This window comes from Anser cygnoides, chromosome 6, assembly GCF_040182565.1.
Source record: "Anser cygnoides isolate HZ-2024a breed goose chromosome 6, Taihu_goose_T2T_genome, whole genome shotgun sequence".
Classification (NCBI taxonomy): Eukaryota; Metazoa; Chordata; class Aves; order Anseriformes; family Anatidae; genus Anser; species Anser cygnoides.
Window position 1 is genome coordinate 25,644,618 of NC_089878.1, and position 245,627 is coordinate 25,890,244.

Sequence of the window (245,627 nt, forward strand, 5' to 3'; positions counted from 1 at the left end):
TCTAAACTGGACTTTGGGTTTAGAAAACAAATCTTAAATCAATCCTATTCAAAGGACAAATCAGAGTTCACATATTTGTAAAAAACTTTTGTTCTAGGCAAGCCTTTTGTGAAAAAGCTTGGGAAACTCCATCCAGCTACAGTGGTGGAGGGGTGGGAAAGGAGGTATCAGTTCAAACAATCTGAGGAAAAAGTTGAATAAACATTGAAGACAACAGAATAGAAACCAGACGCCAAATATTCATTCATGGGATCTTCAAAGGGGATTTTGTGATTTATTTTAATTGTTGTTGAAAGAGAAAGATTAATTTTTGGATGAAAAATGTATGCAAATTCAGCCCTGGTCAATACTAAAAAAAAATGTTTCCTGCTCAAAGCACGAGAAAGCAAAACAAAGAAACTCATAGTATCAGTTCTTCAGTCCCCCGAAGTGGCCTTTAACCTGGGTTTAAAAAGGGCAGGTAGGAAAAAAAAAAGCTACATAAGCACATAAAAAATGTCGTGCCTGAATCAAGGCACAAATCTGGTGCAAAAATGGAAAACCTTAGGGGAACGACGAGGCAGCTCCTGAGAGTCTGAAATGATGTTTGAACTACAAGGAACAGATAGGAAGAACCTCTTTGCCCAGTTTGCCAGCTGGACAAGGACTGTGTGGGCACCATGGGGTTCTGAGGGAATAAAACCAAAGGCTATGGTACGGATCTGTCAAACCCAAAGGCTGCGATAATGGTATGGATCTGTCACATACACACTATGTGTATATATATGTATGCACACACACCAGGAACATTTTGGCAGTCTGATGTTCAGGAGGAGCTGAGGGGCAGGGCTGCTGAACATCCCTCTGAAAAGACAGCATCACATGAAAGCACAGTGAGGGCTTGTTCCTGCTCAATGAGAAGAAAGGAGATAGCTGAAGCTTTTATTAAATAACAGCAGAGACTTCCCAAGAGGTGAACTCAGGGGATTTTAACTACTCAGGTACCTCTCGGGCAAGCGTGGTGGCAGCCCATCCATGGTGGGACACACTTCAGGCACAATGGGAAGGGAAAAGAATGCCTATCTGGATTTCACAGCACCGCCTGGAAGGAGCCCATGGAGAACATAGGGCAGAAGAGAGGGTAAGTAAAAGCAAACAGAGCACGGAGGAGTCCTTTGGTGCCTGTAAAGGAGTGATGTAAAGGAGTAAGAGCAGAAAAATAACAGGCTGGTGGGCTTTACAAAAACGAAAACAAAATCGCGCTGCCAAATGTTAACAAACATCTCATGGGAAAGTTGACAGCTAGTGAGAGAAACTCTGTAAAGCAAACTGCCAAGTTGTCTTGCTACAGAGGTCAGCTAGGATGGATGCTGCATGGAAAACCCCTGTGAGTGCATCAGAAACTCCTCGATGACCTGAGAACCAGCAGAGGAAGTCAAGAAGCATCTCCATGTTACACACATGTAACTGAACGAGGACGAGCGCAGACACGACCACCCAGGGGACTGCTAAAGGCCGGTCCCTGCGGAGGGGAGGCATACAGCTGCTTCAGGGCGAACCGACTGAGGTCTCTCCCTCCTCATGGCCGAGGTGCCCGGCCGGGCCCTCCACGAGGGGACTCAGCAGGCGGCCGTGAAGCCGGGGCAGGGAGCCAGAGGCCTCGATACGCCCGGCGCCGGAGCACCGACCGCCGGCACCCGGGGCGGGCCGGGGCAGCGGCGCCACCTTCCCCCGGTGCCGCCGTGAGCCCGCCCCGGCCGCTCTCTCTAGGACCTGCGATGAGTTTGCCCGCCGGAGCCGGCCTCAGCGCCTGCGCGGAGGGAAGCGGCCGAGCCCCTTATCCCCATGGAGAGCTCCGAGGCCGAGCCGAGCGAGAGCCGCCCGGAGGAGGACGGCGCCGCGCCCGGCAGCGAGCCTCAGCCCCCGGACACGGTGAGGGTGCGGGGGCGGCCTCGGCCCGGCTGCCCCCCGCCGCGGGCCTCCGGCCTCGGCGCGGCCTACCCCGGGGGGCCGAGCACCGGCCTTTCCTGAGCGCGCTGCCCGGCCGCCGCGCCGCCGGCCCGGGGAGGGGTCGCGGGGCTCGGGCGGAGCGGGGAGGCCGGGCCCGGGGGGGAGGTGAAGCCCGGTGGCTCTGCGCTGCTCGCCGCAGGGGCTACAGGTGGGAAGAGCCGTTCTCGGCTGCCTCTCCGAGCAGGGGGTGCCAGCTTTTCTGGTCGGTGTCAGAGGGGTTTGTTCTTTGCCTGCCTGCTTCCGTGGCGATAATCATAATTGTTATTTTTTACTTCTCGGCGTTGCGCCCCCACGCCACCCCGAATTGCACAAAGGGATCCATCTCCTGGCTGGGTTCGACTAGAGGTCCCCGGAGCTCTCTGCCTGCCCGGGGGGGCCGTGCGGTCCTAACCGACTTCTGCCTGGTTGTGTGAGAGAGAACTATCGTCCTCACTGAGATTTAAAAACAACAATAACAAAAAAAAGTGGAATCTCATTCAGGATGTATTCTCCTCCCTGTGAAAGGGGAGTAGTGGCTGCACTCATCTCAGGCGTCTGGTGGGGGAATTCACTGGTGGTAGGGAAGTGGCTGAGTAGGAAGTACTGAGAACTATTTGTGTTTTTTTTTTTTTAAAAAAAAAGTTACTTCTTTAGTTGTAGGAAAAATATTTCTTCATTTTCTGTCTTCCCAGCTCCTGATGACTAAAGGTGTTCAAAGCTGTGTGTTGACTTTGTTTTATCCCCAAAGCAGGTTTTCTGTTTTCATTTGCACGTGTGGTACAAAGCAGAGGTATAAAACGAAACACTGCCTGAGCCTTTATTCTGTAGAGACCTGCCACTAAATGATAGTGGTGTGGGGGAAGGAGAGGTAGGGTTAGTAGCTTTTGCTTTGTGTGGCTAATGTTACATGAATCTTTATTTTCCTCCCCTAAAAAGATGGAAGACTGTTTAGCAAAAAAAATGGAAATCACTGTTTCAGAAGCAGAAAAGCGGACTGGGAGAAATGCCATGAACATGCAAGAAACATATACTGCTTACCTCATTGAGACAAGGTGGGTGATGAGAACTTGCTCTCAATTGACCTGGATGTGCCATTCCAAACAGGTTCTCCCTCCTTACCCCATGAAAATATTCAGGTACAGCTGATGAGGGGATTTAGTTGGTTTATGATTTGTTATGTGATAACAACGTACTCTAGAGGAGTTTTTCCTGCAAAAACTTGGCATCTGATCTGCAGTTCAGTACTAATGCTGGTTTTGCCTAACTCTGCACTGTAACTCTACGTCTGAAGCTAGGTGGAAAAATGTGTGCTTGGAAGGTACTGCTTTAACACAGTGTCAACAACTGTATGGGTTGGATAAATTTATATCTGTATATATAAGGTTGTATATGCAGCTTGTGTGTGAGAGAGGTTGTGCTTCGTGGTCTAAAGTAATGGTTATCCTTGTTTGGGATCACAAGGAAATAAAGAAGTCTCTTGACTTAGGTCATGTGGTCAAAATTTACTGCTCCACTAGTGTTTGAAGTGTATGTGGTGATCAGATCAAGCAGAACTCCTTGTAAATGTTCTAGGGTAAGGGTTAATTAACTATTTCCTTCCTTCATACTAGTTTGAACTTTCGCTGGAGAACTTACTGCTTTCAGGCCTCTTCTGTTAGTAAGATTAATAATACCAAGTACGGTTAACGCATCTAGTACCCCAAATACAACTCGCAATTTTAAGTATCGAGTAGTGAACAAAGCTTAAAAATCTCTTACTTATAGCTCCTTCTCAAACAGTCACAGATGATCCTGCACAACAGGAGTCCGTTTATTCAGCTGAAGCAAGGATTTCAAAATTAAACTTTATTAGGAGTTTTGCATCTGTCTTTTGTACATTGACAGTTGTAACTGTTGGGCCTTGTCTCAGGAATGATGGGCTGTGTAGATAATACTCTCTGAAACAAAACAGTTTGAACTCTTCACAGCCTCAGCAAAATGCAGCCTAAGTTTTCTAGTTGCTAGCTCAAAGGCTTCTCAATTTGTTTAGCTGATGCAGAGACGTACCAGCCATACTGACCGTGGTGCAGACCTGTGGGGATACATTTATTGTATTTTGCTAAACTTCATACTGTACTTCTGCTTTGGATTTTAGTCACGTTTTTAAAATACTGTAGCTCTTTGACACTTGTTAAGATGTTTTAAAAATACTTTTAGAGTGTATTGATATCAAAGACCATATCTTCTCACGTAGCTAATGCTATTTTTCCTTTATTGGTATTTCTCAGTGGGAAGAGAAGGAAATTGGAATCACTGGTATCTAATTGTGATATGGAGTATACTCTGGGGGCATCTTTATGCAGCCCTAGAACATGCTGACTGCATCTCCTTTCTCAATCATCCTTGCATTACTTTAAACTCTCTCCCGCTGGTCTTTCCCAGTGGTTCCTTCCTAGTGGCAAAACTGTATTTTGCTGCCCAGATTGCCTTCTTTCATTAAGATTTATTTTGTTCTGTGGTCAGCAAATACCAAGACCAATTACATGTTTGTCACAGCACTATTGAAAATGTGGGTTTGTCACATCTCTAATAAAATAGGTTCTCTATTCCTTTTGCTGAGAAGGCAAAATTTCTTGCATAAATATAATTGCTGGCTATTAAATGTGCTTCCTGCTGAGCCTGTAGCCGTAGGTGGGCTTCACAGCAATTTGTCTGTGGGTAATAGGATATTTTGGAGCTGAAGAATAAAACTCAGTTTATAGTAATATAAAAGGACGACCACTTAATAGTTGTGTTACACTCATGTGAACTGGGGTTCCGCTGTTGCTGCTATCTAGGATTTAACTTCGATTTGAATCGAAGAGTTGTGTGCGACTTGGTGAATGAGGCACAAGGTGGATGCAATTAAAGCCACCGTATATTTGTTACAGAACAGGAGCTGACTACTTCAACTTTTAACACGTTAGTTTTGCTAGCTCAGACAAAGCTGTTTTCAGAATATAATTGATGATATTGTGTCCTTTTTCTTTTCAAAATGAGAAGATTTATTACTATTCTTACATTTTCATGTGACTTGTTGATTTTTTTGTAAGTGATAGTGCACCTCGATGTAGTTTTTTTTTTTTTATGAGACAAAACAAACTTCACTGCTGTAGACCACCAGAGTCTCGGCAAATTCCAAGGGTCATGCTTCCTGAAAGCATCTCCTTTAGTCTTGGTTTACACCTTTTTGCATTAGCTTAGTGGATTTTTGTGGTGAGCTATTTCCGTTCAATTAGTCTTGAAGTCAGTTTGTTTCACAGCTTCCGTTAAACTATACAGTTATTTAAAAATAACTCAGCTCTTACATTCTCCCTGTGAGAACAGATGAACACTTCCACCTCTTTGTGTGAAATGGCATTAAGGGAAGTACAAATTCTTATCATTAAGATGTGTAACTAAATATTCCTTCTTGCAATGCAGGTGCTCAGGGTATCATTTGCTTCCTGTAAGGGAAAACGCAAATACCCAGGCCCTCTAAATTCACAGTTGTTTGCTTATTAGAAATTTAGGCATCTATGTCTCATACCAGAATCTTCAAGCTGCAAGAACTGAAATGGTATAAAACTGAGAATTTGACTCCCTGTCTCATACATTCTTGTTTTTTGTGACAGGGCTGAAAATTAACCAGGGTATAAAGGACCTCTAAATGCTCTGTGTTGATGAACTGCAATTTGTTTGTTTTAATTATAGTCCATACAGGGATGCCTTTCTTTCCCATACTCCATAAACAGCTTCTTCTGTAGTAGTAGGGCACTTCATCAAGCTAACTCTGCTTCCGTCCTTGCTTGCTTTCAGATCTCTAGCCTCGTCCTTGAGGTGAAGATAGTGAATGTAATTATTTTTTCTTTTGTGTGTGTGGCTTTAGGAAAAAGTAACACAACTTTGTGCAGCCTGGTAGCTGACTACATGAAGACTACTCTGAGAGAAATGGGCTTGGAAACCAGTAGCCAGCTAGGTCAGAGTTCAGTGGCACTGATGTAGCACCATGGGACTTCAAGAATTTATCCCTTGCTATGCTTTCTTTGAGTTCCTTTCCCAAAGTCTCCTGTTCCACGTTGCCCAGCATGTGTTTCCTGGGGGTAGCACAGAACAAATGCCAAAAGGGGCATGCTGTCTTCTAGTATAACTGCAAAAATGCAGCTTTCTGCTCATTGAGAGTCGGGAAGATCGTTTGCTCCATCCAAAGGAAGTGTTAGAAAGAACACAAGAAAGAAAGTCTGAATTCAGTATGAGGTTTAAACAGGGGAGAGTCAGGAGGCAGAAAAAAGATGGAAGAGTTGAAAACTCAGTTTACTGCTGGTTTTTACTCAATTGATATTATGAATCATTAGCCTGCCTAGTAGATGTGTATTTTAATTAAAAACAGCACTCTTCAGCTGATGATTTTCATGGTGAGGTGACTTTTTTTTTTTTGGTCACCTTCTGACAGGAGAACTGCCTCTTTGCCATACAGCTTGCCAGGCGCCTTTTGGTGACTCACAAAGTACATAGTCGATCTGTAACAATCCTTTTTCTGTTTGTTGAGAGACCGAAATGCATAGACCGTTTTTAGATATCAAATAGAAAAAGCGTCCTTGAATGGTATTCGTCTTCACAGAGCGTGAACGTTGTCCATTGCAGGGGAGGGGAGGTAGCTGGAAGGTCAAAGGCTGAAAGCTCACTTACCGCCTCCGTAACTGAAGCGGTGATTGGCTTTACAGGGAAATAAACTAATATATTTCCTTCTCTTCTGATTTAATATTTTGCAGCCATTCCTCCTTTTATTGCATTAGGAATTGTTTAATGGCTCATTTAAGATAATTAGTTTTAAATGGCAAATGGGAAGAGGTTAATTAGATGGACTGAAGTTTTCACATTGGCACGTCGAATTAAGGCAAATGAACGCGGCTTTTGGAGTAATGTAATTTTCTAATCACTTACGATAACATCAGTTATGAATGTAAAAGCTGGAGGTTTCAATTTTGTCTTTTAATTTTTTTTTTCAGGCAGGTTGGTTCATTCAATGAATAACGTGCATTGTTAAAACTGTACTTAGAGGGGAAACATATGGTTTTCCTGCCTGAACACTGTACAAGTATTATATTGTGTTTTTAAAACCAAAACAAATTGAGAAGTTTGACTGAACGTCAACAAGTGATTATAATCTTAATTGAAACTGGTCTGCAGTACTTGTATTTAATGGTAGAGTTCATAATGTGGTCTAAAAAATTAGATGGTAATGAAGGTATTAAGTGTAACGAGTACTTTTGTGGATTTCCACTTCCTTTCTGGAGCGGTGTTCCTGGGGAGAAACACTCTTGTAATTGGTGATATTTTATGGTCTCATAACGTAACCAGGTGGGGACATTTTTTGGTGCAATTAAAAAAAAAAAAGGGATTTCTCTTATTGTGCTTGCCTGTCCCAAATCCATCCTTGTAGTTTCAAACTCTTTTTTTATTTAAACCTTGTTTAAAAGGCAGTTGTGTGGATGTAGGCTTATAATTGAGGGCTGTTCAGTGCTTTCGTGCCACAGCTTTCCAAAGAACTGCTGCTCCTGTCCTTTACTCAGCTACGCAGTCTTGTGCAGAATCTGGCTGATTTTACTTTGTCAAGGCTTGGGTGGAAGGGGGATTTTAAACTAGCATTAATAACTTTAAAATGCATCTTAAACTTACTCAGATGGGTTAACTGGAGAAGCATGGCTGCTTTTTTGGATGTTGCGCAGCTGTCCTGAGATGTTGTCTTCCCCCTGCAGCTGTTACCAGGGAAGTTTCACTGCCTCTTGGAAAACAACTGGCGTGGGTGCTGCCAGGGCAGGGGCAGCAGCAATCCCCATCATGCAGACAAGGCACAGAGCGTAGTACGTGCATGGAAGACTCTTGCCGAGGTGTACCGCGATTAGGGTGTTGCTTTTTGCAATGGGAATTTGGGCAAAGAACTGCAAAAAAGAGCAAACTGTCCAGGCACGTTTGGCCTACAAGGTTCTCTAGTAGTCATCTAAACTGCAATTTACCCTGTTTCTTCAGGGTGCAAAGTGAGGCTTGTGTGTCCCTAATAAGGGCTGTAAAGCTTGAGTAACTTGGGTTTAGGGTAGCCTAGCCTCCTGTGCACAGATCCATCTCCTCAGAACAAACTGAGGCTGGACCTTCAACTGGCCAGACCTCAGTGTGGACAGGGAAGATGTGGTGAGTAGCATGATCTGGGTGGAATCGTCAGTCTGCTTCCTTCCTCCTTGAGTTTTTGAGGCCTCTGTTGGACACACAACTAAAGTAACAGGGTCCCCGTGTCACCGCTGCGGTAGTGCAAGTTGACTTTGACTTAGGGCTAGGTATCTATAGAGCTGTGGTCTTTCCCTGCTGAAGCCCTACACTTCTAGACAGCTTTTCAAAAAAAATTAATTCCTATTTAATCTCTTGATTCTTTTTTCTTTTGGTGCGTAGACTGAGATGTTACTGTTGATTACTGTGTTATTTTTTTTCTTTTTAGATAATGAATGTGTTGTTAATTCTGGCAGGTATAAAGCTGTTGTAGCAGGCTGCTTGAAGAAGCAAAAAGCACATTTAAGACTCCAAATGGTCTGTCTTTGTGGCTTCTAGTGTATAGTTAACTCTGCAAAGCAGCCATGAAGCATTAAGGACATAATTTACACTGGAGCATTCTTCTGTCAGAAGGCTGCTGTCTCTTACAGTGATAGCTTACTGATGGTGTGTTGACCTGAGCCATTGCAAGTGATAAATGAAGTGCTATGCTATTAAAATATGTGATGATCCTATTGATGTATTTGCCTTCCTTCAGTATTTGTAGGAACGGATAGGAACCTGGAATATAAGTGCGTTCTCTTCTGACCTGCAGTCTGTATTACAGATGTAGAGGACATGTTCTTTATCAAGCAGACCTGAGTCTATGAAGGAACTTTAAAATTTATAAATAGATTCTTCTTTATTTCATTTCTCTTTCTTCTGTTTGTAGCAGAGTGCTTTTTTTTGGTTCTTTTCCTAGACTTGTGGTGCTAGAATTAATGACAATAAAGTGCGGGAATTGAGAGTTTTAAGGAAAATACAGGTCAACTTCTTCATGATAAAGCTGACTTGGCAAAGATGGCTGTGGGGAGGAATGGCAAGCCTGAGCTGGGTAAGTGAAGGCAGATCAGCTATGGAAAACAAGTTACTTAACTTTATTCTACTTATTTATGTTATTATTATATTGGTATGAGAGTGCTATGTTGAGACCACTTCCAAATGCATGCTACCAGAATTTTGGATAGGTCTTTTCTAACATCTTGTGAAGTTGTACTTCTAAAGAAGTGCACTTGAAAATGGAGTAGGAATGTCTGGACCAGAAACTTTAGAGAAAGGAACTTTTCATTCTTCTGTGAGCTGACCTCATCGATGTTGTAGGGGCTCACAAGATTATTCAGAAGGTGATAAATGTAAGATTAGACCTGTACTGCCTTGGGAATTGGTTGGATTATAGGCAGACGAGAACTTCTAAGTACATGCTGTGTTGAAATGAGACACCCAAATGGACTTTTCTGAAGAGTTAGTACTCAGGAGATAGAAAACTTTATATTCCAAGTTGCTTACGGGAATAAAAACGTGTAGAATAAGTTAAGTGAAAATAACCACAATCAACAGTATCTTTCCTGTAGGGCTCATATTAACAGGGAGGAAAAACAAGAATGATATTAAAAAAAAAAATAGAAAGCAAGCTTCCTTTTTGCAGTTTACTTTGGGAGGGACTTATTAAGCCTCTGTCACTCTGATGTGTGTCTGAGTTGTGTTAGGCTGCCACAAACTGTCAGTAGGGTATGCATACCTAGCTGGCCTCTAGTTATAAGGTGATGCAGTCAGTTTTAAATGTGAGCTTATGATTTTAAATAAATGAGTAGCAAAGCTCTCCTTTTACAGGAAAAAAAAAAAACACTGGAAAGAGGAGTCAGTTAAACTAACACATATGCCATCCCTGGGTTGCATTTGTTGTGTCCAGGATTGGTTGCACATAGGAGTGACGGAGATATTTAATAGCTGTGGACTAAATGCATCCTACAGTTTCTTCCTGATTTGTTTTGTTGTGGAGAACCCCTTGTTCCACACCTGAGGTCAGGATCAGAAGTCCTCCTGCCTTCAGTGTGAGGGTAGCTGCAGTCTGTGTCGCTCGGTGTGGTGCATCTGCCTGGCTTCAGGCAAGTCTCTGCTGGACGCTGCTGCCCTACCAGTAGGACGCATCTGCGGTGTGGATGAACCCTTTTGCAACATGGCTGCGTTCTCAGAGCTGGCCTGGCCTGCATTTTTATCCTCTTCCTATTCCTGTTTGCTTGTGCAGTATGTTCTCAGGCAGGGTCTACGTAATCCTGTGGTGTATTGATGGCGGCAGTCTTGCTTAAGTGTCAGTAATAACCCAGAAGCAGAAGTAGTGCTCTTGAAGCATCTGTTGTAAGCCTGTGTAACTGAGTCACAGCTGCTGAAGTTGGAGATTTGAAGGTTCCCTAATTCTGAAGTACTTTTATGTGAGTGTCTCGAATGGTCAAATTATTTACCAAATCCTGTTGGGAGTTTCTTTTCTAGGAAAGACAGGTTTGCATCTTCAACTTTCAGCCAAGCAACTAATTTACTGGGGTCTGATAGCTTAATTCCTTATCTACATAAATTAACCTCCGGCCCAGCAATAGTACAATCAGCAAATACGTGCTTTTCAAGAATTGGATAACTGAAATGTTTAAATAATGCAATGTTTGTGTAGCGAGGAATGCCACACAGCCTGTCAGCCCAGTGCTAAGCTAAACGTACTCTCTCCAAAATATCATGGTTGCAGTTATGACTTTGAGTCAAAATACTCTGTAATAAGGAAATTCTTCCTACAAACATGCTGTAGGCTGTTTGCAGTGTGACTTAGTGGCTGTCAGCAGTGTGCTGGCCTTTTTTCTTAAGTCAGTCTGAAACAGTTTGAATCTGCAGCAGTTTAGGTTGAATTGTTTTTATGAGTACAGCCTTGTTCTTATTCTTTCTCCCTGCGAATTTTCTTCCTACAACTTCGGTTACCTTACTGACGTTCTACCCTATTCATTTTTAAAAATTCCTATTGTGTAATTCTGTATTATATTACTTCAATCTCAAAGTGGAACCACAATTTATTTTTCAAAGCGAGAGGATATAGCAGTGCTGTTCCTCTCTAATGAGAGTTCAGAAGGATGACAAAGACTACCTCTATTTTTTTAGGTGTATCAAATACATGGCGCTGCTCTGGGGCTGGGTTGTTTGTTTTTCAGTAAGGTCACTAGAAAACCAACCTTGTAGATTTAAGAATAGCTTTAAGATATCAAACGATACGTGATCTCTTTAGATATCTTTAAAACTTTAGTCCATAAAGTTCTTAAGAATTCAAGAGCTGCATAGTGTGGAAGAGAAGCTGTGGCCACAAATTCAAATACAGGAAATCCCATTTAAATGAGAACTTCTTTACTATGCAGGTCTTCATAGGAAAGAAGTCTGTCAGGAATGGGTTGCCCAGAATGGTTGCAGAGTCCCTGCACTCTGAGATATTCAAGACCCAACTGGAAATGGCTTTGAGCAACCTGCTTTGAGCAGGGGAGTTGGACTACAGACCTGCAGATTCCCTTTCAACTTCAGTTAATCTGTGATAATCTCATAACACAGTTAATAGTCTTCCATATAGGTTTTTGCCAGGGCTTTTGTACGTTAAGTAGTCACTTAATGTAAGAACTAAGGTAGGCATAGACATCGCTGGGTTCTGTTAAGTGCCATGTCTGAAGGCTCACTCTGTCTGTCCTGGCATATGCTAACTGCCAAGAGGTGTTATCCACCTGTTACTTATTTTATGATATTGCAAAGAATTTTGGTTGCTTTAACTGTTTTGTATGAAGAATTATTTTTTTCAGGTTTTTAGTGACTCTTCAATCCCGTAAGATTCCACGATTTCTCCCTTTTTAGTAACATACAATTCTTTAATCCCTTGCTATATGATGTTGGCTTTCTGTTCAACAAAATGTTCAGACGCATCAATTTTTGTACCTGCGTACTGTATCTTGAGCCAGTTTATTAGACTACACATCCTTAGTCCTTACATGTGAAAAGAAGAACGAAAGATTGGAAGTGCTTTGAAATTTGCTAATTTTTCTTGAAAACAAACAAACCAACAAAACTTAAAATTTCACGCTATTTCTATTTTGAATTATTCTGGCCGTTACAGATGATCTGACTTTTGTCTTAAGTGGAGACTCTCCCAATGAATAGTAAATTCCTTCTTGCAATGCACTGTATCCTTCAGTGACTCATGAAGTCATGCTGGCTTGGAGCCCAACACTGTTCCAAGACAAATATATCTAATTCTATAGTGCTGTGAACTAAGCCACTTGTATAACTGGACTGTGACCTACCTGTTTGTGGTGTGATGAAAATGCATTGACTTTTCCTGTGTTCCTGGCATGTGCAGATGTTTTGAGTGCTATCAGGCAGATATCAAAATCATTTTTCTTTTAAATCGAGTTTGTAGACACAAAATAAAGATTAGATTACGAGCAAGTTATGTGGTAATCATTACTGAGAAACTTTTTAGCATCATTGCTGATGGTGTGAGGAAGAAGGCGGTAGCTTACTAATGTTCAAACATGCTGTTTTATTTTTCAGGGCTGTTGAGTCCCAGAATGAGGGACAGTGCTCCCCAGTGGACTCCCTGTGGCGACGTTACAGTGAATTTGAGTTGTTGAGGAATTATTTGTTAGTTACCTATCCGCATATTGTTGTTCCACCTTTGCCAGAAAAAAGGGTAAGGAAGCTGTGACTGCAGCCTGCTTTGTATTGTTCCTTATTTATTTGCCATTAACGCTCTTCTTTTCAAATAGGCTGACTTTGTTTGGCACAAACTATCAGCAGATAACATGGATCCAGATTTTGTGGAAAGAAGAAGAATCGGTTTGGAAAACTTCTTGTTACGTGTGGCTTCTCATCCTGTTCTTTGCCAAGACAAAATCTTTTATTCGTTTTTAACACAGGTACAGTAAAATGATGTACTTTCTAAATACAGATTTGTAGTGATCATTTCGTTAAGATAATGCACTTTTCTTCTCTTCCCTCCCACTGTCCTGTGGCTTGTTCTGTATCTTGGAGAAAGATAGACAACATTAATACACTTAAGATGCTTTTAGCCAGATGACCCTTTTCCACCTTAATAGCCTGTTGCAGTTGTACACTTGGCCTTCTAGTGTACCTTATGACTTTATTCTAGTTTAATTTTAAGGCTTCTAAGAGAGAATTTTCACCTCTTTCAGACAGCATATTGAGAAGCTAACGTGTTGGCTGAGAACTACTTCAGGTTTAGTGCTAGGAAAGCTAGCGTGTTATACTGCTGGCTGCAGAGGGTATACTGGTGTCCAATTTGCCTTTTGGATGTGTGTAGTTTCTTTAGCATCGTGTTTTAAATTGCGACCCTCTCATATGTTATCCCAAACGTTGTGATCTGATTGTTAGCCAAAGCATTTCATTCTGCAGTTTTCAACTTTGGGCATTTTTGATCTGTGCTTTGATCAGAGATTCCAGAATAGTGGGCTGAACAGAGATGTTTACTGTAGCACAATATAGTATGCAGATGAAGTAGCATGGATAGCAGTATGGAAGCAGTGGAGAAACAACCACTACACGTGAGCAAGAGGACTGTGTGCACGGTAAACAGGTGACTTCAGTCACTGCCTGCACGTTTTCTTTGTGCTCTGTCTCAAGCTGCAAAGGTCCTTGGTGCAGCTGATGGTCTAATAGCCAGCAGACATCTGCCATTCTTTCTAAATAGTTGAATTTTAAGTCTTTAGATAAAGCTGTGTAGGCTTCTCCCTCACCCCCAGTTGATAGAACGTGGCAATGGAACACTCTTACGTGGTGAAGAGAGAGGTTTTTGGGGGGAGGTTAGTGTTTAAGCAAAACGTAAGGACAAGTTGTTAACCCGGGTTCTTGAATTGAGATGGGGAGGGTGCCTGAGGCAGGCCCCAGGCTCACTGGGAGACTCTTCTTTCAGCTCTGATGTGGGCTTGATACAGGGAGCTGGGAAAGCTGTGGCACTCCTAAGTCACTTTAACAGTACCTTTTTTTCTTGTGTATTTCTTTCTTTTAGGAAGGTGGATGGAAGGAAATGGTGAATGAGACTGGATTTCAGTTAAAGGTAATTACTGTAGACATTTCTTTTGTGACTTGTGACACACAAATAAACGCTTCAGCAAACATTGTAGGCTGTCTATGAAAGGCTATTTGCTGTTAGAATGAGTTAAAGGCATTGCTTTAAGTATATTTGTAACTACAAAAAAGTGGTGTTCTTGGCATGTAGTAGGTTAAGACTTCAGTTGTCAAGTTCTGTAGGAAGTTTGTTAAAATGTGCCTGTGTTTGATGCCCAGCCTTAGAATTCTGCTAGTAATGTGAATTATGCTCCTTCAAAGCTTTAAAACTAAGGACCTTGAGATCATAGCAGTGCTTTTGGGTGTTGTCAATTTAGTTTAGTATCAATTTAAAGGTTTGGTGTCAGATTTTACCTGGTAAGACATACAAGTTGTCTTTTCTTTGCTTTAAAAAAAAAAAAAGGCAAGCAGGAGGAGTGTGAATTGTAGGAGTTTCTGTTAAGAAGGACTAAGACAGATGGAAGCGGTGCCCCTTAACTGTTTAACAGGAGTACATCTTGAAGTAGTACTATCCATGCTGACATCAGTGAGTCCATGACTTGGTAAACTGGTGGAGGACTTGCAGGAATAAATGATCAAAGATTTCATGGCTGGTCAGGATGTGAATCTGTGAGAAGCTAGCAGATTGCAGGGCTATGCCTGGAAATGTTACTGTATGGGTACAAATACTAAGCTTTTGTTTCGCTGTAACTTGATCAGCTCTTAGGAAATCACAACTGAGAACTAGTTGGAGAAAGCCCATTTTTTCTGAATACTGAGAACTGAAGAAAATCACTGGTGCTCTTATCCTCGGCGTCCAAAAGACTTTGTTACTGACACTTAATGTTGATAACTTCAGTTGACAGTAACTCCCTCCTGTCATGGCAGGGCTTGCATTTTGCTAGTCTTTGTAATGCAACAATGTCAAGCAATTTTGCTAGTCCACACACCTTTATTTCAGCTATACTCAAACTCCTGAACACACACTGCCAATCCAAACTTTCTGGAGTGCACATGGTGGGGGAAAGGGAAAGAAAACTCAGAGAAGAGTGCTGAGAATATTTGACTACCAGAAACCATTTTGCAGATCTAATGAAAGATGAGTGGTCTCATTTTCCTGCTGGATTGGATTGTGGATGTAGTTTTCCTTTTCCAGTTCTTGTTTCCTTAAAGAAAAGTAAATTTTCACAAAATTCAGGGGAGAAGCTTCTTTCCTTTATTCAATGTTCAAAGTATAAACCCCTCAGATTGCCTGGTTGTTTAGCATTACGCTGGAGGACAGAAGTCTACAAATGATTCACTGTGTGTCTAGGACTAGAGTCAGACCACTAGCTTAAGCACTGCTGCTGTCTCTGCAGCTGCATTAAAGCAGGATGTGTGTTTGGTCCCAAAGGGTTTGAACCAGGCTAACTTGACTTTAAATTAGGCATTAATGCAGTGTCGCCGGGCATGTTACAGTTGAATGTCAATGTTGGAGGCTTTGTTTACTCTGCCAGCCATATCATTAAATCATGCCTTTCCTCCCTTCCCCCCACACCGAATTTTGTTCTTTAGGAGATTTGTCACTTGGACCCTTCCTTCAGGAATGAAAAAATAGGGGCAACTGTTCTTCCCTCCCTCTTTAGTTTACTTAAACGATTATGGCATCACAGTAGGAATTAACTGTCTGAAACCTCCTTGCTTGTACTTCATATGATGGGGTATTACCCCTAAAACGCTTGTGCATATTGATCTTAAATCAAGTTTAAGTCTGGACAGATGATTTTCTAACTGCATAACTGTGTGGTGCAAATGCTCAAAAGTGGTGTGTGGGAGTTACTGTGCTGCTAATGGCAAGAAGGAAATAATCCAGCATAGTGTTGTGCACTGGCAAGGTCTTGGTTCCTGCCTGACAGTGCTTTTATACTTACCGAACTCTTCCTTCAGAGCATTGCATGTCTGTAACAAAAGGCAGAAACCTGCCCTGTAATTGTAATGTAGGTAGTGATTCTTTTCAAGTGTAAGCCTGTTGAATGTGTACTCTGTCCTTACAAATATGAATGGCTTTGGTGCCTGCTATTTGAACATAAATATAGTATTTTGTGAAAGGTACCTACAGGAAAGGGCTCTGATTAATGACAGCATAACGAGGTAGTGTTTGTACTGCAAGAGATCGTGCAAAGAGGACATACAGGCGCATCTGCACTGTCTGAAATCTGGCTGGCATGTGTATTGTCTCGTGGGAACAGAGCAGTGAAGGCATAAGGCTGTACAAGCATGTGGAGCACTCTGAATAAATACAAAGCCTGGGCTGGGAGCTGGAGATACTGCAGGGTTTTGTGTTCCTTGTGCTGTCTTCATTGTGCTTCTCAGTGCTGCCTTTCTATTCACTTTGCAAGGTATTTTTAGAGGAGTGCTGCATTTAGCAGTGCTAATGAGCCTGTTATCTTCCAATATCAGTCAGTCTCAGTCTTACAGATTTCATTCATTTACCGTTCAGTTTGTGGATTTTCTATTTTCTTATTGCTTGCTGGGAGAAGAACAGCTAAAGCTAGCAAGCTGCCATTCTGATACAGGACCATCATGGCGTAGAAGACTTCCATCAGTAGCTGTCATCCCAGTTGCTTTTCCCTCAGCTTAGATGCTGTCCTAAGTGCCCTCTGAATACAGAGGTGGTTCCAGGTGGAAAGAACTTGCAGTGATAATCAAGTACAGGTATTTTCTGCTCAGGCTCCCTGCAGTGGGAGGTGGAACAGCCTCAAGCAGTGCCTGCCTCCTCATTAGAAGTTGCTGAGAGCGCCCTAAAGGAAGGACTCTCCTTGGTTTGGGAGGATGCTGCGTTCTGTATGCTGTAAAATTCACAACAGCTCTTCAAGATCTGACTTGGCTAAACCGGTGCACAAAATATTCCCGTGCTGTATACAGGCACTAACAAGTACTATTGGAGTAACTCACTGCTAGCAGTTGTGACACAATGTAGTATAGGAAATCTTGAACACCTCATAAGGTATAATTTTTTTGTTCTTTCACTGGAAAGAAGGTTGTTTTGATCAAAAGTAAACTTCAGCCATTTTACACGCACTGTGGTTTTAATGTGGTGTGACTGAGCCCTGATGAAGCTGTATGTGAAATGCCAGAAAAGCTGTAATGTGGGACCTCAGTGGATGAGGCTGAGATGTCTCATTTGTATTTACATCTTTTTAAGAGGAAATAACCATTGCACACTTCTTAATGCTCAATTGAACTTAAAAAGCCAACAACCAAACCAAACAAAAAACCCCAGCTTCTTTGAGATATTCCCTACTGCTGTTGCAGTCACTAGTAAAATGACATTTCAAAAAGTAAAGTAGCCAATTAACATTATAATTAGGTATGTACTTTCTTCTGTAGATACCTATATATGCTATATTATAGAAAAGAACATTGCATTAAAATAGTTCTATTCAGATATACAAATCACATATTTTCTCTAAAGCGACTCATAAAATAAGAGAACACCATATATAAGGTTTTGATTTCACGGGGGAACTGTTCCTAGTAATAAAGAGCATACAGAGGTCACTCTACCACCGGTTTTATTTGGTTTGAAAAATATAAAATAGTTTGTCCATATGGTCTTATGTTACCTAATTGCTTCATCTAAGAAGAATGTAAGGTTGTGTATCTTAACTCCATGACTTGTGTAGCATTTTAAGAAGGGACTGTTTTTGTGGGATTTAGGATTATACCGGCTTAATATTAGCGGATACTGTTTACATCCTAGTTCACAAAAATATCTTAGTTTTCTACTTTTTATTAAAAAAATCTGACATGCAGGGCAGCTAGTGTCAACTTGTTTAATGTCTGAAGATTAAAATATGCCAGGAAGGCAGGACTTTTTCTAATGGTGCTGACAGAAGGCTGAGATTTTTGTCACTGGAATTTAATTGCATTAAATTAACAAAGCTTTTTTTTTCCCCTTTTTTCAGGCAGATTCCAGATTAAAAGCTCTTAATGCAACATTCAGAGTGAAAAACCCAGACAAGTAAGATTCCACATCCTTCCTCCCTCCCTTTCCCCTTTTCAGTTACAACTGTAACTTCAAGTGACAGAATATTCTATCTCCTTAGAATAAATTCAGAAAAGAAAAATGGTCTTTCTGCATTTTAACTCTTAACAGAAGCCCAATAAGGAGGCAGTGTGAAAAGACTTGATAAATCCTATTTCTAGAAGCAGGAAACTTTCAGAAAAATGCCATTACTTCACGTGAAATGAGTCTTTCCTTTTAGGTAGATTAAAAGGAAGGGTTAAAAAAAGACCCAGAAAAATAACCTCTTAATATTTGTTTGCAACGAAACCTTTCCAAACATGAACAGAATACAGATTGATAGTAGGTCTTTCCAAAAGTGTACAATAGCATACAATTCTGGATGCACGTACACTGGTGTTGTAGTTCATAGCTGTCTTCAAGCTGCCAAATTTCACAGATGCTCTTGGAAGTCTTGAGGTCAGTTGGGCTCTGTTGCAGTTTAGGAAGCTCAGAGACAGGCACTAGAGGTATCTGCTGGATCAAAACCTGAAAGTACAAGGGGAAGATCATCCAACCCTAGGTGATGTGAGGAGCGTAAAATGTGAGTTTCTATGTCTGCAGTTGTTGGAAACATCAGGATGCAGCAATAGGATCAGGAGATCTTGCTGTTTGCCATCTATGTACATCAGACATGCATGCGGTGCCCTTTTGGGTTCATCTGCTGTCCGGTAGTGGCAGTAGGACATGCTGTTTAGGGAGAGGATGTGCCTGACTGCTTTCTGCTCTTCTGTTCCCTTTGTACTTCCCCCGTGCCCGTGGGTATCGTATGAGGGATGTCAGAGGGCACATACCTAGTTATCAATTTGTAGACCTGTGAACCAGTCCAGTCCCTCCCTTTTGGAATTTGTTGATAGTGTTTGTTTCTGCAGTCTTCTGTGGCAGCAAGGAAGCTTTTGGCAAGCATTTAATATGTATGAATGTTCATGAATGAGATAAGACAGTAATTCTCCTGGTATTTGCAGGTGAAATTGGCCCCTTTTTGAATGTTTCATCCAATATCTTTGTTTGTGACCAGCAGGAGTTTGCTTTTCCTGCTTTCGTGGCAGGGAAACTGCAAGTAGTCTGCTCATAGATAGGAAGGACTGGTTAATGCTGAGATGAGAAACTTGCTGTTATCTTTCAAGGTAACTTAATGTTGCAGAAAGCAAAGCTGTTGTGAGAAGTGGCTTGGTAAAAAGCAGGAAAAGAGTTAATACAAGGAAAATAGGAGGAAGGACTTGTAACAAAAACAGTCTCTGAGTATCTAACTCAATAGGGACTTCACAGTACTTGAGAGATATGGCATGTGCTTTCTATTGTATTCTGCCAGCTACAAAACTTCCAAATTGAACTTTTGGTTACAACAGCAAGCAGTTTTAAGAGTTGCTTAATAACTGATGAGCGTAACTTGTATTTGTTTATTCAGGGAGAGCCTTTTAATACAGCGTGTGTGGCTCTGACAGGAGGCACAGTGCCTTGCTCTGCCTAGCACAGTTGTGCTCGAGCTGCCTGCAGTCTGACTCCTTACCCTTCTCCATTACCTTTGCTTATATGAGTGGGTGGTAAAGTGGGTTCAACAACCTCACCTAGCCCAAACAGAAGATGTCCCTGCTGGGTGGAGTGTAAGCTTTCTGGGTACGTTCAGTTTCCTGAGCCAGGAAGGGTCCAGGTGAAGAATTGCTGCAACTCCCAGTCTAGATTGTCTTGCGGTGCCGTGGAGCTGTGCTCCTTAGCTTAAAGCAATGTAAGGAACTTTAAACAGCTGAAACGATGCTGCTCCAGGTGATCAAATGCAAACCTCCTCCTGTGGGAAGCAATTAAGATCTCTTCTGATGGAATTGTATGGTGATAAAAACGTGATATTCTGGTACTCGGAGGTAAATTTGTAGTTTCTCTCCTGCAGACTTCTCTAATTCGGTCTCATGGCACCCATCCTCTTGTTCTCCTTCTGTGCTTTGAATCAAAACAATAGCTCTCTTCTTGGTGAAAGATTTCTTTAGAAAACACTAAATCCTTTCCTAAGGCAGAATTAAGAAGGCAAACAAAAAACCCTGCTGAGTAAAGTGCCTTCTACTCTAAGTGAAAGATTCTTCTTTGCCTTTACCATAAAATATTTTTGAGTTGAAACTCACAGAAACGTAACCTGATTTATTCATCATTTTTATCCGAAGTTCTACTTAATTGCTCAAACTTCTGAAATATCTAGGCTGTTGGTAATGTTGAAGAACCAGTAAAACCAAGGGAAGAGGGTTAGGTTTGCTAGGCAGTTCCTGAGTGCCAAAACCAGGTCTTGGTTCACAATGCAAAAACTGGTATTTGTAGGACTTGGCCTTCAGGAAACATTGGGCAAAAAAATAGCATCACTTTGGTTTATGCTGTTATGAGACAACAAAAAGAAGACGGCTTGATAGCTTGATTCTAAGGTGACTTTTTTAACGTACTGGCATAAGAGAGCATACTGCTGCTGGAGCCCAGGATACTGAGAGTTCTCTTGGGTTCCTGACCCTTGCCTTCAAGGGAGTACAGCATTCCTGAAAGCTTTCTTGCCACAAAACAGGATAAATAACGCTTTTCATTATAAATTTCTGGAGTGGAAAAGGGAGTCTTCCTGAGCTGAAGGCGTGCTTTTTAATCTTTTGTTCTTAGTTCAATTATTTCAAATATCTTCACTGTTTGTGTCTGCAGCTGTCTGACATGCTGCCCTGGTGCGTATTTTATAAAGTGTAAACTGAAAAGATTGCTCTCTAAACCCCACTGTGCAGATCAATGACTATATTTATTTTTCCCATACAGCTTCTCTGCTGGCTTTTAAATCTTTTTATGTACTTTAACCCTGTGTGTGTCATAATCCTATAAAAGATGCTCCTTGGAGATCAGAAATACTAGAAATGGTAATAAAGCTTCTACTTCCTGAACGTAGGGAGGAGAATATTTTAGGGGAAGACTTCCTGGCAGGGGAAGAAAAGGTGTTAAATGAAAAACCCTGGAATTTCATACTTGGTCACCCAAAGCAAGTGACCTGACTCATTTCAGTAAGACCTTTTGGGTACAAACTATTCTGAAATACAAAGCCTGGCTGTGTGCGTGCAGTGGGTGGAGGAGTTCAGGTGTGTTTTATTTATGGTTGAACATCAGCTTTAGAAGGCTAATTTTAGTGTCTCATTCTTTCATTCTAGTTGCATTCTTCAGTGCTTTTTTATTTTCAGATCATTGTTTAGTAACTTAGGAAGCCAGAAACAACCTTACCTATCAAAATGAAGCATGGTCTTGTGCGCCATGTGCTTTCAGAGTGAGTTGTGAGTTAGACTTCAGTGTAACGGGGAGGGTTTATGCACGAGTGGTGGCTGCTGTGGCCTAATTGGTCACCTGTGACTAGCAAAGATGTGGTAACTGACTCAGCTCTCTAATTAGGATGAGCCAAACTGTGTCAACTGAAACTACCGCCAAGGCTTGATTGGGGTGGCTGATAAATGCCTGTTGCTTTCAGCAGTGGCAGGCCAGCAACGTGCGCATGAGCACTCCCAATGAGTAGCTGGACTGATATCTTCTAAGGCTGTGGTAACTGGCTTGCTTTTAGCCATGAGCAGCTTTAGTTCTCAACAGGGTTTCATGCACAGCTAGTTACTGTACACCTTAGTGGCATTGTGATAATTATGAAAGCTTCCTTGAATTTCTGAAAAGCTGTACTCCAAACTGGCTAGATGGCAGCTTGAAAGTAAATACCTTTGTCAGGTCAGAAATGCTGAACCATATTACTTCATAAAAACATATTCACAAACTTCAGCTTTGTACTTATTTTAAGCTTTCCTATTCACTAACACTTGCTCTTATAAACCCCATAAAAAATAAATTAGTAATTTCAGTTCACTACTTATTTCATAAAATGTCTCTTAAATTGATCAGAACCTTCAGCATTTGCATTTCAAAAGCAGTAGTCATGCAAGTGTTGGGGTTGTTCGTTTTAGGGAAACTAAACTCTGCAGTCACTGCTTTAGGAGTCTTCAGCGTAACCCGGGCTCCGTCTTGCTGGCTGTAGTGTTGTGGCTCTATCTTGCATTCATTCTGTGAAAGCTTGCTTTCATGATGGCTAATGATGTACTATCTGTTTTCTGCTCCCAGGAGATTTACTGAGCTAAAACACTATAGCGATGAACTGCAGTCTGTCATATCACACCTTCTGCGAGTCAGAGCTGTAAGTATTTCCCATGTGTGTCGTGACAAACAGGGTAATTTATTTATAAGGCAGCATTTCTTGTTTAGTCAAGAGAACTGGTATACGGGTTCTAGAAGAAGGGCAGTTCTGCCTGAGAGAGCCCAGCTCTCAAGTGTGGGGCAGGAGATGGGAAGGGGAGTACTGGCTTCGTGCAGATTTTGTGGGACAGGGGTAGAGGTGTGTGGGGGGAGAGTTTCACATAGGACAGTTTAGGTTGATGTGTGTTGCTAATCTGCCCACCCCCCTGCTGGTCACATATCAGAAGGAGGTGTTTTAAAGAGGACCAAGATGTCCACTCAGCCGGCAAGTGGCTTTTGCTGGGTGTCTGGGTTAGGAAGGGACCCAAAACACAATTTTCTGGTCAGACATATAAAACTTGGTTTTCCAGAACTTGTAGTATGAATTGTGCATGCTTCCCAGCACAGTGTTTTTGGCTTGTTCTTCAGTCTCTGAAGAATAATGTTCTTTTTAATGATGAGAGCAACTATGTCATGCATAATATACTGTGGGTTGACAATGGAAGATTAAAAAAAAAAAAGACAAAGTAAACAGAAAATCACAATTCCAATAAAGAGGAGCATGATACTGCCTTTTTAGTATGCTTCACAGAGATTTAATTTTTGATGAAAACTGTGCTGTGGGGAAGGTTGGTAATTGATTGCCCTGTTGAACTGAGGTACATGAGAGGATTAATCACTGGTGTTGTACAAACAGTGCCTTTTTCTCAGGACTCTATGCGTGAGATCTATTGGGTGACTTGCTTACATTTCCTTTTTACTGCTTTAACAGGTTCTGTAACTCTTACACAACTTCAATCTTATTCCTTGATACACCACAATTACAAGGGCATTATCTGGATTACAAGTCACACTTCAAATTGTACATGTGCTCTCTCTTTCTGATGTTGTCGCCAGCATTGTAGTACTGGCTGCAGTAGGTACTAACTCTCCAAACAGCTGAAATGACATATCTAGCTCTAGCAATAAGCTCTGCAATGGATAGCTCATTTCCTTTCCTTCGTTTCACTGAGCTAGATGGAAAAATCAAGTCACTCGTTAGAATGCTAGTGAAGCTTTCCCTGCGGTCTTGATGTCAGGATGAATTTTTGTCTTGCCATATTTATGTTAAATAAGCAAGTGTGTATATAAATTTAGCATTATTCAGGTAAAGGAGGATATGCCTTACATCTTTTTATCAAAAACTGAATTAACTGATTATTTGTGGTCTCCATTGATATACCCTGTACATGAGTGCTTCCAAAGAAATACTTCAAATGTTACTCTTCATTACAGCCTCGACTGTGTCTTCAGTCTTCAAAGATTTTATGCTGTTGATCTTTTCCTTCAGTAGTAGCTTAGACTAGACTTAAGCCCTATCTTATTTACCTGTGTAAAACTATTAAGACTTGGATTTCGTGTGTGGAATTTCACAACGCAAGTTCTTTGATGTTGATGACCAAAAACTAACTTTTAAATGTTTTAGAGGGTGGCAGATCGGCTATATGGTGTCTATAAAGTCCATGGCAACTATGGAAGAGTATTCAGGTAAGATTTTTAGGTTTTAAATGTGCTTACAGGTATGTGTAGAGAGAGTAGTGAATTTGTTTTGGTTCTGCTTTGCAAACATATAACAATGTTTTCAATATTTAAATGTCTGGCTTGAAAAATTTTGTCCTGCAGAACTAATGAGATTTGTATGTTGGATACAGTGATCTCTCTCTGAATCTGCTGTGCTTAGTTTTAAGTACTTTAGTTTTTTTGTTTTGTATTCCAGAACTTTGGGACTTCTGATGTGTCATTTGCATTCTGTTTCTTCAGGACGTAACTTACTGCCTATTTTCATGGTGTTATCTGAAAAACCTCGAGGTCCTTTAAATAGTTAAAAACCCAACAACTGTATCTATCCAATTCTAGTACCTTTTTTAAAGTGAATTTGCCTATCGTTTTTGATTTATATAAGTGAATTGCATGCTCAAGTTTTCCATCTCACTGGAGAATTGAAGAATCTAAACTTCTGGTTAAGGGAAACCTCCTGCTTCTACACACTGTTCAAGTGCTAAATTTAATTCTCAGGGTTAATGGATTGCAGATGTCTTTCTCATTGGGGGTTTTAAAGTGAAATTAGGTGTAGTTCTGTAATAACACAAAGACAAACAAATGTCAACATTAACGGAGTGGAATGTTTATGAAAAAGTGAAGGACAAAATAGACACATTAGGCACAAATTATGTGAAGTAGAAGGGACTGCCCCTCTGCTTTTTTCTTGCATAAAGAATTGTCAATGTAGTTCTTATAAGTTTCATAAAGTTTCACAAAGCTGAGAACACATGTAAATTTGCAGTGTACATGGGTGTCCTGAACAAGTATCTTGCTTTCTTTACTGTAGCTCTGTTTCCTACTTTATCCAAATGGTCTCCCCAGTGTGAATAGGGAGTTGCAGTAATGAGGCAGGAGGCAGTTATGAGTTGATATTTTTTTAATGAATGGAACTAAACAGCAATCTACCATAAAAATAGAAAACAACATACAGCAAACCATTTCAGAAGAGGTAAAAGGCTTGCAAATGTCAAATCCCACCTTCTATTTTTTTGCAATGATAGGCTTCTATCTGACGTGTTGCAAGTGTGGAGGGCTCAGTTTCTTCTTGGCAAATGAGGTGGACCAAATTCTGTTTTAGAAAGTTTGCTCTCTCTCCTTTAAGTTGTAGTCTCTCTGATTTAGTTTTAGCTATTTGAACAAGACCCTCTTGGCTCAAAACCAACTTCAAGGTCTGCGTGTTTGTGAGGATGAGTTTAGGCAGCAGGGACAGTTGTTTAACAGAGCGCCTTAAATAGCCTTGCAGTTACACTGTCAGTGCTGCGGCTTAGAGGAAGAAAACAGTTTGGCCAAGTCCCACTTGAAGGCAGTTTCCATTCAGGTGTCACCTGGAAAGAAACTATATACAGGATGCAGCTTATTAACTTCCCTTACCCTTCACGTGTGATGTTGTTTCTCGTTTGTTTTTCGTACAGTGAGTGGAGTGCAATTGAAAAGGAGATGGGGGATGGGTTGCAGAGTGCTGGCCACCACATGGATGTGTAAGTACTGACTGAATATCTGATAGCTTGATGTAAGCCAGATGTAGAACTCTCCCTCTTTCCTCTCTTTTCCCTCAACCCCAAAGTGCATACAAGTAGTGCACCGAGAAAGTTGGGGGCGCGTTGTTTTTAGGTGCACAACTTTTCTGTGACTTGGATGCAGGCACAATTTTAGCATCCATGTACTGTATTAAGTAGCTCAAAAGGTCTCAGGAGAACCAGAGGAGTTTCTTTTTTATTATTATTTTGAAATTGTAGAAGTGCTTGGAATTCTTCCAGCTTTTCTTTTAAGCTACTATGCCAGAAACTGGTGGAATACAACTTTAATGTACTGCAGACCTGATGAGTTCCATTTGTTTTTGGTAGTGGTATTTTGTACCATGCAGTGGATGGTACATAGATTTGGACTTAATTACACAAAGCTAAGAAATTTAATTATTCAGCACCAAAACGTTAATGGATTCTTGAAACAAATACTGTCTGGATGTAATAAAGTAGAGAATCCTCCCTCTTTGCATCTCTAGAGTTAGTTGGCAGAGTACGTGAAACGCTGCCTTCAAAATAAGAGTCTAGCACTTAACTTCTGCGAGCACTCTGCTATTCTAGGTTCGTGCTTTTTGCTTTCCAGGTAGTTATATACCATAAGTGAAACAGTATAACTTCTTGTGACTCTGATTCCTCTTCTGTAATCAGGTGCTACTGTAAAGTAACATCTCCAACAACAGATGAAAGCTATTTGACATGTCCTTTTATATATATTTTTTTACCTAGAGTATAATTTGTGTAGAAGTAAAGCTATCTGTTTACAGTGCAGATCTATGTATGTGGTGCTTGGTTGTATTTGATACTATGCCTCATCAAATGGAAGGGTTTGAAGAGCCATGCCAAACTGCTCTTGGTTTCTCCAGAAGAACCCTGTTTTAATTAGATCTTTAAGAATTTGGACTCTTCTGAATTTATTCACGCTTCTGTGCTTTGTTAACAGGATGGTTTACATCCAAAAAAACTATTATGTTTTTCTAAATGGAAAGCTCTGGTGAGAATAAAGAAATGGACAATGCATTTTGCTTTCAGAAGAAAATAATTGAAGTAGAGATGGAGTGCAGTGTTCAGCACCTACTGCAATATGCAAAAATTGAAGACATTGTGAAAACGTGCTGTAATGTAGAAAAGCTGGGTAGGCACAAGTACGTTCTCAGTGGTTGAGATGCATCACCCTAAATGTAAAATGAAACAGACAGAACCTAACAACTGTCAACACCTAGAAAAAGCTTAATCAACTGAAGTGGGTCTGACCTCTCAGTCAGGCGGCTGAACCTTTTCCACACATGGGAGATGTTTTTCTGTGATATGGTTAGGAGTAAAGATCCGGAGTAGTGGTGGTGACTCTGGCTAACCTTTTTTGCATGACATCTGATGTAGCTTTCATTGTCTGTCGTCTCTTCTGCTCTGACACTCTTGTGCAATGGTAATCTTTTAGCGACAGTCAAGAAATGGCAGCTGTAAGATTCATGTAGTCTCCTACCAGCAAGGATCACATTGATGATCTCTTGAAAGTGTAACTTACCAATGCGGTTACTTTTCTCATAACATTAGACTGAGCAGTTTTGTTGCAACAGAAAACTACTTCAGGAAGGTTGCCTGATAAACTTCCAAAACAAATTTAATTACTGTCTATCTACCCCATGTGCTGTAGTCCTTAGTATTTATTTATTTAAACTTTTGAGATGTTATTGATTAGGATGATATAAAACCACTTAATATATGGAGAAGACATCCCAAAGTACCTCTGGGTGCATGTTGTATAACAGGATGAGGCTTGCTAAAGTGATTAATAAAAACAACTGAGTATGCTGAGAAAGCTCAAATGAATGACTGTAATTCTGGCATTTAAAATATGAAAGAGACGTCTGACCTTTGACTTCTGTCCTTTATGTGATTAATGAGTGGCCCTTTATCTCTCTATCAACTGGACTGTCATTACAGGTGGAATCAGTCTAAATTAAAACAGGATTTTAGTTGAAGATTCCCATGAAGAATGGGAACATACTGGGTACCTTTAGTACTTACTACAGTGTTTCTCCTTAAGTTTTTTCCCTGGTTTGACTATCTGCTTTGGACAAACCAGTGTCTAAATTTCAGCTTAAGACGGTCAGGAATATAGTTTGTCTTACTACTACTTCGAAAGCAAACTTAAGTGTCTTGGAAGTCTGGCCCAGGTAATGTTTTGTGTGTTTGTTTATTTTGGGAGAGTTGTTCTGCCACGTACAAGCTCTAACAGTTCTACAAACTTAGTACATAGTTGAAACTGAAATGTGGTCCATCTGCTACCCTGGGAAATCTGACCACTACACTAAAATTACTTCAGAACTTAAGAACAGAGAGAGTAAGCCACATATGACCTGTGTGGCTGTAGGATTTTTCAGAATATGTATATTTTTCAACAATTTGGACTTGTTCCTTGCTTTGATTCACAACGTGAATTCTTGTTCTCTCTGTTCTTTTACCCCTTCTACTTGAACTGTTCCAGTGTTGCTGGTCACCTTGGATATTGTGCTTATTCATCACAAGTAGACTTGGTAGGACTTTTCCTGGGTGTGCTATGTCTTTGATTTCACAGAGCATCAGAGGAACTTACCTTTCTTGCAAACTTAAAAAAAAAATAAATAAAATCATACTTGAACAGATGAGCACATCTACCACACTTCCTCAAGCTCCTCCTTCTTCCAGTTCTCCTGCAAGTGTATGAAGAACCTATGCAGTTCTTCTGAGCAGGGCAGTGGGCCTGATGATGGTAACATTCAGTACAAGTGTCTCCATCATACACCTACCTTAGATTCCCAGTATCTAAGTGATGTTATTGTTCCAGAACTTGCAGGAAGAATGTTCTGTTCTCTACCAAGTCACATTACCAGTTACCTTTCAGCTTGACTCTGCCACTTCTTTATTAGAGATAATTAGTGGAGAAGCACCAGAAGAAACTGAAGAACTCAAAGACTTTGCACAAACTTTAAAGGCAGAAGGTGCAGTAACTAACATTTGGTTGCATTGTGCTGGTCACTAGACAAACATGGACACATGCTTACTTCAGGGAGCCTGTAGATGTGGAAATACTTATTTCTTCTGTGCCAGGGATTGCCACAGACTCAAGAACCCAAACGGAATTGGTAGTGTTTGTGATAGGCTCTCATTCATTCTGTTCATCGGTAATGGTACGCGCTCCGTATTGCTGACTAAAGCAGCATCCTATTTTTGTCACTGTGCCAAGTGAGATGTGAACATCTCTTAGCTGTGGGCCTGTTCCTGCAGATGTCTGAGCACAGTCATGTTGGTTAGCGAGAACCTATTAAATACTGTTCAGTCAGCAATACAAATTAGAAAAAGGAAGTGCTTTTTGCCATTTCTAGTAGACGTCAGCCTAAATGATGAAATTTACTGAGTATAAGAGCTGTGGAATTAATTAAAACCCTTGTGCTTCTGAAGATTTCTCCCTAAAAGGCAGGTTGAAACTTCTTGTTGCTCTGAACTGATATGCCTGACTTTCACAGCAGGCAAAGCAACACCATTTTCAAGGAGCTGAAGGACTTTGTGTTTTGGCATTCAGAGCAGCCACTATGAGTTTTGTTCTCAGGCTTATGAGTTGGCTGAATAAAAAACAATAAAAGAAGCCTTTTAAATACTGCCCCTTTGCTTTTCAGAAGGTATGATGTTCACGTTTCTAAGCTGTAGTGCTTTCAGCCTTGCAGGATTTCTTCTGCATCATATCTTTCCTTTTTGCCTTGGTGTTGCCTGTTGACAATCCACTGAAGACAAGGAATAAATTGTGTTCCTTTCCTGTAATAAAAACTGCCTCATCTTCAGCAGGAAACTTATGATAAATCTTGTACTCATCAAAAGATTTATTGTAGTAACAACGAAAGAAACAGGCCTGCAGGAATGTTTATATTAGCTGATTCAGAGTTTAATTAAAAACAAAGGACAAAGGAAAACCCCTTTTTAGAAGCGTTTCACTGTTTTACTTTGTGACTGGCCTTTCTGTCAAACAGGTGTCCTCCCTTGTTACTGTATGTGCAGTCCATAAAGGTTAAATTAATGAATTCCTATTTGACCGTACCCATTTTTTCACCAGATATGCAGCTTCTATTGATGACATCCTGGAAGAAGAGGAACATTATGCAGATCAGCTGAAAGAGTATCTCTTCTATGCAGAAGCACTACGGTATGTACAGAAGTATAGAGATCAAGTGAAAATTATCGTGATTTCCTCTAATCTTGTGTTGGTGTTGAATTTTGGTATCTTCTGCTCTCTAAGAAGTAGAAATTTCAGTGTTATGGAATCTTCACATTCTTACCGCTTATTTAGCTTACTTGTATTTATTGCTGTGTGGGTGGCAATAAAAATTTAAAACTCAGCTAGCTGGTCAGTAAGTGAAATGATGGAAATGTTAAGATCTGGATACTGTGGAAGATAATGCTGTTTATTCCTCTGATTACACTGTTTCCTTGGCTAGTTGTGCCCCAATGTGCTGAAAGCTTCAGCTTTTAAAAGAGAGAGGCCAAATAAAGCTGCCACAGCTGTTAGAAGTCCCAGCAGATTTCAAAGTGCCCTGCGTAACTTTTATCCTGTACACTACTATGCAGCTAAACACAGATTTTTTTTAAAAAATTGTTTTAGACTAAACTTCATAGGGCAGTCTCCATTACAAGCGTGGATGTGAAAGCAAATTTCTTTATGCTGTAAGATTGCACCTAGTGCTATTATGCTCTCCCTGGCTTGGCTCTGAACTTTTCGGAGAGGTCCAGTAATACTGTAGAGAATCAAGTTGGCGAGTGTGATGGCTGCTGTCAGGGAACCCAGAGCACAAGTAGCCTCTCCTGGGAGATGAACACGCATCCGGCAGTGGAGTACGGATGTAGCCTCATCAGCCCACACAGGACTGGGACTTGCTGCAGGTGGTCAGAGGAAACTTGCCTCTTTTCCAGATGAAAGGCACTATGCGAATCTAGGAGCACTGTTTCTTGTTTCGTTTAAAAAAATAAGATGTGAAGAATTTTATGATTGACTGATGCATTGCTGCTGTGACATGTTCTGTCTCTGGTTACCTTTTGTCATAGTTGTGATTTTTCTCTGATGTATTTTGAATAAAATTATTTTACAGTGGTGTACTTAAGTAGGTGGCAGGGCTCATATTGCTGAGGGTGTCTTGGAATGAGTCTAAAAAGAAGATCAGAAGATCAGAATGCTGCTGGAATAAGAACTTTCTTTATACCTTGATCCAAGCTACAGTAATTGCAGAGTTAGGCATTCTGTGATAGGGCTGTTGAATTTGAGCTAGATAAATAACTGAATATGTTGCCTGCCAAACAAAGCATTTTGCCGTTTGTAAAGTTTAAATGGAGGGAAACGTAGCAAAACAAAGTAGTATGTGACAGATCTTTCATTACTTACTTTTCAGGGCAGTTTGCAGGAAACATGAATTAATGCAATATGACTTGGAAATGGCGGCACAGGACCTAACATCTAAGAAACAGCAGTGCGAGGAGCTGGCAACAGGAGTGAGTCTTTTTCCACTTTCTTCTCCAAGATGCCTTTTTTTTTTTGTGTGTGTGAGCCAAGTTACTTAGAATGACATTTAAATGGCACTAACATGCTGGCCGCTGGTTATGAGAAGCAGTATCCTATGAGCTGTAGGCCTCTGAGGTTTAAAAGTAACTTGGTTCTTGGTGACGTAAACTGTTAAGTGTTCAATAAGAGAATTTGATAGAGAGCAAGTAAAGAGTTGCAGGAAATAGAAACTGAGCGGAATAACGATAACTACCCTAGAGGTCAAAATGGTAGGATTTCTGGAAGGCTTCCACTGCCTTCTGGAACATGGACATTACTGATACATGGTGTTAGTTCCTCTTATATGGAAGACAATGGCTAAGAAACTACTACTAGTAACGTGTATTTAAAATTTTTAATATTGCTATTGAATCTATTGACATCCTGTGGAGAACTACTTTATGGTTTTTCTTTACCATACAAAATGCAAGGCTTTAAGTTCTTTCCTACCTCAGTCTGAGGAAGAACTTGTCTGGAAGCTTACCCATGCCAGTGGAATGACTTGCTTATGGTCTAATCCACAGACAAGCTGTAAGAGTTTGAACATCGAATTACTTAAAGGTGTCTGAAGGGTCCAGAGTTCCTGGGAATAAAAGCTGAGATACAAGTTTCTGTTCCCTTCTCCATCCTCACTTGTCTCTATATAATATGAGCTGCCATACCTTCAATTGCTACCTATCTACGGGACATGCAAGAAATGAAATGTGCCATTTTCTGGTAGTTAAAGACAAAATGAACTGAATAATAAGCCCTAATGCTGGTAAAAATCATGTGATGTATCATGGCTCTGCTCAGGAATTCCAAAATCTATAGTGTCTTTTGTCTTTTGTAGACTATGAGAACGTTCTCCCTGAAAGGGATGACCAGCAAGCTGTTTGGGCAGGAAACCCCTGAGCAGAGGGAAGCCAAGATAAAGATTCTAGAAGAGCAGATACAGGAAGGAGAAGAACAACTGAAGTCTAAAAATCTGGAAGGCAGGTAAACAGGCTTGATTTATTCAAAGGAGATGGGGCTTGTCTTAGCAAAAGTCATCGACTAGATGCTCTTGAAGGTGTTTGCATTTTATAAGTGTTTTTAATATATTCTTGGTGTTTATGAGCTGTCTATAAAAGCTCCTGTCAGCTGCAAGTTGTGAAATAAAGTACAGTACATGCAGTTAGCTTCTGGTCTGAGTGTATGGCTTATGTAAAACCTGATGACTTTCCCAGTTACTGAGCCCACTCTAATGGCTGACTTGCTTGCTTTTATGTTCAGCTAGTAATATGTTTAGCAGGTGGGCTTGTAGGTCTGCAGCTGAATAGCCTAAGACTCAAAAGCTGATTTGCTTCAAATACAGTATTTAGTTTGGTTTATATGTATGGGTCCTAAGCTAATATTCTACAGCTCCTCATATGGGGGATAACTGACTCCTGTGTGAAAGAGATTAGAAGTTCTGGCAAGCTGTGTTTGAGTAACTGCTTCTCAGTGCTGTAATGAAATTTTCTTCAGGAATGCAAATATGAAAAATAGGAGCTAGCGTTCCTAAAGCAATGTGTTTGTGTCAAAACATGTTCATCGTATAATAGAAGGGGTAAATGCGGTATCTCCTGGTATGTTAGGATTAGAGCTGAAAAGATAAGACTAGTTCATGAGCAGTTCAAAACAACAAGACATTCAGTAAATGCAATTTCTTAATCATTTTGACAGAAGTACTGGAGATCTGCTTGTGTAGCTCTGGAAGCAATTTTCAAGTGAATACTTGCCTTGTGTGTACAGCCCAGCACAAATGAAAGGCCATGAATTACAGAAATCTACTTCCATTTTGGTTAAGGAGACCTGAAGACACATCACCAAACCAACAAAATTAATTCCTGAAGTGAATTGTCCAAGTCAAATTTGCATTGTAAATGTTGTTACACTTTACTGTCTCAAATCCTGTTGACAACTGAGTTTTCACATTGGAAAGACCAAGATTCAGACTTGACAATTGAAATAGAAACATGGAATGTTGTGTGCGAGTATTAGCATAAAGATATTTTGTCACTGAGAAAATCTGAAAAGTGTATTCTGAATTATGCTGGTTCTATGGCAGTGACACTTACTATATTTAAAAAAAAAAATCCTGTGAAACTGGTTCTGGTTTAAAAATCTTTAGAAGTATATGGAGAATTAAGCAGTAGTGCCAATTATAAAATGAGAACGCTGTGGGATGAATAATAAATACAGAACTTGGTTTGCTGACTGAAACATAAAGTGCTTTATCATACATAAAACTTCCTTGCTGTGGGTTCAGAGGAAGAAAGAAGAGCTAAGGTTGTAACATGTAAAACACTAACAGAAATGTTGCTTTCAATTCCAGAGACTTTGTGAAAAGTGCCTGGGCTGACATTGAACGGTTTAAAGAGCAAAAGAATCGCGATTTGAAGGAGGCTCTTATAAGCTATGCTGTTATGCAGATTAGCATGTGCAAAAAGGTATGTTTAGCTTGTGAAAGGCTAGGCTAGTATATATATCATGTCAGCAGGGGATCAGATGCAAACTTTCAGCATCTAGGAGCGTTGCAGTCACAGAAGGTTGGAAGTCACTAGCGTAAAACCTCCCACATATTCCATCCTACTCTAACTCTGTGACATGTTAATGTTGATATATATATAATAGGCAGTGTGGTCCAATTCCAGGGTGGTCTCTGCCTTGTTGTTGTGTGGAGTTTTGTGGGGTTTTCTGTAGAGTCGTCCATGGAAAAAAGTCTGTTGATGAGGTTCGCAAGCAAATTATATTTCCATCTATTTTTTGCCTTTTTAATTTTTTATTCTTATTTTTTTTAAGGGAATTCAAGTTTGGACAAATGCAAAGGAATGCTTCAGCAAGATGTGATTATCTGGAAATGAATTCCTCCTCCAAGTGCCAGAGAATGGAAGCACAAATGTTTAACACCAATGTTAAGTTGTTACATGACCTACATATAAATCATGAAATAAATGAGTTGAGTGAATAGTTTTTCTTTCTGCTGATTGTAATTGCTAATAAAGGACAAAAAGGTTATGTTATTAAATGTTTAGCTCTGACTGCCACTACTGTGGCATGTTTTATATGTGGTAGCAAATAATTCAGGGGTAAGAGTTACTGAAAACTACAACTCTGTACTTGGGCAAAGGTGTAGGGAAAGTTATCCCAGAAAGTATGAACCGAGCTGTTCTCTCTGAGACTTGTGAAACACCATGCTCCGTAATGTATAGATCACTTCCAGATGCCCTTTTTTTTCAGCTCTTGCTGTTTAGAATTTGTAATGCTCAAGGGTGCTTTGGTTTTATAATAGGACACACAGTTGTGTTCTTGAGGTTTACACCACAGGAGGGACAAAAAATGAAATCGTAATGCTTAGGGTTCATATTTAAATGCCTTTGCGTGTCCATAAAGAAATGTGCTTTTCCAAAGGTCGGGTTAAGCAGTCTCAAGCTCCTGAGATGTTTGAAACTCTCTACAGTAGAGGTGTTGTACAATGGTTTGATACAATATTCTGCATTTACTGGTTCCCACTTAAGTTTTGATATGGGCATTGATTTCTTATCAAACTTCTTCCTGCAAGTTAAGGAAACTGGTGATCCAGCTGAGCAGCAAAACCAAAGCCAGAGCTGGTTAAGAAGCAGATGCAACTTCTGCAACTTCTGTTTGCTTGTTTGGAACCTGTTTACATTAGATGTGAATCTGGTTTGTGGTACCTCTTCTTGTAACTGAAGTGGTTTGGCTCGTAAACGAGTAGTCCTTAGTGGAGATGCTGAAATATAAAGCCTGGTGTGATTTTTATAGTAATCAAGAGCAATGATATACAGAATCCGCAATGAACCAAGGTATCTGTCTGGCTCTTTTAAGGATGTTTCTCTGTGTAACGTTTATAACATATCACCAGTATAACATAATTTGCAGTTACAGGTACTTGCATTAAATGTTGCCAGTTATGAAAAACATTCACCACTGCCTAATATGGGGCTGCTTCTACATACTTAAAGTTCCTGAAGTTTCGTGGAATTCATCAGACTTGATTGTTAATCCTACAGCAAGCTTCGTAACATTCTCTTGGAGAGTGTATTTAATTTTTCCAGATTATAACACTATTCAGATCCTTTTTCTTTTTTTTGAGATACTCCAGGAAGTATTTAGAAGTTGTTTTGGTAATTTATCAGTAATATCGTTACTTGACGTGTCCCATGTCACTTTTGTCTCTGTGGCATTTTTTCTATAAAATCATTGTAAAGAATTCATAGACCTGGTGTACACTACAACTCAAAATGGAAGTAATGTACCGGTTGCTTTGATAGCGTATGTTAGCTTTTTCAAAGCATTTGACAATGACACTTCTGAGAGATGATATGGACAGAAGGAGGTTTCCATTTAATACTTACAAGGAGAAGTGTTCTTTCTGTTCAGAGGATTGCAGTATCCAATTCTGATACAGGTGGAAGGACTTTTATATTCCAAACCAAGAAGTTGCACACTTGACGTATTCAGTAAGCCTTCTAAAGGAGTGGTGCCTTAATACAATACCATGAGGCGCTCAGAGTAGGTATTTTTCATGCACTTTGATTTTTGGTAGATCTTTCTGGTGCCTCTTTCCATATTTCACTTGCTGTACAGCTTACTATAAATGTATTAGTATGCCTTTTTTCCCTTGCTAGTTGTACTAAGTTTAAGAGGGGAACAACACAGTTCTTGTAAGTTTTGTGCCAATAAGCTAAATAAAATTGCTCTTTGATATTTTTGTTATGCTGTTTTTGTAAAAATGCTATATTTTCCCAATGCTGATAAATGTTGCTCACTGTATTGAGTTCAGTTCTTGGCGATCTCAAACAATCTCCAAAATTTGGTTTAAAATTTAAGAAGTTGCACACAACTAGTTGATTTGCCTTTTAGGTGAAGAATATAGCGTCTAAATCCAAAATAAGATCCTTGTTATAATCCAGTTTTGATCCCTGCTTTGTTTTTGCCCAAACAGAACTAGCTGTCTGAAGTGCGCGTATGTCATCTGGGTAAGAGAAGATGCATTTCAAAAGGGTTTGTGTTGTTTGGCAGAACTTGGGTGAAAGCTTAGTTAACGGTAATTTGAAATAGCTTTATTCCCTTCACTTTTGCTGCTTTCAGATTAGCATTGCATGCAGTCTTGCATGCATTTACTTGTGGATCTTAGCAAACACTGAGGGTTCCTCCCCCTCTTTTAATTTTCTGACTTTTTAAGAGGAAATCATCTAGTTAATGTCTTGTTTCCATTTGGTTAATAGAGTCCACATGACAATGCACACTCACAAAGTGTGCATTTTCCCATACAGATTTTGCTTCTGTAACTCAAGCCCCTCTGCCTTGGCTTGCTTCCTTCTCTTATCCAGTAAACATCAAAAACTGGTGGAAGGCCCTGAAAATAACAGCAACCAGGTAGACCACTTCAACTTCATGTCACCCAAATGCTCATCATATATAAAACACCTTACCTACATGGATAGTCTGACTCACTGCCAGAGCTGTCACTTCTGCCACAGGCAGGGATTATCAGTGGTGGTGCTGTCCCCGACCTTCCCCACTGCTAGCAGGACCTTGATTTGTCAGTGCATTTTACTGGCTACTGTTGCTTGTGAAATGCAGCTAGGGTAAGGGAACCAGATGAAACTGAAAGGTAAGATGTTTTTCTGAAGGGTCTTACCTCTTTAAAAGTGCTATACTAAATATCTGATATCTTCGCCAAAGCAGATGTAATTTAGCAGCTCCTGGAGTATGAGGCTGGGCTGGGCTGCGAGTGCTGCCTCCTAGAAGAGACCTCCTGTATGCTTCTCCCTGCTACTGCAATTCTCGTGTGCATATGTGTTGAAGAAACAAGAGACACTTTTTAATGTCCCATAAAGAATTACAGGGAAGGCAGTCGCCTTATTTTTCTCTCCACTTGCTCCCAACTTTTCTTGCAATGGCAGGGCAATGATCTAATTCATGTTTTTGTTCTCATGTTCTGTGCATTCCCGGAGCTTGTCTTGTGTTTGCTCCTAGTGCCTCCCCATGGAGCTTTATCTGTTCAATGAAAATCCTACTACAGCGCTGCCATAGAAATAATGCAAACAAAGGAAACAACTGGAATGAGGGCTGCTAAATGGGAGTAGCAGCTGCAGTGCCAAAATCAAGTATAGCATGCTTGCGTACCGCCAGCAAAAGCAGCCTCCCCCCCCCAACACACACACAAACACACTTCTTCCTCGATTCTTCCTCAGCTGTTTTCTGACACATTGGTAAGATGCAGTGTTACTGAAAGGATTTTGCAAACATGACTTATACTGCAGTGTCAGGTGCAGAGGCAAAATAGCTGGCTTTTGGTTGCTATTGAATGGCTTCTGTAGGCTGATAATGTATTTTCTTCCCAGAAGTCTTTTTTTTTTTTTGACTGTAGAAGGTATCAATCTTCTATTTATTTTATCCAAATTAGAAATTCTTGGATGGATGTGGAGGAGATTGGTTGCAGGTAGTGGTGATGCAGTGTTTAAAGATAAGGTAAGATGGCACCTCGCCGGGAGAGGAAGGGAGGTTAAACTGTATAAAAGTGAAGAAAGGTTTTGAGAAGAGATGCACAGAGAGGGTAAGGAGGAGAGAGAAAGTGAAGAGGTAAGATGTAGAGCAGAGATGGGGTTGGTGGAAGAGCTGGAGAGGAGAACAGGAGGAAAGCATCCATAGCTGTGACATGCCTTGTGCAGAGGGGGGAAGCAGCGCTGCATTGCCCTTGTTTGGGAGAGAGGGGGAAGTGGGAACAGCAGATAAGGAAATTTTGAGAGCTGTCAAAGATGTGAATGGACTGCCTATAATACTAATGATGGTCAGCCCAGGTCTGAATCAAACTTGTGGTGGTGGCCGTGGTCTCAAAGCTGAGTTGAACACCAATAACGGTGTAACATCTATAACATCTCTTCAGCTTGGACGGAGAGATTTAATTTTCAGTCTGATGCTGTATTTATTTTTAATATCTCTTTGGTTTTTATTTTTATTATTATTTTTGAATATAAAAGATAGGAGAAGATGCTCCTGCCTTTGAAAGCCCAGCACGAACTTGGTGGAGACCCCAGTCCTGCAAACACCAGTGTGATCACGCGTGCCATTTGGGGGCCCACGCGGCCGATGCGACCCACGCAGGCTGCCCCACGGGAATCCCAGCACCAGCGGTCGTTCACCAGCTCGTCCATCCTCAGCGAGCGTTGTCTGTGGTCAGGAGATCTCGTGGCGTGCGAGGAGCCCGGTCCTGGCCGCGCTCCCGGAGAAGCCTCAGGCGGAGCGGGGGCGGCTCCGCGCGGTGAGAGCCTCGCCGGGAGCCGGGGGAAGGATGCGGCGGAGAGGAAAACGCAACCCCGACCGCCCTCTGGTGGGTCTCCAGCGCCGCTTCGCAGGGGCCGGGGGTGTAGCCGGAGAGGTTTCCGCGCAGGATTGCACGAGGAGGCCGCTCGCTCCTGCAGGGTGCCGCTAACCGCGCCTGGTGACCCGCAGGAGCTTCAGAAGCTCGTGGGCAGGTTCCGCGGGTGCCGTCGCACCGGGGCAAACGCTGCCGTGGTTTGGGCTTAAAGGCGGGTTTCTGAGCTAGCGGTATGCTTCTGGTCCTCAGAACTGCTTGGAAGGGGTGCCGGCTGCACGGGCAGCAGGAGCAATCCGTGATCGTTCCCGTAATCTGCCCTCCCCTGCAAACGATGGGAAGGTTGCCCTCGCCTGACGCTGCTTTGAATTAGGGTTTTTCTTGAAGCGTGTGCGCTCTGATCCCAGCCTTGAAACTCTCCGGTGACGGAGGCCAAATCTTACGCTGGTTGTTCCAGAGGCTAAAAGCATACGCTTTATTTCCAGGCTCATTTGTCTGCTTTATCTTCCAGGCTAAGCGTTGGGAGGCTTTCGTCTGCTCCCCTCCGAGGGTGTTTCTGCCTGCAGGAGGCAGCCGGGAAGAGCTGCTTGTGCGTGGCTGCTACATCGATGCTATTGCTCCGTCAAGGAAACTATGAGCTGTTAAAACCAGAATCAACCCGACACAGTCTGTTTTCCATGAACATCACGATTGGCATTGATCCCTTTTAATTCAGCATCAACTATTGTTTTCCCAGGGATTACTTTCAGACTGACAGGCCTATAATAATCCAATCTCTCTAATTATATGTTTTTATAAATAGGCAAAATATTAGTCTTCTTCCAGTTTTGTGGGATTTCTCCTCAAATTCAAGGCTTGCTGAAAATCGGTACCAGTGGTTCAGAGATCTCTCACATCAGGACTTCTGTAAGGCTTGAGAAGAAGCTGTACAGACCTGCAGATGCATTAACGCAAGAAGCTGATCCCTAGTGCTGCACCCTGGATGCGACTAGGGAGAAATTACCTCCTTGTGGTACAGATAACACACAGGTATGGTTGATCAAGGCTGCACACACAGTATGATTTATTTTAAGCATCCTCATAGAATGAAATTAAAAGAATATCCTTGGATTTTGCACATCTAAACTGAATTATCAGAGGGGAGGAATTCTCCCTTCTAAAATCCTTCTCACTGTTAAGTCTTCCCTGAGCACATCTTGTGATGGCTGCCAAGTAACATGGCAAGCCGGTCTGGAGGGCTGCTAGGAGAGAGCCTTCTCCGGATGCACCGGCTGCTACCCGGGAGCTCCTGCTGGGGGAGAGCTGCCGAGAAGCTCAGGGTATGTCTCCACTGTGCTGCCGCCTTCGTGCGTCCTCGAGTTCCTCCTGCCGGCGCGCCGAGTCCTGCGGCTGCAGGGGTTGTCCAGATGTTTTCCCAAGCCTTCAGCGTTTATCCTTCAGCGTTTATTAAAGGAGCGGATTTGGGCAGGTGACAGCTAAAGGAACTGACTGTTAAGGGGGTCGATGACTGTGTCTCACCTGCTTTTTGGTCTGTTTTTTGGAACTGAAATGTTTTTTAATACTACACATTTGATTTCTCTGTGTTGTTGTCAACAACTCTTCTGTTTCTGGGGTGTTTGGGCCTGTGTTGGGAATGCTTTTGTTCTTTCTTGTTCTTTGTACTACTTAAGAAGTTTGTTCTCTTTGCTAGTTCTGCTGGCCATTGGTTTCTCCTTGCTTTCTTATAGATAACTGATCATTCCTAGCCTCTAATTCCTAGCTGTGGTTGGATTTAATGTTCCTCCACCCTCCATAATACTTTAACTGTTTCTATTTTTCCTCAAAGACATGATGGGGATTTGAATGGGTGTTGCCTTTTCCAATTTCAGGACACTCTAAAATATTCTCAGATAATTTCTGGTGATCGTTTCCGTTCTGTTCAAATTCCTTCTTCCAGCTGATTTGGTCACCGCTATTTTTAGCTTCAAAACGCTAAATATGTAGTGCTTAGCTGGGCCTTTTTCTGTTTCCTTCTAACAAATACAATGATTGTGATTACAAGGCAACTCAGTGGCTGCTCAGTTTCGTGTTACTTTTAAATTTGAAAACATTTCCTTTTCACATCCAGCATAGAACTTCCTCCACTGGAGTTAAATAAAAATGCATCTCTGCAGCTTTCGAAAGTGTAAAGCATTTGTTTAGGAGGTATCTCCGGGATCAGCATCAGACATGGCATCTCTTTCCTGTTCCACACAGATAGGGGATTAACTCACCTCACGCCCCATTTCCTGATCTCCTGGAGGTGCCAGCCAGCCTCCCTTCGCTTAGCCAGGCTTGTTCAAGCCTTTCTGAATTCCAGCGCGGATAATGAACCCTTGAGTTTGCTCTGACTTACAAGCACGCTAAATTGGCCTTCGCACCCTGCGGCTGACAAGGGGAAGCTAGGGAGGGTGGCAGCATTGCCACCCAGTGCCTGCAGTTAGCAGGATGCAGCTGGCCTTGTGCCCTTTGAGTGGTTTGCTGAGGATGGAGAGGTGAAACCATCTGTGAAGAGATTCAGGGCTGGAGATGAGCGTGTGGGAAGACACCAGAGAGCTCTGCAAGAACAACTGGGAGCTTGGCAAAGCAGCGGCTCAGCCAGCGAGGCTTTGTGCGCACCCCTGCCCCCCAGGCCCCACTTTTTTTTCCAGGTGCGCCTGCTGCGGCCGGGAGGTGGCCCTGCTCCGAGCTGGGCCGCAGTACGTTGTCTGTCCGGGGTGCAGGAGCTGGCGCCCAGGGTTGGAAGTGGCCCGGGTGCCCGGTGGGAAGGCGAGGTTTGGTGTCCTGAGCAGGTTACGCTGCCCGGGCAGATGGTTGTTGGTTCAGAAGTGGTTTTTACCACGTTTTCCAGATGGTGCCACTTCCTCTCTTGCCTGCTACGTTTTTGCCTTCCATTGGTGTCAACACTTTTGGTAAGTGAATCTCTCTGCCGGGTGTTAGTAACATGAGTGTTCCAGGTTTGTGCTAACAACTGGGTCACTAGTGCTGATTTTGTGTCAGCCTTTGGCAACCCTGTGCAGACAACCAGCCCCTTTCCTTTCATCACTTCTTTTCTGAGCATCCGAGCTCAACAGTGATCCTGTGGCTGCTCTTGCAGCCTCCCTTCATGCCAGTCCAATGCCTTTGAGTTGTTCAGGCATTCTGCTGCTCATAAAATGGGGGTGGCTTCTCCTGATACGGTGGCTGTCCACTCACAGCCTCTCCTCCCACTGGAATGATGTTCCACCAAAACTTAACCTCCCATTTTACATCCATGAGTCGTTTCTGTTCTTCCTACCCATTGACTAAGGATGGGAAGGGTGTCGAGGAATGTTGCTGAGGTTCTTTGTGTTGTGCAGAGTTCTCTGAATGCCTCACCAACAAGCCCAGTCTACTGGGAGGTACTGGGGCGTTGGTGGTGCTGCTGTTTTACTGGTGGTCCATATCCAGGTGTCTCTGGAGATTTGAGCTTAATTATGTTTTACATATTGGCTCTAGGGATGTCCTTTAAAGAATGTTCTTCCAGTCTCCAAAAAAGAGTGTGGCGGCTTTTTTTTTTTTTTTTGTGGCTGATCAAAGACCTCTGCCTTTCATGCGTGGTTGACCAGGTATGTTCAGCAGTGCTTGCTCCTCTCAACATTTGTCTCAGTGCCCTTTCCTCTCCTGTCTCTAGCCAAAGGTGCTTTGCCCTTTTGTCTCATGTTTAGAAAACTACAGAAACTCTTGCTTAGCTTTGATATGAACCATATTGCTCACAGACACTTTTCTTTTTCCCCACATTCCCTAAAGATGGAGTGACAAGCCTTCTCCAGCTCAGTGGTCCAAGAACTCCTCAGTTGCTTGCCAGCATTTGTCTTCCAAACCGCTGATGTCTTGGTGGCACAGTGACCGGTGTTGGCTTCCCACAGAGGAAAATCCTTCTGCCTCAGGTAGGAGACGTGGCACGCGGCAGCAGGTAGGAGGTGTATTTCCATGACTGTCCTTGTCAGTGTGAAATACTGCGTTTGTCTCAGAAGCTGTTCTGGATCCAATGAGTGGAAAAGCAAATGGTTGTGTGGCTGTACCTGAACTCTAAATCTAGATAGTAGACTGCCTTAATCTGGGAAAGAAGAGAGAAAATAAAGCACTGGTAGAATGAAGCTGATGGTCCCTGAGGTCAACGTGCACCAAGGACATTCCTTTACCTCAAAGTGTCTGAAGGGGCTGATGCTTGGAAGCATAACCTCTTACCTTCTGCTAAGGGGCAATCTGACCCCTATGTCACCGAAGAGGGGGTCTGGAGTTGTCTCTGTGCAGTTTTTCTGTCTGTCCAAGGGTGCTGGATGCGAGACAGATTCAGTCACGTCCCAAGGTAAGGGCTTCAGGGGGGCTGAACGGCTGGCTCCCCATGGGCCCCTCTCTGTCTGCATCAACTGCTCAGGGAGTTGTAGAGAGATAATTAGATCTTGGATGTAGTCTGCCCTAAATAAGGAACAAAAGCCATGGTGGATTGTTGTGGTTCTGCTTTTGAAGATTTTTGACCCTCTTTTCTATGTGAAAATCAGAAACTGGGACTTTTACAGATCCTTCTTGGAAGTGGTCTGGAAATATCCACTTAGGGCTTCCTTTTGCTAAAGAAGAGCAGTCTTGAAGATATTTTTTCCTTTTGTAAGAGAGAAAGATGCGCAGGTCCATGTGCAGCTGTTCTCTGTGCTTGAGGCACGGGATGCAGCTCCCGGAGATGCAAGGCTCCAGCTGGAGAGCTCGGTGCCGCGTGCTGGGGTAGGTATCGTCTGCATCTTGCCTAATGGCAGCAGTGCGGGCTTGCAGAGCCCTCTGGCAAAGAAGGGTTAACTCATGTCTGTTTTCACCGGGCAGCTGCTAATCCACAAAAGAACGTGTTCCGACAGCAAAAATAAATCTTGTCTGTACCTGCGCTCGCTGGCTCCCACTGGAGCCAAATCGCAGCGGCCGCGGTTCTTACCTGGTTCCTGCTCAGTGCTGCTGCTGGATTCACAGCATTGCGTGCAAGCGGACTGCGGGCTCAGAGCACCCAAGCCAAGCACGGGGAAGGCTCTGGTGGAAGGTGACAGCCTGTGTGTGGTCCTGCAACGTGATCTTCCCCTGCTTGTGCCTTCGTGGGAGCTGGCTCGCCTGCGCTGTGCGCCGTGTGCCAGTCGCTGCTCTCCAGATGTCGTCACGAAGGTGAGTGTGTGGTTCCTGGTGACTCACAGCCCTGCGGTGGTTTGTTTGTCTCCGGGCACTGGCAGGAGTACCTGTGGAGCCTCTCAGACTTCAGGCTTTCATCACAAAAGCTCATGGGTGCAGCATGCCCAGGCAGCAGGTGACACAATGGCAGCGGCCGCGCGCAGCGAGCCCACGCCACGCAGTGTTCAAACTGGTGTGGTTTGGTTCAGGAGTCTGCGGCACAAAAAATCAAAACTAGACTAAAAAATGAAGAAAATAAAAAGGATTTAGGGCATGATCTTTAAAAGCTGAACAGTTGCTGCAGGGTTTCTTCTTCTTTAGCTTTCTATGTTAGCCCTTAGCTTTGCTCTGAAAATCAGACCACTCATCATGAATTTTGAGAAGATTTTCTGGAAACCTTCACCTGCTGTGCAGTAGCCATCACCATGGTATCTGCAGTTGCCAGTAGTTTGTATGAGTTCTTCAGAATATTTGCCGTGTTAGGGAAATGAAGGCAAGTTTCCATCTGAGTTGCTGTGGTGGGACAAGTGCTCGCGGTGGCTGCATCACAGCCAGGTGCGGTGGGGAGGGCGGTGGAGGAGAAGCTGCCTCTGACACTGACAGCACTCCCAGTGAAGGGACAACATGCCAGGCAAGCTGGGTTTTGAAAGAAATGCAAAGCAACATCAAAAGTAATTTAATGCATGCTTTTTGTAAGCCCCGACGTGTTGTCTGTGCTATAACCATGAAAGCAAAACCCTTCAGCTCAAGATTTTCCTACTGCACAATGTCTTTGAGAGAGAAACTCATTTTGATTGTGGGCCCAGAGAATTAAAACAATAGAAATGATTTTTTTTTTTTTTTTCCTTACCTGTCAGAGGAGGGAGAGATCTTGGCCATCGCACTTACATCTTAATCCAAACTTCCTCAATGCTTGGAGCAGACAGATTGGAGCTGTTCTGGCTTACACAGCTCCAGATGCAAAGCTTTGTTCCAGCTGCTTCGAGTGGTTTCTTTGGATTTCACGCTTGGCTGGGGACCATCCCTGACAGAAACTTTATGAGCACAGCCTGAACTTGTACCTTCTGCTTAGAAAAATACAGAATGCCCCAGGGCAGAGAACCAACCTTCAGGGTGCTCCTCTGTTGCAGCCCTTCTCTGTGAAGCTTCATCCAGGCTGGTTGGAGATGCTGCTTCCCTCCTCTTCATCAGCAAAAGCCAGGCCCTTGTTTTTTTCACTTTGGTACTTTTTTTCTATTATTCGATAATCTAAAACTCATTTTTTCTTGTGGCATGTTTTTGGCCTTGTTCCTATTATTTCTGCCATCCTTCAGAGCAGCTGGCGGTGAGTTCCCGCTGTTCTGGTGGTGGCACTGACATTGTGCATGCCACCATAGAACCTGAAATTCAGATGGAGCCAGTCTGATGACAGCCACATGCTGGTGGGGTTGGTAGGCACAAATAACACCTTGTGGCATTAGGTCAGGATGCTAAGAGCAGATTAGTCAGAAATGGCTGCAGAAAATGAGGATGCATTTTTCAGCCACCTCTGTCCCTCACTTTGGGTGTTTTTAGCGCAAAAGCGGAAAGGACATGAGATGGGTTCAGTTGCTGGCAGGTGACTTAAGGTGCTGGAGAGGCAGCTGTGAAGGCTCGCTCTGGCTTCTGTGGGGTCCTGAGCTCAGAGGGATGGGAGCGGTCCCCATCGTGTCTGTGCTGCCCATGGAGCTGCACGGCCTTGCTGCTCCCGCATGCACCCAGAGCCAGGCCTCCTCTGCTGGAGGGGAAGATCCACGGTCTTCTGATCACGTCTGAGTAATGTATGGGCACTCGAACAGAAGCCGATGCAGATATGAGCTGCACTGGAGCTTGTTGGCATCCCTGAAGGCCATTTTAAGAGGCCTCAGACTTGTGTCCCTCACCACCCCAAAGTCAACTTCCCTGCATTTTCCATCCCTTGGGGACAGCCCTTCTCCATGGGGTAAGACCTGTCCCCAAAGGCTGGGGTGGCTTCTCCTGGGGCACTTTTCCATGCAGGATGCACTGGAGCATCCCTGGGGAGTCCAAAGGAGGAGGTGCCCTTTGGGGACCATGGGAAGGGTGGCAGCAGCTGCTGGAGATGTGGGACACCCTGGTTCATCCAGACTTCTCCGCCTCCCTGACCTCGGCTCAGCCTTTCCAAAGACCCTGGGGTTGTCTGCCCACCCCTGCCCTGGTCCCCTCACCCTGTGCAAACCTGCCTGAAGCTGCTGGGTGGTTTCAGAAGTGGAGGAGGAAGGGGAAATGGAAAGACGAACCGCTTGGCGGCAGGGCCCTTTCAGCTTCCCCGCAGTAGGAAATAAGCTGAAGGCAAGTTCCTTCTTTGTGCTATGGTCCCCTATGCTTGTGTTTCAAGCTTGTGTCCGATGCTGTGAATTAGGGGAGAAAATAATAAAAACTGCCATGGGATGCTACTTTGAGTAGCGCAGCTAAGCATGCTGCCCGCATACCTCTAATGTGGTGGTGGGTAGGGCTCCTTTGGGCTGAGACCCATCTGTATTTAGCTCTCTGTGTTGATTGCCCTGCTTGCAACCTTTTATGAATAGCTGTTGCCTGCAGCACAGCAAAGTCCTCCTCACAGAGCCCCCCAGCAGTCAGCCAGCGCTCTCAAGTAGCGGGTATGGCAATTCCCAGATTCTTACATCTTCTCCCCTGAAAAACCACCGTCCCCACAGCACGTGCCTTGCTCCTGCAGGTAGAGCTGCTGGCTGAAGCCTCCTCTTAATGCTCTGCTCCAGAAATCCTTCGTTTCACACCACAAAGAGGGTGTTGCAGCTGGTGTGGCCCCATGCCCCTGATGCCATGTTCGCTGTGTCCTTGCTGTTTGTATTCTTCGCTCTCTGTGAAGCCAGGGAATCTTACAAGGGGTCTGGAATAAAACCCAGCCACAAGTTCTGCTTGAGCAGGGGGGGCTGCAGCAGATGATCTCCAGGGGTCCCTTCCAACCTCAGCCTCTGTTAGCACCGGGCAGCATCTTGTCCCAGGACCCAGGATGGAAGATCTTCCTGGGGAATATCAATTTTTTTTTTTTTTTTGTGCTAAACCTGGGTTGCTGGTAGCTTCTGGTGGGCTGAGATGTGCCCTCAACCCTCCGTGTGCGGGGAGGCATTTTAAGGTGCAGAGTAAAGGTTTTAAGGTGCTTAGAAGGGGCTGAGGCCGGGCTGAACCTGCAGCCATCGGCGTGAGGGGACACGTGGCCACAGGGGAGCAAAGCACCCGATGGGATGGGGTCCCAGCTAATGGCGGGGGGCACGGGGGCATGGTATGGGGGGCCCTTCCCCAGGGAACGCATGGCCTGGGAGCAGAAGGCAGCGTGCCGGGGAGACCCGGCCGTGTGGGCCTTGCGAGGCCTGCTCTGGGCACGCCGCTGCGCAGCCAGGCTGTGTACGTGCCTTCAGGGCCCCAGCTGCTGCTCCAGTGTTACTGTGGCTAAATGGGCACATGTTGTGTATTTTGAGTATTTTGTGAACAATTAAACTGCAATTTGTGCCAGCGTGACTGCTCTTCCTCGCAACGTGATAACAATTAAGTGAAGTGCAATATTTAATGACCAGGATCTCATTTTCTAGAGGGTGATTAAGATTTCTTTTCCTACACTATGATGCATTTCCTTTTTAACCTGGAGATCCACCAAGAGGAAAAGGGAACGGTTTGTCTAAAACCAAGCACAAAAGCTTTCACTTCGACATATGTGTGCTGCGTTCCTGCTATCTCTTTTGCTGCTACAGGCTTCACTGTGGGCCTGAAGAACTTCCACCTTTCTTCTGAGACATTTGAAGCCATGACCCTCACTGGAAGCTATGCAGCTACGGGGGAGTGCCTGCTGCTGCAAGGTGCTGCTTTCAGGCAAGCTGGTGAGCAGGGTCGGGTATGTCACTCGAGAGCATCACTGCAGCTCGCTTCTCTGCCGCCCAAGTTTCCTTTCTGCAGTGGATGATTTAAGGTTAGCTTTCCTTTATTCATGAATTTAGTTGTAGCTATAAATAATACACAACTTACAGGGACTGTTAGGAGGATGTGCAAATTCAGCAACGAGAGACTGAGAACGCTGTTCTTGTGTTGGTGGCTGTGCCTTTGCATGTTGTAACAGATGGAAGGACTAGCAGACATCTCTGTCTTCTGAGGACAAGCGTCCAGCACAAGCAGGTCTTTGGTTCCAGCAGGACCCCTCAGGTGATATACCACAATACCAACTAGGAATGATCTGATATATATTGAAAGATTTCCTAAGTTTAGATGATTAACCATTTCCAGTAACAAACAGCATCCGTTGGGTTTTGTTTTGTATTATAAAGGGCTGTGCCCATCCTTACCACCTGCAAGAACATGAGTCTGACAGAACAGTGAGGGGCTGGTGCTCCCCATCGGCTTCAGGATGCTGGGCTCTGCGAGATCAGGTGAAATTGTTGTGTGTTTGCCTTTTCTATTTTAGGTTCAAAGGACACCTTCTTATAGTCCAAATTACTACAAAAAAACATCTTTCGCTAGCCTTAACTTTGAGACTGCGATATTTTCATGCCTACGATCAGCCTTTCTGTGGTAAAGATGCAGCAACATCCTCTTTCTGTTTTGGCCCAGCCCGCCTGCTGGTTTTGCATTCACTATTTTTGGTATTTTTGTTGTGTCATACTATGCTACTCCCTACTCTTCTATTTCTTTTCCTTACTTGTGACTCAGGTAACGTTTGTATCATCAAAATAATTTACTTTGAAAACACATTCAATTTAAGAGAAAAATGCTGTTTTGAGCTTGCTTTGTGTTTTTTTTCCAACCTCCCTCTCTCTCCCCCCCTCTAATGATATTTCTCTGTGACTCTTTGGCACTAAATCAGACCTGTTTTTATTTCTTTTTAAGGACACTGATGTACTGATCCCTACATGAAAAAATCACCAGCATTAACATTACTCATTGGTATGCGTAGCTATATCACAGGATGTTTTATTTTTTTGACAGCTTCAGCTTTGTAAACTTCTCTGTAAACTGTGGGGAAAAAGCAGCCATTTTAGTACATAAGTGGGCTGAACTACAAACAGATACATTTCCCAGGCAGGAACTGATCTGCAAAATATTGCCGCTTTGCATGCAGTCGGGAATAAGACTGACTATTGCATCTTTAATTAAATATGCTAAGTGAGTTGATCAAAAATGGCCAAGCTGACAAAATGAAAGTATCCTTGATCTACATCTAAATATTTATTTTTCAAAGGAAGTAGAATTTTGTGGTGCCTTCTTATTCCAATAGCTGACATTGATTTCAGCCTGTCAGCTTGCATCTACTGGTGATAATAAGGAGTCTTTGATAATACGTTGGTTTTTAATAAAGCTATTTTTCCTCCAGAGATGCATGGATTTGGGGTCACCTTCTTGGGTTTGCCCTTTTGTACTCAATGAATGATTCAGAATCTCCAGCATTTATTTATTTATGCCAATTGGCAAAGTTAATGGCTAGATACTTCAACACAGTATTTTATCAGGGTATATTCTTTCCATGCCACTGGCTTCTGAAAACAGAATCAGCTTTGTGTCACAGGTAGGGACAGCAGCACAGCCACCAGCAACTCTGCAATGCTCAGCTCACTGGAGGGAAGAGCCTTCTCTCTTGGGATAAGGCTTTACCCACAGCTTTGACCCAGGCTAGAAAAAAAAAAAATCAGTGTTACCTCAGTCTGCTGAGAACATTTGTCCTCTCCAACTATGAGTTGTTACACTCTGCTCTCACCCTCTCACCACCTCCTTTTTCACCTGACCTTTGAAGCACTGATGGGACGTTTTCTTCCACCCTTTGCTGCAGCTCCTCTCAGGCTGGGCAAGACTCCCTGCTTCCACCCAGATGAAGAAAAAACACAGGGAGTGTTTTTTCTTCATCTGCTTGTCTGGTTTGGTGTGGGCACGTCCAGCCAGCAAACAAGGCCAGTTTGCTTTACAAAAAACCATGGTTTTATTTATTACATGTAATTTTTAATCATACATTTGACTTTTAAATTTTCCTCAGCAGTGAACCCTCATCTGTTTTGCAGACGGAAGGCAGCACTTACTAACCAGCCTTTGTTGTCTGGGATATCCCCAGCCCCCAGTCAAACCATTCTGATGTTCTTCTGACCGCTTTCATCTTCACACTGTCCCTAAGGCTCAGGCTCCCTGGATTTCCCAAGCAGGTGGTAATTGGTATTCTGGATGCTTTCTGAGCTAGCACCCTTTGGGCTATCTGACCAACCTCCGGGGCAGGCTTTCTGAATCTGCCTGGGCATGAAATATGAGGGTGTCTTCATCTCCAGAGGCTCTCATGCCTTGTTCCCAGCTGAGGCCTTCTGGAGGGTTACACCAGCATGAAAGGGGCTTCATGAAGGCTGTGCTAGACGTGATGCTCCAGAGGCTGCAGACCGGCATGCACAGTGCTAGCAGAGGGTTTTGCTGTTCTGCCAGCTGTGATGAGCAGAGATGGTGCTCTTCTGTCAGGCGAGATGGAAGTCAGGTGTAGTTTGAAAACTGCATCAGTGCTGTTAGCTGAAAATATATGTTGTTGCAACATCTCTAGTTTCAATGGTAAAAAACAAAACAAAACAAAAAAACCCCACACACCAACAACCAAAAAAACAACTGCTACTACTGAGATCATGAGATCATCTACAGAGAGACCGTACCATGCGCAGCATCCCTTCTTTACCCAAGTGGAGCCACGGAGAGAAGCTGAGGAGGGCTCTCTTTCCAGGTATAAAATGTGATGTATTTAGCATTTCAAAGGTCAAGTTTTTCTTAACGTGCACATGCAGCACCACATTCCTTCCAGAAATTGCTGGCCTCTTGACATTTGTGTTTTAAACAAATTTCTGGCTAAACTGCTAGCATGTCTCCGATGTGTCCTTGAACTGTTGGCTCTTGTTCTGGGATCCCCCCCTCAAGTTCAGTTCTTCATAGGCGCTAGCTGAAATGTATAACATTGGAAGCTAGTGGTTGGAGTTACTCAGTAATAAGTAGATTTGTTTGTTAACTTTGGATAAGACTTTGCAGTGAAGACCTTTGCCCTTCTGTTTATAGATACTGTCAGCGCTGTCATCCGGGTTGGAGATCGTTTGTCACTGCTCATTATTGGCTAAACAAGACACACACAACCAGCTAGATACACCTCCTTGATACACACACATTCTGTTTTCCTAGGATGATAACAGGGCCATGATTTTGCGAAGGCTGTTCAAGTTACTGCTTTGGGGCAGAGCACATTTTGGGCTCCGGACATGTACAGCTTAGGGGTTGGGTCAGACCTGTCCTCTGTTCTTTCAACCATTGCCAGTTCCTCAGCCTACTGGGGTGGATGGTGTCCTCTTAAAAACAAGCATTCCCTCTGGTTTGGGGGGTAGCAGCTGGGCTGGGTTTGGTGGCCCCTGACCCAGTCCTTGTGCTCGTGGGAGCACAATGGATGGTTGTCTCCTATACAGAGGTTGGTAACACATTTTCTTTCTGACCCCTTTTGTTTTCAGCATCGATGCTTTGGATGTACCACAGCAGTGAAGCTCCATACTTTAATCTCTTGTTGTGCTTTTTATTTTTATTTTTGTTGTTCTTTTTATTTTATTTTTTAGTTTGGACTATCCCACCTTTAGCTTGATAGTTTGGAGAACGTCCCTTTATTTGGCAGTATGAGAGAAGAAGAACAGAAGTCACTGATCAGTCTGTACCAGACATTACTTCATGTACTTTTATTCTGTCTCCATTGTTTTTCTCTGAAGATAATAATCCAAATCTTCTCCATCTTTTATGAATGGCCATGCCCTTGCTCCTGCTTGCTGTTCTTTGAATCTTCTGAAGTTTACAGTCTCTTTGAGATGGCTGGTCCACAGCAGTCTGCCTGAGATTGTACCACATTTTTTCATTGCTCTTCATCCTATTTTATCTGCTTATAATCTGCTCACTTATTTTACCTACACACTGAAGGGATAAAGTTATAAAGGTTTCTGTTGCACAATGGAAAACAAAGCTAGGTGGCACTTCAGGGGGCACTTCAGGGTAAAGGCGATGAACTAGGTTACCTCCTAAAACATTCCCTTTACATTTATCCAATCTGTTCCTAAAGACCATTCAGAACCCTCTAGGCTCTCCCAGTGTTTTGTGACCTTTGCTATTAGAAAGACAGAAAAATACCTAACTTAAAGAAAGCTTCCTTGTTACAATTTACCTGTATAAATATTACCTCCCATGGACAGGGAAAACAGCTTTTTCCACTTGTCTGTGCAACGGCCTCTTACATATTTGAAGACTCCTATCACGTTTCCCCTCTAGCATTCTTGGGAACAAGTGCAGTTCATTTAGGCTTTTTTGGTCATGTTTTCTTCATCTCTTTCCATTCTCACTGTTCTCTCTCTGACCGAGACATATCTTTCCTTAGCTTCATGCCCCAAACCAGCCACAACACTTACAGCTGACATTTCAACAGCACATTGTAGACTGAATGGGAACACGTTCTTTGTGTCTTGCACACTTGCCAGTTTGTATGTAACAGCATAATGAGAACTTTTTTGGTGATTGCATGACATCAGTTTGCGTCCAGCTTGTGAGCGACCATACTGCCCATTTTCTGAAACACTGCTGTCCTGCAGCTCCGCAGCTGATCCAGGCCTTTCCCTCCATCCTTACTGAGCGGAGCTCCAACTTCTCCAGCTCACTCCTAGCTTATCCGAGGAGGTTGAAGTTGAACCTGGACACCAGTTGTTGTCATGGCCATCTCCAGCTTGGTGCAATCTGAAAAATTAGCAGTGTTCATTCTCTAGTTGAAACATTGAATAGTCTGGTCCAAATCTTGAGCAGTTTCATTCAATGCATCCTTACCCTTTGAAAGAAAATCAGTTGTAACTAATTTCAAGAAAGGTTTGCTAATCAGAGAAATTTCATCTAGTCCATTTTCCATATTTTATGAGAAGGGCACATGAGAAAATTGCCTACTGACAATAATAATTTACCTTCTAGCCTTTATCTGCCAAAAAGAAACCCACCTGAAGCCGTAGATCAACCATTTTTTATTTGTAAGGTGTTAGCAGGTTGCCTGTTCTCCCAAATGTGCAGCTTCATACAGATGCCATGAACTTTTTTGGTTGTTGCATTGCTCATTCACTCAGCTTTTTTGAAACTCTCTCAAGTCTTCTTCACTACCCTCAGGCCTGGTTAACTTAGTAACTTCATATCTCTGTTTTCTGTTTATATCTATCATATTCCAGTTTACCATTCATCGCTTCCCAATCTGTATTATAACAAACAACATGAGATGGATTTAGGATGGAAGACTCATACCCTGAAAAATGACCATCTAACCCTACTCTCCACTTTCTGTCTCCTGGACAAATTCTGGCATCAAAAATGTCAAATATGTTTTGAAAGACAAAGTAAACTTTTTATTTTCCTTTTTCCTTACCTTTTTAATTACTTTACTGATACAATCAATAATTCTAAGAGATTAGTGAGAAAAAACTTTCATTCATAAAGCTTTACTTGTCATAACATGATCTTCCAAATATTTTGAAAGATAATTCTGACTGATTTGCCAGATAGGGATGTGTAGCTGCATATTTTTGCTGGGAGACCAGCCATTTCAGCTTCTGACAGCCCCTAGGTATGCTGTGCTTTGGAGAATTGGTAATAGCCTCTTTTGTTACAATATTTCTGTATTGTTCAGATGCAATTTTGAGAGTACTACCAGAAAAGGCCAATAAAGGGAGGGCAACTCTGATGTTTTTGATTATGAGACTGCAAATCCCTAAGGTTTTCAAAGCCCTTTTGTGCCTTTCTCATTTTCCTCCTCTTCACTGCCAACTGAAGTTTGAAATTTTCCTTTCTACTGGCTTTCGTAGATTCAGATTTCCATACTCTGTTGGCTTTCCTATTGGCTCAAATAACATGGAAACTTCCCATTTAGCATAACAGCTTGATCCTTGTCCCTGGTGGGAATGTACATCATCTTGGACTTCATTGCTTTCAGCAGTACCCATGTCAACTCCAAAAGGTGATTTTATTGTTGGTATTTTATTTATTTATTTATTTATTTATTTTTGTAAGTTTTAACTTTGAATGTCTGGTTAATAAATATCAATATCTCCCACCATTATCACTGCATCCCAGTGCAATGCAGTGGTAATGCAAAGGTCCCCCACCTGCTCTTTCAGTCTTTGAGTTTTGCTTTTAGTTGGGTAAATGTTAGACTCATGAAGAGGTGTGGTTCTGAATTTTAAAATATAGTAGTTCCTTGTGTGAAGTCTCAGTGCACGTTAGGTGGTGTGATGCAACCTACAACACTTTGTGTCAGTGAGTATACATTAAAGTAGATACGAAGTAGCTGCCATATCTTGTGTTACATCTACACCAAGTAACCTTCCCATATGGATAAGCCTTTAGCTAATGCTATCTTTTGAATTAGATTCACTGTAATAGTTCAAACTAAAGAACTCAGCTGCAGTGGGACACTTGGGAAAGATTAAGATGAATTAAGTAAAGGTGTGACAATAAATTGCATTAGTTAAAGCCCACCAAATCCCTGTGTGGATGCTCTCCTTTTAACACGTAAAATACCCGTAGTTTCCTTTACATTTAATTCTGAAAGGCTTAATCCTAAAATGTTCACACCGGGGTTTAAGGCCCTCTTGCTTTTCCAACTTCAGTTAATTCAACTTAAACGTCTTAAGTAGACAGGGGATCTCAGTTAAGAGCAGGTGGGTTTCTGCTCTGCTTATAATTTGTGTTTTAAGGCAGAGAAATTCCTTCTCTAAATTCTGCCACATTGTGTCATTTGGACAATTTATGTTAGGCAGAGTACTACATTATCATCATTTTTGTTGCTTTTTCTGTCTGTTAGACATCTCAGCATGGGACATTAAACATCCTCTCTTCTTTTAATCTGGAGATTTATAATGTTAATTTTATAGGAATGCCATGTGGGACCAAGTCAAATATATTACAGATATGTGAATGTCTAATGTCTACATAAAACCATCTTGACTGATGCTGACTTGCTATCTTTCTTTGTTTCAGACAAGTACATCTCATATCAAATTATTATTTTTCATTTTCTTTGGGATTTTTATGATGTCTTTGGATCAAGTTTTAAAGCACTTCAAGATACTGCATTTCTGTAAAATAAATGAATAAGTCGAGTCAGGCATGATTAGAAACTAATCTGATATGAAGACTTCTTCAGGGTTTCAGTAACAGCGTTCCCCTCTAAAGAGATTTAGGAGCAGAGAAGACCTTGGAAATGAGGAAAAGAGCTGGGTTACTTTCCTTCTGACCAATATTTTCTGTAATGCATTTTTTGTTTGCAGGCATCAGATGCACAGGTATTTTCAGACATACCATAACACATTTATTAATGTCAGGACAACCATGTGACTGATAGCAATGTGATTGATTCCTGATCTGCTAGGAATATAAGGTAATGTAGCCTCAATTGAGTCAGGCTTCTGTAGGATCATGAACTGAAAGCCTGCTCTTAAAAAATGATTAAAACGCAAATTCAATCAGGGCTGTTGAAATAAATAGGAGCAATTTACAGACAACATGAGTGGATACTCAGACAATGGGCACATTTAATTTTCTGCATTGAGTATTTGTGCTAGTTAAATTCCTGGTGAAATGCTTGAATTGAAAAAATGGATGGAAGATTTTCTACCCTTAAATAGCAATTGTTCCCTGATTACATCTACTGCTGAAATGTCAGGGGTTCATCTAGGCATTTCTGAAACACTGTTCATTGTATCACTTGCACAAACTAGTATTAACTATGTCTACAGCACTTTTAATGGTCCAAGGAAGAAGGAGAGAAGTTGAAGAAGGCATTTGGTTTTATTTCGGATCCAATATCTGATACCTCCATTTAATTAAATGGGATATTTGCATTTTTGAAGCTAGATGTGCTTGGCTCTTTTGCTGAATGGCGAACAAGGCAATGAGGACCAAACTGTGTTCATCTCCACTGTTGCGGTGACAACCCAGTTGCAATAAACGTGTTTATACTTACTTCACTGTCCATTCTGGGTTTACTACTGATTATGATTACTGTTCCTTTATTACAGTCACAGTCTGATCTAGTACTCATTTTTGTTAAAGGGGTTCCAGGCAAAATTGTAGGTCATATCTAGCATGAACACTGGTGAGACATAAGTAGAACATGAACATCTTTCAGGTAGTGTTTGCCATCTACGAGTTATGGGTGTGAACATTAATGACCTCAAAAGTCTGTTTCTTTTGAGATTTTGCATGGTTACAAAATACTCAGTAAGATATTGATACTTGATACGAAGAATGCTTTACAGATTTCCTTTGACCCTATTCTGTAGCCATGTAGAGACATGAATAGTTAGACAGAACTTTTTCCACTCACGAAAAGACAGTTGTTTGTGTTTGAAGGAATGCGACTATTAACTGAGTGGCATCATCTGTATGGGGAAGGGGAGAAGACAGATGTGTTTTATCCTTGTTTTACACCAAGAAGGACAGAAATGAAGCAAGGAGCTTTCATCCCAGCCAGAGTCAGTAGGACAAACCACATCACTAGGTTTTGTACACCATGTCAAAGCCACAGATAAGCTATGTGAACATTTACATCAGGCACAAAGAAAACCAACACCCTACCCTTGATGTTAGTTGATTCACCTCTCTCTGTGTGCTACACCATCAGAGCAGAAGGCCCACACTAATGACATTTTCAAGCAAACAAAAATACTTTTTGAAAAAATGTATTTTAAAAGTGAGTTACAATGGTAAAGTAAGACTTGGAAAACAGAATTAGGAATTCTGATAGACAATCTGTAAGTCCAGTATCTAAAACTAACGATTAGAAGCTCAGGCTTGATGAAGTCAGACAAATATAAAGGCATAATTTTAACTGTTAGGCTAAGCAGCCATCTCAATAGCATACCTAACTGGTGGACTTCTCACTCCAATTCCAAGAGTGGACCTGTCCAGGTTAGCTTTTGCTTCACTAGAAGTTACTAGCCTGATGCAGAAATTCCTGAGTGTGATCCTTTAGTTCATCAATAAACGAGGTTAAACGAGGTGGTTCTTGCTCTGCACAGTTATTTCTGAAGTCACTTCCTGTTTAAGACTTTCAAAACACACACCCTCCAAAGATTCCTGGTAGCCATTCTTTTTAATAAATAATTTACATGTGGTTCTTATTCCTCTTGGTCTCTGGGTTTATACAGAAAAGGGAAACATTATTATCTTTATTATATCCATTATTTTGCACCCAAAAGAAAAGAAGAAACTGAAATGCACTCTACTCAATGAGGCACACACATTGCCTTTTGGAGGGCTTTTCATGGGTGGGCAGCTTCTGGATTTCAGAAAGGAGAGAGAAGACTATTAATTTTTTTCCCTAGGAAAAAAGCAGAGTTTGTCTGTTATTTCCAGAGTCATAAGGAAAAAAAAAAAGTCAGTGCTCCTTTAAACTTCTCAAGCTCCAGACTTTTACATTTTTGTTATGCCTGAACATCAATATTAATAAACACTGCAATATTAAATGTGCATCAAAGCATCAAAACACTAGTACGAACAACTTCAGTGTAATAGCTGTGTGACTTGGTGAGAAATTAACATCATTTGAAAATACGGGTGGCGGGGTAAAGGCCCAAGGTCTGCAATGCCCTGTAACCACAGCTGCCTTGGCATGGGGGACTTTCAGGTGAAGAAAGCACCGTCAGATTCTCACAGATGTAGGTGCTCAGTTCCTCTTAAAACAACAGTAAACTCCACCCTAACCCAAACTGACATTTGAAAAGTGGAGCATGTCTTGATTAAAGTCAGAGAAGATTGGTAATGAACAGAAACTAAATACGCTGAGTCGTACTTCTTTGCTTTAAATACAAGACAGTCTTCTTATTATATTGTTAATTGCCAAACAAAATTTTTGAAAAGCAGGCTCCAATTGATGTGTCCTTGGAGAAAGACTTGTGCTCATCCTGCAGAAAGCTGTAATTCCTCAGTGTATTTTAAAACAAGGTTTTAGTGCTGAGCTTCCTGACTCAGACTTAATGAAATTCAAAAGATTTTCTGACAGGTAAAAATGAATAGTTACTAAATTAATTGTCTTTGAAGGAAAAAAAAATATCAAAGTTGCATAAATGTACATCTTCCCTCAGTTTCTAGAACTCTATTTTTGGAGATTAAAGTTTTCCATTTTATTCAGCAAACAGGTTAACGACGCTTCTTGTATGTACGTAAAACTGTAAACGGCTGTGTGAAATGTAGCCACGTTTTATTAACTCCTTCCTCTGTTCATAGAGCGAGTAGCCAGTGCAATTATTTTGAAATATAGTTATTGCATAAAGTCGGGGCAGACCTTCAAACTGGGTCCTAATGTCATTAATACTTTCTTAATGCAGTTTATTACAGCGCAACTAAATGGCACAATCTATGACCCGCACGAGGATGCAGAACCTTATTAAGGCATCTCGTTAAAAGGAACTGGGAACCCTACGTGAAGTCATCCGGCGCTGCTGGCTCACCAGCCAGATGCACCTTAATCCTAAGAGGACCCGCACGAAGGCTGTGAGCCTCGTGGCGGGGACAGGGCGATCCTGTAGGGCAAACTGGGCACAACCAAGCCTGGGGCGAAAAGCTTTGGGCTGCTGTCGGTTGGCTGACTCACGAAGCTGAGCCCTACAAAGCCGGCAAACTTCACCCAACAGAATCACTAGGGTTGGGAGAGACCTCCAAGGCCACCTGGTCCAACCATGCCCCTAGGACCAACGCGACCCGCTAAGCACGTCCCCGGGCACCGGGTCCTGCCTTCCCTTGGCCACCCCCAGGACGGTGACCCCAGCACCTCCCCGGGCACCCCGTCCCGGTGCCTGACCGCTCTTTCTGAGCGCGGAGCTCCCGCGCACCGCGGCTTCGGCCCCGCGGAGCCGCCGAGCCCCCGCTCAGCGGCACCGAGCGACACCGCGCAATCCAGCGGGGCTGAGGGCTTCGCCCGGAGGACGCTGCGAGCGCCCGGCCCCGGCTTGAGGAGGGACGGAGGAGGCAGGGAGGCGGCGAGGCCGTGCCCCCCCCCCCCCCTCGGGCGCTGCGGGGCCGCCATGTCACCCCGCCGCCTGGCACCGCCCCGGGCTCGGCGGCTCGGGGCCGGCCTCCGCCGGGAGCCGGCCTCCGCCCGGGCCCCGGTGCTCACGGCGGCGGTCCTCCGGGCGCCTTTCCCATGCTGCACCGCGGCGCGGCGGCGCTCTGTCGCTGTCACCGCCAGCAGGAGGCTGAGGGGAGGGCGCCGATCGCGCCGCCGGAGCCGGAGCGGGAGCAGGAAGGGGCCGGAGCCGCCGCCGCCGCCAACTTCCCCTCGGCCTCCCCGCGCCCCGCCATGCCCGGGGCCTCCGCGCGGCCGCTCTGAGCCGCCCCCAGCCGCCGCCCCGCCCCGGCCCCGGCCCCGGCCCCGGCCCCGGCCCCGGCCCGCCTTCTCCTCGCAGCCCCGCGGCCGGTAAGTGCCGGGGAGCCGGGGCCGGCCGGCGGGGAGGGAAGGGGAAGGGAGGAAGGGGCCGCGGGGGAAGGAAGGGGGCAGCGCCGCGTCCCGCCCGCATGGGCCGCGCTTGGCCCCGCCGGCGGCTGAGGAGCGGGGGGAGGCGGCGGGAGGCCCCCTCGCGGCTCGCTCGGGGTGTGGGGGGCTCCCCGCCGGCCCTCCGGCTCCCTCCACGTCCCTCACGGTCCCCCCGCCCCGGTTCCCCCCGCTGCCCCCCGGCCCAGCCGTCCCCCGGCGCGCCGGGCCCCGCCGCAGGCCGCGGTGGGGCCGGCTGACAGACAGACCGACAGACAAAGAGCCGGGGCAGCTGCCGACAGACCGACGGACAGCGTGTGTCCCCCCTCACCCCGTCCCCATCCCCGTCCCCCCTACCCCTTGCGGCCGTATCCCCCCCCTGCCCGCCCCCATTGTTCCCGGTGTAAGGCAGGTGAAGCGCGCGGAGTTGTGGAGATGGATTTATTTTTTATTTATTTATTTTTTTCTCCCCCTCTTAAATAACCTTTCCCGAGTCGCCGCTCAGCTGCTCGGAGGAAGCTTTTGGAAGTGGCCTTTCTGCGGTGCTGGGAGCCTCTAACAAGTGCCAGGCGGGAAGTGGTGGGGAGGGCAGGGAGCACGGGGAGTCCAGGCTCCGAAAGCTTTCCCTCTCGGCTTCCCTGCCCCGGTCCCTGCCAAATCTCAGCTGGGATGAGTGCAGCAAAGTCTTGATTAAGCTGGCTCGTAAAAAGGGAAGGCATTTATGTCGCGGACGTAAATCATCTCTCCGATCGCTTCGCCTTCACAAAGTGTGCGGAGCAGCTCAGAGATGTTTTGCGCAGTGGTAGCAGACAAGCGTGAGGATCCCGGCGATCGTGGCTTTGGTTTTGCTTTGAAAGTCTGCCGGCAGCGTGACCTGTGCACGTGTGACAGTCCGGTCCAGGAAGTTTTAGGTGACAGAGATGTTGTACGTCTGTTCAGCAGCATCTTTGCCTTTGGTACCGGGAAGAAAAATTACAGGGGGCTGTAGTTTTGTCTCCAGTGGGATCTTGGTTGCCTTTTTAATTTGCCGTACTTACAGATTTCAGCGAGGCTTTTCAGACTTGCTGGCGGTATGTACCTGGGCCTGTCACGCTTACGTATTTTGGAGTGCCCATATCAGATTTCTTTGTAAGCGAGACAGCTTTTGCGCTTATTCTCCACGCGTTTGGTGATGCGTGCCTTGCGAAGACAAGAGGTGGAGAAGTAGTGCTAACCTACATCGTTTTTTACAGGTGTTCTTAAGCTTTACTCAGAATTAAACTAGATAATGGTCGAACCCAGACTTGAAGTCTCTCCTGCCACGAGAAAAGTTGCGTGCCTGCAGATGGGGTTGGTTTCCTGGTGCCCCACTTCCCGCGCTGGGGATTGGGGCGCTGCCGGTGACAGCTGTCATCTGCAGGAGCTGGGGCTGGGCTGGGAAGCTCCGGAGCTCCTGAGGCCTGGTCACACGTGGATCCAGTGGGATCTGCAGGCTCCTGATACGGGGTGCAGTCAGATTCATAGCGGGGGCAGGCAGCCTTGCTCTTGTTGCAGTGATAAAGGGGAATTCTAAAAAAGTTAATTCTTCAGTTGCACTGTTTCCCTGAAAGCAATTCTTACGGCCTTTCCTCCTGAATATTCAGCTGAATGCATGCACGTATTCAGTTTCCAAAAGTGTTTTCTTTCTTGTTTCTGTATGTCTGCATGCTCTTCTTCCCCAAACGTGTGTAGGCAGTGAGCTCATAGAGCTGAATAAAGCTCAAAAGGACGAGGCTGACCCCTTGCATGTAGCTTTCCTGTGTACACGTACGTTTTCTGTCTTTGCTCCTCAGGCTAGGGCCTGAGATAACAGATGCACTTATAACCTATGTTTCTGTTATTGTTCTCCTTGCCCATGTGTGTTTAATTGCTGTTGTATTGCAAACATATTCTACTTATGGAAAATCCCTAATATAATGGATTATGAAATGAAATCTTAAGTAGGTAAGTAGCTGCGTGAAGACCACAGTGGTTAAAAAAGTACTATCTGGAAGAAAAACTACTCAGAACATTAAAGGTTACGTTGCAGGCTAAATTGTTGACCTGAAGGAACCTCCTGTAATGCTATTATGTAGTTTCTTAAAGGACAATTTTCACTCTTCAGTTCAGTGTGTTTGAGTTTATTGGTACTAGGATTTAAAGCTTTGTAGAGCATGCGTATATTCTAGAGAGAGTTGGCGTGGTAGAACCACCGGGGCTGGAAATTCTTACTTCCAGTTGAGAACTTCTGTGTACCAGTAATGTTAAAGATGAATTACCAGAATATTATGAATATATTACTCTAGTGAAATATAATAACAGTACATCTGAAAGAGCTTAGCTCGCTTCTAGCTGGGTTCTTTGCACTACAGGTTTGATGATGTAAAATTGGAAATGGTGAAGATCAGGGTATTAGGTGTTAGGCTGTTGACTTAGGTAAAATATTTAAAATTTACCAACGGGGAGGAAAGGTTGAGCTGCTTTCTAGTATTGTGGGGAAAAGCAGAGTGGGATTGTCTTTTCTATCTGCTGCTAGAATTAGCAATGTGTTTGTGACTAGGATCTCTGTGGGATCTCTGAATCTTCCTCCTGTGAGGACCGTTAGGTGTGCTGTTGTCCCACTGTAATTATTACAAGGGGAGACCTGTTTGTGGCGAGCAGCTTGATGGAGCGAGTGGGCCTCAATCTATCTAAAAAGGCTTTAATTGTTTAGCATAGTTTGGGATTAAGCTTGATTTAATTTTGGCTCTAATATGAAATAGATTTTTGTGTGAAGTAACTAAAGTTAAATAAGAAATGGTGACATATAAATCTTTGACAAATAAACTTACTGGTATTGTTCTGGAGTTCTTAAATGTGGAACCAAAGTGTCTGATTTTGTTTTCCAAACTTAAAAATCTTTTCCACTGAGTGAATGTGAGAAGGAATGAAAAGTAAATGCCACTGGAAATATTTTAAAGACTCCTCTAAGTGGATCCAACAGAGAATAGCATCACAGAATCATAGGTATGTTTTATTTAAAATAAGCACTCTTTCTGCCTCTGTCTGGCATTTTAATGATATCTACCTTTCAAATCAACGTAATTTACAAGGAAATAGATTCAAGCCTTTAGCTCTCAGTCTGATCTGCAGAACTGAGTGCCTGAAGACAAATGAAGTCCCACAAAGCTTCCACGGATGTAAGTAGACATGTGTGTCTGCTTCTAACAGGTTACAAGGCTCATGTGAAGCATCACTACAGTGATTAACTCATATTTTAATTTAATTTTATTTTTTGGACAGAAATTCGTTTTTGAAAAATTGCATTTCCTGGAATACTGACATCCATGAGAATATTTTTTTTTGCGCTTCTGTATATCGGAATCTGCGTGGAAACCCTTGACCTAGCAGTGAAGTTTAACACACACTTAACTTACTAGTTTTTGGGAGCTGAGACAGCGATTGACAGGACGTGTCAGAAAGCAGCAGCCATTGGCTGTAACATAGGTGGGTGTATGCCAAGCACAAACTTCCCCCTAACAAAAGAAAACCCATTCAGACTTTCATGAGATTTATTTTCAGTTACACAAATGCTTTTAGTTACTTCATTCCAGTTACTTTTCAGTGCAGTTAAAAGCACAGTTCCATCTGTTTAGTTCATTAGTGCACTATATGTTTTTCAATATACATTTTTTATCATCTCATTAGAATATTTTATACACCAGCAATAATGTCATAAACTACACAAGTGACATAGGTTAAACCTATTTAACTTACAAATTATCGCACAAATTAAAAAACTGTAACATATGTGAGAGTGTTCCAGTATTATTTCTGATTAAAATGCCTGCCCCTCACTGCATATAGAGATTTTTTTCATATATTATTCTGATACGCAGCATTTTGGATAAAGTATCTGGAAAAATCCATAATAAGTTCTCACAGGACTTGATTATAAGTGTGCCCTAAGAGGAAATTCAGCGTCTTTTAGAAAGATGGCAGAAAGTTCAACATGCAGAAAGGTTGAGTCTCCTGATAACTTCTTCCATGCCATCAGAATTTTACACTGGGAGGTAATACAGAGACTGTTATCACAGTTGCTCAGAAGTAATTATTAGCGTACTTTTATGATATTGTCAGTGTGTTAATGTATTTAAGCCTGATACTGCGAGGCAGCTTTTTCACAAATAAGGTGATACGGTTAATATGTTACTAGTTTATGTTACTTCGTGATTTCGTTCCCTTTTGTGGAACAGCAAGGCACAGCTCTTCACCTGGCTCTGCATGCTGGCCTTAGCCCGCCACCGATGCACTCCGCGGGCACGTTAGTACTGTAGTACCTGCGTCTCGTCACCGTCTGTGCAGAAAACTCTAAGGCAGTACTGTCTGATTCTCTCCTTATGACTAGGCTGACGTTGTTGTAAGTGCGGAATTAAACAGTCTGATGATAAAATGAAATCTGTGTGGGAAGACGTTCCAACCTGCAAACAGCACTAGGGTATAATTTATGAACGGCTTATCAAATATAAACTGTCTAGGTCTCTAGCATGGCAAAAAAAAATACCACAAGGTGCCTGTGAAATAGCTGTGAAACAAGATCATTTCTTGATGCAACACGTGATACTACTATTGCATAAAGCTGTTGTGGTATCTGTGTAAATAAACTCAGATATGGGAGCGATAAACAATTTTACAAAAGACTTCAAACTGCAGTCGTGTCCGTAAGCTAAAAAGATGCCCATTCATAAACAGTTTAACAAGTATCTTAGTGGTGTTGTAATAATTTCCCATAAAGTCCGTGCAAACTTTTACTACATATGTACCCCAGCATGGACGTAAAAACCGCTGTTAGCAGCATTTACAGTGCCAGTAACGTCGTGACCAGGTCATGCTACCTTAGTGCAAGAGGTGGAATGACAAATAGTGATGCCGGGTGGGTTTGACATAGCCATATGTTCACTAGCAGTGGTTAAGACAGAAAGGGGAGACAAATGTGTTGTACACTCCCTGAATTTTAACTTCTACGTGGTTGCCTGGAAAATTAGTCAAATTTTTTTTTTGCTTTTATCAGGGTTAGGTTTGAATGAAGAAGTTAGTGTTATATTCCTAAAAAGTATGGGTGCATAAGTATGGGTGAACGCATAAAACACTTCTGGCATCTGTTTGTGATGATCTCTGGCCTAAGGCTTTAGTCACCGAGCATGAGAAATGCTCGGCGTAAACTGGAGAGAGTTTTGCCAGCCCCAGCAGCACGCGGCCTGCCTGGCATGCAGCTGGAACCTGTAGCTGTTTCCTGGGAAGGGGCAGAGCACACGGGCAATTTCTGCATTCGCCAGCTTTCTGCAGGCTTCCTTTGGTGACGCAAGCTATTTAGCCGGGCTTTCACCGACCGAATCTGAAGTATTACGTCGCAAACATTCTTCAGTTTCGTAAAGGGGAGGAAGAGGGAGCAAAATGGATGTGAAAGCCAAGAAATGAGTGCATTGCACTGGGCTTGATGTCCGTGGATGATGTTTTAGTCTGTAAGCATTATAACAGCATTTCCAGATGCAGCGGATGATTTTGGAGTTTTTCAAATAAAAGTGCTCTGAAGCAAATTACCATCTCTGCTGCTGACCTCCTGAAATACGATTCTCCCCTGGTTTTGACCACATACACAGTGAGTCCTGACATAGGTCGCTGTTATGCGGGTCTGTCAGATGAAATATGTCTGAGGTGGATGACAGTTGTCAGGCTTTTACGTTGGGTCATCTGTAGCGCTGCGCAGTTCTGGACACAACAGGAGCTATAAATAAATGTAAAAAGTCTTTGCGTGTTGTGTCCTAAGTTTCTTTTATCAAAGGGGTTCTTGACTAAAGATTGCTGAGCTCAAGCAGCTCCTTTTTTGCTGAAATAATCTGAAATTAAATTGTCTTAGGGTCAGGAGAATTTTTGTGATGACCACTGCAGACAGCTGGTCAATCCCGAGGACACCACAGTGTGGTGTAACTTACGTTCGAGATGATGGTCACTTGCAGGTCTTCGAGAAGAGCCTGTAGAATATTGGTTTTCAGCTTCTCTTGTGACCTTATAACCACTTTGTTTGGGGGGCGGGGGGGGGGGGGGTAAAATCTCATGTAAAGGTGCTTTGTGTGAATACAACATCGAACAAAAATGAGTAAGTTGCATGGGAGGAAGCCTGCCGTCATCCCTCAAGGAAAGCTTTATCAGGCTGCTGTCCTCAGGACCTCCCTCTGGCTCTGGTGAACTCGACAGGTAGACGCTGCTGAGTTTTTGTGTGGGCCAGAAAGAAGACGTGCAAAGTTATGTGGTTGTCTGCTGGGGACCTGGGAAGCTTGGATTGTTTGGGGGTATAAGGGAGTTATGGAAAGCTACTTGGCTTTAATTTTGCTTTTTCCTTTTAGAGGTTATGAAGTTTGCCAGTAATATCTTTTAAGATGACTCATAGCAAATAATTCTGATGTATTTAAAATATATATTTTTGTGAGCACAGGTTATTTATACTTGACATGAAATTAAGGGATTGGGAGGGAATAAAATGTTTATAGGAAAGGAGCATGCAGAGGATGATCATCCAGTTGTCTTAATATATCACTTGAATACGTAGACTAGATGGCAATTTGTAGACAAACCCAGTGAGCTTGTTTTCTTAATCCGACAGGTAAAAGCAGATCAAGCCAACCAGACATGCTCGGGCTTTTCTGGTGCCTGTTAGGAGCCTCTGCTCAGCGCTGTGTCCTCCGTATTGGGTCAAATATAAGGAAGCTTCAAGCAGGAGTTGACTGCGCTGTAGAAGGGGAAATTGGCACGAAACCTAATCTCTCAATCCTTTGCGTGACCCTGCAGTTCGCTGCCTAGGGAGCCTTTGTGTCGTCCCCAGCTCGCATTCCTTCTGGGCCACGGGGCAGCGTGGAGCTTCCCACAGCTGTGATGATAATTATGCGTGTATGGCCGCGTGTCCAGAAGGCATGGGATTGTTTGTACTTACACGTGCCAGGTGCCTGAAATTTGCTCGTAAGTCAGGCAGCTCTTCTTTTTCCATCTGCGGTTAGGCACAAGTTGACTTGGGCTTCTCCTGGTGCCGTCGCCCAGTGGGAACCAGTGGGCGCAGGGCTGGAGCCTCTTAGCAGGGTTGCTCAATAAAATAGTGTCTGGAAAGCAGTCCGTGAACACAGGGCATGCTGGGTTTCTCTTTTCCCCAAGTCCTGTAGGAATATTTTCCTTCTTTACGGGTTGGTTTCCTGGTCGTGCAGTAATATGGGATTATATTGAATGTATCCTACTAAGACTTGGCTTCACCGTGGGACTGCTTGACCAGGGCTTCTCAGAAGTTTCAGACCTGCTAGGGATGGCAGCTCTGAATTGTTGGCCTGCGAATTAATGGCATCAAGGACCTTCAAGATTTTTGTTCCTAGTAATTACAGGAGTGTGATAGAAGTCAGTGAGGTTCCCTGCGCATGCAATTTTTGGGGCACTAAGGTGGCATTACCTGGAAGTTTTCTTTGGGGTTGTGGCTGGTCTTGAGAAGCAGACATGCTGCAGAAGCACAGTGCATTTAGGAGTTACCTGATTTGACTTTTTTTTTTTTTTTTTTTTTTTTCCTTTGGAGTGAGGATCAGCCAGACTGAAAAAAAGGCTGACTTACAGTTCTGGTATTTGGTGTAAGCGGGATGGGAATAGTTCTTAGTTGATTCAGTCCGACCACAAATGTTGGTTATCAGGAGGGAGGTGATGGATTTGTTGCAGCAACATGGAAAAAAAAGTCTGGGCTGTACAGAAGCGTGCTCTTCAAAACTTCTTTGTTGTCTTGGCAACTTTACATGGTCTGTCACTTGCTTGTGTTCCAGCCGGGGTTTTTAAGAAAGTACCCTAGTTGTTGCTCACTTTCCTCAATTATGAATTTGTTTCTACGGCTTCCCCTCTGGCTGATTTCCTGCTGCCTGTAAGTACGGACGCGTGTCAGTTGGTGTACTGGCACCTCTCCTTCCCGCTGCTGAAGATGCTTGGTACTCTCCTTATGCCGTTGAAGCAGGGTGTGGGTTAGGCCACAGTCCCCAATTCCTGGGACCCAGATTGCTCCTTGGTGCCTGCCCCGTAACTGGCTGACTCCTTTGCAAAACAACGATCGATGTTCCTTCACCACTGGTCTGGGGCCTCCCTAATGGTAGCAAGATCCTCTGCTGCTCGCTTTTCCCTCGTGCTACACAGGGAAGGAAGGGCTACCAGCACATACCGACTGAGGCGCTGCTTCCGGTGGTACCGAGACCTTTGCCTCTTTGCTATTTTCATATTCTGATCCCGCTGTCACCTCGGAGGAGTCTGACTGCCTTGTGGAAGTGTCTCCTGTGTTAGGATGAGCAACTGCCACCTGTGGTTCTCTCCTGCTTTCCCTGGGGATTATTACATGGGTTTATTTTTTATACCGGGTTGTGTGTGGTGCCTTGTGTTTACGTTAACAGAAGTGAGGTAGGTTAGCTTATTGGAGCTTGAACTAGTTTTGTCTATGCTTTATGTTTTGTTTAGTACCTTGTAGTTGCTGAGCCTATTGGTCTTGTGGAATGGGTCCCAGAAAGGACCTGAATTTTTTGGGGAGGAGTGGAGCTGTCAACCAAGGTGTGTCCGAGCCTTCGGGAGGCCTCTGTCCGATATTTTGTCCCATGCAGATGGCTTTGAAAGATGCCTACTGAAGGTAGCACTGTGGTGTCTGAAAAACAATACAGAGAGCAGAGGATTCGCCTGGTCTGCCCACAGTGCCTCTTTCTGTAAAGGAGGGATTCACTCTCTCATGCTCTTGGCTAATTGGATTTTCTGAGGTTACTGTTCCGTGTGCAGGTGAAAGGTATGGTTAAAAAGCAGCCAAAATGCAATAAATATACATTAAGAATAAAGTTACACTGGCATATTGCACAGCCTCCTCAGCAGGGTTAAATGAGAAAATGCTCCTTGCTGGTGCCGCTGTGTGGAAAGCCAGGCTACAGAGAGCGCAGCATCCCTCACAAGTCCTTTCGAGACATTACACAGAATGCAGCCTTCCCCTGAATAAGTCTACTGTAATGCAGTTAAGGAAAAAATGTGTACTTAGCTCATGCCAATATCCTAGAACTGAAATTGCAGTTTAGGAGAATGGTTCCTGTATTCCAAAACATTCTCCTTGCCCTCACAGTCTGAGAGCCAGTGTTTAAATAATGCCTTCAACCACTTAAGTAAGATGTAGAAATAAATATTGTCTGAGCTCCATGAGATGCTTTGTGTCCGTTATTTGTGTCCTTCTCACCTGTGGTTTAGGTTACTGTTGGTATTTTCCTAAAAGTTTTCCTTATGCTGTCATGTATGTACAGGAGGGATGTCCTCCAGATTCTCTTGAGACAGCTTTCCCTGTTAACTTCAAGGTTTTGGGACCAAAACCTTCTTGATTATACTTTCATTAGGATGTTGTCCAATGTTATTTAGTCTACGTGGACTTACTAGGGAATTGGCTTGAATTTTTTCTGTAATTATAATTTTCCTTTAATGCCTGTGGATGACCTTTTAGAAAAGAATGAGAAGATGAAGTAAAGTCATTTCAGGCAAGAAAACGATGCACTTAAAAGAACGTTTCTAGCTATAAGTCAAGCACACGAACGTTAAAATTGCAGCGTTGAGCTTCACCTATGCCACCGTAAGTTTACCATCTTAAGTGTAAGTACACTGCTACGTTACTAATCCAGCAGTAATACTATCTGGTGGCCTTTAGTGGTACAGGAACACAGCGTTTCCCCCCGCAGAGTCCCCTACCTTTCTGAATGTACAGGATCCATAGTGCTCGTTGGCTAAGCAGCTGCTCGGTAATTTGTTTTCTGCGCATTGCATAATGCCTCCTCTTACTGTGCTCCGCTTAATCCTGCTCGGAAGGCAGACTGAGTATATTTCTTTGTGAAGGAGAGGTTTGTGAGGCCCTCAGGAACAGCTCCTACTGCTGTCTTCGCACCCAAATCCTAGGTAGGTCAGTGCCCCCGTTGTGGTGATGAGGAAGTGGCAGCGCAGGGAGGGGAAGGTGATGTGCCAAGATGACAGATTTGCCCAACAGCAGCGGCACGGCTGAGAAACGAAGCCAAGCTCTGTTACAACATTGTGGTTGTAACCAGTCGTCCTGTTGTGCTTACCTTTTCTTGATGGCAGCCCTGTGTCTGTGCTCCCAGATTCCTCTGGTGATTTTCCACCGAAGCGGCTCTTCTGGACGAGTTGGAAACACGCTGGCTGTGCCCTCCGAGCAGTGCCTTGGTCCCAGGGGAGGCTAAACCCCTCCGGTCTGCCTTCTCGCACTAGTTACCTAAGCCACTGGCGTGGGCTCACCTGTCCCTCTTGCATATGCCACCTTCTTCCCCCAGGAGCTGTGTTGGCCGCAGGAACAAGAGCACCACGAAGTGATTAGTTCACACTGGCGACCTGTATTGAACGCTGCTTATTCTTACGAGTATTTCAGTGTGCCTCAGGGAAATGAAATGGATACCTCCATTCTTATTTTATGGTTGGGGAACTGATGCCTGGGAGTTAGATCAAGATTTGTGTTTGGTGTGGCTCTCCACTGAGCTCTGTGAGCTGTAGAATTGCAGAAGACATCTGTAAGGACCAAGGGTAGGACCCTATTTTGCAAGACGGTGTTGAGTGGTCATGACTTTCCTTTCCTGCTATCCATGCCTCATTTACACGCATTTCAGCCATCACAGCAAATGGAGCAAGGGTATTATAAACGTTCTCACTACTTTACCTGCTTATATGGAGCAGATTCATCCAGTGTGCTGAACAAAATGATGCTTTGTAGAAAAATACAAACGATCTTTTAATTAAAAAGAAGAAAAGATATGAAAAAGCCAATAGGCTAGAGAGGCAAATGGTGATGAACCTGATGATGAAAAGTACCTGAAGTGTGGCTGTCCCTGGCTTCTGTAAGTTTGCATGCAACTTCTTGTATTCTCCCAGGGCTTGTTGTGTATAATGTTTTAAGGATTTTTAAAAATCAATCTGGAAAGAAACAGCAGAAGTGCTGTTGTACATACATACATATGCAGAGACCTCTGCCATTTGAGCCAGGAGGGTAACTGATAGCAACAGCAGGTTGTCATCTTCTGTAAAATAACACTAGCATGGTGCTAGTGACAAGAAGAGATGCTTCACAGATACTTGTGGATAGTAGAGGGGTGGTGAAACCCAGGAATTTCTCCAAGGAACTTAAGGGCTTGTCAAAAAAAAAAACAAATCACAGTTTTTAAAAAGCAACATATTTTCCTTTTCCATTTGTTTTCAAGGTGAAATTATACGGGAAGGGCTGAGCCAGTTAGCCTCTGAATGCTGTATGGGGAAGGACCCACTCCCACGCTATTTCGAGCTGCATCTGACAGATTCTTTACAGTACACCAACTCAGTGAGTTAACCTGGCAGAAAATTAGTAACTTTTTTTTTTTTTTTTTTTTGCCAGGCTGGAGGACTTTTAAACGACTGTGTATTTGTATGAGCATTGGGATAGGCACAAAACATAGGGTGGCGTGTCCCAGGAGGAGGGAGCAGAGTTGTCTTTTTCAATGGCAGTTAGCTGTTAGGTTGGCTCAGCTATGTCATACAACTGCACTGTAAAAAAAAAAAAAAGGCACTATACATTATCTGAAATACCTCTACAAAAATTCAGCTTTTGAGGTATGCTTGCAATATATACAATTTTACAAAATTTTAACAAGTTGGTATGAAGTTATAAACGAGCACAAGTACTTACAAGGTGCTGGCTAGCCTTTGTTTTGTGTAGGGCTTTCTTTCCTGTGTATAAATTCATCTGAGGATTGAGCTTCATAATGTAAGGGCAGAAATTCTGCTCTTTTGGGTTAACTGCACAGTGGTAGAGATCCAGATATAAATTCTCAAAACTACCAGTTTTCTAGCAGGTTAGGATTAAGTACCACCAAATCAGTGGCAAACCAGCTTTTTCTCTAGATAAAAGGCAATGCTGCCTATGACTTCTGTAATAGGGAAAGTATGTTTGCTCCACAGGTAACATCCCTGTGGGTGTTGCAGTGGAACTGGGCTTTGCTGACACGGTCTGGAGAGCTTTTGATGTGCCTGCTTGATGTTTGACCGTGGTTATGCTGGGCGTGATCGAATACTGTATTTAGAGTAAGCAAGGTGGCAAGGATTTTCATGCACGGATAATTTTATGCACAATAAGTAGATTTTCGGTGAGTAATCCTGTTGATTGTAATAGGACTATTCACAGCTCAGCGCGAGTGTAAGTCTGGGTGGGATCAGGCCCTGCGCTGGCACGTGTTCAGCAACACGGGGCGTTTGGAAATAGCTGTGCAACAAGTCTTAGGAGTGTTTGTATCGTGTGTTACATTTTAGGATGTGTTAATTTTATGATCTGTGAACCCTTTCACAATGATTTATGTTTGATCACTTTTTCTGTTTTACAAGTCATCGTTTTAATTCATCCTTTCAAATGGTTGCGTGGTAATTTCAAAGTCTTTCAGTTGTGTCTTATTTTCTTAGCAGGGAGAAGGGATCCTAAGTTAATGTTCTTTATTTAGAACCATTAACGAGGGTAGTATTTTTTACTTTCCACGTGTATGTTCAGAATTGAACTTTTCCTATGGTGAAAGCTAGCTGTGTTTCCCTTTCCATTCGACTGCATCTGTACTTTAATAATGCCGCTAAGTATCTTTTCTGAGGTGGAAATCCTCAACATGTTTCATGATCTGATAGGGTTTTGAAATGGCTATTAGGAACCTGTGGAATTCCAATTTCTTCCTTCTTTTGGAGAGCACTGCATTGAGGGCAGTTTTATTAATAGGAATGCTTAACCATAAAATGTGAACTAGGCACGTGTAGTTTTTAATGTGCTATTAAGCCGTGTCGCTATTTCTTTCTTCTTTAGCATTAGGAATTGCAGAATTACGGGTGTCTTTTGTACTGCCTTGAGGATATAGATATACATTGCACGTCTAAATTTAGCATAGCCCGTAGGTACGTCTGCGTGGCAGCTGTACCTCGTTCATTTGCATGTGTACATCGCACTCGGGCTGCAGTTTCCCCATACACTTGTCTCTAATCTAAGCACTGCCTGCAGCAGAAAGAAGCGGCCCCTTTCCCTTCTCCCTGCCTCTTCACTTGCCTGTCTCCTGTGCTCCCTGCCTGCCTACCCCTGTGACCAGGAGGACAGCCGGTGGCTTTGCTGGTGGCCCTTTGTCCAGCGTGACTCGCGGTGGCACGGTAACAGTCGCGCTGCTCAACCCAGCGAAGGCGGCGAGAACACCAGGAGAGGGGCTGGGCACCGGGCTGACTTCTGAGCGAGTTCTGTAGATTCATATACCTTCCATTCATTAAAGTTTACATTTTAGCGCAAACCATTGTAGTTCTGCCGTAAAGGTGAGCTCCAAGAGGCAATAATACATCTAGGCGTTCCCATATATTGCTGGTTTCTGAAGTTTCTTGTATGTACGTTTTGCACTAGTAGCCTTTATCCAGTTTGTTGTTTGGGCTTGTTCTTCCACAGGCTGTTGTGGAAGAAAGGAGGTGGCAGGAATGGGCTCAGATGCATGTTTGGTAGTTTCAGGTCTTTGTTCATTAGGAAGCTCGCCTTGTCTGACCCTAAGTGAAAGCATACTTCCCAAAATGATGAAATAAGTAATGCCATTGTGCTACTTCCAGCGTAAGGTGACCCTGACAACACTTTCTACCTTGAATTGAGCCCTGTCTCAGTTTTTGGGATGGGAATCTTGGAGGTGGATGCTTTCATCAGGACACCGTTGAGTTGCTATGGGCACGCTGGGATCGCTGTTGTGCGTGCTGACCTCTGTGTTCGGGTTGCTGAACCCGGGAAAACAAGGTCAGAGGGAGTCGGTGTCAGTATGTCGTGGTGGTATTTCTCTCTCGAGTCTTTGTTAGAAGCCTTCAGAAGGAGCTACGGTTCAATCCAGAAAAATAATTGAATTTTACCAATTTCTTTTCTTGTCTCCTTCAATCTTCTTTCATTAGAGTTTGCTTTGGAAGTACAGGGAGAGAGGGATATATACCAAATCTTACTTTTTACTGCTTGAAGATACAGAAGTCTTAGAACAGCAGAGACTTTCATGGGAAATTATTTACAAATAGAAAAAATCCATCTTAATGCTTTTGCAGTGTTTTTTTTTTTTTAAAGTAGCTCCTTTAGCTCTATGCAAATAGATATTTAAATGCAGATGATTTTCTATATCTTGTCTATCAGTTTTTAATTGTCCAACGTACTTTTTTCATCTCTCAATCTTTTAAATCCTACCCATAGAAACTTCATCCAGTACTGCACATAAAAATTCATTTCACAGGTGAACCCAAGTAGTATCTCTAGGTGCTTGCTGATCATTAAATAATCCAAATAATCCTTTGCTACTTGCTTCAGAAAAGAAGGGAAGAAGGTGGAGTAAAAAGAAGTGGAAAGAAGTGGAAGGTGCCGGAGCGTGCGTGGCACTCCGGTGACTAACAAGTTGTAGCACCTGCCTTCAGGGGGTCTGTTCAGCCTCAGTGCAGAGCAGCCACCATCCCACCAGCCTTTTTATTTTTATTTTTTACCTATTAATGTTTTCTTTTGATTGTATTGTAATTTTTGATTCTGAATTGGAAAGGTTGTCACGCTTCTCATTTACCCTGATGCGGTTTAGATGACTGTTTCTTCGATAGGAATATTGTCTTTCCCACTCAGCTCTCCAGCTTGCTGCACCAGGGATCTCTGGAAAAACTGATGTCAGGGGTACTGAAAAGAACAGTTCTGAAGGACTGCCGTAGGCTTTGGCAGGGCAGCGGCTTTTGAAAAGGAGCAATGTTGTTCACTGGCTGTGGATGTTCTGCGAGCAGCTGCTGAGCACTGTGTGAAGAGAGAAGATGCTGAGATGATCTGATAAGACCTTTTCTATGCAGTCCCTCCCTGTCCTCTTTTTTTTTTTTCCCAAAATGCGTGCATGTGCAGGAAGTTCTGCCTGTAGATGTCTCTTGTGAAATGCTCTGCATAAAGTAAAGGTTTGGAGAACCTCTGCCAAGCAAAATGGGTACTTCAACGCTTTTGTGGATGGCTTTTTTTCTCTTGCTGTATTGAGGAGCTATATATTCAAAGAAAATGCTAAAATTACGCGATTATTTGGCGAAGCTTAATAAAAGTTCTGCAATTCCATGGAAAATATCTCTGCAATAAGGATAACAATGTTTTATGCCAAGGGAAGTACTTGTGTACGTTCCTGTATGCTTTGTGTTATTGTAACTTCGCTCAAGATAATCTCAAAATGAGTTGATCTTTATCTCACAGATGCATCTTGCACTTGAAATATTTATTTAATCATTGCAGGCTTGGTAAAGTGAGCTGGTTTGAATGCTTTTAACTTAAATTTTCTTTATCACACTGTCATTCTTCCAAGAACACTTCTCCTCATCTTCAATGTAAATGATAGGGATTCCTTTTATGTGAGCCAAAAGGTGTCAGATGACAAATTACCCTTGTTTCACTGAGATGGTGGCAATTGGGATACTTTCATTTGAATTAGTAGCTTATTTGTGTTTGTATTTCTTCTTTTTCAAGCAGTACCTGATGTCATATGGCTTACACTGTGCTTCATCACTTAAGAGTACGCAGCCTAAGAATACGCTATGAGTTCTAGTTATTTCTCTCTGAAAAGCCAGATGTTTGAAAGCCTGATTTAGTAAGCAGCACGCTCACTGTACCAGCAGCTGATATGACTCAAGATCATGATTGGAAAACAACCGAGTGCTTTCAGTTGCATGACTCTGCTAAGTCTACTCGGCAGGGTGAGAACGAAAAGTTTCCCTACCCCTGACAATTCAGAGCACTAGTGAGACCAGTACATGCCATCCAGTGCTCAACTGTCTTCCAGGTAGCTGCTTTGTCTTGCCAGCTCCCCTATGAATCTGCACGCCGTGAGTCTGCCCATGTCTGTTGGCGAGAGTAGCAGCTCTTCTGCAGCCTTAAACACTCGGTCTCTCTATTTTCATTTGTCTGCTTATCTTCCTGCCAGGAAATAGCTTTGTATCCAGGATTTCCTCAATTCATACCTAACTTCAGGGTGAGACGGCAGTATGCTCCGTGTGGAGCAACCGTTTCCGTGACTGGTTTGAGCAGAGTGATCAGGGCCACTGTGTTATCAGACTTGATACTGTTTTTTTTCCTTAAATCACCTTGAGTTCTTGTATCCTAGTACCTGCACATACCATTCCTCTAAAGAATCTGCACTGAGCTTATGCTGTCACGTTTCTGTAGCATGGAACAAAAGCACAGCAGATGATGATCTATGTAAGGTGTATCCTGAGAGTGGATAAACTTGGGATAAAGGCTGAAACAAATAAATATATCTGCTTATTTTCCTTGGAGTCTATCTTTCATTCTACATATTTAACATGCCCTACCTAAGAAACCTTAGCTCCTTCGCACCATCCTTTATCAAATAGTGACTCCATGGGAGACAGATTCTCAAGAACTTGAGTTCCTTCTCGCATTTCTTACTTGACACAGGATCCTCCGCGCTGATCATATGATAAATTCGCCCTTATTTTCTTTTAGGATCACTAAGGTCTGTTGCAAGATCTCTCTGGGAGACCAGCATTGGTAGAAAAAATGCAGCCTTTGTGCTATGCCAGGTTTTTTTTTTGTTTGTATTACTGCTGAGAAACTATCAGTATGGTTTCCCAGTTACCTTCCCAAAATACTTCATGGATTATATAATGTCTCTAGGTGGCTGTGTGGCATACCAGACATCAGTTTTCTCTTGAAGATGTGAAATCCCATTCTCTTACTATAAAGTGGATTAACTGGGAGTAAGCTTGTCACCCAGCACTACCTGAGCTCACTTACGACATTAAGGAGTTGTCTGTACTTGAAGACAGATGCTTTGAAAATCAAGAGAAAGACTCCAAACTTCCTTGTGTTAAAATTGCAGAAGAACAAAAAAGGACAGATAACAAGCAAAAATGCTCTTAACAGAATTTTTCCTCTTCTGCTTCCATCACAGGCTTTTTTTGGTCTCTAAAATGTTTTTTTTTTTTGCATAGGAAGGGAGATTATTAAAATTGTTGATGACATTGTCATATATAAACAGATTTAGTTTGGTGACTGTGTCCTCCTGACTTGCAGCAGCAGAAGGCTTATTAAAAAGACCTGTAATTTTCTGAAAAGCTTCTTTCTTTGGCGTGCCGCTTAAATAGCTGAAACTCAGAGAAGTCAGCCCATGCTGGCTATCAGCTTTTCAATGATGCAGTCAGAAATTTGGAACATCTCCTGATAGGGAATGGGAACAAATGTTGTTCCAATTCTGTGCTGTCTGACATGAGTTGCTACTAGAAGGTGTTAACGTGGAATTTTTAAATTTTATTTTTTTTAGAAAAAATGAGTGAATTTTACGTTAGGAAGAAGATTAAGAGCTAATAGTAGTATTTGAAGCAAAGTATAATGTAGCAGAACTTCCAGATCTTTTTCAGCTGGTTCTCTGGTGGCTTGCGTTCCTACCCAGTACGCTAGGATCTCACCTGCAGAAAGGCTGCTCCATGCTTTGTGAGCTCCCTGTAGTTCGGTACAAACAAATCTTCACAAAGGTTTAAGATGCATCAAGAATTCTCAGAAGATTTTCCTGGTGAAGAAAGCGCTTTGGAAAGCAATCAAACCAAGACTAGTAATTTAAATATTTGCTGTATACTCGTTTGATCCAATCGTTCAGCGAGCTGGTAGGCTGCTGGGCTGGCAGTGGGTTTGCAGGGGGCTGGCAGTGGGTTTGCAGGGGGCTGGCAGTGGGTTTGCAGGGGGCTGGCAGTGGGTTTGCAGGGGGCTGGCAGTGGGTTTGCAGGGGGCTGGCCCTACCAGCTCTGGGCAGAGTTGCAGTGTCTTCAGGTTGTGAGCTGTCAGCTAGAGCTGGCTGGAAGGAAGCATAGCCTCCGACTCGAAACTGGAATGGAAAAGGAGCACTTGACCATGCTGCACGCTTAGGGGGAGCGAATTTGCAGCTGGTGAGTGGTGAAGCACCACCATCCCGTTTATATTGTGATTCTGAATGTGACAAAATCCAAGGGGCTGGCGTAGCAGTCCCCAAGATACGCTCCCGTCTGCGCTTTGCCCTGCGCTGTCCGGCTCCGCTGTGCTGTGCTCCCACCCTGTGCTGTTGTGTAGCCATTGCCGCCAGCTGTGGGACGAGGCAGGGGTGCAGGAGGGATGTCTGTCTGTCTGTGCGTCTGTCTGGAGCAGTGGACCAGAGCGCTGTGCAGCAGGTAGGAGTTAGGGGCCTGGGGACTAGCACAGAGGAGGCTGGCTCCTGGGACTCATGCAGGACACTGAGGAGAAGTTTTAGCCCTGCCATGCCACACATCCCACAGTGTGTAGGGAGGTCCGGAGGGCTGCGTCCTGTCCTAGCAAAGTCACATCACCTGAGAAACAGGGAGGGGACAAGTAGATGCTGCCACCGCCAGCCACAAAAGCCTGCTGCCCTGTATTAGACAACAGTGAAGAAAGCCATGACACTTGTTGGAATATTCCACTTTGGTATCTGTGCATCATGAATCAGTGTAACTACCGGTATTGCTCTTCACGACTGGAATTAATGTTTCCTGACTAATGCGCCAGCTTAGCGGGTGTGAAAATGACTGCCCTTTTCATAAACAAATTGTACCTCTCTGTAGTCCTTCGTTGACGTGCATGCTTAGCCAGAAAGTTCTCTTTTCTCTCACTTAGGGATATTAAGATGTTCCTGCAGCTGTGGCATGCCCTGGGGTAGCTGTAACAAAAGAGCATATAAAGAACAAGGAAATAAGGAGAGCTGGACCAGTATGACATTGGCATTTCTCAGACAATCGAAGCAGAAAAAGAGAAAAAGGGGAAGAAGAAAACAAAAATTTTTGAAAGAATAAGGAGGAGGAGTTAGGTCTCATTTAATCTTAGGATTTTGCCAGCAATCGGAAGGCACCTTGTTATAAACCTTTTGTTTGAAAGTCTTCGTTGGTGTATACATGCATGTGTGTGAAAGGAGAATCGTTTCGTGTTGAAGCAAGGTATCCAACTCCCCGCTTCTGTTCGGATATCGATGTTAGGAGTGGAGTGCATGTATGTATGCTGAGTACTGACCGGGGTCTTATAAATGTTTTTAAGTAAAAACTTGAAGCAAGAGCACCGATTGTAGATGTTTACTATTAAAACTTTCTTTGTAGGTTATTGCACTTAAGAATGAACATTGAAGACAAGCTGGGAGGATTATTTCTTAAATGTGGTGGCATAGACCAAATGCAGTCATCCAGGGCTATGGTAGGGATGGGTGCAGTATCTGACCAGTCCGGAGTATCGGGAGATCGGCAAGAGGCAGTGCTTCAAGATCGGACTATGGCGCACCAAGAAATTCTTGCGACAGACGAAGTGTTACAGGAAAGTGAACTTCGACAGCAAGAGATGATTTCACATGATGAACTCATGGTCCATGAGGAGACGGTAAAAAATGATGATGACATGGATGCGCAAGATAGACTTCCTCAAGGGCTGCAGTATGCTGTTAATGTCCCTGTAAGCAATTTCTTTGTGAAATATTGGAGGAATTACTAGGGAGCTTGATCTGATAGTCTTATCCTACTCTGGCAAGAATCTATTAATTGCTTGTTTGGATTTTGATTATCAAAATATTTATGAATAGATGCTCGTTATGAAAATGTCATTTGCCTCTGGCTGCGGACAAATTTTTCCAATTAAGTATAATCTTTAAGTATCTGTTTTATAAATATTTTATAATCAGGCTGTTGCCATAGAATTAACGAGTTAAATTGTGCTCTTTTAAATACATTTAATGTTCAAGGGTAACTACAAACCAGAATAAATAGCGTTATGAAAAGTTGCATACTGTTTATGCTGTTGATAGTGCTATTTAGTTTCTTTTGATATAGGAAGCATCTTCTTATATGTTTTCAAGCTATGTGGACGCTTAGCAATTGCATTCACGCTGCAGGTTGGACTGTGACACTTCATACATGACCATAAATATGTCCCTCCTTGAGATCTAATAGAAAGTTTCCCTCATCTTGTCCAGAGAGAATGCAGGTGACTTCCTTTTGAAAACAGAACGTCTGTCTGTAAAGCAGCACACCATCACTGTTAGCTGTCAAACATAAAGGATAATTACAAGGACTTTAAAAGCGGATAGCCTTATCTGTGAAGAATAATCCTTGGAAAGGTAGCGTTGTTAAAACACTACTCTGTTAGCTGTAGATCAGGCAGCTCAGCTGTTAGAAAAATGTAAGAGTATCTTGCTCTTCATTAAAGTTCACAATAGGTCAAGAAATATTTTTGGAAAAAAAAATCCCATCATTAGCAATATTTTTGTTTTCTTTAAAAGTACTTCTGTCTTAAATATATAATAAACTATTCCGTTAAATCTTGCATTGACAGTACACGGACTAAAGTAAAATAGGTGTGAAAAGCTGAATGGTTTTACAGATGGAAGTGATTTTAATATAAGAACTGATCTCAAAATCACCACAGATCAGAAGGAAAAAAGACTTTGGGAGATGAATGAAAGGATACATCAAAATGTCACTGTAGAAATTAACTATGCCCTTTTTACTTAATATACTTATTATTCCTTTCACTTAAATTTCTGAAAGAATGAAGCCACAAGATAATTCCCTTAGAAAAAGGTTTTCTGTTTCAGCAGTTTGTCATCTTCTAAAATTGAAAAATTGCTTTTCTGTAGTGAGAACCTTACCTGAAACTGGCACTTGGTATCTTAACAGATCAGTGTAAAGCAAGAAATTACCTTTACTGATGCATCTGAACAACAGAAACGAGACAAAAAACAAATACGAGAGCCAGTAGATTTGCAGAAAAAGAAGAAAAGAAAACAGCGTTCACCAGCAAAAGTAAGACATTGATTTGGCAAAACCAAGATTAAAAGAACCTGAAGATTGGGTTTACTATGACTAATTTCATTAGCATTTGAAGTAGTTAGGCTGGAAATTGTTTGTTTGCTCAGTAAAGATGCAGTTCTGAAGTTTACCAGAGACCCAAATCAAAACCTGATATAACAGTGTTTTTCTTTGAACTCTTTTTAGCAACATGAACCCTTGACATATTTTAACATCTGTCTCTCCAGGGAGTTCTCTCCAAATATTTTTTTTAAATTATGAGTCAGTAGCTTTGTAGACAACCTATAAATCATTACTCTGTATCAGTCTAATAATAGTTGTGCTTTTCTGTGAGCCTGACAATTTTATATGCTTTATGCATAGTGAAAAGTTTTTAAAAAGAAATCTAAAATGGTAGTTTGGAAAATTCTAAAAAGTTACTAATATATATAAAATAATCTACCGGTAGGGAATATTCCTGTGGTCATAATCATCTTCATATATGTATTTATTGATATCAAAAATTCTTATGATAGCTGCTGGTTTGTTACTTCAAAAATTGTTTTGTAGATCCATTCATGAAGAGTATGTATCCCTATATGTCTGAAAATGTAGATTTTCTTCTGTTGAGAGCCACTTCAGATAAAAACAGAATCATTTCACCTCATGAGGTAGCAGTGTTATACCTTATAGCAACTCTGCAAATCCATCTTCAGATTTAAAATAGAACATATGCTGGATGCTCTGATAGGTAAAAATCGGTTATATGTCATCACACAGAAGCCCTAAAATAAGCCTACTCTGAAACGAACCTAGACCGTTTATGCATTGAAGCAAAACTCAGCCTAACACCACGAAGAATTCCAAAAACTCCTGCTTGTTATCCTGGGATTGGGACCCTTCAGTCCTCCTCAAAGCACTGTGGTATTCTTGGAAAGTTGACAAATTGTATCAAATTGGGTGTGGAAGCAAGTTCCAAATCCTTTGCATCAAGGTATTTGTCCTTTTGATAGAGAAAGGAGATGTAGGTCGAATCCCCTCCACAGATCACTTCCATGGAAACATTGCAAGGTAGGAGAGGCATGTGTCCCTCTTTCTACAGACATATACTTGCATGCTTCCTTTTTATCTTCCAGTCTGTCAGTGCCATTCTTTTGAGATAACAAAAGATTGAAAAATGATCAGGAGAATTGTTAAACAGGTTCTTTTTCAGTCTCTCTTCCCCTTTTTTCAAGCTTGTCAGAGTAGAATGGCAGGATGAAGCTGAAGGGCTGACATAGGTGAGAGCCTTCTGCAGTCTGAGTTAGTGCTCCCAGAGTAACAGGGTTGATTTTTCCATCCATACAGCAGCTGGGACTTTTACAAATGGAAGTCAATTAATATACTAAAACGTTTGAAATTTTGTTCTATTAATCTAGTCATCATATACATAAAAAGTCAGTAGCTCTTATGAATCCTATCTACTTTTCCCCCTTCCATGCACACACACATGCACAAGCACACAAATGCATGCATGTACACACACACGCGCTGTTGTTACTTTTATTATGAAAACTGCCAAAGTTTTCTTGACTTAAGACATGGTGCAATGAATGGATGCAGTGGAAGAGCTCAGGGTTAGTTTGCACAATTATTCTAAAAATTTCAATATATGAAAAAAATCATAACAGGTATTTCAATTTATTTTAAATAACCAGTTAGTGTTTCATTAGTTGAATGCTGTTACAGTACCTAATTTTTATAGTTGTCTGTATCAGAGACTTACTGGAGCTGTAACATACCAACCTTACAAACGTATGAATGTGCTTGTCCTTCAGAGTGAATGCGCAACAATTTGCTAGCTGAGACTTTCACTCTTGCTGATTTTTTAATGCAGCAAAATTAAAAATTGTTTTAAGTAGATCCTATAGTATTTGCTACTGTTGCAGAGATACTTCATTTATTCTGACTCCCTTTCTCATCGCTATCATTATCATAAAACCTTAAACATCATAGCTAATCAAAATGCAGATGTGTTTCCCCAGCAGATTTTTATTTTATATTTTTTAATAACAAGGGACTAAATGTTTTATTTAAGGTTATTTAAGCGCTTCTTTGTAGTTCTGTTTTCAGTTAAGTAAGACTTCTGGAAATGTAATTTGTTTACTGGTTTTCTTATGCTCTTGCCAGAGACGATAGAGAGTTTGGGTGTGGGTGTTTTTTTTTTTTTTTTTTTTTTTTTGACAAATTAGAGCAAACCTGTAATGAGCTTTATTGAATAAGATATGGTGTAATTTTTTTTTCAATTAATTTTTTCAACTTTATATTAAAAGAGCTGCTTTGACATCAAAGCATTTGGGTGTGGAAAGTTGAATTTGTCAAGGAGATGCTCTAACATGTATATTGAGTGAGCAATATTTTATTGAGTGAAAACCTTGGGAGAAGAATAATCCCATTTTCTTGGTTGTTTGGCTTTGGGGTTTTAGTTTTTAAAATATAATGTTGTCTCCAAGATTGCTGGTATTATGTAGATGTAGGTAATTTGTATGACTATCTTGGATAATTTGTATGTTTCTTTGCAAATTGCAATAATGATTTGAAAAAAGAACATAACTTTTCACTTTTGCTTTAAAATGTGAATATCCATGGTTCAGTGCCCAGAGGTGGTTTGGTTACTTTGTGTCCTTTCCAACAGACGGACAAAGTAAACAGTAGCATATAAAATGACTCAGCTGTGAATAGGGAAGCTCTAGGTTGATTTTCTGTGAGATGCTTTTGCCTCCGTCCTGTTGAAATACTTCTTAACGTACAATGAGACACGAGTTGGATTGGACTGCAATTGGAAATGTAAGCTAGAAGCCTAACATGTAGCTTTATAGAAATTAGCATTGTTTTACCTGAAATACTTAAATTTTCTGCATCGAAAAAATGTTTTTTTGTTTTTTTTTTTGTAGTTAATAAGACATCTTTAGAGGGTAGTGTGAGAACAAATTTTACTCTTTTTAAAATAGATCCTTACAATAAATGAGGATGGATCACTTGGTCTGAAAACCCACAAATCTCATGTTTGTGAGCATTGCAATGCTGCCTTTAGAACCAACTACCATTTACAGAGACATGTCTTCATTCATACAGGTACTGCTTGACTTCAAATTTGTCTTTTCTACTATATAAAGGGTTGTTTACTTATGTTAAAATGTTTTCAGCTATATGCGGATTTCATTTTTAAGACTGTAGCAACCTTGGCATCTAAGCTTAGAGATTCCATGCACCAAAGTGTCAAAAGAATACCAGGAAAAAAAAATCAACATATGTTTAATCAACTGAAGACCTAACTGTTTACAAGGTTTCTTTTCTTTCTTTATCAGAAAGTAATGGGTTGACTTGTAGCCTAAGTGCCAAAATTGACCCCTTTGTAAAATGTGCTCCGGCTGCTTATTTGCCTGATGAGGTATCTCTCTGGTTCGGAGAAGTGAAAAAGGTACTTACCATTATAATAGCTTGCCAGTATCCTGAATGCAGTCTTATGCCAGCATCATGATTGATCTTGTTCATGAGGATGTTACAGCCATTTCAGATCACTCTTCCATGCTAGTCTCAATGTGATTCTTAGGATCATGGAAACAATTCTGGAGTTCATATACTTAGTAAGGCTAATGTTTTTTGGTACTAGAGTATTTTTGGAATTTGCTCAGATGCTGGTTTCTTATAAAGATTTTAATATTCCTCAAAAGTAGTTATCAGAAACAACACTGTGTAGTTATTAACTTATGGATGTGGAATTATATTGTTCAAGGTGAAAAACCATTTCAGTGCAGTCAGTGCGACATGCGTTTCATACAGAAGTACCTGCTACAGAGGCATGAGAAGATTCATACTGGTGAGTATAGTGCCTTGAGTATCTTTACTGGCGTGCTTAAAAACTGTTTCCCCACTCAGGCAAGGTTTTGGATAAGAAGTATGCAGCCTAAAACCCTGCTGTAGTTTGTTTTGACTTAACAAATGTTATAAAACTTTAAAAAACAAATTACCTTTGTGCTTTCAACGTGTTCCACTTTTCTGTGGCTGTAAAGTGAGTATAAACTGTAATAAGCAATTCTGAAAGTAGTCTCTATAAATAATCCCAGAGTGACAAATTTTGAAGTTTGTGTGTTCATGAAAAACAAGGTTTATTAAGCATTTGTATCTTTTGTTGTATCAATTTAATGTGAACAACAGGGACTTCCAAATCATATTTTAGTAGATTTTTCTTTTTTTTTTTTTGATTTCTTTTGGAATTTGATGGATAAGTGCCAGGACTAAAATGGCCAAAATGCCTAACCCCAAAGGTATTAGTATCAGCTTTACTTCTCACTTTTTTTTTTTTTTGAAAGGTTTAATTCAGAACTGTTCTAAAAATAAGAGCTTTAGTTTAAAAATATCGTAGGTCAAGTAAGGCCTGAATTTTTAAGCCAAATAGAGTTAAAGTTTACACATGTTTATTTTTTATCTTGTTGCACCGCACAAAACCACATTCTTTAACAGGTTTGGCTTCATTGGGTTTTTGGCATTTTGGTGCATGGCCTTTCAATCCCTCTTTAAATATTTTGTAATATGGTCCCTTTGGACTAGATGCCAACTTCTCAGCCTCTTTTACAGAAAAGCAGAGCTGGTGAATGTGCACAGTGTTTCTTGGCTCTAGCATTTAAGTGGATATGAAAGCTACTAACACGCAGCGCAGTGTGTGCATGTGTAAGAGTCAAGAGGAAGAAAAATCTCTGCAAAATGAATTTTCAGAGCAGTGTACAGGGAGTTGCATGCACAAGTGCCCTGTTGTTTATGGGATTTTTGTATCCTAGGTTGCCATGAGTCCAGACTAAGTAGGTTTCCTTCAGCCAGTCAGCCACAGAAGAGTCCTCCATTCTTCTGTCCCAAGTCTTTGTTCTGTTCATAGTCTTGCCTCTGGCCCTGAATTGGTGAACCATGCAGCCTTCACTTTGTGTAGATATTATTCTTGAAAAGAATGCTCATTTACTCTCTGTTGTCTGTTTATCTGCCCCTGACTCCAAAAAGAAAAGGCAAATTTTTTTTCTTCACATTTTTCAGAGTTTTTTTTTTTTTTTCATGATGATTATTCCCTGTACGTGGCTTTGAAAATGAGAGTTTGGGCAACGTAGTTAATTAACACTTGACTGAAAATATTTTTTTTAACTGCATTTGATTATCTTTTAAAATTCAATTTCTAGCTCAAATGACAATTCTGCTGCATTGATTGTAAGCTTTGGAGGCAGGGTTGGGTCTGGTGTTGGTGGGACTTTTATTTTTCAGCTCTTATATACATAAGTCTGTCTAGCAGAGAGATCCGCCATTTAACAACTTACCTATTTAGTTTCTAGGAGTTATCGCTAGTCATCGCTAGTTTCCAGTAGACAAACATCTTTCATCTTTAGTGAGATTGTAGTTACTGAATATATATGACTTATTCTGAAAAAAAAGAAAAACACAGATTTTATTTTTTTTACCCCCCCAAACAAAACAAAACAAAACAACAAACAAACAAAAAAAAAAAAAAACAAACAAAAAAACACAACACAACCTTTTTGAAGTTCACTTAGTAAGTATTCGACTAGAGCTCTGTTTTAGGGCCTGGCCCAGTATAGCTAATTGTCATTCTGTGTGCCCATCTGTGCTTTCACTTCGCTGTGACAATATATTCACTCCTGGGCCATAGCTGTTTGCTTAGTAGTATTCTGTTCTGCAGAACTGCATATTTGAACCCATCCAGAAAAGGGGAATTTTCAGTTTGCTTCTCTGACATGGAGGTGAACACTAGGTCCATGGTTTTTGCTTTGATGGAAGTAAAGGAAAGCTCTCTTTGTATTACTTGTACTCTAAGAAATATTCCTTATACATTCTGTTGTAGTTTTTCTTTTTATTTTGCATTTTTAATCTCTGCCTGTTTTTAGCACCAGTTTTTGTACATTGTTCAAAATACCAATGAATAACATATGCTTCTAATTTTTTTAAAGTTGTTTATCAAATTTTCAAGTTCATTATTTTAAGAGAATCAAAGATGGCAGTTATACATAGAAGCCCCATTTTATGCCTCTCCCAAGCCCTGAATTTAGAGGTGCTCCATCTAGTTCCAGTCTGATTTGAATTCGGTTCTTTGAACCACTCTGTCGAATGAAGTGTGATGATGGAGGTAGGAAGCAATCAATGAACAGCCTTATTCTGTGTAAATAATTAAATAGTTGCATCTAAAAGCAGACATTACATTAATACAAAATTCACTTTCTAGAAACAATTGTATATAGAGGAGGGCAGCAGTGCTTAGATCCTTGCTGCCGAACTTGTCACTAATGATACAGAAAATTGCCATTTCAGCTGTGAGAAAATGAACAGTCATTGGCACACAAATAATTTCATATTTTGCGTTTACTAGGCTCATGAAGATATCAGATTTTTTTTCAAGTATAGCTGCTTTATTTTTGCTTAGAGATGTTTCCATAGACGTTACCCACTCATGCATTCATGTGTCCTAATTCTGTAAGCCACCCTACTTTCCATTTTAAACACACACACAAAAAAGATTACATTAAAAAAAGACAAACAAACAAGAAAACAGCATTGGTGGCTAACCGTTCAAGTGCCTTATTATTCTGTCATGCTGCTTTTTATTGCCTTCTTTTATATTTTATCATTTGTATTTTGTCTGTTTAGATTTTAAACTGCCCTGGAGATTTGCTGCTATAATTGTTAGAGATTTCATACACATAGTAGTTGCAGCCATGCTTTATAAATAGTTCTACTGCTCAGTTGTAACATATTTCCAGTCTAGACACAAAACATAGGCTGCTGTTGTAAATAATGTATATAATTATTTTGTTATAATTTAAATTTTTGTTTTTTTTTTTTTCTACAAATGATTTTTTCCTAGTCACTAATGCATTTCAGAAAAATATATTTTGGATTATCCCTACGTTACCAGAAGGTTTTTATTAATGAACTCCATTTGCAATATATCCTATTCTAAAAGTACAATAAAATTTCAGAATGCACCTGAAGTTTCAGGCTTCTGCTAGGAAGAAAGTATTACAGGATGCTTATCTTCATACTAATTTTTAATCTTTTTCTAATACTATCTTCCTTATGAAGATTAAAGCAAGAATTAAGCATGGTATCAGTTACACAAAATGTGTCTTAATTTTACTTCCAGTGTTCTGGAATTCTGCTGGCAGGTATTATTTTCTGTGTGGTCCTAGTTAGTTGAAGGGAGTGTTCCCAAACTTTTCTTCCTATTGAGGCATGGCCAGCAGTGCCCTGATACGTCCCCTCAAGGTCTCCAAAACAGCAGTCGCCTGCTCCTGTCCCACCCCTGGGGTTTGGAAGCTGTTTCGCAGTGGTGCACGGTCTGGCACAGGCGCTGCTGCTGCCAGAGGTAACGCCTTTGCCATCTCGCCATCGCTGCTGGGAATACGCTGCAGTGAAAAAACTGACCCCCCTGTTTAAGCCCAGTTAAGCCTAGGAAAGGGAATAGATAGCGGTTAGTCTTTTGCCAGTAAATAGCCAGCTTGTTAAGGACGCTGGGACCATTGCCTTACAGAGATGGGTGTGAGGCTGAAGGTAAGTGCACCCACGAAGCGGTCTGCATTCAAGCCTCCCTGGGATACAGGAGAGCTCCACGGAGGGCTGCTCTGCACTACAGGACTGAGCAGTCTCGCTTCTCTGGCTTGGTTCGGCTTCTGTGGAGGCTCAGGACAGTCTGCATCCCAAACAGCATTGTGCTGCTCTGGGAAGAGTTTAGGAGACTGAAAACAGACTTCCAGACGACATAACAAGAGTTGTTCTAAGGGGGTGATTTAAATGAAGCACCAAGTGGAATAGTGGAGAAAAGGAAAATAAAACATAAAGTAAAAAGGATTAAGTAATAGTCTTTGGGAATGGAAGGGGTTGGTGTATAACAGTAGAACAGCAAGACGTAAAACTCTTGCCTCATCTTTCTTAAAAGTGCAGACAGGGATTTGAATTTGACTGAGAAAGCCGTAACAGGCTTGTTGCAAGTAAAACACCATAGTAGTAGGTATGCCTAACAAATAAAGAGAACATGGCAAGAATGAAACTGGAATTTGAAAGTAAAGGAATAGGCCAGAGAGGAGGATTTGCTTGTAGACAGTATGAGTGAGGATTATGTGGTAGGTGCTGCAATTCATAGAGGGTGCTGAAAAGATCAAAATTTTATGGTGTTCATTAGTAAGCAAGATATGGTGAAGTTGGTCTCGGACTGAAAGTGAAAGAAGAGAGAGGATGCTGAGGTTGTGAAAAAGAATGGATGGTAGATCTTAGGAGGGGAGATAATTTGATCTAGGAGAGAATAAATTGGAATTATTTCATCCAAGAAAAGGTTTGGTTGAAAAGCCACATGGAGAGGTAAGAATTAATAACTGAAAATTGGGCATAGGCTTACAGAAAGAGATTTAGAAGTTGCTTGGAATTAAGAAGGTTGAAACTCTGGGCATTAATGATATGACAAGGAGCAAACGTGTGGGTGAGGCATCTATTTTCCATTCTAGTTTCTATAAGTACTGGCATCTTATTTTAAGGTGTAGTCATATCAATAGTATTTCTATTTATAGAAGGATGTGGCTGAATTTATCCGTTCTAAACAGAAAATAATAAATAAAATTAATATAATTTTATTATATTAATATATTATTTTAATATATTAATTATTATAATTTTAATAATTATAACCAATATATTAATTATTAATATGTTGTTATTAATATAATTTTATTTATCATTAATAATTTGTTAATGCTATTTAGTAAATTAATTTTTCAGGGAAAAAAAAAAACTACCTCAGAAAAAAATAAGTCTGCATATTCCTGGAAACGGAAGATAGATATTTTATATCCCAAAAATCTGCAGTACAGCATCCAGAACAAAGAGGATGTTGAATGATTTTGCCAAGACATTTCCTTATGACTGCATCAATTCAGAAGACTTTTTAGTAAATACTAAGGGGAAAGATGACTGTTTTTCAGGATGAGTTCTGTTAAATAATAGTGGACTTTTGTAAAATCAAAACTGACTTTTCAACACATTTGGAATTGTTCAGTTTTGTTCGAGAAACTAAGAAAGTAAACGTATGATAAGGAAAATGTAAGGCAAAAGTTAAAGGAAGTAAAAACAGCTACTGCATGTTCTGAAAGGACCATTGCAAGGCTTCTTTGTGAGAAAAAATAAGGGGAGGAGTACTAAAGGTGAATGCAGGGCAATAAAAGATTTTTAACTAATATCTCATGAAAGTGAAAAAACAAAACAAAACAACCAAACAAAACCCTATTTGCCTTTGTCAGTTCAGCTACAGAGGTTTTCCTTTTTTATTTTTTTAATTAATTGCAATTTTAAAATGAATTTTGGTTCCAACCAAAATAGTAAATTTGTTTCAGAGCAGTTATTTCAATTTCACAAACAGATAAGGGGAAAGAAAAAAGTGAAAATACAGAGTATCCTACAAAATTCTAAATCAACAGCTTGAAAACACATAATTCTCTTCTAGATGGGAAAGGATTGAGTTAAATGAGTTGGTGAGAGAATTAAGGTATTTTTTAGATAATCCTCTAACCTTCCTAAATCATTGCTAAATAATTTTTAGGGCATTTTTGTAGTTCTTCATTTGTTAGGTTTAAGACATATACTTGCACCTGCATTAGAAAAAAGAGAAAAAGCATTTTAAAGGTGGATTTTTTAAAATCATTTTCTTTAGTGTAAAGATTTACAGTAATTTGGAAGCATCAGCTTGTGAGTACTGGGCGTACTGTGATGTGAGCAAGCTGTAATTTGTTTTCCAGTAGCAACAGTCTAAATCCTCTTTATTACTTCTGTTAGAGAATGTAATATTTGACCTGGTAATTGTGTGGAAGAACATTAATGTTTTTTTAGATTAATATTGCTACATGTTTTTTATCAGGTGAGAAGCCATTTCGTTGTGATGAATGTGGTATGAGGTTTATTCAGAAGTATCACATGGAAAGGCACAAAAGAACTCACAGTGGAGAGAAGCCTTACCAGTGTGAATATTGTTTGCAGGTAAGATGTTGTAGTGAAGTCTTTCACAATTAGAAAGCAAAATACCAGTCAGTTCCCAAGTAGTACACGTGGAAATTTCTCCAGATACTGTTGCTTTGCATATACAAATAAACATACAAAAGAATCTTTTTTTTTTTTTTTCAGTTACAGTGAGCTGTCTGTATGCACAGGAGTCGCAGCTGTCTGCAGTTGATTTTATTGATATACACTATCATTAGACGTCAGTAAAGTGGATAGACTGTCAAGTAAATTTGTTAGAATTAGTTTCTTTTCTTAGTGCTAAAGTATTTTTTTCTCTAATTAAATATATATATATATTCTGCAGTATTTCTCCAGAACTGATCGTGTGCTGAAACATAAACGTATGTGCCATGAGAACCGTGACAAGAAACCGAACAGAAGTGCCACCAAAGTTGGCTTTTTGCCATCGGAGGAAGATTCTGGTTTCTCTACGCCTATGAAAGACAGCTCCTTGCCAAAGAAGAAAAGGCAGAAAACAGAGAAAACAAAATCTGGAGATAAGGACAGCACAGATAAATCCGAACAGAAGAAGGACAAAAATGACTACTTGCCTTTGTACTCTGCTAGTACAAAAGTAAAAGATGAATATATGGTAGCGGAATATGCTGTTGAGATGCCCCATTCTTCTGTCAGCGGGACGCACTTAGAAGAAGCAAATTCTGGAGAAATACACCCTCCCAAGCTTGTTCTCAAAAAAGTTAACAGCAAAAGAAGTCTGAAACAGCCACTTGAGCAAAGTCAAACCATTTCACCTTTATCTACATATGAAGACAGCAAGGTTTCAAAGTATGCCTTTGATCTTGTGGATAAACAGAGTTTACTGGACTCTGAAGGTAATGCTGACATTGATCAAGTTGACACATTACAAGAAGGGCCCAGTAAACCTGTACACAGCAGCACTAATTACGATGATGCAATGCAGTTTTTAAAGAAAAAGAGGTATCTACAAGCAGCTAGTAACAACAGTAGAGAATATGCCTTGAATGTAAGTACTATAGCATCTCAGCCTTCGGTAACACAGGCGGCTGTGGCAAGCGTCATCGATGAAACTGCTACAGCCTCCATATTAGACACGCAGGCACTGAATGTTGAAATTAAAGGTAGCCATGACAAAAATGTCATTCCAGATGAGGTACTGCAAACTCTGTTAGATCATTATTCACACAAGGCTAACGGACAGCATGAGATATCCTTCAGTGTGGCCGACACTGAGGTGACCTCCAGTATATCAATCAATTCGTCTGAAGTGTCTGAGGTCACCCAATCTGAGACAGTTGGAACAAGCTCTCAGGCTTCCTCATCAGATAAAGCTAGTATGTTACAGGAATATTCAAAGTTTTTACAACAAGCTTTGGACAGAACTAGCCAAAATGATGCCTATTTGAACAACCCGAGCCTTAATTTTGTGACTGATAACCAGACTCTTACAACCCAGCCAGCATTTCCTTCCATAGAGAAGCAGGTCTACACGTCTATCCCCGTCAATAGCTTTCGATCGGGAATGAACTCTCCATTAAGAACAACTCCAGACAAGTCTCATTTTGGACTAATGGTTGGTGATTCGCAGCACCCCTTTCCCTTTTCAGGTGATGAGGCAAATCATTCTTCTTCCTCCTCTACCCAGGACTTCTTGGATCAAGTAACTTCTCAGAAGAAAGCAGAGGCACAGCCTGTTCATCAAGCATATCAAATTAGCTCCTTTGAGCAGCCCTTCAGAGCTCAGTACCATGGGGCAAGAGCTGGAATATCATCTCAGTTTAGCACTGCCAATGGACAGGTGAACCTTCGGGGACCAGGGACAAGTGCTGATTTCCCAGAATTTCCCTTGGTGAATGTAAATGATACCAGAGCTGGGATGACTTCTTCACCTGATGCCACAACAGGCCAGACTTTTGGCTAAGAAATCTTTGTAAATAGTACTGGCACTTTAGAACACATTTGTCAAAAGTGGGTTGCTCTGTATAAGATGGAGTTCTGTACAGCTTTTAAGAGCGCTATGTTAAAACAAAAGTAAGCTGATATTAGCAAGACCAATAACTGCTTTTTCCTTTCTTTCTTTTTTTTTTTTTTTAAAATGTTTAGTCACCAGTCATTGATCTGCCTGATATTGTTGCCCCTATCAAAGGCAGGTTATTATTCACTTGTTTGAATCCAGTAATTATTTTACCTTTTATGAAATTTAAAATAAACAAAATCCCCAGGTAAGACTTTCCCCCATGATTGCTTCCTTACTGGTTTCCTTGTATGCTTTGGGAGGACAGTTTATTGTCTGATACTATTCATATTGTCATTTTTAAGCTTGTCAGTGTAGTCATTGCTCTTCAGCAGGGAATCAACGTGTATTAAACACACAGAATAAACTATAAGTTTCAAAGTAAAGTAAATAAGGCTTTAAAAGATGGCATTTTCTAGAAAATTAATCTTTCTTCCAACTCTCGTAAAAAATAATTTTAGACTATATGCCCTGTTTCTGCTTTGCATTACCTGAGTTGTGTTTGGAGGAAAAAAAAAAAAAACAAAAAACAAATTCTGGTAGACTAACTCTACTATTTAAAAGTCTAATTAATTTAAAATTCTTTAAACACTTTTTAAAGCAAAATACATAACTGCTAATGCCTTTACTTCATTACTGAAGTAATGTGTATTTCTTTGTACAGCTGAATCTAGATGTAACTTTTTAACGACTTTTTCATACGCAGATATCAAGATTTTGAAGTTTTAGTTAAAATACTCTGTAGATGACATTCCCAATTACATAATGCTTACACAAACTGTGTTCCAAAATTTCAAAGTTTAATTGTACCTTACCCTACATATTCGTAATGATTAACATAGAGCACTTAGTTTATTTGATAGATTTGATTTCTCAAAAAATAAAACCATTTTAGATTTTTAGGTTTGATATGGTTGTATCATTTTCATCTCATACAACTCCAGTGATTACTTTCAGCATACATTGAAATCGAATATTCTGAGCTTCTGTAAAAACAGTTTTAATTCTTTGTCTAGAATTTTGACAGTTCAGCTCATTAAATTTATCAAAGTATCCCCAAAAGCTGAAGAAGTGGGCATTCAAATTCCATATATCTTTTTTGAGTTTGCTTGGTGAAAGTCATTACCATTTTACCAACCAAAACCATTGGATAATGTTAGTGAACAGGATTTCTTTTCAGCATAGATGAGTGATCAGAAGTTTTCATTGCATTTCACAATATAAATAAACTACAAAGTTTATCCCTGTACCATGAATATGTTTTTTTGAATAGTACTTTGTCTTGATGTATGCAGTATGGTACGATAAGTAGTTCTGTGTGCATTTTTAAGGTGGTAAGATTTGAGTAGCATAACTATTGTGTAGTTTAAGTTAACAATTTACAGATTTTTGAACTGTATGTTCATTATATTGCACCTTCCCTAAAGGGACACTGTCTGGTAGTTTAAGGCAGTTTAAGCCTAATGTAGGCTGATTAACCAGGGAAAAACGCACTCACACACAACACACGTGTGTGTGTGTGTGTGTATATATATATATGTATGTATGTATATGTATTTTTTATAGGATTGCATACATTCTTTTACAGCACTATTGCTAGCTGACATTCTCAGATGAAGCCATCAGCTATGAGAAGAGGCTGCACCTCAAGGGGCTAAGATAAATGCTGTCTTTTGAAGGGACTTGAGCTGGACACACGAGAGTCCCCACCTCTTCCCAAAACATAGCAACATTTTTCTTAACTTTTATTACTAGGAAGCCAATTTCCCTCTCTCTCTTTTCCCTTACAGTATCGCTATTAAAGCACTAACTTTGCTTGGTACAGTTCAGGGAGAAAGCGTGTTTGTAACCCACAGCTTGCTTCCTACATGGACAGGAAATACAACTTATGTAAACTTCTCACGTAATACTTTTGTATAAGGAAACAGATTATGTTTTGATTCATTGACCCTGTGTATGATATAAGGAAGGTGTTTCTGCATGTTACCACTTACCAGTAATTTGGTCTGAATATTTGGCCCAGAGTTAAGAAGAATTGAGCATCAAGGGAGAATAGTTAATTCCTTATGGATTATTAATGATACATGTAAAGAAATTTATTTGAAAGAATATTTTCAATTTGTTCCATGTCTCTGTTTTCCTTCCTTTATGATCAGTTTGGGTTTTTTGACTTTCCGTTCTACTTTGCATAGACACAATAAATATGGCCCCTATTCCCCAGGAAGCCACCTCTTGTTACGCATGTTTCGTTTTCATTGTTTCATTTCCATGACATCTTAGCTTGTGCTGCGTGAATAATAATACTGTGTTGATGTCTTTGTTCTAGTGCCCTGTTGTTGCAAGTAGGTGACCATTAATAGTACTATTTGTTAAATATAACAAGCAGCAAATGCCAAAAGAAGAAAAAAAAGCAGGATTATTACTGCATTAGCCTGTTCCAACAGAGAGGTAAAAGGAATAAAAAGCCTGCTTCTCCCTAAGCAGACTGACTCAGCTTTATTAAAGAAAAAGAAAAAAAAGTTATTGCATTGATCCTCTGCTGTGAATAAGTGATTGAGGAGTAGGAGGGAGTAACTCTCGCTCCATGCCATCTTCACACTTACGGATTGCTGCTTGGGTACGTGAGTAAGCTCTTGTACAGAGGGAAGGAACTTGCTCTTCCCCAGAGCAAAAGGGGAATCGTCTGAGAAAATGTTACTCCTTATGTCGCAGTTCATTCTCTAGTCTGCTGCTGAGCCATTACAGCTATCCTCTGTGCCTTAGGACAGATTGTGAAGTCCCAGCCTAGCCCACAGGGACTATCTTGTAGGATTCTCGCACATGTACAATTAAAGAGGTGGTGTGAATACTTGATCCGCTGATGCTTGAAGCTTTCTGTGATGGAGGAGCTAACCAAAAATACTGCTATAATTTCCTGAGTACATGGCCTTTTATTCTGGAAAAACTGTATGTAGTTCTGGAAGGTTTCTCTGTGTGAAAAGCTCTTGCTTTTTTAATAATTACATTATTTAATAACATTTTCTACTGCTCTTATTTTGCTGCTTCTAATCTGCTACAGATGCACATTCTCTGTTTTGACCTGGTCAGTGTTTGTTTTTGTTAGTTTTCCATGTATGTCCAAAAGAGCCGGGAAAAAAAAAAAAAGACTTTGGTTTTCTGTTCTGTTCTTGTACTGATATTGTTCAGTCGGTCAGCATGAGTTTGGGGTTAGCATTTATATTGCACAGAGCTAACAATACAGGTTCTTTCTTAAAGGTCATGCAGGCACCGTGTGTGTGTGCACAATGGAATTTTTTGTGGCTATCTCCTAGTGATAGAGTGATGATGATTTCAAAAAAAAAAAAGAGGAAATTCATAATGTTTACTATCAAACTATATATATACATATATGTCTATATATATAGACACATACTAATAGGCCATATTTTGGACCTAAATTACTTGACAGTGTCCCTTTTAGCATGAGTCCTTTGGTATGTTTTACCATTAATGTAACAGACAATGAAGGAATCAGCTTGTGATGGTATACTAATAACCAGTTATGTTTTCTGCTTTTGATTTGAGAATGAATTAACCATACACGACAAGGTCTAGGGAGAAGGATTAACAATGTGTATCCCTGTATGTTGGTTTACAAATAACGGCATAATTTAAATTGGATGATAAAGGAATTATGTTTTATGATCTTGTGTCTCCTAGTATGTCTTTAGGAAAAAGGTGTTTGAGGAAGAAAATAGGACAACAAACTATTCACATGAATTAACACTTGCATTATTTTTATATTGTACTTGTCAGTTTTTTGCGTGAAGGGAGCTTTTCATTGTTAATTGAGAAGTACAGTAAAATCTTGCTAATTCGCTGACTGCTAATCCGATCAGTTTATATGTCCCCGATGGTCTCGTCCCCAGCTCTCTGCAACGTTCCAAAAACTCCTGGAGCGAGATCTCGTCTCAGTACTGTACTGCTTCACCCAAGTATACTTTACAATCCATATCAGTATACTGGGAGGTACAAGGAACATTGAAAACTAAATTACAGTTGTCAAAATAAATGAACAAAGTACCTTTTGTGACGTGACATCTTTGCTTTCATTGCCTGCTTCTTCGCTCTTTTCAAAATTGTCATTCGTGAAGGGTTTCTAAGTCACTGCTGCGAATTATTGGGGTTCTACTGTAACTTTTGGAGTTTATTTTAAAGTATTCTTGTTCTCCTATGAAATCTTTCCACCTGGACCTATACATTATATTCCATGCTTGTTCAGAATATTTTTATGGTGTTTGTATCATATGTAGTAACTATTTGAAATGAGCCAGAATATTTGGATGAATTTGCTCTGCATTTTGCAGCATTGGATTACTTTATGTATGCATATTTGCTAACTAAATTTTCTTGGTTTTTGAGAGCTTTGATTTTTATTCTTCTTTGTTTGCTTGTTTTAATACCATTACAAATTGCAGGGAAAATCCTAATACTCCTGGGAATACGTTTGGAAGTTTTAATAGGCAGAAATATGCCGTCTGTACCAGTATACATGTGAACTTTCAAATTACATGGTTGGTACCGAAGCAAGCTCATGATGTTACACTTTGCTAGTTTTAAATGTTCTCCTGAGATGAAGCCTTGTAACTTTGAAAGTTCATTCAACTTGCAGTAATGCATGTTTATGTTAGGCATGTGATGCATTTAGCTAAAACTCACTTTGCAAAGGGCAAGTACTAAGAAAGTATTACTTCTAATGAAAAGAAATGTCATTAAGTTAAAATTTAAACCTTTGTTCAATTTTAAATTGCTTTGTGTCAGGGAAACACATTTATAGTCGCTTTTGCTCTACTCTGCTAAAGAACCTTATGTTTCCTTTTTAAAATTGTACCTTTTGGTAGGAAACACAAACTGAGGCAAGCAACATTTCTAAGAGCTGTTTCTTGCTTTCCTTAATCCAATGGATGGAAAGGTAATATTGTGTAAACAACATTATTTTATTTTTTTATGCAATATCATGCTGTAAATATGATTTATCAAATAAGGATGTACCTATGATTGAATCTTTGATTCTGCACAGTTAGAGTTTATATATAAATATAAATGTGTCTTGACAATCAAGGACTTATGTCAGTCTTCCTTTATGATGTTTATTATTGTTATGCATTCCATTTGTTTGAATTGAGTACCAATGTGGAAATTTGTATTGTCTGTAAAGTATGTAATGTTTTTTATAGCTTGTTTAAAGAAGAAAGAAAAAAACCTGTAAATACATACGAACTGAACACAGTACCGCTCTGTTAGAAGGCATACGATGTTGTACTGTTTGTAAGCAATAATACATGACAGTGCTAACTTTACAAGTAGCATAAGGATAAGTTCCAAAAATACCTTTGGGAGTTATTAGCCTTGAGTTAATGAATATTCTTAATCATTTTTTATAAATAAATTCAAACGTCCTCCTGCTGGAGTATATAACATTGTTTACACAGCACAATTTCAGACACAGAGGGGACAGTCTTTAGATCTATGGCTTCATCCGTGCACACTTTGAGTAAGAAATGAATGGCTTGGCTGCACTTCTGCAAGAGGAGGAAGACTGCAAAAGTTGAATAGCTGTGTCTCTAAAGGATGAGAGATACTATTCTGCTTCTGTGCTGATTCCTGACAAGTCCTCTACTTAAATTTGGAGTCTTTAAGTTCTGATATTGAACTGATGAGACTTGGGCCTCCAGTAGAAAGGAGTAGCTCTCTTCGTATTTCATATGCAGATAAGCAGTGAACTTACAAGTCACATGTTCATTTGAATTGCATATTTTTCAAATTATGAGCTATGAGATGAGTTTATTCTGATACATCGTCAAACTTATAGTTTGAATTGAATAGGTATTAGACTGTACAGAGCAGCAAAACTATTTGAACACAGTCATCACTGCTTTAGAACCCCCCATCCCCAATTTATAAATGTATATGACCTACATTTTATAGAAAAAAAAATGTTTTTAAATGCTAGTCATTTATATAATATGTGCTTTGAAGGATTTGCTAGTCCACTTCTGTCACTTTTAGTACACTGGTATCTTTTATATGTAATGTATGCTTTTTATTATTATTGTAGTAAAGCATTTCAGTAGGAGGAATTTTGCAACAGTATGAGGGGTTGAAATTTTCATTGTCAGAAATGAATTATACTGGACTTTGTCTGTGTAGTCTTGTCTTTCTTTTAATGCTGTCTGGAAGGCAACTTGGAATATTCAATAAAGCAAGTGACCTCCTTTTCTTTTGAAGGCATACTATGTAGTGCTGAATTGGATCTGGAAACACGATGAATTTGAAGACAGAGAAATTAATACAAAATCTAGTGTACAGAAGAAGTTGTGTTATGAAAAACCTGATGATATATATAGTGGAACACTGTTACAGTGCATTTTCTGATATAGTGTTATTTTGCTGAAGTCCATATGCCTTCTTTGTATTTCAACTATTAAAAAAAATCCATATGGATAAATTTAGGATAATAGGTTTATATCAATAATTATACAGTATTTCTTTATCCTACAACATCTATTCCGTCCCTTTATTATTAGGCAGAAGATCGTAACCTGAATTCCGTCAATAAAAGTATGTATATAAATAAGAGATGGTTTTGTAGGAACCTGAAGAGTGTGAAAGTTGTATATTCCTTATGTTTCTGACAGAAATCAGTACAGGAGTCTGTCTTTATACCTGTGAAATGAGGAATTTCCTGATAAAAAGTGTGTGTGTGTGTGTACGTATGCAAAAGATGGTTGGGTCTCATGGCAAAAATGATACAAGTTATAGAAGGATTTAATGTAGCTCAACACCTGACATTTAATATGTAAAAGAAACATATAAATTTCATAATTCAGAAAGACAATAGTTTTGCAGGAAACAAAACTATTTGGGTAGCAGGCTTGACCAAATGATTTTTTTGGTTAAACTTGATATATTTTAAATGATTCTATTTCTGCCTTTATTTCTGCCCTAAAAGCAACTTAAAAATATTTTGGGAGTTATTCTATCTGTTCATTTGACTGTGAGTGTAATTTATATCATGGTTTACAAAACGTGGCATGAAGGATTGGATTGTTTTATCTGTATAATACAATGAAAGATTGCTTTTTTTACATAATCATGGTGAATGGTATTGTATTATTAGGATTGATTTATTCATTAAGTGACTTAATGAGTTCCATCACTTTTGACATTACTGTTTTCTTATGATTAACTTAGTCATTTTGGGTTTATAATACCCTCCTATGTATTGTGATACTAAGGGAAGTTATGTTTTTGCTTTATTTTTAATTAAACTAATAGTTTGATAATTTATATTTGCAAATGATGCATTTTAAATGTGGTCACTTGCTGTTTGAAAAATAAAAATATAGAATACTGTTTTATGAATAGACTTAGCAGTATTTTTCACGTTAGGTGATTTCAAATAAAATCTTTCTTAACGAGACAGATGAAGGCATGTAAAGATACATGTCGCTGTGTAAGCACTGAAGTGGATGCTTTCAACAATTAAATATTTAAGTATTTGATTTGAGATGTACCAAATTTATTTGGGTTTTCTTCCCCTGTGGATCTCCATCTTGCCACATTTGTTTAGAGAAAACCGCATATCTGACCTTAATTTTAATCCTGGACTTTGCACGATGGTAGCAGTGGAGTCACTTGCACGGGACCACGTAGTGTTAGGCTAGCTTTCCTCTTGTGCTTCTTTTGTCCCCAGAGAGGCGTTACTACACGGTGCCAGCAACTCCTCGTGTAAATGAGGATCAGGACTTTGTCTGTTTTAATCTCAGTTGTAAGAAAGGTGAACTTTATTTAACTTTTTTGCCTCCTGGATACAAATATGCCATGTGTGCGCTACATCATTTTGTAGTCTGTGTAGTATACAACCTATTCAACATGCAGCATAGTTTTGTACTATTGAAGCAAATATGTGAGAAATACTGATGATAGCATTTATGCACTTATAAAACCAGAAATGTGCCCCTTAGCATTAATTACTGGTAATTTAGTTTTCCTTACCTCTATTCAAGTGTTAAAGGTATCATTTGAACCTTTTGGTGAGGTCACTTCTGATAAAGACTTGATTTTTGTGAAATACACGGCTGTCTGGGTTTTACTTTGTGTAAGAACAAGTTTTACGTAGGACAATGTTAAAACTCGCACATCACCTTTTAAAGGGACAAAAAAGAGTTAAATTGTGTTCAAACTTGAGCCATGATCAGATGATCACTGCAGAAACAGCTGTGTTGGTTTAGATCCCCTCCGCCCTGTTCCAGCCCTGGTCCTGGAGCCCGCAGAGTCCCCAGAGGGGTGACTTTCAGCAGGAACCTCAGGGAACCTCCTCTGGGCAGCACAGATTGCGGGTGAGGGTTTTTTTGTCTGGCCTAAACCACTTCTGAGGCTCTTAAAGCCAAGGTGACTGAATTTTCATCGCAGCAGAGAAAGAGCGCTCCTGAGAGTTGCTTTAATGTCTCAGCCAGCGGGGTGGTAGCTCTAACAGAGGTAGGAGCACACATCCAGAAATACATGAAATCAGCACAGACATTTCTGCAGGAACTATCTGAAATTGGCCTTGGTAGGGCTGCCCTTAGTCCAGCTCCTGTTAGTTGTGTCAGGCCATAAGCCTTGCTGCCTCGTAGTCCCTTTACGTACGTCTGAGATACGGAATGAGTACAGCAGTATAATTTTATATGACTTTGTTTCGGTATTATTCCAGTATGCCTGTTCTGGTATTGTTTTTAAAATAACCTATAAAGAACTTAATGTTGTATGTTGACATCCATCTAGTATAGTAATTACTTTTGTTTTATGTTCAATAGTCTTAAATTGTGGGTGAATTATGCAATATACCTTAGTAAGTAGCGTCTGCTTTACTCAGCAACCCTGCTTGTCTTTGTTTTTGTTAGTTTTGCTTACATTAGTCACACGGATTTTTATTCGTTTTAATTATGTGGTGAAAATAAGGAATCAAAACTGATACTTTCTGCTTATTGACTCTCATAATTAGATTTTAAAATGTTTTAATGCTAAAAAGAATTGCCAGGACCTACGTTTTGTGTTGAATGAGAAAAATAACCCGTGTAGCTTTATTTTTCCTTGTACTGCACAGGATAATCTATTTTGTAGCTCCAAATAGGACAGCAGGCAGTTCACAGCAGCAGAGAGATTTGGAGGTGGTTGGTTTAGGGAGATGGGGTGGAAGAGCGTCCAGTTTGTTGGTTATCCTGTGTGTTGCACCTGCCACATCAACAGAGGGCAGTTTCCTCTAGAATATTGTTTGCTCTTTTGTCTGCTTTAGTTGTCAAGATACGGAGTGTAAAGAAACAAGCTTTCTGCTGGAGCCGTACTCGGTCATGGGGGGTTAAAACGGAGCCCGTACGTGTTGTCCTCCCTGAAGTCCTGCAAGCAGTCCTGCAGCGGTCGCTCAGGTAAGCTGCCTCCTCCCCAGCGTCCTTCCACGTCCACGTCGGGCTGAGCTTCGGGTCCACAACATCCCTACTGCAGCATCTGCTCTAGCTTTTGAATTTCAAAGGCAGTCTCGTGGATACGAGTCGCTGGCAGAAATTAAATGTGACAATTTGGTGAGGTGCCATCTTATGAGGTGCCACCGTGGGGTGGTGGCGGCGATCTGCAGCCTGGCCAGCGAAGTTGCTGTTAGCTGTGTCAGCAGCCACGCGTGTCATGCAAAAGAGCACGGGATCCGGTTCCTTCCTCCATTATTCGTACTTCTGGATGTTCGCTGGGTGCACAAGAAGCTGTGTTTTTCTGCTTGGAGTCACTTCGGGCAGTTCCGCCTGCCTTACACGGGAGAGCCGAAGGAGGTTTCTGCGTGGTGACTGAACACTGCTGCCTTCTGGTAGCACGGAGGCTTTTGTCTGCCCGGCAGCTGCACCTTCCGAGCCTCCCTCCTGGAAATGCGGCTGCCTAGTCCCAAATCAAACATTGTGCTGGCACCTTCTGGCTTAGGTCGGCGTGCTGGCAGCGCACAGATTGTACGTAGCTGCCTGTGTTTGCAGGAGGCAGTACTTTCTCCACAGCATTGCCCCAGAGAGGTATGCTGGCACAGCAAGCTGGGCCACTGAACACGATAGTTTTTACTTCTATTTCTGTATATATCTGTATTTTTTTCCTGGCTGGATGCAATAATTAGTGCCATTTCAGAGAGGCAGCCTTTCTGTTAGACCAAAGCACGAGTCTGGCCTAAGTGGAACCAAGAGGAATCGTTATTTTTGCACTGCAATTAAAAATATTTCTGTGCTTTGATATGAATAACAACTGTTCAAAATGTATGATTTTTATACTCAGAAGGCTCTATGGTAGCAGCACTTCCTTGTTCTTGTCAAAAGAGGTTCCTGTCTTGTCAAAAGATAAACAAAGTGCTGGGAGATGATAAAGTAACAGCTGCTGGGGATACCTCCAGGTAGTTGCAAGGTAATCTTCGCCATGGAGTACCGTGTGAGAACAACGCAGAGGATGCCATCAGAAGCTGAAAGGATGACCTGCATGTTTTCTCTCATGACCTGCATTTTCTTTGCCAGTTCGTGAAAGCTTCTTTATTATAAAGCTAATTACGGACAGCCTAAGAACACTGCATCTCCAAAAGAAGGAAAAGCAAGTGCAAAGTAACCAATGTGCCAAAGTGATCTGTCTCCAAGCCTCTAGTCAGAAGGGAGGATTTTCAGAGATTTTCATTTCTTCAAGGCTGTATTTGTTAGCTTACAGAGCAGTCGGTCAGCTAGTCGAACCCGCAAGTGGACTTTTGGATGCAGCAGCTTCTGGAAGGGAGCCACGATAGGAGCAGGAGTCCCTCTGATGTCAGCTGTGGCAAAATGCTCTGGCAGCGTTAGCCCTCTGTCAGCCGTCCTGTGCTGCCCGAAGTTCTGTTTTAAGGAGCTGAAACAAGAACGTTGTTTGTGGTGGTGCCTGGATGCTATGCTGATAACTGCTGTATACACACTCTGAACGATGTTAGGTAAAATGCACAATAAAAGCAAGGTTTGTGCAGTTTAGCACTCGGAATGAACTCCAATAGAAAAATGCTGACTCCTTAGGAACATGCTCTTTTTGTTTAACTGTTGGTCCAGGGCTCGTATGTATAGCGACTAGTTAAATCATGCGACTAGTTAAATCGTGAAGTTTATTCACAGCTCTGTCGTCATGAAAATTGCAGGCTATGTGTGTGTACCTGGAACTCAGCTTGCACACCTCTGCGGCAGGCAATGCAGGTGGGTCGAGCAGCTGAAGCAGGTGGTGGTGAGGTGTGTGGTGGTTAACATCCATTCCACGAAGAATCAGCCTTTTCTACAATTCACGTCATCTCTCAGACCTGTGGACAAAAATACACGTTTTATCTTGCTGACTGACCTATGCCCTCCTGCTTTCTCATTTTTTGAGGGCTGGTTTTGTGTAGTTTTCCCTTCCGTTTTATCTCATAACATTTGCCACCTCCTGTCATTTAAGAAAAAAACACTTTGCACATGACTGCAACTCGGTTACGCTCAGAGAAGCGATGTCAGTCCATGTTTCTGCTAATGTGCTAGGCGTGGAAAAGCAGCGTGCTCATCAGGAATGCACGCAGACCCATCGAAGGAGTTCTGTGGGTTGGATTTGGTTGCCCAGAAGGAAAATGTTGAAAATTGCCATGACTTAAGTAGGAGCAGACAGAGAGCAACACCAAGCACTCCTGAAAGTGCTTTTAGCATCAGTGCTTTGTGATTTTAGCTTGGAGGGAAGCAGGATGTCTTTAAGGACCGTTCAGCGGTGTGAGATGGTGGCAGTAACTGCCCCGAGAAGTTTTTAAGCTCCTGCTTGGGGTGCACGTGTGCATATAGAGGCAGAGGTGCATGTAGAGGCAGAGGTGCCTGCAGGCAAGCCACAGGGCTCGGTTGGTTACTGAATTAGCAAGTCTTCAGCAATTTTGCAACAAATCACATACTTCAGATTTTGCCCTGGCCCACAAGGTGAGGGAATCTGGCTGAGCCTGTTCCCTGGCAGGTGTAAAACTGGCCTCTGAAGGTGAACGGGGAGAATTGCGGAAACATCCCAGGAATGGGAGATCTCCGAGGGAGGAACCTGCTGCTTTCCCCATTAGGCTTTGTCCTCCTGTGAGAAGTCGCCTCTTCTCTCTGGACTCCTGCTTTCCGCTTCTGCCACTCTCTCCCTGTTGTTTCTGTCCGAGAGTACGGGCTTGTTCGTGCTTTATCTCTGTGGAAAATCAGAGTGGGCCAGCTGCATTGAACAGGTGTCTTGTATGGATACTTCAGTGAATGTTAGAAGGGCCCTGGCTTACTTTGTTTCATTTTGGAAGCAAATTAAGTCAATGACAAGTGTTTAAATGCTAAGGAAGGGCATCTAGCTTTAGAATTAATCCGGTTTCCAGTAAGACCACCCCAGATGATGCCTTTAATCCAGCTGCAGCTTCGTCCCCACGGGACACGGCGTTTCCTGGCAGCCCCGAACGGGGAAGCTGGGAGGTGAGCGAGGGCTGCGAGCAGGTGGCGGCTGCTCCGGGGCGGAACAGGAGCCCCATTTCCCTTCGGGGGGCACTGGGGAGCCCCATTCCCCCTCGGGGGGCACTGAGCACCTTGGTATTTATCAACCTATTTAACTATTCCTTTGCTTCCTCAGACTCCTGACGATTTCGGGCTCAGGGGAAGCCTGCTACGAAAGCCTAAACGGCTCTGCCCCGCTGCCTGCCGTCGGTCGGGGCTCCGGATTGTGTCAGCCCCTCGCTGCCGAAGCGGTGAGGGAGCGGTCCCCGAACCTGCCCGGCCACGAAGGAGGGCCCCGGGCACACGTGGCAGCGCCGGGCCGGCCCCCAGCGGGGAGGCGCCGCCGGGCAGCGCCGGGCCGGGGGCAGCGGAGAGGCACCGGCCGTGAGTGCGGGGCGGGGGGCGCCGGGGTGGGCCCGGGGACGGGGAGGGGGGAGAAAGGGGGGAGGGAAAAGCAAAAAAAAAAAAAAAAAAAGGGGGGGGAAGGCGACAAAAAGGGTAAAAAAAAAAGCCCTCATAAAAGGGCCAAAAAGAGCTAAAGAAGGCAAAAAAGGGGGCAAAGGAAGGCAAGAAGGGAAAAAAAAAAAAAAAGACGGCAAAAGGAGGCAAAAAAAGAGTTAAAAAGGGCAAAAAGAGGCAAAAAAAGAGTTAAAAAGGGCAAAAGGAGGCCAAAAAAAAAAAAAAAGGAAGAGCAAAAAATGGCAAAAAAAAAAGAGCTAAAACAGCAAAAAAAAAGCAAGAAAGAGGGCAGAAGAAGGCAAAAAAAAGAGGGCAAAAGAAGAGGGCAAAAGAAGGCAAAAAAAAGAGCTAAAAGAGAGAAAAAAGGGGCAAAATAAAAGGGCAAAAGAAGGCAAAAAAGAGGGGCAAAGAGGAAAAGAAGGGCAATGAGGAAAAGGGAGGGAGGAGGAAGAAAAAGGGGGGAGGGAAGGAAGGCAGGCAGGCAGAGCCGGCCAGGTGAGCGGTTCTGGCTGGGCTGGTGGCTTCAAGTGGCTCAGTGCCCGGCACCACCACTGCGGGGCTGTGGCAGGGACATGCTGGCACCCCTGGCACCGCTGGCACTGCCATGGTGCAGCCCCAGCGTGCTGACCGTGCCACGGAGGTACCGCTGCTCTGGAGAGCCCAGGCTTGCTTTCTGCCTCTTGTGTTCCACGTGTTATTTGTGCTGAATATATACGTGAAAAAAAATAAAAGAGCCAGGTAATTGTCGTGGCTGTTACGGTAAATGAGTAACAGGGAGGGCGAGGGCAGAGCGAGCGCTGCTATGTGTGGTGTTACATTTGCGGTGCTGGCGGCTGCTTCGTTTCCCTTTAATCCATCCCTGCCTCAGTGTCTCCTAAATCAGGTGTTTTTAAAAACTTGACCAGGAGAGGAGTGGAGGGGATTTAAGAAACCTGAAGTGCTGCCGGGTCCCTTGGCGGCGCGAGGCCTTGGAAGTGCCTCCTCTGGCAGGAGCAGAGGCCTTGGAGGCTGCGGGACCACACGCAGCGGTGTTTGTAAAACCAGCCCTCTGTTGGAGAGCTCGCAGCTCCGAGACGCCTTTAATGGGACTATTAATAAAACATCGCTGCTTTGAAAAGGTGCGAAGGCCACAGAAAATTCATCTGGAGGAATATGCTTTTGTAATTAAGCAGGGAAGTGTCTCGGTAAAAGGAGACGAGGCTTTTCACTGCCCCGCGAGGGGGTTTCTAATGCGCTTGTAGCTCAAAATACATTGGAAAGATTAAAACAAGTGTTCTCGTTTGATTTATAGACTGGTTAGTGTCTTTGGCAGAAACCTGAGGAAAAGTAGTATCAATTAACTTTGGGATTAGATGCTTGCTTATATTAGAGGAAAATGACTGCTGTTTGGTGGTTTTGGCAGACTCGCCTGTATAGCTCAACACGCTTTCGCTCAGTCAGCGACCCAGATAGATAATACCGCCACAAAATACGTGTGTTTTGCAGTCACTTAGAAACCATGGTGTGCTCACGGTGAGAGGAAGGCTCCTGCCTGGAGGATTCCCACTTCTAGAGCCCGAGTTTCCACGGACGTGCGCCCAGCATCGCGTGCCGGGTCCTGGCACACTCCTTCAGCAATGTTTGCTTCGGTTACCTTGCAGTCTAAATGGATGTGTACATCTGTGCATGTAAACAGTCGCCGAATTAAATAATAGGCGAGGGGAAGGTATTAGGAGGTTTGAAACGCTACTGAGGAGCAATGTTGTAGAGGCAATTTCCTGTAATTGCAGAGGAGAAAGTGCTTGCAGCAACACCACTGGGAATGCGTCGAAGCGGAAAGAGCACCGGGAGCTGTGTGCAGGGCGAGGGAGCGGAATAGGAGAGAGCTTGTAACGCTGAGGAAAAGGAAGGAAATCCTCAGATGTGGGGCTTTAAATATCTAAGAGGGTAATGTTTCCTACAAGGTCAGCTCCAGGGATGAAATCCATGGATCTCCTCTCTGTGTTGTGCAAATTTTGGCCCCATAGTACCAGTGCATCCAACTTCCCTGTGCTGTTGTACACAGGGCGTGCTTCCAGCCATCCCTACCTACTGCAAAGAGCTGGGGCTGGCCACTTGTGGGCTCCCTTAGGAGAATGTGTCAAGAGACCAGGGCTGCCTGTAGCCTTCCTGGCCTTCATGCATACAGCTGGAACTGCTGCAAAAGACAGGAGCTTGGATGACCACAAGGAATCCTTTACTGAATAAAATTGCTGGCTTGGAAGGGCTGCACTGGGGAATCTTAGGAGAATATGTCTATTCAACTGTAATTGTGGTTCATGTTGCGTGTTTTCTTCCTCAAAAAAAAACCAGAAACACCTCCCATGCTGCCCATTGGGCCCAGTCCCGCAGGAGACTTGCGGCCACCTGGAGGAGCAGTGGCAGCACAGGTTATTGATTTGACAGGGTCATGGAGGCAGGGTGGTGAAAGCTCTGATAAAAGCTGGGATTCACACCCTGCTGCCAAAATCCTGACAGACCTGAAGTGGTTTTCACTCTGATTCTCTATGTCTCTGTCCCTATGAAATAGGAGCAGCACATTTCTGTCGTTTGCCTTGTCTTCTTAGCTTGTGAGTGTGACAAGTCAGAGATTTCTGCGCTGTGCCTGTGGTAAATTGGGTAAATTGGTGTGGGTGATAATGTTTAGTTCTTGTAAACCTGTGAACTCAGCTGGCCAGGAGCTGAATCAGCCCCGGGAGAGCAGAGGAGGCAGGTGGGCTACCCTCCCCAGGTGCCGTGTAGCTGTGCTGAGAAGTGGCAGTTGGGGGGATGTGGCCGCTGGGTGATGGCCACTGCAGGGCCACCTGGGGAAGGTTAAGGCTTGTGGCCAGCTGGAGGGAGGGGGTATAAATGCAGCTCTCTGTAGTTAGGAGCATAGAAAACAGCCTGACAAAGAGAGGAACCAGGGATGTCAAGGTAGAGAAGTGCTTGTGCTAGCTTTTCCCTTCTGTTAAGTGGTGTTAAGTTATCCTTGAGAGAAAACCTGATGCTACCCTTTTGGGAGCACACGTGGTGTTGAATTAAGGCTGGCCCTCTGGTGGAGCCTGCCTCTGGCAGCTACAGATTTGAAGCCAGGCCACTGCAGACAAGAAGAATGTACCTGCAGGGGTGGGTATGACCATGGTTAAGGCAGTGTAATCATTAGTGGTGCTGGGAAGTAAATACTTTGCGCGTGTCGTGTCATAAGAGTGCAGGAGCATGGAATAAAATTATCAGGCACCAGATTTAAAAGCAGTGAAAGGAAATACTTTTCCCAGGCAGCACATAATGAAGCTCTGGAGCTAGTGCTGCAGGATGCTGAGGGTGCCAGGAGTATGAACAGGCTCAGAAAAGCCCGTCAAGGGCCATTAAGTGTCAGGCCGCTGATACTGCCCCTGCCGCGGGTGGGCTCTGGGAGCGTCGCTGAGGGAGCGCTGCTCTCTGCCGTGCTGTTCAGTGTCGGCTGCCAGCCTCTGTTGGCTCTGGGTAACAGCCTTGTGCCTCTGCGGGCTCAGAAAGCAGCACTGGTGTCTTCTGTCTTTCCTTCTTCCACAGTAAGTGCAATAAAACCATGATTCTTACACAACGGGGGACCCAGCGCTGCAGGAGTCCGAGGGAGGAGAAGAGCTGACCTGCTCGGGTCAGTCCCGCCCGCCGTGAGGGCCGCAGCTGCGCCTGGGGCAGGCAGAGGAGACACAAAGGGTGCCATGTCCGGCCTGCGTGCTGCCAGAAGCGAGGGCTACGTGCAGGAGCTGTTCCACGAGGAGGCACAGCAGGTATGTCGGAGAGCCGTCTCCCTTCACAGCCTGGGTTTCTGTCTCTGGTGGTCTGCTCCTGTTAACCTCTGTGGCAGGTTAACAGGACTGAACAAAGCTGCCCCTCTTTCTGCTACGTAAACCTGAGGTGCTCCCTTTAGAAAGTCCAGCTTCTTCATAGGCAAATAGCAGCAGTTTTGGTCTGTAGAAGGGGTGTGGAATAATGTCCTGCCCAGGCAGCAGGGGCAGGATGAGGGCAGCTGCAATGGGAAAAGCTGCAGTTTCCCCGAGTTTCAGCTCTTGGCTCCAGCAGCTCTTAAATTCACAGGTGCCCTGAGTACCAGAGTCCTGTGTCTCCTCTCAAAATGCAGTGTCCTCATCCCCAGCTCTTTTGGAGATGGCTGTGTGTGGTGGGGAAGCCTTCTTAACCTACTCTTCCAGTCCCAGGCTGTCCAGCCTGCTTTGTCATCTCCTCTGAGAGACTTTTCCAGTGCAGAGAGGACCCTGCTCACCTTGGTGGGGACAGAAAGAGAGGCATGACATAAGACATAGTAATAAATAGCTGCAGTCTCTGCAAAGAACCCCTCAAATGACATTTTTTGTTCATGTAATGTCATCAACCAGGTTAATTTGCTGAGGCTGAGTAGGATTCTGTTGCTGCTTATCCTACAATAATATAAATGCAGTGTTGCAGGGAGCCCTCTCTTCTAGGGCCCAGTGATCCCTACAGCTCTGCAGCCTCTTGATCTTGGAGAACTAACAGCAAAGTCATGTCTTGGCACCTGTTGGTGGCCACCTCTGCTGCAGTAACACTGGTCAGCTCTTGCACCACTTCTGCAGCCTGCCTGTAGAGCGTGAGAGGCAAAACTGTGAAGGCTTTGCTTTCCTCTAGGTATCTCAAACGCAGACCAGGCCCTGGTGGAAGATTCAGCTGTTTGTGTGGGAGCCAGTGCTTTTTGGAACGTGGGATGGCGTCTTCACCTCCTGCATGATCAACATTTTTGGAGTGGTTCTTTTCCTGAGGACGGGATGGCTCGTGGTGAGTGCTGATTTGGTTGAATGTGTGACTAGGTAACTTCCTCCTCGCAACTTGTCTCCGTCACCACCCAGGTGTTTCTGGTTCTGTAATGCTTGTAGGCACTTTCTTGGTTCAGTCCTCTGGTTATTGCTTAGCTTTTCAGGAGGTGCTACTAAAATCAAAAGCTTAAGTGGTTTCTTCAAGTGTTCCTGTTTTAGCTTTCAGAAAAGAAAAAACAGCACATCAACCAACCTAGAAAATAAATAGGAACACCCTTGCACCGTTGAGGCAAAACAGCCACTTTACCAGAAAAATGTAGTTAGAGCTACTCTGCTGTCTTCCCAGCCCCACCAAAGGGGGTTTCTTCCAAACACATCTGTATTGCTTGGGGTCCCCATTATGTCTGGAACGGAGAGTCCTCAGTCAGGTGAAATTGTCATCCCTGCCAAAGGGACTTCCACTTGGGGATCCGGAGCAGTATCTCACTCGGGGTCAGAGCCCGTCTCTGCTCTCTTGCAGTGCGATGCAGGACTCTTCCTGATACAATATGTTATACTGTCCCTTAAAATTTCCCCTCAATAAAAGGCAAGCATCTCCAGGGAATGGTGGAATCTGAGCTTCAGGCAGAGTTTGCGTCACAGGCACAAGTTCGTGTCACAGGCACGGTGGCCATCTTCCAAAAGGGGCAGGAAGCAACTTGCACTCTATATTGAAAATTGCTTCACTGAAGGCCAGAAAACCAGAGGGAATATTGGGACCCACACTGAAGGAAGAGCCATAGAAACTCCATACGACAGCTGAGATGAAATAGGGCTGCTCCCTTGCTGATGGCAGGGTGCAAACTGCATCCTGCGAATCCCCCAGTGGGTACGTATCAGTGTGCAGAGTGCTACTGTGTGTTATGCTCGCTTGCTTTGCCTTTCCTAGCAGAAGCATGGTTTGCAGATTTTGAGGAGAACTGTGGTCTGTTCTGGTGAAGAAGTCAGGATGATTTTCCTAGCTCCCTCTTCCTCTTGATCTGACTTCCTCCATGTCTCCTCTGAAAGCGAGCTAACTGCTGGAACGAGCACAAATAAAAATAAAGTAAGTAAATAAAAGAAAAAATGTAACAGCTGGAAGCTAGCATGACGGGGAAGGGAGGAGAAGTCAGGGTTGGCAGAGTTCACGTGGCAGAGCACAGTCATATGTTGATCCATGCACAGTCAGGCTTTTGCTATGAATTTCCAGAGGTAAAGGTTGCGATAGCAGGGGACCCTAATCTTACAGACATGTTTGGCACTTACTGCCTTGCTACACTACCCACTCGCGCTCCATCTTAACACCTTCCAGCATGCACGCATAAATAAGTGTCGCTGTTTAAATTGGACTCTTTTTTCCTACTTCATTGGCTTGCTATTGTTGCCGCGAGACAACTCCATCCTTCCTCCCTGCTGGTGATCTGCAAGGATGAGTTACAGCTCTCCTGGTCCTGGTGTTAACCCATTCTTCTGCAGCAACTGCTAGCGTTAACTAGCTGCCACGTAGCCTGGTGCCTCCAGCAGGTTCTGGGAAAGCCCAAGGCCATGTGTATGTTTGCATGAGTGCTTTTTTTTTTTTTCACAACTGATGCGTGTCTTATTTGTTAACCATTTTAACCTGAGGGTGAGTGGGTAAGCTGTGGAAGAAAAAGAACAATTGTCCTTTTAAAAAGGAGTGTCAGATCCTAGTGGACTGTGGTGCTGACCCAGCCAGCAGCTGCATTTATAACAAACCTTGGCTCCGTTCCCTACTGACCAGATAAAGCTCTGTCAAAGGCAGCGGGACACTGAACCAAAATAGGATTTTATGATGATAGCAACATCCTGGATATGTTTCTGTTGTTTCACAAAAAGCAGAAAAGAGGAAAGAAAGGGGAAAAAAAAAAAAAAAAAAAGAAAGGATCTGGGATTTCAACCAACCCCAAAGCTGAGAAGCAGCCTTTTAGTGCTGGTAATAAACAAACTCGTATCAAGGCTAGCATGACCTCAGAAACTGCTGGAGTGGGAGGAGAGGGAGTGAGGTTGGAAAGGAGCAATGGGGACACGGCCTGTAATACGAGTCAAGGCAGAGGAGAGGAAGCCAGACGTTAACGAAGCACTGGGCACTGGAAGAGATTTCTGACAATGAGTTGGAGTCACTGTGCACTGGACTAAGCGATTTGCCAGCAGGGAAGGTGGGCTGGAGCACAAAGAAAAACTTTTGACCCTGGAAAATAAATTACAGCCATGTGAGAGAGAGGAACGGAAGGTCCTGAGTGCAGAAGGGGCGCTCAAATGCTTTTGGAGGCACTCAGCACCTTCCCTTTGGTTCTGAGGAAGGTGCCCTTCCACTCTACTTGGAAAATCCATCCCCAAATAGCAAAATGAGTGCCCCGAAGCAGGGGTTTGTGCTGGCCCCCGTGAGACACGCACCTGGCATTGCTCAGAGGCTTTTTTGCTCCTCACCCTGCAGCAACTCCTCCCTGGCGCTTCCTCTGCCTGGAGCAGGAAGGAAGTTTTTGTCAGCAGGGCGAAATCCTCCGCACAAAACTACGTGCGAGTAAATTGAGAGCGAGAACCACCTGCTACTTTGCATATATTGTGCAGATAAGGCCCAGCGTGAGGCGGTTTATGACTGTATTATTTATCTTCCACGCAGTGTTTCCTTTGGGGTTTTGTTCTTTGTTATCTCATCATTTGGGAGGATTAGAGCTTTGAAAGGTAAATGTTCTGATAAATTAAAATGCTGTCTTGATGCTTTTAATAAATCAGTTGTCACAGATCCCAAATGTTCAGTTTTGAAACTGTTTTTTTTTTTTCTGAAAGCTTTTTTAAAAAGAAAAAAAACACATTTCATTCTAAAACATAATGAAACATGGCGATAGGCAGTGACCTCCCTGTGGTCCTTGAGTCATTGTTTGACATCATTCTCTCTGAACCAGAGGACAAAATCAGTGATTCATGCAGGAGCCCAGTGATGGAGCAGGACCTTATCATGCAAAGGTCTGGCTGGCCACACGACGAGGCAGGCCTTCTTCAAAAGGGTATTAATAAGAACTGTAAATTTGGCAATCAGTTACCTTAATTAAGGTGGCAGTGTGTTGTTTTTGTTTTTTAATCTGTAGTGACTCCATAGTCACTGATCACAAGGAACTAGAAGCAGGTGGGTCTTTTTTTTTTTTTGGTCTCAATTGATCTGTGTTGTGTGAGTTGGAATTTTTTTAATTGTTGTTTTGTCTTTGTTTGTTTGTTTGTTTCATTGCAGGGAAACACTGGAGTTGTAATGGGCATGTTTCTGGTGTCATTTGTGGTCCTGGTCGCACTGGTGACAGTCTTATCCGGAATTGGGGTTTGCGAGAGGTGCAGCATTGGAAGTGGAGGCGTCTACTCCATGATTTCTACTGTCCTTGGAGGTCAAGTTGGGGGGACCATCGGCTTCCTTTATATTTTTGGCCAGGTAATTAAGAAAAAAAATTTAAAAACTTTGCAGTGTTTCTAAATATGCCCATAAGAGCAGGCCTGTGCATGGCAATCCACCACCTGGCACGGTCAAAATGGTGGAGGAGCTGGGTGTCTGAGCAGGCGAACTGTGCGGGACATCCATTCCAATCCCAAATTACCCCTGGTGCCAAGACACTCCTTTGCTGGCAGGAGACTTAAATTAAACTGAAGAGGGAGAGGCCAGGGTGGCCACCTAAAGCAGAGTGAGCAGGCTGGGCTACTATGTTGGCTTCAGCACACTCACTGTGTCCTTGGGGAGCACTTGGGCCAGGCGAGCCGTGACTGCTTCCCCACGGGAGCACAGAGAGCGGGAGGGGAGCTGGGCAGAGGTGAAGACCGCAGCTAAGTGACTTCTTGAGATCAGGAGTCAAAATTTTCTCTGTTTTCTGAAGGGCCCCAAGCAGCCAGCGGTGAAGCACAGAAATGCAAGTGCAGTAAACATAAGGAATGGAAAGTAATCTTTTAAATCTGTAGTAACTTAACCCCCTCCCCCCCATAAAGATGTTATGAACAGTCTAAAATGTGGTGAGCAGGGAAGAATTTTTATTGAGGTTTGTTTTTAAACGACTGGCTTGCAGCAATCTCTGAAAACCCTTAAAAAACACAACCCAAAAATAATCCCCTCTTCTCCTTTCACTCCAGATTAAAAGCAAGTGTCCATAAAATACAAATTGAATGCAGTTACAAGCCAAGATATGGAAATGGGCCACACATGAGAATCCTTCCTGTAATATTTTCCACTCTCGCTCTCCGAGCGGACCCTGTCTGGGAAAGCAATCAGGTTGCAGCCTGTCCCGAGGGTCGTAAAAGCTGGGCTCTGGCAGCCCCAGCCCGTAGTGAGGCATCCAGCATGCATGGGGGGCTGCGGGGTGGGAATTGGCAGCTCGCAGAGAAACTCTTTGCGTGCTCCCGAAAGCTGATGCGTTTCCCTTCTCTCTGGCTGTACTCAGCGGACTTTCTGCCCGATGTGCTTTGCACCAGCTATGAGCTGCATCCCCACTGCAAGCTGTGTAGGGAGTGCTTTAACCGGTCAGAAATGGGGCAGGAACTGGCCGTGTGCTGCTGATGCCCTCAGTGATGAGGAACTGCTCAGCATCGTGCTGCAATTCTGCCTGCTGGGGCTGCCTCAGCCAAGCTGAGCTGGGATGCAGCTTGGGGTCCTCCTGTGGTGCTCCAGAGGAGAGGTTTAGTTGGATCCTGCACGCCTGTACCAGGTCCTACAGAAACCAACGTGTGCTTGGTCACAGTGGCCCCGACTATAGGGTCAGGGTTTGGTGCTCTCCTCTGCAGTCTCCTTGTCTGGAGTGGCTCACCGTAAGAGCTGTTTGTGCAAGGAAAGGGTTTCTAGCCCTAAAATCTTTTTGTGCTAAAAGCGAAGATGAGGCAGCACTTGTCTGGGTGTGGAAAACCCACTGTGTTCTTCACCCAGCAAATTGCGTGGCTTGCAAATGCTCTTAAGGAGCTGATTGTTGCAAGTGTTCAATCTTTTAATACATTTATTGGAGTTAGATTATGGTGTTTGTTTGTTTTTGTCTGTACTTCAAGTCTAAAGTGCAGCGTTTGTGTGCACCCTTGCAGCAGTGTGGGCTCAGGGTTCAACCTCAGCCAGCTCAGGAGAGAGCCTGTTCTGAGAAGAGAGCGTGGGGGTAGTACGTGTGTTGTCCTCTTAGTGGTGGTGTATAGGCTGTGCCAAACACAAGTAAAGAAGAGAAAATCCACTTATTTGGGGACTACAGAATGGGCCTAAACAAACAAATTTTTATGTATTGGCACTCAAGCGAGGCATTCACTTTGCAGGGTCTGAGATGTCTTTGCTGGAGATATTTATAGTGGGGCTATCAGCAAGGAAGAGAAGACTCTTTGAGGGTGTAGTTCACCTGACCTGTGCTAGGTCTGTTCTGCTGGAACTGTTGTATAAATGTGTTCTCCCCAAGAAGTACAGCTATTACGGGCATTGAAATCACGAGGCTTAAATGTATTCTGTGGAGACTAGCTAGCTCGTTTTCACACTTGAAGAACCAGTGTATATAGGCCAATCTAATCACCTTCCTGGACAATTAACTTTCTCGTCTAGACTATCTGGATAACAACATTTATGAGAAGAAAAATAATAATGTTACGTCTTAACCATTTGCAAGCATTTAAGTTGACATAAGAGTCAATGATCAGAACATAGTTTAGGACGTGTGCCCCCTGTTTTTTTAATGAGATGTCTGCCTGTGGTGGAAGTGAATCCTCCTGCAGCTTGGTGGTCCTGGAGGTGTCTGAGCCTGAACAGGTGAATCCCATGTATGTTGGTTGCCTAAAATAGTGCATGAGCGTGCTGCTCGCTCCTTGGTTCAGATCAGGAACTTTTTCCAGGTGCGCGATGCAGCTCATATCTTCCCTGTTACCTGGCTGCTGTCACCTAAGTAAAAGAGCAGGCTGGCAGGTCGGGAGGCTTAGGTCTCCGAAGGCATGATGCTTAGCCAAGGGAGGAATTACCCTGCCCTGCAGGGTGATCTGAGGCCTGAACCTGCAGCAGTTTTCCTGCACTGCAGCTGTCCTGTCCTGCAGACTGCCAGCTACCCTGGGAAGGGTGCTCGTCCTGCTCTGCAGCAAGAAAAACAAACGGCTTCCCCAAGTGCTCGGGGGGCATGGGCTGCACAACGCGCTCTCCTCAAATGTGCAGGCTGCCTTCCAGTAGCAAGATGGGGAGCCGGTGAAACATCAGGCTATGCATCCAAACCAAATACTGAGTTAAAAATAAACCTTAGGAGGCAGTGAAGGGGGAAGCATGCAGCCGTTCTTCAGGCAGGTGTTTGTCCAAGAGCCTTTCTTTCAGAGAAATAGGAGAAAGGAAGAAGCTTATAGAGCTTGACTCATCCTTTTCTTCCTTGGTTATGTCAGGGTGGTTTCTCTTGGGAAGTTAATTGAGGGTAAACTTTAAAGCCAGTGGGAAGTTGCTGGTTGCTGCTGTGTTTACCTGAGCAGTGCATACTCTGCCTTCCCCACACTGCCCTGACAGTGGGCTCTGTTGTAGTAATAAGGTTCAGTCCTTGTAGGTCAGAGTTGCCTTAAATACTGTCGCGTGACAACAAATATCTGCCCGCTATGGGCACTGCACCCACAGGATGCTCACAGACCACTGTCCTTCAGTGTGTTGCAGGTGCCATGTACATCACGGGCTTTGCGGAGTCCATCGCAGATGTGCTGAGCCTCAGCAACATCTGGGCAGTGCGGGGCATTTCCCTGGCTGTCCTGCTGGGGCTGCTCGGGATCAACCTGGCGGGGGTGAAGTGGATCATCCGCCTCCAGCTCCTGCTGCTCTTGCTGCTGGCTGTCTCGACGCTGGACTTTGTCATCGGGTCTTTTTCGCACCTTGATCCAGGTAAAGCTGGGGGTCCTGAGCTTTGGGATCAGTGCATGTTGGTTGTCTGTTTTTTTTTTTTTTTTTTTTCCCCCATAGGGTTTTTTGTGAAGGTGTGTATCCAGACAGAGGTAGAGCTTGGGGCTGCCAGATGTGGCTTTCCTGTGCTTTCTTACTAAGCCTGTAAGAGACAACCCCTAATTTTGCAAGGAATAAGTTTTTCCAGAGCATTGCCGAAGATAAGCCATTAATTTGGGCAACTAACCTCAGGAATCTAGCTTTTAACGTGTGCATTTGTTACACTCGTATTGCCCTTGAAGGTTTTCTAGCAACTGAGAGCTGCTGCGTTTGTGATTGAGGTTGGTAACCTGCTTGCTGTTCGACTTTGCATTAAGAATTGTGCTGATGAAAACATGAGATTACAGAATCACAGAATGGCTGAGGTTGGAAGGGACCTCTGGAGGTCAGCTGCTCCGACCCCCTGCTCAAAGAGGGCCACCTAGAGCAGGTTGCCCAGCACGAAGACTATTACAGCTCCAACTTGGCACGGAGGAAGTTTTCTCACTGGAGGTGTGTGGCATCCCTTAAGGCATCCCTGGCATTGCGGTGTGCGGTCAGTGCTGGCCCCAGGCTTCCCAGCTGAGGAAGCACAATCTCTTTGCTGCTCAGGACAAGGACAGGTGGGGTTGGGAAGGGAGATGCTGGGGTTCCAAAGAGTTTCCCCCATTAACCTTCCCCAGCCTGATGGCAGCCCACAGTGGGGTCTTCAGTGTGGGGCAGGCGGTGGGGGGCAGCTGGGCATTGGCAAGGCAGAGGGATGGGGTTCCCCAAGCCCCCTTTCCGTTCCCTGCATCCTCATCCTGAGAGGATGTGGGAAACCTGCTGCAGGGAGTTGACGAGCGCTGCAGCCAGCACTTCGGCAATCACCAAGTGTAATTAGCTGAGTAAACAGAAGGTGTCACCTTTTTCTTGGGTTCCCCTGCATCCGAAAGGATCTTAGGCAGGGATTCAGGAAACCCGCTGAAGTAGCTGGAGAGGAAAGATCTCCGGTTGTGACGAGCTCGTTACAGCTAGAATTCAGCTGTAGGGGCTTAGATTCCAGCTGTGCACCGAGGAGACCTTTCTGATAAGGGGCAGAAGGGGAATGTTCGGGGTGAGGGATGACGATAGGGAAGCAAAGGTGGGACCAGGAGGAGAGAGAAGAGTACGTGCGTCAGCAGGAGGCATGGCCAAGCTGAGGTCAGTGTTAGCTGTCTTTGATTTCATCCGCTGCTGACCACTGAGCCATTTTCTTCTGACAGAAAATAGGGGAAGGAGCAGGAATGAGGCGGCTGAGCTGTGGCGGGTGGCAGAGGAGGGCCTGCGGGACCCAAGGGAAGGCCAGATCCTGCCCAGCAGCTCTGTGCCCGCGTGGTCGGGTCTGTGGCCTGGCTGGGAAGAGCTGCGCTGTCTTGTCTTATTTTTAGACAGCTTCTGTTTGAGGGAATGATCCCGAGCTCAGGCTGCACGCCCGGCGCGGCGCTGCATTTCCCCAGCAGGCCTCTGAGTGGTGTGTCAGCACCGACGGTGAGCCCCGGCCTCCGCCAGCCTCAGCCTCCCCGGCTGGCCAGGTCAGGGTCGGCCTCCTGCCCCTGTGTTGCACCCCTTGGCAAAACGCCTCCTGCCAGCACCCCACAGGCGGGTGGGATGTGCTGGGAGTCGGTAACCCCATGCCATCGCACCGTCCCTCGGCCGCAGGCAGCGGGTCGCAGTGTGTCCGAGTGCCGCCCTGGGGGAGGCACTGGGAACCATGCGGCTCTGGGGACAGAAATTAGTTATCTTTGGCCTTGGGCGACAGCAAGAAGTCCTTTTGTTTGTGGGCAGCATTTAGCTGCAGCCTTTCCCTCCTTGAGCACCTGTAGTCGGTTGTCTGCTGGCTTCACGCGTGTACGGTTGTTTCAGGCCTGGTTAATTGGCTACAGCAGTAACTGTAAATGCAAGGGAAAGCATGAGACACGCACTGAAGGGGTAGTTTTGGAGGAAGGACCTGTGAGCTGTAAAGGTTTGCGTTGCTTCCTTGTTTATGGTAGATTTCCACAGTTCCGCTCGCAGCTTCAGGTCTCAGTTTCGCCACCCGTGCAGTGGGCCCGCAGCAGTCCTCCTGCCGCTACGCCGGGAGCATTTCCCCTCGCTCGCAGCTCCAAGTGCTCAGCGAGCACTGAAGAAGCGTGCCTCTGCCAAGCAGTGATTATTTGGATTGCAGTAATCTGCAGGAATGCCTGTCCATGCTGAAGGCCTGAAGCCTGTGTGTGGTTGCGCTGGATGGGGGCCCCTCGCTCGTCTCCCCCGTTGCCCAAACTCACACCCAGGCAGGCGCACACAACATGGGATGCGGGCCAAGCACTCACTCCCTTCCTGTGGTTTGCCTTTATTTTTAGTCAGAGGACAGGCAGTATTTACACAAAAGGGGCTTCTCAGCAGGGCTTCCCGCTGCTATTTCTCCTTTCTCTCTCTCTCTCTCGCTCTCGCTGTGGCTTGTCCTGCAGCCAGGCCCGGGCAGTGCCGGTCCCTTCTCCAGATGCTGCCGTCCCATGAGGAGACTGCAGGGCTTGGCCTCCGAGGGGAGCCAGGAACCTCGAAAAGCTGCAGTGGCACCACATGGGGGAGAAGCTGTAAAGAGCGAGGGCAGGAAAAACGAGTGTTTGTGTATTTAAGACACAAGGGGGAAAACAAATGAAAAGGAAGAAGAAAGGCGAGGACCGCTGTCATTCCTAAGCAAAACTGCCTGCCTTACCTGAGCACTATGACCCTATGTGTCCCTGCTCCTGGCCCCAAAGACTTTGGCTCCTCTCTGCATGCTGGTGTGGTCCCAAGCCCTGGAGACTCCTTTGGGTGCCGTACCCCAGGCAGGGACTGTAGCCTGAAGCACCATGGAACGTGATGCTGGATGTGTGAACATGATGCTCAGCCAGGGTGTGCGGGGTGCTGCAGGTCAGGCTGCAGGCAGAGCGGGGTTGGACTGTCTGGTTTTGGAGTTAATTCTAAATCCCCACCTTGGACCCAGCCAGTGCTTCCCCCAGTGATGGGCCATAGTCCCACGCTGGGATCTCTGCGAGGGTCAGTGTTGAGGAGAGGGGCTCTCGTGCTAGCTAAAAACCAGGCTCTGAGCTGTCTCCAGCCTTTTACCTTAAAACTCAGTCTTACCTCCAGAAACGGAGACCCCCGTGTTACCTTCCTGCCTTGCTTTCTTGACAAACCTAATGCAGGTGAATTAAGATCAGCGCTCAGCTTCTTGGCCCGCAGCTGGGACCTTGTGCTTGCTACACTGCTGAGTAACAGGTCCCAGGCAGAGCAGCAGTGCTGGGGTTTCTTGGCCTGTTTGCATTTTACTTCTGTAAGTGCACACCTCGGAATCAGCCCGAGTCACTTCAGGGGAAGCCGCGAGCATAAAAGAGGACACCATCCGTGAGCAGCTCCTCAGAACAGCATGCGAAGCTTTTTGGCCACTTCACGTACTGAACATTAGAGTCATGGAAAAAGAAGATAAGAATGCTGTTAATGCCCACACTTTTATTTTCCTAGCATATCTCTGCTAATTTTTGTGTAGGGTGACTCCCAAATACTCCCTTCAATTAGGCGCCTGCTTTCCTGTTTTGGCAATTGCTCGCAGGTACCCTGCTAAAGCAAAGCGGCCGTGGGATTAAACTGGGAGGGGTGGGGTTATTTTTGGGGAGATCTGGTGTTAATTTGGTCCTGCTTTGTTTTGTTGGTGAGATGAAAGGAGTTGCAATACAAGCAAAAGTGCCCCAGCTACAGCTTCTTAAATGCCTGGAATGTTCCTGGGGAAGAAAAAAATAAGGATTTTGTTGTGGCAGGGAGTTAAATAATGGGAGGGCGGGGGTCTGGCTGAGAGACTGAGGCCTGGGCACTGCTTGGGCTGGGACCCCCATCCTGCAGCTCACCCAGGGTGAGCACGGAGCCGTCCAAGTGGGGCTGAGCCCCTCTCCTGGCAGGAATCCGGGCGGTTCATCTCCCAGGCATGTGGGGAGGCTTCGAAGCCTACCGAGGCCCTTAGCGCAGCCCCTGCCTGCATCCAGCCCGCTGCAGCCCCTAGGCTGTTGCTGCTGGAGTGCTTCTGGTTGGGATCATTCTCCGCACAAACCACATCCTCCGTGTCACCCGCTTCTGTTTTAGCTTTCTGACGCTGTTCTCACAGAGCCTAGGAAAGAAACGTTTATCCTCACGTCTTCCTCCGACGGCGAGTCCTGTGAAGGATTTCTCCCCTTGGGTGTCCCGTGGCTGCCTGGGAGAGCTGGTGCTCTCCTGTGGGTGCTGCTGGGGAGGAGCCGTGGGGAGGGGACTTGGGGGGACATGTGCATGGGGCTGCCCCAACAGAAAGGGGACCTGCAGTTGTTAAGGTGGTGTGTACGTATAAACGCTCCGGAGCTCTAAAGATCCTTAAAATGATGCCTCAGGGGTTTTGGTGGATTGAATTAATGAAATGCACATAATTCACATATTCTACTTAATGTGAAAACGATCAAAGCGTCCTAATCAGAGGCCTCTGCTTGGCCTGGGCCGTTCTATTGTATTTTTGGGCACGAGGGGTGTGCCCCAGTTCTCTAAGAGAGGGTGCAGGAAGGATGTGTGTGTCAGAAGATGATCTGCAGTTAATCCCAGAGGCTTTATCCAGGCTGATTGCTGACTTCCTGGCTTGAAACACATCTGGAAACTGGCATCGAATTCCAAGTAGAAATCAGTGAGCGAGCGGCAGCAGAAAATCCCACTTTGCTACTGAACAAGGTAGACCTGGTGGTGAATAAAAGCAGGAGGCTGCTAATGCGATCTTTATTTATTAAAAAACATGCAATCGCTTTCCCCAGGTTTTTCCAATTATAGCACATTGAATTGGCGTGACATCACCTTTGAGCCGGGGCCAGCCTATTCAACAGTCTGGCGAAGAAATTTATTAACTGGTTACCTGCCAATTGTCTGGGCTAGGAGCTGCAGCGCAGATGTGTTTTGAAAAGTGATAACATTGTTAGGGGCCTTGTTTAGATACAGACAGGAAAGCTACACCAGTCTCTCTGAAGTAGGTATTTTAAGGCGGTTGGTTTTTAAAAAAAAAAAAAAAAAAAAAAGTAAAAATTGAGCCCACCAGCCTGAGGCATCTCCCCGGAGGTGGTGAGGAAGGGATGAGAGCTCGGGGTCCCGTGGGTCCCTGCCCTCCCACACCCGCTGGGCCATGCTGGGGATGCCGCGAAGCATCATGCCTCGTCGATGCTGGCAGCATCCCTGGGGAGGAGTGAGTTTTTAGCATCTCCCAATGGATGCCCTCACTTTTCCTCATGCTGGCTGCTCAAGCTTGGGGAAAATGTCCCGTCAGAGCTCCCAGGCTGCCGCTCTTTCCTCTCGTTTGGCTTTTCTTCAGAACCTGCGACCGCCTTGCCCACCATCCTCCCTGCAGTCCTCTTGCCTCATCACCACTTCCCTGGCCTCAAGCAGCCTGGCTGGTAAGAGGGTTATGAGGGGATTTGAGAGCTTGCTTGCTCTGTCCCCACCCTGTTACTGCTCCTGGTATGTGCATGTCTCTAACTGGCTCTTAAAAATTGCCAGCGATGGATCCTCCACTGCGTTCCCGGGGACGCTGCTCTGGTCACAGCTGTCCCAGGCTGTCTCCCTTCCTGCAGCCACAGCCCACTGCTTTGGGTCTCCCGGGGACTTGGGGACCAGCTTTTATCCTTCCTTTCTGCATTAAGTCCTCCTGCTCCCCTTCAGTCTTCTCTGCTCTGGGCTATGCTGTGTGAGTGGCTGTGTGGGAGCGAGTGTCGTCCTTGGAGCATGCAGAGGTGGGGATGGTCCTGTCATCAGTCGATGCCCTACAACGTGCTGCTGCCCTCAGGAGAGGGCCAGGAGGCAGCAGAGGGTTTGCCTTTATCTTGTAGGTGTTAGTTTTTAACTCATTTAATAGGAGTATCAGTAGGAATTAGGCTTTCGATTCAGCTTGTGATAGTATTGGCATGGAAAAAAACCTGCCTAGCCCCATAGTGGAGGGGAGGTGATCTCCCTCCCGATTAATAAAGGAGATTTCATTTGTGGTTGGTTTAACCTTTAAATTCTTCGCTGTTTCCCTGCGAGATGCTGCTTAGCTTATCTTCCTAGAGCTTGTAAATAAATCCTGAAACACCTCTGTGGCTTAGGTGGTGGTCAGCCCGTGCTGCCTACTGCAGGTTGCTGTTCAGGGTGCAGAAACAGAAAGCTGGTCCATGTCCCCATGTGTTTGGGACAGGTCAGCTGCTGCATGGTACCCTGGGCTTTGTCCCCTGCTAGATACTGCCTTCAGAGGGGCTTTACCCTGATAAAACCTCCCGCTCTCAGGTTTAGCAGCCACTTGCTTATTGCTAGGGGCCTCACAAAACTGGCTGGCTCGGGAAAGATGTATATCATCCCGTAATCCCTCCATCTCTCCCTGTTGCTGTGTTTTAGCTGGACAGTTTTATTGAATTGCATTGATTTTTTTTTTGTGTGTGTGTGTGCCACTACATGATTGTTTTCAAACGATGGAGATTTGATACCTTCTCTTATTCCATCCTCCCAGAGTTTAATTCCAGTCACAGTTCGTCTGTGCCCTGAATCAGCTTTCCTTATTAAGGGATTTAATTTAGGAAGGTAACTTCTGGGTATTGGAGTCTTTCTACAGCCACTTTGCTTCTAATTTGCATTCGTGTCCTAGGCTAAAGAGGAAACTTTGTGCAGGATATGGGTTCTTATCTACTGCTCATCATCTTCCCTGCTGGCTTGTGTTAACAGTTTTTGGCCTTTTTTGGCTGTAGGTGAAAGATTTCTGCCTGGTTGTATCTGCACTGCCCTGGAGGATGTCCTGATGGTGGTTCTTGGTTTTCTTTTATACTCAAAGACGAAATGTATTCATTGAGAAATGTGGTTTTAGTAGGGAAAATGTGTTCTCTGATTTAAACTGAATTCAGTGAATGGTTTCAAACAAAACACAAATAATCCTTTTATGTGGCAATGTCTTGCTCAGCCTTTCCAAAATCAAACGCTGTTTGATTCCCACTTCTGAAACTAGACTTAGAGCTGTAGCTGTGTATGCTGTGCAAAGGGTAATGAAAACCTCCCCAAAATAAAATCAAACTATCGTTTTGGACACAAAGAATCAACAAATGGACTAGTTTTCTTTTGAAGTATCCTTGTCATCTGGATAATATAGCCGTAACTTGGAGGTATGGGATGCTCTAGCCATGAGTGTGGCAGAAGAGCGTGTAGACCGCTGAGGCTGTCTGCTGCCTCTCGGAAGATGGGAAGTCGATCCCCATGGGTTGGGCTTTGTCCCAAGCAATACACAGAGCAGCTCGGAGCGAGCTAGCCCAAAGGATGTGTGTCATCGCTTCTGCAGCTCCAGGCCGCTCATTTTCCTCCAATTGTTGTGCCTTGACTCAGCCTCAATTCAGGTTTAAGAAACCTGGCTGGGAGTTTTCATCTGAGAAGCTCTGCAGAACCTCCCGCAACAGGGACCTTGGGCATGGCTTCCAAGAAATACCGCTCTAATTAATAATAGTATCCCATTTGTGCAAAACGTTTTCCTAGAAAAAGGGTGAAGCAAGGGATGTTTTATTTCTCGTGTGACTTGTAATGAATAAAACCATTTCTGCTGGCAGGTTTGAATAGTGCTGAACAGCCAGGTAGCGGATACCACATCAAGAAATAGTAAGGGAAGTATTTTATATATTATGGCAAGACTATACTTAGTATTAAGTAATATGAAGCATAAGTGGACTTTATAATGTTGAAATACCAGTGTTAAAATCTTTTCTTTTTTTTTTCTCCTAACCAACATTTCAGATTTTCTACCTGCAGAAAATGCTCTTTAATTATTGTATTTTTCTTGGCTTTTTTTTTTTTTTGGCAAAAAACAGTTAAAAACCACCAACCTGCACAGCCAGTATAGAGGCCAAACAGCTTCCATAGGGCTTACACCGTTGTTTTTCCAGGTCTCCATCCCCCAGAAGGGGGGGATGGAGCAGGGGGCGTGTGTCCCTGCGCCACGAAGCCCTGCATCATGCAGAGCTGAGCTCTCCCTCCCGGTGGCTGCCCAGGGCTGGGGGGAGCACAGGCTCCTGCGTTGGCTGCAGGAGGTGAGGGCGTCCCAAGGATGAAAAGTGCTCGATCAGCTAAATCCAACTGTCCGGGACTGATTTAAGCAGCTCCTTTTGTTTATTACTGCTTTTGTGCTATTTTTAGCTGCTGGCCAGCACTCATTGTTGCAGGTCTGTTGGATTTAGGGGAAGGAGGATGCCTGTGACCTGGGGGCTGTTGTGGCCAGGATGCCCCGAGGTCCCCGCAGCATGAGATCAGGGATGGTACCCACGGAGTGAGTGACAGGGAGTGAGTGCATCTACTGGGGGTCACCCACACCTGGGCCTGTGTTCCCCCTTCTTGGGGTCTCTGGGCAGAAGGGAAGGATGCAAATACTTGGGTTTGCCATGCATGCGAAGGACTGATAATCCCTGTGTGTTTTTGTTTTTGCTTTTCTCCAAAACCACCCCACAGCACTTCTGCTCTAGGCTTTCTTTCTTGCTCACAGTTTTCAGGGCACAAACCCCGTGCTCCTCCATGCCTGTCGCAACAGAGCACAATATTGTAGCATCCCAAGTCCAGCCTTTTTCAGAGCGTCCTGGAACGGGCAGCAGGATGCTCTGCCGAAGCCCTGAGCAACCCGGGAAGAGGCCACCTTGGAGAAGAGCAAGCCGTTTGGTGAGACAGAAAGCAGGCAAGGAGTGCTTCCCCTTGCAAACGTTGTCCCACCGCACGCTGGTTTGTTTGTCTGCTTGACGCAGAACTATTTATGCAATGGGGCTGATTCATCGCCCTGCAGCAGCCTTGCTGGCAGCCGCCGGCGTGATGCCCGTCCCTGTGCTGGATGCGCGGTGGCTGGAGCGGGACCCAAATATCCTGTGATCTTCCCCAACAGGTGCAGCCGAGGGCTGTTTTGGGGAGAGGGTTAAGGCTGGGATCGCTCGGGGCCCGCCGCCGCAGGAAGCCGCATTGTGTGCTGGCTTTAAACAGGAGGTTTGGGAGATCAGTGCTGGATCAGAAAACAGGGACTTGGGAGGAACAAACACTCGCTGCTTCAGAAGGGCGGTGATTTCCTTTTGGGTAAACACGTCATTAATCTAAGGGAGCACATTCTTTTCCATCAAAAGATAAGGGATTCGGATTGCATTTCTCAGGGCTTGGTCTTTTCAGATTGTTTTAACTGTGGCTTTCACTCCTTCAATTACAGACTTTATATAATCTCTCATTTTGGGTTTGTCGGGCTTATTATGGGTGCAGAGAAGGTCTCGGACAAGGGAACTCCTTTCCTCCTTCCTTTAAAAATACTCTGATCCTTCTCCCTATCTACTTCTTGCCAAATTTTTTTTTTTTAAGTAAAACCTTTCTGCTTCTTGTTCCTTGCAACTCTGACGCACTTGAAATGCATTTTTGTTCCTTGTCCTAATTTAAGAAGCTGGCTTTCCAAGAAGCTGGGAATAAAAGGAGCTGATTTGTGCACCAGGAGCAGCAAACCTGCTACCGGCCCCGCTGCTCGCGTTGCTGAGCTGCTCGTGCTCTGGGGATGCCTCTTGCCTCGGCCTGGGGAGGTGCCAGCTATGGCATCCAGCTTAATTTTCAGCTCTTGCCATCCCAAAGTGTGGTCGGACCCCACTTTTTCCACTCTCACTGTCCCTGGGGCTGTGTGATTTGCTTCGAGCTGGGATTTTTGTTCTGTGAACCCAGTTTCGCAGGCGCATCTGGGCGAAGGAAACTCTTCTGATGACAGATGTGTCAAACTGGAACTTAGAGAAGAAATTACGGTGTTAAGGCCTTAATAGCTGTGCTTTTATCGCTGTGTGATCATTGACCTGCAAGCATCCAAAGCTGCCTGCCCAAATCCCCCAAGTATGGGGAGAGGCAGAGTTGGGGCTAAAAGACTGGGGGCTCTGGTGTGCTCTGGGACAGACAGATGTGACTGTCATCATCCCACCGGGCCAGGTGGGACCCATGGGAGCTGCCAAAAAGGGCTACCCAAATTTGGTGCATTTGGCCCCGTGGGTACATCAGTCCACTGGTACCAGTCAGGAGGTAGGGCCGCCAATCTCTTCCCCGTCTACCTCCAGCTCACCCCCCTGCAGCTCTTCTCTTCTTCTGTTTCTTCTGGTCTTTCAGCCGAAACTTGTATATCCGAAAGTGAAGCAGGAGATGTCCTGAAAAAATGTTACAGCATTTTTGTATCGCAGTGTGAGTTCAGAGAAGTTCTGTTCGTTCTCTGAACCTGCCAGCACAGTTCTGCCTCTTACAGCACTCTGCTTTCCTGACTCACCAGCTCCCCATCTCCTAGAGGGCTGGGGCTGATCTGGTGAAAATCTGTTCCTGCATCTCACCAACGTGAGTTTCAGCCCACAGCAAGTTGTTGCAGCGCACTGTTAGCACGGAAAAACTCCTGTTTCTGTCCTCTGTCCACCTGCAGCGCTGCTTCCCTCACGCTGTTTTCCTTTCCAACCTTTCTGCATTTCCCTCGTACCTCTTTGCCTCCATCTGTCCTGTGCCAGGTTGGCAGCGGCAGGGCAGTGCCTGGGGGTACAGATGGTGGCCTTGGACTTACTGGGGAAAAAAGATGGTGTGGTTTCTGCTTGCTTGGCATGTTGCGTGGTGTCGGCATGCGGTGGACCTCGGGAGCTGGAAATGGAGCTCAGCGGCTGCAAAGGCTTGGGAAGAGAGTCTGAGATCTGATTGTTAATGCAGTTGTTAAAAAAGCCCAAACACAGGAAGCCAAATGTGTGCACAGAGGGATGCGGAGAGGTGGGGCTTGGTGCTGCGCCGCTTTGATTTTTATTATTTTTTTTATTCTGTTGGGAAAGGTAATTAAAGCATTACTCATCACCCCTGTGCCCTCTTCATGCCTTGTCGATGATATGGCAAAAACATTCAGAGCTGGTGCCACTGAGGATCCTGAGCTGCTTGTTGCCTCAGGCAAATTACATTTTCATGTACTCATAGCACAGGACGTGGGTGACGTTTATGGGTTTGCATCCATCTCTTCACATCCACTGTCTCTAGGTGTGTGGCCGATCCTGTGTGTCTTACTCGGAGGTGCTGAAAATCCTGGTGGTGGTGGTTCGATGCCCAAGTGTTAAAGGACACGCCTGAGCTGCCCTTGGTGAATGACGCTGCTGTTCTTGTGTGATTGGCAGCGGGTAGTGAGTGTGGTTTGGTGACCACCAGACCATGCAGGGACAAACTTCTTCCACAGGAAGGGAAGAATTAGTGCTACAAGGGAGAGAATTTCAGTCCTCTGCTGTAGAGCACTTTGACATATAGATGTGTATAGAAATTAATTTGGTTTAGGCCACCCAACGGTCGTCTGATTGAGCACAACTTCTGAGAGCTACCAGCCCGACAGGGCTTGACTTGCCCAAGGGGGAGTTCACGGCCCGTAAATCCTGGGCTTGTGCCTTGCCCTCTGTTAAGAGTTTGGAGGAAAACCATACAAACTTGGTGCAGGGAGGCGTGAAGCTTTGGCTGGCTGTGAAGGTCTGTGTTCAGCTGCGTGGGGTCAGCCCCTGCCGCCTCCATGCTGACATGCCCGGGTATCTCCCCAAACCAGGACCTCGCTCCGGGAGGATGCTTGGGCTGGGGCCACCATGGTGGTGACCCAGGGGAATGGCTGGACTTCGGAGCTTGTGCCAGAAGGGTTTAAAGGTGGAAGGAGAAGAGGGACACAGAGAGAGAGAAGGGATAATTATGGCAAGCATCTATACTGACTTGCTGGCTCTCCACATCTTATACCATACAGGATCCTGGAAATGCTGGGTCAGAGCTGGGCAATGTGCTGGAAGACAAACACTTCTAGCTGTTCCCTGGCGAGCACATCTCTGCAAGTGCCTCTCTGTGGCTTTTCAGGTGGGAATGTGTGGGCCTACGTATTTAGGAAAAGAAAAAATACCCCAGCACTTCAAGCCTTCAGCATCCACCTGCATAATTAAACCCCTAATCACAAGCAGAGCGCGGTATGTGACTGTCTTCTGGGAGCTGTTTCTTAAGGTAGTTTTCCATTTTGCATTATTTTGCTCCATGCTCAGGCCTGCTTACGTGTCAGGGTTTACTTAACCTTAAGCTTGTGAACAGGCTTATTGAATTTGGCCAGGACTTGACTAATCCGTAATGAGCTGCAGGTTGCCTGAGGCTTGATGTCGAGGCAGTCCTGCGTGCGTTTGCGTAACGGGCTGACCCAGCATTGTTACCCCTGCACCGACAGCATCCTCGCGCCCCGCTCCTTCTCCAGCCTCTTGACATCCTGCTCTGAAACCTGGGGCTTTGCGGAGGGGCAGCCCGCAAAGGTGTGTCCTGAGGGATGGAAACCTGCTCAGATACTTTCATCCATGGGGAGAGAGGCAGTGGGGAGGGAAAATGCAGCAAGAAAAGCCCAAAACCCAGCTGGGGTGGAGGGAGGATGCATCTGTCTCCGCATCTGTCTCCCTGATGGCTTCATGGAGCTTGGGGGGTGGAGAACACTCATCCTGGAAAGTCTTCCATCTGGAATGTCCTGGGTGTGTTTTTTTTCTTGTTTCCTTTTTTTTTTTTTCTGGTTTACCATCTCATTTTAATAAGGGCAACAGGAAGAACTGTAGGTGAGGTCTTTACTACAAACAAAGCGTGCCAGAAACGGGTAACACAGCAAATATACTTACAGTATATTGTAAGGAGATCCAAAGAATGTGCTTAGATTTGGATTGAGTTGGCTGGAAAGGGTTGTGTCTGTGAAGGTTTTTGTCTAAAGATATGAAAAAAGAAATCAGAAAATGATGAAACATTTCACACTGACCTTGCAATGAAGCATTGCGCCTTGGAAATGCTGAAATGTTTCATCTAGATTCAAAATCTGACTACTTTTTTTTTTCTTTACCTTGCAGGGACATTTTTCATTTAAAATAGACCTGAAATATTATCTTTTTTTTTTTAGAAAAAAAAGAAAGAAGAAGGTAAAAGTCAAAGAAAAATTAGAATTCCAGAATGAAAATAAATGTTTTGGGATTGAGCAAAGTAATTTGACTTGAACCCAAACAAAGCTTTTTAGTGTCTTAATTTGTCAAAGGTCACAGAAATAATTCAGATGTTGTTTAAGTCAATTTTTTTCCCCTTTGTTTATTTACTTCAGCTCAGCCACTTGAGAAATCCATTATTTGCCTGCTTCTTATTGAGTATCTAATGATGAAAATAAATTTTTACTACTCTTTACTACTCTTTTTCCATAAGGCTGACACAGCACAGAGGAGGAACCAGATTCTTTTCCTTCTAGCATGACACTGGGAAGATTGTTCATAGCACTTCAGCTCCATCTCTCCGCAAACCAGCAGGGATCAGGCTCATTAAGGGCAGGATTTAGAGTCTGTGGGGTCGCATAAATGAATTGAGAGCAAAAGTTGTCAGACACGAATTTTGTCCCGAGTGATGCGGGAGGAGGGAGGAATCTGGCTCGGATCTCACATACCCAGCAGCTAGGTGGAGGGAAAAGATCCCCTTGCAAGAATTAAAAAATGATCGTGGCTTGTTCGAGATCAGAGAGCCAAATATAGACCCTATCGCGTTTCCTTCCCTCCTCCTTCCGAAGCGCGGCCTTTTGAAGTGCACTTTAAATGGGATGTGGATAATTGACTCCATGAACACCCGAGTGAGTGCTCTGTTGGTTTAACCGATTGGTCTCAGTTGCTGATTCCTGTTTTGTTTTGGATGATTTTCAGCCCAATTGCCCCGTCAGCTACAATTAGGACCATTGATAGGACAGCCGAAAGGTCACCTATGGCTCACAGCAGCAGCCAGGAGCTATTCGCCCCGTGGTGTTCTCAGCTCCGAGGTCGTGTGTGTCGACGGTTGGCTCAAATTGATGGTCATTGCCAGCCGGGGCATAAAACTGATCAAAAGGGACATAGGGGGACTGTTTTACAGAAGGATAATTGACTGAGAAATGAGGTCGTCGTGAGATGTAACATTTGGATGAACTTTTCTTTAATGAGATGAGAAAGCTCCTGATTCTGTATAAAGGGGAAATTTTGAACTGCTGGGCTTCCTCCATCCCGCCAAAGCTGCGAGAAAAGGAAATAGAAGTGGGACAGAGCAGTGTGTGTATCCTGTGACTTCTGCAATAAATCTCTTGCTGTCATGGTCGAGTAACATCTGCCATTGTTTGGGGCTTTGTGCATATATACAGTCAGTCTCTGCCATCCAAGATTTACATTTGGAGGAATAAAATATATATTGAATTATATAGACCCAAGAACCACTTGGAAGACCCCAGTCAGAGATGGTCCACTTGCAAAGGAGGAGGTTGTGTGTGGTGAGGTTCTGCAAGGCTTTGGTTTGGTGGTGTTTGGTATTTTCCTTAACTGCTTGGATGAGGGAAAAGAGAATATACTGATTAAATAGGCAGATGACTGCAAGCTGGGAAGGGTTTGCCAGCAGCCGGGCTGATAGGATCAGACTTCCAGGTGACCTTGCACAAACTGGGGGAGTGGTGTGAAAAGAAACATTTGTGGTTTGGTCAAGACAAACAAGGCTTTGTAGCCTGGCAGCAACAATCGACCGTGCCAGTGTGGGATGGGGACTGTTCCAATTAGGTGAAAGAACACTACAAAGAAAATGCAGGTAACTTGTGGGTGAGGCAAGAAACAGAGCATGAACTTCAAACAGGGTGATTTTGGTTAGACTCTTTGGTTAGAGTCCAGATTCCACTTCACAGGGGATTTTTAAGACTGTTGGGCAAATTTTTATGAAGAGGGACATAGCGACAGCCAGTGCAGCTCTTGAAGCATGAGTTGGAGGTCTGCCTATATCCCTGATTCCTCAGGGTGAGATGAATATTTTCCCCACCCCTTTTATTCTAATAACGAAACGTTCACGTTGCTGTGAGGGTCACATGAGGAATTGTTTGATCGCAGACCAACATTTTCCTCAAGCAGCTTGATGGAAGTTCTGCGGCTGTGGGCGCAGATTGCAGTGAAGTCTGTAGGAACATCATCTGAAAAAGGGAGTTTGGGTCTGGTCTTGCAGGAACTTACAACGTGCACAAATTCCCCCTTTATTTCTACAGAAGCTGCGCTTTATGCAGACTTCCACGAGGCCCAGAGGTCAGGATGTTGCACTGAGCGTATTCCTTTTAAATCTCGTCTGTGGCTTGTTCTTGTGAAGATTGCTGGTGCTTTTAAAAAGACTAGCAGCAGGAGACCTTTTCTATCAGTATGTTTCCATCCATGTTTGGGTAACACAATGAATGCAGATGTAGTAGGAAACTTTTGATTATCTATAGGATTTTTCTGTGGCAACTTCAAAGCTCTGTGGTTAGTTATATTCTGAGGCTTTAAATGGATATGTAGTGTGTTCAGAACTCTTATTTAATTTTCCGGTTTAATCTATTGTCCAAACATCGTTAATGTTGTCTTTGAGGCATGGGACAGCTTTGATGGAGTCTTTTTTTAATTTCTGGCTGTCACCCTGTGCCGCCATAAACAACATCCTGCCTGCTAATGAGAAAATGCAAGTTAATGCAGTCACATGTCTTGTGGAAATAGATTGGAGTGGCTGGAAGAAAAAAGAAACCAGCTCTGCTCACCTCCCCCCACAGCTAGCACTAGCATTTGGAGCTCTGACGGGGAGGAGAAATTTCCACAAATGAGGACACTCCATTGCAAAGCAGCATTACCAGCTGAAAATGAAATTATTTCATAGATGTATCTATCTTTAATTCTTTAATCTCCTCTTGTGAGTTATCTTTTCTACTTATAAACATCTAAAACCTCACCCATTAAATACTGTGTTGGGCTCAAGTGTTCCTGGCAAATTCAGGCTTGTGGAAGCACTTGACTTGTCAAAGCGAGGGAGCCAGGTACACCGGTAAATACACGTGAAGCGGCGGCATGATGTTGCTGTCCTTTGTGTTGCTTCCCCCGCCCTCCCATCTCCTGACAAAGTTTCTGTTTAGAAAGTAAAACCCGTGTGCGTGTATGACCTTGGAAAAACTTGGCGGAAGTTTGGTGGGGGGCACAGCCCAAGGCAGGCCAGCCTGGTGTTTGCTCTGTGTTAGGCGGCATCCCCGTGTGCCGTGCTAAACATCTATTTGGAAGTGAAGGATTAAAGTGGCACGGGCAAATGAGAATAGGTGTTAGCTGATCTCTACGGCAAGTTTTCCTCCATGGAGACATTTCACAGGCAGGTGTCCTGCTTGCTTGCAGGCAGGGCTCAATATATGGGGCAGCAGTGCCCACATCGAGCAGTACAACCACTGTGCTCGCCATCAGCTACGGCCTTCCCCGGCACTTGCACCCGTTTAACCACATTTACCTCTTCCCCCCAGTAAAAAAAAAAAAAAAAAAAAAAAGACATTTGCCATTTCAAACTACCACTGAAAGCAGGTAGTGTAACCACGCAGGGGCAGGCCTGGTGGCTCTGCCACATCTCTGTCACATCTGAGGCTTTCCTCTCTCCCTCCCTGTGTCCACAGAGCACGGCTTCGTTGGCTACTCCGAAGAGCTTTTGTTCAACAACACACTGCCGGACTACAGCCAGGGGGAGTCCTTCTTCACTGTTTTTGGAGTGTTCTTCCCAGCTGCCACAGGTACTGTGAGTTTTATCCTCCCCTTTTCCTCCACAGGCACATCTCCAGATGAGCAGGAGCCAGGGGGGTTTCTGCAGCCCCTTTCGGTGAGCACTCAGCCAGAGCAGACTCATGCAGCCGATTCAAAATGTACGGCCTTTCCTGCAAAGCCTCAAATTTTGCACAGTTCTGTCTGGTTTGCTTGAATGTGCTCTGCTTTCTCTCTGTGGCCAGAAACTGTTCCTCAAGTCTGTGGGTCGATCTGATGGTATCATTCCCTCGTTGCCAAGGATTAGGCATTGATCTCGACCAATGCTTCCAGGCCACAGGATACCAAGCCTTTTTAGTAGTGCCGATCATGATTTATTGTGCTCGATAAGCCTTGTGATTAGATTGTGCTGGACAGGTGGGAAGGGGACAGGAGGGCTTTCCCTCCAGCCTCGCGGTGGCCGAGCTGGATTGGTGCTGTCACTCAGGATGCTGACTATCTGCACTGCCTGCTCAGCAGAGCTCAGGTTAGTTAAGTTTAATTGGATGCTTTTGTGTTATTCCTTCCCCTAAATTAAGAGGAAGATCGATGTCCCCTCTCCACAGCTGGCACTCTGTAGTGGAAATGAAATAGCTATCAGTTGGAGTTACAATACCTTTTGTTAATGCTGGTTTTTAAGCTATAAAAAGTACTGATTATAAGCAGTTTCCATAGAGATGAATCCTTGGATTATAGGATGAATTTGCAGAGGATTAGCTCTAAGCAACTAGCTGAAAGTTGTTGGCAGAATTGCTGCAGTACAGAGAGACAAACTAAAAGGTTTTGTGAAACGGATCAGCTGGAGGAACAATCTTCTACCAGACAAAGTCAGATACACCTAGAGCAGGATCTCAAATTTTCCTTTGAAATCCTCTCTCTTGATTTACCTGGCTGGCTGTTGCCCCTGGGTAGGCTTCCTCCTGGAAAAAAGAGCCTGCCTGAACTGTTGGCACTGTGGAGAAGTTGGCTGCTGCCCTCTTCCTTATCGTTTTGTCTGGCCCACACAAGTCCCCCAGCCACAGAAAGAGACCTTCCTCGTGAGCCCTACCACTGATGCAGGAAAATGTTTTTTTTTTCCAGTTCCCTGATTACAGAAGAAGGAATAGTTATGACAAAGCAGAAAATTGTGATGGTTAACCATATTAAATGGTTCTCCATCACTGCTAATGCTTGGCTGCTAGGAAGGCGGCCAAAGCTAATAGATATAATTTATTTAAAGCCCTGACAGCCTGTTAATTTGTTAGTTAGTGGTAGTAACACCAGTAATAATGTTAAATATTCTCCCAAAATACAGTTTGGGCTGATGTGTAATTACTTTGGTCGCTGCAGAGCTTTTTCTTGTGTTCTTTTTAATTGCTTGGTTATTTAGAGGATTTAAATTGTTCTTTGGAGCAGTGGTGCCATATAACACCACCATTGTTCCTGTTGTTGCTGCTCATAGCACTGCAGTGTTTAGGAGCCTCATGAAAGAAAACACAGCGCTGTGTTAGGTGCTCTACATGGGAGAACTTGCGATCTGATTAAGAAAGATTAAAAAGGCAGGAGATGGGAGTCGTGACTTCTCCGCTCCAGATCACAGCTGGGAGCCCAGTGCAACTTCAGAGGTACTGGGAACAAAGCTCCCATCTCCGAGAGCTGGTGCAATGCCTTCTATTGCATGCTTACCTATGCTGGGGGCTCAGTGCTGGGGCTGCAGAGGGGACACCAGCTTTCTCAGTGTCCCACGTGCTGCAGCAGAGCTGCTTCCCACTGCGTTGTGGGCGAGAGGATGCTCCCTGCCTGGAGTCGGCCTCAGCCCACCAGCAGGGCAGGCTGTCTGCGAGGCTCCAGGTGACATGTCAGGGAGGGTTTGGGCAGTGGTGTTAAGAGCAGACTAGATAGATGCGATGCAATCTCCAGGCCTCTTCTGCAGGGCAGAAAGAAAAGGAGTGGCAGGGATGTGTGAGCGTTGCTGTCTGGCTACACCTCTGGTTTGTGCTCCTGTGCCATTCCCAGCACCATCCCAAAGTGGTTCCCACTTCTGTTGGGACTCTGTTGGGACCCCCTCGGTGATGGGGATGTGGCAGCATCAAAATCCTATGCACTAAGCTAGGTGCAACCAAAATTCAGGGAGAGTTTCAGCCGAACAATGTGCTGTTCGGTTTGGGGGTTTCCTTTGAATGTTTGCTTTGGGTCAAAGTGATTTTTCAATGTTATGTTTACCTTTAATTATTAAATGTTTTGTTTGCTCTTTTTAATTTCTAGCATATGCTAGTTTGCAATCTAAGATGCTGTTTTGGTTGTTGGTTTTTTTTTTTTTTTTTAATGTAGGAAATTGTGAAACAAGATGTTTGGGCCTTTCTGTAATGAAATGTTCATCTTTGAAGTGAAACTATTTTGATGTCCTCAGGATAAGCTCTTTATTCTCCCCTGGAAATCGTTATCTGAATTCAGCTGGTTTAAGTTTGATCTCTGGGACGCGCTGGAAAGTGTTTTATAGTTGTCTATTTCCACGCAAAATAGCTTAAGAAACTATTGAAGAAGACGACTCAAATTTGCTGGCTTAAATCGGAGACTATCACACTTGCTATGGAAGATGTGAATATACCATATAGAGATGCTGTGCGTTAACCAGATGTCTTTTGAGTATTTGTAATTACCTTAACGTGCATGTTTTGCTGCCGTGTTGTGAAAGGCGGCTCAGCTACCTGTCTAAGCAGGGGTTTTTGTGGGGAAGGAGGCTCAGGAGCTGCCTGCCCACATCACGCATGCGATTGCTCAACAGCCACGCAGCTCTCAGTGCAGCAACAAAATGAAGTTAAACATTTCTGTGGTGCAGCGAATGGTTTTCTTTTCTACTAAACCCCCAAGGTGTACTGTTTAATGAAAGGAGTGTGTTCTCATGTGATGCGAGAAAGTAAGATGATGTTTGAAGTGGCGTTAGTGGAAAATGTAGTTGTACTGACACCAGTTCTGAAAAAAACACCATACTTGGCACTTGCAAAATGACAGCAAATAGATTTAGAAGTTTTGGGCTAAGTTATCAGATGATGTAAACTGGCGCAACTCCACTGGAGCCTATGGAGGGGTGCCAGCTTACATCAGTGGAGAATTTGGCCCTTTAAAAAAAATTAGCTGCAATTCCTATCTCAGATTTTCCATTCTTCATCTCTTGGTGAAGGAAAAAAAAAACCACAACGCTTTTACACTTTATAGTGAATTTGCTGAAAAATGCCATGGGTGTTTGCAAGCAGTTGTATCTGCAGGTTGTAAGCCATAGCTGGTAGAGCTGTGTGCCAGAGCTGGTGGAGCTGACGACTGTGTCTAACCTACAACGTAGGTGGTCCCCTCGTGCACGTATCCACCGTCTGGATGATTCCCAGGACAGGATTACGCTGGGAATAGCAGCAATGTACAGACTGTCTCGGCCATAATTTCCTGGCTGAGCTGACCGTGTTTTCATGCTTCCTTGTCCAGAAGCTTTGTCATTATCTGCTGCTCTCCGAGATAATAGCCAGTGTGGAAAATCCAGCCTGCTATCTCGTTGGAACAGAGAGGTGGGTAATTTTCTCCGTGGACAATCCGCAGATAGGATTGCTTGAGTTCAGACAGGATTGGCCGTTTCCTTGGGGGGTAGGTCTGTGTCTGGAGAATGAAATGTCCCAACTTCTTCGGTTCATTGAGTTAGTAGTTTTTTTTTCTTCTCTCGAGTAGCTTAAGTCTCTGGAAACCCTGTTTTTGGCTACTTTCAAGGCAGACTGGTTTGCTGTTTGGCAGGGGGGTGACCGAAGCTAGTGCTGGTGAAATTTGCTCGGTTCCTTTTGTCCTTTCATTGAAGAGTGGGGTGATTAGTCTGCTGCTCACAACGATCTTCTCAGCACTGCTCTTTGGCAGCTGACACCCTGTCTGGAAAGTTACTTTTTGGGTGGTGGTGGTGGAAAGGTGGCTTTGGCACGGTGTGTGCTTCTGCACTAGCAGATTCCCCATAATCGCAGCACGGAGGAGACAGCTTTGGGCTGAGTGGCTGGGAATACCCACGTCAGTTCTTTCTGCGGTGGCCTCGGCCTTTGGCAGTGGAAGCTGTGACACCCTGGAGACCTTGGAGGTTGTGAGGAAAGCTGGTGGTGGTGTGCACTGCTCTGGGTCTGACCCCATGTCGCTGCGGGGCAGGGATCAGTCATCGATCTCAAGATCCCACTTATGTGGGTTCTGGAGGTCATCTTCTGGCTGCTCCTCGGTATGTGTGGGTCTGTGGGAGGGAGGCAGCGAGGTGAGCGGGGCTGTGCAGTCATCACTGTACGGGTGACTCACATGGCTTCAACTTTTTTCGTATTCGGTCCAGAAAACGCCATTTTGGTGTTTCCCCAGTGCTTTGCTGAGCTAAGAGCTTGGATGAGGAAGAGGTGAGTCAAGCTCAAGCTGGAAGATAGAGAAGTGGTGCCAGATATTTGGGAAACTTGGCCAAGAGGTACATTAGATAAACAGCTGTCCTTCTGACCACAGCTTGCTCCCTTTGGAAGAAAAATTCAGGGCATTCTGCGTTCTCCGCTTTGCCCTTGAAATGCAAAGTAGCATGTCACCAAAGAGCGCTTTATAGATGCTCCATTTAGTCTGATGTTTTTGACTGTTTCCATGGACTTCTGCCTTCCTAACTTGTCTCACCTCCAGCTAAGCTTGTTGTATAACCCTTGAAAAAGGAGCAGTGCTTGAACAGCACTTGGAAGCTTTATCCGGGGAAAAGCTCACCAGCTGATGGGCTTTTAGCAGCACTACTCAGATCTATGTCCATGGAGTAGTCTTCCAGGAGAAAATTAACAACTCGTTTTGATTTTTAAAGTCTTCAATATGGTCCCAAGGATTCAAATCTGGTCTAAATCTGGAAGACAGCTCCTCTGGGAGCGGAGAAGTGCCAGGGGCCCGCAGGGACTGAGAGCGGCTGCTGGGGCTCTGGCCCCGGGGGGGGGAGAGGATGACAGAAAGGAATGGCTGCTGGGTGGGCCTGGGATGATCAAGGGGAAGAGAAAAAAAAAACAAAAGAAAAGAAATAAAGCTCTGGATCCTTAGCTTGATGTGTTTGGCAACATGTGAGTGCCTTGTGCTCATTAGCGTGCTGTCCTCACAGCAGCACAGCGAGCAGAGGAAGTGTTATGATTCCCATTTAACAGATGGGGACATGGGGCTGTGAAAATGCACAGGAAAGCCCGGGATGGAGCAGGCAGTTGAGCCTCTGGTCCCTGATTAGCAACCAAACGTTTGCTCCCTAGTGGCCGTCGATCTGTGGCCGTGCAAGGTCTTTGGAGAAGACGCCTATCGGCTGAGCTGGGTTTGTCCCCTGTGATGTGGGATTTGTTCCACAGCTCCTGTCCACCCTTTGCTGAGGAAATCCTCCCAAGCAGCAGTCAGTGTTTGAGCTTTAACATGCAATTGTTAAATTGACCAGTTGTCCTTGTCTGGAGCTGCAGCCACTTGCATTTGCAGCCTCAGAGGCTGACTTGGTCACTCCTGTGCCCTATGAAACAGTGAATGGCTGCTGGCGTTGGCAGCTGAGTGGCAGCCCTACGTGCTCCCTGCTTTCTGCCTGCGAGTGCCATGCTGTTGGCATCCTCATCCTCGTTGCTCTTTGTTACTGGTCTCACCTGAGCTCCCAGCAGGGTCCCGTGGGTGCTGTGGACTGGCACCTGGCCCACGCGGCGTAGTGATGTTTGTCCGACATCCAAGGGATGGGACAGAGGTGGGCAGGAATTAATATGTCAGGGAGGCTCTTGGCCTGCCTTCAGATTGTCCAAATTCTCATCAGGAATCCAAATCGCAGATTCGATTAATTTATAGCAGGTATCTGAAATATTCTAACAAAATTTGTGGGATAATTTGATGAGAAAAGGCGTGCTTTCTTGCCAAGTCTTTTGTGACTCCCTCTTCAAATGTGGGTAAAGTGTCTTAACCCTTTTGTAGCTCGGGTTCCCAGTCTGAATGCAAAGATTTTAATCCTTTGCTCCATCCTGTTTCCTTTTCCTTTGTTGTTGGATGCTAATTTGTTAGGCTGAGGTCTGTCCCTTGTCATACAGTACCCTGTACTCTGGCCTAAAATAACACTTCAGTACTTTATTCTTAGTTCTGCGGTGTTTTTTCTGTGACGCTGGGACGATCACTTACCCGCTCAGAGCTTCGATTTTCCTATCTGCAAAGCAGAGATAATGCCAGCCTCCCGGAGCCGTGAGCGATGCCTGCGACGTGCAGGCCTTGGATGGAAGGTGCCACCTACGTGCGGAGCCTCTCATTCTGCCCTCTAAATGTGCCTGCGATAGCCATTAACAAGCACAAGCTGCTCTGCAATCGCGGCTGTCCCTTGTGAATGTGGGCACCTGTAATAGATCTGCTCTAACCGGCAGGGTCTGTGCAGGGTAGGACAACCTGCTGAATGTCTTGCAGTGATGAACAGTGGCGTTTTTCTTTTCAACACTCAGATGGCACTGTTTTCTGCTATGGTTGCATTAAGATAAGATGGGTTTTGTTTGGATTTCTGCTTTTTCACCCCCCATTCTCCCCCAGCATTGTTCAAACTGGACAAAGGGTTCTTTGTAGGCATGTTAGCAGTAGCTCCTTTCTGTTAAAGACAAGAGCAGTTACTTACCAAGCAGTTGATGGGAGCCAGTAACCCTATCCATGGCAGTGCAATGAAATGATATAGTTACTGTTCTGAAGTAATCGATTAAGTGACTGATTAAATTATATTGCATATTATAATATATGTCATGTATGCTATAACTTAGATTAACTCTAAATTGTATTTATGTCTACAAAACATAGGTGTGATGGCTGGGTTCAATATGAGTGGAGATCTCCAGAAGCCTGCTACCAACATCCCCCTAGGGTCTCTGGCTGCTATTGGCACCTCGTAAGTAATAGATTGGGGAGAATTTACTGTCTAGAGCCTGCCCTGGATGTGACCAACCCATTTTGTACTCCCATCAACCTTTTATTACTCAGCCATCTGGAAAATTAAAGTCTGGCTCTCATTCAAATCCTCATCCATTACCACCACCTACTCCGGGTGGGTTGGAGAGGAGATTCGTTAATGTGGATACAGTCAGTCCTTCCTCATTCTTCAGCCTTCCTCAGCTGGACGGGATGTGTGTTGGTGCTAGAGCAGTTGTGCTGCCGCAGCCCGGCTGTTCCCAAGCAGCATGCAAAGTGCTGCAAGGCTTGGAGCACGTGGTTTTGTCACTTCTCGCGGCTGGTCTCAAAGCGCTCTTGTTGCAAAAGAGGAAAATGCAGTTGTTATTATTGGAGAAAACAGTACCAAGGGAGATAAAATGACCTGCCTGCCTGCAAGGCCAGGGCAGCACAGGTGCCCTGCATCCCTGGGCAGAGCAGTCCCCCTGGGAAATGCTGTTTTCCAGAAGTAGTAGAATGTTATGTGTTTAAAATAACTGGTAAGTTCCTGCCTGCTTTCATAGCCAACTAAAGTACTTCTGGAAATATTGCATATATTTGCATACCCAGGTTCAGACAGAAAAGAGGGACCTTCTGAATTTAGTGGGATTCTTGCTGAAACTGGTGCTCATTTTCTTTTGAGTCAGGGGATTCACATCTCTGCTGTCCGGACTTTGCAGACAGCCTAGCTTATCCCTCTGACCGAGTGCTGGAAAAGCCAGAGATACCGAGGAGGATCATGGCTGAGGTAGTAAATTTGACACGTTCAACACTGCTGCCAGATGAGGGGACCTGCATACGGGCAGGATGGGGTTATTCCCAGTGTGCACATCAAGAGTGCAGGTGTCCTCACCTCAGGGTACCGTGCCATCACTCTGTGGCTCTCCCCACTGCGCTGCAGTGGGCAAGTGGTATGTGTGGGTGTTACACCGAGCCTCAAGGCTGCTGTGCAGGAGCAGACAGGACAGGGTGACTGAAGACCCAGTTTACAGGTTCTTGGCCTTCTTCTGGCTCTGCTGGTGGGCACAGTTCTCAATGGTCATGTCTGGTTGGTGAAAATAGTTTGTTTTTGTTGCTTGCAGGTGGTTTCTGTACATGGTCTTTGTTTTCTTGCTGGGAGCCATTTGCACCCGTCAGTCCCTCCGCTACGACTTCATGATAGCAGAGAAGGTAACTTGTTCAAAGGACTTGGCGTGGTGTTATATAATGGGGCTTTCAGATTTCCTTTGGCATTGTTGAACTCTTGAACTTCTCCCAAATCCTGAGCAATTTGGGTGCCCATCTCTCATTGATATTCGGGGGATTTTCCCATTGCAAATCCCAGTGTACAATTGATTTGAATAGCCTTGCATTCACCAGCATATCCAATAGTGCTGAATCTTGGCGTAATCACCCGGCAATAGCTTGAAGAGCTAAAATATGCTAATGTTGTCCAGTGATAAATGCTGTATCTTATTCAGTGTATCCTTTCTCATTGGTGAAAGCTCAGACCAAATTGAAATCTCTAAAGAGCCACGCTGCTTATCTTTACTAAGTCAAGCGAAGCTTACGTTTTCATATCGAGCGGACTGTAATTGCAGTGTGAGCAGTAACATTATTGAACTTGAGACGTTCCACGTTGGTGTATATAAATGAAGGAGGGTTGTAGTGTTACAGGCAATAAACGTTACCATTACAGGCCTTTGAAAAGAGAGCAAAGATTTTTGTGTGTTGCTGTCTTACTTTAAATAGGATATGTAAGTGCTAATTTTACAATATTCAGCATTATACAAAATCATGGCCTTACAATATATAACTGTTTTCCTAATTAATTGGAGATGTTTTCTGTTAATTTTATTTATAATATGATTTTAATCTAGAATGTCAGTTTGAGACTCGGACTTCATTTTCTCTCGAAGTAATTGTAGCCCTAGACTTCCTCCAGTCCCCAAAATAAGCTCCAGGTTATTGGTGGGGCTCTTATGACTTCCTGCTAAGGTAAAAAAAAAAATCTGTTTCAGGGAACAAAAAGAATGAGTCTGTGTTCTTTAAGGCAACGCCTTTGTTATGTAAATGAGACAGAGTTAATGGATGAAAAGTACAGTAATGAGATGGTACTTATAACTGAACCAGCTGAAGAGAGAGATTTTTGAAGCTATGTTTTAAGTTCAAAACCCTCTGAAGGGAAAAAAATGAAAAATCTCTCAGTAAGTGAATCTGGAGTTATTTAGTTACGTTAAATAACAAACAACAAAAAAGCAAAATCAGTTTTCTCTTCCCTTTTTATGGTACAATCCATATACTCATGTGGTTTCTTTATTATAAGTTGCTTTATATTTTAATGACTTTGTGTGGACAGAGAGAAGAAGAGGTCATTCATTATACATTGAACATGCAAACTCCCCGTTTTCATCAGTCACAGGTGAACGAGTGTTTAGTTGCTTTTCTGCCTCACAATACTTGTTTGGCTTTTTAAACACAGAAGTGAGATTCAGTAATTTCCCTTCTTAATGAGCCAGAAGTGCCAATTTCTTACGAAGTATTCATACTCTCTGTGCTTAAAACCAACAGCAAAACCTTTCATCAGCCTCAGTGAAAGGGACTCTTCCCCTCTAACCCTGATTTGAATGTCAAGTAGTACATTTAAATGCAAGCTTTTTTGGCAGCTAAACTAATATATGATGTATGGCACAACTGATTGTTTCTGTCGAGTATTTTTCAAACCAGGCCTGTACTGTAGGAGAGGGAAGGGAAGTTCTGCTCGTAAGACTCCCACGTCCAGGGTCTGTCCATTTGTCTGATGTAAGCTGATACCTGCTAATCTTTCCCTCAAGTTTGTTCTGCCCCACAAGATAAAATTCCCAAGGCAAGTGGATTTTCATGGTGAAAAGAAGTGTGTATTTGAGTGGCAGGAGACTGGTACGGTTCTGAAACACGACATTAATTTTACATGCCTTCCCTGAGCAGCAAGTGTTTTCTGTCTCTTTACCCAGTCTCCTTTTTGCCGCATGCTGATTTCATAGATAAGAAAAAGGCAGATGTATCTTCAATCATCTTTAGACATGTAAATTTGTGTAATTGCTGCTAATAAAGCATATGCCACCTGACTTCAACAGCAGCAGAAGCTCAGAGGATGCAGAAAATGGCAGCAGGTCCATTTAGATGTTATTTTCCGTGAGGAGAAGGGCAGGAGTGGAGGTCATGAAGTGAGTGAAGGTTGAAGGGCCTGCACCGGGTGCTGTTCCCTGGCACCGTGTCAAGTGCACCTCCACCTGTGCTTGCAGCAGTTGACACTGGGGACCCACGCAGGGGTACACCAGTCCTTGCTCCTGTTTGACAGACCCTGAGAGCATTTTGTGTCCCCAGAGGGAGAAAAGGGATGCTTTCAACTCCATCTGAACTTGGCATTTCCCCTCCAGCTTGCTTCTCCCTGCAGTCTGGTGAAGACTGATGTCAGCTCAGGGCCCCCCCAGGAGATGGCTGCACCCCCTCCCATCCCTGCCATCCCTCTGCTTGTGTGACATTTGTAGGAACTTGCTACGCTCAGACCTGTGTCAGACTGAGCTGAGATTAAGGAGCGTGTTCAAAAATCGTTTGGAAACATCTGGCAAACATGGTGAAAACAAGTCTTCCCATGGAAAAATGAGCTAAAAGCCTGTTATTAGCAAACCAAGAGAAAAACCCTTAAGTCTCTGTATAGACAACTTGTATTTTGGCCTGTAGAAGTTGCCCGTAACTACAGGGTTCACGAGGACCTCCCTTTGCTCTCCTTGAGAAAGGTCAGAGCTATCAGGCTTCAGCTGAACTTTGCAGAGTCTGTGGGTGCTGGTGGCCATGCCCGGCTCACAGCTTGCTGCTGCTGCAGCCCCACCAGGTTTCCACGCCTGCAGGAGGTGCTACGCGGTCACACTGGCAGCTCGAGGGGATGCTCACTACAAACTGGTAATAAAACCAGCCTTGGAGCACTGTGGCTTTAAAGAGTTTGAAGTTTCGCATTGGCTGAAGGAAATTCTTTACTCGTTTGAAGACAGGAAAATAAGGTCATTGTATTATATCCCTTGGAGCATATTTTTTTTGAGATGCCATTTGTTTAAGTGGCAAGTTTGATTTGGTTTTACTGCAGATTTTCTTTCAGGATTGGTTTTCCCCTCTGGGACGCAGGGGTTTGTCTTCCTGTTTTGGATGGTTGGAAGCCTGGGTAGCTTTTCCTGTACGATGTGCTCTGTATATAAGTGATCTCTCCTGAAATAAACTCACTTCCAGTTACTTAAGTGGAATCTAATAGCTGCTGCTTTGCTGCAATTGCTCCAAGTGACAAAGAATTTCTTGGATATGAGCTTGTCAAATGGCTCTGTTGGTACAGGATGTTCGGTATTAAATTACTTCTATGGGGTAATTTTCCCGTATTAATTGCTTGTACATTATACCACAGACCGGTTAAATTGCTGCTTTCCCAGGCTCAGTTCATTTTGCAATGTTACAAAATGCAGGGGGTTTCTGAGTATATATGTGTTTAAAATCACTCGCAGGTCTTCGAAGAATGAAGTAATCAACTTTGCATCCTCTCTGCTTCCTCCAGGTATCCTTGGTGGGTTTCTTGTTTTTGCTAGGGCTGTACATCTCGTCCCTGGCCTCCTGCATGGGAGGGCTCTACGGAGCACCCAGAATCCTGCAGTGCATCGCCCAGGAGAACGTGGTCCCCATGCTCGCCTTTCTTGGACACGGGGTTAGTGATCCTTTCTCTGAAATTACTGTCAAAACCTAACCTGAGGGAAACTGTTGATATAAGGAGGCAGTATTTCTGTGCGTCTGTGGGGCAGGATGAGATCTGTGCACCACATCTCAGCCATGCCCTGCCCCAGAGCTGTCAGTCCTGTCGCCGTGCCAGGACAGCCCTTCCTGGGCTGTGGGACCTCCTCCTTTTGGTCCTTTTCTTTTGAGATGTCTCCAGGAAAACAGCCACTTATGGTACAACTTTGCCTGTGATTTGTTTTTGCAAACACCTGATCTAAGCCCATGCTGATCGTAATTGTGACCAAGGTACTTAGCTCTTCCGTGCCCTCCCTTTCAGGGCAGAGGCCTGAAGCTTTTGTCTAACCGCTCTGGTCAGATGGATGCTAGCTGCCTCTTTATCTTTTTGTTCTTTTCTTCTTCTTTCCTTCACTTTCTCTTTGAAATCTTCCTACCTTCTTTGGTGACCTCAGAGCTGAGTACATCGCTAGTCCCAGTGCAGTGGATTCAGTTTGTGCACGCTGGAGAAGAGGACACTTCTTTACAGGGTGAGGTGTCTTTTGGGCTCCATAAAAATAATAAAAAGAGAGTAGATTTAAAAGGTTAATTTAGGGGGCTGCTAAGCTTTAGATATACTTCAAAACAAAGCCTTGCTTTGAATATGACAAGAGGCTTTTTCCTTGTCCCAGTCACTAATCCTCATTCACATGAGTTGTTCCCCTGAGAACAGTCAAAGTCCCAGTCACTAAGGATTGTGTAGTCTTGGGCTATACGTTTAGAACAAAGTATTTCTTATGGACTTCCCTTTTTCTAAACAGGGAGAAAAAAAATTCATTGCTCTAAATAACCTGCAGCATCTAACTGTCTGTACTGAGCAGCTGGGAATATCTTAAGATGTTATACTCCTTCAGAGCAGCTTATAAATACAGGAGAATATTTCACAATAGTAATATTTAAGATTGTTTTATAAGTATAATTATCTCCTCTGTCATTTTGTATTTCTCAAAGCAATTCTTGAAAATTAAAGTCAAGATAATAGTAATAAATATAGGAGAATCAGGAATGGTAACAACAGCAAAAACTTCCAGCGACTGAGGATAGTTGTCAGGCACTCCCAGAACAGACTGTTCTGCATGTGGCAACACTTGCCAAATTGTCAGCAATTTAGCCCTAGGACTGCAAAATTGATTCCCTTTCTTCTCTGGTTTTCTGTCTTTCTGTAATATTTTCTCCTCTGAACTCTGTCTAGGCAGAGTGCCACAGTGGAAGTGCTCAAAAAGAGGTGAGACGTTAAAGGCAGATCACTTTACCCGTTCCTTCTCTCTGCCACCTTGAAAATTGTCTAGATTTGGTTCATGGAGAGTGAATAAATGTAATTTGCCCTTAACAATCTGTTCCACATCAGTTCTTCTTTTCCATGGTTTAGGAAAGTGTTGTAGTCAACATAACCCCAGCTAATGTGAAGGACACTATTGTTTTCTGTAGTGTTAAACCTAAGCCAGAGGCATCCTGAGATCGTACCATCTGTTCCCTATCTCGCTAAGTCTTTCTAATACCTAAGATGTTTTCTGAGAACCGTGTTCACTTATCCCTGAGACATATTTCTCATTTCATTGTGAAAAGGCGTAAGGTCCAGAACCGGTCCCCTTTTCTATTAATAAGTGTGGAGGAAATAGAAATAGTTTCCATTTGAGCTGTGTGTTTATTGGAGAAGCACATGCAGTAAATGAAAACGTAGAATGGAAAATGTTCCCTGTCTCGTGCTGGTGTTGGTGTGAGGGTGCTGTAAGAGCACCTTCCCAGCACGTTGCTGAAGTGCATCCCTCAGCTGCCACACTGCTGGCAGAACTCCGTGTTGTGCCAAGAGAACTTAAAGCATTTCCTTTTGATCCTTTTCAGAACCGAAGCTTGTTCTTAAGGGACATTGCCATGGTTTCAATTTCTACCTGTCTTTAGAAAGTACTTGGAGGTGAGGAGTACGGGACAAACCCTGATCCCAAAAGGGCCTTGGCAGGGGCTCTGATGGACACTTAGCATCGTTTCGTCTGACTCTCTAGCAATGACTGAGAAAGGGCATATTAGACCTAGGGTTAAAATTTGTGAGCTTAGTCCCCCTGAATGTGCTTTGCTTTGTCTCTCTCTCTCTCATTGTCTCCCTACCCTAACCCTACCCCAAAGGAGAAGAACAAGCTGTGTTTCTCCTGGTTGCCTGCCTTTCTGACTGATGCCTGGCATTGCTGGTGCCCCCAGTGTCCTTTAGCTGCTAAACCTTTCTGCTGCTTTCCTCCTGGTACTGGGCTGATGCAGCTTTGGTAGAAGGAAGGAGGAGATGCCAAGTACAGTCCCAGCAGATCATGGATTTAGCTCAGCCTTGAGTCAGGGCAGGGCCTGAAGCTACTGATAAAAAATGGCACAAAAATTAGAAATGAACAGTTAACTCTAATTAACACGTTTTGTTGCCATAACACAGCCCAGACTTCCCATAGGCCCCACATGTCTCTCTGAAGGTTCATTGCTGCTTTAATGACATACTCTGAGATACAGAGTGAGACTTGATGAATTTTTCCAAGACAAAAATTGAGTGAGGATCAGAGGTGAGGTGGGAACTCAGCAGCTTTTGGCTTCCAGTCTGTTCTTTAATTTATTAAGCCAATGGGCCTCTGCTTGTGTGCATGGGGGTGTGTATTTCATGACTATGCATGTACCTGCAGACTGTCAGGGTAACCATTCTTTACAGCTGAGCCACCAGGGACCCTCACGGCAAAGCTCACGAGTATTAATTTAAATATGTTTCTTTTATTTATGTAATAGAAAGGACCCAACAGGACTCCAGTGGCTGCAATTTGCTTAACAAGTCTCATTACCATGGCTTTTGTCTTCATTGGGCAAGTGAACGTTCTTGCTCCGATAGTGACCATCAACTTCATGTTGACATATATTGCTGTTGACTATTCCTATTTCTCAATCTCTTTGTGCTACGATGATCAGCAAAAAGCTGGCAAGACACAAGTGGAAAACGCTAAGCCTCACTCTTCCCAGCCTTTGATTTTCAACAAGACCTCCAGCCACGCATCAGATGGAGTAATTCAAAGCAGATCGAATGGCACCTTGCTGGAATTCACAAAAGACATGGACCAGCTTTTTAAACCATTTCGTAACGAGCCAAGTGCTAGCAAAAAAGGAGCTGAGAGTTTAACCCAAAAGGTCAAACAGAAAAAGGTGAAGAAGCCAGCCAAGCAAACGTTACAAGACAGCTTTCTTCTGGATCTCGATCACGATGCTCCTCCAGCTCAGCATGGCTGGGATGAGACTGCAGAGCCCCACCACGAAAGCTGGCAGGACCTCACTGAGCAGGGCCACCAGCTGGAGGTGGGTCCGTACTGGTCGCCTGCTACAGACACCCAGGGGACACCTGAGCTGCTGGAGCAGGGGGAGCAGCTCCACAGCCAGGCGCTGGCGCTCTGCAGCCAGAAGGTGGAAGGTGAGTGTGTAGAAGATGGGCATCTTCATGCTCGCAGGGAATTATCTACAATCTTAGTCCTCCTGGTGCTTTGCTGGAGGCAGGCGAGAAACTAGCTTTATACGGGGCTGTCATTCAGTGATTCATAGCAATAATATCTTTTATTACAGGTGAGGGTAGAGTTCATCATAATGAATCACAGGAGAAGTTCCAATGTAATTTCCCGTGGAAGATTAATCACAGGAAAGCAGGCAGGACTGTATTTAGTGTAGGGCTGTTTACTGCATACTCATTATTCTACAAATGCAATCTTAACACTGTACATTAAAAACATTTTGAGTGTTATCTTGGGCCTTATTTCACCATGATGTGGAGTAGGAGGGATGGAGCCTTGGGAGACTAAATCTCTGGCTGTGGAAATGAGATGATCCCTATGCTGCAGGTGGAGGCTGTAATTTGTCATCCACAGCTAGGAATCTGAATTTATTTCATTGGCAATATGGGTGTTTTGCCACAGAGGTAGTTGTCTCAGATCTGTAGTCTTCTATCAACATTAGTCAATTAAGCTTCATAAACCCATGTGGGGGAGAAAAGAATTGTTTCTCTTCTTTTACAAACATGGAAACTGCCTCAGTTTCAATCACAGGCAATGACTTATGTGAGGCCTAAAGATAGACTCAGTACCAAAGTTGTAAATTTTTTTTTTCTTGATCACCTTTTCTGCTTTCATTTTAGAAATTTTGGTTAAACTGTGCCATGCCCAACTGTCAGCTAGAATTTCTGGTTTGGTTTTTGGCAAAGTAGAAAGAGACCAATGCTTCAGCTCATTTTTAACATATTTTTTTTCTTTTTCTCCTTTAGAATCATCTGTAAGGCAACAAAATCTAGAACTGGGAATTCAGCAAATTCCAGAATCATTCTACTCCCGATTCTGCAATCACTGGGTTTCCTTTGCTGGTGTAAGTAATTTTCTTTTTATTTTGAGCACTGGTTTGTGACTGCCGAAAATGGAAGGAAATTCATCACTTAGTGTAAATACACTCTAGTACTTTCAGATGGCTTTTGTTTCTGGTATCCTAGGAGGTCACCTGAACTAAATACTTAAGAGACCATAGGCCCAGTGGTTCAATTTAAGAGAAAGGTAGATGACATTATTTAAAACAGCAACAGCAATAAATAAACAAACTCCAACATCTTAGGACTTTTCTAGAATTAAACATACATGGCTCGTTGGGAAAAAATCACCGTGTCCCTCTTTTCACTGTGAATCAAACAGCCTGCTTTTTCTTGCCATGGAATGGACTGAGACATCAGCTTCAAAGATGTGTTATTTTTATATATGAAACAGTTTCTGCAAGCTCGGGGTGGGGTTTCATTAGCACTGAACTCCTGATCAGAGCAGCCTGGCTGTGAAATTCCACATTTTGAGGGAGGAAAGCAGAGCATTCCTCCAGCATGTTACTTTAAAGAATAAATAACTTTTAAATAGCTTGTTCCTTAAGCCACTGAAGAGTTTAAGACATTTAAATTCTTCTTGGGAAGATGGATTAATGGGCAGATGACAGGAAAAGGGTCAGATATGGATAATGAGTGAACCATCTGGCTTTGCTGCATGGATTGGGATTTAATAGCTGTACGTAAAACATAACAAACACCCTTGAATAACATACTGAACCCTTCTAATTTAATCCTCAGATAGAGTTTGACACCTACTTTTCAAATTTGCTGCTCTGGCTGCCAGCAGCCAACTACTGGAGAAAGGTCTTGCCAGACCGTGGCGCGGTGGGTGGGATGGATGCTGGAGGCTCCTCTCTAGTGATGACGTCTCTAGGAGGTTGCAAGCTAATGCTCTCTCTGGGCTCAGTAACTAACGGGGCCCCCGAGTGCTTGTCATCGTAGGGTTCGGAGTGGTCAGCTCTGCCTTCGTGGGGGAATTGGCGTAAAGAGATGACTGATGTGCTCATTAAAGCAGATTTGGTTTTCTGTCAATAGTCAGACTTGGGATGACTTTGCAACAGAGCTGAGGAGGGATCAACAGTGCAAAATAAAATCGCAGAAGAAAAATCAGATACACTTTTTCATCCAGGCTCCTTTCCCCTCTGCCTTGTCTTCAGGCTTCACCAGCCACGTCAGCCGTGACTGCTTTAGCTCTTACACGTTGTCCCTTGTCTGTGCCTAGCCTGATCTGTGAAGATGCTGCTTCTGCCCCTACTCGTATGCCCCTTGAGCTACTTCTAACCCTGCAAGCTGGTGAGGCTCCAGATACAGCTTCATGCTCCCAAATAATGACCCATTTGGCTGATGCGGCTGGGAGCTCCCCGTGGACTAGCTAACACTTCCATGACCTACAGCTGGTGTATGTTGGAGTAGCTCAAGCAAAAACTGCCTCTAAGACCTGAGGCAGCTCACTAAAAGCTACCTGCATGCTGCTGAAGGTGACAGTGCAAGCCTGTGCTGTCCCTTGTTTATGACTGAGACCAAATGAGGCTCCGTATAGCACAGGGAACTCCTTGCAGAGAAACCTCAGCCATGCCATACCCAAATCTTTTCTGGTAACGCTAGATAGAAATACTTTATGTGTGGCCAAAAGCCACTTGCCACAGAGCACTCTGGAGGCAGGAGATGACGTGGTTCCCCCAGGGACCTGCACCACAGTCCTCAGCTGCTGATGCCCAGGAAGGTCCATCCACCCATGTGGTTGTGGCTGCTGTCGTTCCTCCCATGGGCAGGGTGCGGGCTGTGCAGTAGATCTCGCGCAAGGAGAACCTTGGCTCTGTCCCCATCATGGGGCGTTATTAAGAGGCAGACACCTCAACAGAAACACTCATCAGGGTAAAGCTGAGTGTCTGCGTCCCAGGTCTAGACAGTGCACAGCTCTTACACAGCACTCCCGAGAGGGCCTAAGAAAGATGGAGGTGCAGAGAAGCCATCAAAGCACTGGTTTTACATGAATTTGAAACACAAGGTTCAGCGTTTCTAGCACTAAATAAATAAAAATGCAGTTACTGATGCTCTCATAACAGCTTGAGAACCCCAGTACTGCCTCACTTATTAACGAGGTTTTATTGGAGTTGCAAACCATGCTCAGATTGCAAGATTCAAGAATAAATTGCTGAAACCATGTGAAGCTGCGTGTGAAGGTGGGTATTCCTCCTCGGGCACGTGCCGCCAGCTCTCCCATGCGCCAGAGCAAAAGATGATCAGAGCTTCTCTGGATTATGCAGAACAGCAGTCAGATTGACAGCAGTATACCACCTTGCTCTGGAGCAGCCCTAAACCTTGTCTTTTCAACAGGCAATCGTGTCCCTCATCATAATGTTTGTCATTCAGTGGATCTACACCCTTGTCAGCCTGGGAGCAGCAGTTATTCTGTATTTCTACATTGGCCAAGTGAGTCCAGGACTCCCCCTGGGTGGGTAATTTTTTTCTGTGTTATTAAATCTGCTTAAAAATTCATTAAGCTTTAATTTAACTTAATTATGAATTTTGATGCTTGTGTTTAATATGCAGGTGGCACAGTGAGTGATGAGATTTAATTTCTTTGGTAGTTTCAATGCATTTTATGTCTGGCTCTTTAATATTTGATTCCAACTGTAACTAGCATTAGCTTGATAGTTTGCACATTGTGCTTGCTTTTCGGCTGTACTGTACTTTAAATGGCAAAAGCAGATATTGAGACTTAACAGGGATGGCAGATTGCAAAAGTATCGCGGCAATGAGAACAATCTGTTGTAAAAAATCTGTTATAAATACATTTTAATAAATTTAATTAACCGGTCTAAAACCACCTGAGAAAACTTTAACGAAAACGGGAATTATGACAAGTATCTCATTAAATCTCAGCATTCATAACTGCAAAACAAGAGAGCCTTTTGATTCCAGATCTAAACAGGCTGAATATGTTAGGAACGTAATCTGGGAAAATACTCTTAGGCAAAGGGCTTTAAAAAGGTCTGTGCATGTGATGGGCTTAAACAAGTTCAAAATTAAATATTGAAGCACATTGAAAAAGCAGCTCATAATTGCGTACCCCTTGGCACGGAGGCAGGAGAGGTTTGCGTTGGTCTGCTTCTGAAGGGAGAGGGTGATAAACACACAGTAGGTGCCTGCTTACGTCCATATGCATACATATGTATGTAGGTGTATAATGCACACGTACCTGCATGCATGGATGTGCAATGTTTTGTTCGGCACCTGTGAAAACCTAGATGAGAGAAGTCAAAAGAACCTGAGTTTGTGTCTTTTAAACAACGCAGAGGTAGCCACCCGTGTTTATTTAGATAAAAGGTCATTAGGCATTAGGGAAGTAGATAACAGATTTCAGAAACCCATGCTGTGAGAAAACAAAAATGGGTTGTCATTCAGGAGCTATCAATGTATCACTCACCAATCTTTCTACTACAACTGATTTCTTTTTTATTTATCTGTATGGGATGGTGGAAAAGAGTTGCTGTGAGCAATCTGAGTTAGCGTAAGATGTCCCTGCTCTTGGCAGGGGAGTTGGACCAGACGATCCTTACAAGTCCCTTCCACAACCCACACTGTTCTGTGACTCTGTGAATTAGTTCTTCCTACTTGCCATTTTGTATCTTTTGAAATACGTAAGTTTTATTTTAACAACCTTTTTGTACTGCCCCTAAATACTAAACAAAACACAAATAGTGTCTGCAGGCCTTGGGGTTTTCTTTGCCTTTGCTTACTCACTGTTATATCTTTGTTATTTTCTTTTGAAATATTTCCAAAAATGACTTTAAAAAGAATTTCTCAGTGTGTGGAAGATTATGGAAGGTGATTTGAGAAATGACAAAATTAAACATTTTTGTCTTGGTTTGTTTTGCACATGCGTTCCCATGCATACTGTAGAACAGCACATGGCAAAGAAGTTAAAAATGAACATGCAAACTTCAGCCTGATTTTTATTTGGTTGTGAGTGAAAATTATTTTTGCAGTCACACCACATCAAATGACCCATTTTGTTCTTCAAAAGACTGCATGACCATTCTCTACAGAGAAGTTGTGAGACACTGTCTTGAGAGATGCTCTGAAGTAAGGACTAGATGAAAACCTCAGGAGCAGTGGCTCTGCCACAGGAATGCTCCATGATTTTGATGGGTCCCTCCTCCTCCCTCTTTCCCTCCAACAGCCTAAAAAAAAAAATCCAGCAGTTGTTGCTGGGTCTCTGCTCTCCTCTCTATCCCTCACCACAGACTTCGGGGGCTGCTTTTGCTGCACTTGTCTGCTCCTGCAGTTAGCCAGTGCAGGAAATTAACTCTACAAAGAAGTCCCAAAATAAACCTTGGTGTCTGTCTAATAAGTTAAACCAGCTCTCCGTGGGGACAGCCAAGAGGGAGCAGTGAGACCTTGGCCACCGTGGCTAGGGTCAGCTGAGCAGCTCTTTCAGTCTCCCCATCCCTGCAGTGGGAATGGTCTTTGCAGCCTAAGGAGAAGGTGCTGCAGCTGGTATCTTTGCTTTGGCCACCTATTTGCTGGTATTTTAACAAGCTGTCGGTCTGGGAAGGAATTGCTGTTCTCCATATGAACTTTGGGTTAGATTCTCGGCAATCATTTAAAAGCCACAGCGAGTGGGAAGACTCCAGAATTGTTCTCACAATTGCTAAATCTTTGTGTACTGAAAGCTAGTAACAAACATGTCAGTTTGGGATTTTATGCAAAAATTCAATGGTGAAATGCTGTTACGAGGGAATTAGCAACATACCGACTTTTCATGCCTCTTCTTTGTAGGAGCAGCAGCGAATTTCAGTTTGTTCAGCTGGATTAAGTCGGCTTTGATCACCTCATGCAGGTTGGTACCAGTCACTTGGCAGAGATCGAGGCGGTGCTCCTTGTTCCCACTAATGTGCATGGGAAGAGTTGACCTGCTCTTTACCTCAAGCAGTCTGTCTGGCCCTTCTTGGGGACCTCAAGTTCTTAGTTAAAGGCAAATAAGGCTGTTGGCTCCAGTTAGCCCAGTGCTGATGTATCCCAGTGGCTGAAGCTTTCTTGATCTTACTGTTCAAATCCCAAAGGTCTGTGCTCAACCTTGGAGGCTCAGCTTGAACTGAAAAACGTGGTAGTAAATGAGGAGTGGGAGACTCCAGCTCTTCCACCCGCGGCAGGTGGTGAACTGCTGTGGTGGTGGTGGAACAGGTACGCATCTGCCAGCTGGGCTGGAGTTTCAGAGGGGAAATTTGGGGGGAAGCAGCAATAGCTGCAGGGGCAAATAAACAAGTTCTTCAGTGAAGCAACCATTCAGTATCAAGTTTGTATGGGATTGCAGCAGAAAATATCTTGGTGTTTTCCTTCTCAGAAGGCCTCAGGGTTTTTGTCTGGTTGGATATTAACTGGTTTCGTTAATTTATTTTGATCCTATTAATTATTAATTCTGTCATGGTTGGGTTTCCCATGGGGGGTAATGACCATCCGTGCTGCTGTACAGAGCAGTGGGATTTGGGGTTCCTAATCTGTTTGTCTGTTTTTCTATTGCAGTGGGGGATCACTGTAGTAAAGACCGCATAACATAAGCTGCCAGGCATTAGGTGTGCAAATTTGGTGGCTTCTTTAAAATAAATGAAGGTCCAGGCACTTAGGCACGTTGGCACATGTGTATGCCTGCCTTGCAAGCTCCTGTCTCTGCCCACAGTCCCTATAATATGGCTACATGCCTTTTGTGGCAGAGGTGGCTCAGGAGAGTGGCCAGAGGTGATGGGACCTCTCTTAGATCGCCATGGAAGGTCCATGGCACGGCTCAGAACAGACATGTCAGGTCTCCTGCATCACCATCCATCACTGCCTATACCAGACCAGTGGATCTCCCCAAGTGTGTGGGGCTGCCCTGAAGACCCACCTGTCCTGCAAAGCTCTTTTGCTGTGAATAGCTTCGTTCACGCAGCTGTGGCTGCCTCTCATGGCAGTTGCATAAAGCTGCACACTTCTCTGTTAGCGGGATGAGAGCCCAAGGCAGACAAGCTACACAGAACAGGAGGAGCGAGGGGGTGTCAAGGGTGTGCACTATGCTTTGTGCGTGTCTCATTTGGAATAAGGGGTTGCCCCCTCCTTTCTCCCCCTCACTCACCATGTCTGCTGCACTCTTAACATGAGCCAAAGCCAGGGGTGAGGAGGAGAACAGGGCGCACGGGGCCGTGCTGGAAACGCTGCCAGAATTACTCATTGCACGGTGAGTCAGACCCCGCTGCTTTGTGTCCCAGGCATTTAGCTGTCCTGTTCCGCCTCGGTGTACAGCCGCATCCACTGCCTGTAATTTTGCCTTGTTGCAGCTATGATGATGGAGCAGTTTTTCCTCCCAGTTGTCCCTCGGCACTTTTCAAACCTGCCTGTTGTCAGATGCTTCCTGGGGGAGGCTGGTTGACTTCACGGACAGCTGCCATACGTGGCTGGGAGTAGGAAAGATGAAGCTAGCCCTTCTGGAGAGGCAGCCCTCGTGCTTCTCGTGGGCAGAGGTGTCACTGGTGCCGGGCGTTTTGTCCTGCAGGTTATCTGGCTGGCACAGGCCTCAGCGCTTTGATCAGTGCAATCGATGAGGAGAGGCTCCGCCAAGGAGGATGGAGTGAGGAACTGGCAGCAGCCCAAGATAGAGACTGATCTTACTTCTCCCTCCCCTAAGACTGCAATCTCTGAGCCAGCCAGCTTGGTAACCTCGTCCTTATGCCAGGGATCCTGCTCATGCTGGCACGGACACAGTTTTGGCTTTGCTTGGGGGCTGGGTGGGTTGTTTTGAAGCCCACCTTTGCTGCGCTGGAAGAAATTGCATTGAAATCACTTGCACGTTTTTCCTCAGCCACAATTTCTTGAAATCCAAGCAAGACATGTTAATGAATTTGAGGTAAAGAAGTCATTGCATTAGAGTGCAAGAGCACTGAAAGCAACCAAGGATCCTTGGCGCCTTAAAGAGGGCTGAGTCAGTGTTATAAGGTCCTCCAGTTTTGATTTGCAGGTGTGCAGTAATGTTTTCTTAAAGTTGGCCTCCAGGAAAAAGAAACTGCAGGAAAGTCTCCTCTTTTATTTAAAAGAGGAAAAGAGTTTCCAGCCTGGTCTCAAAAGTAATTGAAATGTACACGAAAGCTTAGGAAACTATAAGAAGGATATTTTTCATTAGCAATAGTTCGTGCTCCTTCTTTTCCTGCACCATCTGGAAACTGGCATAGCCGATGTTTGGAGCAATTCCAAAGAGGAAATGTATTTGCTAAGAAAATGTATATTTTCCAGTGTTTATGAGGGACGAGGTTGAAGTACAGTTTTTGCATGCCTTCTAGGAAAGTGACTGCAGATTAACTCTATGCCTTCCGAGGGCAATGCAGCCCCGTCTCCAAGCGCCCTGCCACGAGCACGTTTTTCCTTGGTCCAGCCGGGCGCGTGGCTGCTAACGGCAAGCAGCGGGTCATGCCTCTGCTTCTGTGTTTGCAGGAGAAGGCCATCTCCAAAGGAGCAGATCGTTGTGACACCGGCCTTTGCGACAGTTGGCATGGAGACCACGCAGCTCACCGAGGAGAACGCAGACTTTGCCTCTCGAGACCGCTATCACCAGTCCTCCCTTATCAGCAGAGAAGAGTTTGTGAATCAGTTTCAGTGAAGGGGGAGGACAGAAAAAACACCAAGCTGTCGTTTCTGAAAGGGCTGATAAGTGCTAGTCACTGCCACAGGGCCTTGTGAAATACTTGAATGTATAGGGAAAGGATGTGAATAGTTATTTACATATTCAAGGCTTGTTTGTTTATGCAAACTACAGCATGACCAGGTTTCAAATCTTATCCGAAATGGAGGGGGATAAAACCAACACGCAAATGAAAGGGCCGATCCAGTGAAGTGATGAGTTACTGAGAATGATATAATCCTTTTAAAGAATTCAATTATAAGCACTACTGAGCTCTGAATACTGTCGCTGCTGTAAAAGCTTACAACACCCGATTTCAGACGTCCTCTGGGGGAGCAGGGCAGCAGCGTGCATTGTATTTGCGAGCAGTGACCTCAGATGCAGGAGCCGAGTGCCCGGTCCCAGCTGTGCCACCGATGGATGCGACCTTCCAGGTCAATTCACTTCTCCTCCCAGCGTGAATTTGCCTGCTTGTGATACAGCAATTTTCTACCTCAGCGTTTCAATTACCAAGGTCTTAGAAAGTACTTTAAGGTGTTAGACAATAGGCCAGAACCAGTGGCAAGTGCAAGAGGATTATGAAATATATTCATAACTGGAATCGAACCTGCGCGTTTATATGCAGTAATGCAGTATAATGTACTCTTCTCTACTGTGAAACCACGAAGTGATGCCTTAGCATCTTTTCATAGTGTGGCTTCCCACATCCTTTATGAAACAAGAACCAAGACCTAAAATCAAAGCTATCTCCAAATAGAGCATCTCTTGGATAAAAGGAGAGATGATTCAGAAGTGCCTTAACAAAATGCATTTTGCTAATTCTGCTTCAAGCTCATCCTGTACTGAGCTTTATAGATGTATGCACCTAAGTAAAAGGAGGGGGAAATCACTGCCTCTCACTTCCTGTAATCTCTGATGATTTCAGCCATTAAATTATTTATTTCTTCTTCTGTGCAATAAAAACTTGAGACAGCAGAAACTCCTCTCTGTGCTAGCTGTGGGCACGTTCAGTGCCTCTGAATACCAAGGGCTGTTCAGGGCTGTGCCCCAGCGCTGGGGACACTCTGTCCCACTTTGTGGTCTCATCTGCTCTGGCTTTGGCTCTCCAGGTTTCTTAGAAAGGGGACCAAGGGAGACTTCCAGCTGAGATGAAGAAGAGAGCGATCCTGCAACACTGCAGAAAGCATATTCATTTTACTAGGTTGCAGGTATTTCATTAAATATCTGTAACCTTGTCTTTATTATGTCAATAGAAGCAAGCAGAAAATGGTGGCCAATGCTGAGCCACCTCACGTCATTTTCTGTTGGGAGTCGTCCTGTCAGGATTTCTTGCTGTCTTTTTGTGTTGGATTTCCAAACGGTGTGGATCTGCTGTTTAGATGTGCTGAAGCTTCCCCCAGGTCCGCTGGGGCCACCTGTGTGCTCAGGAGAGCCCTTCCCGTTCTCACAGCATCAGGACAGCTCTCTCAGTGCTGAATTAAGAGAAGAAATAAATAGCAAAGGCACAGGACTGAGTTTGGGGATGTCTGTGCTGGTACACGGTAGGCAGAATTACAGATTCTACCCTGAAGACAAATCTGAGAAACTTTGCTGGTGCTTTGCTCTTATCAGTTCAAAGCGTGGCAAGATAACAGTCAATTTTTATTGTCAGCTATTAAGATCAAATTAACTTATCTTTGACCTTGGCAGTTGCTGCTGTTGTGCAAGCTTTCAGACACTGCTTGGAGCTGATCCACCTCGCTGACAAGCCGCATCGTGCTGCGCTGTCTCCTGCTAGTGTTTGATACGCGACCGCAGCGCCAGGGCTGCGAGCCCTCGTGTTTTGCAGAGCCACCCCTGTGTGAGCACTGCGGGGTGCCTGCCCTCCCCAGCACGAGCTTGCCCAGCCCTGCAGTCTCAGGAGCACAGCTTAAACTCAAGGAAACCCCAGAGCCCAGCACGAAGTGATTAATGGGTAGAAATTCCCGCGTTAACCTCGTTAGCTCCCACACAATTTAGTTCCCTTCTTAAAGCCGGGCAGTACTTGGGAGACCTGGGGAGGGAAGAGAGCAGGTCCTGCGTCCACCAGACCCCACAGGGGAACTGTGCTGGGGAATGTGTGTGTGTCTGACACTGTGCTTCCTGCTCTTCCCCAAAACCAGCGATACAAACAGCTCCTCCCTTTGGCTACCAGGATTTTGGCCAGCCCTCTCAGGACAATGCCCGCAGCTTTGCTTGCGGCCCTGTGGATGCTCGAGGCACCTGCCACTATGTGTCTGCCAAACACCTTGTGTCTGGGTTTTCTGGGCTTTAGGCTCCACGTGCTGCTCCTGGAGAAGCTTTCCCCAAAGCATCCACCCCTTCTGGCATCGCCAGCGCGGCAGGTACCAGGTCCTGCGCCACGCTGTAAGGCCAGCACTTGGTCTCTTCCTCCCGTTGGGCCTGCAGGAGAGGAGCGTGTCGTGTGGGGCTGGTTTCCTCGCTGCCGCTGTGTGTTGTAAGTAGAGCAACTTTCCTTTTCAGTGCTCGAGAAGGGATGCGCTCATCTTTCTCAGGGCATTAGCTTTGACGTAGTTAACAGTGACGGTGGAGGGAAGGCGTGTTTCAGGAGCCACCACCTCTGAAGGGATGGGGACAATGGTGTTTGGAGCAGTCTGACCTGCTTCCTCACACATCCTGTGCTTTTGAAGAGCCTATGCCTGTCGAAAATCAAGCTTGTGCTTTATTTTCTTCCCAACCGCTGACTTAATCCTGACAAGGCCTGTGGTTTGGGGTACCCCGATCAACCTCAGAGCAACCGTATTTGGGGTTTCTGGCTGGTCCCCCCTCCTGTAACCCCACAGACTCGTCCACTTCTGAGGCTGGATGAGTTCAGACCCCACTGGCACGCAGGTCTTTGCGTATCAGGGAAGCTTTTCTAGGAGGAGAGAAAGACTAGTTGCATTGCAGATGCAGGGGTGCATTGTCAGAAATGTCTGTAGCTTTTGTTGCACTCTAAAGATGCATGAAATCAGGGATAGCAATTTGTCAGCTTAACATTTAGCGGTCGAAGGGAAGTAATGTGGGTGGGAATTCCCACTGTGAGTGGGAAGTGTTCCTTCTGCCCACCTGGGAGCGAAACTGTGGCTCTGGCTGCTGCAGCTTTAGTGAAGACTCAGCATCCCCGAAGGTCGGTTTGGGGCCCAGCTCTGAGCCTTATCTGTCCACTACAAGTTGCAGTTTGGTTAACGTCCTGATGAAAAGACCTTTCTATCTTTTTAGCTGTATGAGCTTTGTTATCATGTGCAATCTACTTTCCTTGGAGTTCATGGAATTGTTTTTAAGAAACGAGGATGTTTAGTGATGGGGCAGGGAGGGAGGACGTTTGTTTTTGAGAGATATGTGGATGTAAAAGGGCCTCTTTTTTTTTTTTAAGGCTTCAACTGTAGGTTGCTAGATCGAGTTTTGACAGGTTCATTTGCAGAAGATATAAGCACAGACGGTAGGATAAATATTTTATTATTTGCCTTGCAGTCTCGACTAGAAGCTCATGCTGTGTTTGTGATGCCACAACATTAACAAGTGTCCAGAAATCAGAATCTTCTGCCTCAAAACACTTGCAACACAAATAGGGTTGAGAATGGGCAGGAGGAAAGCCAAGTTTCATTGTGATATCAGCGTTAAACAACAGCTGCTTTGTATAAGTTGCCATCACCCCCTAAGGTCTGTCTGTGTCCCCCATCAGGAGTCTGCTCTGGGAAAGCCAAACCCCTTAAATCCAGAGCTTAACTCACATACATATTTCTTTTTTCTCCCCTCGTGGCTCTCTCTTGGTCAGCTTTGGGTTTCCTTGGATGTTCTTTGGTGTGTATGTTGGCCAAAAAGTCTCACAGCTGGGATGGTCGCTTGTTCCTAGCAGGTAACAGCGATCACAGGAGCAGCATGACAAAATGTGCTGAATAAAAGACAATTCTGTGCGTGGGCTAATGCAGGAACAGGCTCTCTGCGAGAGTGAGGCGGTGTGTTCTCACCCCTGCCTTTCTGGTTCAGGCAGGCACAGTTTTGCGCGGCATCATACCTACACCTGCAAGGCTGGACGAGATGTGCTGAATCACAGCAGCCAGCCTAGGGATGTCATTTAAATGAGGTTATTTGAATTACTGCCTTTGTCTGGTGAATTCTAGAAAGGGCAATTACTGCAATAAACGAGAGAAAATTAAAAGATTATAGTCAACCTGTAAATCTGGTAACTCCATATAAAACAGGACCACAGTGAACTTACATTCCTGACTTCACAGTGCTGAGACCTAGATCTGGTGTAATGGTATTTAAACCCGAGACAAGGCGAGACCTCTGGGTAAAAGCCCTAAAAGCTGTGGGTGAGAGGCTCTGGCAGCCAACTGCGGGCTGGAAACACAGAGCCCTAAAGCTGTGGGGTGTAACAAAAGCTCCTTCCCTTTCTGCCCCTCGTGGCTTTGGGATTTGCCCGGATTTGAGAGGTTTGTGAGCAGAAGCCTTGGTGCCGCTCGGCAGAGCCCGGTGGTACAGGAGTGCACCTGTAGCTTTATGGGATCCAAATGCTGCTCGTGAACCTTGGCAGCTGCAGCAGCTTCTTGGACTGCGGCAGTGCTGCTGTGCAGGGCTTTTGGAAGGGCTGGGTTGTTCTTGATGCGCTCCAAACCAGAGCTGGCTGAAATGGGTCCTGAAAGAAATAAATCAGAGGTTTAGAGTTGCTTCTCACCAGACAGATTGAAATGGCTGACTTTTTTTCCTTCTTTTCCAGAAAATATTGGGTTTATTTCCAACAATGGGATTCAAAAGGCAACATTTTGGATCCAGTGGCTTTATTTTGTTGTGCATTTTTCTGTGAGGGATGAAAAGAGAGCACAAGACCCGTATCCATCCTGACCTCCAAATGTCAAGTATCTGGAATGAGCTGCCTGCAAGGGAGGTACGAGGCAGGCATTTCTTGTAAAAATAAATCAATCAAACACCACTATCCCCAGAATTTCAAGAAAAATGTTCAGGTGCTAAGTGCCTTTTGGATGATTGGGATCCATTAACGGATGGCTTACAGCATTGAGAGGAGACGGCGAAGGTAATTAATTGCTTGGTTAGGAACTATCTGTCCACTTCGGAAACTCAGGACTTTTAATAACAAATTCCAGGAGTAGAAAATATTCACTTTGTACCTTAATTCATCATCAGCTTAAAACTTGTCTGAGGTTTATGAGCCTGGTCCAAGTTTTAGACAGATCTGGGCTGCGTTTCAAGCGAGCTGCAGGAGTTTCATGATGTTGGCTGGGGCTGTGAAGGGTTCCTATAGAACCGACGAGAAGTGACCAGTGAGCGTAATCCTTACGAGGTGTTATGGAGATGCCTCTTCTGTAGAAACTCCTGTGTTTTTTAGTGATTTCAGGCTGAAACAATGCAGAACCTGGTGAATTGGGCTGTGTGCCTCCAGCCCCTCAGACTGGAACGTGGAAATCAAGGTGAAACAAAAACAAACTGTTTTTCCTCCCCCAGAGCAGGGTGATGGGTGGGATTCAATTAATCAGCTTTTACTATCAATCATGTTTTATATAGTAATGTTACAGGCTTCCTGTGTTGCTGTTATTCTTTTTAAACTCTTTTTTGAGTTGAATGTGCTGCTTTTGGATGGAAGCATTGAGTGTATTTATACATAATTTGGGGAGACTTTTAGGTCACAGCTTCTTTCGGGAGGCATTGTTTGACATCAGGGTTTGCCTGGTCCTTCTGACTCCTGGGGAAATGAATACCATGCATTTAAATCTCCCATTACTGGGGAGCAGGATGCGGCCCTGCCACGAGTGCTGGTGCCATGTACAATGCCACGGGGACGCACAGCTTGGGGCCACGCGGGGAGAAGTGAATGAGCTCATTTGGTGAGCTGGACCTCAAAAATAGTGGAGCTCATCATGAGTTGGCTTCTTCGGTGTGAAGACATTCCTCATTGAAGCGGCAAAGGTAGGACTGAAGTGACATGGCAGGAAAAGGCGGTAGCTTGGCATTTACAGCCACGAGGCCTTGGCAAATTGGGCAGCTGGTGGGGGAAGGGATTGTGTTTGGGAAGTACGAAACAGCCTGGACATCGGCGCTTCCTTTCCAGGTGCCTGTGAATAACACGCTACTTGTGACTGGAGCCGCAACAGAGAGCGGGGATAGCTTTTTCTGTATGGTAAACGCTCGTTTAATGGTACCAGCTCCCATCACGGTGCTTTTGTCCCAGCCTGGGTGTTGTAGGCAGTGGCAGGGCATGGCGGGGGCCCTGCTGTGCACCGCAGGGACACCACGAGGTGGGGACATCCGATACCAACCCCGTCTTCCTCAAGGTTGTTCTTTCAGCGACGTTTATTTTGCATTCACGCGCTGCTGATTTTGTTCTCAACGTGCCTGTTGAGTAAAACAGTAGGAAGAATTTATTGAGACTTGTTGGAAGAGCATTCGATCCCGCGCTTCCTGCTTGCTGGATTTACAGCTTCAGAGGATGCAGAATGCTTATTGTTGTAGGAGTTGGTAACGGGGAGTCGTGCACTTCATGCGAAAAGATATCCCCCAGCTATTTGAGCTGCTGCTCTGCATTCCCTGGGCCTTCTCCCAAAGTAGCAAGCTACTTTACAGCTCCTCCTCACAGCAGCTTTAACTCCTGATGGCACATCGCTTCGCTGAGTGTGGGTATCTCCATCACACTGAGGAGGAAGCCTTTTTTTAGGCGACCCGTTCTGTAAGGTACGGGTGAGTCCCTTGGCGTAGGCTGCAGGACCCCAAGGATGTCCTGTGCAGACCACGCAGCTTGCTGGCAGCTGCCTGCAGCTTCTGGGTCGCTCAGGTGGCCCCAGCTGCCAGGGCTGGGATGTTGCCTTGCGTAATTAGAAGCGGGGTTGCGATATGCCGGTTCATTTCAGAGAAACCCATAGTAACGGGATGCCAAATCCCTGTGTCCGGGACTAACAAGCCCCTGACAAGCCCCTGTCATTCGCGTGCTTGTGTGGGCTCATCAGTGCCACCTTTTGGGTGGAAAGAGGCCTTCAGGAGAGTTTATGTTTGGTAGCCGGCTGCTTGCTTCTCTCTTGGTGAAGGGAGAAAGAGGGAGCAGGGGGTGCAGACCAAATCGGTGGTTGGTCCTGGATTCGGTGGGTTGTTGCTTGCCAGCCGAGTTCAGAGCACCAGATTCTGCTTGGCTGGGGGAAATTCAGCCTGAACCTGAAATATATAGCTCGGGGGGGAAAGCAAAGGGCGTGCAAGCATCCCAGGAGGGAGAGGCTGCCAAGGACGGGGTGCTGCTGGTGGGGATGGAGGGCTCGGTGGGGACACTGCGACCAGGCTCCTTGGGGCTGCCAGCAGCCAGGGCCGAGCCCCAGCTCCGCGGTGTTGTGCTCTCGCCGAACCAGGAGCGCGGGGCGAGGAAGGGGAATTTCAGAACAATAAAGGGAAATCCTTTGCCTCCCGTGCAGCCCAGCCTGGGAACTCACCCCCGCAAGAAGCCGCAGCCTCAGAAAGCCGCTGCCGGCCTGGAAAAGCCAGCGGCTTCGCTGTGGAACCAGTAAAAGCTTTCAAAGTTACTTGGCAGGGGCTCGTAGGCGCAGAGCCGGGAGGGGGCTGGAGCCTGGGGGCTGCCCGACGCCCCCCGGGCTCGGCTCGGAGCCGCTTCGGCGGTGCCCCCCCGGGGGACCTGGGCTTCACACCCCCCCCCCCCCCCCCCCCCCCCCGGTGCGGGGTGCCCGGGGGAGGCCAGGCCGGGGTCAAAGCAGCGCAGGAGCGGGGCCGGCCCGGGGGAGGGATGCGGGGGGGGCCGTGCCGAGCCGTGCGGGGCCGCGCCGGGTGATGTCAGGCTCGAGGAGGAGCCTCGGCCGCCTGCCCTTTTACTTTCGGCCGCCGGCACTTGGCCGCGGGCTGCCGTCGCCGCTGGCCGGCCCCCCCCCCCCCTCCCCCGGGCGCTATGGGCACCCCCCCGCCGGCCTGGCCCCGTCCCCCGGCGGGCATGTGAGCCCCCCTTCGTCCTCCTCCTCCTCTTCCTCCCCGTCCCGTCCCCAGCGCCATGCCGGCAGCCTGCACCCTGCTGCTGCTGCTGGGGCTGGGGCTGGCCCCGCCGGCCGGGTCGCTGCCCATCGCACCCCCTCTCCGGCGCCTTCCTCCTCCTCCTCCTCCTCCTCCTCCTCTTCCATCGCCTCGCAGCCGCCTCGGCCGCCCCTGCTCGCCGCCCGCCGCGGGACACGCCGGCCGCCCCGGTGAGTGGGGACGGGATGGGGACGGGGGGACACACTGGTGGCTTCGTCCTGGGGGCTTTATCCGAGCCCCCTGCCCCGCTCCGTGGGACTTCCCGGAGCCCCCCGGGTGCTGGGATCCTTCCAGAGGTGGAAGGAGCCAGGGGGGAAAGCTGCGAAGGGGACGTGGGTGCACGGGTGGGCACCGAGCCCACGCCACGCGTGGGACAGGTGCGTCAGGGTGTCTCTGTGTCACCCCAAAGCGGCACATCGGTCACCTGCAAAGTCGCGGCTTTCCTCGCCTGCCACATCTGCGACCGGGAGCGGGGACTGGCGTGGTGCTTTGCAGGTGATGCCGGGGCTGGTTTCAGCACAGGGAGCGGGTAGGCTGGGTGTTTTTGTGGGAAAAGCAGAGCTCGCTTCATCTCCTGGTGAGCGGGTTTACCCACGTGCCAAGAAGAGACAGGGCTCGCAGGGTGACTAAGTCCTGATGCGCTGGGGGAGCTGGTGCTGGGCGGCTGCAGGTGGGCGAAGGAAATCCAGCACGTCAACACAGACCTGTGTGGGTTTCGGGTCCGGACGGCTGATCACCTGCCTGGGATGGATCGCCGAGTTTTGGCTTAGTTCCTGATGTGAGGAGAGTACCATGCTTTGGTATGTAGGGTTCGGTTTATAAAACTCAAGTTGTGAAACTTCAGGAAATGCGGCAAAACTACATTTGTAATGTTTTGGTTGTCTTTGGGTAGCCGAAGTGTGCCTTTGTAGGATGTGCCCACGCTATGCAAGGTGTTTGGCTGGGGATCCCGGCTGGGATGCACCCTGCAGTGCATTAAAGCTGCTGACAGTGTTTGTGAGAGCAGCCTGGTGACCAGGATACCGCGCTGAAATTAGGGAGATTTGGGCCCCTTCCCGGCCCAGCTACAGAGCTCTCAGTGCCACTTCGAGTCAGTTCTCCCTCCAGAAGTGGTGAAAACAACACTGCTTTTCCTGCTGTGAGGCTCGCGGAGGCAAAATCTGCAACTGCCTGCAAAGTTCTCAGCTGTTATTTGACGAGAGCCTTTGCAGATCCCTTGCCGGATAGAAAAAAAAAATATATTCAATTTCACCTCAGATTCCTATCTGGCATCTTTTCCTGTGACCTTGATGGCTCCTGAGAGCCGGCGGAGGAATGCGTTTCCTTTGTTCGAGCCTGAAAAGCCCGAGCTGGCTGTCCTCGTGCTGCAAAACCCTGGGTCTGGCCGGGGGCATGGGGCTCTGCAGTTTGCTCTGCCGGCAGCTACAGGTGCTCGTGAATCACGTCAGCCCCGAGCCAGGAGCAGTGATAAATAGCACAGTAGTAGCTCGATCCAGAGCAAATGGCATAATAAATTACGGGGTGTCCCGACAGCTGCAGTTCACTCGCTGTTAGCTACAGCTCTATGCTTGTGTCAGTCAAGAGAAGTGGCGCGGTGGGACGGGATCTCCTGAACCGCTTTCAGGCCGACCTGCAGAAAGCCCCGCTGTCTGTCTCGTCGGCGCTTGCACCGCTCTGAGGAGTTCTTTGAAAATGTTTGTTTGAAGGGGGGAACGTTTCTTGTGAACCCGTTGCTCCGCCGCTACGTGGAAACACAGATTACATCTCGGGCGGCTTCGAGACAGCTCTGAGGTTGGGAGGCAGCGGCCCTTTATCCGCGAGCAGATAGCAGCGCGAGTACAAGTGGGCTTGGGGAGCCCGACTGCCCTCCCTGGCCTGCCCGTGCCTCTGAATGCGTGTGGCACGGCCCCGCAGTGCAGGTGGCTCCTGCTTGTTGTTCGAAGGGCAGGCTGAGCCTGGGGAGAGGAGGCCGGAGTGGAAAAAAAAAAAAAGTGACCTGGGGAGCGGGAAGGATGGGGATAGGAGGTGCTGGTGTCAAAGCCCACCATGGGATTCTCCCTGGCAGCTGTTTTGCATTGGAGACAGGCAACCCGATGGGTGCCACCGAGTTGGGGCATATGTGGGCTCAGTCAGGAGCTCTGCCTCCTTCTGGTCTCATTATTGCAGGTTTCCCACCTGTAAAATGGGAATAACACACCTCTGTTTCCCTTGGTGCATGGGGTGCATGGCACGTGGCCACCCCTTTGGCAAATGCTGCTGCTCCCGCTGCGCCCCCGCAGAGGCCATCACAGTGGTGCCGTGGGGAGGGCAGAGGTGGCACTGAGCCCCTGATGAGGTCCCTGTGGATGGGGTCTCTGGCTCTGCGAATCCTCCCCCTGCTCCTACAACGTCCCTTTTCTCCCCACACCTCCCCACAGCCCTCTGTCAGCACTGGTGCCCGGTGGGGACGCCAGCCGTGCGGCTGCCCTGATGACTCAATCTGCTTTTCTGCCATCTGTGCCTTCCCTCCTGTCCTTTCTCCCTCCTTCCCCTGCCAGCTGCCGCCTTTCCTTGCAGCTTCCCCAGCGTGAGGCCGGGAAATGAGGCAGGAGATCACCCAAGAAGGAACCAGCGTTGCCTGCAGCCCGGGAGAGCCAGGCTGGCTGTCAGGAGCCTCCTGCCCTGGCAGAGGGGCACACGCTCTGCACTCGCTCACCTATTCATTAACTTTCCTCCTCTGAAACTGTCTGTGGGTGGAAGAAGCAGATATAGGAGCAAAGGAAGAGGTTCACGAGGATGCCTGTTCGCACAAAAGTGCTGTGTTGCCTCCAAATCTGCCTCAGACTTTCCGGTACGTATCGGGTGGCTCTGCGGGGGCAGAAGCCCAGCTGTCCGTGCGGTCGTGCTGCTGCAGAGCGGTGTAGGATGCTGCCGGCGAGCTTCGGCACCATGTCAGGGGACAGCTGGTGGCACAGGAGGGGTGCTGAATTTATTTTGTGGGCCGAGAGGTCCCTGGGGTTGCATAGGTTTAGCTCTGCTCCTTCGGGGTACAGAATGAAGAGCGTAAAAGAAATGAGAGAGAAAAAAAAAAGAAGTGGTTTCAGAAAAGGAGGAGGAAAGGCGCAGTTGTGCTCGGCTCACCTGAAGTTTTTGTTTCCTTGTAGCAAACTGCTGGAGCTGGTCCGTGCCTCTCGCGAGTGCAGCGCTTCAGCAGCCATTCGCACATCTCTCTTCCCAAGCCGCGATCGCCACTTCAGACAGATAATTTAATTTGCTGTAATTATTTCGTGTGGCTGGGAAGCCGAGGGAGGCGGGCAGCTGCTGCAGCACCTCCGCTGGCTGTGGCCAACCCCACTGGGCGGCGGGGACCCTCCCCAGGGGATGTGATTTTCGGTGTCAAAAGCCTCTGATGCTGCTTCATTTCGAGCAGCAGAGTTCCTACCCATCCTGGAAGTCCTCTGGAGCTTCTTTCCCACATTACAGGTCCCAGTTTTAGGGCTGGTGGTCAGAAATGCTCCCCGGTAGGAAATGGAAATGAAAAAAAGAGAAGCCATGGTAGGTCAGCTGTGCTGGCCGTGGGTCGCTTTGACTTGCCAGCTGCCCACCCCAGCACTGAGCCGTCCTCTGGGTGAGAGCAGAGACCAAGCCCAGGCAGAATAAAGAATTATTTCCATGAAAAGGTCAAAAATTTGCCTTCTTGCAACATGAAAATGCATCCTGAAGCACGGCCAAAACCCGGCACCTGCTCTAGCGTCTCTCTGCTGTCAGAGTGGTGCAAGGAAGATTTAAGGGCGGTTTGGCTGTCCAGAGGGTCAGCAGGTGCTCCGGGCAAATGAAAGGTTGCTTGTTCATTATATTCCCCTGATAACGCCCGATAGATAATCCATAGTCTGCAGCTGGTGAGCAAGCTTGTCACGAGCCTCTAATACCCCAAACCCAGGCCCTGTTATTTACATTCGATTGAAGATGTAGGTCATACAGTGTGTTTTTCTCTTTCCTGATCGGCTGAGCATAAAAGGCAGAATCCAATTTTCAGTGGAAATAGGCCTGATTACAAATTCAAATTTTTATTTCTCTGAGCACTTTTGCAACATTTGCATTGTAATTTGCTGTTTCCATAAATACCAGAGCTTCATTTGCTGAGATATTCAGCCAGAGCACATGCAAGTGGGCTGCGAGCACAGGCTCAGTGAAAGAATGAAGTCTGTAGGTGCACAGCAGTAGAAAGTGGTTTTGTCACGTCTGGCCACCTTTCCCTCTCACCCTCTTCTGCATTTGTGCAGCTGGGGTGTGCGCACGACTGGCCCTACATTTTTAATGCCCGTGTGTTGTACCACAGCATCCCGCTGCTGCAGCCAGGGGCACGGTTCCCTTTCGGCTCTTCGATTATGCAGCGAGTTTGCAGTCATCCTTTCGGGCTGAAATCATTCGAGTCAGAGGACAAGGAGAGAACTTTCCCACCCAAAAGGGAAATGATGTTGCATTACTGAGCGACCAGCCCAAGTAATAATATAATCTTAGAAAAATGCAGTTCCCTCGAGGAAAGGAAGCTCTGTAAACTTCAGCTCCTCCAAGCTGCCCGCGTTGCCGTTGCCTGCGTTAGAGCAGTGTCAAAGCTTGTCTGCCGGGGTGCTCAGGAAATCATATGGCAAAGTGGGAATGAGAACCGGCTCCTGCTTGAAATGAGGACCTCCTAGGGTCAGGATGCTCTGCGGTTTCCAGTGCAGGTTTCAGGATGCTGGGTCCCATCCCTTCTTTGCTGTTAATCGCCTCTTTGTGCTAGCTGGGTGCTGTATGTGGTGGCAGTCACCCTGGTCCTGAAGAAGGAGCAGGGGTGGGAGCAGCTGCAGGAAGGTGAAACACCTGCCGGGTTTCACTGGTGGGGATGCTGGGGTCAAAAGTGTGCTTGTGTGAAGCTGGGGGGGGAAGGTGGTTCGTTCTTAGAGCTGTCAGTGTTTGGGCAAAGCCACACGAGGGAAGGTGTGATAAGTTGCTCAGATGAAGCTGTCTCACGTGCTTTGTCTCTTCAGAAGCCAGGATAAAATGCACGAGGAATAAGAAAGCCTTTTATTAAGTGTCCGAAGTGCAAAAGCCAACCCGTTTCCCCCAGGCAGGGCTCGCTGTGGTGTCCCCGTCCAGTTCCACGAGGAATTCTTCATTGCCTGTGCCCCGTGCAGGTGGGGCTCCTCGGGAGGTGTAGAACTGTATTTAAATCTGCGTCCCTACGCCGAGTCATTTGCTAACTGGTTTTGCAGGCGGTTACTGGAGCATCGCCCCAGCTGCACTCAGCATCTCGGCTGTGGGCGATGGGCCGCTGCTGCCAAAAGTCCTGATCTGTGCTGAGTGCCTCGGAAGGTTTGGCTTTCTCTCCTGAAAGCCCCGACTCCTGGGGCTGTCGTTACAGGAGAATCGCTTAGAGGGGGAGAAAGAGAGCTGCTGGCTGTGGAGGTGGTAGAAAAAAACCGTGAGCTGCGAATCCAGGAGACAGACGAGAAGTGCAGGCTGGTTGTATTTAAAAGCAGCACAAGTGCAAAGCTGGTCTCTGGGGCGTTTGAGGGGCAGTTTTAGCCATTCCTGTTGGCCGTGCTGTGTGCATACATTGGAAGCACAAGAGCAGCTCGGCCACTGCAATGGCCTCGCTCCACCGGGAGAAGGGAAGGCCAGCAAAGAGTGCGCTGGTGCTGGAAGCGTGGGGCAATGCCACAGGAAGGCTGGGAGCAAACGCAGCTGTTTTCTGCCCGGTGTTGTGGGCACCTTGTGGTGGCCTTGGCACTTTGACGTGAAGCTTGAAAGGGTTTTTAAAGCTGCTTTCGTGAGGACAGCCACCTTGTTCATGACATGACCGAGCACTGCCCTGCTGCGGGTCTCGGGCTCCCGGCTCACCGCTTGGATCCAGCCGGCTGAGGTGACTGCGGAGATGTTTGAGGAAAACAAAAACCTAAACCCAAAAGCTAATAACTGTTTGCACAGCAATTAGAATGGCAGCGAGCTTCTCACCGGTGACCTTTGGGGAAAAATGCCTGAAGCTGATTTAGCTCAGGTGTGAAGTCAGCTGGGGAGCGATGTTACCTGCCGGGGTAGAAGTGGCCGTGGGTCCCAGGAGGGGTTCACTGGGCCAGGTTGGTGGCTGTCCTGGGGTCCCTGCATCTCCCAGAGGACAAGGGATAGTCGTGGTGATACCCCCAGAGCCAGCACGTGCACCTTTGGGGCATTTTTCCCATCATTTTTCCTCATGATGTGGTGTCAGGGATTTGAGAGGCTGTAGCGGAGACCAGGCCTACCTCCTGCCTGTAGTAAGGCGCACAGCATTTCCAGATCTGCTTCCCCGAGGTTCCCTCTGGGATGTCCAGACCATGGAAAAAAAAACCCGTGCAGGGGCTTTGGGACTGATGGGCAACCTCCTTGGGGCTAACAAAGGAGGGCTTCGTTTTGCTGCTGTGTTTTTGGTGGGATTCACCCAGGGGTTTTCATGTACATCCGTACCTCTTATTCCTAAAGCAGCCTGCGTGCTTGAAACCGAAACATCAAAGTAAAACCTTTTCAGGAGGAACTTGCTCATCACAAGCAAAGGCTCCCCCAGGTGCAGGGCAGGGCTGCAAGGTCGCCCTGCAGTGGCTGTGCAGGCGGGGGCCTGCGAAGTGCAGGATTTGCTCTCCTGGAGCTTTGGGCTTCGCTGCCACCCATGCAGGCAGCTCCCCGGCCCCGCGCTTGCTTAAAAGGCACCGGCTGGGGCAGCAGGAGGAATCCGGGCCTGCAGGGCACAATTACCCGCGTCACCGCTTGCCGGGACGCTGCCGTTAACACCCTTCCTCTGGCGGAAAATCTCTTAAGCCCCGAGGACCGGCGTGAAACGTCACACCGCGGTGAGCATCGCTGTGCTGGGGATGTGGCCGCAGAACCGATGGTAGCCTCGTGGCAGGGTGCTGCAGCCCAGCAGGGGAGGACAGCACTTTTTGGAGTATGTGTACATTGAGGGGAGGAGGCTGGGACCGGTTGGAGCTTGGGTGTTTGAGAGGTTCGGAGTTTGGTTTCGGTTTTGAGCTCTCTGTAAAAGCACAAGGCAGGTCTGAAAGGGAGCTGAAAGCATCTCCCCTTGTAGGATCGCCCCAAAAGATGTTTATCTAACATGTTTTCAAGGGGAAGTGTTTCACAGCGTCTCTGAACAGTGGTTCCACTGCATCGGTGCCATCCCAGGTAAGAAAACACTTTCTTATCAGGGAAACTGTAGCAGCCAGAAGTTAAACCTTCTGGGAGGAACGATACCACGTACAAGTGCTGGCCAGGTTTGTCCCTGCACAACTTGTGAGATCTCTCGAGCTGACAAGTGGAGGTAGCTGAGCAGTGTCAGGAGGGAGCACAAAAGGGAGGAATGCAACCTTGTGTGCTGGGCTAAGTCCTAGCACAGTGCTGCGAGTGTATTTCCAGGAGGGGAAGCCTCAGCAAACAAACTGCGCGTGATTTGCTTTTCTTGTATGCCAGAATCAAGGGCCCCGATTGTGGAGCACAATCCTGCCCTTGTAACTCATCCTTTATCTCTGGGTTGGAGCTGGGCACAATTGTGTCTGTGTCTGCAGGACACGGAGCAGGGTTTCAGTAGCTGTGGCTCACAAAGACATCCTTAGAGAGCTCCTCACCCCTGGTACGGGCTTGGAAGAGCTCAAAGGAAAATACCCCTGAGGAGCTTTAGGCATTGAACATTCATCATTGCCAGCTTGGGATTGGGTTACAGGACTAAGATCTAAATGTTAATTCTTTTGGGGACGTTATCAGCTCTTTCAACAGATGCAGAATGGGGCTGCGGTATGAAAGCAGCAGCCAACCCTGCAGATAAAAGCCCTTTGAAGGGATGTTTCTTAGGGAGGAAACTTGATCAGAGAGTGCAGAGTAACCGCGAAGGTTTTATTCTGAGGGACACGGGGTGGCTAGACCTAAGCCCATGGCAGTCCCTGCTCTGCAGGCACATACCAAGGCTGTGGGCATGGGTCTGCTCCCCGACCCTGCCCTTCTCCATCACCCCCAGCGTCCCACTCCACGGAGCCAAAACTGGGAGAATCCCATCCCCATGGGAGGAACCGGTGGTGTCGGTGCAGTGGGGGGGAGCAGGGCTGGTGTCCATGTGCCCCGGGGAAGGAGCTGGCTCGTCCCTGGGAAGAAGGAGGCGCAGCACCATCCTGAGCCCTGCTATTGCTGCGGCTGGTGGCCGCTCGGCACGGTGTCATCGAGGAAATGCGATTTAGATCATCGTCCTTTCGTGGCGGGTGGGGGAAGGGAGGCAGGAGCCCTCATCTCTTTAGGGGATCCATTTCTCTTTAAGCTTTTTAATTAATTTATTTTTTCTTACTCACCCTTGGGGTGGTTCTGAGTTTTGCTAGCCCAGATGGAGGAGGAAGCCAGCGAGCCTTGTATCTGAGCATCTCCAACATGCATCCACCCTTGGTGGCCTTGGGATCTTCATCCCTCTTGTCCCTGCTACATCCTTTGGTTACTGAGCTCCTGGGTTGGCCGTCTGCTCCCAAACCCATTCCTATCCAGTGACCGTAGAACTTGTCCTCCCCTCCCAGTGAGATGCTGCTTAGAAAACCCCTCTAAAAGTATATATATATATATATATATATATATATATATATACACACACACACATATGAAAGCACAATCCTTTTTAAACCCCAACATGGGACCAAGCCTTTGACCCCAGTTCAGTGGCACCCACTCCCCTTTCCTGGGGGAGCTGTGCTGGTGCAGTTGGCACCCGCGGGAAGGGTTTCCTTGGCAGGGTGGTGGCTTTCCTGCTTGTTGTCCCTCCCGGCTGCGGGAAGCAGCTCTCAGAGCTCCTGCTTGTTTTGCTTCCAGGGTTTGACGTGGAAATATCGCGCTTTTTTTTTTTTTTAGACTGCAAAGCGATGCCTGTGGTCCCCAGGTCCTGGGGCTGACGGCTGCCACTGCTGCCTCAGCTGTGGATGCTCCCTGGGGGCCTGTGCATCGCTTGCTGAAGGGCGCTGGGCTTTTCTGAGGAACTTCTGCCAGTGGCTCTGGCTGCTTTAGGTGGCACTTGTGCCACTTCTTCCATGGCTCTGGGTCAAACCGAGCTGCTTTATTCTCCCCTGTGGGCCACAGCCCATATCCCGGCTAAAGGTCTTACCGTCCTGCCCCTCGCAGGGGAAAACACAGCGTCCCAAACCAAGCAGCCCTCTTGGTATCCACGCCAGCCCATGAATACCCATAGCTTATTCTTTTTTCCCCTGCAAGCTCCGTTTAAGCCTGATCCAAGGCACTGAGCTTATGTCAGGAGTAAATAAGCTCCGTTCGGTGACTTCTGCTACACATGAGGTCAGGCAGAATGAGCTAATGCTCCCTCCTGGCCCTGAAATAAATTAAATGCTCAGAAAGCAAAATTTGGTCCTGCAACTTCTGAGCTACTCTCGCCTTTCCTTTCGGAGGAGCCGGAGCCCCAGGACCACCTCGTGCCCGCTTAAATGCGTGGGGGCAGCTGCTGGGGGGCTGGAGTGCTGCAGGAGGCTGCACAATGCGGGGTGATGCCCTCGGTAGCATTCAGAGGGTAATTAATCTCGCCGTACCAGCAGTGGGCTGGCTTCCCCTGAAATATTGTTCTGGTGAGCCCCATGTGAGATTTTTAACAATTGCAAGGCTTGCAGACAAACCCCTTGTTTCTATTATTTCCTTATTTGTGTGAGAAAGGGCCGGTTATAAATGAACTCGCGTGCTTATAAAAGCCAGCAGTGGCATTGTCCCGCTCTCCCAAGCCTCATTTCGTCCCCCCTTCGCCAGCACTGTGCACGCTGGTGGAGCTGCCATAGAATTTTTTTTTTTCATTTTTTTCCCCCTTTTTTTTTCCTTTCTTTTTTGCAGCCAGGATGTTTTTTCTTGCCTTTTTATTGTTCCAGTGACCTAGCAACTCGGCTGCGGTGGAGCCCTGCCAGCAGACTTCCTCCCCGCGCCGTCTGACAGTCTCCAGCAGCACTGCCCTCGGATGGGAGCAGGAGTTACACCGACAACAGCCTGGGTCCAGCATGGCTTGGCTCTGCCCTCGCCTGCGCTGGTGGCCCTGCCGCTGCCTTCCCGCCCGAGAAAGCTTTGAGGGGACCTTAAATCCCTGGAAAGAGGAGCGAGGAGTAGTGCGTGGGTGACTTTTCCTCTTGCACCGCTGCAGCAGAAAAGCCTGGAGGACTTTAAGAGGGAATTAAGTGTCTGCAAGCTGCCTGGTTCTTGCTCAGGGAGTTTTTAGTGGAGTTTCTGCATGGGTATGGGGTCTTCTGGGAAGTGCGGGTAGTCACGAGACGGCTTATTGCTATTAGAAGTGGGCTCGTATTTGAAAGTGTTTTCCAAAGATTCAACAGTAAAACAGGACTTTTTTTTTTTTTGTTAATTCAATTGCCAAAAGCTGTACAAAAGCCAGACCTTGTGACCAGAGGCTTAAGTCGCTGCTCTGAGCCCTGGGATGGTGGGTTTCCAGAAATATGGGTCCATGGGATCCTAGGGACCTGGGGATTAAACCCAAATTGTCTGAGCAAGTTGAGCACAAAATGCAGGTTTCCTAGGCTTGAGCTGAGGCCTGGGAGGTTGTGCCTCCACGGAGCAGTGCTTCAGACACCAAAACTGAAAGGCTGGAAAGCACTGGGTAAGCAGGACGGCATCCTGTCCCTCCACAGCACATGTTTTGTCCTTGGCCTTTGGGAGCGACTCTGACTGGTGTGTGCTCTTCGTTTCGGAGTACCTGCTCTTTGCTGCTCCATGGTGCTGCTCTGAGAGCAATTACTGATTTTTTTTCTTCTCTTACGTTATCTCAGATCCCTGGGCTTTGGGATCATGAGCGTGGAGCCACTAAAAAGGGTAGGAAGCAAAAGCAGCCCTCTTCATCCTGTCGTGGTCCCACGCAGCAGCCCCACAAGGACCACACCGCTGTCCCCAGCCCCGGGGCAGCACAGGCAGATGGACACAGACAGACAGACGCTGAAATCCCAGCTGCTGCCACCCACGCCAGGGACCTCGAAACTCGCAGCCTGCAGGGCTGTGGCTGGTGTTAAGCTCCATCCCGAGCTGCTGTATTAAAGCGTCGGTCACCTTTGGTGGCTGGATAAATCCTCCCTATTTATTCCTCGTTGTGGAGGGGAGAGGGAGCCGTGATGCCGGAGAGAAAATTAGAAAGAATTAGTAAAAAGGGTTAAGTGCATGTGGTTAAAAACCTCTTGCATTCTTCCCGTGCTTAGTGCACACGAGGGACCTGCTTGAAGCAATATTATCGGCGTGTTTACGCTGAGCTGACCGGTCTCAAGCACGAACATTTTTTATTTTTTTTTTTAAGCTCCAGTTTTCCTCCTCCCCCCTGCCTCGGGCTGCTCCTTTCAGGGCAAGAACAAGGAAGGAAATTGAAAATCCCAGTGCGCCCTGGACGGTCCAGATTTAGGGCTGCGGCTTTTGTTCACACAACCTCGCTTGGCTCCGAACCGGCCTCCGCCCTTCATCCCGACATCCGCAGCTGCGCTTCCCAACGCAGCGCCCGGGGGCCGGCAGCCACCGTGCCCCCCGCTGCCCTGCCTGCGGCTCTGCCCCTGCTTCTCCTCCTCCTCCCTCGAGCCCACAGCTTTGCCTCCGGCCAGCCGGGAGTTTTCTAAGTTTAGATGACTTTTTTCCCCACCCCGAGCCTGGGGTGATGCTGAGATGATGCAACCCCGCAGATGTGGGCTCCGCAGTTGTGGCTGCGCTGCCTCTTGGGGAGGCTGCTGTGTGTTCACATCGCCCTTGGATGGTCCTGGGGTGGCCACAGCCCTCCCGAGGGTGCCTGTGAGGTGGCACAGCCGCTGCTGAACGCTTGCAGCGTCGTGGTTTTTGGTATCGTGCTGTCCCACGGCTGAGGACGTGGCCAGGGCTGAGCCTTTGCCGTCCCTGCAGCAGTCACCTCCTGGCCGGGGCAGTGCCTTGATCGCTCACGGCGTGGCTGGACACCCAAAATCACCGGTCCCCAGCAGGTCACTGCACGTTTCCAGCAGTTTCACAAGGTCCAGCCAAGCCAGGGCCTTGGGAAATCTGCTGGAACCTGATCTGTTTGTCCTGGCCACGCCGTAACTCGGCTCCCCCAAACCAGCTGCCTTGTTATTGCTTGCAAAGAAAAAGGAGCTCCCAGCCCCGCTCTGCCTGGGGAGCAGCACTGCTGGTTTTAACGGGAAATGCAAACACTGGGCCCGCAGGTGGCGTGACGGCTTTGGGCTGGAAGTAAAATATTTCTCTTTACAGCCGTGGTCGTGGGGAGTTAAGAGGCAGAACCCAGTTGGCAGCTTAGCGTGCGACAAAATGAGTGGTGACGGGTCTGTACCCGAGCTAACAGGCTGCCCTGCTGTAAGCCTTCGGTGAACGGAGGAGGCCAGGTGCTCCCATGCGTGGTTTGTTGGAAGAACTTTGCATCTGGCCCATCCTCCCCAGGGAGGGTCATCTCTCCAGGCGAGTCAAGGAGAGAGGTTGTGGTGGTTGTGGGTCTCCGGAGGTCTGCCCAGCCCAAAAGGGTTCCTTCCAGCGGCTGCTGCTGCTTCGCTTTTCTTTTTTAAAGCTTTCATGGAGAGGGGAAGGGAGAGAAAGCTGTTGTGCTGCCCTCCAGCACACCCGGAGTTTTCGGCAGCGGGCGGACTCGTGGGCTGCAGTTACAGGCCAGGTACTGACTTGCAAGGGAGGGCAGCAAGCATCCCACCGCGACCTGCAGGCTGAGCTACCAAAAGGTGTCTCCGTTCTTCCTGGTGAGTTCCCAACGAAGCTATAGCAGATGGAGGGAGGAGAGCGCTCCCCAAACTGCTGCTGGGTGCTGAGCCACAGCCTCAGCCCTTGTCCGGAGCCTGGCGGGGAGATGAGTTTGTGTTCTGGAGGTGCTTGTGGCTTTTGGAAATCCCGTAGAGCGTGTAATGCCTGTTGCCTTTCCTGGGAGAAGGCAGTTCTGCATCCCCAAGATACCGCAGGCCCTTGTGCAAGGAGGGGGGAGCTTGCTGCTGGTAGCACATGGGCACGGCGGGCAGCAAGCGCTTTGAGGGCAGAGCAAACTGAGCTAAAGGGTGGTGCTGGCCTGGGAACAAGCATTTATTCTGCAAACTTGTTTGTTCGTTTTCTGTCGAATTGAGGAAACACTTCTGGGTGAGGGCGGAGGTGGGAGTTTGGAGCGGCCTTTTCGCAGGAGCAACAGCCCAAGTCTTTTGGGGTGGAATGGGGGCTCTGGCCACCTTAGCTCACAGAAAACAGACCTGAAGATCAAACCTCTTCCCTATCTTGTTTGTTAAGTTCTGATAGACACTGGCACTGTTATGCCAAAATGCTCCTCACCTTAGGGTGCGGCAGTGCCTGGATGGCCGGTGTAATCCTCTCCATAAGTTTCTCCCCTTTGTCCTATGATGGGCACGTGGTGCCTGGCACCAGCTCTGGCTGGCCACACCACGTGAATCTCCAGTGGTTATTTGCTTAAGGCTTTTTCTTTTTTCTTTTTTCTTTTTTTCTTTTCTTTTTTTTTCCTTTTTCCTTTTTCCTTTTTCCTTTTTCCTTTTTCCTTTTTCCTTTTTCCTTTTTCCTTTTTCCTTTTTCCTTTTTCCTTTTTCCTTTTTCCTTTTTCCTTTTTCCTTTTTCCTTTTTCCTTTTTCCTTTTTTTTTCCTTTTTCCTTTTTCCTTTTTCCTTTTTCCTTTTTCCTTTTTCCTTTTTCCTTTTTCCTTTTTCCTTTTTCCTTTTTCCTTTTTTTTCTTTAAAGATTTATTCCTCCTATCACACACAAAAAGCATGAGGGTGTTGAGTGGCACTGCTCCTGCACCTAGAGATGGGTTTCGATGTTTGGCACCGCTGACTGGTCTAATTCACACTGGTGTGAATCCAAAAATAAATTTCATGGCTGTGTTTTGATTATGCAGCTTTTTCTCTAGTGCAAATGAGCTCAGAGTTTGGCCTCGCTGTTACTGCAGCAAGCCGAGCCTGCACATCCAGCACTGATGGGATTTTAATTTTTCCTCGTTATTCCTTTCAGTCATTGACAGCCATCAGGCGAGGAGAATTTCGGACACGGCAATGAGGACTTCCAGCTCTCTCGTGGGTGACGTGGAGCTTGTGACGATGCTGGCCAGCAGCAGGGAGCCAGGGGCAGACCATTTCGGTTCCCCCACCAGCACTGGGGCCTTCCCCCTGCCAGGAGCGGGGGGCACAGCGAGCAGTCCCCCTCCCGGTGAGTGCTGAAGCTCAGGTTCCCACACCAGCAGGACGGGGCTGTGCTGATTGCCCTGTCCCCATTTCCACTTTTTTCTTAACACCTCTGGGTGAAATAAGTGTCTCACTGGGATAGGAATGTAAAGGTTGTCTTAAATTTTTTCGTTCCTCATTTTTCCCCCTTTGAGGACTTGAACGGGAGCTGTCACATCCCAGGCAGCTGCTCCGGCTGCCAGCTACTCTTTGTCCTGGTGGGAGCACTCCACGCCTCGCACATTTGTAGTGGTTTTAAAAAAGTCTGGGTTTCTCTTGCCCTGTAGACAAATGCAGACAAATTTTGAAATCCTGACATCCCTTTTTTGATGGCAGAAATCCCTTTTTTGATGACAGAAGCCCTCTGTTCCCAGCAGTCCCTCTAGCTGCACGTGCTACGAGAATTAGAGGAAATGTGGGCAATGCTGCTGTGACCTTACTTACTGCATGTCATAGTGCTGGGTACCGCTGTGGGTGATGCTGCTGCAACCCCATCCGAGACACGTTAACCTGGTCAGCAGGAATATTCATTTCTCTTCTTTCTTGCTCTTTGTAGCTGCTGGAAGCCAGGTGAGAGGCAAGAGGGCGCTGGCTTCTCCTGGAGACCCTGCAGACACAGAGACGATGCCAACAGCGGGGCCAGCCTGGTCCTCGTCCCCAGCTTCACGGTCTCATAGGGTGCTCCCCAGCACCCCCGTGCCTGGCTCCCCGGGGCAGCCCTCGTCTTCCCACCATGCTCCCAGCACCCAGACTGGTGTGAGCAGTGCCACGCTGCGCTCTGGGGATGCCACGGGGAGCTCTGCAAGCCCTTCGCTTACAGCATTGCCTGCCTCCGAAAACACTTCCAGAGGTGAGCTCTGCTGGCCCACGGTTCCGTGTTGTATCTCTAAAATATCTCTGGAAGCCAGGGACCTTCTCCCACCACACTCCTTGCCCAGGCACTACCTTTCCTCTCCCCCGTGGTGTGGTGCTGGTTACGTGCCTGAGAAGCTTTCAGATGCACAAGCAGTGCCCATGATCACAAGCATTTGCTTGCTACAGGAGTAGGGGTGTGTATGGTTCCTACTGCCTTCTAAGGACAGTTATGGGCTATTTTATGGAAAATCTGAGCTTTCCACAGAAATGCTGATTTATTTATTTATTTCAGTGCTTGTTATTGTTCTGATGGTTAGCTGAAATTCCTGGCAGAGACCACGAAAAAGCATTTGATCAAAAAAACCAACATTTTCCATTACCCAAAAAAAAAAAGGCAGGTAGAACCTTGGGACCTTATCAGTACCTTTTCATCAGGGTGGGGGCCCACAGCAGCACAATCTCCCCGCTGGCCCACTGCTGGCTGCAGAGCAAAGCCCAGCTTCCCACTCAAACCACACCGCAGCAGGGCCCTGTGCTTCAGACCCGATAACGGGTTCCCCACAGGGGTCCTGTGGGGAACACAGATCAGCCCCAACATCTGCAGCCTCCTTGGTTGACCTTCCCTGGGCCTTCCACATCTCGCCTGGCTTTGGGAAGCCTGGAGCAGGCAAGCTGGTTACTCCACCATTTGTAGACTTTTCCATGGGGGCTTCAGCGCGGTGCTCTCGTGGCGGCAAGCCACGGTTCTTGCACATGCAGTAACTCGGGTCTTCCTGAATGGAGGAGGGGATTCATGCCTTTCCAAAAGAGCATTTTGTCCAGATTGAAAACTTCCTTTGCTTAATATCCATACGTGCAGTGTAAGCATCTGGGAAGAAAATGGATCCATCTGTTTATAATTTCATACATATAAATCCAGCTCTTTTATTGTGCCGTAGCCGCTGGAAGCAGCTACCAGCCGTCCAACAGCTCAGCATCAGAGAAGAGAATTTGGGGGTTTCACACCACCAGTGTCTCCATGTCCACGACAGCCACCAGAGGTGCCGGGAGGACGTTAAGGTCTCTGCCAGCCAGCACCGGCCTGGCCCATGCAGCAGAGATTTCCACCTCTGGTACGGAAACCATCGCCTCTCCAGATCGGACCCAGTCCCCTGGCCCATCTGTGGGAGCAGAAGCTGGTGGTGGCACGGGTGCCATCGTATCCTCCACAGCCCCGCTGCTCACCCACTCCGTCATCTGCCTCGGGCAGCGCTGCCACGTGTGAGTTTTGATAGTTAGCTGTATAACTCAGAACATTATTTAAAGAGTCTTTATAAAAAAAAAAATACATCCTTTCTATTTTAAAGAAAGGAGGAATAATATTGTGCTTGGCACATTCTGTACATTTAAAAACATTTCACAGAAGTGAAAGTATGGATAAATATTATTCTTGTTGGAAGAGGAGGATAGATTTTTTGTTGAAAACTTTCAGTTGAATTTTGCAAGCAATTACTTCAGGAGTTCCTATGTAGAAACCATTTTTTCCTTGTCCTAATGATTTCCCAGTAGTAAATATTTCCGTATTGAATATTCACACATACGTTGTCTGTACCTAGTGATACCGGGACGAAACCTACCCAGCTGTTTTAGTTTATGAGGTTTTCTATTTCCTCTCTGCTTTTTCAGCTTTTCACAGCAGTCATGGACCCAAGAGCATCCCAGCCACAGGAGAGGCAATGCTGCGCTCGGATGTGCCCCCCGCACTCGCCAGTGTGGCTGTGGGAACACTGGGGTCCCCCTTGAGCTCTGCCACCAGCCCTGACCCCTCCAGCAGTTTGGGACAGACCTTGTCCTCCTCGGTGGCCAAGGCACACCAAACTGATGGCTGGCAGGGAGACACAGACCTCACTGAGCATCCCCAGGAGCTCACCAGCTTGCTGTCTGCCTCTGAACATGTTTTTACAGGTAATGTGGTTAGTCTGAAAGATGCCTGCTTTGTGGCTGGAGCAGGTTTTGCATCCCTGATCTTCATTTTTTTCCCATAGGTATCACCATCAGTCACTGTTGGATGTATGTGTATTTTTATTACCAGCTGCACTGGGACTAGGGGAAGGGTGGAAATTGTTTTCAGTTTTGAAAAACTGCAAAGTAGCGGTGCCCTAGTTGCTATTGAAGTTCCCATACTGAGAAAAGCAGCCATTGTTTATAAATACATATGAAAAAAAGATCACTCATCATATGTGCAGCTCTGTATGCGTAAGTCAAATCTGTTTTTATCCTATCTTAGGCATCAGAAGCAGCCGCCAACCAACTGACACATCGACGGCAGACAAAGAAACCTCAGCTTCCTCTACCACCAGTGCTTACGTTTCAGCCACTGCCACCGGGAGCGGAGGGAGGCTACCAAGGTCTGTCACAAACAGCAGCCGATGGGCGACAGAAGTCTCTGCTCCCAGCCGTGGCGTGTCCAGGACCTCGGGCACCATCGGATCCTCACCAACCTCTCCTGTAAGAGCGACCTATGGAGCGCGTGGGGCCAGAGAGACCACAGGTTTCAGCCAGCCTGTGGAAGACCCTTTGCTGCCACACTCTCACTCTCCTGCAGAAGGTCCTACAGGTGAGCTCGAGTTAGAGGTGAAGTCCTATTTTTATGGGGAGTAGAAGAAGGGTAGTTATTTTATCCTGCACTACCTATATATCACAAAACATTACAACTATGTCGAATATACTGTTAAGAAGGATGTAGCATGATTTCTGGGTCTGAAGGAATTCAGCTCTTTCTTGAGGAAAAAATTTGGTTTAGTGTTTTTACCTAAAAGGCACCCATGAAAAGTTTCCTTAGGCCAAGAAAAATAAGTTATTTTCAAATCATGGTAATTTTTTTTTTACCATTTCTAGTTGTTATTGCAATTTCATAAGCAAGGGAACTAAGCACGTGGGGATTCAATCATGTCCCTGCAGTGCCGGGGACTAGGCTTCAGGTCCTGCGTTGTACCCAATGGACCATGCTGCTTCTCAGAAATGGAACCAGCTCAACGGATTTAAGGCAGCTTTGGATGTGGTCTCTGAGGTCCTTCAGGCCATTCTGTGCTCCTTGACCCTGCTGTGGTGCTAAAGGAATCTGAGCCCACTTCTTCAGCCATGACCTTCACACACTGCTCAGCGTTGTGCCTGGTCTGAACTAAACTCGTGCCTTTTCTGGGTTGTTAGGATATGTGTTTGTTCTAGCAGCAAGGAGTGCCCTCAGGCACTTAATGGTGAAATCAAGTGCAAGGCATAGTCGTTCAGCAGTTTTTACATAACAGCACTTTTCCTGGCATCAAAACACATTTTTTTATGAGACAGATTTCTATGGGAAGGAGTCACATCTTTGGAAATTTCCTGTTTTCCCTGGATTTATGTCTTCTCATATTCTTCTACCTGTGCATGTACTCACTGCCTCTGGGTGCTACTGGAAGAAAGCTCATTTGTTTATTTAAAGTTTTACATATGTATTTTTTTTCTTGATCGTATCTTAGCTACTGGAAGCAGCCTTGCGTCATTCAGCATCCTGACAACGGAGAGGAGAACTGATTTTGACGCCACCAGCTCCTCCATGTCCACGACAGCCACCAGAGGTGCCGGGAGGACGTTAAGGTCTCTGCCAGCCAGCACCGGCCTGGCCCATGCAGCAGAGATTTCCACCTCTGGTACGGCAACCATCGCCTCTCCAGACCGGACCCGGTCCCCTGGCCCATCTGTGGGAGCAGAAGCTGGTGGTGGCACGGGTGCCATCGTATCCTCCACAGCCCCACTGCTCACCCACTTGTCATCATCTGCCTTAGGCAGCGCTGCCACAGGTGAGCTTTGACCCCGTAGGCCTCAAATACCCGCTGTGTGGAGGAGTGAGGGGACGTTACAAGGTGCTGGACAATGCTATCAGGTGTTATGGAGGAATGTTTCAGTGAACGTTAGCTAATTTTTGCATATAGTCACCAGAAAAGCCCAGCCTTATTGCAATGAGCCGCCTAGCTCCCGGCTTTATTGTGGTTTCTGAGGTAGTGCCATTTCACGGCAGGCCTGCTGGCTGTGTGGGAGACAAGGCCGGTCAGCCCTGACTCCACCCAGGCAAACGAATGCAATATTTATGGATCCCGTCCAGCACAGCCGTGCTTTGTTTCAGGTACCAGGGAGTTACAGGGTGCTGTAGCCCCATCTCACTTTGCCACGGGCATCACGGGGCACACAGGACAGACTGGAGCAGTGTGGAAGGTCGGTGAGCACACCAGTGCTCCCACCCCTTGTTTTTGGTGCCCTCTTCAGGGTGCTGTCCTGTGAGCAGCCTTCTCCCCGATCCTCAGGTTGGAAAGGCTTGTCTTTGCAACTGGCATCTTCTCCAGGTTTAAATCTTCTCCCACCTTGTATCTTCCTGAGGGCGGTGAGGGAAGAGGGTGTGCCTATCTGCTTATACTTTAATACGTATAAACCCTTTTTGCTTTGTCGTTTTCCAGCCGAAGGAGCTATAACATCAGCCAGGGGACGAAGCCTGCCTGATACTCTTCGGACCAGCATGCCCAGCTCCGTGACAGTCACCAGTGATGGGGAGAGGACTGTGGAGCCCATGGTGGACACCAGCACAGGCAGCTCTGCTCCTGCTCAAGCCAGCACCAGCTCCCTGGACATTGTCCTTCTGCTTTCCTCAGTGACAGAGCCCAGGAGGCAGAGAGAGATTTCACAGAGCAATGCTGACCTCATTGAGCTTCCAACAAAGCCACTGCCCGTGTTTCCTCCTGGTGTTTTGGTGCCTTCATCCTCACCAAGTGCTTCAGGTGGGTTGTGTGGGTTCCTGATTTGCCATGAAGGGCCCCTCATCCAAGTTCCTACCCTTGCTTTCTGGTTTTAAGCTAGATTTTCCATATTAATAACCCCAGTTTTTGATGAAGAAAGCTTGAGCATTGCAGGGCTGGTGAGTTATTCACCTCTGCATTGAGGCAACACTTCTTTTGCCAGGGTGCAGACAGCCTGGCAGCTTCTCAGGGCCACATGTACGTAGAGCAAGTGGTTGAACTCAAGCATGAATTCAGCTGGGTTCCTACTGCACAGCTCTTAATATTCCAGCGTGAAGTTTTCAAGCATCTTTTTTTTTTTTATTATTATTATTATTTATTTATTTTTCTCCCTACATTTAAAATTCTGCCTTTTTCTAAGAGCCAGCACATCCTGCACTCCCTGGCCAGGGATAATAATATAATAAATATATGTATGTATGTCTGTCTTTGCTTTGCAGTTCCGGAGAGAGGGCGGTGGCTTTCTGATGTTCCTACTGAGACTACGTATGTCTTGACCGTGCTCTCCACCCGTGGGGAGGGGCACATCTCAGGATGAAGCTAACCGTGGCACATGGAGCACAGAAGTGGAAAGCCCCACATCCCACCCGGGCACGGTCGGAGAGCCCCACTCTGGCCCTCTCCCATCCTTCCCAGCATGGTCTGGAGGGGGACACGTCTCCTCTGACTATGCAGGGTACACAGAGCCCAAGGTCACCCTTTCATCCAGAGTCTCCACCTACTTCTCAGCCTCCGGTGAACCTTCCAGTGAGTCTTTCTGAACTTCACAGTCGTGGCTGAATTAGGACAAAGCCCCCTTCCCTCTCCCCCCAGCTCTTCCATGGGCTGATGTTTCCACCAACACCATTCAGAGCTGTTGTGGGTGTTGTGGATGTTATTTACAAGCTATGGTGCTTCAGCTCATTGGTATTATGTGTCTGCAGCTGTTAGTGTTTAACAGAAGCAGTCTCAGGAATGTGTCCTGTATCTTCTTGCTACAGGAGACATCTAATACCTGCCTGGGTTGGGATGACAATTATAAGTAGCCTAAATATGCCACTGTGACTCTAAGGGTGCTGATTGTGCCTGTATATTTAAACACTCCTCTTCGCTTGGAGTACGCTTTGTATGTTAAATCTGTATTTAAGGTAATAGATATGTGAGGACTAGCTAATCTGTGTTTAATCTGTATTTATATGTGCAATTTTATTAATCTGCATTTCAAACTAGAATTGCTATAGAGCTCAAGAGTGCTGTCTGATCTGTGGTGGTAAAATCTAACACCTGATTTTCAATCCTATTTCAGCTGTGGGAAGCAGCCATCATTCCCCCAGCAGCTTGAGTATGGAGGAAGAGATTTCCAGCCCCTACACTGATCCCTTGTACCGTTCAGCCACGTTAGCTGGTGGTGGAGAGGGGACGCAGGTGACAAGCGGTGATCTGGCCCATAGCACAGAGAGCTCCGCTTCCTACACAGAGACCGCCAGCTTTTCAGAGCCGATTTGGCCGGCTTCAGCAGACCAGAGTGGGACAGTCAATGCCTCAGTTGGCAGCGCGGGCTTCGCAACAGAGACTCTCTTCACACATTCTTCCGAGATAGCCACTGATTCATCTTTCCAAAATGATCTCACAAGTAAGTTAGTGTGTCCACATGTGTGTTTTTTGAGGGTAAGAGGGTTCCCATTGTCTTGCATTTATCTATGTTGTGTTCAAAGCTCTCGTTCATTGGTATGTGCAATGCCACCCGTGGCATTGCAACATCTGGGAGATGTTCTCATGTCTCCAAATGCTGACACAAACAGAGGCCTCAGAGCCAGGTCTCTCCTGGCAGGGTACTCATTCCAGAAGTGAAGCCCCGAGCCTGAGCAGTAGCAGGAAAACTCTCCTGTTTTGATGGTCGTGGGTTTTTTTTTGCGTCCTAACTGGTTTGTTGTGGGTAATGCTTTCAGAAGCGTTTCATGCTGTAGGTCAGTATAAATTAAAGAGTCAGTAATAGAGTTACACCAAATTTTGAAATTTTAATATCCTATTCTTTAATTTTTAGTGATTGCTGAAATTATATGTACATCCTGAAATTCATATTATAAGATTGACTGCTCCTTTGATGCTAAATAATCTGAATTTTTGTGTACTGTTGTGCTACTCATTTAGGATTTCCTGACTGCAAAGTTTTCAGTCAATGGGATCATGATAAGCTGCAAATTAACATAATGTAATAATTTCATCCTACAGAGGCATGGAATTCACTGTGTCTAAAAACAAACCGACTTAAGAAGATGGATATATTTTAGTTTGGAAAGAAGGATAAGAGGGAGAGGGTTTTATATGAGTTTTATAAATAATGAGAGATAGAAAGAGCAGATGGGTTTTCCTGCTTAGCTTGCCACAAAACATCACAGAACGATAAGTGCTCAATCACATTAAAAAAGCAATACTGGAAGAAGAGATTATTTTAGAAACCTGCACGTTTCATGGGAGTTTTGTGTCTGGTAGAGTTCATCGTTTTAGAATGAGCTAAGGAGTGCAGAAGACTCCTAATTCAATAGCCACACTTGGATTGTGTTTTAAACTTTTAGATGAGTGTGGGCCTATTTATAGACAAGAACATTTCATGTATTTATCACATAGTTTTAATATGATATCAAAATATTTTTAATTTTATTCTGTCATTCTGATGTATTTTGTCCTTTACTGCAGGCTTTTCAAGTAGCCATCAGCCAGTCAGTAGCCTCGATGCTGAGAAAAGGACCTCAGTTTCTCATACGGATGGCACATACATTTCAACCACGTACACCAGAGGAGGAGAAAGGACCCTCCTGTCTATCTCAAATAGCAGCACCTCTGCTGACTCCTCCGAAAGTTCCACCTTTTTTTCAGAAATTTCAAACCCTTCTGACTCATCAAAATCTTCCATGGCACAGGACAGGAGGAGCAACGCATCCAGCAATGGCAGTTTTGTTGAACCATCTACGGAGCCATTGTTGGTGCACTCTTCCCAGCCATTGACTTCTGCTTCTGTAGGCAACACACAAAATACGACTCTCTTCGACGCTGACTCCGAGGTGTTGCCCACTGGCAGATCATCTCTATCTTCATCAGCATTTCCACCCTCTTCCTCAGCGTCACCGCTGCATCACTCGCTCACATCAACACCGCCAACAACTTACCTGTTGGCAACATCAGAGCCACCCGAGATGCTGTCGTCCTCTGTGATGGCATCTTCAGCTCCTCTGCAGGCTTTGTCATCCTCTTTGTCCACTTCCTCACTGCTTTCCTCATCTTATTCATTATCATCGTTACTGCCTCTGTTTTCATCACCATCATCCATCTCACAGTCCGACGACAGGGCTAGAATAAGCACCCCCGTAGCTACGACTGCGGTCAGGCGTGTGCCCTCCACGGCCGCTGTGGCTGGCAGCTCACCCAGAGAGACCAGCAAGCATGGTGGTACTCACCAGCCCCCAAACACCACCACCTTCACCTCCACCACATCTCTCCCGCTCCCCACAACGCCCGTGGAGCAGCTCGGTGGCCGCATCGCATCCACGCCTGCTCCCACGGTGGTAACAGAGAGCACCTCACCGAGAGCCGCCACCTCCCAGGGGGGCACCGCTGGGAAGGCACCGCCGCTGCTCACCACGGCCAGTGAAGCCCCGCGGGCAGTGCTGACAGATGCTCCCCTCAGCACTTCACCAAGTGCAACAAGCCACAGCGCCATCGTCCCTGCAGTAGCGCTGAGCACGGTGAAACCCCTTGTGCTGACAACATCAGCCAGCCGCTGGCCAACCCCAACTGATGCTAGCACCACAAAAACCCACAGAGCTCAAACACCTGCTGCCACTAAACATGTTTATACCCCTGGTGAAAGGACAGAAGCTACGGATCTCACCACTGCAATACCTAGTAAGGTCGCCAAGGAAAATGTGCCTGCTACAAGTTCTCCTGAAGTCCCTCCAACCATTAAGACCACTGTGAGCATAAGAACTACTTTGGCTGCTACCAAACGCACCACCATCCCTCCACCAAGTAGCACAGCTGGCGTGAGGACATCTCCAGCAACAGGTAATGTGTCTAATGGTCCTCATCAGTGGTGGGGCCGGCAGTAGCTGGGTCCCACTTGAAGGGTCTTTGAAGGGTTACTTATGTGTGTATGACAAGTCTGTTTTCAGCAGCATTTGGGAATAAGAATTCTGTCTCCGTTCTGGTATTTTTAAGATAAGGGTTTAGCAATCATGCTGAGCTGCTGGGAGAAAAAAAAGAAAAAAAAGATGAACATCTTGGTGAATGTTTCCGATGGAAATGTTAAGCTGAAATTTGGGAATTTCAAAAAAATAAAGCTGATTGGCTTTCCAGGTAAGCTTAGGATGCACTGTATATTTGTCATGAAGAACTGAAGAATAGACCAATCTCTCTCTTATTCGGGTGAAAAGGCACTCAGTTGGCCAGCACGCAGTATTTTTGTTGGAAGTTTTTCTGTTATCATGACCTATGGCCGGTCTCTCCCCATCCCACTAAATAACCAACCCGACAGGGGCCTGTCACTTCTCCCAGCATGTTACATACCATGGTCTTGCTGAGCACGTTGTGGCAACCGAGATTGTCAAAGAGAAGCCGAGAAACATCTTATTCAACCATTTCAGATTTGCTTTTTAATTACCTTGTGGTCCAGGAGCGTTCTGTGAATCCATAGTGATATTAGAGGTGGGAAGGGTTGTGCTCGGGCACAGTGTTCACCCCGGAGAACCCAGGTTTGGCACGAGCAGACGTCTCCCCGCGCGGCTGAAGGGTTGCTGCCTGAGCAGGAGTGGGGGCTCTCGGGATGAGGGAGCGTACAGGAGGTGGCAGTGGCAAACTGCAGCACGTTGCGAGGAGTCTAGCGGAGAAAAGCCCTGTGGAGGAACAAAGGCTTTCATTTATCACCGCTGCCAGGCTCCTTATCTTCTCAAGTAAATATATTTAGCTGTTTTGTATGAATGGAAATCGATTCTGCATTTAAAGTTCAGGAGGCTGACCCTAATGCCAGTGTAGGGTACTGTGTGTACTAATTGCATTAATCTCAGTGCAATACTGGCAGTAGTATATATTCCACAAGTAATTAAGCATTTAAAGGTTATTTCTTGGGCTGATTGGTTTTAATTATAGGTATGGATTCATACCAAAAACAAAAAAAAACAAAACAAAACTGTAGGGGATTTTTTTAAATCAGAAACTAACGTAATGGATCCATTCTACAGAGTGATTCATATGCTTTCCAAGTTACTCTTCCCTCTAAATACTGAGTTTTGCCATTTGCCAGAATGAAAAATATCCTCCTGCTGCCTCATGGGATGCTTTGTACATGGGCATCTGCTGCTGCGAGAGAAGGAACTGCTGTCAGCCCCACCACGCAAAGTGCGTGCCGAAGTACGGGGAAGCAACAGCAGAGGTTTTAAAATACACCCACTTGTTTCTGACTGCTCAGGTCAGAGACACCAAGTCGCCCTCTCGATGATGCTGAGATGGCTCTGCCAGACTGCCCAAGGCACGGGGATTATCCCCAGTCGCTGCCCTGAGGCAGGGGTCAGCTCGGGACTGTCTGGGCTGCGGGGGCTGCGTGGTGTCACGGGCATCGCAGGGGTGTCACAAATAGTGCATGTGAGCTTGTGGCCCCTGTGCTTTGTGCTTTAACCACAAAGCCCAACCTTCCCGCCTCTGTTAGGGCGCTCAGCAGGAACTGCAAAGCAGATACGTACCGGTGGTACGTGAGCCGTCCTGCTCGTCTCGTAGCGCCCTGTCGCTGACACGTCCTGCCCACGCTCTGCCCTTGCACGCCTGTGACGTGTGCTTGTGCTCCTGCAGGCAGTATGCACAGTGAGAGGAGCCATTTTGACCAGACATTTTCTAAATTTTTGTTTTTTTTCAAAGGGAAATATTGGGTATCTTCAGAATTTGCAGTCTGAGCTGTCTTGCTTAAAAGCTTCTGAGGCTGCCACCATTAATTCCCTGAAGCACCGTGTTTCCAGATGGCGTCTGCTCCCCAGACCCTTGCACACCCAGCAGGCGGTGGCTTACCAGGACTTTGGGAAGGAGCCCTTGCCCACGTGTCTAACTCTGCCTGCTGGTCCCTTGTTCGATGTCCTCATCCAGAACTGTAGCGTTGGTTGTCTTTGAAAAGCGTTCTGAGCTCTGCAGAGGAGCAGTGCTGCTGGGCGTTAATATTAACATGGATCAACGCTGGTTCCCAAGGGCTTTTGGATGAATATTCAAGAGAAAAGTGTTTTGCATTTATTCTTTCAGCTCCAGCAGAATAATTAAAAACAGGATAAACAGTAAGTGCAAATGATGCAATGAACCATCTGATAATGCTCAGGGGGTCACAGGAGAGAAGCCAAGTTGATCTTTTTTAGCATAACAGTTGTTGATTTTTGTGATTCTGTAACTATAGGCTGATCTTTTTTTTTTTTTTCCCTGCTTTTGTAGATGTGGATAAATGTCTTTCCAACCCTTGTCCCGCATTGGCCACCTGCAACAACACCCATGGCTCCTATGTCTGTCAGTGCCCTCTTGGATATGAGCTGGAAAAAGGAAAGTGCAATTTGGGTAAGAAAATGAAAGTGAAAAAACAAGGGAGAAAAAGATGGAAATAATTACCTGTAATCTTCTAAAATAAACTAACCTAGGCTCAGACAAATTCAGAGCTCAAGGTACCCCCCAACTACCACTTTTACAAGAGCCTTTAGCGTTCACACAAGTGCAGTGTCCAACGCGTGACCAGACGCAGTGATAGGTAAGAGTTTCTTGGCCTGCCCTAAAAGCACACCAGCAGAGCAGTGAGCTCAGGCTTGTTAGTAAGGACAGATGTGCCAATTCTGTTTCTAATGTGTTTTACAACCCCAAAGCAGAGCAGTGAGCAGGGCTGTTGTACAACCTGACTTCAGTGGGCTCAGCCACGTGCATAAAATTAGGAGCCGTGAAAGCCTTTGTAAGATCAAGGTTTTGTTTCTTACCTTTCATGTTTTCTGTGCAGCACACTTATTATATGGGTTCAGGTTCTGGCTCCCTCCTGTCTAATAAAGGTCTTGAATCCCAAGGACTTGCAGTGTTCTGTTGCAAAGGGGAATTTTTTTTGCTGGAGTTTCTTCTGACCCTTAATCAGCGAGGTTTAAAGGCATGGACATTTTGCTAAGCAGCATGACTGAGGTGTCCCTGAAGGGTGTTTTGAAACCTTTCTTCATGTAGGAACGTGTCAGCTTCTAATTTAGAGAGTTGTTTTGGTTGTGCCCTGGACTGGTATATGGGCAGATTATGCAAATACCATGAAGGTGATTCTAGTCTCATTTTTACCAGGAGTTGTTACATTAGAGCTGTCTGATACAAAATTTGTGGTGAAGATAGACTCTGTGGATGGGAAAAAATGGGAAGGAATTGGAAGCTTTATAATGTTATCTGCAACTGTATTTGTTTTTCTGGTGGAACATAAAACTTGAGCTCTGAGTTCTCATTTCCACTGAGTATCTCATGGCACTTAATACAAGATTTAGGGATATTATCTCTCCGAGGCTGAACAACTTGGATTATTGCATTCTGTTGCCATGAATCAAGTCTGAATCTAAGCATGGAAAAATGCATCTTTTGGGCCTCCTTTCAAACGTCATTGCTCATTCTGTCCAACAATTTAAAAAGAGAAAATGTCCTTTCTACAGTGCTTCAATTTGACTTGTCGGTTTGCTTTCCTTCCACTGGAGGGAGGGATAAAAGATTTGACGCATCTAACCTGAATTATTATAAATTAGCTTTGGCACTTGAAACCACCTTGCCACAAAATTTCCCCCTCTCTGTGTTCAGAGGTCCTTTTAAATGAGCCTGTGTTGCTTAAACAGCTTTGGTTTCTAGAAAGGATGAACGTGTTCTAACTCACCTTATTCTCCATTTCAGTAAGAATATTCATCGGCCAGGTCCCCCTGAAACCTAACGTTACCCACGGGAAGTACGCAGATCTCAAGCAAGTGGAGGGTGAAATCCTGGCAATGGTGAGTGCCCCTGCTGGGGTGGTGGCAGCGCTCCTCGTACGGTTGGGACAGGCAGCCACAAGGCTCTGTGGTCTGGGCTTAGCCCTTTTAATCGCTGAACCATCCTGGTGTGGTGGGAGCTTCTAAAGCTTCCCAGGTTTCTAAAGGGTGTTAATGCTTCTCCGAGGTCAGACGTTGGAATGGTGACTCTGGGGCTCACAACACTCACTGTAAATCTCCCATGTGCCTGCTGGCTGTGGTGGCTCGGACTGCAGCTGGTGGCAGCTCGCTCATAGCCAAATCCCATGGGACGAAGGGCAGCAGCAGAGCCCAGCCGAACGTACGGTGCTCTCAGCAGCATTTCCCAGCTATGCTTTTGCAACCACAGTCAGTTCAGAGCAAGCTCTGGGTGTGATGGTGGGTTCCCCATATGCTGTGCCTTCACCCGTTGCAAAAAGACCCCTGGGATGGGGATATACGTACATCTCTGTGCATTATTTAGGCAGATTATTGCAAGAGTTCATCCAGCCATTCCTGGCTGCAGTTCATCCCAGCTCTTTTAGGAGCAGGTGGTTCGGAGATGCAGCAAAAGCAGTGGGGCGCTGGGATGAACTACCTGGGTGCTGCCAGCACTGCTTCTGCTGCAAAGGGAAAGCAAATGCCTGTGTCTGGGGACTGTCCTGGAGTGAGGGGGGCTGCTCGGAGCCATGCTGCTCTCTCCTCACAGCTGCTCTCTCCTTCCTTTCAGCTGGATGCCTCGCTGTCAGGCTTGCCTGGGTATCACCACTCCACAGTCAAAGCCACCAGGTAAGGGGCCATGAGGAAGAGCGACAAACAGCAACAGTTGCCCGAGTATTCGGGGTGATCAGCTTGAGGTCCTCATTTTGAGTCAGACCTGGTGGTGCTGTACTTAATGAAATCAAGCCCAGCAATAGTGCAGGGCATGGGAAATGCCTTTGCACCCCGGCCATCTCTCCTGGTACTGCTGTTGCGGACAGCTTGCCGAGCAACAGCCTGAAAAAAGCTTGTGCTGCCCAGGGTGGGTTTGTGGCTGTTTTCACAGTGAACACCCAGCACCCCATCCAGCCCCAAATATGCCTCTCTGTGTGCAAGTTTGTCCTGCCTTTAAAGTGAGACAGCGGCCTGCTATGATGCACATCTTTCTCAGTCTGTACGCGGTATTGTGTCTGTGTTAAACATTGCTTGCATTAATAATTAGCAGGTTGTTAATGTACTAACAATGGAATCAGACTGACCCGTGGTACTCAGGGCTGTTTTGTTTTGTTTTCTGTTAGGGAGGCAAATTTTGTGCATGTTTCAGTGCAATCCACGTTCTCTTTAGCATCCAACGTGACTTTCTATGACATTGTCGGCAGCGTACAAAGCTACATTCGGGCTTGCAAATCTCCCCCCGATCCCTGCCACTTCATCTCCAGCTTGAAACCACTCCACAGAGGTAAACAGCATTGGAGAGACTGTGATGGGAGGGTGGGGGAACACGTTTTGGTTGGCTTCTTTCATAAAAGGGGGAGGAAGATTTTGGCATTTAGCAAAACTCCTCTGAAAGTTTTAGTCTCGTTTCAATGGGAATCATCTGAAGATGATGTTTTAAACTGCTCACGTGGCTGTGAGTTGGGGAAACAGAGGGGTATGAAAGTTGTTCACCATTTGGAGTTTTTGGGCCAAGAATCATTTCTGTACCAAGTCCTCCACCTGCTGAACGTGCAGAAGGAGAAGCCCACCAGTGCTGGGCAGAACCTTTTCCAGGCTTGGCCCCAGTGGCGCTGCTGCCCCCATGCCCTGCACATCCTGATCCTGCCTTCCTGAGGCAATGAGAGGGGTGATGTAGCTGTGAGTGATCCTGGTGGGATGCCAGGAGTGAGGATGGTCGGTGGCAGCAGCTACTTCGGGTGAGGTGGGAAGCCTTGGCCGGTCGTTCTGGCAAAGTAAACGTGGAGATGAGAAATCCAATGTGGGATTTCATTTTAACATGCTGTATTTTAAAGCCACACTCTACTGTTGTGGACTGAATCAATGTAAATGACTTTAGTGAACCAGCTCAGATTATACTCAGTGGTTACCTCAGTTACAATGCTTCCGGTAAAGTCTACTTCCTCGCTTAAAATAAGCAAAATTACTAAGCAACAAATTCTATTCTTGTGTAAGTACTTAAAGAAAAGATGTGAGATCAAACAATACGATGGTGCGCCCAGCAGGGAGGGGTTTGCAAAAGGGGAGCTCCAGGTGAGTGGCACATACTCCATACGAGCTCCTGCTTCTCATGAAAACGTTCTCATTTGTTGGTTCCATTTATTCTACCTCCCAGTAAAATAGGTAGATTGGTGACACAATTTCCGTTGTTTACCCCCAGTTTTGCTGAATGCTCATTTCAACAAATCTGGCTTTTTAGAGTAAAACATCACTTCAAAGTAAGATAAATGAAAGGACAGATTCCGTGGTTTAAAAGTGAAAAGAATACAGGGCTTGATACTGAAATGGAAGAATCTCTTTTGGGCTGAGCAAAATGTTTTGCTAGATATAAACCTAAAAAATGATTTGTTGAACTGTCTCGGGGGGAGGATGTGTTTCAGCTTGAGCCAAAACAAATTTTTCTTCTTAATTTCCCCTTCTGCCTCCAAGCTGAAATATTTATTATTCACCCACTCTCTTTTCCTGTACAAATGGCAGTAGATATGCAAGAAATTGTGACGTGTTGTAATGTCGACTGTCTCATAGTGGAACAAATATTGTTAAAAAAAAAAAAAAAGAGAGAGATGAAAGTAGTGTATCAGCTGAATGCAATGCCTGGGGAAAGCAAATGTGCATGGTGGTGTGTTCAGAGAGAAACGTGCTGTTGTTGGCTGTGTCCTCCCGACAGTTGGCAGCTTGTGCAAGCAGAAGGACCCCGAATGTGACAAGGAGACTTCTGAGTGCACTGACTTCGATGGGGTTGCACTCTGCCAGTGCAAAAGCGGGTACTTCAAATACAACAAGATGGACCATTCCTGCAGAGGTATTGCCCTTTATGCAGCATTCTTGTTTTGGGCTGAATTCTGCTTAACTCTTTTTTTTTTTCCCCAGTTAAAAAAGTTGTGCGTGTGTGTGTGCCCTGTGCATCACTGTGTGTGCAAAAGCATGATATTATGAATAAATATTAGCAGCTCAAGTTTCTTTTCGTTAGTTAGGGGACTTCTCAGCAGACACTGGAGATACAGTCTCTCTCTAGGAATAATATTATCTCTTTCTGGAGCATGCTGTGAGTCACAACGATGGAGAAGAGGGAGAAGGGGGCCCGATTGCTTTGGGCTCCAGTTCAGTGGCACAGAGCAGAGATATAGTGCAGCTCTGCCTGTTTTGATTTCGTCTGAACTCTCGGCGAACTTGAGATAATTGCTTTAAACTCACAAGCTTATATCAATACATCATCACTATTTTTTAAATAAGCGAGTATCTGAAAATGATTATGAATTTATTTTTCAGCGGGGTTCCTAACAGAAATTTTAAGCTTCAGGGTTATATTATTTTTTAGCTACTCCTCAGATCATGAAATTTCTTTTGCTACATCTTAAACAAGGTCTTTGTCCTTGTGCCAGCAGTCAGAGTGACTTTTGTAGGATCAGGGCGTCCACTCCCTACTTGCAGCAGTTTTGGTAGGTCTTCTTAAGAAATTCAGTTTTCTGATGATATATCAATAATAATTTCAATAATGGTTATATGTTGTTTCTGGCAGTGTCAGCAGGGTTACTGTTGAAGTAGGAGATGCTTTGTCAGTTCCAAATCCGATCAGTGAGAGAAATGTGTCTGGAAATAATGCATGTGCTGCAGGCTCTGGGCTGGGCCCCTCTGAGATGGGCATCCCTGGCTGCTGGGTTGTGGTCCTGCCTCTCCTCTGCGCTGTGGCTCCAGGCAAAACCTTTCTCCTTTTTATTTCCCTCCCTCCCACCAACTTGTATTTTGGGGAGGATTTTTATTAGGAAATACTGACTGCCTCCACCTCGACAGGCAGAGAGGGGCTCATCCAGTGAGTGGGGAGCTGAGGTGACTCCTGGGAGGATTTTGCCCGACTCTTTCCCCACCACCTATGAGGGGAACCATCCATTTGTTTTGGACATGACCTGTGCCAAGTAGTGGTGTAAAGATAAATACCTAAAAGGCTGAAAGGCACTTGAATGTGATGGTTATGGAGTGCTACGTGATGTAACGTCTCAGAGAGAGGGAGATGTGATCAGTTCCTACCCACTTGTCTTTTTTGCTGTGCAGAATAAGAAAGACCAACCCCCACACTGTGAGGTTTCCATTTTCCACCTTCAGCTCTCTGCTGGCACTAGGAAACATCTTACTGACCAGCTTGGGAGTGCCTGAGGGACAGGGATGGTGAGGGGTTGAGGCCAGGTGAGCCTGGGGATGGTGGTGAGGGGTTGCTGCCGAGCGCACGGTGTGGTGCTCCAGCGATGTACCGGACTGTTGGCATCACTATCCCCATCTGGGTAAGCCAGGCCATCAGGATTTTAAAGTCTTTTTCAAAAGCCATGCTATGGCCCTTATTTGAAATTTAGGGCTATTCTCTCCCATCAATACAGCATGTAATATGCCAGGCTCTTTTAAAATCTCTGCCCTCTTAGTGACTAAACAGGAACTGCGGTCTCCTGAGCATCCAACCCTCATTGTGGATCGTGGAGACGTGGAGTGCTAACTCCCATTATGTCCTTGCAAAGAGGGAAACAGCCATTGTGCTGCCCCATCTGGCCTCCCTGTGGGAGGTTTGGGTTTGCTTTTCCCTTCCTGGCTCTGTCTGTCACCTGGGGCATGCCTGGAAAGTGTCCCCTGGAGCCAGGAAGGGTCCCTTTGAGCCATGGCAGTTTGACATTTGGGTCAAGGTGTGCATTCAGTCATCTCGGGGTCCTTGCTGGTTTCAGCCTTCCTGGTGTCTTCAGGGCTGCTCTAGTCTTTCTAGAGGGCAACAGCCCCACTGTGCCAGCTTTTCTGAGGCATACAATTCGTAATGTTGCACGTAAAGTTCCCTGCACTAAGAGGAGCAGCTCACCGGCTGTCCTCTCCTTGGAAAGGTCTCCAGAGAGACCCCTGAGCCTCTTTTGGGAAGGCAGAGGCAAAGGAGTCCCGAGCAGAAAAGCAAAACTCAATAGCTTTGCTTGACCTCTGACTCTTAAACCTCTCCTCTGCTCCCTGCTTGCATCTGAGAGCTTGCCAAGTGAGCGTGATAGCACGAGTCCCCCGGGAGTGTATTCAGAGGAGCAGGAATGATGCCAGAGGAGAAAGCAAAGTGGCAGGAAAAGGGAGCATTGAGGAGAGGCAAGGACATAGACTCTGAGCATTAAAGCTCTGCATTGCTTTAAGTAAAATAAGACACAGAGACACACACCTTCAGGACCTTGCTTTTCCTTTCTCCAGCCCCCGTGGAGCTCCCAGGCTGGCAGCTGTGTGCCGGTGGGTCCCCAGGGCTGCCCCTGCCCAAGGGGGGCTGCGGTGCTGAGGCTGCTCAGGATGCGTGTGCCCGCATGGCTGGGCACAGCTCCTGCACCTCTTGGATGTAGCAAACCTCTGGGATGTAGCAAACAGCATTTCCATATGACCACAAGCATCCGAGAGAAGAGTGCCAGGCATCCTGCAGGTCAGATCTCCTGAAAAGCCGGGACTGGGACAGAGCTGCAGAGGGGGCCTGGCAAGCAAAGAGGAGTCCCAAGCTCTGGCTCAGGCTAATGCCATGCCTGGTGCATTTAGGGGCATGGTGTTGTGGTTTAACCCGGCTGGCAGCTAAACACCACACAGCCGTTCGCTCACCCTCCCCCCTCCCTCTCTGGGATGGGGGAGAGAAACGGGAAAGTGAAGCCTGTGAGTTGAGATAAAGACAGTTTATTAAGACAGGAAAATAATAATAACAATAATAATAATAATAGTGATAATGGTAATAGTATTAACAATAATAATGTGTAAGAAAACAAGTGATGCACAATGCAATTGCTCACCACCCGCTGACCGATGCCCAGCCTATTCCCGAGCAGCCGGCCCCCCCCACCCGGGCCAGCCACCCCTATATATTGTTTAGCATGACGTCAGATGGTATGGAATACCCCTTTGGCCAGTTTGGGTCAGCTGTCCTGGGTCTGTCCCCTCCCAGCTCCTGCTGCACCCCCAGCCTGCTCGCTGGCAGGACAGAGCAAGAAGCCGAAAAGTCCTTGGCCCGGTGTAAACACTGCTCTGCAACAATTAAAACATCAGCATGTTATCAGCGCTCTTCTCATCCTAATCCAAAACATAGCACCCTACCAGCTACTATGAGCTACTTAACTCTGTCCTAACTGGAACCAGGACACATGGGCAGGCAGGAGAAGAGAGGTTTTGTTATCCCTGTGCTTGCGACATCCGGTTCTGGGAACCAGAACTCAAAAGGGTCAGAGAGAGAATGGGAGTGTTCAGAGCAAAGTTGCAAGAGCCAGGGAAGCTTGAAAATCTCAAAGCACTTGGCTTTACAAGAGGCAAAGGAGAGATCTGATGGCGAGGAGGAGAAATGGGATAATATAACCTTTTCCAGCCTACCGAGAAAACATCCAAAGACTGGAATTTGACATGGGGATAATGCAGAACAGAAAGAAGGTGAATGTTTTTAATGGCTGGGGAAATTAACTTTATGAGCATCTGACCTAGGGTTGTGGTTGATTGTCTGTCGCTGGAAATAGTAAAATCAAGCTTGGATGGTTCTGTAAAATGTAGTTCCAGTTCAACTATTTGATTTGAAACTGGAATTGAATTTAGGGAAGTTCTGTGACCTGCATTATGAAAGAGAGGTCATGGTCACATTGCTCCCAGCTGGCACTGACACCCCTTGTTATTGGTGCTGCAAGAGCCATAAACTTCTGGGTCCAGCTAGAAAACTAGGGGTCTCTCTTGGTTTATTATGGTATTGCCAGCCCATCATAATAAGCTGCACATTTGTCCTCCTTTTCTCCTCCCTCCCCTCCTGTGCTAGGTGCTTCTGAAAACAGGCAGGCTCCAGCTGTGCCGGGGCAATGGCATCTCCCGTGCTGTGCTGGGGAGGAGGCGAGCACTCGGCCACCCTCCCGCAGCTCTGCGGGGCAGACCCCTGCACCCCGAGGGATTTCCCTGAGCTTGGTGGGGCTTGGCAAGCCCCCATGCTTGCAGCTGCACCTTATTCCTGCGGCTAGAGGTCAAGGCAGAGGGAGGAGGACTCAAGAACTGCTGTATTGCTGTTTTTAAGCATATGGTGTTGGGAAAACAATCCACGAGCAATGCCTACTGAGGGACTAGTGCATGAAAAAGTGCTGATCTCGGCAGTAACCCAAAACTTGTAGTTGTGTGCCCAGTGGGTCACCACCTTTGCTGTTCATCAGAAGCATAATACAATTTTCTCAGGTCATTCAGATGATGAGATAGCTGTCCGTTAAGCACAGCAGTATGGCTTCGGGGTTGTTTTTTAACCAACATTTTATACGTCGCAGTTTCTGGGTTATTTATACCTAGTCAAAAAATTAATTTCTATTCAATACAACTATACTATCGTAAAATATGACATCTCAAACTTTGATTTAGTTCCAGCTTTAAGAGAAAAAGAAAGTGGCATTTTTCATGAGGTAAAACATAACATCTCACTTTGGGTTAACCGCAGCTGTTTGGATAACATTATCTAGCAGTATTAACATTTAAAAACAATGAATAACGTGCATCATTGCTAAAGTAGCACAGCTTAAGTGAGGTTTCAAAATGAAAGCTGGTGACACTTGCAGATTTTGTACTCTGATATTTTGTGAGAAACAATACAAGCATGAGGTGAGTTTCCATTTGGGCAAGGAGGGATTGTGTCAGGAATTGTTTTACCAGCTGCCCACCCTGTGGCAGGCTCCAGGCTAGCTCTTGGGAAACTCTGAAACGGCCTTGTCAAAGCCAGTGGGAGCTGAGTTTAAGTTCACAGCATTTTGCTTAAAACAGAGGAGACTGGGTCGCATTGGAGCGGGTGGTGGTCCTGCTGCTGTTGGTCCCGAGGTTGGCTGGGGAGAAGCTGCCGAGGGAGGCAGCGATGGTGAATGCCTCCTGTGCACCACTGTGCGGTGCTCATGGCCCTTCTCTCTTGTCTGCTTGTAGCCTGTGAAGATGGATATAAGCTGGAAAACGAGACCTGTGTGAGGTATGGTGACTGCTCTGCCCCCTCCTACCCCACCATCCTTCTTAATCCTGCTTTGGTGACCTGTTGGCACAACCAAGCTACTGAAACTCCCTCTTGTTTTCTGTTATCAGCTGCCCTTTTGGCTTAGGAGGGTTCAACTGTGGAAACCGTAAGTACAGAGTTTCATTTCATTTCATTTGTTTCATTTTGTTTCGTTTCGTTTCATTTCATTTCACTTCATTTCACTTCATTTCCACTGTGTCAGAAGTGGGAAATTTGCAACAAGTAATTGCAAATAACTGTGTCTAAAACTCAGTAGGTGCAGACTACTCTTGTCAGGGTTTTCTGTTTCCTCAATGTCTGTCAAAAATTATTTTGTCGACCCAAATATTTCTTTGACAGAAATTATTTCTGTGACACAGTTGAGTTAATGTTATCTGCTAACAAGATCAATATTTTCCTTGGAGATCTTTCTCTGGATATTCTGTCATGATAGCGCAGATAGCGTGAAGCAAGATATTTGGAGGTGAATCCATGAAAGATCAATTGAGTTACTGAGATTTATCAGTAAGGGGAATCGTTCCCCTCAGCACACAGGAGCTTCTCCTTTCCTCAGCAAGAGATCCCCAGCTCCATCTATTTCTCTTGAAAAATTGCAGTAATATTGTTTACAGAAGGAGGGAAGGCAGGAAGCAAACAGTTAATCCCCTCGTGTGAGGACTGTGGATATGTTTACATGAATACTTACGACCGCATTGCTGTCTCTAAGTGAGAATATGTCTTTCTCGTCCCTAGCATACCAGCTCATCACTGTGGTGATTGCGGCTGCAGGAGGGGGACTTCTGCTTATCATGGGCATAGCGCTGATTGTCACCTGCTGCCGGTAGGTACCACCGCCAGCCGTAGTTACACTGCACCTAGCGCTCCATGTAGAAGCCCTGAAGGATCAAAGAAACATAGGTGCACAGGTACAGCTAAGCAAGCAGTTTAAGCAGAAATATTTAAGTATTGCCTTGTGCTTTCATTTGGGATGTGCCTTTTCTTTTTTTTTTTCCAGCAGTCAGGTTAATAAATTCAACTCTGTCTCTGAATTGCCTGGCAATTGTGTCCTGTATGGATGGAGAGGCAAAGAAGTCCTTTCCACTCAGAGCCACAGGGCACCAGGCGGTAGCCTCCAAAAATGCAAGCTAAGTAGAAGAGAGGAGTTTAGTCAACAGGAAGGGCTTCTGGGCCATTGCTCAAGAGGTGTGGGAGTGCATTCAACGCTCTTTTCCTCCAAGCACAAGTCCTGCACGTGCTCTCACTGTGTCTTTACCTCTCAGACACACACACACACACACGTGTAGTTCCCATACCAGCAGATAGCTTCGGAGTAGAGGCAAGATGTGCTGCTGAGGTAGTTGTGCTTCATGATTTACATACCATGAAAAAGGGCTGCCTTGCAGTAACACCCTCTGCCACCCATTCCAGCCCCCAAATCTAGGATTTCAAAGCACTCTGACTAAAGTCAGCAGCTGGATTTCTCAGTAGCAGCAAGGCCCAGCTGGGAGGTGAGATGGTCACTCCAGGTCCCAGTGTGCAGATCTCTGCGGGGACAGACCAGTCTTCTCATCAGTCCTGGCCTTTGACAGGCTGTGTGCTTTCCTGGAGGGTACTCTGCTCTGAACTGGGAATGTCACCAAAGTCCGCTCCTACAACATGGCAGTGATGTAGGGGCGTTTGGTGTTGTTCAGACTGGTAACTTGCCGGCCTTTCTTCTCAGAAATTAATGTGGTGCCTGGAAGTGCTACAGTTAAGCGTTTGGAGACTTGAATAGTGTGGGGGCTTCCTTGCATTTTTCATTCTTCCTAGGCTTTTTCATTGACTCTAGTGAACATGCACATTTCCAAGAGACAAGGGGCTTAAATTGAAACAGGAGAGATTTAAACGGAATGTAAGGAAAAACTCTTTCACCAAGAGGACAGTAAGGCATCAGAGATGTTATGCTATCTCTATCCTCAATCAGGATATTCAAATCAAGGAATCACTATTCAAATCCCACCAGACAGTGCTCTGTATGGCACAGTCATACGGCTCCTATCTGTGCCTTGGAGCAGGAGGTGGACTGTAGCCCTTCTGAGGTCTCACCTGGTTATCTTAGTTCCCAGTGAAAGTTTGCAACATGTGGTAAGTCTCCTGAGATCATGTCAGAAATGCACATAATATATGAGGATAAGTTACATCTTTTCGCTTTCCTTCATTCTTTTCTAAACAGAAAGAATAAAAATGACATAAGTAAACTCATTTTCAAGAGTGGGGATTTCCAGATGTCACCATATGCTGAATATCCAAAGAACCCCCGAGCACAAGAGTGGGGCAGAGAGACCATCGAGATGCAGGAGAACGGAAGCACCAAGAACCTATTGCAGATGACAGATGTGTATTACTCGGTATCTATCCATAGCTTAACTATTAACCCTTTGTACCTGATACAGCAAAGACACGTTCCTTTATTTTGGGAATCAGAGATACCTTTCCTGAAAAACAAAAAAGCTAAGCAAATGGCTTCCATAGACAGCAAGGCACTGGGAGTTCGGTGGACTCCAGCTATTACTTGTGTGGTGAATACCACAAGGAGGTGTCATTAGGAAGAGTGGTAGGGAAATGTCTAGGAACATTTTGGTAGATGCCTAAAAAGCCCTATTGTAGAGTAGAGAAGGAGAGTTGAAGGTTTGGGGCAGTCTTGTAGGAATCTCTGTGGGCAGTTTTCTCCCTTTCACCCTCACTGATGATGCTGGAAGGTTGAGACCTCTCCCTGGGGGTTCTTCGCCCCCAAATGGGAAGATGCTGGTCACTGAGGACCCCTCTCTTCTTCCACTCCTCCCCTCTCCAGGGTACAGGCCCCTTTCTGAAGCCGGAAGGATGCATAAGAAACATCCCTCCAGCTCTGTGGGAACAAACATCAGGAAGGAGGTGGTGAAGGAGTAATGGGCTGTGTAGGGCAGAGGAAGAGTCACAATACCTGCCATAATGGACACTGTAATACCTGCGTGGTTGGTACCAGCTGCTAATGTCTATATCCAGAGCTGTTGTATTGGTGTATCATTTGTCACTAACCCACATCAATATACTGGATGCAGTCAAGATCTGTGTGGGGTTACTCATTTCAGTGAAGGTTGCAGGATTTCATCCAAATCACACTTTCTGGACTCCTGCTTTCCAGAGAAGAGAGCAGTGAGCAATACTTTTTTCTGGCTTGTATTTGAAGTTTTCCCAAAGCAATTTTACTGGGTTACACAGCATGAAGGAAAATGAGAAAAAAAGTCCTTCCAGATAATACTCAGAGAAGGAAACAAACTTGGCTTTTCTACAAACATTTCCTTTAAGGATGACTCTGGGACAATATCCTGAATTAAGGAGTGTTATTTCAGTGCCTGAGATCATCAGTACAGTTTGCTTGGATTAAAAATTAACTGTGTACTTAGACTGCACTTGATGGAGTCAGGTAAACTTCCAGCCAGGTAAACTTCAAGTCTTTTAATTGGCAAGATGTCAAAACTCAGTTGCGTCAGAATACTGCCCTCCAGAAAATGCATAACTCTCACAGTGAAAATCATTCCAAGTTATAGAGATAATTAGTGATCATATTATTATTCCTTCTAGCTACTGAAATAACTGCTGGGAAAGGTGGTAAGGCTGTGATGGAAAGAGGATTTGACTATGAGAATAAGACCCTTTAAAATTTTTATTTATTTATTTATTTATTTTTGCTAACACAGCCAACTGGACTGAGAAATCCTGAACTGGAAAGGAATGGACTTTATCCTCCTTACACTGGTTTGCCTGGATCTCGACATTCATGCATCTACCCTGGACAATACAATCCATCCTTCATTAGTGACGAAACCAGAAGAAGAGACTATTTTTAGCAGGACAGAGAGGGAGTGGAAGACTGACGCAAATTGGCCCTTGATCCCCAGGTACAATGTGTCTCCTGGCAGTTCAGCCCACACCAATCTTACTCTTCCCATATAACAGGATGATCTTTGAACTCCATGCCAAGCATTGCTGCCCTGGGGAATGGTTACACTTGCTGAGCAGCAGTGAGGAAGAGGAGGAAGAGGGAATGGCTCAATGTGCACATCAGTAAAAGACCCAAGCGGAAGCTCGTGCATGTACTCCGGTTTTGTTCTGTGCTGCTTCTTCACCCTTTACGCTACATGGCAAGCATCGATAAGTACAGGCAGATGAACTGTGCCCAGCACCCAGTGAATACCACTAGGGAGTGTTTTGTTTACAGATCTTGTTCACTGTTGACTGTGCTTGTCTTCTTGGCCAACCTTCATGCAAAGATTCACCGTGTGACTGGTTTTAGTAGGACAAGTTTGTCCACTCCCCTTTCCCCTTGCTGCATTGCTTTTTGCTTTGTGTATGACAGGAAATTGGCTTGTCCTTTGGCCCTTACCTTCATACTGGTAGAAGTTCTCCAAATGGCCGGGCCCTTGCTGAAGGCTGGTGCCTGGCAGTGTTGGCTGAATTCATGGGTTGATTGTCTCCAAGGAGTAGGGGAAAGTTAGTCATACCACTGCAGTTAAACTGAAAACAGGCACAGTTGATTGTGCTGCTCTGAAAACTTGCATATATAGGGAAGAGTCTGTGTATGTTGTCGTTTTGTCAGCCAGCGTGGTTCAGAAGTGATGACGCTACACATCATCACAGTGCTTCTGCATAGGATCATATGAGGCTGTTTACTTGCAGGGATTTAAAGGCTTATAAAAACAGCGATAAAATGTAAAATACTTGCTCATAAGGAAGAAAAACATGAGCTGGGAATTCACCGTGCCTCTTATGTGGAACTCAAGGAAGGAGCAGTAAGGCTATGTCTCTGGCTGGGCAGGCGGCACGTGAGTTTTGGGCACTGTGGGTGGGACGTAGTTTTCAGCCCTCCACAGCCACCTTGACTTCAGGAGGAGCTGTGGAGGCTTTCAATACGTTGGAAAAAAAGGCTCTCTGCAGTCGGTTGCATTTAAGGCAGAGAGAAACATGATGCTTTTAATCCTAGTGGAGCAAAGATTGCATATCAAAATAGGTTGATTTCTTCTGTCCTAGTTTCGAGTGATTCAAACCAGGCAGGTTTCCTCATCTAGGTGTTAATTCACATAAATCACCTTCGCAAAAGCTGAAGAATGTAAATTATTATATTCCTCACCAAAGATCAGATCAAAAGTTTATTGACTTTTTTCTTTACAGAGCAGGGTGTCATAAGAGATTTTATTACTGATGTATATTTCCCACTTATTTTTACTGCAGAGATAACCGAAGTCATCGCAACCGCAGTGCCTCTGTATGCCTCACCCCTTATCCACCACCTAATAACAGCAGTGTGGTCTTACAGAAAAACAGATCTTTATGGATGCCTGGGGCAGTATGCTGTGCACTGACGTCATTTTATGGTGACAATGTATGTGACTTAATCCACAATCAAACTTGCAGGTGGTAGTACGCTGCTTATCTTATCTCGCATGTAGGCAGGGAATGGATGCTTATGCTGCCAAAGGAACTATATTTAAGGAACATTCTAGTTGCAGTATCCAAAATAGTGTAACAAGTAAAGCACAAGAATTAACTGTTCCCAGTGTTTTCAGTCTGTGAATGACACTCTTCTCCCCGTCATAAGCATCCAACATGTTAATTACGCAGGGTCCACTGGATGATGTGAAGCAAGGGCTTGGCCCTGCTGTGCTCTGAGGTCCTTCAAAGAGGATGTTGGTGGGGTTGTTCTTGCAGGGGTGAGTTTTTTACCTAACACCAACTCTAGTTTTGAGCATGCCTAGGATGGATGGGACTGCCTCTCCTATGGTATGGAGAAGGGTTTTGTCCCTGTTACAGATGAAAATGGGGAAGCTGGGGCTTTGTGCTGGATCTAAATCCAAAGTGCATAGATGAGCACTGGAATCTGTCCCTGTCTACTAAAGCAGCTTATCAAAAACTAAGCATGTCCCAGCAGTGATGGTAGGATTTAACTGCATGCCAGCATTTCCTCAGACAGGAAAGGGTTTAGGTATTTACTTATACAAGGTACGTTTAATCACTTGTTTAGTTTGAAGGCTGTGAAATGTTCCTTTGTGTGACAGGTGCAAAGACCAAAGTATGAAATACCAGCTCACAAATTCAGATTAATCCTTCTATATAAAGTGTAACATATGGGTTATATGAGCAAAACTCCTGGTCTGTATCATTTCACACCAATTTGCAAATTGTCAGTGTCTCAGTAAACCCAGCAGGGTTTTCTAGGTGAGGACTGCAAAACCTGGCTCTTTTCCAAAAGAACAAACTTTATTGCACTGAAATTTTGTCTCTGCCAGAACAGGTAAATGTTGGGGAAATTATTATGAAATTAACCCATTGCAGCTTCCTTTTGGTTTTGGTGAGAAAAAAGTCAATGCTTATCCCACAGGAGAAGGAAAGGGGTCTCTGCTGACCTGCCCCTGCCAAGACCTTTAGTGGTGTTCCAGGAGGGGAAGAGGAAAGGATTTGGGGAGGTGACAGCCCCGAGGTCAGTGCAGGTGCTTACCCGCGTGGGGACCCAGGAAGTGTCAGCCAGCCCTGCCGCTCCCCGCGAAGCGATCCCTCTGTGTGCACCCAAACCCAACGGCTCCACAAAGGCAGAGAGGCTGGGTGGAGTGCAGTGTGTTTTGCCATGGTTTGACAGTAGCTTTACTGCAATTAATTTGCAATAAATTACTACCGCATCCCAGTAGCAATGGGCTCTCCCTGCTGCAGCAAGGATGTGACCTGTTTCCGTGCAGCTTGCCTCTGCTGAAACTGCCACCAGGATCCTCTCCATCTGCTTGTCCGTTTGCCATCAACAAAGCACCTTTTGGTAGTGGTTTTAGGTTTTGTTGACCCTGCTGGATATAAGTCAGGTCTCCATGTGCCCTATCAGGCCTGCCTTCAAATGTGGATACCTCCATGTTCAGTACCTAACTCTCCTAGGGTGCCTAAATAAGCGCAGCTTGTTTCTCAGGCTATTTAGATTTCTCTTAGCTACCCCAAATTGTAAATTTTGAGCACACTGGATGCTTTTGCCAAGGAGAATTGCTCTCAACTATCCAAGAGGATGAGATAGAAATGGCATGTTTCTTGTAAGGAGGCTGCAAGTGGCTCAGCCTGATGTGGGGAAAGGAGGTAAAGCCGCACCAACACTGCATGGAAATCTGCTCGTACTCCTGGCTGCTGTGGCCAGCTGAGCCGTCAGCAAGGGGCCACGGGCAGGTGTGTGGGAGTATTTTTGATTAACTTTGGGGGAAAAAAAAAAAAGCTAATTCTGTTGCTTGAAAGAGAAGGATGTAGGAGGCATATGTTTGCTGCTATAGTGCTCTGACAATTGTGTTGGCAAAAGCCCCTTGCCCAGAGGAATACCCCTGGCAGTCAGCCTAGGAGAGGCAGTCAGAATGAACAGAGCAGTGAGAGGCAGGCTGGAGGGGTCATTGAAAAGGGGTGCAACAGCCTCCCTGTGTCCCTGTCCTGCACCGCTGCTCATCCTGGCTGACCCTCCCACGCTGCGTTGGAAAACCAGAGTGCTTTTGCACACCGTTGAAACCTCGAAGCACTGAATTTGGCTGACGTAAGGAGTATAAGGAACAGGGATAGTTTGATGCTTTTTGCCCTCCACATATATAGTGTTAAGTAAAAGACCAGCAATTAATCTCATTGCTTTTTCAGCATGTCCCATAAAGTTTCACTGTCACAGTCATATACAGAGATGTTGCCTGTGACCTGCCTTCTAAAAGTGATTTGTTTCCACAATGAGCAATAAGAAAAAAAAAATATCTAAAAATAGCAATAAGTTGCATTTACTGAGAGGTGTTCGTGACTGCGAAATTGTGCCAACACTTGTAAAGGTTGTTCACCAGGGCCTGAGAGAGCAGCAGAGTGGTTTTGGACACTGCTGCAGCCACGTGAAGTGCTTCCTCGGGACGTGTTCCTAATGCTGGTCAATGGCTATATCCGTTCCAAATCCATCTGGACTTCTCATTCCCTCATAGTGATGTTTAATCTTTAATTTTCTTCCTTAAATTAACAAGAACGGATGCATTTTACTTAAATGTTCTTCCTATGCTGACTATTGGTTTTTTCCTCTCTACACACAAAGGACCCAATCCAGCATCCACTCTAGTGGGCTGGGATAACTCTTTCACGGATTTTAGTGAAGTTTTTTTAGGCCTGAATCATTCCAAAGTCAGGGTCACTTGTGTGTACAACATGCATTCCTGCAGCTCTGTTTTCTGCCCATTTCTGTGACATTGTTGCTGCCTTTTCATGTCGTATTTATTTTTTGGATGTATCCTTATTACTGTAGCAGAACCTGTATTATGTGAGATTGAACAGGTTGTTCAAGATCTGTAACACCTTTCTGAGAAGAGGATGAATGTGAATTTTGTAAAGTTTTTTGTTTTTTTTTTTTACTGATCAGCCAATGTGTTTCCCATTGTGTGAGATCTTCTAGGGATGTAGAGGTGCTTCATGCATTCACAGATAAGAACTACCCATCAGTTCACGTACTTGTGCCTTCAGAAATGAAACAAGATCTCACAGTTTTGAAAGGGGTATGCACTGTGTGCTTGTAAGATTTTGGGAGTCTTGCAATGTGTATTTAATTCTTCATTCCCTTGAACTGTTGGAATTGAAAAGCAGGACAGAAATCTGTAAAGAGGTAAGAAAAAAAAGAGGAAATTTAGAAAGAAAGAAAGAAAGAGAAAGAAAGAAAGGAAGAAAATAAATATACTTCCTTGTTTTGCAGAAGTAAACATCGAAATTGAGTGTAACACTGTGGCTTCTGTACTGTAAGGTTATGTTTGGGATGACACGCCTCTTCTGCGTGTGGTTTATGTTGTGTATGAGTAATATCCTTGTTGATGGAAAACCTAAAGTGGGTACCTAATGTTCATCAAAAGTCGTGTGTAAATGCTAAGTCCCCTGGTCTTCATTCTGGTAAAATGCTCAAAGGGATGGGAGTCTTGCTTGGGTAATTGCTGGAGCAGGTGGCCCACAAGTCTGTAAAACCCAATATGGAAGAGTCCTGGGGAATCCAGTAAAAAGTGATCAGTTCTCTTGAACAGTGCCACAGAATTTGCCTGACATAAAACGTCTGCTATAAAAACCATTAGGATGGTTAACTTTAAAGAAAAAAAAAGATTAAATATTTAATTCTTTCATTAAAAAAAAAAAAGGAAATTCTGTTAAACTCAGCCATTTGTTCTGAGTCCTGTTAAATTCTGCAAGACTTTCTCCTAGCAGAAGACAAAATCTTATATGTAAAGTCATCATAGTTTCTTTGAGCGGCTTTCAGAACTGCGGTAGTATTGCTCACCTTTAGTGAAGTCTGTTTCAAAAGGTAAATTTTAAGCATTTGTTTGTGCTTCCTCTATCAACCTGAATGTAAACCTGCGTTATGTCCTTCACATTGTCCTGCTTCCCTCCCTGTAGCTCTGATTGTTCGCTTCCAAGTTGCTGGGGTTCTAAGGACGTTTTCCAAACCAGTATTATTTAAAGTTGTATCATATTTTCAGCCTTCACTAATTATACAGTACTGTAGTAGCAAAATATAATTTTTAAGGATTGGACTATTTTTATACCTGCATCCAATATTATTAAATCTGGCGTTCTAGTCAGTATTATAAAAGGATACAATAAAACTATGAATATTAGTTTGTCTCAGCTTTTTTATTGTCTAAAGCTTTCCCTGTAAAGAGATGCATATCTGACTTTTAGATTGTTCTAACAATAATTAGAAGTCTAAACTAAAAAATAAGAAATTTTATAGTACTTCTGTTCTTCTAGTGTTGCTTGGTGATTGAATAACTGAAGTGTAAAGCAAAGAGGAAAGCAGTATGTTCTGTTAGTTATGCTAAACAAACTTTTGCTCAGCCTAAGTGCAAGTTCTTTATCTTTATTTCAGTAATATTAAGCAACTCAAAGTTTAATTTAAAAATTTTCCTCAATTTAATTTTTCATCCATCTGGAAATGCTAGAATTGGTGAAATTGTGTATGTGCATGCTGGAGGGAAGGAAAACGTTGGCAAAGGTTGGTGCACAAGGGCTTTTTGGAAGGGCAGGAGACTTGACCACAGCGAGGTCGGTCCCACATCTCTAACTGCCACTGCGGACTAAGAAGACTCTGCAGCTGAGGGTCTCTCGAAGGAAGGCTGATCCCTTGAATCCAAATGAACACAGTGTCTAGGGAAGAGGTGTGATATGGAAGAAAATCCCGAGTAATGGTAGGCATGTTAATCTGGGGCGATCATTCCCTATTTTGTGCCAGAGAAGTACAACACAATTGTGACAGCAACTGGATGGGACCGCGGTGGGATACATCTGCTCTACCAAAAGTGAGACAGCCAGTCTGAACCCACCACCTGGCTCCTCCAGTACCCTGAAAAGAGACAAGCATCAGCAGAAGGTAACTCACCCCATGGTAAGATAACCCTCTACCTTGACAGTGGTGTCACAAGACCCCGCATACAGAAAGCTGCACTAAATGATGTGAGTGCCACCAGCAGAGAAACGGTGAGTCTAGAACATAGTTCTTGCTGCATCCTGAAACTTGAGTCTACTTTCTCTAGTGATACAGTACAGAATAGTGTTATAATGTACAGCTTGCTCCTGAGTACAGAGGGACAATCCCTTCCCTGGTCCTGCTGGCCACGCTGTTTCTGATGCAGGCCCACACGGCATCGGCCTTGTAGGCCACCTGGCACACGGCTGGCCCACGTTCAGCCAGCGGCCGACCAGCTCCCCCAGGTCCTTTTCTGCTGGGCAGCTTCCCAGCCGCTCTTCCCCGAGCCTGTGTCGCTGCGTGGGGTGGTGTGCCCCAAGAGCAGCACCCGGCCCCCAGCCTTGTTGAAGGCCGTGCAGCTGGACGTGGCCCATCAGTCCAGCCTACGCAGGTGCCTCTGCAGAGCCTCCCTCCCCTCCAGCAGGTCAACACTCCTGCCCAGCTTGGTGTCATCTGCAGCCTTACCGAGGGTGCACTCGATCCCCTCATACAGGTTATCGATAAAAACGTTACACAAAACCAGCCCCAACAGCAAGCTCTACGGAACACCACCAACGGATTTAACTCCATCCACAACAACTCTTTGGGCCTGGCCATCCAGCCACTTTTCTACCCAGCAAACAGTACATCCATCCAAGCCACCAGTGGCCAGTTTCTCCAGGAGAAGGCTGTCAGAAACAAGTACCAAACGCTTTGCTAAGTCCAAGACCACGACACCCGCAGCCTTTCTGTCGACCACTAAGCGGGTCATCTTATCATAGAGGGAGACCAGGTTGGTCAGGCAGGACCTGCCTTTCGTAAAGCCGTGCTGACTGGGTCTGATCGCCTGGTTGTCCTGTATGTGCCATGTGATGGCACTCAAGGTGATCTGATCCATGACCTTCTCTGGCACTGAGGTCTGACTGATAAGCCTGAAATTCCCCAGGTCCTCCTTCTTGCCCTTCTTGTAAATGGGCATCACATCTGTTAACCTCCAGGCAACTGAGACCTCCCTGGTTAGCCAGAACTGCTCGTAAATTATTGGAAGTGACTTGACGAGCACTTTTGACAGCTCATTCAGTACTTTGGGTGGATCCTGTCCGGCCCCATAGATGTGTGTTTTCAAGTGGTGTAACAGGCTGCTAACCATTTCCCCTTGGATTATAAAGGCTTCATTCTGCTCCCTGTCTCTGCCTTTCAGCTCAGTGGGCTGGTTACCCCAAGAACAATTAGTCTTACTAATTAAGACCAAGGCAAGTAAGTCATTAAGTACTTCAGCCTTTTCCTCATCTCTCATCACTATGTTTTCTCCCTGCATCCAGTAAAGGATGGAGATTCTCCTTAGTTCTCCTTTAATTGTTTATGTATTTATAAAAACATTTGTATTGTCTTTTACTGTAATGCCCAAGTTGAATTCCACCTGGTCTTTGGCCCGTCTAATTTTCTCCCTGAATCATCTCACAACATCTCTGTAGTCCACCTGAATTGCCTGCCCCTTCTTCCAAAGGTCACAAACTCTCTTTTCTTTCCTAAGGTCCAGAAGAAGCTCTCTGTTCATCCCTGATGTCTCATCTTTTGGGAAATAGGGATGGCCTGCTCCTGTGCCTTCAAGATTTCATTCTTTAAGAATGTCCAGACTTGCTGGACTCTTTTGCCTCTTAGAACTGCGTCTCAAAGAATTTTGTCACACCAGGGTCCCATCTTGGGAACTACCCAAGAAAAGAAGTTGAGTTGCATATACTTCCCCTGATCATGGGTGAATCTTTATGTATATCATTTTGATTTAGATTTCCTGCAGGTTTGTTTGAACCTTTAGCTAATTGCAACATATATTTCTACATGTGTGTAATACACAGTGGAAAAACTAAATTTACATAAGAAAGCAAAATATATAGGAATTTAGTAAGGAATAGAACTGAATAATGCATAGGAAAAAAGTAGCCAGCTGACGCATGTGAAGAGCTATAAAAGACACTTTAATGTACATCTTATAGCATGAGTGCCTCTTGCTTACATTCAACTTATGGTTAAATAACTGGGCCATGCGTGACTATACAGCTTATAATAGGTAAACAAGACCTTTTACCTTTGGTAACTTTTTTCTGCCGTAAACAAGGATAAAGACAATGAACAACTACTGTTTGTTGCTAAATATAGCACACTTTTTATATCATAACAATCATTGGTCAATGTTCTTGCCTGCCATAAGCGAACTTCAATGCATATCAGCTTGGTTTTACAGCTTCTGGTAAGTAATTTAGAAATCTCCGCAAAGAAAGACTTGTCTGTGAGTCTTTTCAGGATATCATAACTGCTGTGGCTGTGCAAGCCTGTCTGCACTAACAGTCAACTACCTATTATTTAAATGTGTGCTTAATAACTTCATTAATAATACCATTAGAGGTACTGATGTTTCACTGACATCAGTTCTCCTCTTTTTATAATTCTCTGCATCTGGTCTCCTAAACTATCAAATCTCTAAGTCTGTCCAGAGATTTGCAAGCAAGGAGTCACACAGAGCCTCACTGCCCCATCTCTCACTGAGATAGTCTGTTGTGACCACTGGTTCGTCACAAGCAGAGACAAGAGGATCTGATAATGTCTACACATATTTGCTCAGTGTTTGCTTCCTGGAGGAACTGGTGTCTTTTGCACAGTGAATGTGTCACACTTCCCAGAGGTGACAGCAGCAACCAAATAAGAGCGGAAGTTAACTCCAAAGACATGCATTAGGGTATGCCAGCTTCCGTTGTGTGCTTGTTGTAGAAAACAGTCTTAATGAACAGAACAATACATTCAACCAGCTGAAGGTGGTGTAGCCAGCTCTCAGCTACTATTATCTACACCTGCTGAAGGCTCAACCCACATTTTTTATAGCACTCTGGGAAGGTCCCTTTTTCCTACACCCTCAATTCACAGCTAACAATAAGATTTTAAAACCTGGATTGGTCCAATCACACCTTGAAGTGGCATTGGGAAACGGGGATGTATCACGATGACTCAGGAATCCAGATGGGAATGGAAAATGGTCAGAAAACCGGTGGCATTCAGCTCTCCTGAATGCCTGTCACGGCCAGGTTTGTCTCTGTTTGCATAGAGATTCCCAGCTGAAATATGGGCTGCATCTCCCCAAACAAGTGTTTTTTTAGAGGTGTTGAGCTTCTCTGGGGGCTCACAGCAGTCAGGGATGATGGAAATGCTCCATCCTGACAAGAGTTGGGGTTAGTGTAGGTGTCCCCTACCATCTGCGAAGCAGAGCTTTAAGATGGGTGGTGACCTGAGGTTTGTACAAAATACTTCTCATGCTTGTCTTCCTCTTTCTCTGTCAGCTTAGTAGGAAGGGGAGATTTAAGAAGGGGTCTGGAGGACACGGACAGGCTGGGAAGTGGGTGTCAGAGTGAGTGGCAGAGGGGCAGCGGGGTGGCAGTACAGCCGTGCTGAGCATGAGGTGAGGGGTGTTGTGAGGGCCCTGAGCACACCCCAGGCTGTCACGGGGCTGGGCCTGCTCCTCGGGGGCACCCTGAACCCTGGCCATTTCACACATCCCTGAGACCTGGGGCAACAAAGGGTTCCTGGTGGTGCCAGGCCCTGCAGCCAAGGCCTGTCCCACCACCTCAGGGACACTGGGGGCAGCCCCCATGACTGGGTCCCGAGCTCTGTCATGGCCCCTCTGACAGGGCACAGAGGGACAAGATTGGTCAGTCCCTGCAGTATCAGAGAGGCACTCAACTATATTTGCTATCTGCAAGCCACTGATGTTTCCTGGTTCAGCAAAAGTTAAAAGTTGAAGACATCCCCACGCTCGCAAACAACTTGAGTAATACTTCTGATGCTGCCTACCCTCTTGCATACAAAGAGAGCCACCCTCTGAATATATTAGATTAGTACACGAGACTGCATGTCTTGTTAGCACAGTAGATCAAACAAAAGCAGGTGAAGGACAGGGAAAAGCCTTCCGCATGCAAAGCTATCATTTTGCATTTGGAAATTGTTCACAACCTGCTAATGTTGCTGGCTGTGGTGCTTACCAGAGGAGAGCAGCTCCACAGATTCCTGAGGCAGCTTTGCAGGGGGAAACACCGATGGGTTGCTCACCCTTCTTGTCCATGGCTGAGAATGACAGGATAGCCTGTGCTTATTTCACAGAAGGGCTTTACTGGTAGCTGTGGCAGGATCCGGGGTCAGCCATACCTTCAAAGTGGGAGAAATGGCACCTTTGCTTGAAAAGGAGGAACTGGAAACCACCATGGGATGTCTGCTGTTCTCAAGAAGTACATTTTACTAGAGCAGAAACTGGAATAAATGCACTATTCAGTTAGAGAGGTTGGATAGGTGAGGCAGATGAAAATAAGAGGGTTTGGGAGAAACAGATCCTGCGCACAGGCCTTTTTTCACATCTTGGTCTCTGCTTCCTTAGATAGTCTCTCTATCCCACAAGTTTTCCTTGTGTCATGGCTGTGTTACTTGCTCCATGGCATTCTGCACTATTTCCCATTTCCCGATCTGCTGCAGGCTCCCATGTAGGCAAACAGAACAGCCATAATCATTGCCACAATGGCCAAGGATAGTTTGGTTTCTTTGACGTCCAAAATGCAGGTATTTTCTGTTGCTTTTTACCCTGCTGAGCAATAAGAAGTGATTTGGTGTAAAAGTTTGTTTGTAAGGACAGAGAAGTTGGGGGTCTGAGGCATAGAGCTCGTCTATTCTGGTAATTTATTGCAAAGGAAGTGTGTGTATGTCCCAAGTACTCTAAGTGCATCCTTAGCATGCTTTGGTATAAGATAGCTTCTTCCACTTTAAGAACAGACGATACTGCAACCTCCACTTAACTTGCACTGAAAGTGTCTGTACACAGAGCTGGCAGGGGCTAGCTAGTGTCCTGTCAGTTCACAGGTCAAATTATTTAGCACTAACTTCCTCGTGTCAACAGGTCTCAAGTGTTTATGACTTACAGGAAGAATATTGCAGATCCAGAAATCTCCTCCCAGCCAGAGGAGGAAGAGAAAAAACAGCTTGGATCTATCATTTGCCACTTGCCACCATGACGTCAGCTCAGGGCTGAACTCTACCTGTGGCTGAGACCTTAAATGAGCTGCCGCTAGAAGAGAAAAGCACTTTCTCTCAAGTTTAACGGCGAGTAGCAGCAGCAACAGAAGCAGCAATGAGATTCTGTTTATTCTCCACTGTGTTGCTGCTCAGCCTGGTGTTGAGCCTTTCAGACGGTAAGAAACACTATCTTCTGCTTTGGGATTTGTTGGGGAAGCTATTCTGTTACAGTGAATGGATTGCTTAGTGCTTTTAGCAGCTGTTGAGAGACTGAAGGTCGATGGCCAAACACAATTCAGGATGTCTAGATTTTGATTAATTACTGATGAAAAATGTTACTGCAGGAAAACAGTTTTAGTTGTTCACAGAACAATGCAAAAGCGCTGGTGCTTGTGATTAACCTAATTTAGCCTGTTCCAAGAGCAGTTTTCAGGACCTGTAGACTAAACCCAGGTAATTCAAGCTCTGTTACAGTCATCACAAAAGATGTGAGTGTTCTATCCCAGCACCCAGGGAAAGGAGTGCTGCCGCTGGCCTTCCGAATGGAGTCTCCTTAAACAATCAGTATGGAATGCAGTACTGCCTGAGCTGGCTCTGAGCATTTGTTCCCCTTCGATTAAAACTAATTAACCGGAACTTCACCAACTCAGATGGCAGAGGGCTGCACTATAGTCTATTCAAATGCAAGGGCAGGTGTCATTCCTTAAATCTCTTAATCGTTTTTCTAGCATTGTGACAGTTTTGGTGGTTGTAGGTCAGAGCATCAGCCTGAACTTGCCTGTCCCTGGTATTCAGTGATGGTTCCAGGGTAGCAGAGGAGTTAGTATTAAAGTTAAGGCAGTTATATGAAGAGTTTTGTGGCAACTTGAACCTGTGAGAGAAAGTCCCAGCTACTTTAAAGAGATATGAGCTAAACTAAGACCTTCACTAATGCTATCAAGCTTGTTTCAGACGGTGACAGATGGTAGTGAGTCTCCATCGAGTACTGTGAGTGAACATAAGTATTTACAGCAATATCTACAACATGCTACAGACTGATTTTTAACCATAAATTATAAGTGTAGAAGTCTTCATGACTGTCAGTCGTCTGGTTTTCTGTTTCTGGATAACAGCAAGATGTGAAAAATCTTGACCCAAGAAGTACTGAAAGCAAGGGGAGGCTTTCACTGACGAGCAGATTTTGCATTAGGTCATCCCTGCCCAGAAACCTTTTTCATTCTGAGCAAACATTGTAAAAGCTTTGTATCATGTGTCCATTTGCAGAGTACTTACAAACTCCCTGCTCTGCTCAGCAGTCAGATGTCTGTTGTTCCATAGCCTGCATCTTAAGATCCATTACTTTATCTCCATGGTAAACGTCTGAGTCTATTACACATCCTGTTTCTTTGTGTGGAAGGTTGGGTCTGGGCAGATGTGGCCATAAAAGAGCCACCTTTGCTCAATTTACCTTCAACAAGCCCAATGGTAGCTCACGTGTACTGCAGTCACCACAGACGTGATTCTTCCTGAGTCCAAAGGTACTCCTGGAGAGCTGTTAGCCAGAGTCTGTACGAGGCTAACAGGTGCTGTAGGCCAAGGACTAGCTCCACACGCCATTAAGGCTGTAACATTGAGTTTGAGAAGGCAATCTAGAACAAGGCACCGAACCCACAGCCTGTGGCCAGCATAGACTCATAGATACTATCACAGTTCCAGCCAAAATGTACATTTCTTCATGTTGACCAGGGAGCAAACCGCAGCCTACGGGACTCAGGGACAAGTGAAGGCAGAAGGCTTGGCAGAGAACTGGCACAGTTTCTGGTGTTTCCTCTCCACCCTGAGGAGACTAATGGATTACCTTAGGCCTTGCCTTTTTGATGTGCATTTCCAAATCAGCTTTATTGTTCAGAAGAGAAAAGTCTATTAAATTTTCTTCTGTTTGGGATTTTTGAAGGCCTGTAAAAGTTCTTGAAGGGAGGTGCTATTTTTTTTTTTGGGGGGGGGGGGGGGGGGGGGATTTTAGAGTCATTTGCAGTATTTTGTTTAATATACCAGATGTAAGAGTATGCTAGTGCCAAGGGTGTTAGCCACAACGTTAGCCTTCCATCTGTGTTGTTTATAGTTTAGATTAAATTATGATTGCATCAGCATTAATTGAGATTAAATACATTTATTCCTAACTCATAATAATTAAGTACCTCAGATTGAAGTTATAATGTGATCCAAACTGGCTGTTTATCAGTATAACGAATTGCACAGCAAGCCTGTGTTATTAGTTGCTTTCTTTACTTCTCACATAAATGAAACAAAAAAACCCCAACACCCGAAAAACTTTTACATCTTTATAACAAAAACTAAGAATGATACTTTTAAATACAAAAAAAGCAAGCAAACAAACAAACAAATCAAAAAAGCACAATAAAGACAACATTCTAAGTATAATTAGACGAAAGAGTTGAGAGTTAACACAATAACAGGTAATGCTGAAACCAAACTGGAGGAAACTGCTTTTTCCTCAACGGTTGCCTAGAATCAGCCAGATTTCTTTTCATTCAGAAAAAACTATAATGAGGAAGAAAAAGAATAATGAAAAATCAGAGGCAGAGGGAACTTTCCCACTGGGAGACACGTGTCTGCTGGCAACAGAACTGTCTGTGGCTGGGAAGTGCAGCTGAGCCGCGGGGGGGGGGGGGGGGGGTTGGGAGATGTACTTCCCTTGTGGAAAATGTACTCAAGAAAGGAGGTTATTAAAGAGAAGCCAAAAACACATCACACTACAGAGTCATCAGGGCCTGGGACAGCCCAGAGCCAGGGAAAGGTTGCCTTGAGATGCCCCAGTGAGCACTACCCACCTCCCCTCCTTATCTGCCCAGAGGTTGTTCTGCACAATTGTTCCCCAAGACTTGTCCTCCGCATACCAAGAACTAGCACTTCTTAGTCTTTTGTTTTCCCTTCATCAGGAAATATAACTTCAAAAACTGTGATACCTAGTCCTACATCAACAACAAAAACAGCAGGTAAGGATGAAAATCTCTCAGGCTGCCCCTTATGAGGACACATTGGGGTTACACAGACCATGAAGCTCCAAAGCTCTCACAGTCAGTGGCTCATACTCTAGCATGGGTTTCAAAGAGTTTGGGTTTCAAAGAGTTCAAGTTTCATGGGTTCAAAGAGACTGTTGCGGAAGTTGCACAGCCCCTGGACAAGGCTGAATGTCCTCTCCTGACTTCCTTCTCCTTCCTGGCTGGCCTTTGCTGTGAGGGAGGAGTGCTGGGGAGGACTTCACAACCTGGTCCTCTCCTGGTGAGGCTCTCGGCCTCCTTGATCAGACCTGAGGACCCCCATCTATTTTGCACATCCTTGCCATGCAGAAACTGTTGCTGCTTCACAGTTTCTCCAAAAGACTGCCACCGAGCAGGCGACGATGGGTAGCATGTTCAGGGATTGTTGGGTGCCCTTGACCTGCTGTGGCAGTGGGAGTCACCTGTGCAGAGCTGCTTTAGCCAGGTGGAGGGAAGGCTGCCACAGGTTCACCCACGGGACATCCCTATATCTCCCCTCCTTACATATGCAGAGGTAATTCTGCACAAACTGCTTCCCTGGAACACTCTTCCATGGGTCTTGAAGTAGCCCTATGATGTCTCTTCTTTTCCCTTCATCAGGATACACAACTACAGCACCTGTGACACCTACTGCTAACTCTATAACAGATCCATCATCAGGTAAGAATGAAAAATCCAGCAGGCTGCCTCTTATGAGGACATATTGGGGTTACTCACTGCATGGAGCTCCAGAGCCCTGACAGTCAGTGGCACATTCCCCTGCCTGGTCTACCCTTAGTTTCTCTGGGGGAGGAGTCGCAGAGCCCCTGGAAAAGGATGAATGTCCTCTCCTGACATTTTCTCCTTCCTGGCTGGCCTTTGCTGTGAGGGAGGAGTGCTGGGGAGGACTTCACAACCTGGTCCTCTCCTGGTGAGGCTCTCAGCCTCCTTGATCAGACCTGAGGACCCCCATCTATTTCACACATCCTTGCCATGCAGAAACGGTTGCTGCTTCACAGTTTCCCCAAAAGACTGCCACAGAGCAGGCCACGATGGGTAACGAGTTCAGGGATTGCTGAGTGCCCTTGACCTGCTGTGGCAGTGGGAGTCACCTGTGCAGAGCTGCTTTAGCCAGGTGGAGGGAAGGCTGCCACAGGTTCACCCACTGGACACCCCATATCTCCCCTCCTAACATATGCAGAGATAATTCTGCACAAACTGCTTCCCTGGAACGCTCTTCCATGGGTCTTGAAGTAGCCCTATGATGTCTCTTCTTTTCCCTTCATCAGGATACACAAGTACAACTGTGACACTTGCTGCTAACGATATAACAGATCCATCAGCAGGTAAGAATGAAAAATCCAGCATGCTGCCCCTTATGAGGACATATTGGGGTTACTCACTGCATGGAGCTCCAGAGCCCTGACAGTCAGTGGCGTATTCCCCTGCCTGGTCTACCCTTAGTTTCTCTGGGGGAGGAGTCGCAGAGCCCCTGGACAAGGCTGAATGTCCTCTCCTGACATTTTCTCCTTCCTGGCTGGCCTTTGCTGTGAGGGAGGAGTGCTGGGGAGGACTTCACAACCTGGTCCTCTCCTGGTGAGGCTCTTGGCCTCCTTGATCAGACCTGAGGACCCCCATCTATTTCGCACATCCTTGCCATGCAGAAACTGTTGCTGCTTCACAGTTTCCCCAAAAGACTGCCACAGAGCAGGCCACGATGGGTAACGAGTTCAGGGATTGCTGAGTGCCCTTGACCTGCTGTGGCAGTGGGAGTCACCTGTGCAGAGCTGCTTTAGCCAGGTGGAGGGAAGGCTGCCACAAGGTTCACCCACGGGACACCCCATATCTCCCCTCCTTACATATGCAGAGGTAATTCTGCACAAACCGCTTCCCTGGAACGCTCTTCCATGGGTCTTGAAGTAGCCCTATGATGTCTCTTCTTTTCCCTTCATCAGGATACACAACTACAACACCTGTGACACCTGCTGCTAACTCTATAACAGATCCATCATCAGGTAAGAATGAAAAATCCAGCAGGCTGCCCTCTTATGAGGACATATTGGGGTTACTCACTGCATGGAGCTCCAGAGCCCTGACAGTCAGTGGCACATTCCCCTGCCTGGTCTACCCTTAGTTTCTCTGGGGGAGGAGTCGCAGAGCCCCTGGAAAAGGATGAATGTCCTCTCCTGACATTTTCTCCTTCCTGGCTGGCCTTTGCTGTGAGGGAGGAGTGCTGGGGAGGACTTCACAACCTGGTCCTCTCCTGGTGAGGCTCTCAGCCTCCTTGATCAGACCTGAGGACCCCCATCTATTTCACACATCCTTGCCATGCAGAAACGGTTGCTGCTTCACAGTTTCCCCAAAAGACTGCCACAGAGCAGGCCACGATGGGTAACGAGTTCAGGGATTGCTGAGTGCCCTTGACCTGCTGTGGCAGTGGGAGTCACCTGTGCAGAGCTGCTTTAGCCAGGTGGAGGGAAGGCTGCCACAGGTTCACCCACTGGACACCCCATTTCTCCCCTCCTTACATATGCAGAGATAATTCTGCACAAACTGCTTCCCTGGAACGCTCTTCCATGGGTCTTGAAGTAGCCCTATGATGTCTCTTCTTTTCCCTTCATCAGGATACACAAGTACAACTGTGACACTTGCTGCTAACGATATAACAGATCCATCAGCAGGTAAGAATGAAAAATCCAGCATGCTGCCCCTTATGAGGACATATTGGGGTTACTCACTGCATGGAGCTCCAGAGCCCTGACACTCAGTGGCGTATTCCCCTGCCTGGTCTACCCTTAGTTTCTCTGGGGGAGGAGTCGCAGAGCCCCTGGACAAGGCTGAATGTCCTCTCCTGACATTTTCTCCTTCCTGGCTGGCCTTTGCTGTGAGGGAGGAGTGCTGGGGAGGACTTCACAACCTGGTCCTCTCCTGGTGAGGCTCTTGGCCTCCTTGATCAGACCTGAGGACCCCCATCTATTTCGCACATCCTTGCCATGCAGAAACTGTTGCTGCTTCACAGTTTCCCCAAAAGACTGCCACAGAGCAGGCCACGATGGGTAACGAGTTCAGGGATTGCTGAGTGCCCTTGACCTGCTGTGGCAGTGGGAGTCACCTGTGCAGAGCTGCTTTAGCCAGGTGGAGGGAAGGCTGCCACAGGTTCACCCACGGGACACCCCATATCTCCCCTCCTTACATATGCAGAGGTAATTCTGCACAAACCGCTTCCCTGGAACGCTCTTCCATGGGTCTTGAAGTAGCCCTATGATGTCTCTTCTTTTCCCTTCATCAGGATACACAAATACAGCACCTGTGACACCTGCTGCTAACTCTATAACAGATCCATCATCAGGTAAGAATGAAAAATCCAGCAGGCTGCCTCTTATGAGGACATATTGGGGTTACTCACTGCATGGAGCTCCAGAGCCCTGACAGTCAGTGGCACATTCCCCTGCCTGGTCTACCCTTAGTTTCTCTGGGGGAGGAGTCGTAGAGCCCCTGGAAAAGGATGAATGTCCTCTCCTGACATTTTCTCCTTCCTGGCTGGCCTTTGCTGTGAGGGAGGAGTGCTGGGGAGGAGTTCACAACCTGGTCCTCTCCTGGTGAGGCTCTCAGCCTCCTTGATCAGACCTGAGGACCCCCATCTATTTCACACATCCTTGCCATGCAGAAACGGTTGCTGCTTCACAGTTTCCCCAAAAGACTGCCACAGAGCAGGCCACGATGGGTAACGAGTTCAGGGATTGCTGAGTGCCCTTGACCTGCTGTGGCAGTGGGAGTCACCTGTGCAGAGCTGCTTTAGCCAGGTGGAGGGAAGGCTGCCACAGGTTCACCCACTGGACACCCCATTTCTCCCCTCCTTACATATGCAGAGGTAATTCTGCACAAACTGCTTCCCTGGAACGCTCTTCCATGGGTCTTGAAGTAGCCCTATGATGTCTCTTCTTTTCCCTTCATCAGGATACACAAGTACAACTGTGACACTTGCTGCTAACGATATAACAGATCCATCAGCAGGTAAGAATGAAAAATCCAGCATGCTGCCCCTTATGAGGACATATTGGGGTTACTCACTGCATGGAGCTCCAGAGCCCTGACACTCAGTGGCGTATTCCCCTGCCTGGTCTACCCTTAGTTTCTCTGGGGGAGGAGTCGCAGAGCCCCTGGAAAAGGATGAATGTCCTCTCCTGACATTTTATCCTTCCTGGCTGGCCTTTGCTGTGAGGGAGGAGTGCTGGGGAGGACTTCACAACCTGGTCCTCTCCTGGTGAGGCTCTTGGCCTCCTTGATCAGACCTGAGGACCCCCATCTATTTCGCACATCCTTGCCATGCAGAAACAGTTGCTGCTTCACAGTTTCCCCAAAAGACTGCCACAGAGCAGGCCACGATGGGTAACGAGTTCAGGGATTGCTGAGTGCCCTTGACCTGCTGTGGCAGTGGGAGTCACCTGTGCAGAGCTGCTTTAGCCAGGTGGAGGGAAGGCTGCCACAGGTTCACCCACTGGACACCCCATTTCTCCCCTCCTTACATATGCAGAGGTAATTCTGCACAAACTGCTTCCCTGGAACGCTCTTCCATGGGTCTTGAAGTAGCCCTATGATGTCTCTTCTTTTCCCTTCATCAGGAGACACAACTACAGCAACTGTGACACCTGCTGCTAACTCCATAACAGATCCATCATCAGGTAAGAATGAAAAATCCAGCAGGCTGCCTCTTATGAGGACATATTGGGGTTACTCACTGCATGGAGCTCCAGAGCCCTGACAGTCAGTGGCACATTCCCCTGCCTGGTCTACCCTTAGTTTCTCTGGGGGAGTAGTATCATAGCCCCTGGACAAGGCTGAATGTCCTCTCCTGACATTTTCTCCTTCCTGGCTGGCCTTTGCTGTGAGGGAGGAGTGCTGGGGAGGACTTCACAACCTGGTCCTCTCCTGGTGAGGCTCTTGGCCTCCTTGATCAGACCTGAGGACCCCCATCTATTTCACACATCCTTGCCATGCAGAAACGGTTGCTGCTTCACAGTTTCCCCAAAAGACTGCCACAGAGCAGGCCACGATGGGTAACGAGTTCAGGGATTGCTGAGTGCCCTTGACCTGCTGTGGCAGTGGGAGTCACCTGTGCAGAGCTGCTTTAGCCAGGTGGAGGGAAGGCTGCCACAGGTTCACCCACTGGACACCCCATTTCTCCCCTCCTTACATATGCAGAGGTAATTCTGCACAAACCGCTTCCCTGGAACGCTCTTCCATGGGTCTTGAAGTAGCCCTATGATGTCTCTTCTTTTCCCTTCATCAGGAGACACAACTACAGCAACTGTGACACCTGCTGCTAACTCTATAACAGATCCATCATCAGGTAAGAATGAAAAATCCAGCAGGCTGCCCCTTATGAGGACATATTGGGGTTACTCACTGAAAGGAGCTCCAGAGCCCTGACAGTCAGTGGCACATTCCCCTGCCTGGTCTACCCTTAGTTTCTCTGGGGGAGGAGTCTCAGAGCCCCTGGACAAGGCTGAATGTCCTCTCCTGACTTTTCTCCTTCCTGGCTGGCCTTTGCTGTGAGGGAGGAGTGCTGGGGAGGACTTCACAACCTGGTCCTCTCCTGGTGAGGCTCTCGGCCTCCTTGATCAGACCTGAGGACCCCCATCTATTTCACACATCCTTGCCATGCAGAAACGGTTGCTGCTTCACAGTTTCCCCAAAAGACTGCCACAGAGCAGGCCACGATGGGTAACGAGTTCAGGGATTGCTGAGTGCCCCTGACCTGCTGTGGCAGTGGGAGTCACCTGTGCAGAGCTGCTTTAGCCAGGTGGAGGGAAGGCTGCCACAGGTTCACCCACGGGACACCCCATATCTCCCCTCCTTACATATGCAGAGGTAATTCTGCACAAACTGCTTCCCTGGAACGCTCTTCCATGGGTCTTGAAGTAGCCCTATGATGTCTCTTCTTTTCCCTTCATCAGGAGACACAACTACAACAACTGTGACACTTGCTGCTAACTCTACAACAACACCATCATCAGGTAAGAATGAAAAATCCAGCAGGCTGCCCCTTATGAGGACATATTGGGGTTACTCACTGCATGGAGCTCCAGAGCCCTGACACTCAGTGGCGTATTCCCCCGCCTGGTTTACCCTTAGTTTCTCTGGGGGAGGAGTCTCAGAGCCCCAGGACAAGGCTGAATGTCCTCTCCTGACTTCCTTCTCCTTCCTGGCTGGCCTTTGCTGTGAGGGAGGAGTGCTGGGGAGGACTTCACAACCTGGTCCTCTCCTGGTGAGGCTCTCGGCCTCCTTGATCAGACCTGAGGACCCCCATCTATTTCGCACATCCTTGCCATGCAGAAACGGTTGCTGCTTCACAGTTTCCTCAAAAGACAGCCACAGAGCAGGCGACGATGGGTAGCATGTTCAGGGATTGCTGGGTGCCCTTGACCTGCTGTGGCAGTGGGAGTCACCTGTGCAGAGCTGCTTTAGCCAGGTGGAGGGAAGGCTGCCACAGGTTCACCCACTGGACACCCCATATCTCCCCTCCTAACATATGCAGAGATAATTCTGCACAAACTGCTTCCCTGGAACGCTCTTCCATGGGTCTTGAAGTAGCCCTATGATGTCTCTTCTTTTCCCTTCATCAGGAGACACAAATACAACTGTGACACCTGCTGCTAACTCTACAACAACACCATCATCAGGTAAGAATGAAAAATCCAGCAGGCTGCCCCTTATGAGGACATATTGGGGTTACTCACTGCATGGAGCTCCAGAGCCCTGACAGTCAGTGGCACATTCCCCTGCCTGGTCTACCCTTAATTTCTCTGAGGGAGGAGTATCATAGCCCCTGGAAAAGGCTGAATGTCCTCTCCTGACATTTTCTCCTTCCTGGCTGGCCTTTGTTGTGAGGGAGGAGTGCTGGGGAGGAGTTCACAACCTGGTCCTCTCCTGGTGAGGCTCTCGGCCTCCTTGATCAGACCTGAGGACCCCCATCTATTTCACACATCCTTGCCATGCAGAAACGGTTGCTGCTTCACAGTTTCCCCAAAAGACTGCCACAGAGCAGGCCACGATGGGTAACGAGTTCAGGGATTGCTGAGTGCCCTTGACCTGCTGTGGCAGTGGGAGTCACCTGTGCAGAGCTGCTTTAGCCAGGTGGAGGGAAGGCTGCCACAGGTTCACCCACTGGACACCCCATATCTCCCCTCCTTACATATGCAGAGGTAATTCTGCACAAACCGCTTCCCTGGAACGCTCTTCCATGGGTCTTGAAGTAGCCCTATGATGTCTCTTCTTTTCCCTTCATCAGGAGACACAAATACAACTGTAACACCTGCTGCTAACTCTACAACAACACCATCATCAGGTAAGAATGAAAAATCCAGCAGGCTGCCCCTTATGAGGACATATTGGGGTTACTCACTGCATGGAGCTCCAGAGCCCTGACAGTCAGTGGCACATTCCCCTGCCTGGTCTACCCTTAGTTTCTCTGGGGGTGGAGTCTCAGAGCCCCAGGACAAGGCTGAATGTCCTCTCCTGACTTCCTTCTCCTTCCTGGCTGGCCTTTGCTGTGAGGGAGGAGTGCTGGGGAGGAGTTCACAACCTGGTCCTCTCCTGGTGAGGCTCTCGGCCTCCTTGATCAGACCTGAGGACCCCCATCTATTTCACACATCCTTGCCATGCAGAAACGGTTGCTGCTTCACAGTTTCTCCAAAAATGCTGCCTAGGAGGCTACTGTGGGTAATGAGTTCAGGGATTGTTGAGTGCCCTTGACCTACTCTGGCAGTCAGAGTCATCTCTGCAGAGCTGCCTTAGTGAGGTGGATTTAATCCTGCCAGAGGTCCCCCCACTGGACCCCACACAGCTCTCCTCTTTATCTGCTCAGAGGTTGTTCTGCACACACAAGACTTCTCCTCCACACACCATGAAGTAGCACTACAATGTCTCTTCTTTTCCCATCATCAGGAGACACAAGTACAACAACTGTGACACCTCCTGCTACAACTACAATAAAACCAACAACAGGTAAGGATGAAAAATCCCTCAAATCAACACTCATAGGGATACTCTGGGGTTACTCAGTCCCATTGGGGATGGCCTTTTCTTTTGCCCAGCCTTGCTTGAGTTTCTGTGGAGGAGGTGTCACAGAACCCCAGGACAAGGCTAAATCTCCTCTCCTGACACCTTCTCCTTCCTGGCTGATCTTTGCTGCAAGGGAGAAGTGCTGGGGAGGATTTCACAAACCTGCTCCCTTTCTGAGTAGGTACTCAGACCCATTAATTAGATTCAAAGACCCACATCTATTTCACACATCCTTCCCATGTATAAATAGTTGTTGCTTCAGTTTCCCCAGAGGGCTGCCACAGAGCAGGCCGTCATGAATAGTGCTTTCAGAGGCTGGTGGGTGTCCTCGACATCCTCTGGCAGTTAGAATCACCTCTGCAGATCTTCACTGGTCAAGTGGAGGTAGCTATCCTGCACGGAGTCTAGGTTGTGTGCATAACTGGACCAACTGTGTCCAGCCTGTGTTCCTGAGCTTGGGGGATTACGCTCTTCTCGTCGGAATGTGATGAAGCTTGACTATTGCAATTTCGTAGAAATCTTGACTTCAATATCTTTCATCTTTGTATCAGGGGATCCATGCAACCCAAATCCTTGTGGAGAAAATTTTGCTAAATGTATTGCTCTGTATCACAGCCATGTTTGCCAGTGCCCTTATGGATTCTACTACAGCAACAGTACTTGTCAGGCAGGTAAGTTGCAGGACAGCAATCTATATTTTAGATAACTGCAATCTATATTTTAGGTACTTCACAGATAACTGCTCAAGTGGAGTTTTCTTCCCACACGCCTGGTTCTCATGTTATAATTGAAAACATAATCAGTCTGGGAAAATAGCTGGTGCATAATGCCTTGTTTTGCAGGCAGCCACTGCTACAATGACCTAGATTGTTATCTCACAAAACAGTAACAGCCAAAGAGGTTAATGTGATAAGAAAAGAAGGTGAATTCCCTGAGTGTCAGGCATGCTGGAGATCAAAATGTGTGAAAACCAGGAAAGAAATGCAAGCGTAAGCCTGACATTATATTTATGGCCAAGATTTATAAAAGCCCAAGCCTATAAAGACAGAATATTTGCCTTGATTTTCCCTCTTGCTAATCTTTCATCACAGTCCTGTTGAAATGCACCTCTGAGATGCTGTTGAAGGGCAAGCATGTGAGCAAATGGGGCTTGTTATTTATGTGGCAGCAGGTAGGACTATCAAATTTATATGTGAGCCTAAGCAAACAGGTAGACACTGAATTGGTTTTTTAGATATGGTGAACCATGTTAGCTGCTTAGTGGCTCTGACTGCAGATTTAGTCTTTAATGTGTATCACTAAATTCTGTAACACCCCAGATGGAGTCTTTTGTTAGCTTTGGACCATGCTTATAGTTAATGTCATTCAATTTCACAGTCTGGCCAGTTTGAGACCAGGATCCTGCCTGCTTCTCAGGTAGCCAGAGTATGTACCCCGTTGTTGCCGAACTGATTGAGCAGACATTTGTTCCATACCAAATCCTCCATGGATATATGAAAAATAGCAAAGATTGATTTGTGCTCTGTGCTCACAGATTTGTGATCTGTGCTCTATTTCCTCATCTCTGAAGGCTGGAGAATGCTAAGGTGAAAGCCAAATTACTTGAATGCTTTCTAATAAATTAATAACCTCTGTTTTCATTGCAGGGAAAATATTCCCAGGGACCGTTACACTGAAACAAGTTTACTCTAAGGATATTGAAGATGTAAATTCCCCACTGTATCTAGAGATGTTCCAAAATATAACAAATTTTGTGAGTGACTTTATTTTTAAACTTTCCTGCATATTTAATGCTTTACTGAATGTGATACAGACAGAGGAGATACATGCTGCCTTTATGGTATAGCCTCAGATAGTTTCAGTTAGGAAATCTACTTTCAAAGAATACTTCACACTCACTTAGACCTATTCATTAAAGATTTGAATTTTGCCCTCAGATGACTATATGTATGGCTTTTGCTGAAGGAATTGTTGCACCTGAGGTAAAGTAATATTGGCATTCCCTGTGTTCTGGGAAGTCCTCAAATAAATTGCTCTGTATATGAAAGCACCATTCTCTCTCCAGAAACCATTGGGTGAGGAAAGTTTTCCAAAACATTTAGTTTCTGATGTTTACTGTTTTCTGAGGGCTCTGTAATACTCAGTAGTTGACTAAAAACAAAAAACTTTTTTCCTTCCCCTGTCCTTTCCCCATCCTTTCCACAAAGCACAAACTTTTCAGAATGACTGTCTAGCTGTGTCTAAATACCTAAATAATGTCTCTTCCATAAGCATACCAGTATCCATATTTTAATTATATTAATGAAATGGATATTACACGTCGAGCATTCTGTGATTATGGATAAAGTCTTGTAATGGATTTCCTGTAGAAGTAAGATGAAATGTTTAATTCACACTGCTCTGTAAGCAAACTAGGGGATTTGCTTAGGTCATTTTTCTGGAAGCAAGGAATCAGAGAACCATAGAATATCTGAGTTGGAAGGGACCCACAAGGATCACCCAAGGGTTCCAAAGGACCACTCCCCCCAAAAAAAAAGGAAGGAAGAAGAGGTCTGTACCTCTGCCAGAGGCCTGATCAGAGAATATGAAATATTAATGAAATATTAATCAGAAGTCATCACACATGGTTTACAAATTCTTCGTGTTATTATATTGCTTCCTGTGAAATTCTTAGCAGGGAGTAACCAAAAGTTGTCCCTTCAGAATGTTAAAAAAACAGTTTGCTCATTTTTTTGGTCCTAAATTTTTACATGTCATGGCTACATGACATGCAGCACTAGAATAGATATGTAATACTATCAAAAGTGAAAATAACATAAAAACTATTTTCATTTTATTATAAAATGAAGGATAGTTTTTATCTTTCATTTCAGTTGACTTAGGCACTTTTTCTCATGGTGCCTCCTGCGTATGTGGCAGCTGGCTGCCTCCACTAGTTGTTCCCTGCTTCACACAGTGTGAGGGAGAGCAGTGACTTTTCTACTGACCCTATCCATCCCCTTGTACTTTTATCAGTGCTGTGTTTCTCCCCACAAGATCAGCCCCTGATGATCCCACTTGATTGCGTGTTAGGGACATGTGCCATCTGTAAGGATGTCTACTTTTCCCTTTTCCCTCTACATCTATGTAGGCTGGTACTGCAGACTCCCTTCTAAGTGGTGAGTCTGCAAGGCAGTGTCTGTAGCTGTCCAGCCAGTCTGCCCAAATGCACTGTTTGCCATTCATGCAACTCATGTCTCTCCATTCATCCACTGCTCTCCCGTATTTCCTGTTTTGCAGCATCACCCCACAGCCCCTCTTCTCTTGCAGTATCTTGCATGGCTGATGTGACTGGTTTATTTTATTTGTGCCCATGGTAATGTGTTCTGGGTTAAAAATTCACAGCTAAAGAATCAGTGCTTCATGGGATTATGGTCTATGTTTCTGCTTGGCTTTAACTCAAATTCATGTATCTTTTTACAGTTTGACGATGCTTTTAACTTAACAGACTTCAAACAGACTGTCATCGTGGAAGTTAAGTAAGTTTGCCAGTTTGTTTCTTCCACTGCGTGTGAAGCTTGCTTTGTGTGCTTCCCACAGACCCCATTTTAATCTGTTTCCTGTGGAGTACTCAGTTCAAGAAAGAATATGGGATGAATTCAGTTCAGTATGACTGTTGTTAAATCAGGCCATTCATTTACTATTTTTAAAATCCCTGCTCCATTTTTGCTCTGTAGATTTCTGATAGGTCTGTGAAGTGGGCAAGCTGTGACAGCTCTACAGTGGATCTCCCACTTTTATCACCATGTAGGATACAGCACTGTGCCAGTGACTAGGCAGTTTGTTCCTGTGATGGCTGACATGCGTCTGAAAATGTAACAGTTAACACTGAAGTTCCAAAGAATATGTCCAACTTGGAGTCTCAATTTAATTTCAGAAATGGCCTAATTACAGAAGCCCACTGCATTTCTTTCCATATTTGCCGGTCTCTCCTGATGGCAGGTTGAACAAAAAGGTTATTGAATGGGCTGTGGACATAGGTCCTTTGCTGGTCTAGGTGGACACTTCAAGATGTCTTTCTCTTCCCATCCCCATCTGTTACAGATTACTGTTCCGAGAGCTTTGCCATCTTCTCTGCACACACTCCCTAACCCACATCAAGCAAAACTTGGCACGATAACACATGAAGCAGTGTAAACCCTTTCATCTAATCCCGTGGTTTGATCAGTTAAGCAGACTGTTGTTCTAGAAGAGTTGTGAGGGCAGTAACTTCCATCAGTGGGGTTGTGACAAACACATGGGGCACAGTAACTTTTTAAGGCACTACAGCAATCTGCCATTTAAAGTTATTTGTGTGCACGTCCAAGCACTATGAAGTTCAAGCTGAAGAACAGGGTTGTAGTCACTGCTGTGCTCTACCTCATGCCAAGGAGATCGCTATCCAGCTGAACCCAATCCAGCCAGTGTGAAGTTATCATAAATATAGTGCAAACAGACCGTTCTGACTTCATTGTGGTCATACCCCAAATTATCCTCACCATGCTTCAGGATGGGTTCTCCAAGTCAGTCTTGGATGACAGCCCAGGCTGGTAAGACTATGAAAAATTGGGATCTAGTGGATTAAAGCCTCCTAACTGCAACAGGTTTGAAGCTAGCCCAGTAAAAAACATTAGTTTCATGGCACTTTCATGCCAACAGCACACAAAGGAGTTACACTGTTAGCATGAAACCCAACAGCTTTTGCTTAGCAGCATTCCATTTACATTTTTGTGTAAAAGAAGTTGGCTATTACTGGATTCATGAGTAAGGCTTGAACTCATTTTCAGGTGCCTTAGCAACTACCTACATTGTGGGATGAAAGAAGTTAGGGGGAGGGGCAAGTTTGAAAGAAGTCTTCTGCTGTCTTTGCATCTAGCTTGTTACCTATATGGGTTATTTGAGATGTTAAGATGATGCTATCTGTATTTCTCAGTGTTACTACAGGAAATGCCAGAAGTGAAAATTCTGTAGTGAAAGTAACAGTGATGAACATATTTGCGGAAAACACAACTGAAACCAACGCAACAGTTGCTGAAAAAATAATGACAGCAGCAAACAAGTACAGCTACGTGGATCAGTACAGCAGTATGTAATTCCTTATTGTGGAAGTAAATAATCAATAGAAGCAGAGGTTCCTATCTTCAAAGTTGATTAGAACATTTCTGTATGCAGCAAAGCCCATTAGAGCATAAACCTTGTTGATTTTAAGGAGCTGAGTGTTCGATCTAAGGTGATTTTGAGGAATCAAACATTCAGTGCTGGGCTTTTTTGTCTTACTAAAGCTTTCTACCTCCTGTGTATGCAAGTGATGGAAAATAGTTATTCCCAAATAAGCAATGGCAAGTTGATTTTAATCTGATGAGTGTTAAGTGTCTGGAGAAAATAGGACAAAACAGTTGCAGACATAGATTTTGCTTCTCGGAATAAACCAGTGTTTTACTGGCAAAAAAGGATGAAACTTTCTTTAGATGTTTTCTTCCATAATTGACCATATTTATTGATAAGAACCCTCACTGATTAGATGCTCAGCTAGGAGATGCTAAACCCTTAAAATCCTGAATTACTAAAAGTGTAATTCTTGGAGAGCATTTTTGTAATAAAGTATTTTTTTCTCTTTTTTTTTTTTTTTTTTTAAAGTGCTAACATTTTGAAATTAGCTTTCGCTAAAGGCATAGCTAATAATTAAAAGAGTCCAGTTCATAGCTTATAGCCTGAGTTTGGTCTCCAAGCTGACTGTATCCACCTCAGCCTTGACATTTCCTGTGTGCTGGTCCTAAACATGAGGAGAAAATAGAAAACCTGACAGCTCACAAAGTATTGGTGCAATCACACCCCTCCATTCCTCCACTGCATGCCACCCACTGAACTCTGTAAACTGTTGCCACCATTGGTACATAGATCTGAAGAGCAACCTGCTTGGCAAACATCATACTGATATTTGTCATGCAATGAGCTGCATGCCCATAAATATTTAAATCTGTGCAGAACTGTATGAGATCTGGCCTTCACAGTTCAGTTGTACAAAATACTAAAGAAATAGTGCTGGGATTTTTTAAATATATATTTATATATATATTTCTTCTTATTTTTTTAGGGTGAGCTAGAAAATCAGTGTTCAGAATATGAACTTATGGGTAGAATTTCCATCTTCCTGGACTGGTTTGGAGTACGGGTGGGGAGGAAGGAAGATGTGGAGGCAGTTGTAGGAGGCTGAGAAACAGAATGTCAGAAGATGTGATGGAAACAGGGCCTTAAGTGGTGATGGGCAAGAGAAAAGAAAGGACTGGTCCAAATGCCTGTAGTAAGTGATGTCCCCCCCAAAAAAGACTTATAATTTTTTATTCAGAACTGCTAAAAAAAATGGTTTATGGTTTACTGAGCAATTGTACTACTTTATATGAAAGGATATTATTAGTACTTGGGTTTGCTTCCTGACCATTTCTCTTTTAAAGGTACAACCTATTGTGCTGTTTTTCAATGTGATACTAGAACCACAGACTGCCAAGAAAGTATGTTTCCACAATGCACATGCAAAAGCAATTTCTCAAAGACAGACTGGGATGATCGTTCTTGTTCAGGTAAGAACCTTGCTACTTTATTTATCCCTGAAAGGCTGACCTGGTCATCCTGTCTCAGTCTTTTTGAATTCTCAAATGCTCTAAGCTCTAAAAGTCAGGAAATACGTGTCGTATTAAGCAAGCAATAGAGACATGTTCTCACCTTTCACTTTGAACACATCCATAATTCTATTCCAGTAAAATAAATCACTAAAGCCTGAGAAAAGTATCACTGAAATCAGTGACTGGGCAACTATTTAAATTCATTGTTAAATTCTTGGTAAGAATTGAAACCTATATGGATAAAGAGTGGAAGAAAATTAATCTTGTATCACAGCCTTCTCTGCTAGGACAATATTTTGGGAATAAACTCCACATGCTACCTGGAGGCAGCAATGGAAATGCAAACAGAACTGGAAGTCTAAATATTCACCACAATGATCTGTTAAAACTCCGTCCCTTGTTGGTAGTTCCAGGATTGCATTACCTGTGTTTAAACAAATATTTGTGTAATGAATGAATTTTTGGACCTGTTAATTGTTTAATTGTTGAGTTTTTATTTGATTGCTTGTTTTGAATTTTCACAGTACTCTTTCTGTATTTTAACAATTCTCCAGAGACCTGAGAGGTACTCTATTTTCTTGCTATGAAAACTAAAATTTTTTACACTATGGAAAAGATGTGACATTTTAAGAAAAACAACAAATATTACAAACTCTCGTGATAAAATCATGAAAGTTAGCTACAATAAAGACCAATGAGTTGCTGTCTGGTGTAGGCCTTTATGGCTCCTATCCTGTCTAAATATGATCTAGTTTTAGATCATTTGCAGTATAGATCATCTGTTGTGAGATCAAACTACAGGATAATTGGATTGCCTATGCAAGATGCAGCCTAGCTGATTCCAGTTCTGAACTATGAATGCGGATGTTTTGAACAAGGGTCATTTACTTCTGATTTTGTGCTTTTGTACTTCAGGTTCTGTTCTACATACATACAACCCTAAAAAAATCTATTCTGGTGTTCTGAAGCACAACAAAGTTGTGTGTGTTTGCATTGCAATTAAAAAAAAAAAGTGTGTGTGGAAATTATCCCAGGTTTTATAGTATCATTAGAATATATAAATGTTTCCAAGATGGTGTTCTACAATGTTTTCTTTTTTTTTTTTTGGTGCTATCTTCAATTCACTGTATTTTTCCCTCTGAAAATAGATTGCAATAGTGACTGTTCTGCACAAGACAACGAGTACTGTGCCAGAGAAGGTGGGGTTCCACAATGCCATTGCATGATTAACTTTAAGAGGGAGGGCGAAAAATGTGTAAGGTGAGTACTCAGCTTTTTTCTGCGTTCCTGTGTTCTAGGTAGTTAGGGAAGAAAAACAGTGTCAAAAAAAAATCTAAAATAGGGTCACTCTCAGTCTAAAAGAACAGTCTGCAGCTATGTGAATCAGGGAGGTGCCTGAGGTGGTTAGCAGGTAGACAAATTCACACATTGTCACAAGTTATGGTGGTTTAGCTGCTTGGCATTAGCTGTTGGTATGCACTCATAATACCCCAGAGGAAAGTCAAGGAGGCCCAAGGTCACCTGTGATCCAGTGAAGAGGATAAACTACCTCACACTTATTTTGTGGGATACTCCCATAGATATAAACTATTCTCCCAGAGTAACTAAGCCGCAGGAATTTGTATGCTGAAGTGTTCAGTAAGCAACCTGCAGCAGTGCAAGAATTGCCTCAAATCTCTGGAAAATTTCCTCTGGTATCAGGAGGGACTTTGTTCCCTGATAAGTTTCAGACCTATGTTATTTTGTCTTGGTTTTCCCTCTGCGGATATTGCTGTCAGCTCACGTTCAGAACAGAGCAGAGTTGTTTGCTGGTAAAGCTGAGTAGTTTGTTGTGCTCTGCTCCTGTGGATAAGAAGTAGGACCTTACTTCCCCAAACTGCTAATTCACCACTTTTTGTTGTTACTGCTGCTATGCACAGAACAGAATCACTTCTTACCATAATGCCAATATATTTTAAGTTTAAGAAACTAGTATGGGAGGAAGACAAAGAGTAACCAGTCCTTACAGACCTTATATTGAAACTTTTGATGAAGACTATTTTTCAGCAGCAGGTTGCAATTACAAGTGGTTTAGGAATCTACAGCTTAGTTCTTTGGAGAAATTAGTCCCTTTTAGCATTTTTTCAGGCTGAGAACCTGAAACTTTGAGTTCCCAGCTCACTGATCATTCTGAAAATCTCAAATTGTTTTCCTCTAACAATGAAACTAAATTTAATATTTAGATAGAATCAAAAAGGAAACCTGTAATGAGCGAATCTTGCAGAAATTTATGATAAAGTGTGGTAATATACTATTGTTTTGTGATCACCTGCTGAATTACATTGTCTTTCTTTTTTCATCTTTTTTGTCTCATGTAGCTGTCCAGTGGGCTACTCTGGACAGAATTGCGAGAACAGTAAGTACAAGAATTTCTGATTTTGAATTATAGCATGGAAAAACACCCATTAATGTTTAAACCTGCTTGAGATAACAAAAATAACAAGTAGTAGCCTTTAAAGGTGTGATCATTCTATATTGGTAGCAGGAAGATGTTGGAAAAAGATGAGTGAAATTCCACTGTTGCCTGAAAGGCTGAATTCTTGAATCTCGCATTCAGACAGATAGTAGCATTTATTCTATCGACCTCTGCATTAAGCCTGATAGCTTTTAGTCAAACACAGGTTATTTGGCAGAAAAGCTTTTAGTCCTCATCTGAAGATATGTAATGCTGAATACAGCACCACTGATAGATTAGTTTCCCCTGTAATTAATCACTCCCTGTAATTATTCATTCTCATAAAACATCAGTGAATTGCTTTCATTTGAAATGTTCCTGCTGTAATATCCAACTACTAGCTCTTGTTTGTGCGTCACCTTGTAAGCACTGTTTAATATCTAGTATCCTGTACTGGTGAAGAGATGATGGCCCCAACTGTGTTGTCCCATAATTGTAATTGTTGGGACAAACTAACTGGACTGGCCTTCCAAAGCTTTTTCCATTTTCTGAGTCTGTTTTGCAGCTGTTCTCTGCACCTTCTCCAAATTCCACTGTCGTATAAACTAGGAGAGGACATCCTTCATCCCTGCTAGCATTTGCACATGCTTAAATTCAGAACATCTATTAGAGTTAAAGGCAGATTGAAAAACAAATGGTTGTGGTTCTTCATTTCTCACAACTTCTTGGCTTTGTTTGAGCAAAATGTATATCCTAGTGTGGCCCTTTGGATTCTCGCGCTGCTGCATACTTAAACTAGTACATGCTTAACATCCCATTCTTTGCAGCTGTGAGATCTTCAAGGGTATTCTTTTGTCTATGCCTAAAATTTTGTAGATTAGCTAATGGTGGTTGTAGTGCAGCACAAAGTAGCTTGCCAGGTGTAAATATCTGGCAGGAAGAATATTTTTCATCCTATGGAACATGCATTTTTGGGGAAGTTTTGGAAATCTTAATGCCTTTTTCTTAAAGCAAATGAAAATACTAAATATGTACAAAATCAACACAGATAATGGGAATTTAAACATAAATTTGAGACCCTTTAATAATAAACTCCATTAATAGCCCTATCTTCTCCACGTGGCACTTAGCGTGTAATAATGTAAACAGTTGCTGAGCAGTAATCAAGGATACTTTACACATGTTTGATGTAATATTCTTCTGAGAAATCATACTCCCTGGTGTCTTGATATATGCCCCCAATATGATTAGGAGTTTGCTAGATTGCTCTGCTGGTTGGTGGTTTCATGTTGTGCATGTCTAGTGTAGGCATTCAGTATATTAAATGGTAAACTTATAAATTCAGACTGGGATCCTCAAGCAGGTACTACCAGTAAGGTTGGGCAGCTCAAGAGACTGTCTTACTCATCCTACCCTTTTCTTGAAATTATGCTCTACAGGACACCATTCTTAGTCTTTTCTTTACTGTGGCTGTGCAGAGCTATAAGTAGGTTGTAGTAGCAATTCCATTCATATTTGAAGGGGGATATGCAGAATCCAGGTCTTACAGCTTTCTGTGTCCACACAGACAGTTGGACTAAAGCAGCATCAGGAGCCTAGGAATGAATAACTTTTTTTTTTTCTTTTAACAGCAAGAGCTTCAATATTTGCCATGAGTTTTGAATTGCTGTTTCTTTGTTCTTCCAGATAGTGAACTCATCCTTATAATAGTGGGCACTATTTTTGGAGCCATTATCCTGAGTTTAGTGGTAGCAGTCTCAATTGTTTCAGTAAGGTAAGAGTATTTCTGACAATTGAATAGAAAGTGTGTTGCTGTGTGTTCCTAGAGAACTAAGCAGAAATGTAGAGAGGGACAGGGCTGCAAAAGTAGTTGCACGACTACTTGGGCCATCAAGCTCATTTAAGTTCTGTAGCCATCAGTAGCCAGGCATCTCTTTAATTCTTGCTATTCCTAGTCTACTGGTGAATTCCTGTTTACAGTTGAACCTCCTCCCCTCTGTCCATACAATAAATATAGAAACACTCCAGCACCTCCTCTGCCTTTGCTTTAAGTGCTGCCCAGGTAAAGACTGTCAGAAGGCCTGCCATAATGAGCATACTTCACCTGCAGTGCACAAACTGGTGCTGAGTGTGTGAGAGAGATGTGGACTTGTGATCACAGGCAATTCAAACACATCATTTGACTGTGAAGCTTTCGCTGCCAGCAAGAAAGCAACTTTTCTAAACTGGACCTAATGAACGCTTCATTTCCTCTTCTGAATAGTCAGTCAGAGCTGGTGGTGGTCAAGGAAACTCCTTCAATTCAGGATCTAGCTGAGAGGTCAAAGTTCCCCTCCGTCTCTCCTAGCAGCTTATCCCCATCTGTGATAAGAGATGCCAAGCTTTGCACTCTGCCACTGATTACAAGGGGTTTTGCAATATGTATGCTAGAAAAATCCATTGCATGTTTCAGAACAGGACTGAGCATTCAAAATAAGGTGGAGGGACATCTGAATAGGTAAGGTACTTTTAAAGATCTTTTAAAAACTCTTTTTTGTTTGTTTGTTTGTTTCCTCTGAAGAGCCAAACGCAGTCAAGATCCAGAGAAAAAGAGCTTGATAAAGCCAAAATATTCCAGTCCGGATACCTCTAGTGAGACCAGGATCTTCCCCAGAGTCCAGACCACTTCTGGCCATGCGAATCCAGGGTATCAGCCAAACCCATATGAGGCTCATTCCTCAAACAGGAGTCATTTTTTGGACGGGGATTATGATGATGTGGTAAGTGTTTCATGCAGGCCTATGGGAACTGTGTTCCTGAACTGTGGTGTTGTGGGCTACTGACATTGTTGGAACCTAAACTCCACTCTGTCTCTCCTCCCTTGATCTGAAGGGATGGAGTGTCACAAAGGCAACCAAAGGACTGTAGCTGCAGCTGAAAAAAGTTCCTTAACACAAAGATCAGCAGACATCTCATGAAGACGTTTTTAAAGCCCTATTGGTCATTCCTGAGTCACAAGAGTCATAGGTGAAAAGCAAAGGTCTAAGCAACAGTCAGGCTGCACAGAGGTCTGCTGTATTATAGGACCTTTGTCTACATCAACTGCAAACATCCTTCAGCACAGGGGCACATGGAAGCATCACAAGCCATTGCAACCTGTGCTTCTTTTAAGATGTTGTAATATCCACTAAAATTTGATAGAAGTGCTGCAGTGGTGCTCCCCAGTTGCAGTTTCATGCAAGATTCACAGTCAGTTTAAGCTGGCACAGCTACACAGACAGTCAACGTCTTCCCCCTGTCTCTCTGAGCTGTGTAGTTCACAGCGATAAACCTCTGCAATTCCTACAGCACTGCAAAGGGGTGAAGTGCAAAGTGCCATGAAAAAACTAGCACGGCTTTTGCATTCATGTAGCATGGGGGAGCCCGTTCAGCAAAAATGTGTCATTAGCTGCATGTGTGTTCTGAAAAACTGCCTGTTTTATCCTTGTATTCTGCAAGGGAGCTGTGAAGGGAGCAGGGACTTGAGAAGTGTTGCACAGTGATATGAGTAATTTGTTGGGTTCTGCACATATCCAGTAAATAGGGAGTGCTTTGTCCATTCAGAACTCTTTAAACAACATTTTAGACCTTTGCAGTGTGAGAAACTACCCCTGTTTACTGAAGACAATCTGTTTAATTGCAATACACTTACATGTTTTGCAGAATTGAGACCTATGCCATGATAGAAGCAACACAGAAGCCTGATGTTTAAAAAAAGAAATTTTAAAAGGCTGCCAACTAAAAGAAGAAAAACATCCATATAGTTAGTTAACTGATCAGATTCATGTGGATTTTGGCTTTTCTAACTTTCCAAAGATGTCAACTTTTTGTTGATGAAAATCTGTCTGTGAAATACATTTGGTTTTCCATGAGGGCTGATGTGTTGCTTCGAGGGCTACCATGTGCAGTGTGTTACATGCTGAGCTGCTGAGCTATTCTGAGAAAGAAGCTATCTGACCATGAGCAACTCTTTTTTCTTTTTCTTGTCCAATTTCTCTCCAGTATGAAATATCACGGGAGCCTGAGGGCTTTAGGATGCAACGCAGATAACTAAGTCGCCAGAGTGGTAGAAGGATGGATGACCACCGCAACAGTGGGTCAGACCAAGGAGTTTCACAGCCTCTTACCAATGCAGTTATTTCAGCAGCAGAGACAACAAAGTCCTTAACACCAGATTCTCTGAAGATTTTCTAAATGAAGGCTCCTACTTGAAGGAGAATAGTGGGCAATAGCTTTCTGAAATAAAGGAAAATAAAAATGACGCAGAAGGTAGGGAGAAGAAAACGACCTTGAAAAAAATCTAAAAGGGTCCTGTAAACATTAAACTCCCTTCAGAAGGCCAGTGCATTGATGAGAAAGTGAGTGTAGACAAGATACCAGGATTTTAATCCTGTTATTATTCTGTTATTCTGAAAGATTGTCCATGCAACACCTGTGATGTTGATAAATACCAGCTCCTAGAGCTTTGCCTATATTTGTGCTCACTCCATTGCAGCTAAACGCTACCTGCGTAGCTGCGGGCAGATCAAAGCAATATCAAAACTGTTCTTCATGAGAACCTAACACTCTCTGTACTATATAAGATACAGTCTTTTTTCCCCTGCTCAACCCCACAGTATTTCCCACCTGAAAGCATTCAGTTCAAATCTCTGCTGACACCTGTTGTGTGAGACAAATGTACTGTCTGACCTTTTATGCAACCTTCCTTCCAAATACAACAACAAAACCCAGTAACTTCAAACACTTTTTTTCTCCGTTTTGCATAAGTACATTGGTTGGTTGTGGAAAGCATGACCGTTATTTTTTTCCCTCTTGCACTCTGTAAGTTTTGATGGAATCATCTTAAGTCTTTATTTTTCATTACTTATGTACACTCAATAGATACTGTAAAAAATCCATATTTTACCATATTTTTCTGAGTGTGCATTTGCATTATCTGTTGACTAGCATTGGCATTTCTTTATATATGTAATATACATATTGCCCAGAAATGTACATATATTTATAGGTTATATTCATTTAAAATATCATTAAATTCTATATTATGTTTTGTGTTTTGCTTTTGTTGTGTTAGATTAACTTTTCCTATTAAACATTGTTGTTTCTCAGTACCAAGTCTTTCTTATGTTACTGTGAAGTGGTGTTTCTTTGTTTGTTTTTAACAAATCCAAAGACTATTTTATGTTAAAACTTGTGCAGAGTTTAAATGCAAGTGTGCACAGACTTGCACAGACAAACATCTTTCGCTCAGAGGTTCCGATAACAAAGGTTACTAAATCTTAATGAACCTAAAATGTTTACCGTCGCAGGGCTAGCACCAATTTTCTGTGATCACTTTCAGTGGGAACTGTGTCGGTAACACAGGCAGGTCTCCTATAAAAAAACTGTCCACACTGCTCTCTGAATGGCAGGGGAGACCCCTTCCTTCCTCCAGCTGGAAGCCCTGCTGGGGGGACCAGAGGGAGGGAAGCAGCCCCCTCAGGTATGATGAGAACTAGCCTCATGACAAAGGGACTCGGTCCCTTCCCCAACAGCTTCATTACCGCGTGCCCCCCATGCCTACTGCCCCTCTCTTTTCCTCTGGGCCCTGTGTCCTCGCCACTCCCCGGGTGAGGGACAGGCCCCCTGCTCCTACTCCCCTGCTAAGCCTCTGAGGGAGGAGGACTCCTTTCCTTTTCCCCTACTTTTCACCAGCAGGATTAGTTTATGCTGCCAGAAGAACACGCCAGGGCAGGTGCAAGGGGGTGAGGCACTGGTAAACAGATGGGATACAGAGAGAGCAAATGATAAAAAGTCATTAAGTTCAGCGTAAGCTTTGACTTTGTTCAACTGACTTCTGCTTGGAACACCCCTCTCCTCCCCTTCTTTATAAGGCAGACTGTAACTTACACTTACGTCAAGCCTAATAAAAAGATTTATCTACATCAAGAGTAACAGCCCATGCACCGCGGTCTTTCACTGAAGTAAATTTCCTGTTTCCACCACTTAGTGCTGAGGATCCCTTAAAGGATCCCGTGTGCCAGTAGCCTGTTACAGACACACATGAAAAGCCCTTTAAGTGTTCTCTCTCACCCTTTTGCAAAGCGATACAGGTTTTGAAATACAGCTGGAAGCTCAACAAACAGCACAGAAAACTATAAAGCAGTAAAACTTTATTGAGGGTGTAGCATGTAGAAATTCAGTGTAATTGATAATAAAAGCCTCAAAATAGGCAGATGTTTGCGTCATTTAATGGGAAGGGAATTTTCATTGCTCTGATTCAAAGGTGCTTTCTGCTGCTGCAACCAGGTGCAATTCAGCTCCTGTTGGGGAGGGGCCACCAGATACTGCTGGAAACCTGTGTTACTCTTTAGCATTTCAAAGGCAGCTGCAGCTATTTTATCTGGATTGAAATTCTGTACCAAAAGGGCAAACTCTCAGATGTTTCGCTTCTCTCTGGCTGTCACTGACGTGTAATTCTGCTGGGAAAAGTGATCGTGGAAGAGAGCCAAACCCAGCCAGGCACTGGAAACAAGGCAGAGTGCAATGAGAGGAGACGCGCTGCAGGCAGGGGAAAGCCTCCAGGGGGCTGCAACAGCAGCGTTTGGGGTCCTGGGCTCTGCCATCTTCCTGCTCCCCCGAGACACAGGGTGTCCCACTGGCATGGGAGCTGCAGGGGAGGTGGGTAGATGGTGTCACTGGAGTCTGCCACCTGCTTTTGTCCTAGACCCAGAATGACAGAAGGGAGATTTCTTGGCTAAATAGTGCCAAAGAGGCCAGGCACAGGTGTTTGCGGGGTTATAACACATGGTTGTACGGAGATATTGGGGTCGCCTAAGCCATGTGCCATTCTGAATTTATTTGGAGACATTTGGGTATATTCAAGTGATGCAGGATGCTCAGGGAGGGGTACGGCGCTGTGAGCTAAGAGCCTGGGTCAGGGCAGCTGCCTTAGAGGAGCTGTCACAGCATAACGTGATGGGACGTGGGATAAGGACGGGCTGGACTGCTTGACGCTGGAACCAGCCTTGAAACTGAGCCACGAGGCCCAGTGTCCATGCACTCCCTAGCACGACCACCCAGCACCCAAACTTTTATGTGAAAGCATGAAAAGCAGCTCCTTTCAGTCCTGAAAGCAGGAAGCTTTTTGCGTTTTTCTAGTTATCTGCTGGTGAAAAAAAACCACTTCATTTCCTTTATGAGACTGGTTTTACCTGGATCCCACATGTGAAGATCCAGGCTGCAATCAGCCAGTGAGAGCGAGCAATGAAGGTAAGAAGGTACCCTAGACCCAAGGGCCTGACTTTTAATTTCTTGACTGCTTCCTCTGACTTTGATGTTTTATTGTTTAACGAAGGAACTCTAGCACTCCTTCAAACAGTAGGAGCAGCAGATCTCTTTGTTCTTTTTAGCCATTATTTCCCATTATGTGTGACCTGCTATGCTTTATGGGCTTCCCTGTTCTTAGACCAATCTGGACCACTGCTTTTAGGGCTTGGTATGGAAATTATTATTATTATTATTTTGACTAATTTCTGCAAAAACATGTAGGTTCAGCTCGCACCTTCAAAACCTGGGAGAAGTCAATTAATTCCTCCTGAAAACCCTTACTAGGCAAAACTGCTCCACTTGCAAACACCGGACAGAAGGCTAAAAAAAGAATCCACAAAGCGCTTTGCAAAGGACTGCTGGTAAAAGGCTCTATAAATACATCAAAACCAGATAGGAAATCAGTGGTATTGCTGACGACGAGGGTGTAAAAGGGGCAGGTGGCAATGAGGAAGCTGTAGCAGAGGAGCTCCGGGATGTGTTTGGGGCTGTTTTTGCTGCTGAAGCTGTTGGGGAGCTTCCCGCACCCCTCCCAGTCTGTACAGCGGGATCAGCCAGAGGAGCCAGATCAGCCTGAATTAAATAAGTAACAGAGTAAAGAGATAGTAGGAGCAAAGGAAAGTATCTGAAGTAAATGGGTAACAGAAGAGATAAGGTCAAATAGATATGGGGGTTGTTAATAAGTGGCCTGGACCCGGTGTCTCTGACACCAGGACCCAAAGGAGCGGTGCAACAGCGGCACAGGGACCACTGCACTGTGCTGGGAGGACAACCTAGGACAGGGCCGTGTCTCTCACCTTCAGCCCCTCCTGCCCTGCCTTTTCCACCGGCAGCACCGGCTGAAGAGGTTGGCTGGGGTGGATGGATGTGTGCAGCGTGTCCCGCGTGCCCTAATGACGTTAATTATTGGGGGTGTTGGTAAACCGCAGAGAGGCCGGGTGACGTGCTCTACGGCTGGTTGTTTATTGTTTATGTAAGAACAGCCCCGTAACAGAAACCAGGGATGTTTTTTTTCCAGCAGATAACTAGGCAAATGCAGAACACTTCCTGCTCGCCAGCCCCAGAGGTGCTGCCTTTCACGTGTAGGCTCCAGCCAGCCACCTGCTGGCTCCTGCCCTGGCGACACAGAGCTGGTCCTTGCTTCTCCTCCAAAAGCAAGTCAAGGCCAGCAGCAGCACCAGGCTGGCACCTCCTGGTGCAGCCCAAGGTGCTGGCCAAGGGGCTGTGCCTCGCCTGCTCCCTGCTGTCCCCAGGCCCTGGGCACCGACCCCCTGGCACCGCCTTTCTGTCTGGGCTGAAAGGCTGCCGTCCCTGGTAGCACCCTGAGGGACATCTGTCCCAAAAGGTTTCCCAGCTGGGCCACTGCTTTGTCGTCTGCTGTCAGCTTCCTAAAAGTGACCTTCAAGTCTGCCCGGAGCAATGCTCGTGGGGTGGGGAGGAGGAGAAGAGCTCTCTGCCTCCCTGAGGTGCCCCCCTTGTCCCCAAGGCCCTCACTGAGTGTCGCTGCCACCTGCCCATGCCCTCTGAAATGACCTGGTTAAGCATTAGAGGATTTCCACCTCTGCTTTAGTCATGGACAACCAAGTGCAGCTGGGAAAGTCTGCTGCATCAGGGAGACTTTGGAAAAAAAGACTTTCTCCGAAATCTTTTATCTGCAGAGATCCTT

At 45.2% G+C, this 245,627-nt stretch overlaps 5 protein-coding genes across 12 annotated transcripts; all 5 read left to right on the forward strand.

Moving 5' to 3' along the window:
- The first annotated feature begins 1,549 nt into the window (after positions 1 to 1,549).
- On the forward strand, positions 1,550 to 35,776 carry SNX4 (sorting nexin 4). Its single transcript, XM_048072327.2, is given in 15 exon segments — positions 1,550 to 1,799; positions 1,801 to 1,911; positions 2,905 to 3,020; positions 12,613 to 12,751; positions 12,828 to 12,977; positions 14,087 to 14,134; positions 18,072 to 18,127; positions 22,271 to 22,343; positions 23,847 to 23,908; positions 25,375 to 25,440; positions 29,570 to 29,659; positions 30,897 to 30,996; positions 31,878 to 32,023; positions 33,384 to 33,498; positions 33,851 to 35,776. Coding segments are annotated over 15 exon segments (1,362 nt in total). The 5' UTR covers positions 1,550 to 1,757; the 3' UTR covers positions 33,899 to 35,776.
- A 22,917-nt stretch (positions 35,777 to 58,693) lies between these two features.
- On the forward strand, positions 58,694 to 95,353 carry ZNF148 (zinc finger protein 148). Of its 3 annotated transcripts, XM_066999969.1 has the most exons (7): positions 58,695 to 59,040; positions 78,259 to 78,604; positions 79,825 to 79,950; positions 82,926 to 83,049; positions 83,711 to 83,794; positions 89,870 to 89,988; positions 90,314 to 95,353. In XM_066999969.1, exons 2-7 carry the CDS (start codon positions 78,275 to 78,277, stop codon positions 91,907 to 91,909), a joined length of 2,379 nt encoding a protein of 792 aa, XP_066856070.1. In that variant the 5' UTR covers positions 58,695 to 59,040; positions 78,259 to 78,274; the 3' UTR covers positions 91,910 to 95,353. The 3 variants fall into 3 exon arrangements, with proteins under 3 accessions (XP_066856071.1, XP_066856070.1, XP_066856072.1); XM_066999970.1 differs by lacking the exon at positions 83,711 to 83,794 and having other exon boundaries at positions 58,694 to 59,040; XM_066999971.1 differs by lacking the exon at positions 79,825 to 79,950.
- Positions 95,354 to 99,539: 4,186 nt separating this feature from the next.
- On the forward strand, positions 99,540 to 157,814 carry SLC12A8 (solute carrier family 12 member 8). 6 transcript variants are annotated; one of them, XM_066999972.1, is made up of 14 exons: positions 99,540 to 104,895; positions 108,523 to 108,743; positions 109,615 to 109,761; positions 113,002 to 113,193; positions 116,376 to 116,607; positions 133,115 to 133,228; positions 140,022 to 140,109; positions 141,230 to 141,317; positions 144,706 to 144,852; positions 147,669 to 148,338; positions 149,179 to 149,276; positions 151,612 to 151,729; positions 154,060 to 154,120; positions 156,739 to 157,814. In XM_066999972.1, the coding sequence occupies exons 2-14, from the start codon at positions 108,675 to 108,677 to the stop codon at positions 156,902 to 156,904; spliced, it is 2,190 nt and encodes a 729-aa protein (XP_066856073.1). In that variant the 5' UTR covers positions 99,540 to 104,895; positions 108,523 to 108,674; the 3' UTR covers positions 156,905 to 157,814. The 6 variants fall into 6 exon arrangements, with proteins under 6 accessions (XP_066856073.1, XP_066856077.1, XP_066856076.1 ...); XM_066999976.1 differs by having other exon boundaries at positions 147,846 to 148,338; XM_066999974.1 differs by lacking the exon at positions 99,540 to 104,895 and adding an exon at positions 105,090 to 106,631.
- A 1,153-nt stretch (positions 157,815 to 158,967) lies between these two features.
- On the forward strand, positions 158,968 to 210,606 carry HEG1 (heart development protein with EGF like domains 1). Its single transcript, XM_066999977.1, is given in 22 exon segments — positions 158,968 to 159,401; positions 178,945 to 179,139; positions 179,710 to 180,003; positions 180,947 to 181,239; positions 181,646 to 181,952; positions 182,275 to 182,604; positions 183,506 to 183,826; positions 184,478 to 184,795; positions 185,254 to 185,333; positions 185,335 to 185,560; positions 186,099 to 186,425; positions 187,490 to 188,854; positions 191,252 to 191,371; positions 192,707 to 192,801; positions 193,529 to 193,587; positions 194,076 to 194,236; positions 195,659 to 195,793; positions 200,896 to 200,938; positions 201,049 to 201,086; positions 201,713 to 201,800; positions 203,172 to 203,346; positions 204,676 to 210,606. Coding segments are annotated over 22 exon segments (5,502 nt in total). The 5' UTR covers positions 158,968 to 159,019; the 3' UTR covers positions 204,826 to 210,606.
- Positions 210,607 to 221,429: 10,823 nt separating this feature from the next.
- MUC13 (mucin 13, cell surface associated) lies at positions 221,430 to 241,764 on the forward strand. Its single transcript, XM_066999349.1, has 20 exons — positions 221,430 to 221,514; positions 222,124 to 222,180; positions 222,789 to 222,848; positions 223,457 to 223,513; positions 224,122 to 224,181; positions 224,790 to 224,849; positions 225,457 to 225,516; positions 226,126 to 226,182; positions 226,791 to 226,847; positions 227,447 to 227,506; positions 228,115 to 228,234; positions 229,210 to 229,316; positions 231,026 to 231,081; positions 232,515 to 232,666; positions 234,034 to 234,159; positions 235,350 to 235,461; positions 236,559 to 236,596; positions 238,322 to 238,409; positions 239,196 to 239,394; positions 240,656 to 241,764. Exons 1-20 carry the CDS (start codon positions 221,430 to 221,432, stop codon positions 240,701 to 240,703), a joined length of 1,659 nt encoding a protein of 552 aa, XP_066855450.1. The 3' UTR covers positions 240,704 to 241,764.
- The last annotated feature ends 3,863 nt before the right edge of the window (positions 241,765 to 245,627 follow it).

What these genes read in the sequence shown, in the direction of transcription:
- MUC13 (XM_066999349.1), top strand. Translation starts at nt 221,430, where the DNA reads ATGTCTCTTCTTTTCCCTTCATCAGGATACACAACTACAACACCTGTG. An exon ending in TATAACAGATCCATCAGCAG is followed by an intron (nt 222,181 to 222,788) that starts GTAAGAATGAAA and finishes TCCCTTCATCAG; the next exon opens with GATACACAAATACAGCACCT. An exon ending in CATAACAGATCCATCATCAG is followed by an intron (nt 224,182 to 224,789) that starts GTAAGAATGAAA and finishes TCCCTTCATCAG; the next exon opens with GAGACACAACTACAGCAACT.
- ZNF148 (XM_066999969.1), top strand. Translation starts at nt 78,275, where the DNA reads ATGAACATTGAAGACAAGCTGGGAGGATTATTTCTTAAATGTGGTGGC. An exon ending in AGTATGCTGTTAATGTCCCT is followed by an intron (nt 78,605 to 79,824) that starts GTAAGCAATTTC and finishes GTATCTTAACAG; the next exon opens with ATCAGTGTAAAGCAAGAAAT. An exon ending in ACATGTCTTCATTCATACAG is followed by an intron (nt 83,050 to 83,710) that starts GTACTGCTTGAC and finishes ATATTGTTCAAG; the next exon opens with GTGAAAAACCATTTCAGTGC.
- SLC12A8 (XM_066999972.1), top strand. Translation starts at nt 108,675, where the DNA reads ATGTCCGGCCTGCGTGCTGCCAGAAGCGAGGGCTACGTGCAGGAGCTG. An exon ending in CTGGCTGCTATTGGCACCTC is followed by an intron (nt 140,110 to 141,229) that starts GTAAGTAATAGA and finishes TGTTGCTTGCAG; the next exon opens with GTGGTTTCTGTACATGGTCT. An exon ending in TCGCCTTTCTTGGACACGGG is followed by an intron (nt 144,853 to 147,668) that starts GTTAGTGATCCT and finishes TTTATGTAATAG; the next exon opens with AAAGGACCCAACAGGACTCC.